The sequence below is a fragment of the Cinclus cinclus genome, chromosome 29 (genome assembly GCF_963662255.1).
Source record: "Cinclus cinclus chromosome 29, bCinCin1.1, whole genome shotgun sequence".
Classification (NCBI taxonomy): Eukaryota; Metazoa; Chordata; class Aves; order Passeriformes; family Cinclidae; genus Cinclus; species Cinclus cinclus.
In genome coordinates this window covers 4,282,765-4,552,056 of record NC_085074.1, presented here as the reverse complement: position 1 = coordinate 4,552,056, position 269,292 = coordinate 4,282,765, and the positions used below count along the sequence as shown (strand labels likewise).

The 269,292-nt window shown below is 56.3% G+C and overlaps 19 protein-coding genes across 29 annotated transcripts; 10 read left to right on the top strand and 9 right to left on the bottom strand.

The window, feature by feature from the left end:
• Positions 1-38,406: 38,406 nt before the first annotated feature.
• Positions 38,407-56,554, top strand: FGFR1 (fibroblast growth factor receptor 1). 2 transcript variants are annotated; one of them, XM_062510783.1, is made up of 17 exons: positions 38,407-38,497; positions 46,444-46,707; positions 47,475-47,558; positions 47,991-48,166; positions 49,237-49,360; positions 50,123-50,313; positions 51,823-51,967; positions 53,271-53,467; positions 53,992-54,137; positions 54,222-54,343; positions 54,453-54,563; positions 54,684-54,874; positions 55,008-55,130; positions 55,264-55,334; positions 55,590-55,727; positions 56,182-56,287; positions 56,378-56,554. In XM_062510783.1, exons 1-17 carry the CDS (start codon positions 38,407-38,409, stop codon positions 56,552-56,554), a joined length of 2,457 nt encoding a protein of 818 aa, XP_062366767.1. The 2 variants fall into 2 exon arrangements, with proteins under 2 accessions (XP_062366767.1, XP_062366766.1); XM_062510782.1 differs by having other exon boundaries at positions 53,971-54,137.
• Positions 56,555-61,187: 4,633 nt separating this feature from the next.
• LETM2 (leucine zipper and EF-hand containing transmembrane protein 2) lies at positions 61,188-67,459 on the bottom strand. 3 transcript variants are annotated; one of them, XM_062510734.1, is made up of 10 exons: positions 67,227-67,459; positions 66,473-66,917; positions 66,204-66,347; positions 65,809-65,943; positions 65,239-65,442; positions 64,554-64,673; positions 64,069-64,179; positions 63,849-63,935; positions 63,077-63,151; positions 61,188-62,477 (listed from the first exon to the last, which is right to left on the bottom strand). In XM_062510734.1, exons 1-10 carry the CDS (start codon positions 67,271-67,273, stop codon positions 62,427-62,429), a joined length of 1,419 nt encoding a protein of 472 aa, XP_062366718.1. In that variant the 5' UTR covers positions 67,274-67,459; the 3' UTR covers positions 61,188-62,426. The 3 variants fall into 3 exon arrangements, with proteins under 3 accessions (XP_062366718.1, XP_062366716.1, XP_062366717.1); XM_062510732.1 differs by having other exon boundaries at positions 61,188-63,151; positions 63,849-63,931; positions 64,065-64,179; XM_062510733.1 differs by lacking the exon at positions 67,227-67,459 and having other exon boundaries at positions 63,849-63,931; positions 64,065-64,179; positions 66,473-66,970.
• Positions 67,460-69,237: 1,778 nt separating this feature from the next.
• NSD3 (nuclear receptor binding SET domain protein 3) lies at positions 69,238-103,751 on the top strand. Of its 3 annotated transcripts, XM_062510750.1 has the most exons (24): positions 69,238-69,391; positions 75,037-75,758; positions 78,446-78,514; positions 78,977-79,136; positions 79,535-79,689; positions 79,949-80,485; positions 81,253-81,379; positions 84,585-84,685; positions 87,023-87,068; positions 87,579-87,709; positions 88,228-88,356; positions 88,972-89,098; positions 89,503-89,700; positions 90,307-90,477; positions 92,895-93,044; positions 95,197-95,353; positions 95,914-96,116; positions 96,579-96,691; positions 97,127-97,396; positions 98,066-98,182; positions 98,281-98,422; positions 98,684-98,790; positions 99,115-99,319; positions 100,054-103,751. In XM_062510750.1, the coding sequence occupies exons 2-24, from the start codon at positions 75,081-75,083 to the stop codon at positions 100,293-100,295; spliced, it is 4,335 nt and encodes a 1,444-aa protein (XP_062366734.1). In that variant the 5' UTR covers positions 69,238-69,391; positions 75,037-75,080; the 3' UTR covers positions 100,296-103,751. The 3 variants fall into 3 exon arrangements, 2 of the variants coding, with proteins under 2 accessions (XP_062366734.1, XP_062366735.1); XM_062510751.1 differs by lacking the exon at positions 92,895-93,044; XR_009934059.1 differs by lacking the exons at positions 98,066-98,182; positions 98,281-98,422; positions 98,684-98,790; positions 99,115-99,319; positions 100,054-103,751 and having other exon boundaries at positions 95,914-95,943; positions 97,127-97,152.
• A 58-nt stretch (positions 103,752-103,809) lies between these two features.
• PLPP5 (phospholipid phosphatase 5) lies at positions 103,810-109,354 on the top strand. Of its 3 annotated transcripts, XM_062510717.1 has the most exons (8): positions 103,810-105,516; positions 105,581-105,671; positions 105,742-105,850; positions 107,310-107,400; positions 107,511-107,574; positions 107,901-108,025; positions 108,385-108,555; positions 108,895-109,354. In XM_062510717.1, the coding sequence occupies exons 1-8, from the start codon at positions 105,477-105,479 to the stop codon at positions 109,062-109,064; spliced, it is 861 nt and encodes a 286-aa protein (XP_062366701.1). In that variant the 5' UTR covers positions 103,810-105,476; the 3' UTR covers positions 109,065-109,354. The 3 variants fall into 3 exon arrangements, with proteins under 3 accessions (XP_062366701.1, XP_062366700.1, XP_062366702.1); XM_062510716.1 differs by having other exon boundaries at positions 103,810-105,811; positions 107,311-107,400; XM_062510718.1 differs by lacking the exon at positions 103,810-105,516 and having other exon boundaries at positions 105,625-105,840; positions 107,354-107,400.
• A 633-nt stretch (positions 109,355-109,987) lies between these two features.
• DDHD2 (DDHD domain containing 2) lies at positions 109,988-119,228 on the bottom strand. The gene is given in 17 exon segments (XM_062510630.1): positions 109,988-111,482; positions 111,645-111,756; positions 112,028-112,190; positions 112,562-112,726; positions 112,812-112,914; positions 112,994-113,149; positions 113,245-113,367; positions 113,455-113,550; positions 113,743-113,958; positions 113,961-114,049; positions 114,404-114,612; positions 115,124-115,259; positions 115,757-115,846; positions 116,781-116,919; positions 117,190-117,279; positions 117,822-118,012; positions 119,045-119,228. Coding segments are annotated over 16 exon segments (2,241 nt in total). The 3' UTR covers positions 109,988-111,482; positions 111,645-111,665.
• Positions 119,229-121,105: 1,877 nt separating this feature from the next.
• Positions 121,106-124,935, bottom strand: BAG4 (BAG cochaperone 4). Its single transcript, XM_062510633.1, has 4 exons — positions 124,879-124,935; positions 123,578-123,817; positions 122,772-123,008; positions 121,106-122,426 (listed from the first exon to the last, which is right to left on the bottom strand). Exons 1-4 carry the CDS (start codon positions 124,933-124,935, stop codon positions 121,938-121,940), a joined length of 1,023 nt encoding a protein of 340 aa, XP_062366617.1. The 3' UTR covers positions 121,106-121,937.
• A 201-nt stretch (positions 124,936-125,136) lies between these two features.
• On the top strand, positions 125,137-127,765 carry LSM1 (LSM1 homolog, mRNA degradation associated). Its single transcript, XM_062510642.1, has 4 exons — positions 125,137-125,182; positions 125,370-125,438; positions 125,882-125,997; positions 126,539-127,765. Exons 1-4 carry the CDS (start codon positions 125,137-125,139, stop codon positions 126,707-126,709), a joined length of 402 nt encoding a protein of 133 aa, XP_062366626.1. The 3' UTR covers positions 126,710-127,765.
• Positions 127,766-130,003: 2,238 nt separating this feature from the next.
• STAR (steroidogenic acute regulatory protein) lies at positions 130,004-132,643 on the top strand. The gene is made up of 7 exons (XM_062510719.1): positions 130,004-130,139; positions 130,791-130,904; positions 131,131-131,258; positions 131,338-131,496; positions 131,904-132,088; positions 132,282-132,375; positions 132,460-132,643. Exons 1-7 carry the CDS (start codon positions 130,076-130,078, stop codon positions 132,565-132,567), a joined length of 852 nt encoding a protein of 283 aa, XP_062366703.1. The 5' UTR covers positions 130,004-130,075; the 3' UTR covers positions 132,568-132,643.
• Positions 132,644-133,185: 542 nt separating this feature from the next.
• Positions 133,186-141,858, bottom strand: ASH2L (ASH2 like, histone lysine methyltransferase complex subunit). Its single transcript, XM_062510589.1, has 16 exons — positions 141,773-141,858; positions 141,186-141,255; positions 140,771-140,916; positions 140,007-140,095; positions 139,600-139,694; positions 139,417-139,512; positions 139,119-139,214; positions 138,842-138,917; positions 136,882-136,975; positions 135,790-136,007; positions 135,426-135,593; positions 135,151-135,344; positions 134,710-134,802; positions 134,487-134,585; positions 134,127-134,186; positions 133,186-133,755 (listed from the first exon to the last, which is right to left on the bottom strand). Exons 2-16 carry the CDS (start codon positions 141,240-141,242, stop codon positions 133,648-133,650), a joined length of 1,689 nt encoding a protein of 562 aa, XP_062366573.1. The 5' UTR covers positions 141,243-141,255; positions 141,773-141,858; the 3' UTR covers positions 133,186-133,647.
• Positions 141,859-142,794: 936 nt separating this feature from the next.
• NODAL (nodal growth differentiation factor) lies at positions 142,795-144,453 on the top strand. Its single transcript, XM_062510590.1, has 3 exons — positions 142,795-143,059; positions 143,447-144,222; positions 144,301-144,453. The coding sequence occupies exons 1-3, from the start codon at positions 142,795-142,797 to the stop codon at positions 144,451-144,453; spliced, it is 1,194 nt and encodes a 397-aa protein (XP_062366574.1).
• Positions 144,454-150,003: 5,550 nt separating this feature from the next.
• On the bottom strand, positions 150,004-154,531 carry EIF4EBP1 (eukaryotic translation initiation factor 4E binding protein 1). 2 transcript variants are annotated; one of them, XM_062510577.1, is made up of 3 exons: positions 154,334-154,531; positions 151,478-151,648; positions 150,004-150,349 (listed from the first exon to the last, which is right to left on the bottom strand). In XM_062510577.1, exons 1-3 carry the CDS (start codon positions 154,479-154,481, stop codon positions 150,315-150,317), a joined length of 354 nt encoding a protein of 117 aa, XP_062366561.1. In that variant the 5' UTR covers positions 154,482-154,531; the 3' UTR covers positions 150,004-150,314. The 2 variants fall into 2 exon arrangements, with proteins under 2 accessions (XP_062366561.1, XP_062366562.1); XM_062510578.1 differs by having other exon boundaries at positions 150,004-150,346.
• Positions 154,532-162,283: 7,752 nt separating this feature from the next.
• ADRB3 (adrenoceptor beta 3) lies at positions 162,284-164,493 on the top strand. The gene is made up of 2 exons (XM_062510706.1): positions 162,284-163,542; positions 164,454-164,493. The coding sequence occupies exons 1-2, from the start codon at positions 162,284-162,286 to the stop codon at positions 164,491-164,493; spliced, it is 1,299 nt and encodes a 432-aa protein (XP_062366690.1).
• Positions 164,494-166,497: 2,004 nt separating this feature from the next.
• On the top strand, positions 166,498-167,577 carry LOC134054672 (nucleoplasmin-like). Its single transcript, XM_062510564.1, has 5 exons — positions 166,498-166,561; positions 166,757-166,839; positions 166,920-167,039; positions 167,131-167,224; positions 167,492-167,577. The coding sequence occupies exons 1-5, from the start codon at positions 166,498-166,500 to the stop codon at positions 167,575-167,577; spliced, it is 447 nt and encodes a 148-aa protein (XP_062366548.1).
• A 762-nt stretch (positions 167,578-168,339) lies between these two features.
• RAB11FIP1 (RAB11 family interacting protein 1) lies at positions 168,340-178,287 on the top strand. Its single transcript, XM_062510476.1, has 7 exons — positions 168,340-168,668; positions 171,442-171,884; positions 172,062-172,854; positions 173,789-174,614; positions 174,864-176,017; positions 177,092-177,197; positions 178,069-178,287. Exons 1-7 carry the CDS (start codon positions 168,340-168,342, stop codon positions 178,285-178,287), a joined length of 3,870 nt encoding a protein of 1,289 aa, XP_062366460.1.
• Positions 178,288-181,436: 3,149 nt separating this feature from the next.
• Positions 181,437-184,319, top strand: BRF2 (BRF2 RNA polymerase III transcription initiation factor subunit). The gene is made up of 4 exons (XM_062510549.1): positions 181,437-181,590; positions 182,140-182,199; positions 182,467-182,788; positions 183,214-184,319. Exons 1-4 carry the CDS (start codon positions 181,437-181,439, stop codon positions 184,208-184,210), a joined length of 1,533 nt encoding a protein of 510 aa, XP_062366533.1. The 3' UTR covers positions 184,211-184,319.
• Positions 184,320-186,005: 1,686 nt separating this feature from the next.
• Positions 186,006-203,259, bottom strand: ADGRA2 (adhesion G protein-coupled receptor A2). Its single transcript, XM_062510548.1, has 19 exons — positions 203,039-203,259; positions 195,154-195,225; positions 192,246-192,317; positions 192,068-192,139; positions 191,844-191,915; positions 191,569-191,732; positions 191,288-191,501; positions 190,911-191,075; positions 190,179-190,380; positions 189,958-190,107; positions 189,666-189,827; positions 189,326-189,535; positions 189,057-189,258; positions 188,647-188,855; positions 188,389-188,516; positions 188,153-188,276; positions 187,897-188,042; positions 187,680-187,769; positions 186,006-187,426 (listed from the first exon to the last, which is right to left on the bottom strand). The coding sequence occupies exons 1-19, from the start codon at positions 203,257-203,259 to the stop codon at positions 186,226-186,228; spliced, it is 3,876 nt and encodes a 1,291-aa protein (XP_062366532.1). The 3' UTR covers positions 186,006-186,225.
• A 3,369-nt stretch (positions 203,260-206,628) lies between these two features.
• PLPBP (pyridoxal phosphate binding protein) lies at positions 206,629-211,502 on the bottom strand. Of its 3 annotated transcripts, none has more exons than XM_062510560.1 (8): positions 211,407-211,502; positions 210,876-210,983; positions 210,425-210,460; positions 209,796-209,871; positions 209,268-209,421; positions 209,014-209,176; positions 208,466-208,564; positions 206,629-208,193 (listed from the first exon to the last, which is right to left on the bottom strand). In XM_062510560.1, exons 1-8 carry the CDS (start codon positions 211,500-211,502, stop codon positions 208,056-208,058), a joined length of 870 nt encoding a protein of 289 aa, XP_062366544.1. In that variant the 3' UTR covers positions 206,629-208,055. The 3 variants fall into 3 exon arrangements, with proteins under 3 accessions (XP_062366544.1, XP_062366545.1, XP_062366546.1); XM_062510561.1 differs by having other exon boundaries at positions 209,014-209,156; positions 209,287-209,421; XM_062510562.1 differs by having other exon boundaries at positions 209,014-209,156; positions 209,287-209,421; positions 210,425-210,454.
• A 952-nt stretch (positions 211,503-212,454) lies between these two features.
• Positions 212,455-222,668, bottom strand: ERLIN2 (ER lipid raft associated 2). Its single transcript, XM_062510563.1, has 11 exons — positions 222,545-222,668; positions 222,357-222,438; positions 222,065-222,111; positions 221,715-221,776; positions 221,074-221,199; positions 219,283-219,356; positions 218,838-218,896; positions 217,831-217,922; positions 217,437-217,526; positions 215,902-215,981; positions 212,455-214,913 (listed from the first exon to the last, which is right to left on the bottom strand). The coding sequence occupies exons 1-11, from the start codon at positions 222,649-222,651 to the stop codon at positions 214,704-214,706; spliced, it is 1,029 nt and encodes a 342-aa protein (XP_062366547.1). The 5' UTR covers positions 222,652-222,668; the 3' UTR covers positions 212,455-214,703.
• An 11,388-nt stretch (positions 222,669-234,056) lies between these two features.
• Positions 234,057-237,196, bottom strand: ZNF703 (zinc finger protein 703). The gene is made up of 2 exons (XM_062510715.1): positions 236,984-237,196; positions 234,057-236,565 (listed from the first exon to the last, which is right to left on the bottom strand). Exons 1-2 carry the CDS (start codon positions 237,194-237,196, stop codon positions 235,189-235,191), a joined length of 1,590 nt encoding a protein of 529 aa, XP_062366699.1. The 3' UTR covers positions 234,057-235,188.
• Positions 237,197-269,292: the final 32,096 nt, after the last annotated feature.

The window sequence follows — 269,292 nt, the reverse complement described above, 5'->3', positions numbered from 1 at the left end:
CGCTTGCCCAGAGCTCTGGTGGCATCTCCCGTTCCCGAGGGTCCCGAGGGAGGCCAGGCGGTGTGGGGCAGCGTGCCAGCACACATCATCCCGTCTGCCTCTGGCAGCTCGTCCTTAGCAACCCAAACAGAGCCACAACAGGGGCTTGGCGGCAGATCGCATCCCGGCCAGTTCGGGGGCTCGGGAGGAGAGCCCGGAGTGAGCGCACGGCCCGGCAGGTGCCGAGCCCTGCTCTGCCGGCAAAGCGCCGCGAGGTCGAGCTCCCTGCCAGGGCAAAGGGCAGCAGGGTGTGCTGCTCAAAGGCGTCTTCCAAGGTGGCAGGGGGCTGGAGCTGGGGACGGCTCTGCCCCTTGGGCAGCCGAGGAGCCCTCGGTCCGTGCTCTCCTCCTCCCTCCTGCCTGATGCAGGCAAGTTCCGGGTGAGCGTCCCAGCCCTCAGATCCCTTCTCCTTCCTACCTTTGCAGCTGCAGACTTGTCCCGAGCTCTGTCACTCTCTGCTACCTGTCCCGGGCTCCTTCGAAAGCCGCTTGCGTAAGCGTCTGCCTGGAAAGGAGCGGGGAGGAAGGAAGGGGATGGACGGGGTGGGGAGGGCCAGGCGGGTGTCTGAACCCTGGAGCCGGGGGGAAAGGAAGGAGGAGGTTTTGTAATATTTGGCGAGCGCTTCCACGGGCAGAGAGAGGAGAGGAGCGGGCGCTCAGCACTGGGGGACCCGTCCAGATCCACGCCGGTACCGGCGCCTCGCGGTGAGCGCCTGGACCTCATGGCGGCTCCTGCCGGGGCCCCACTGGTGTCATGCCGTAAAAATGTGCTCCCGACTGGAATTTGGCAGCCGAGCCCCTGGCGGGGAGGGAACCTTCCCGCTTACAGCGAGAGTGCGAGCTGCCGCCCTGGGGTGATGGGGAGATGTTCCTGAGCTGTGCAAGGCTGGGGAATGAGGTCTAGGAGCAGTGGATTGATGCCCAAGGATGCCCAGGGATGCCCAGGGAGGCCGCTTTGCCCCGTGCGAGATGTGACAGGGGCAGACAGAGCCACGGAGCCCCGCAGAGCAGCGGGGCAGGAGGCGGCAGCGCCCAGAGCACAGGGTACCAGCCCCGGGGCAGCGGGGACAGCCGGAGCTTTATCTGGGGACGCGTTTTGGAGCAGAAGAGCTGTGAGGGCTCGAAGGTTTTGTTCTGGGGGTCTCGCAGCCGCTCACTGAGTTTTCGCTCTGGTGAGCATCTCCGCAGGTTCTCGTCCCCATTCAGCCCCGCTCCCCCTTGGGGCAGTTTCCCCCCACCGCCCCCTTTCCCTGGAGCCCTGAGGCCATCACCTCCCGGTTTGCCTAAACCCAAACTTCAGCCTGGTCCCCGAACGTCCCCCCGGGCAGGACGCAGCCCACGACAAGCGCACTGAATTCGGCTCAGTTCAATCTCCCCGGCCTCACCCCTAAGGGTTCGTGCCAGGCTGGTGCAGGCTGCGAGCGTGGGCTGGCAGCGACCCCGGCCCCCTCCGGCACCCCCGGTTCCCCCGGCACCCCCGGCCCCTCCGGCACCCCCGGTTCCCCCGGCACCCCCGGTTCCCCCGGTTCCCCCGGCCCCTCCGGCACCCCCGGTTCCCCCGGCACCCCCGGTTCCCCCGGTTCCCCCGGTTCCCCCGGCACCCCCGGCCCCTCCGGCACCCGCTCGCTCCTGCAGAGGGAGCGCAAGGAGCGGGAATGAGCCGCGGGCTCCTCGCAGCCATTTCGGCCTCGGGAAGCGGCAGCAGGGCTGCTGCCTTCCGCCGAGAAGAGAAAACTCCGCTTCGACGGGGAACTTCCCCCTCGCAAACAAAATGTGCCGTCTGTTCCCCCGGCCAGACCTTGTCCCGTGCCCCGTGCCCTGCCCGGAATTCCCTTCCCAAACAGCCAGGACCCACGGCACCCGTGCAGGGGGAATAAACCAGCTCTCTTCATTCCCACCTCCCAGAGAAAGCAGTGATTGGAAAGGACACTCCTGCACCTTCCATGGACAAGCAGGGTGGGGAGTGGCAGCCCAGGAGCCCCCATTGTTTCTGCCTTTTCTGGGTTGCTCCCTGTCTGCTCACCCTTTCCATCCATCCATCCATCCATCCATCCATCCATCCATCCATCCATCCATCCATCCATCCATCCATCCCTTTCTCTGTCCAGAAAGGCAGAGGGCCGATGCCTCAAGCATGAGGCAGATTATCCACCTTGTTGTTATGTCCCCTCTTCAGCAGCACCCAACTTATCCAGGCTTGACTCTGCATGCTGCCAGCCCTGTGCCCCAGAACCCAGAATCCTGCTCTCCCCAGGGTTTGGGGCAGGAAAGCATTCCCAGCTGCTGGAGCCTCGGAGGTTCTGTAGCAGTGGGCAGTGGTGCTCGCCAGCCCCGGGCCTTCAGCTCCCACCTCCCAAGTGGCTCTTTCTTTTCAGCTGAAACTTCCTGTTAGCTCTCATTTTCATTCTTTACCTCTTCAGCAGTGCAGAAATTTGGCACTTAATGTGCCCTGTGAGGCTGTGTGGTAGCAGCTTTATTGACCTGGTTGCATCACCCTGGCCATGGCTCCATCAGCGAGCTCAGCCTTGGGCCACGTTCATTTCCCATCCCCTCTTTGTTTTCCTGCCCTTCCCAGGGGTGCTGCTGGTGTTTGGCTCCAGGTGAGGGTCACAGATGAGCAGGGGTGGCCCAGGCTGCCCAGAGAGCTGCAGGAGCCCCTCCCGGGTCCCCACCCAGGAAAATCTGGCTTCCTGCAGCTCTCCATCCTCCTCTCCTCCCTCATCCTCGTGCCTTCCCCAGCTGGTCAGCACGTTGCTCCAAAACCTGCACATCCCCACATCCCACCTTTGATGAGGCATGGGCAGGACCGTGCTGCAGCTCTGGGAGCTTCCCCAAGCACCGCAAATCAGTTGGAAATCTGAGCTGCTGGTTGCAGCCTTGACCTTGACAGTTGTTTTCCAAGAGCTGGTTCCAGACACCTGGCCTTGAGTGAAGGGATTGCAGAGTGTGTCAGTTCAAAGCAAATCGCTGAGGAGCAAGTGGCACACTGACCATAAAGCTTATGATAAAACCCGACCTGTAGCAATCACCCAAATGTGGTCTCAGCTTAGCTCCAATTCCCTTATTGCATCCCTTGAGGCAGAGATTGCTGCAGGAGGACCTGAAATAATTGGTATTCAGAGTGCAGTAAAACTCCACGTGTGGTTGACAATGCAGGCAGGACTGCATTATGGCAGATGTCTAGCAGGGGAATAAGATTTTCCAGGTGAATAGAGGAAATGAATATAGCCGTTATTTTGGGATATTCCCGATCTCTGCTGAGAAGTGGCTGCTCACTGCTCCTCTGTCATGAGAGAGCAGGAGAGCCCTGCCACCAAGGCTGTGCCCAGCTGCTGCTCTGGCACACAGCCAGCGGGACCCTCCTCACCCCAGCGGGCTCTGGGGGACAGCAGGGCCACAACAGCAGCAGCAGCAGCAGGTCCTGGCAGATGTCCCTGCAGGCCCCTGTGGAATTCCCTGGGCTTGGGCACAGGTTCCCAGGGCAGGGCTAAGGCAGCACCTCTGACGCTGCATGCCTGGGATGCTCCATTAAAGAGGAGGGTTTCCCCCGATTGAATATCTCAGCACTCAATTTGTGTTGGAGCATGGAGTCCTTCCAGCACTTGCAGTACAATGAGTTAGTATCTGCTGCTCTGGAGCGTGCATCCCGGCGGAGAGCCCGGCCAGCTGGGAGCACCCTGGGACCGGGCTCCAGCACAAAGGACAATGGGAAGGCTCAGCAAGGGGCTCTGAGTCTGGGGCTGCTCCCAGCCCTCTGATTCTGCACCAAGAGAGGATCACAGCCTCCAGACCCTCCTTTTAACTCTGCAGCTTGTCCCCTCACTCCTCTTCACTCGCTCTCAGGCGGTGGCTCTGGGTGCCAAATGAGATGCTGGGGAAGGCGCTGCTGCCTGGATGGGCTCCAGATGCAATGCAACTAATCCATTTTTATAGCTGGGAGCAGGTGTCTCGTGCATCGTGAGCAGCTCTTTTAAAGACCACTCTTTTTATTTGGCCACAAGCATTGGAGAGGTCCAAAGGCATCGACCACCACTCAGTGCCCCCCAGCTCCAGAAACGCCCTGTGGGGCCGTGGTTGTGCCATGGGTTCTGGGCTCTGCTGCATCATCCCAGTCCCACCCAGGAGAGCAGGGAGGGCTCCGGGTGACTGTTGGTATCCCTGGCCAGGGTCACAGGACCAGAGCCATGCCTGCACCTCACTCCTGGGCTTTAGTGACCAGTTCTGGGGCTGTGCAGCCCCCCCAGGGCTTCATGGACAGACCTGTGTGTGCATAAAAGTAAGAACACAGGCTTGGGGACATGGAGAAATTAGTTTTTGTTTATACTTTCCTCCAGTTCCTGTGCCTGGGGAGAGCCAATACCTGTGGGGAGGAAAAGAAAAAAGTCTGCTGTTGGAGCTGGAGATGGGAAAGGCCAAAGGGTTTGTTTTCCATCCTCAGTCCTCAGCAATGCAACAAGTGGAGCTCAGTCAAGAAACCCCATCCAAACTCACAGCTCATGAAGCTGCTCTGGGCAAACAGAACCTCAAAGGGCCCTCTGTCCTTGCCCGTCCCATTCCCGCTCTGGAAGGGAGTGCCCCAGTGCCAGGGATGTGGGACTGGGGACCCTCAGCAGCCCTGGGGACCCTCAGCAGGACTGGAGCACAGCCCCAGCACTCCCTGTGGTCACAGCCCCCTCCCCAAAACAGCCAGGAGCACCTGCAGGAGCTGCAGCCACAGAAGGGAGCAGGTCCTGGGGGGCTCCAAGAGACCCCAGAGAGGAGCCCATGCCTGTGTGGGGCCCAGCCAAGGAACTTCACCACAGCAGCTCCTGAGTGCTGGGGCTCACTGGTCCTGCTGAGACAAAGAGCCATTGCTGAATTCAGCTGCCCTGGGTATTTTTTTCCCTCTTCGATGAATCACCTGCTAAAAATATTATAAACTGAGTCGCTGGCCAGACCTTTCACTTCTCTGGAAGCAAAAATATTTATTTTACTCAGGCCGTGCCTGTGTTTTAGCAGAACTTTATGATCAATTTTGGAGGAATGTGCCATGCTGTATATTCAAATTACAGCTCTTTTTGGCTCGCAGTGTAAGTTTAAAATGTCTTGTTTAAGACGCAACTGTCAAGCTGCCAGAAAAATGCGTTTTCAGCTGTTTTCCTCCCCAAAGCACCAGCTTTTCCCAGTTGATGGTTATTGTCAGTCCAGGTGTGTGCCTGCTCCAGGGCTTGGTGATAGAGAGGTGCAGGCTGGACTGGCTTAAACTGGGAGCTTGCACTTTCATGGAAAAAACAGCACTCGGTTCCCAGCATTGCCACAAAGTGAGGACCCAGCTCCAAAGCTCCTGGCTGGTGGGGACAGATCTATTCCCATTGAACAAGGCTGCATTTTCAGGAACTGGAGCGGGACCTTTTCCTGCCCAGGCTCCAGGCTGGTGCAAACCTGACACAGATCATCAGACAGGCACCAGCACAATGATATCCCCGGGGAGGGGATCATCCTGGAACCCCTGGGAGCCAGAGGAGCTTTGTCCTGGGAGCACCTTGCTCCTCCCGAGGTGTGCAGGTGAGTCCTGCCGTGCTGCCAGGGCACTGGGGCCAGGTCTGTGCCCTCAGCCACCGAGACCCCGGCGGGACCACGCAGCACCAGCTCCTGTTGCTCTTGCTCCCGTGCCAGGAGCACCTTCCCCATAAACTCTCCTTTGAATTTAGGAAGGAAATGAGGGAAATTTCTTTTTCTTGCTTCAGGGCAGAGAGAATAATGGGATCTTTATTCCTCGGTAATTAAGTCGATTTTTGTGTGGGTTTAATTTACACTCCCTTCCAGCCTCCCCTGCAAAGCGGGAATGTGCTGTGGGGGGGGGCAGGGAGCATCAGCCCGGCTGGGCACCAGGACCGACCAGAGCACCAGAGCACCCCTAAGTGCAGGAGCTGGGGGCCCAGGACCAGCAGTTGGGATGCTCCTCATGCCAGTATCCCACCCATGAGAGCTCTCTCCACAGCTTGTCGGAGCTCTGCCAGCCCCCGGCACCTGCTCTGTGCCCCTGCCCCTGGCACTGCAGCCTCAGCAGGGCTGGGAAATGCGTCCCGGCTCTTCCCTGCACCGGGCTCGATGCTTTCCTGGACAAAGGCACTGGAAGCCTTGCAGCCCCAGCCGAGAGCCCCGGGGATGAGCTGGATCTCATCCCTCCAGCCCCACAAGCTGAGCCCCAGGAGCAGCATCTGCTCTCGGCGTGGTTTTGCCTGCGCCGGATGCGGCAGCCACAGGGCAGCAAGAACATGTGGGACACCTGGCACATCCCGAGGGGCTGGGCTGGGCTGGGATGGGATGGGATGGGATGGGATGGGATGGGATGGGATGGGATGGGATGGGATGGGCTGGGATGGGATGGGATGGGATGGGATGGGCTGGGATGGGATGGGATGGGCTGGGATGGGATGGGCTGGGATGGGATGGGATGGGATGGGATGGGATGGGATGGGATGGGATGGGATGGGATGGGATGGGATGGGATGGGATGGGATGGGATGGGATGGGATGGGCTGGGATGGGATGGGATGGGATGGGATGGGATGGGATGGGATGGGATGGGATGGGCTGGGCTGGGCTGGGCTGGGCTGGGATGGGATGGGATGGGCTGGGCTGGGCCGGGCCGGCTCCGGGGCTCGGGGCACAGGAGCATCCTCAGCCCTACACCAGCACAGCCAGGGCACCTCGCTGCCACACTGCAAAAACAGGAGACCCACAGAGATACGCACAGCCACGTGAAATTCCCAGCAAGCAGAGAAAGGGGGAAACGGTGTTTTCATCGCAGATCTCAAGTACATCAATCCGTGAAGCCAAAAGCTGCAGGGGCTGGCCCTGAGCAGACGTGGGAGGACACGAGGGTCCCCTCGCTGCCACAGAACCTCCTGGCCCTCCCTCCCGGCGGGGCAGATGGCAGAGGAGAGGACAGCCCAGCCCAAATGAGAAGCTGCTGTGCTTGCTCTGCAGAGGGGGAGCAGCACCCCCTGCACCCAAACCCAGCCCCATCACCGGGGATGCAAACCCACAGCAGCACCTGCTGAGCCCTTTCTTTCTCTTATCCCATCCAAGTGGATATGAATTCAGACACATTAAAATCCACCATCTTGTTATACAAGTCACAATATTAAATCTAGTTTCAATATCAGGAGTGGGTTTCCTTGGAAATGCCGAAGGAAAGAGCAGCATTAATTTAAGGCACAGCCTTTTGTGTTCATTCCTCACTAGTTGTTGTTTTTCCACTCTCCTCCTGTATATTTGGTCTGTTCAAGGCTGAGGAAATGTTACCCACAGCTTTATAATAGCAGCCGATTTACAGTGCCTGCTTAGTCACCGGGGAATTTCTTGGATTTTATGTTTTCTGTAAAAACAGAACCATCACTGGCTTGGTCAGTGTATGGCTGACAAATTCAGACTGAGGCTCACCAATATTTTATATTTGTGGTTGGAGATGAAATTCCACTCATAACTTTTTGACAGTGCTGTGGCCTTTTGTACATACACAGGGCTCTGAGCACCCTGCTGGAGCTGAAATGTCCCTACCCATGGCAGGGGGTTGGACTAAGTGAACTTTAAAGGTCATTTCCAGCCCCAAAACCCCTGTGATTCTATGAATTCTCATTCAGGGCTGCTCCACATCCCCACACAAGTGTCGGTCAGATGCAGATGAGGAGCTTGTCCTGCAGAACAGGCTCAGGAAGTTTCTGTCCTCGGCTGAAACCCCTTTGGTGTGGAAGAGCCTGGAACTTATTACAAATCGCTTAAGTAACTTTGGCTCGCTCATGCTGATTAAATTGCTTCCCTGACTATTCCAGAGGCTCAAAACCACCAGCAGCTCCCAGGCTCACTGTGCAAAATTAATTAAAGCAGATGATAACTTGGCAAGGACAAAAAAAGAAAGTCTCATAGTAAGGAACAAGCCCAGCGTGGGGGCATTTGCCGGAGCACGTGCCTGTGGGTGCTGTGAGGTGTTTCAGATACAGCAGGGATAGATCTCAGCTCACACCTAACACCACCCTCAGCCCTCAGTGCTTTGCCAAATCTGGGCATAAAAATAAACTTGGAAGTTCAGTGTGGAATCTCAGCACAAAGGCGGGGACCCCTCCATTTCCATAGGAAGCAGAATTAAGAGCTTGGCAGAAGGGGCGCGTTTCCATTTTTGTACAAGAATTTCCTCCGCCTCCTGCAGAAAGAAAAATTGTGTAAGAAACATGGATTCAGTTCTCCAGAACCTGGCATTGGCTCCCAGGCATCCCAGAAGGTGCCTGCAGGACTTCCAGGTTTCCAGCACAAGCCAAGGGGACCATCACTCCTCTCTTGACAGCACCAGCAAGGCGGGCACACGGGAGCAGCTGGCACCTTCCTCCTGCACCATGAGCTGCACCAGGGGAAATGGCTTCGGGCTCTTTTCACGTGCTCAGCTCATGCCGTGGAGGTCCCTTAGAGCCCCCTGCAAGGAGGGGAGGGGGCTCCGTGGTGCATGTGCCGTGCACCGAGCAAGACCCCTGGCAGCAGGACAGAACCGAGCCCGAGCCCGACCTTCTTCCCCCTCCCCTTCCCCAGCGTTATCTGAAACCACAGCCTTGACTGGCTGCAGTTCTCATCCATCTGCAAAAGCACATTAAGGAGGGAGAGAAAGGTTGGCAGTTGACCATGATCCAAATCCCCAGAGAGGTCCTTACCTGACTCCAACCAGATGCTGTTTATCAGCCCGAGCGTTCGCTACATGCCCGATGTGACGGAGACAGGAGAAATACAAGAAATGCTTGTTATGCTCAGGGCTTCAGGGGGTTTTCATCCTCAGGCCGGATATACAAGTTCCAGGAGAGGAATATGCATCCCTGGAGTCCTGGGCTGAATCTGGAATTCATATACTCTGTAAATGTACTTTATTTAATACAGGAATCAAGAAAGGGTTTGGAATTATTGCACTGGAGAGCTTGATTGCATAGCTGCAGCTTGGAATTGCAGATCTGTAGGGCAGTGCATCAGCCCCATGGAAAGGGCAGGATGGTGTGTTCCGGCTGCACAGCTCTGCCCCTGCTCACCAACCACTGCCCTACGTGTGTTGAAGCCTGACAGAAAGTTCCAGTGGGGTTTGCCCTAGTCCTGCATGTATCCCATCACAGATCTCCCTCTGGATTAAGCCAGCAAAAGCCATCAGACCAGGAAGAGGCACCACAGTGACAGCGCAGGGTCCCAGAGCCCAGGGAAGCCTCTCAGAGCAGTGCAGGAGCCAGGGCCAGGCTGGGAGATGGGAAGGATGTGCTGCCAAAACCAGGCAGCCGAAACGTGGAACATGGTAGCGATCCAGCCCAAGCGAATACAGATGTGTTTGCTGGGAAAATGAGGACAGGACTCTCTGAGAGATTGCTGTACCCATGTGCAAGTACAGGTCTGTGTTTATATAGATGTACACGTGCCCTTTATGTATTCCAGCCTGGCTCTAAGGATCTAACATGGTTTTGCTGAACCACCATGCTTTATCTGTCCCTGAAGTGGCCTCACCCTCATCTGTGTCCCACTGGCAGCTGGCATGTCCCACACAGAGCCTGGTGCCAGCAGCTCGAGCCTGGGAGTGTCACAGGGCTCTGGGCACTGTGCAAGGCTCTTTCTGTGGAAATAAATTCCCAAAGCCCCAGTCCAGCCCTCAAGGCCTTCAGCTGGGCTGTTACAGTCACTACCAGCTTTTATAGTCTGGAGGGGCCTGATTGCTAATTAACATCTAATTAATGTTGGATGTCGTCTGGAGGAGCCCCCAGAGTCAGGGTGCACCCGGGGGCTTTTCTCCCCCCCAGCCTGGGTATGAGGCTTTCCCAGGTATTCATGCAGAGCTGTAGGCACTGAGCAGAGGGAGGGAGCAGATCTGCAGGGAAGAACCCTCTCCCCAGGCAGCCCCAGGCCCTGTTTGGGACTCCCGGGGATTATCAGCAAAAAGCATTTTTTGGAAAGGCTGTGCCATGAAATTTGGTATAGGGAAAGCATTATGTCCCAGGAGAGGCCCTGGCCAGCTGATGCCAGGTGACAGGCAGGGACACCCATCAGGAAGGTGCTGAGGATGCTGGTGAAGAGCACTTTGCTGCACCAGTGTCTCCCGCTCCACCAGCTGCTGTGTAAATCACGTTGGCTTCAGAACCTGCTGGCAAAACATAAAGCAGCCTCCATGCTCCAGCCACCACAAGGGTATTAATCAGGCTAAAAATATAAAAACAACATGAAAAACACCATCTAGGGGGTGTGCGGCATCAGACGCTCGCTCCGGGAGCTTGGCCAAGTGCTCATATCTCGACTCTCATAAATACACAGCCAGGAAAACACATTATCTCTGCAGTGCTCTTGGAGCACTGAGACCTCGGAGCAGAACAGGCCATGGCACCTGCTGCATTTTAATGATTCTTCGTCATCACCTGTAGGGAAACTGAGATTTAAATGGCTGTCCTGCAGTGCCCTGACCTTCCCAGCACAGCTCTGGCAAAGTCGGTGCCGGCATTGGCAGCTGGAGGATCAGCAGTGCCAGCCAGTGCATTCCCACAAATCCTCCTGTTTTGGAGCTCCAGAAGATGACCACGCATCCATGTCCTGTACAGGCAGCACTGCCAGGGCAACACCAGGCGTTGGCATGTGGGAGTGTGGCCTGGTTGGGGTGACAGACGTGCCCTGGTAAAAAACACAAAGGCTTTATCATGTTCAGGGAGCCCAAAGAACAGACTTGATGTAGAAAACACACCCTGTGCATTGCTCTCTGTTGCCCATAAAGCCATAAACCCCTTTCAAATGCTCCATCCCCCTAACTTTTGGATGTCATTAAACTCTCTATTAATTTACTCCAAATGTCTTCTCTCATATTCCAGCACGGCTAACCCCATCAAAAGGAGACAACACAGTGCTTAGGCAGCACTTCTGCTCTTCAAAGCCTGTTACTGAGATTAATTGCTTCTCTGGAGTCCTCTGTGAAGGAGGAACATGAGGATAGTTGTTATGAGTGCTGGGTGTGAGGGGGGAAGTGAGATCCAAGGTAAAAGCAGAGTTCCAAGGCGTCACAGCACTGGTTGGAGAGGATGGGCTGCGCAGGCTGCAGGGGAGGCCCCCGGGATTGCTGCCGGGCTCCATCCCAGACGGATATTCCTGATGTTCCTCCCCTCGGGGGAAGGCAAAGCCCAGGTGGGCAGCGTGGTGACACTGCAGAGCTGAGAGCCAAGGTCCTGGCATCTCCCACCTCTGAACATCTTCCCTTGGGCGAGACCTGAGCGTGTCCTCAGGCTCCCCGCTGCTCTTCCCTAACTGCTGCTGCCTGCCAAGAGCCTCTACAGGCAGAGCTCCCTCCTCCATCCCAATTCATCCGATGATGTCACCAATCCCAGTGCATCCTGACATCACCAGTGACATCCCGAGTCTTTCCCCGCATCCCCGGTGTGGCAGCGGGGCTGAGCGGGGGAGGACACGCGGCACCAGCCGTGCCCTGCCCCACAGGCACCTCAAGGTGCCGGTCTCAGCGGCACCAAGGAGGGCTGGCAGACCCCGGGCAGCTGCTGCACAGCTTCCCCAGACGCTTCCTGGCAGCCCCACAGGGCACGGCTCCCGCTGGTACCCGCGGAGGATGCTGCGGGAGCGCGCTCGGCTGCGCTGGAGCAGCAGCGGCGCCGCGCACCGCGCCCAGATGCGCGCCTCGCTGAGGCTGACACGCTACATCTGCTCCGGGTTTTGGTTTCCATCGTGGAGTTTACCACATCCCCCCCAGCCGGCTGGAGGCGAGCAGGCGAACATCTGGAAGCGATCGTGGCTGTCACGCTTCAAGGAGATACTGCACCGCAGAGAGGAGAACCCGATCCCCAGCCCCAGCAGCCTCCTCCCACCCTCGGCCCGGTGGATGAGCAAGAACCAGCATCCTGCCACGAGCTGGGTCCTGCCCTGTCCTGAGCCCCTCTCGGGAAGGGCAGCATCCGGCACCAGCATGAAACTGGGAGCGGGGATGGGACTGAGCCCCATGTGAGCTGGGGACCCCCCAGCTCCGTGCCGGGGCAGGAAGGGTGCTGGGTGGGGAAGCTCCCGTGGGACTTGGCTCTCTAATTTGGAGACGGGCTGAGAGCTGGGGGTTTTTCAGCCTGGAGAAGGTTGCAGGGAGATCTTAGAGCCCATTTCAGTAGCACAGATGTCCAGAGAAACCGTGGCTGCCCAGTCTCTGGAAGTGTTCAAGGCCAGGTTGGGCAGGGTTTGGAAAACGTGGGACAGCGGGAGGTGTCCCTGCCCACGGCAGGGAGAGGGCACTGAATGGACTTTAAGGTCCATCCCAAACCATTTCAGGGCTCTATGACGTCCCTACTGTGGCCAGGCATCTCCGTGAGCCCAGCCCAGCTGTGCACGTTTGTAAACCCCCTGTCACCCCAGCACACCCCACACCGCCCTGGTTTCCTCTGTGTCCACCCCCTGGTGCCCGGGAAGGGGATGCTTTTCCATTTAATTAAGTGCCCTGTGTTTTCTGTAGCTCACCAGGGCGCAGGAGCACCATCACTGCAGAGCGTTTCTGGCAGGGAAAGAGCCCTTGTTCCTTTATGATATGGAATAGTTTCAGTGCTAGTTGTTCCAAAATCGTTCTGGTTTATGAGCAACCTGACAATTTGGCAGGCAGGAGGCCTGGGTCTGTACCAGGCACTAATAAAACCTTGAGAAGAGCTGCAAGCCCGTGCTGGCAGCTGCTGGGGAGGAAGGGGATTACTTGAGGGCACCTCTGCTCCTGCCTCCTCCCAGAGCAGGCAGCAGCAACTGGGTTTTCCTCTGCAGAAGGGCCACACTCTTGGCAGCAGTGAGCTCCTTCTCATCCCACTCTCACCTCATCCATTTTCCAAAGCACCTCTGGGTACCATCCTGCAATTGTAGGAGAAGGAAAAAGAGGCAGGAGCCTCCTCAAAATGCCCAACTTGGGCACAGAAGCATCTAAATAGCATCAAGTGCTGCTGCCCTGGAAGGCTGTGGACCAGTGAGAGTCCAGCACGAGGTCCCAGCCCCGTTCTGAAGAGCCCCCAGCACTGTCTGCAGCAGGGATGGACCATCCAGCTGCTGGGGTTGCTGGTCTGGAGCGGGAGGGTTTGGGAGGAGAAGATAAATAGACATGGTACATAGAAACAACAAGGGCTTTGTGAAAGCCATGAAGAAATAATGAATGCAGTAAAATAGAGGGTCTATTTTTGGAAAGCCTGGCACAAGCCCTGACCCAGAAAGTCACCCACAAACCTGGCCAACACCACTTGCCTGTGCTTAGACCTGGAGCTCTGCTCCAAAGGCTGAGGCATCCCTGACCTGCTGCAGGCAAAGTGCTTGGATGGGCTGGGAAGAACCACTCAGAGCTGCCCTGCCCAAGGCAGCACCCAGGGGAGCCTTCCTGGCTGCAAGAGCCCAAGGGATTCCCAGGAAGAGCAAGGGTAGCTTGGAAAGGCTCGAGAAAAATGAGGTCTGTGGAAACAGGCTCTGTACTGTTTGCATGCTGGATCCACTTACAGGCCAGGTCAATAAAGGAACTGAATTTAGATTTTACAGCTGAAATAATTGCCTGGCATGCCAAGGACTCTTTAGCAGAGCAGCAGGTGAGGCTGTGGCTGGGGTCTGTAGCCCCCCAGGCTGGACAGAACTTGTTGCTCTTTCATTCCCTCCCTTCTGAGAGGGAAACCGCAGCCAGTGGCACAAGTGTGGGTGACCCAGGAAAGCCGTGGCCACCAGTCCCTTCCCCACACAGCACCCAGCCTAACTCTCACATCTCCTCCTCCTTGCTTTTCCCCTGAAGACATTGTTAGTCGTGGAAAGTTCCACAGCCAGCAGATGTGGGGCTGAGGCGAGGCACAGGGGCAGCAGGGTCCCCTTTGCACCCTGTGTCCTTTGTTCCCCAGTGCCTGCACAGGCTTGGAAGCAGCTCCTGCCCTGCCCTCACCCTGGCCAGAAAGAGGGCAGGGCTGGTGCTGCAGCAGGCGCAGCAGCCAGCATGTCCTCCCTGCAGATAGAGTGAGATGGTTAATTAAAGTGAGAGGCTGCTGCCGGCAGAGAGAATGGGGCTCAGGTGGTTAATTGAACTGAGGCTGCAAATCCAGCCAGGGAGTTTCTGCCTATGGTCATACACACACAACATCTGCTCTGTTAGGATTCAAGAGATAAAGGCATGAGAGGTGTGAGGATGTAGGAATTCCACGACAGTCCCCATTGCAGCCTTTCCTTTGCCTGGCACCCTTCAGCCAAGTGATGCCCAAGGCCAGGCCAGGACTGCACAGGGACGAAGACATCCCTGGAAATTGCTCCTCCCTTATGGAAACGCAGCAGTGCACTCTGCTAACTCTGATAACCATCACCTCGCTCAGCAGAGCCTGCAGTGCTGCTGGGGGAACTCTTCTCCCACCCCTTCATCAAGGTCACATTAAGATAAAGCCAGTGCTGGGCAGAGCAGCTCAACCCAAAACTGATGGGAGGGGGAGCGTGGCACCCGGTGCCAGCTGCTGCAGCTCCCGCCTGCATCTCGGTGCTCAGCCAAACTCGGCAAACACTCGTGAGGCTCGAGGAGAGGAGTGGCACCGGCAAGGTCGCTCCAGGGCTGGATCCCTCCTCTCCCTCCCCAAACATCTGTGCAGATGTTAACAGGCGTGGCACGGCTCGATTTTCGATATGAAAGGCAGAGGGTTAGAGTTGAGCTCTTGGGTAAGCGACACCGAGAAAGTCAAAGTTTAATTGGCATTCCTGGCTGGGATGAAAGCCCCCGGCTGCCGGTGCCGGCACGGGCTGAGCGGGGCCATTGGTCACGGCCGTAAAGGCCACACACAGGCAGCGCTGGGGCCGGGCTCCCCTGCCCAGGGAGCCGCAGCTCGCTCGTCTTGGCCTCTCACTCCCCACATCCCTCGCGGAGGGGCAGCAGAGCTGCGGAGCATCCCTGCCGTGCCCCCGCAGGAGATGGTCCCTGGCTCATCCCAGCTCCCTGCCCGTGCTCTCCCCTGTCCCCTCTGCTTCTCCCCGGCCTCCATCCCTGCCCGGGGCCATGGCAACGGCCGTGACGTCTCCTGCACCTTCAGGGTGATTCGATTACGTGGGCTGAGAAAGCTCCTGCCGGAGCAGAAATGGATCTAATTATGGGCGCGGGCTCGAGGTGCCGGGCAGGATGCGCTCGGCCGTGTCCAGCAGCTCCGCTCTGAGCGCGGGGTCAAGGACAGAGCTGAGGAAAATTCCCGGACTCGGGGTCCGGGCTGCCTCGTGTCCGTTCCCATGCTCCGTGGTCCGGCAAAGGCATCCCATGCCCTGCTCTGGAGTGGTGGCTGTGGGAGGATGAACCCCCACGCTGCAGCTCCTCTTTCAAAGAGCCTTGGATAAGGATTCTCATTCCCTTCTTCCTTCAATTTCAGTGAAACTGCAGTTTTTATGCAGAAGAAAAAAGCCTTGAGAAAACAATCTTTTGGCATGTTTTCAAAGCAAAAATCCCCATTTTCTTGGAAAACAGGCCAAAGCCTAGCCCATATTCCTTGGAAATGGGCCTTGTTCTACTTGAAAAAAATCCCAATTTTTTGATGGAAAATTGGAAAATGGATCCAGGTTGGCTCTAGGAGAATGTGGCATTGCAGCAAAACTTTCCATGAAAATGATCTAGAGTCTGCAGAGAGCAGAAACCCTCGAAAGTGGAAATTCCCAGGCCCAGCCCAGGACCATCCTGGCAGTGCCACCAGTGAGATCATCCAGGTAGGATGCTCCACTGCTGGGATAGTCTCCACAGGGACGCTGTGCCCCCAAAAGCTGGAGTAGCTTCCATTACTGCTCCAAGCCCATTGCTGTGGGCTCCAGGAAATGCAGGTCACCTCCACCACAGTTGTTTGTTTTTCCCAACCCAACATGATAAAAGTCTCCCCCCTCCCTCGAATCTGCCCTGTAATGTGATTCTGGCAGGGCAGGTTACCCAATAGGATTTCTATTAAAACGTGATTTTCTTCTGCTTATAATTTCATTATCTGGCATTTGTGTAGAGCATCGACCCCACAGGTAATATATGGGCAGAGGAGCAGGATTAGAGAACAAGGATGATTTCTAATGGAGGCTGCAAGCAGACGTGAAACAATCAAGGCTGGGTTCAACCACCATCATTTACTGGCGCCTGATGTGGAGATATACTTCATCGAGGGGTGATTGCCATTTAACACATCTTTCACTTCTTCCTGGTCTCCGGAATGGAGTGCCCCGGTCCATCCATCTCCGGCGGGATCTGTCAGCGCCGCTGCGCTCCTGGTGCTCCACGCCGAGATCTCCTCGATCGATCAGCGCTCGAGGTGCTCCCTGGAAATGCAGTCAGGGACACGGCGGTGAGGAGAGAACAGGCATGTTCACCTCCATCCCCACACCCCTCCAGTCTAAATTCACATCGCCCCCCTGTCCCTGCTGCAGGGGGGGGGGAGGGCAGGGCGGTCTGTGCTGGAGCTCAAACCCCTCCCCATCGCCTCAAACTCGTGTAAGAATAACCAAACTCAGAGGGCTGAAATGCCGTTTTCCAAGGCAGAAGAGCAGCAAAAAGGCGCTTTCCCCCTTGCAGCAGTCTGGGGTGGCGGCAGCCCCATCTCCGCTCCTGGGCAGACGATGCTCAGCCCGGAGATGCCACTTGGCATTCCTCCCACACCCGAGGAATAAACAGCGCTTTGTTTTAACCCCCCTCGCCGCACGGACAAGAAGCACTCCGAGCCTTTCATAAGCTCATCTGCATAATAATGCTGGCGAATTCCTATTTGGAGTGATCGGAGTGTCAAAACCCGGGATCCAGCCGTGAATTATGGGGAAGAAGCGTCGCAGGGAAAATGACACCGGTGCGGGAGGGAGAGGAGCTGCCTGAGGGCTGCTCCCGGGCCACGCGCTTTTAAACAAATGTCTGAGCGAGAGGAGGGCGAGCGGAAAGCGAGGAGAAAATCCGGGGTGCGAGCAGGACGCAGGTTGCTGCTGGAGCCTCGTGCCCTGGATCATGAGCAAAATCCTTGTCTGCAGGATTCACAGGGCGGGTGGAAGGCACGGCATCACCAGCAGCGCTGAGGCCCCGTGCTGGGACGGGGCCGTGGTGCCACCCCTGCACCAACACTCACGGCGTTCGGGGGGGCTCCGGACCTCCCCACGCTGTGGGAATAGAGGCCACACACCAGATGCGTGATTTCTAGGGAAATTCTGATTTATGAGCAGCGAAACCTGCTAACACCATCACTCTCCGACGTGGGAGCCGTGTTTTCTCTGGCATCTGTAGGAGCAGGGGCTGCTTTGTGCTGAAATCTTCCTGAGCCCTCCGGGGGTGAAGCTGGGCGGCGATAACTTATGCAAACACACTCTGTTACCCGGCAGCTGAATTCAGCAGAAATCACGAACTCCGGCTTTGCAAGAAAAACAAAGCCGGTGAAGTGAGGCCGGGCAAATGGAACAAAAGCCCCTTCCTAAGTTGGGTGAGAGCAGGGAGAGAGGCAGCGCTGCACGGGCTGCGAGAAGCGCACGAACCCTGCGGGGATGGGGCTTGCCAGGGGCAGGGACACCCGCGAGAGCTGTGCCAGGAATTCCTGCAGCCCTTCAGCCCTTCCCCAGAGCCCTTCCCGAGGGCTCCTTGGCAGGAGAGGGGGATCAAGCATGCAGTTACTGATTTATTCCAGTTATTTGACCAGATTACTGGAAAGCACAGAGAAGGCAGCCGGGCAGCGCTGGGCTCAGCGTTTCCTCCTGCCGGCTCGGTCTCTCCCCGCGATCTGTGCATCCAAGAAGCCCCTGGCTGGTGCAGGCTCCTGCACGCCGGGGAGGCATTTCTGTTCCGAGCCGGCTGCTGCATCCTCTGGCAGCATCCAGTTGTTGTTTGGGATTTTTCCTCCGCCCCCGCTGGGTTTCACAGGCATTTTGCTGTGCAGGCGCAGCTCGGGAGGGGGTTTTGGGCAGAGAGATTCACCTGCAGCGAAGCCGCAGGGATGGGGCAGAAGGGCTCGAACCAGCCCTGCGGGCGCTCCCGTCCCCTCCAGAGCCGAGAGGCTCCCCCAGAGCCGGGGCTGCGGGTCCGGGAGCCTCCCGATGGGCCCCGGGCCATGTGCCGGAGCCACTCGCAGCCTCGCACAGCCACCTTTTGTCGCCTTTCCATCCTACTACATATTTATCAGCTCATTTGCATCGCCTTTGCATAAACCACCGGGCCGGTCGCTGCGAAGTGTCTCTCTTGAAGACAAGCTGAAGTACGCATCTCCATAATTCTGCCGGCATTTTGACTTCCCAGGACAGAGCCTTTGTTTTATGCTATTGCCAGAAAATTCCTGGTGGGGTGGGCTCAGGTTTCCAGCGCACCATTAGCACACAGCCGTTCCCATCCAGAGCTCCAGAGAATTTCCCTGTTCCCTTCCTACTCCAAACAGCAGCAGCCCAAATCCTGTTGAGAATCCTGCATCTTATTTAGACACCTGAACACAGTTGGGATTAAAATCTTTTTTAAAAGCTCCAGGACCAAGGCTCTGCCACCAGAGCTCAAGGATGTGCTCATTCCTCATCTGGGTGCTGCAAACAAAAAGCTCCTTTTGGGAATTCTCACAGCTCCGTTGAGTGAGGGGAAATACACTTTTCATTTCAGACCCTAATTAGACCTCAGGAAAGGAGATGATGCGCTCTGTGCTCGCCAAAGGGTCCTGGCATCCATCCCAGCTTTGGCAAGGGTCACTTGTGGTTCCCGAGATGGTGCTGAGGAGGAGGAGGATCTGTTCCCCCCCCCCACGACAGGCCCACTGATGTTTCCAGTGGGAATGGGGAAAGACTCTCATCACATGGGCAGAACGGACAGGAGGACGTTTATAAAAATTTTCCAATTCTTGGTGTGAGGCAGCCATTTCTGTATCATATTCCCAAAATCATCTTCCACAGCACTGGTGGGACAGAGCCCTGTGGGCCCGGAGCAGGCAGTGCAGGACCTTGGGATGAGGACGCCAGGTCAGGGGAATTGATTTCGCAATCCGGGAAAAGCAAAAGCCCCACAGCAACAATCTCATCGAATGTTCCTGCAAACACATCCGTGTCCATTACCTGCTCGGTGGGTCAGCGTCCTGGAGTGCTGGCTGAGTGCTCCCGCCTGGATCGATGCTCCCCGGCTTTAGAAACGCACTAATCACCCTGATTTATAGGTTAGAAACCCACTAATCACCCTGATTTATAGGTAACGTGTCTGGGCGGCACCCGGAGGTCTGTGCTTGTTCCGAGGGGAGGGTTTAAACCCTTCCTGCTTTTTAGCACTTCTTGGTTTAGAGAAATCTGTGGCTGCTGGCTGCCCCCAGCCCTTCACTGCCCTCACAAAGTCTGCTGGAGCAGATTGCTGGGGGCTGGGGAGGCAGACGGCTGCCAGCTCCTGGGGTGGGGGTTCTATGAGAACACAGTTTTGGCAGCCAGGGCTATCTCCAGCACCGTGGCAGCTCCAAGGTGCAAAATCTGTGCTGTAATTGCACCCTTGAGCCTGTTCTCTCCCTAACAACTGGTCTGTTATCTGCAGGGTTTGGCTTACAGAAGCGAGTCTGGTCTGCAGCGTCCTGGGGCTGAGGGGTCTCAGAGCCACATCCCAGCCAAGCCAGGGCTGAGAAATCCCTCCCTGCCTGTGCCAGGGAATTGCAGCACAGGCAAGGGGCTCTCCAGCAGCCAACAACATCCTCCCGTTGGGCAGTGGGAGTGGGAGCAGCATCACTGGAGCCAGGGCATCCCCCTGGGGTGCTGAGGAGTATCTCCACAGGCTGCTGCATCTCCACAGGCTGCTGCCTGCAGCCTGATGAGCCCGGGCAGTGCCCCATTGCACAGCCGAGCTCTGTTCAGCTAATCAAAAGGAGCTGAAGTGCCTCCCTGATTGCAGTGAGTAAGTGCCTCCGTGGGCAGCAAATGCCGGGCACTGAAGAGCTCTTCAATCACACCACAAAATAGATGGCACAGCCAGAGCCAGCAGCCGGCAGCACTCGGGGGTTGCCTGGGGACCAGCACATGCTTGTGAGAGAGAGGATGATGGGGGAGGAGGGAGTGGGAGCAGTGACTCCATCTCTGGGTGTTTGGGGGGCTGCAGGAGACCCATCAGCCAGGCTGAGGCACGATGACCTCATGGTGTTTCTGGTCTTCAAATCTGTGAACCCACGGACTTCAAGTGTTTTCAAAGAATTGGCTATATTTAAGGAGAGTGCTTCCCTGGATGCTTTACTCCTGCCCTGTAAATCATGCATTAGTTTCACTTACAGGAGGGAAAACAGCCCAGGTTTGTGGCTGCTGATCCGGGGGCTGCTCCTGTTGCAGCAGCTCCTGCAGACAGAGCCCAGCATCCCCCACCCCATCCCGGGTTCCTTCCTTCCCACAAACTCCACTCTTAATTTCCCTTTTCCTATTTAATGAGCTGGTAAGCACAGGGATGATGCCTGTCTCAGAGTGCCCTGTGCATTAGCCAGAGATGATCCCATTAGGAGCAGTCTAGCGAGCCTGGCTGGATACATCCCGTCGTGTCCGGGGCTGGGGGCCAGCAGAGCTGCAGGCCCCCACGGGATCCCCTGCCTTCTCCCAGGGGATGAAAGCTCTCCTGGGGCAGTGCAGGCAGCCCCACACCAAGGACCATGCTGGGTCATGCCAGCCCTTTCCTGGGATGGATTCTCACATCCCTGCTCTGCCATGCTCCAAACAGAGCTGCCAATGCTTTGCAAAACACAGAGAGCTTCACCTGGGAGATGGACAAGTTTCCAGAACTGTGGGTCATGCTCCAGAGAAAAGAGTGTTTGTAGCTGTCTGCTGGTGAGGCAGAGCAGAGAAGGGAAAACAGGTTCTGCTGTTGGAGCCCATGACCTTCTGATCCAGGGATCAGGACATGGCAGCTCATCAGCTCTCAGCTGCCAGAGACACAGGAGGTACTGGGGTGTCACAGCGTCACTGTTCAATAATTCATCAGAAAAGGCCAAACAGAGGCAAGTGCCGGGAGCAGCCCAGTGGTGGGAATACGTGAGCAGCCTCTGGAGCGCTGGACTGCAGCTCCACAGCGAGCAGTGCTGCCAAGAGCTGCTTGGAAAACTTTGGGTGGCATCACTTCCAATAACATGCCTGTCAATTTTCCCTCTGTCCCTCCTGCAACTTTTGTGACATCATTTACCCTTTGCATCCCTCTTTCCCTTTTCTGATTTGGACAAGGGTAGGAAGGAGAGTGACAGGAGCTCCTCCAGCACAGCTGACACGCTGGTGCCTCCCCAGAACTCTGAAGAACCCCAGGGGAGGCTGAGCCAGCCTTGCCCACAGCCCCGCTGCTCTGGGGCATCCCTTGCCTCGCTCAGTGTTTGGGGGAGCCCTGAGGAGAGGCCGCACCCCGGGGTTGTGGATCCCTGCTGCCAGCACCAGCCCAGGCTGTGCCTCCAACCCACAGCCAAGTGACACTGCACCCGCAGCTCACAGGTTCCTGGTGCCCATCCTGCAGGTTAAATCTGTTCCCAGCCACAAATTAGACATGTCTGTTGAGTTCATCTTAAATTACAGTGCAGGACCCTTATAATTAGGAGCTTTGCTCTGGAAGCACATCCTTGCAGGAACACCCTGTGCTCGCTTCCTCCTCCCAGGGGCAAGCCAAGGCAGAGGGGCCCCATCCTGCCCATGGAACCCCTGGAGGGCCCAGCTGCAGGCACTGATGGGAGTGAAGGTGGCATCATGTGATGGGGAGGGTGGCAGGACTGACCTCCATGCCTCACAGCCCCAGGTGAAAGCTGTGCAGCACAACCAGCTCCAGCAGTGCTGCCTGGGCAGCTGTGCCAGGAATGGGTTTAGCTGCTTCCCTCTCCTGGAGCTGCCAGAGTCTGGAGCCAAGTGGCAGCTTCCCAGGTGCCCAGGCAGCTGCAGCATCTGCAGGGATAACTTGGCACTGCTGGAGTCTTTGTCCTAACAAAGGAAAAAGCAAAGCACCCAGATTAAAAAAAACCCAACCAAACAAACATAAAACCAACCTGGAGGAGGCTAGGAGCTGCTACCCAGGCCTGAGGAGCTGTGTGGGAATGGAAGAGAGTGAGCAGGCTGCTCCTGCACCAGTGGGTCCCATCACAGCAGGATGAGGCACAGCAGCAGTAGCAGTGGGAAGGCACTGGGGTGTTCCCACATCGATTTGGCTTTTGGGTCAAACAAACCTGGACAGAACATCTGCAGATTTTTTACTGCAACTTCACATTCTCTCTCACAGATGAATTTTCATTTTCTGGTTTGTTGTTTTTTAACCAGAATAACCTAAAACATTTCAGAAATGTGCTCCATGGCCCAGCCCCAGATGCCTCCCAGCATCCCCACTCAGCAGCGCCGGCCCCAGCCCACTCCTCCCCAGTGTCCCTCCGTGCCGGATGCAACCACAGCCCACGGTGGCTGGAGAGCACCGGACGTGTCCCTGGCAGTCCCCTCCTGCCCACCTAATATTTTTGTGGTCTGGCAATTGAGAACCAAACCGCTCTCTCTTCCCGCTGGTTTTGGCACCGCTGCAGAGCCCCGGTGGGTTCAGCTCAGGGCTCCAGCAGCCGGGTGCCTGCTCCAGGCAGGACATCCCTGCAGAGCCAGAGCTGCTCCAGCACCTGTGTAGCACCGGCACCTTGGTGGCAGCGCTGCCACTGGTTTGATTCCATCTCCCCAGTCCTTCCCAGTCCCGTGCTGGGCACTCCCATTCTCCCCCCAGCCACCAACACTGCAGGTCCCTGCTCTTCCCAGGCCTGGGAGGAACCTCCATCCTCTGCATCTTTATTCAAACTGGGGTCCAACACCACCAGGCAGCAGCCAGGTGCCTCCAAGTTGTCACACCAAATGCAAACTTGGGCTATTGTCCCTCTAGGACGTTTGTCACCTAAAACACCCAATGTGTTTTCCTGCACACCGCTTTAGTCTGTAATTGGTGCACATAAATATATATATACACAGAAACATAGTGAGCAGGTCACTATTTAAAGCCTGGGCAAGGAGGATAACCAGAGCCAAGCCTGGCTTTTAGGAATAGACACAGGTGCCAGCCAAGGACACGGCCCCAGGCCGGCGGCTGCATGCCAGGGCCACGCACCCATCACCCCCAAGTGTACATGGGGTTTGGAGGAGTTTAGATAACCACTGGCCGTGGGGTGCAGTGGCCAGGTCTGGCTCTGTGGAGCTGCACCCCACATTTGATGGAATGGCCCTGAGGAGCGCGGCAGCACCCACAGCTCTGAACCCGGCAATGTTCAGCGTTGGTATGCGTGGGGTGCCGGGACGGGGGTAACAGAGCTGGCTCCAATCCCAGCCCGAACCAGCTCCGGTGCCAGCCCGAACCAGCTCCTGCCGGCGCGGATGCGGCTCCGGGGCTTTGCGCTCCCTCCCCAGCCGGGATTGACCCAGCCCCTCCTCGGGCACCGCGAGCAGCAGCCTCTGCCAGCGCCTCTCTGTGAACCCCCCGAGCGTCCCCGCAGCCCCAGCCGAGCCCGCGACGGCCCAAGCGACCCCAACACGGCAGCAGCCGCTCCGGTGCCGGGCATGGACGGGGCTCCCCCCGCTCTTGGGGGCAGCGATGGGGACCCCCGGACCCCAGGAGCTGAGAATCGGGGACAGGGAGCGACAATGCCGAGTGTCGGGGTCCCGATGGGCTGCAGCTGCCAGACAAGCCCTGCCCAGTGCTCCCAGTGCCTGGCTGCACTGGGATGTACCTGTACCATCGCCAGCTCGGCCAACTGGCAGGTGACGATGCCGGGGCTTTGTCCCTGCTCTATGATGTTGCCTGTGATTTATAGGTCATTTTACAGCAGCTGTAAAGAGGCTGTAAATTATAGGAGGGGCATAAATTAGCCACGGACCCCTTTACTGGCTATAAAGATCTAAGGCCCACCACAGCTGCCTTTGGAGCTGGCACCCCGGGACATTCCCGAGGACAGCCAGGGGTGTCTTCAGCCAGGCCAGTGAGGCTGTGCCGACTTATTTAGCACAACTCAAATAAATGAGGCCTTTTATTCCAGCAGGGCCAAAGAGCCGGAGTGTGACAGGTGGGGAGGGGCCGGGGCGATGGGGGCAGCCCGGGGGCTCCCTGCCCAGCCCAGACCTTTCTCCTTGTTCTGCTGGGGGGAGAAGTCACTGCACCCCCCCCAAGGGGGTCCCGGCGCTGGGACCCCCAGCCCAGCCCAGCCCCAGGAGGATTTGGTGGTCCAGCCTGGAGGCCAAATGCCAAGAGGCAGCAGCGGGACGGGGACGATGCCTTTGGGCTTGCAGGTGGCTCTTTGTGCCATCTGGCAGCACCAGGGTCCCTCTCCTCACGCCGCGTGGCCCCTGCCTGGAGCCCTCCACATGCACCGAGCCCCCCGAATTCCCGAATTCCTCCGCTGCCCGCCCTGTGCTGGCGGCAGTTGGTGCCCTGTTGTTCTCCGATGTGACCCTGGAGCACAAACAGCTTTGCAGCTCCTTGCCTGTTAATTACATTATGTCTAACGAGCAGGATCAGGCGGAAGGGATTAAACATTGAATCTGCTTCTGCAGTCCTGGAGCATAGGAGAGAAAAGCAGCTTTATCCGTTCAGAATGGGAGTCACTTTTCACACCGGCTCCAATCGCAGAGTTAATCTCTTTAGTTTGCCCAGTGCACTGACAGCTCCGCATGCAGGCTGGGCAGGCAGGATGCTCCTGGCCCCAGCCTCGACATTTTCCCCACCTTATGTAGCCTCGGGGCCTGCTGGACGTGCTGGAGCTCTGACGGGGCAAGCAGGAGACTCTGCAAGCCCTGCCCCAGCACTTGGCATGCTCCGGGGACCCTCTCCGTGGTTTCTGTGGTCACCACAGGACAAAACAGCAGCTCTGGGGAATTTCTGGGGGTTGCCAGTGGCTCAGCATTTCCTGGGGCTGCAGCTGCTTGCTGCATGGCAGGAGCATGAGAAGTGGCAGCTTGGGATGAAATTTGTCCCCAGATACTTCAGGGAACACCTTCCAAACCTTTGAGTCCACACACACAGAGCTCCTATGGAGTGAGAGGTTTGAATGATTATTCGGCATGAATTTTGGTTCCGAGCCAGGGGTCACCCGGGACGGGGCTGCAGTGGCTCAGCAGCCGGGCTGACACCCCGGCAGGGCAGCAGGGTCACACTTGTGTCACTCAGCCTGGTGACAGGGCACTTTGCATCCCGAAAGCCGGAGCAGCACCTGCTTCCCCCATGGCTACACAAGCTCAGTCACTGAGCTCCCTGGGGAATTCACAGAATCAAGGAACCATTTAGGCTGGAGAACAGCCTTGGGATCATCAAGTCCGGCGGTTAACCCCACACCGCTGAGCCATCACCCCGTGTCCCAGGCCAAATCCAACCCCGAAGCTGCCCAGCAGCTCTCCCTGCACCTTGGTGTCTGTCAGGAACAACAGGGGGAACCCCTGCCCCGGCTGGGCACAGGGCTTGGCTTCACGACCATGCCCAGACTTGGTGGCAGCTGGTCACAAGCGGGACGGGGCTGCCGGGAGGTGACAGACACGGTGCTGCCCCAGGCAGTGACATCAGCTGGGTCAGCTCCCTGACACTGTCCCCAGTAGCTGCAGCACCGACCCTCGGCCCAGAGCACAGCTGTGAAGCAGCAGCAGTAAATCTGGACTCGTTGCTGGAGACCCCAAGGAGAGCATCTGCAGCTTGTTTTCAGCATGAACTCCTGTAAAAAGGGCACCATGTCTATAAATCCATCATGGGGAAGCTTCCTGGAAACCCAGTTTGGCTTCTGTTCCTCTCACTCCCCATGCTCAGAGCCCCCAGGGGTGCAGTGCAGAGGTTGGGAAAGGCTGGGAATGCTGAAAGGGTTCACATGTCCCAGCCCTGAGTCCTGCAGAGCCACCTCTCAGCGCTCAGAGAGGGAAGAGGAGCTCCCACCCTATGGGCACCAAACCCCCCTGAAACATCTCCCTGTGAGCCAGGAACCTCTGCCAGGGCCATCCTCTGAGCCAGGTTGTGTTCTGTGTCCTCTAGCATCAGCTAAAACATGTTCCAATACCTCCACAGCTCAGGAGCCAAGACAAGGGTGAATTAAGTCAAATGTTGGCAGGTGGAAGTACCAGAGGATGCTCCTCCCCGGCAAACTAAGCCCAAATGAATTAATCAATAAGTCAAATTTAAAAAGCTTTTAGGCACCTGTGCAGCTCTTGCTCTATATATACACCAGTCACCTGCTCCAGAGCTGCTGGTCTGGATGAGACCCTGGGGAGAGCTGGTGACTGAGTCACCTTTAGCTGGAAGTGCCCTGCAGTCCTTCTCTTCCTGGCACTGAGTCCCAGCCCCTGCCAGGGATGCTGCAGGGACCTGGGGGATGCAGGAGGAAATTGGCTGCCAGAGAACAAGGGAGAGGGCAAGAGGAGTCCGGCAGTCCTGGATGGTGAGAGGAGCCATTTACAATCTGGAGGGGTGAGAGAGTTTAGGGTCTGTCTGTGGTTTCCTTTGCCTTCCTCCTCCTCCTGTTTCCAGTGTGTGGGAGGCATCTTCATCCGGCCTCGCCAGCAGCATCGGGCTCATGTGGGTTTGGCAGAGCAAGCGGGCACAGCTCTCTGCCCTGGTCTATAAATACAGTGGCTTCTCCAGGGCTGTCTAGACAGGAAACAGCCTGAGAACTGGGAGAAAACTCCTTGAGTTAAAGGGGACTGGGGCTGTGCTGGGAGCCCAGGGAAAACTGGCTGCTCACTTCCAAATCCAGGGGATCCAAGGCTCTGGATGAGGGGGAGGAAGATGGGGAGGCAGCACAGTTACACCATGCAGCCACAACCCCCCCTGCGTCCTGCTTTGGCCTCTCTGCCTCCCATCCTTATTCTGACCATTGCAGAGCAGCTCTAGGGGTGGGATCCACTGGATCCCCATTCATCAGTCTGGGCAGGGCACAGGGGCCCAACTGCTTGGGTCCTTCCTTCCAGGCACTAAGCCTCTTTGAGTTTGTTTTGCATTGCTTTCACTTTATACTCTTGCAGGGGAAAGTCCTCGTCCTGGTTGTTTTGTCCCCAGCTGTGGCTTTTTTTCCCTGTAAACATCCAAGTAGTACTTGAAAGAAAAAAACCAGCTCCAGTTAGTGGGGGAGGAATGATGGCCCGTGGGTAATGACACATAATGACAGCCCTTCTCCCACTGGAAGGAACTGCTGCTGGCCTTCCAAATGCCAGCGTGCAGAAAAGGCCCTTAGCAGATTATCCAACTGAAGAATCTTTGCAGTAACAAGAAGGTGAAATGCATCTGGCCTTGAGAGAAAGAGCTGCCAGCTCTGTTCTCAGCCCTGTCCCACACAGGAATGGGAGAGGCACATCCCATGTCCATCCAGATCTCTGCACCAGCCCAAGCCCTTCTTCCCCTGGACCCTCACAGGAATCCCACCAGGTCCAGGTCCAAAGTCCCCATTCCCAGCATGGAGAGGGACAATGTGTGGGTGCTGTGGGTACTGCTGGAGGGGTGTGATAAGGGGATTGAGTCCTCATCTGATGAGAACCCCCAAGAGATTTGTCTTGTGGTTGTGTCACTATAAAGGCTGTAAATTACTGACATTTCTTATCTGGAGTGTCCTCTCCCTGTGAAGACAAGATAACAGCTTGAGGAGGAGGCTGCTGTTGCTCTGATGGACTTCAGCACCTTTATCTGCCCCTGGAGATCTTCTGGGGCCAAGCCAAAGATAGCAGGAGGATTTCTCAGGGTGGAGAGCCAAGGGGACAGGATGGGCAGTGTCCTGGCCCTGCCCTGGCTCTAGAGCCAGTCGCTGTCCTGGGCATCCATCAGGCTGTCCTGGAGTCACCAGGGCAGCTGAGCAGCCTGTGGCCACCAGAGAGCCTGTCCTTTGTCCAGCCCACAGGCAGCAAGCCCAGGGAAGCACTGTTCCATCGCAGGTCTCTGAACCTCCCTTGGGGTGTGGGCACTTCCATGGAGCCTGAGAAGCCTCAGCATGTATGGAGCATCAGGGCAACTGATGGGAAGAGCTGGAGGTCCCCTGGGACAGCTTATTAAACATCCCAAGCCTGGCTGGAACAGAATGACATTCATACAGCAGCCCCTCAGCCTCAGTGCCAGAGGGGCAGTGTCAAACAAACATAATTAATTTCCCTCTGCAAATCAATCGGGGGCAGAAGTCAAGCTCTCCCAGCACAGGAGATACACTGCAATAGATGATGATCCCCCCAGCAGTTCCAGGGGCACCTGCTCACCTCCCAGCAAACCAGAGCCTCCCCTCGGGCACGATCTCTTGTGCTCTCTTGGATGGATCATCAGTGAGAACCGGCCTGCCCTGCCCAGGGCAGGGAGCTGAGCCTGGCAGACTCTTGAGCAGCACTGGGATGGACAGCTCAGCCCTTTACCTGGCAGCTCTGGCAGTGTGGGGAAGGCTTTGTCTTTGTGCCAGCAGTGCCTGTGGGGATGCAGAGCCCTGAGCACCCTTCAGCCCCATCTCCCCTCTCCCTCTGCCTGTCCTGGACAGACACCAGTCTGGGGTAACGCCGCTGTGCTGGCCTGGCTGCAAGCACTGCTGCGGAACTGCCTGCCTTGCCTGCTGTCTGCAGACAATAAAATATCATGTGATGTCTTAATGAGCCCCTCGGCATGTGACAATTGCAGGGGAGCGGAGCTCCTGCCTGGTGGAGGGGCTGGTCCCAGTGCTGGGGTCTCAGTGTAAGGACCAGCAGGAGCTGCCCTGTCCCAAGCAGGGGCTGCCAGGACTCAGCCCTGTGATGAGGCAGAGAGCTTTTATCAGCTGTAATTTAAAATGAGATACCCTGCTAACGTCAAGGAAACGGCAAAAACAGCTGGGCTGGGTGCTTTGAAGGCAAGGTTGGGTGGCATTGGTGTTCTGCTCTCCCTGGCTGAGCTTGCTTGATCATCTCCTGCCAGGTCTCCTAAAACTGCAACTGTGGGTGCCCCAAGCATTTCTGGTCCTGGAACAGGTCCTCACCTCCCTGAAGAAGATGATGTTTGGGCAGTTTGGCAAGCAGGGGCTCCTAAAAAATGTGCTTCCCAGAGGAGCAGCCAAGCAGCGGCGGGTGGGGGAGGTTATGGTGTTGAGATGAAACCAAGGAAAGAAAAAGTCAGTTTGGGTCCAAAAGTATTGGCCGGCCAGTGGCCCATGAGAGGGGCCTGAGTTCTCTCAGAGGTGGCATCAGCAAAGCCCGTCCCCGCATCCCTGTCGAGCTTTCTGCCTTGGGACGCTGTGCCAGGGCGCTCCGTGTGACTCAGATGTTCCAGATGATGGGAAGTGGTTTTCCAAGGCTGGGCAACACACCTGGAATCGCTGCAGGGTGCAGAGCAAACCCTGAGCCTGGCTGTGAGGGGAGAGTGGGAAAAGACAACAGAGGGTGACAGGGTCTGCCCTTGGTGCTGGCTCCCATCTGGGGACAAACAAGCGTGTCCTGCCTGAGCCCCAGGACCAGGCTGTGTCCCTGTGAACACGAGTGCTCACACTGCACCCTCGGCTTTGCCCGCGGGGCTGGGGCACGTCCCACACGCCGAGCCCTGCCTGGCCGGGCTGGAGCCGCCAGCTGCCTGCCAGGAGCCCCGCACCCTGATGTGCTCCAGCCTTTTCAGGGAGAGATGGAGCTGACAAAGTCTTTGTCAGTCAGATCTGTCAGGGAAAGCTCTTTGTTCTTCAGCATTTGCTCTTGCCTCCCCCTCTCCAAACCTAAACTAGATGCATCTGCTTTTGTTTTCTAAATGCAGAATTAGGGATTGAAAGGAGCTCCTTTGTAGTGCGGAGGAGGGGAGAGCTGCAGATCTTTCACGGGGAAGGCAAGGTCAGGGGGGAGCCGCTCTATTGTGCAGGGCCTCTCCTCTGCCGGCTCAGCCCTTTCTGTGCCCCCTCTTCACAGTCCGGTTCCCACTGGAACCACTCTGGGACGTGGGGAAACCAGCCCGGTAGGACGGGCAGCTCTCCCAGCTGCGGGATGGCTCAGCTTTGCCCGTGGTGGATTTTGCTGCTTCCGATGCTGCAGCTGGGAGCCGGCATGTGGAGGCAGCAGATGAGGAGGAAGAGGATGAAGGCCATCCCGTGGCCTTGGGCTGGCAATTGGAGGCTGGCAGTCTGACAGCACTGGGTGTGCAGAGGGGCACACGTGGAGCTGGAGGGGCTACGTGTGCACACGTGTGTGTGACTCCATGCAGGGACAACAGCTGGGACAGGCATGCTCCTGTGGGAGGGCAGAGGTGGGTGCATGCCAGCAGGTACAGCCCCGGTTGGGCTGCAGGAGGCTCTGCAAGCTGTGGGCTCTGGGAGCCAGGTCCCAGGAAGCTGTTCCCCAAATGCCTTTGTTCCTCCTCAGCCAAGACAAAACTCTCCAGGCTCCGTCCTCGCAAGCCTCAGAATTGCATCAGCGATGTAAATGTGTTTGTGGAAGAGCCCTGCACATCACACGCTTCCTGCCCTGGTCCAGGAGAAGGGCAGGGGCCCAGCATGGGCTGCTGGTGCCAAGGAAGTGCCCCAGCCCCTGCACGTCCCTGAAAGTGCCAGCAGTGAGCTCTGACTTGCTCCGTGGTCTCTGCTGCTCCTCAGTCACAGCCATGCCTCTCGCTCACCCCCACCTGCTCCAGGAGGTCACTCCTCTCCCTGTCCATCCTGAAGGACTTTCCTGTGCACAACTTATGCCACCAGATGGTGACAGCTCTTAGTCACTTCTGTGCTGAGCCCCGACATGATGCTGAGGCCAAGGATGCAGCCATATCCTTGAGCCTCTTGGGAGCAGGGGATGGTTTTCCCCATTTTCTGCCATTTCCAAGCACCTTTATTGATAAAAGCCTGAGAACTTGTGCCCTGTTGATGCAATCACGAAGGAAACCATGCCAAAGGACCAACAGCCACAGAGGTGCTGCCCATCCATCATGAGGGGTTACTGTGTAGCCCTGTAAGGTCTGTTTTGGGGCCAGCATAGAGAAGTCTGGGACAGAAGCCCAGTGGGAGTCATGGAGAGCAGGGTCCAGCAGGTGTGGGTTCCCCAGCAGCCTTGGCACCTTCAGCCCAAAGCTCCTGGCTGTTGGGCCATGAGGAAGGCGGGGATGGGGATGGGTGACTGCACCCTAAATGTGCATGGGGTGAGTTCTGCTTGTGTAGAGCTGGGTTTGGCTTTGCTATCCTTGGTACACTCCCCATCTCCAGCTTGCTGGGAGAAAAATCCTGCAGGTGTGTTACCTTCCCCCCTTCTCCCGCTTCACAAATCTGTCAAATCTGAAAAGGAAATATTCCGTAGGTCTTGGCATGGGGAGCTGAACAGTTGCCTGAAGCAGGAGGAGGCTGCTCCTGGGGATGGATGCCCAGCATTTGGTTCAAATATAACACCAGTGACTGACAGGGCTAATTCAGCCTGTCCTCTTCCCTCTTATAACTTAATCACTTACACATTGCCTCGGCAGGTCTTTCCCTGCTGACTGGAGATGTCTTCATCCTGGGATGCCCTGACTTGGACTCATGACTGCTCCCATAGTGCTTCCTGCATTGGAGATTGAACACCCATGTTACCCTGAGCCAGGCCAGCTTTGGTGGAGCTCGTGTGAGTGCCCGGACTGGGGCTCTGTGAGCTGGGTTTCCGTACTGGGGAGTACAGAAGTCAGGCTGGCCTCACTGGTGTGACAATATCCCACTTTGCCCTTTGGCTTGGGGACTGAATATGGCCCCAAGTGAGACTACGCCAAAAGCACATGTCGAGAGTTTTGGGAAGCTCTGTGCTAGAGCTGCAATGTTCCTGCTCCAAACCTCAGTGAATACAGTTGGGAAAGGTAGGGACAGCAGCAGTGGTGGCTCCTGGGAAGGACTTGGAGCTGATGACCTGCGACCCTTTAAACATCTGCCCTGGGGCCTCACTCTGCAGAGCGGGTGGCTGGGGGCTCCAGGTTGCCCAGAGCTCTGCCCGCTCTCCTGCCTGCATCCACTGCCTGCATTCCGCTGTCTCCAGACCGGGCGCTGCACAGGGATAACGGGGGTGCAGGTTGTCCCCTCGCCCCAGCCACTACCCACCGCGCCTGGGGCTTCCTTGGTGCCAGCGAGAGCAACAGCGCAAGAGTGCGGAGCACAGGGGAGCATCGCGGCCAGCATCCCTGCGCTGCCCTCGGGGCGACCACCGCCCGCAAAACCCCGGGGGGGACGTCTGGAATCCCAGCGCCGGGAGGCCACCAGGGTCTCCAGGGTGGGGGGGCGGTCCGGCTGTGACTACAAGCCCCATCAGGCCGCTGAGGAGGAGGAGGAAGGCGGAGGAGGAGTCGCGGCCGTCGGCGGGGCGGTGCGGGAGCGGCTTAGTTCGGCGGCGGCGGGCGCTCGGCGGGACGCGGCGGGCGGGCAGCGGCAGCGGCGGCGTCGGGGCGGCCGCGCCTTCGGGAGCGCGTCCGGCAGCGGCTCCGGGAGCGCCTCCCGCCGCCTCCGCCGGCCGGGCCGGACCGGGGCTGCCATGGGGCGGCCGCTGTGAGCGCGGCGGCGGCGGGGCTGCGCCTCTTGCCCCGGCCGGGGCTCCCCTCCATTGTTCCCGGAGCGGCGGCACCGCGCCGCCGCCGCCGCCCGCGGGGCTCCGGTGAGTAAGGGCCGCCGCTTTGCCGGGGGGGCGGCGCCGGCACCGGGACCGGCACCGGCGGTGGGAGCGGGAGCGCGGGGCGCCGCTTTGTGTTCCGCCGGGCTGGCACGGGGCCTCGATCGGGACGCGGGGCTCGGTCGCGGCCGAACCCCCCCAAGGTGCTCCTGGAGGGGCGGCTCGACGGTGGCACCGGCGCGGGGGGGGCTCCGCTTTGAGGACCCGGGGCTTTGCGGACCGCGGAGCGGTCCGGTGTGAGGGGCTCGGGGGCCCCGGGGCCGTTCCCGGGGTGCAGCAGTTTCGGAAAGCGGCGGGTCCGACCCCGTCCATCGGCCGAACCGAGACTGGAACACCCCCCCGCCCCACCTCCCCCCGTCCCGACCCTACCCCGAAACCCCTCCCGGCCGCGGGAGAGCCTGGCGGGAATCCCTGGATCGTTTTCCGAGTCGCTGCCTGACCACCATTCCCGAAAAGTACCTGAGCGGGAGCCTTGCGGCTTCCAGAAAAAAAAATGGAGAAGGAGTTGGATTTGGTTGCGTTTCAGTTTTGGGATCTCGAGGCGGTCAGCGGGAACGGAGGCGCTGGAATAACGCCGTCCCAGAGCTGGTGCTTCCCTTTGTGTGTGCACGCTGGAGGGGCTCCGGGAGCCGCCGCATCCCAGCGCTGTGCCCGGCTCCCGGAGCCGCTCGTCCGCCCACGGCGGCGGTGCCGGGAGCGCCGAGGGACGGCGGCGACACCTGCGAGGGCAGGGGACCGCCGGGCCGGTGCGGTGGCACTCGGCAGCCGCAGGGATCGATTGCGGAGGGGTTTGGTTGTGGTTTCTGTGGGTTCTGGGGCCGGGAGACGCGGAGGTGGCCGCTGGCCTCGTGTGAGCACGGAGCAGAGCCTGTCCGCGTTCGGGTGACCCGAGGAGCTGCCTCGCCGTCCCCTCCCTGCCCGGACCGCTGAGTTCCTGCCCCGAGTCCTGGCTCACTTCTGGTCGGGGCAGATCCCTCCCCGGCAATGTTTAAACCCAAACAGTTCAGTGAACCCAGCGGCTCTCGGGGATGATCGGTCGGGCTTGGAGGCTGCCAGGTCCCGGCCGGAGGGACGCTGGGGCTGTGCTCAGGTGGAGGTTTGCCCCGCTGCAGCTCTCCGGAGCCGGCAGGACAGGCTGGATGCCAGCACAGAGCCCCCCCCCGTGCAGGCTGGGCCCTGCAGCCCCCTGCTCTGGCTAGCAGCCATCTTCCCCACTCAGGAGCACTTCCTCCCTTAATCCCTGTGCTGGCTGGCATGCACTGCTGCCTTTTCCTTGTGTTGCTCGGAGAGGATTAAAATAAATCGCCCCTGCCCCGGCAGGGTGCAGGCACGAGTGGTGCCGGGGTGAAGGCAGCATCGTCTGGGCTGTTCTGTTCTGTCCTGGCCGTGTGGGAAGGGTCACTTCCAGATGTGAGCTGGAGCTCTCTCTTCATTTACCCACCTGAAAACATAACCTGAGCCAGGAGCTGTATTGTCTCTAGCCCCATGTGGAGCCCCCCAAGTCCTGGCTGATGGAAGTGGCCGCTCACATATGTTCATCCCATCCTGAAAATCAAACTTTCTTCCCCTCTGGGGACGTTCTGCTTCTGGGCATGATGGAGGGTCCTTCGCCTCCCGATAGCTTGCCTTGGAGGAGTGCAATGTAGTGAAAACCCCATCCAGCTTCCTCCCAGGCTGGGTAGTGGGTCTCTGTCCCTTCCAGGGGATGGCAGGCTGTGGTCGTGTCCCACTGTCCCTATCCTTGACCAGGTCTCTTCCCAAAGCAGTCAGGGAGACAGCCCAGTATAGGTTTTCAGGTACCAGTGGTTGTTCTGTAGGTCTGAAAATCAAGTCTTCAGGTAGGGAGGGATCTCTGGGTGTGAGGATGCTTGTAGAACTGAGATGGTTTTATGGATATCTGTGGGTGAGGCTGGCCCTTTCCCTGTCCTTCCTGCCCTGTGTCCCAGGCTCTCCCCCCACTGGGTGCCTGCCCACAGCTCAGTGCTGGAGGTGCCCCTGGTAGCCCTAAGTCCTGGCAGCCAGCTGGGAAGGGTTAATATGCTCTGTATGCTGCACGGTTGGATATTTATTTTTCCAAGCATGTGTCTGCTTTAAGCATTACGGTTTTTTGCTACAGTTCCATGTGCAGTTGTGTTTGCTTTTTATTTCAGCAAATACTTGGTTCTTGACCTGAGCCGCAGGTTGGGGCACGGAGCACTGGGCAAGGGGAAGGCTTTGCTCCTGTCACCCGCAGATTGTGCCTTTGGCGTGTCCTTCTTCCCCAAGGGCAGCTGGAGGGCTGCTTTTGTTGTGCCTCAGAGGAAAAGGAGTCTCTTTTCATGTGCTTTGGAACTGGGGGGCATCTGTTCCAGGCAGAGTGGTCTGCTGGGAGCCACCACCTCCCCTCCTGAGGGACAGGGACTGCGCCTGGTTGGGCACAGTCGCCCGCCTCAGGCTCCCGATGTGGGCTCAGACCCAGGAGTTGAGCTCAGACTCTTCTCCCTGTTGGATTTGGCCTGTCCCTGTTCTTTTCCTGCCTGCTCTGCCATCTCTGCCCCACCAGGGAGGCAGAGAAAGAAACCAGAGCCCCCCAGCCCCACCAAGCTCATGGCAGCAGCCACCCCCCATCACATCCAGCAGCATGGGCACACAGGGATCTCATCAGGGCTCCCCTGCAGATGTCACAGCTTTACAGGTCTCCGACCCTGGCTGGACACCCTGCTCCAGCACCAGCTCCTGCAGTTGCCGCCTCGGATGCATTCCAGAGATGAGCCACAGGACAGGAAGGGGCTTCCCCACTCAGCACCACTCAGCTCAGAACCATGGGGTGCATCTGCTGTCCAAGTGGGATGTGGCACAGCTCAGCCCTGTGACTCAGGGGCGTGGGAGATGCGAGGAGTGAAAGTGCAGCCCTCAGGGTCCCTGAGGACAGTGGAGGGACAGGTTGTGCAAGACTTCTCAAGGATATACTGGCATGCAAAGGCAGAGTGAGAACATCTTCCCTGGGACACAGGGAGCATGTGCCCCTGGAGGGTGCACGGATGGATGCAGGGCTGTCCATCACTACTCCAAAATAGCTCCGTGGGTGTAATGGCCGGTGGTAATTGCAGTTTTAGAGGCAAGTCTCCGAGGGGCACTTGGCCCTGGCTCCTCTCTAACTGCTTCCGTTTTTAGTTGTTTGAATCCACCCCGGAGCAGTAAATTGCAGTGTGCTGGGGCCACGGGGAGTGGGGATGGTGCCCAGTGCCCGACAGGAGCCAGAGACCCACCCTGCCTGTGCTGCCATCCTCCAGAGCAAATGGTTTCCTGTTGGGATTTCTATAAAAGCTGGATAAATATGCAGAAGAGCCATGCTGTTGTTTGCACAGGTAGGAGCTCTCTCCCCACTTCCTTGCCTCCTTCCCACCAAGGAGTCATGAGGGCAGGTGTTTTGGGGTTTCCCAGTCTCCCCTTTTCCCTTGGGAAGGAGGAATAGGTCTGTGCTACCTCTCCAGCACCTCTGAGCACTGAGATTCCCTCGGGTGCTGCTGAACCTGTCCAGGAGGAGCAGGCAGGACGTGTCCCAGTCCCGCTGTCCTCCAGCAAAGCCATGGCAGCTGCTCCCTCCCTCACTGCCCTGGGACCATCTCTGTGTGCTCTTGCTGGGTCCTGGCACATTTCCCTCTGTTCCTCCCTCCCTCCTGCCTCCCAGTGACCCTCTGAGCCACGGGACAGCTCTGTGCTGCCGAGCCATCCCTACGCCATGGAAATATCGTGCTGTCAAGCCCCTGAATCAGCTGGAAGGCGCCCGCTCCGAGGTGTATCTGGAGAAGGGCTCTGCTGTGCGCGAGCCAGCACTGACTCATTTTTCAGGAACTGGAGGCACTGGGCTCCCCTCCATCCCTCCATCCCTCCCCTCGGCGCGGGGCCGGCTCGGGAGGCCCACGCAGACGCTCCGCATTAGGGCATGTTCCGGGGAGCATGTGCTGTCGATAAACAAAGCCACTGAGAGACAGAAAATAATTTCCAGAAATACCAAAGACTTGCCCCCCCCCCCCCCCAAAAGAATTCCACCTCCCCTTTTCAAACCCTGATAAATCCTGAACATCCAATAACTGTTTCCAAGCACTACCCAGTGCCTGGAAGTGCTGGTGTTGGAGATAACACCAGTGTTTGCTGGGTGCCCTTTTCCCTGCCCTACTCCTTGTGTCAATAGTTTGGGTCCCAAATATTCCTGTGCTAGCCAGAGCAGTTGGGCAGGAAGGAGGCAGCTGGAGCTCCCACAACTGCAGCCAAGCTGGGCTGCCTTTGGGTGCAGAGGCTCTTTGGAGGATCTAAGCCCTTTGGGGCTTGTGGCTGCTCAGCCCATCCCCGGGGAAGAGCCACCACTGTGGGCACAGGGAGTGCAGGGTCTCACAGCGGAGTGGGAGAGGCAGAGGCTGGTGCTCCATGGACCAAATGCGTGGGGAGGATGAGTAGCAGTTTATTACTCACTACGATTATTACTCACTGTTTTTAACAGTGTGTGCTTCAGCCTGACGCCTTTGGGCAAAGGGAAGCGCCCGCTCCCGCGGCAGCTCGGGATAGGAACCGGGTGAGCTTGGGATGCTCGGCAGGGGCTGTGGGGCCTGGAGGCACAGCTGTACCCCGGGAGGTGCCTTGGGGAAGGGTTTGTGGGATGGTGGTGTTCCGCCCACGTCCTGGTCCTCGTGACTGTGGCAGAGCTCCCTGGCCGGGGCTGTGAGGGTTGTGCAATAGCTGGGCAGGATCTCACCCCGCTCGGCGGGACTGCAGGTGATGGCCAGAGTCAGGACCTCACCCCCATCCCGGCTGCTGCCGAGGTGCAGATGTGGCGCGGGGGTGGAGCACGGGGCTTGTTCCCATCCGCACGGCTCGGAGCAGTTGGCTGGGGGCGGCTGGCTTCGGGCTCCAGCGTTCCCCTGGAACGTGTCTTGGAAGAGTTCCATGCTCCTGGCATGGAGAGAAGGAGGGATGGTCAGAGGGAAGGAGGAATGAGGGCCATGGAGGGCACGCCCCCACAGCACCCTGAGGCCAGGATCAGGCTCTGCTTGGCATCCCTGTGCCAGAACCCAGCTCCAGAGCTGCCCTGCATGGAGCAATCCCCTGGGAAGGGATGGGGACCTGAGGGGATGGGTGTGCTGGAGAGCCCAGCGTGAGAGCTGGCAGGACGAGAGCGAGTTGCAGAATTGGCCGTGGATGCCGGGGGATTTCTCCCCACACAGCCACTTCAAAACCAGCTGTTGGTGGAAAGAGATCGGCTGCAGCTGGCTGACCCTCTGGCTGCAGGAAGGCCTCTCCATGGGGGTGCCCTGCAGATCTCCTAGGGATGGAGGGGACTGGAGTTTGCAGTGAGAGCTGCTTTCCTAGGGGTGGCACAGACAACATCAGATTTTGCTCTGGATAAGGGATTTCCCTCAGTGAAGCCACAGGTCAGCAACACCTGACAAAGTGCAGGAAGTAGAGAGCAGGAATCTCCCTTTCTTTAACTGACGTTAATGTTTCTCTCACCCTTCTGGGAAATCTTGCTGCATTTCGTTCTGCTTCACCAGTGGTTTCACTCTTGACACATCAGCGCTTTTACACAGGGAAACATAACTCTGCCAGTCAGTGCCAGGTCGTGTCAGGCTGCCCAGGGGTCTGTGGGGACCTGCCACTGCAGTCTGGGGACATCCCTTGATGCAGGGACATCCTGCTGGGCTGGATGCGGGAGGAGCATCGCCAGTGACAGCAAGAGCAGCCGTGCTGGATGGTGGGATGTGGGGAGCTGGCCCTGCCCTGACTCTGCTTTCCTCCTTCACAGCTTGTAGGGGCTGCCAGCCCTGCGGAGACCCCCCTGCGCCCGCCCGGGGCCAGCCCGGGGCCCCCATGGAGTGGGAGTTGCGGAGCCCAGTCAGCAAGCAGTAGCTGCAGCAGTGGGATGTTTACCTGGCGGTGCCTCATCCTTTGGGCTGTGCTGGTCGCAGCCGCGCTCTCCGCTGCCCGGCCGGCCCCCACCCTGCCCGACCAAGGTAAGGTCCTGGTGCGGCCGCCCCCTCGTCCTCTGCCTTCCTCTTGGGCAGCATGAGCTGCTCTTCCCTGCAGCAGAGGCAGAGGCCGGCGTGTGCTCCAGCCATGGGGCCACCAGCACGTCCCCAGTGCCACCTCTGGTGTCACCCAGCTGCCTGGGAGCTGGCGCTTCTGGGGACATAGCGCATGTTGTCCCCAGAGTGGTTTGTGTGGGCACAAAAAATGGGTGTGTGGCTCCAGCAGTGCCTGGGGACATTTTAAACCTGGAGAAAAATTGTGGCAAACCCTGACCTGTTGACTTGGAGGAGAATACAGAGCCCTGGGGGCTGTGTCCCCTGCTGGGGTTGCTCTGCGTGACAGCACTTGATGATCTATAACCCAGGATGTGCGTGAGGCTTGGCCCCACTGGGGTGATCCTGGGCTCAGCTGGTGGGGATGGAGGTTTGGCTGCAGGGTACTGGTTCAGCTCTTGCCAGCTGCCAGTGCCAGGGATGAATGCACCCTGCAGAAACCCTCGGGATGCTCCAGTGTTGCTCCCAGATGGGAATGCCCAAGGCGGGAGCTCAAAGCCGGGGCTGGCTCAGATTTGTGCAGTCCCCATCTCTGCTCCACTGGTGCTGGGGAACGCAGCCCCTGACCAGGACATCCCCTCCCTTGTTATCTCTGCTGTCCCCCAGGAGCAGTGCAGGGCTGGTGGCAGTGGCCAGGGGTGCTCCTGCCTCAGGTGGGCGCACCCCAAGGCTCAGGGATGGGCCAAGTGGGTCGCCTGGCCCTGAGCAGGGCCAGCCCTGGCAGAGAGCCCTGCTCAGGCCGTCAGAGCCTTGGCCCTCGGCGCGGCAGAGAATAACCAGAGCCGGCAGCGCTGCGCAGGACTTCAACTCCTTTTGGTTCTAATTACCCAAGAATGTCTGGTCTGTGGGCACTGCTTTGCTTTTTAAGACTCACTCCCCCTTCCCCCTTCCTCCCAGCAGAACCCTGAGAGGCAGATTGCTGGTGTGGCCAGCATGGGCACGGTGCTGCATGGTGCCCCAGGGTCCCCTCATGGCTCGGGCAAGTGGCAGCTGGCAAGTGGCAGGTGACCCCTTCTGCAGCTGCACCAGCCCCGCTGAGAAATGCCTGGGTGATGCTGCCGGCTGCCAGGGTTGGCACCTCTGACTGGAGGTGCCCTGCAGGTACCTGGTCACAGGTCACACCCTGTGAGGTGACACCCCAGGACATGCCTTGGTCCCTGGGGAGCTGGAGCTCTGGAGAGGAGCCCGGGCAGAGCTGCACTCACAGGGACTGTGGCTGAGATTTTTCCACTGGCATGCCTGCTCCCCGCATCTGTAAACAATGCGGTTGACAGTGGTAAACATGTTTTTCTCGGGAGATTGCTCTTCCTGGAAGAAGTTTGCTAGCAGTGTTTGGGGTAAGGATGGCTCTATGCTGCCAGGAGAGCACCACCTGCAGCCCCAGCCCCAGCTGTGGCACTGAGAAAGGTGTTGGGGGGTTCAGGCTGCGTGGAGCTGATTGATCACAGGTGAATTTTGGGGTTCGTGAGGAGCCCTGCAGCCTCTGGAGGGTTTGGGAGCAGCACCAGGCAGTGGCAGTGGAGGAGGAGAGGTTGGAGAGGAGGGAGCTGGTTCCTCGCCAGCCTCATGCCAGGGCTAACAATAACCTCTGGAAACGATTCCCGACACGGTTCTCACCAGGGCGGCCCAATTAGTGCCACAGCAGGAGCCCGGCTGGGGCAGAATCCGTCCCTTGGCTCAGGAGCTGACTGGTGGGAACAAAATGTTCCCAGCAGGATGTGTGGGATGGGAAGAGACAGTGCTGGGCCAGGACCTGCAGCCAGGGCTGAGCCACCAGCATCTCTCAGGGGTAGGCTCCCACCCTGCCCCAGGGGTTTTGGGGTCCCGTGGGGTGTGGATGGGGTTCAGATGCCATGCTGGGGGCCATCGTGTCCTGGGGGCCAAGGTCTCTGTCCTTCCTCCGTGACTCAGGAGTGTCCCCCCATCACGCTGGGGGCAGCAGCGGCCACACTCGGTCCCCTCCGTGCTGGAGGCAGCAGCATTCCTGGACTTTGTTCTGGATGTTTATGGGGTTTCAGTTTACTCCCGGTTCTGAGGCAGCTAAGCTCCCTTCTCAGGGAGGAGTAATCCCCTGCGGCCGGTCAGCGGCCTGGCCTCATGTGGAGGGGGCTTCAGCTCTGGCCCCCCTCTCCTTGTGGTGTGGGAGGGAGTCTGGGAGCTCTGCTTGTCAGGGGCTCCCTCCCAGTACCAAAAAATCTGGAGCAAATAAAATATTAACAGGCACTTACTGCATTTTATAGTTACCTAAATTTGGAGGTGGTGAAAAAACCCTGGTTAAGGGGAGAAGCCAAGAAATTTCCATGCGCAGCCTCTGTCCCTCCCTCGCACAAAGCCGCTCTTTGTCTCCAGGTTAAATAGAAACCTGCAGAAAATTGCCAAGGTTTTTTTTTCCCTCTCTCCTTGTCTGCCATTGTCCCAGCCGCTGCTCAGGCATCTCCTCACAGGGGCCTGCCCTGGCCCCGCAGGAGGTGCCAAGTGGCCAAGCAGATTTTAGTGGGGAGCCGTGTCCTGGGGCAGGGGGGGGGTCCTGCCTTGGGCAGGTTTTGGCACACGCTGAGCCCCAAACACCCCCAGTGCAGCAGATACCTCCCCGGGGGATGTATTTGCACTCCAAAGCGCAGGGATTTGGCTGCAGCCCCTTCCCCGTGGGGCAGGGGCTGAGGGCTGCCCCATTTCCCAGGGCTGCCCAGCTGGCCACAGGCTTAGCCCCCCTCCCCGGCCATCTGCAGGGGCCCTGGCTCCCGGGGCTTTGTCGTCCCCAGCTCGTCCGGGGGGTCTTGCTCTGGACCCGGCAGGAGCCAAAAGGCCGGGGCAGGCAATGTGCTCAGCCCAGGTAGCTTGGGGGAGCCCAGCATCCCTGCAGGCGGCACCAGAGGGTCTTTGGCTTGTCCCCACTGCTCCCCAGGGCACTGCTGACCCTCGGCTCTGTTCCCTTCCCCATTTCCCTGCTGTCCAGTCCCTCCTTGGTTTTGCAGCTCTAGGCGTGTCCCACCCAGTGCCTGCGGGAGCCCCAGGGGATCCCCTTCGGAGGAGCCGAGTTCTTGCCGGAGCCCCACAAGCAGCCCAGGAATTCCCTGCCAAGCCTGCAGCCTCCTGCTCTTCTGCTGTTGATGGCAGCAGCCCAGGAGTGTTACCGGAGCTCGGGGGGCCCAGCAGCACCCCCAGACCCCACTGCCGCAGCTGCACGGGACGTGGCTGTGTCCTCCAGGGCATCGCATCCCCTCCCAGCCTGGCCGGCATTGTTCAGTCCTCCCGCCTTCCCACTCGGATGCTGTCACTCCGGCCCTTAATTGAGGAGTTAAAAAAGAAATACGAGTCTTTGGGAAAAGCAGCCGTACTCGGCCGGAGCCTGGGCTGTGGAGCTGCCCCGGGGGGAGCAGAGGGGTCCCCGAGCGCCTGCGGGGCGTGGAGCCCCCCGTGTGCAGCGCTGGGGCTGTGCAGGAGGGAGGTGAGCAGAGGAATGGACACTCGGCTCCAGCACTGAGCCAGGGCCAGGCAAAGCCAGCCAAACCCTGTGCGGATCGGGGTGTTCTGTTTCCCGTGCCCCGGGTGTGCCCTGGCCGGTGGGAGCCCATGGAGAGGTGTCCGTGCCTGCAGGGCTCTGAGCTGCTGCGAGCTCCGGGCACGGCCGGGGGAAAGGAAAGGAGGGAAGGGGTGGGGGCTTTATCCTGACAGCTTTGCAAACTCCCAACGGGCCTGTTAATTAAGTGCTGCTTCATTTGCAGCGCAGGCTGGGAGAGAGGGAGGGCCTGGAGCAGGACACCGATCCCCTCTCCCTGCGGAGGGTTTGGAGGAGTCCGGGCTGGGGGTGCCAAGAGTGTGCCTTGAGCCCGTGATGCTCCTCTGCTGGCATCTCCCTGCTGCCCTTCCCCGGAGCGGGAGATCCGGGGATGTGCCCGGCTCCGGAGCTGCTGGGGTGCCAGGGATGTCGCCAGTCGGGACACGGGCTGGGGGGACACGGCAGGGTGAGGAGCTTTTGAAATCAAAAAGAAGCCAATCCCCACGTCCCGGTGAGCGCTTCCTGTTGGGATTAGTGGGGCTGCCGGGCATGTGTGTGCTTTTTCTTCAGGAAATACCTTCGGAAAGCCCCGCTGGGGTCTCCAGGGCAACCGGCGCCTGCGGCTCCGCGCCCCCCACCCGCTTTGTCCCCGTGCCGCTTTGTTGGCCCCTTTATTGCCACCATCGCCATCGCCATGGCCAGCGCAGGCTGTGGCTGTCGCCGCTTGCAGGGTGCACCCCGGGGTCCCCGCTGCGTGTGCCCAGCCTGGGGGGCACGGCCAGCACGGAGAGAGGGGGGCACAATGAACACGAGCAGCCCCTGCCCCGTGTCCCTGCCCCGTGCCCTTGCCCCGTGTCCCTGCCCCATGTCCCCGTCGGGGGCTGGCCCCGGTGACAGTTCTGTGCACTTGGTGACACTCTCTATCCGGCCAGTGCTTGCTGGAGTCGACTCTGCTCTCGGTTATGTTTCAAAGCTGGAATGAAGTAATAAACCCACAGTGGCTGCCCCAGCCATGGCACCGTGCAGCTCATGGAGGCACCATCGGCTGGAGCTGTTCCTTGCCTCACTGGGGACCCTGGGGCTCCCCATGGTGGGGAGGCCTCCTGTCCCCTGGGATGGGACAAGGCCTGTGGGACTGGTGCTCCTGTGCTCTCCTTGCTGTCACCCTATTTGCTTAAAGGGCTGTGACCAACCCCACAGCTCCAGCTGAGGTGAGGACTCCCACTGACCGACCTTTGTGCAGTGCCGGGGGCACCTGGAGGCTCGGGGCTGAGAGCCACGTGTTTGTCTGGTTAACCTTTGGAGAGGGGGCCCATGTGGGCCTGGCTTGTGCCCACAGGGAGCAACCAGCCAGAAGCTCTGCTGGGAGGGGTCTGCCGTGGGGCTGTGTTGGGGGGCTGCACCCGGTGCTATGGTTTAAGGTACAGGAGAGCAGAGCGTGAGACAGGGATGTATCAGGCTAATGAGTTAGCAATCGTTAACCAAAGCAGAGGCCACACCAGTGCCACACCAATGCCACACCGGTGCCACGGCTCACACCAGCAGCTCTCAGTACCCCCCTTGCCACCCCGGTGCCATCCCAGCAGCCACAGAGCTCTCTGCCTGTCAGGGCCACAGTGCTGCCCAAGCACTGAGCAAACCTGGACATGCTCATTAGCCTGTGAATTCCTTCTCAGGCCGTTCCCACCAGGCTGCGCTTTCTGCCTTGTCCCAAGTGCCAGAGAAGTGCAGTGAGTGACCCGAGGGCCCTGTGCCCTCTGCCTCCCCTCTCCTCACCTCGACACCACCGTGCCTCCCAGTCCTGCTGTCCATGCAAACCAGCCCCTAGCTCAGCAGGGCTGGAGGAGGGGGCTGACAGCTTGGAAAGGGAGTCTGGCCCCATGCCCAGGGGTCTGCAGAAGCAGTGGCACTCGCACAGCGCACCCAGGGACCTGTGCCCGTTGGGAAGGGACCCTCCTGAACCTGCAGTGCTGCTTCCTCAAGCCCTGGCGTTAGGCTACGGTCACCCAAAATTTCCACCTCCTCCAAAGACCTTTTCCATGCCCAGGCTGCCTCTTCACATTCCACAGGTGCAGTGTGGAATGCTGGGGGAGCTCGAGGACAGGAGGAGCGACCACCCTGGTTCCCCTGCAGGGTTATTCTGTTCCAGAGGAAACTTGGCTGATGCGTGGGAAGGGGCAGAGCTGGGAGCCAGATAAGAGCAGATTCGTGCTGGTTTGGGTTTTCATGGCTGTTTGTTGCCCACTGACCTTGCTCCGTGTGAGAAGGCAGTCGGGACAGGCAGGAGGATGTGGCGTTGCCCAGTCCTGGGGTGTGCAGACGGACAGGATGGGATGTCACTGCTGCTTTGTGAGCCTGTGGAGATGCCTGTGATGAATCACTTGAAACACAAATCAGAGCTGTGAGAAGTGCCTGTCCTGTGGGAGAAAATCGGGGGAAAACAGGATTGCAAAGCGAGACCCTTCCCCACCACCAAAGGGGCTCCTGTTGGTCTTCACCTTCCACATTAAAATGTTTTGTAAGCTCTCACGGATGAACTGGAGCCCTGGCATTGGAATTACAGCAACTGAGGAAAGGGAATTCTTCCCCATCCCACTGTTTTCCTTCATGTGCTGAGCAAAAGAAAGAGGAGAAACTCTGGAGCTGCTCATTAATGTTTTTCCCATGAAGCTTCTCATCAGTCCAAGGCAAAGAGAAGAGGCCAGAAAGTGAAGTGCAGGTCACGGTGCGGTGAATCAGAGTTCTGGAGAGCCGAGGTTTCATTTTTGGCCAGACAGAGTGGCTGTTGGGTGCAGGGAGGAGCAGGGAGGAGCAGGGAGGAGCGAGGTCTTGCTGCTAGTCCTGATCCTGTGCTGCCTGGCTCCTCTCTGGGACATTTTATGCCAGTAGACACCCTGGGCTGCTCTATAGCCACTGGTCCAGGGCGAGCTGCCCTGTGGCTCTTCAGGGCACATGTGCAGAGGGCAGAGCAGAGGTTATTCTTGTCTGGCTCATTGGGCACCCAGAAGTCCTGGGGGGCTCAGCTCTCGAGCTACAGGTCAGCTTGAACATCTTGAACATCTCCTGGCTGTTTCTGCTGCGTTTATTGGGATTTTCCAGCCCAGTCTCTTTCCCCTGAGAGCAGCATCTGCAGCAGTGCCCTGTGTCCCTTCGTGCTGCTCCCACAGCATCCCAATGGTATCCAGCTGGCCAGGAACAACAGGACACACTTTACTGGGGAGGAGTCAGAGGTCAAAGAGTGCCTGAAGAGTTGGGCTCTGGACCTGTGCCCACCAACCTGTAGAGCTCAGTCTAGGATGATGGTCGCACTGCATCCGCCCACATCATCACCAGGAGCCTCTGCAGAGCTGGAGCAGCCTGGACCCTTCCTTGTGCTGTGGAATTTGAAGAGGTGATTTGAAACCCAGCATCTTCTCCAAGCCTGGGACCAGAAGAGCTGCTCTCGCACCACCCACTGTGGAGGGCAGGACTTGAGGACAGAGCCCTGGAGACTTCAGGGCTGGGAGAAATGAGATCGTGTCACAGCAGGATGGAGCGAAAGGATCCTTGTGCTGCTCACATGAGCTTCACCTCGGGGAGCTCAGCTCCCCTGCCTGGGAATGCTGTGGATGGGAACACAGTGGCCAGCCCTGTCTGGCCAGAGCTCCCTGGGCTGCCCTGTCCCCCCTCGCTCCCTGCCTGCTGTCCTGCTGCAGCCCCCAGCCCCTGCCCTCCCATCCCTGCAGCGCCGTGCTCTAACCAGGGCGGGGGTCCTGGTGGCATGGGGACCCTGGCCTGCTTCGCTGGCTGCTGCTTGTGGTGGTAGGGATCTGAGAGCCCTGCCAGGCGGCAGAGCCATGCAGGGATTTGGGATGCTTCTGGGAGAGGCTGGATCCTGCCTTGCAGCAGCACTGAGTTGTCACAGGTTTCTCCCCCATTCGGGAGCCCTTGCCCTGTCGTGTTCCATAAGAGCCGAGAGGGTTTTGGAACTGCCCAGGCACTGAGCAAGTCCTGCTGTGGAGGGAAGCACCTGGTGCTGCTTGGGGTGCCCGCAGCCTCTGCCTCTGCCTCTCCTCTGCTCTGCTGCTGCCGTGGGCTCTGTCCCCTGGGTGCTGGGTCCCCTTTACTGCAGAGGGAATATCCTAGCAGTGGGGGTATCCCAGTAGGGGGAGCATCCCAGCACCAGGAGCATCCCAGCAGTGGGAATATCCCAGCAGTGGGAATATCCCAGCAGTGGGAATATCCCAGCAACAGGAGCATCCCAGCAGCAGGAGCATCCGAGCAGTGCATGCTGCCTCATTAACCAGGCCGCAGCAGCAGCTGCATGGTTTTCCTTTGGTCTCTATTCCTTTTCTCCTTTTTTTTTTTTTTCTCTTCTTCTCTCCCCTAACTCCTCCAGCTCTGCCCAAAGCAAAAATCGAAGTGGAGTCCTACTCAGCCCACCCTGGTGAGCTCCTCCAGCTGCGCTGCCGGCTGCGGGACGACGTCCAGAGCATCAACTGGGTGCGTGATGGCATCCAGCTGGCTGAGAACAACCGGACACGCATCACTGGGGAGGAGGTAGAGCTCAGGGACGTGGTGCCCGAGGACTCGGGGCTCTACGCCTGCATGACCAACAGCCCCTCGGGCAGCGAGACCACCTACTTCTCCGTGAACATCTCAGGTTCGTAGCAGCCCCGGCGGTGCAGGGAAGGGGCAGCCACGGAGCCAGGCTGTGAAGAGAGGAGCAGGCTGCCTCTGCACACCTCTGTACACCTGTGCATACCTGTGCACACCTCTGTACACATCTGCACATCCTGCACACCTCTGCACACCCCTGCACACCTCTACATACTCCTGCACAGTCCTGCACGCTCCTGCACACACACTGGCCACGCATGGTGAGTTCAGGGCTGACCTGCAGCTCACAGGTGCCCAGAGGAGTGTCCAGTGTGGTGCCGTGGCTTCCTGGCTGCTGCAGTGCAGGGAGAAGCAGCCAGAAACCATCTCACGTTTATCTGCAGGGCTGCCCCAGAAGGGGCACGCGTTGGGTGGGAGCCATGGTCTGCATTGGTGTTGAAGGAGTGTGAGGCTGGAGAGGGGGGGAAGGCTCCAGGTGGGGACATGTCTGTGTTTGTGGGGTGTTGGCTGTCACCCCAGGGCTGTTGGTGGCACCGGACGTGGGGTGAGGAGCTCCGAAGTCACCTCTTCAGCAGATCTCTTCACCATGTCCATGGCTGCAGGCACTGGGCTCTGCCAGCCCTGGCTGTGCTGGGGATTGTGCAGAGGATTTCCGTGGGATCCCCACGCCCCTGCCAGGCATCAGCAGCACCCTGCCCTCCCACCCCACTGGGCACAGCCCCCACCACCCACCACGATGCTCTGGGCCCAGCCAGCCACAAAGGTCCACTCACGCTCAGATACTCAACAGGGCTGTCCCTTCTTTTGCAGATGCTCTCCCCTCTGCAGAGGATGATGATGATGAAGATGATTCCTCGTCGGAGGAGAAGGAGGCAGATAACACCAAGCCAAACCGTACGTGCGAGCTGGGTTTGCCCACGGCACTGCCCTGTGGCTAAGCAGGAGGAGGCTGGGCACACCCAGGGCTGGGCACACCCAGGGCTGGGGCAGTGGCCCAGGGCTCCTGGCAGTGCCGAGGGCGTAGAGGGAAGAGCAGGTGTGGGTGCAGTGGGTGAAACAGCTGGGTCAGAGCAGGGGGATGTGCTGGTGTGGCTGCATCGGGGACATCGCTGCTGGAGCCACGTGAGCTGAGCATGCACCCCACAAGGAGAGGGCTGCTGTGGCTCACGGGGAGTGCCCTGTGTCCCAGAGCTCCCTCCCGGCTTTAGCCAGGCTTGGCTGCTGGCATCCCTCCTGATTCCTGTCTCAGCCCTGCATCCTTGGGGTCACTCCAGGAGCAGGAGGCTGCTGGGTTTGGCCGTGCTGAGCCCTCCCTCTGCTCCCCAGAGGCCATTGCTCCATACTGGACCTATCCTGAGAAGATGGAGAAGAAGCTCCATGCTGTCCCCGCTGCCAAAACAGTGAAATTCAAGTGTCCATCGAGTGGAACACCCAACCCCACGCTGCGCTGGCTGAAGAACGGCAAAGAGTTCAAACCTGACCACCGCATCGGGGGGTACAAGGTACGGGGCTGGGGCACTGGGGTACAGCCCCTGGCTCTGCTCCTTCAGGGGGGAGCAGGGCTGGCAAGGGGCTCTGCAGCTGGAGAGGCACCAAGCCCCAGCCACGCACCCCAGCAGGGGCAGATGGGCCCCTCTGACGTGGAGTCTCCCTACAGCAGTGATCTGCTTCTGGGTCATGTTTGTACCAGCTCAGCCCGGGGGGAGGGGGCTTGTGCTGAGGATCCAGGAGGAGCCAGCCTGGCTCGGCCACCTCCGCCTAATCCCCCACCGAGGACATGGGCCCGGGCAAGGAGAGGGGTCTGGGCATCCCCGGGGACCCTGGCTGGAGGAGCCCCTGCATGCCCAGCAGTGGTTGGTGGGGCTGCTTCAGCACGTGGGGTACTCCAGCTCTCATTTGGGCCCACATTGGCTCCCTGAGCTGGGGAGGAGCCCACTGCGGAGCCAGGCTGCAGTTGCCAGCTGGGCATCAGCTGGGAGAGAGGAATGCAGTCGTGAGCAGGGCTCAAGGAAGGTTTGCCATGAGGAGCCACAGCTGGAGCCAGCAGTGACAGGGCTGGGTTTTGGAGAGCCTCCTGGTGCCTCGTGGCCAGAGGGACCTGGGCAGTGACTTTCCCAGCAGAGCCACTGAGACTGTCCCAGAGGAGATGCACGGGGTCAGCAGCACCCACAGATGCCCCCAGGTGCAGGACACCCAGGCTGCCCCTGCCCACTGACCAGCACAGGGCCAGCTGGCTGTGGGGAGCAGTGGGGCTCTGAACCCCAGGGCCAGCCGGGAAAGCAGCTCTTGCAGGAGGAACAATGCTGGTGTGTTCCCTCCCCACACGGGGGCCACCAGAGAGGGGTGTCCCCACGCACCAGGCGAGGCCAACAGCATCTGCTGCACAGTTGGCTCCGTGTCCCTCCTGGGACAGCTGGGAGCAATTACAGCCCCTCTGAAGGGAAGGGGAAAGGTGACCTCAAAGGGAGATTTATGTGCTGCCCGTGCCAGGGGTTGAACCAGCTCTGACATGGGCAGAACCTGGGCTCGTGTGTGCTGCACGTAAGTGTTTCTGTCCTCCCCGTGCTCCCAGGTCCGCCAGGCAACCTGGAGCATCATCATGGACTCGGTGGTGCCATCTGATAAGGGCAACTACACCTGCATCGTGGAGAACAAGTACGGCAGCATCAACCACACCTACCAGCTGGATGTTGTGGGTGAGCAGCACAGGGCTGGGGCTCAACCCATCCCGTCCCCCTCAACCTTCCCAGGCAGGGCTGGCTGCTGCACCCTGTGCAGATGGGTGCTCCCAGGGAAGGGGCTCGCCCAGCATCCCCGTGGCCACCTCCCGTCCCCGTGGCCACCTCCTGTCCCCGTGGCTTCACATCTGCAGCACAGGGGGCAATGAGCCAGTCAGGCAGAACGTTCACCCCACCTCGTTCTGGGGATTTTTAATTGTGGTGAAAATAATTTCATAGACCAGACAGAAACTTTTTCTAATCGCCTTATTAGCCATAATTCCCAGCTGGGAAGGCTGGTCTGAGCAGTTCCACATGTGGAGCTGCTCTAAATGCCAGTAAATGAACCATTAAAAATGTGATTTAATTTGATTACACTGAGCAAACTGAAGGGAACAGTCAGAGAGGTGAACAAAGGGGTTTGTTAATGCTGACTCACCACAGTGGCAGCCACTTTGTTAAGGGCCAGGGCCCTCCACAGGTTTGTTTGACCTCTGACCCTGCCCAGTAGGTGCCGATGTCCCTGTCCCCTCACCGGGGTTTCACCTGTCCCCCATCCTGGATGCTCTCACCCCATTGCAGGCAGGCTCCTGGGGAAGGGGACACTAATGCTGCGCCGGGTGCATTGGTGCCCACCTCAGCCAGGGGTCCTGGGCATGGGGGGCTGTGGGGTGCAGCTGAGGATGGGCAGCAGGGCACCCCAAACCCCGTTGTGAGGTGCCCCATGTCCTGGTCCCACAGAGCGGTCCCCACACCGGCCCATCCTGCAGGCAGGGCTGCCTGCCAACAAGACAGTGGCCCTGGGTAGCAACGTGGAGTTTGTGTGCAAGGTCTACAGCGACCCTCAGCCCCATATCCAGTGGCTGAAGCACATCGAGGTGAACGGCAGCAAGATCGGCCCCGACAACCTGCCCTACGTGCAGATCCTGAAGGTAAAGCCACACACCAGACACAGCCAGATCCCTGTGCTTGGGGCAGGAGCAAGGGCACTGGCAGCCACGTGGATGGGCCAGAAGAGTCACCTGGGGCTGGGGACCACTGGCCTCGGGGCAGCTGGAGCCCCTGAGCCATCAGCAGCCTGCTGGCCAGGGAGCAGGGAGGGCTGTGGTGTGCCACGCCTGTGCTGGCTCTGCAGTCCCTTCAGAGCCCTAAGGGCACTCGCCACAGGGCTGGGTGGGCAGTCCTGGTCAGGGAGCACAGCCTGGAGCTGGGAGCTGAGCTCTGGATCGTCCCAGTGAGAGCAGCTCCCTCTGCACCCCAGCAGTGCCACTCAGCAAGCACACCGGCCACCGGTCCAGCTGGGGCAGGAGGTCAGGCTGGGTGGCATTTGAAGATCCCAACCTGTTCTGTGATTCCATGCAGCCATCCCCAGCTGTGCTCCTGACTGCTGGGAAGCAGGGGGGAGCTGAGTTACACCCCCATTCCTGCCTGCTCCTTCCTCCCGTGTGCAGCACCACCCCTCGCACCCACCTGGGGGTGTGGGGGGAGCAGCCCCTGTGCTGGCAGAGCGATGCCAGCCCTCGGGGTGCTGCGGTTCCTGGGCACATCCATCCGTGTGACTCCATGTTGTTGGTCTGTTCCAGCACTCGGGGATTAATAGCTCTGATGCGGAGGTGCTGACCCTGTATAATGTGACAGAGGCCGAGAGCGGGGAGTATGTTTGTAAGGTTTCCAATTATATTGGCGAGGCCAACCAGTCTGCGTGGCTCACAGTCACCAGGCCCCTGGCCACAGGTAAAGGAAGAATGCCTGGCGGTGGAAAACAAAACTCTGGGTTCTCTTGTTTCTGCTGTTTCTGGTGCAACAACCATGGAAAAATACCCAGCGGGGCCGGCTGTGCTCTGTGCGTGTGTCCCAGCGTCTCTCCTGTGTGCTGATGCCTCGTGTCCTGCTGTCTGTCCTGTGTGCTGCCCTTCCCATCGTGCAGACACCAGAGCTGCTCAGCTACCTGGGTCTGGTACCAGCGGACCTGGGTCTCTGAGGGTGCTGCCATCATTCCAGGCACCCCAGACTGGCAGAGTGCTGCATCCCCTGTCTGTGCTGCCCTCCCGTCACCATCCTCCCTCCTCTGTCCTGTCTCTGTCCTCCCATCCCCGTTCTCTCATCTCCCCCTTTCCATCTCCATGCTCCCATCCCTGTCCCTGTGTCTCCCCATGTCATGAGCCAGCCAGCTCTGCCCGGGCTGATTTCTCCATGCAGCCCATCGCCAGCATGTTCGGATGGGCAGGAGGCTCCGTTTGGTGAAGGGTTCAACCAGCATCTCCCTAGCTCCGCCGGGATGAGTGGTCATCCCGAGGGTCTCTCTAGCAGGTCTGCAGTGGTCTCTGTCTGCTCCCCGGGGGTCTGGCAAATGAGACTGGGCTCTCCCTCCTCTCTGGCCTCCTCCCAGAAGATCTCATGTCGTTTGCTTCTCCGTTTTTTGCTTCCATTTTTCCTTCCAGACGGCTGGCGTTAACACGACAGACAAAGAAATGGAAGTCCTTCACTTAAGGAATGTCTCATTTGAGGATGCTGGGGAGTATACATGTTTGGCGGGTAATTCTATTGGGATCTCCCATCACTCTGCATGGTTGACAGTTCTCGAAGGTATATATTCCTCTTCCTCTCCCTTTCCTCCCTCCTTCCCAGTGTATGCATTGTGATCCGGGAGAGAGCACTTCCCTGCCCCCTTGGAGCTGGTCAGTGTGGGTGCTGTGGGGCTGCCCTGCAGCTGGAGCAGCACAGGGCAGTGTCCCCCAGCTCTGTGCCCTCCTCCACCCCAATTGGGGTCTGTCCCTGCTCTCTCCCTGGCCCAGGCAATGCATACCTGGGGAACTTAACCAGGGGCTGCTCTGCTGGAGCAGGACAGTCCTGCACCCCCGGGCCAGGCCAGGCCAGGCCAGCGCTGCCTGCTCAGGGGGAATCAGGGGAGTTTGGGGGTGCTGGCAGCGCTGCCCTTCTGCCTGCCAGGGTCTGGCCTTGCTCTGCAGTGCAGGACTGTCCAGGGGTTGTGTGTGCTTGCCCTGTGGGGATGGCTGCCCCGTCCCCATTGATGCTGCTCCTCAGCATCAATGCATGGACCAAAGCCTGATAACAGCTCTGGGAAAGCTTTGGGGTGCTGCATGCTCACTGCTTTCCAGCCAAAACTTTCCCAGTTATCAGCCACTGCTTTGTCAGCCAGGTGTGCTCAGAGGTGGGCCAGGAATCTTCAGCTCCCTCTTACGCCTCTCTCTGAGGCTCTGCTCTTTGGGGGTGTCGGGCTGGGGGTGCAGAAGGTGCAGTCACAGCCCCGTCCTGCCAGATTCACCACGGACCACGACACGTGGCTGCGGGCTCTGAGCTCTGCGTGGCTCCAGCACCACCTCAGCCACCAAAGCAGGGTCTGTGAGTCCCCGCTCCCCACCAGCCCAGGCTCCCACGGCAGGTCTTTGCCACTGGAGTGCCTCTGGCTGCTCTGTTCCGGGCTCTCCCCAGTCATTACCAGTAAGACCTGGACTCCCACTGCCCCCATTCCATCACACGTGCAGGGGGTAACCCCAGATCCTGAGGGACTGCAGCTCCTAAGCGTGGGTAGAGCAGAGCAGCTGGGACAGAGACCTGTTCCTAGAGGTGCCTGTGGCGCCACATCCCTGTGGGGTGACTCAGGCCCTGTTGCCCCACTTCATGCCTGTCCCGGTTGACCCCATCCCACCCTGGGCTGCAAGCAGAGGTGGCAAAGGCATTGCTTGGCCATGGGGATGATGATCTGGGGGCTGTTTGCACGCCTTCCCTGCAAGGGTGGGTGGGCAGCCCCCAGTCCCTGCTGCACCCCACTGCTCCCCACTGAGCTTGAGGAGGAGCCAAGGGCTCCCCAGTGCCACTCCCTGGGTCCTGGCATGTGCTAACAAACACCCTGTTCACACCGACCCAGCTATTGAGGACACCCCAGCCATGATGACATCTCCCTTCTACCTGGAGATCATCATCTACTGCATCGGAGCTTTCCTCATCTCCTGCATGGTGGTGACCATCATCATCTACAAGCTGAAGAGCACGACCAAGAAGACAGACTTCAACAGCCAGCTGGCCGTGCACAAGCTGGCCAAGAGCATCCCCCTGCGCAGACAGGTAACAGAAAGTAGAGAGGGGGTTTGTTTGCACCTACTGCCTCTCCTGGAGCCCAGCCTTTCCCGGGGATGTGGGGAGGAAGGATGGGAACCATCGAGACCATCTCACCCTGCTACATGCACCACCCACTCCAGCCCGTGCCCAGCAGTGGCACGGGGTGGGGACTGCCAGGCTGTGCCTCCGATGGCAGCACAGTGGGCATAGGGAGAGGGGGCTGCACAGCTCCCCCCATCCCCCCTTGATGTGGCTCATGAGGAGAACCCGGAGGATTTACAACAGTTCAAGGTTTGGGCAGAGCGTGGTACACACTGAGGAGATGGGAGAGCTCCCAGGCTGTGCATTTTGGGCTACAGCATGACGGAGACTAATTAAAAATTCCATAGAAGGAGCAGGAGCGCAGGGGCAGGGTGGGCAGGGGGCTGCGGGCAGGGCCGGGTGCCAAGGCTCCCATCACCCCCTCCCCCCCGGGGGCAGCCGGCCGCGGGCCTGGGCACTGCGTGAAGGTAACCCACGGCCCCCTGCAGGTGTCAGCCGACTCCAGCTCCTCCATGAACTCGGGCGTGATGCTGGTGCGGCCCTCGCGCCTCTCCTCCAGCGGCACCCCCATGCTGGCCGGCGTCTCCGAGTACGAGCTCCCCGAGGACCCGCGCTGGGAGCTGCCCCGGGACCGGTGAGCTCCAGCCCCGCTGGGAGCTGGGGGAGGGTGGTGGAGCCGCTGCTGGCGCTGACCTGCATCGGGGTCTTCTCCCACCAGGCTGATCCTGGGCAAGCCTCTGGGAGAAGGGTGCTTTGGGCAGGTGGTGCTGGCAGAAGCCATTGGGCTCGACAAGGACAAGCCCAACCGTGTGACCAAGGTGGCGGTGAAGATGCTCAAGTGTAAGTGGCAGCAAGAAGGGTGGTCCTGGTGTGATGCCACAGCCCTGGCTGGGGTCTGGGGTATACAACCCAGCCTGGCACCCCCTAACTTCTTCCTTCTCCGCTCTAGCCGATGCCACAGAGAAGGACTTGTCTGACCTCATCTCTGAGATGGAGATGATGAAGATGATTGGCAAGCACAAGAACATCATCAACCTGCTGGGAGCCTGCACGCAAGATGGTGAGGGTGCATGTGTGGGGAGGCTGTCCCCCTCTGCCACCCTCCAGGTGCCGTCCCCTGGGAGGGGCTGGCCTTGGTCCCTGCACCGTGTTGCAGCCTCTCATCACAGCATCCCCTCAGGACCCCTCTATGTGATTGTGGAGTACGCCAGCAAGGGCAACCTCCGGGAGTACCTGCAGGCACGGCGGCCCCCGGGCATGGAGTACTGCTACAACCCCACCCGTGTCCCCGAGGAGCAGCTCTCCTTCAAGGACCTGGTGTCCTGTGCCTACCAGGTGGCACGGGGCATGGAGTACCTGGCCTCCAAGAAGGTGAGGAGCTCCCAGGAGGCTGTGGTGGGATGGGAGAGCCCAGCAGCTGGGCCTGGGGCGTGCACCCTTTCCTCCATGGTGGGGAGCCATGCAGTGGCTTGGGGGAGCAGCTGACAGCCCTGTGCTCGGGCAGTGCATCCACAGGGACCTGGCAGCCAGGAACGTGCTGGTGACAGAGGACAACGTGATGAAGATCGCTGACTTTGGGCTGGCCCGTGACATCCACCACATCGATTACTACAAGAAGACGACAAATGTGAGTGGTGTGCCAGGGGTTTTGTGGGGTCGGAGTGCTCCAGTCTGTGCTGGGAATGCCACATGCACGCAGGGTTCACCCTGCCCCAGGCTCCCTCGCAGCCATGGAGCCATTGTGGGGTTTTGTGTCTCAGGGTCGCCTGCCAGTGAAGTGGATGGCCCCCGAGGCTCTCTTTGACCGAATCTACACCCACCAGAGTGACGTGTGAGTAGGGCCTGCTGGGCAGATGCGTGGATGGGATTCATCTTGAGTTAATGAAACTGCAGTCGGTGTCAGCCAGCCAAACATTTTGAATCCAAATTGTATTTGGTGCTGGGACTCATTTTTCCTGCAAAGTGAATCGAAGCTGTGGATGGTTGTTCCTCCCAGCAAACCGACCTCTCACAGTACCCAAACTGGGGCCCACTGGGGTGTCAGCGCCCCGGAGCCAGTGCCCCAGCATCTGCCCTGTGTTCCCAGGTGGTCCTTCGGGGTGCTGCTGTGGGAGATTTTCACACTGGGTGGGTCACCCTACCCCGGTGTGCCTGTTGAGGAGCTCTTCAAGCTGCTGAAGGAAGGTCACAGGATGGACAAGCCCAGCAACTGCACCAATGAGCTGTGAGTGCAGTGCTCGGATGGGGAGAGGGGTTGGAGGTCTCTGAGTGCCATTGCTGGGCCCAGAACACGGGTGGGGCATGGAGGGTGATAGGCAGATGTTGGGAGTAACAGTCCCAGCAGTTCCCAGCCCTGCAGAACCATCAGTCCATCAGATTTGCATAATCATCATCTCCCTGGACAGGAGGGAATCCCGGGGTGACCCCAGCACAGGGACCAGCCCAGACTGTGCCCATCCTCCTCCCCAAACAGCCTCTGGTCATGAGGGCAGGCGGGAGGGTTTCCCTTCCTTCCACACGGGGATTACCCTCAATCCCTGGAGGGTAATTCATTTCATTGTCCCTGGGAGCCAGCCTGGGCACAGGGAGACATTCCTGGTGCTTCTCTGCTCCGGTGGGTGGGGGTCCCCAGGGCTTGTCCCGGGCTGAGCCCCTCCCTGCCCCCCCTGCCCTGGCAGGTACATGATGATGCGGGATTGCTGGCACGCCGTCCCTTCCCAGAGACCCACCTTCAAGCAGCTGGTGGAAGACCTGGACAGGATCGTGGCCATGACCTCCAACCAGGTAGGAGAGGTGGCACTGGTGGCTCTGAGGTGCTCCCTGGGGGCTGCCCAGTCCCCTCCTGAGCCCACGCCTGGGGTCTGTCCCTCTCAGGAGTACCTGGACCTCTCCATGCCTCTGGATCAGTATTCTCCTGGCTTCCCGGACACCCGCAGCTCCACCTGCTCCTCGGGAGAGGACTCTGTTTTTTCCCACGACCCGCTCCCGGACGAGCCGTGCCTTCCCAAGTTCCCCCCTCAGCACAGCAATGGTGGACTGAAGCGACACTGAGGCTGGCACTGCCAGGGGTGCTGTGCCATGCTGTGCCACACCGTGCCGTGCCCGTGGACGCTGCCTGCACAGCCTGGTTGTGCTGAGCTGTTGCAGAAAGGGTTCAGAGACATCCGTAGCATCTCACATAACCAAAACCACCCAAAGCACCTCCTGCCAGCTTCTCCTGCTGCCTCCTGTCAGCTCTCCATAGCCCAAAGGGTTCAGCTCTGCTGTTTTTATGGCATTTCCTCCTTCAGTTTTTAAACCTCTTCTCCATGAATTCTGTGCTTGAGTATTCCCACTTGGCTGAGCTGAAATCCTCTCCCGTGGGCAGTGCATGGCCAAAGAACCAGCCAGGCATCCTGGGATGGCACATCCTGGTCGGGCACAGAGAGCCAGGATGGTCTGCCAGGTAGAGAACCTGAGAGCTGCACCAGGGAAGGACCTTGGTGTGCCAGGAGCCTCTCTGGTGTGCTGACAGCCTCTCTGGTGTGCCAGGAGCCTGTGCTGGGACCCTCAGTATGCCGGGAGCCTCGTGGTGTGGGGCCCCCTCTCTGCCCAGGATGCCCTGGGGTGGTCCTGCAGCCCCACAGGGCCAGCAGCAGTGGGCTTTGCTGAGCCATGGCAGGCACATCCAGGGCAGGAGCCCTGCACTGCTCAGAGGTGACCGAACCCACCTGTGCTAAACCCAGAGTCCCGTGTACATAACGAAAAATATGTATAAATATGAATATATATTTACATGTCTTTTTAAAAAGGGTTGTTACCAGAGATATACCAGTTTGGTAGGAAGGTACTAGTGGCTGGTAGATATCAGTTGCTATAAAAAAAAAAAAGTCATATATTTTGCTATTTTTGCTGTTTTTATTTTTTTAAATTATGTTCTAAACCTATTTCAGTTTAGGTCCCTCGATAAGAATTGCTGCTGCTGCTTCAGTTTTATATGGGGTTGTATTAAACAATAATAATAATAATGTGTCGATGCCTTTTGGGACTCCGTTGTCATGACGTGCCTGGCCTTGCCCTGGCCCCCGCGTCCTCCCGGGGCTCCGGCGGGGCTGGGGCCGCTGGGTGCCCGTGGCACCGTGGTGGTGTGCTGGGCTGGGGCACCGCTGCGGGATGGCCACGGTGCCCTGGGGAGGGGGCCGCGGTCACGCCGGGCTCCGCGGCTCCAGCCCGGCTCTGTGCCAGCCCCGCCGTGCCCCCGGCGCGTCCCCGCTCCCCGGGCAGTGCCAGTGCCTTACCGGGGAGCAGCCTCACCCAGCTCTGCCCGTCCGTGCTCCCCGGGCTGTCCCGCTGCCCGAGCTCTGCTCCGCCGAGCTGCTACCTGCACGGATGGGGCATCTCACCTGAACCCCCTCCCTCCCTGCCACCGGCGTCCAGACGCTGGAGCCAGGCCGCTGTTACTTGAAAAGTTTATTTTGCCTTTGTATGGAGAAATATTATTTGTTGTAAACTCTTCTGTAATGAATCTGGAATTCTTGTAATTATTAAAGACTTTAACCGCAACTTCGCCAGCCACGGCCCGTCGCTGGGGGGGCGATGGGGAGGGCACTGCCAGGGCTCTGGGTGCTCAAGCAGCAATTTGGGAAGATGGTGCTCAGGGAGCAGCCATGATGGCAGCTGGTTTTGTGGGAATTCTGTTTTTCACGGCTCCAGCACTCCCCATAAAAATGTTTTGACATCCTGCACCCCACAGGGCCTGGGCAGAGGTGTGGGAGGGGTGAGAGGGGCTGCCAGCCCCTCCAGAGCCCTGAAATGGTTAAGCTGAGGCAGCTGAAGCAGCTGCAGCATCGCTGGTCTCCCCAGCCCTTTTAAATGCGTCTGCTTGTTGCTATTTCCCGGTGTAAATTAAATCGATCAGCTGCACTCTGCCCACCCCCCACCCCCGTTAAATTAAGTAGAGCTTTTAATCAAGTGATTTATGTTGAATTTGTGGCCCTGGATTAAACTCACAGCCCAGACGGGGGGAGCAGGGCTGGGGGGCTCCATAAATCACTGCTCTCTGCGGGCCTGGCTTGGCGAGGTGCAGGGAGAGCTGGAGTTGGTGTTTACATCATCCCAAACTGCAGCTCTCACCATCTCCTGCTCATTTCCTGGGGTTACCAGGAGGGCAATTAAATATGATAATAAGCAGAGCAGCTGCAGCAGAGCTGCTGGTGCTCACTGCCGGGCTGGGGAAGGGGCACGTGCAGCTGGGTGCCCACTGCACCCCGTGGGGACGTGGGGACACAGGTACGGGGGGTCCCGGGGTGCTGCCCTGGCTGGCACCCAGCGCAGACCACGGAGGCTGATGGTACAGGGCTGCCTGGGTGCTGGAGCCCAGCAGGGAGATTCAGCTCCTCTCTACTCTTCCTGGAAAGCCATCTTCTCCATGTTAGCAGTCTGGGAGGTGGGCATACCCCAAAACTGACCTCAGCACCCCACAGGTCCCACCCAGCGCTGTGTGACCTGCAGCACCAAAGCACCTCCCCAGCTGGGACCCTGCCCAGCACCAAGGTCTCTGCTTGGGAGGGAGATGGGAGAGGGTCCCTTGGGAAATGGCTCCAGATCAATGGAGGATCTAAAGGTGCTGCCCTCAGGAGCCCCAGAGGGGGTGGGGTGTGTTGGGCATCAGTGGCTGCTGAGTGCTTGGCCAAGGCCACGTTTGGCTCTCACAGCATCCTTTGTCTTCTCCACTCCTCGCCTTCCTCGTTGTCTCCTTTTAAAGCCCTCGGACTGTGCAGGGCCAGCACAATCTCTTGGCCCCAGCCCAGCACGTGGCTGCTCTGCCAGCCCTGAGCTGGGCTTTGTCCCCCTGCCAGCCGTGGCAGGAACCTCCTGTGCCTTTCCACCTTGGCACAGGGTCCCACGGCCTGGAGCACGGCTCAGTGGATGTCTGGGGAGCAATCCCCCCAGCCTGGGGGCCATGGCTGCCCCTAGCCCCCTCAGCCACCCTCTGTCCCGTGTCCCACCAGCTGTGGGGTCAGCAGGACCCCAGGGTCCAGCTCCAGCCTACCCTCAGCAGAGCAGAGCAGAGCAGAGCCAGGTGTGGGCAGCTGCAGCTGGGGCTCCCCCAGCCCCTTGCTGTGCTGGGCCCTGCACCGTGCAGGCACCATGAGGAGAGGCAGGATGGACACCTCGGCGGGCAGCGGGACGGAACCACCCCTGGGGACACCCTGGGGACATTGCCACCTGCACCCCATCCCGCTCCATGTGAGGTTTCACAACGGAGCCCTTGTCCCACATGACTTTAGGCTGCGATAAAGCTCCATCTCCTTTGTTACACGTTTCCAGCAGAGGCAGAAGGGCTGCAGGAATGTGGTGCTTGGATCCGGGAGCTGTAAATCCCAGCCTTTGTTGTGCTTGGGCCACACTAAATCACTGCTTTTCCCTCTGAATACTAATCTCCTCCAAAAGTGCTGACCGGGGCATCTTTCCCCAGCAGCTTTCTGGGGAAGAGGCTGACGCAAGGCCCAGGGCTGGTGCTGGCACAGGAGTAGTGTCCAGCAGAAATCCAGCAGAAATCCCCATCTCCCCGGCACGGCGCTGCCCCAAGCTGGGGCAGACATGGGAGCCTCAACAGCTCCAGGCTGGACTGAGACAGTGTGAGGGTGCCCGGGGGAAGAATAAACACCAGAGGAGCTGGTTCCCCAGGCTCAGGGGAGACTGGAAGGTGTTTGGCACCGGCCTGGCTGGAAAAGCTCTCCCCACGCCAAAGCACACACGGCCTTGGATCTCTGCAGCGTTTCATTTGCCCGATGTTGCAGAACAGAATCCCAGGATTTATGGGGCTCCACGGGGGTCGTTTCCTCCCCTCGCTCGGAAGGTCATGAAGCAGAATTGCTGCCTCTCCTGTCTGTGTGCCTGCAGGGTTCAGGGGTCCTGGGAAGGTGCCTGGGGTCCTGACATGCCAGGCAGAGGTGAGGTCTGGGCACGTCCCCCAGAGAGCCCTGCAGCAGCATTTCTGAGCTGGACAGGGCTTTGTTCAGAGGTGTGTAAGGGGTCTAGGACTGCCTTGGGTTCATCCCCCTGTGCCTGCTCCAGGGCTTGGCTCCCCTGCGAGCAGCAAGGCTTTGCCAGTGCTCCACGTGGGGCTGGTGGTCACCACGGCAAAGCCAAAGAGCGACTCCCAGCTTCCAGATCTTTCTAAACTGGGAACACAGGAGGCCCTGCACACACACCAGTGTGATGTGCTCGTGGTGGTGTGTGGCTGGAGAGACGGGGGAAGCCCAGAGCTGGCCCAGGGCAGGGTGGTGCCCAGGTGATACCCGGGCTCCCCGCCAGCCCCTCTTCTCTCTCCATCTGTGAAACCTCTCACAGAGGAATGTGCTGCTCCCTCGGCAGCCAGCACTGGCTGGCTCTGCCTTCATCCCGCCCAGGACACCCGCCAGCCTCCTCCTCTCCCTCTGCCCGGAGCTGGGGCAGGAGCTGGCTGAGGGAGCGCTGGGAGCCGGCACAAGTCGGTGCTGGGATGGAGCAGGAAGCTTTCAGGGCTGCTGGAGGCCAGCTGGCAAATGAAGGAGCCGTTACCTGATCACCCCAAACCTCCCTGGGGCTCCTGGGGCTGCCAGGAGAAATTCAGCCGGGTTTGGGAGTGGAGCAGTCACAGGAACACCAAGCAGGAGGAGATGTCTTCCCTCATTATGGCGCTAAGAGGCAGCACTGACTCCACAGCAAGGGTGTTATTTTATTGAAATAACATTTGCTCCCATTTATTAGACACAGGTCCAGCACTGCAGGTGGGCTGGGTGAACAAGGAGAGGTTCAGGTACAGAGCTAAGGACACAGAACTCCTGACAGCTGACTCTGCATTGCTGTAGGAGCCTGAGGCCCCAGGTATAAAGTGCTGCTCACACCTGACCTTGGAGAACTGGCTTTCAGTCGGGTTGTTCTAAAAGCTGTCTGACCTCTGGAAGAGACATTTCATTACTACTTAGCACCAAATCTAACTTTACAGTAAGTATGAATATACATATTTAAAATCCGTAATGTAAGTAATTTTTCAGCATTTACATAGGACAGAGTAAAAAATTTAATGATGCTAAAAACAGCTTTTCAGTATCCTCTGAGATTCTGGCAAAAACTGAGTCATCAGTGGAGCATGTGAGGAGTCACTTTGCGAAGTATGGAGAGCACCTGGAGTGTATTCTGAGCCTGGTAAGGATTAACCAAATCTCCACACGTGAGAGAGGCATGCAGGTCCCTGGCTGCTCCCTGACATGACCCAGAAGGATCCTGAAAGTGCAAGTCTGATTCTGTCACAGTGTGTGGCACCTGCACAGCTCTCACTGGGGAAGCAACACTCACAGCTGGAGTTCCTGTTCCTGTCCAGCAAGGTCTGAAGCCTTTCTGAACAGTTCTACCACAGCACCAAGTGCTGCTCCCTCCTCCCCTGTGCTTACCCTCCTCAATAAAACTGTGGCCACGTGGGTCATTGTGGGCTGGTCACCGGTTACAACACCCTAAATCAGGACCAAAAGCCTGAGCTGTGACACTCAGGACAAGCTGCTTGCCCTGGGACTGGGTAGATGTTCCTGCAGAGGATTTAACACTCAAAACAGGCTTTGCTGGATCCCCAGACCAGCCTGTACTGACACGAAAAGATGCCTTTGCTATGCACAAATACCTGCTCAGGAACAGCACAGACAGCAGCACCATTATTAACATATTTACACCATAAGTTAAAAGTAGCAGGGCAAAGAGCCAGCACAAAAGAGATGTCTGGAGCCATAAAGACAGCAGTGGCCTAGTTGCTAACAAGCTTGGGACAGAGAGAGAGGCCCCTGAGGGCTACTGCCTTGTTGTGTAGAGCAGCCTCCTGCAAAATCCTGTTCCCTCCTGCAGCCTCCTGTTCCCTTTGCAGGAGGTGTGGAGATGGAAGCTGCTTCCTCCCAGTGCTGGCTCCAGGTTAGGCTCCATTGGCACCAGCCTTGCTGCTCTGGGATGCTTCCATTTTGGTCTAGGGGCACAAGAAAAGGGCAGATTTTAGGTAGTACAAATGTTTCTTGAAATTCTAAATCTTATCTGAAGGTGTTTTCCCATTCAGCATGGGAAGCTGGTCTGGAAATAACAGCTGATGAGGAGCAAAGTTCTTCAGGTTAAAGGAGACAGGAATCTGTCTGGACTCCCAAACTTGCCTTAAGGACCATCCCAGATGTGTACATAAGCACATGAAATCAAATACTCACAGAAAGAAAATGGACAAAACAAAGACAATCACTGCAGAAGTATTTTTACAGATACGAAGTGGCTCTTACCACCCTGGTGACTCCAAGGGAGGGTGGCTCTGTCCTAGTGGCCCAAGGCAGACTATTAAGGAAGAGTACAAGGATATACCTGTCATTCTCCCAGTGCTCTGCCCACTCCCCCAGTTTGCTGCTCTTTGCCATGTGTCATTTTTGTATTGATTAGCCCTCAGTGCAGTTCTCATCCAGTTTCTTCAGCTGCTCCTTGAACTCAGCGTTCACAGCATCCTGCACTATGAACTTTCACAGTTTGGCTGCAAGCTGTGTGAAGAACAATCTCTTTTGGGAGGTGTAAGAACTCTGACAAGCTCACCTCTCGTGGGGGAGACTTCACTGATGCTTCTGAGAATGGCAATTTCTCTGTTGGCTGGGACACAAATTCTTCATTCTTTAAGGAAGAAGAAGCTGTAAGTCACAGAACCCTCTTGGAAAGGGCTTAACCCCCCCCCAGCCCCTTCTCCCTCCTGAGCAAGGCTGTTCCCTGCTCACTCTGTGAAAGCTGTGCTGGCATTTCCATTGTTTCCCCAGCACAATTTAACTATGTGGAAATATTTCTGGCAGTTCATACAATATTCTTTGATTCCTGCTGCTGCTTGTATCAGCTGGGACTAATCTAAGGAATTCACTGCAGCGTGATGTTGAGAACCATATGCTCTGGCTTCTTTACTCTAGATATTTTGGCTCATTTTGTCCTGGAAAAACTGAACCCAAATTCGGTAAAAACAAGTCCTCTTTAACTGGCTTCTCTGAGCTGAATGTACCTGGGCTGAGGCCTGAAGCAGTTCAGGTCAAGTCCTCTGTGGCTGGGAGCCAGTACCAAGGTACTGAGTAACCAGCTGTTCCCAGGCACAGGACCAGTTGTGCCACAGCAGATCCCTGTTCCCTTCCCTTCCTCTTAAATCAGAGCATGCAGCTGTGAAGCTCTTGGGGGGGGAAAGATCCACACAGTGCAAGAACAGACACTGCTCGTGCTCTGTGCCATGGTGTCACACGTTGGTTTTGTCCACCTTTGAAAAGGTTTGGTCACACTCAATTCCCAGTGATTTCAGCACATGTGTTCCTCCTTGCAGACTGCTATTTCTTACCTTTCTTCCCTGTACAACAGGGGCAGGATCCAGGAGGGTCTCCTGACCTTCAAGCACAGATGTCACAACTCCTGCAGCTTCACCTGCCTATAGAAGAACACAAAGGCATAACTTCAGTCCACTTGTAGAATCAAAAAACAGGATTCCCGTCACAGTCCTTCATTTTTACAATGTACAATGGTTGAGCTATTAACCTAAAAGTTTTGTTCAAACAACTTGCCTTGTTCTGTGGAATGGAAACAGATTGTGGCTTTAGGTCTATTAAATACAAGGCACGGGAAAGCAGGAGGAGAGAAGGAGGAACGTTCTCCTTTAAATGCAGATCCAGCCACTGTTGGAAGAAAACAGAAAAGTTGCTTCATATTGGCTCTATGTGGGTATTTATTAATACAACACTCTGTCCTTAAAGCAACCTTGGGTTTGGATAATACAGTTTTAAGTTACCATAATGTGAAGAAATGGGTCTGAAGAGTTAAGAATACCCCCCACTTCACTTTGCTTCTATCTGGCTCTAGTTCTATTTGGTTTTCTCTTTAGGACTTAATCTGGACCCTTCATTCCTTAGAGCTCAGCTCTGCAGGTGAGGATCCAGCTTGAAACACGTGCATGAATTCTCAGGAAGCTGTGCCTGCTGCACCTGACTGCTGCCTGGAATCTGTCCTCTGAGGAACCTGACCACACCAGCCCAGGCCAGGGCACACTCACCTGCCCAAGCTGCTCCTTCAGCTGCTCCTCAGAGAGCCCCAGCGATCGCATCCCTCTGGCCCTGCAGGCACTCTGCAGCTCCGACACGCTCAGGCCACTGACCCCCTCCTTGGCAATCATCTGGAATGAACAAATGAACAACAACGTTCCCATCCAGGTACAGACTAAGCCAAGACCCCGTTGCACCTGAACGGACTTCTGGAGGTTCCCAGTCCAATCTCCTGTTCAAAACTGCTCAGCATTTTCCTTTTGTGCTTTGAGCCTCTTTAGGGATGGGGATTTGACAGCCTCCCTGGGACAGCTGTTCCCCTGTTTACCCACTCACTGATTTAACTTTTATCAAGTTGAAATTCCCCTTGCTGCAACTTATGGCCATTACCTGCTGTCCCTCCATTCTGCACTTAAAAGTCTGATTCCATTTTCCAAATAGCTCCATCGCACATCGAGAAACATCCCTTTTTTATAAGTCAGCACGACTCCAAAATGAAACGTTGTAGTGACAATATCTGCAGTGCCACCTTCATTACAATTCCCCAAAGCCTGCAGGGGTGCAGGGAGATGAACTCTCATTCTGTTTCCTCCTGGAATCTCTCGGGGGGAGGCTGTGACTCCCAGCCCTGCTGTGAGGGCGAGTGGGCAGGGACGCTCGGCACCAAGCAGCTCCCGTGTGCTGCTGCACACCCACCTCGTCGTCGGCCTTGATGCTGCGCAGCCGCAGCAGCAGCTGGAAGCGCAGCAGGTTGTTGGTGCCCAGGGGCTGCAGCTCCAGCAGCTTGCACAGAGCCACCAGCTGGGGCCTCTCCAGGTGCTCCAGGGTCAGCTCGTCCTCGAAGAGCTTGGAGAAGCGCACAATCTCCTGCGTGCTGGGCTGGTGGCCGCTGTGACGGATCTGAACCGGGGCACAAAGCAAACCTGAGCAAAATCACCAGCTGGGAATCTCCTCCCCCCTTCCTCTTCCTCACACTGGAATTCCTGACCCTGATGGAGACAGGATGATACAGTTAAAAGTCAAAGTGAAACTGTTATTGAGTGGCCACTGGAAGTTTCACAGGATGAAAGGTGCACCCTCCCAGGATGGGAATTCCTGCCAGCAGGGCTCTGACAGCAGGGTCAGCAGGGAGGCACCCAGGGAACAGCACCTGGCTGGGCAGCTCTGTCTACAATCCTGGTACAAATCCTGTGTTCCCTGCCCAAACCAGCAGCAGTAAAGGTGTGTCTGTGCCATGGCTGCCATCCCCAGCACAGCCCATCCTACCTCGTGAAGGTAAGAGGAGAATTGCTTCCCTTGTCCTGTGTCTGCTCTGTTCCTTTTGGCCATCTCTGCAATGGTCTCCCGCAGAAATTTGGCTAACTCCAGCTTTGCATTTAACTTCTTCTTCAGCTTTTCTTCCTTCATTAGGGAAATACAAAATTATAAATTATAAAATTTAACATAGAAAATGGAATTGCTGTGCACATTCCTTCTGATCCCTGTCTACAGAACAGCTTTCCAGCTGCCCCACTCAGCTCAGGAATAAGCTGGGAATGTCTCACACACTGGGTGAGGCTGATCCTCACTTGCAGCAGCAGGCAAAGTACAGCAGCCCTGCACAGCTGCATAGATGTTCTGAGGAGCTGTGGACACTCCACAGCCTCAGAGAGGACACAAACCTTTTTTGACTCTGTCTCAAACGTCGAGGGCAGCATTTCAGGGAAGAGCTTCAGGAACACAGGTAACAGAAACTCCATGAAGGGGACAATGACAAACACCAGGAAGGGAACCAGCCGGAAGAGATCTGCACAAGTTCTCAGCAGCTGGATGGAGAAGAGCACAGCACAGATTACCCAGAGATTATCACTCCGCCAGATACACAAAATGTGTCCAGAGAAGGGGTTAAGCCTCTTACTGCATCACTTTATCCAGCTGTTGTGGCACTTACCCTTCTCCTCTCCCTCCTGGTGAGCACCTGCCCATGGAGCAGCCTCCACACCATCCTGGCAGCCACCTTGGTGTCAGTCCAGAGCAGGTGGAATCCATTGTAGTAATGCTTCAGCTCATCCACAGCTTTTTGTCGCAAAGACTTTTTTCCCACAGAAGCCTCTGTGATCTGCTTTGTCAGAATCTTAGCAGGTTTAGCTCCCTGGTTTCTTGGATTTCGGTGGGGCAGGGATCCACCTGGGACCTGCTGCCGTGGGCTGGTGGAGGTGTGCAAGGTGTGGGCAGGTGAGCAAGGCAGGGCAGCGCCCAGGCAGGTGTGGCGTGGCCAGGGGTGGGTTTTGGAGTCTCTTGAAGTCCAGGTTAACTGGGAATCCACCAGCTGGACAAGAGCAACGGCTGGAGAGTACAGAGGGCTGGAGTGCAACAGGAGATGGGAGCCCCTGAAACTGGAGAGTTGTTTCAGTAAGAACAGTGCAGTGAGAACACAGTGCCGAGGCATGACATCCAAACAGACCTTCTCAGCACCAAATCAACCTCTTAAAATTGATTTTGTGGCTGAGATCCCGATCCTTCAGCAACAGCTGAAATACTGAGAACTTGTCCCGTGCTAGCAACTCATCTCCCCGGGGGAACTACCGTAGCGCCTCTCGGAAGCGCTTTTACCAGGGAATGGGATAAACGAACCAGCTGCAAACAAACCCCCAAGGTTCATTCCCACCCCGCGCGGAGCAGAGCCGGGGCACAGCGGGGCTCACCTGGCCCTGGCCACGGCCAGGAGCGCGTTGCAGCCGCACGCAGCCATGGCTGGGCCGGGGGCGGCGGCACCTCACCCCCGGCAGCGGCGGGGAGCGGCGGCAGCATCTCCGGGGGGCGCCGGGGGGCGCCGGGGCCCGGCGGAACCCATTACCGAGCCGCTGCCGGCGCTCCCACGGGCCGCCAGCTGAGCCGGTCGGGCTGCGCTGACCCTCTCCAGTCCCTGTGCTCGTGTCAATCCCGGTCTCCCGATCTCCTGGTCCTGGTCCCGGTTCCGGTTCTGCTCGCCGCCGAGCCGCACTCCTCCCGTCCCACCCACCCGTCCCGTCGTGCTCCGCACGCGCCGCTCCGCCCCGTCGCCTCTGTGGTGCCTGCGCCGTGACGCCATGGCGCAGCGCCGCGCCTCCTCGACGTTAGCCAATCAGACGTCAGAGTCCCTGCAACGCTAGAAACCCGCCCAATGGAAGCGGTGAAGGGCGGGGCCTGACCCGAGGAGCCCTCTGGAAAAGCCGCTGATTGGGTGCGAGAACGGCGGCGGCGCGCGGGCGGTGACGTCACGAGCCGGTGCGTGATGCCATCACGAGACGGGTAGTTTCGAATGACGTCATGCGCAAGGGGCGCGCTCGGGACCGGCCCGCGGGGCCGTGAAGCCTCTGGAGGAACCGCAGCGGGGCCTGTCCGGGGCGGGACCCGCCGCTCCCGTCACGGGGCCTTAGAGCGCATCCAGTGCCAGCCCCTGCCGTGGAACTGCTGCAGGGAACCTCCCACCATCCCCGTCCGTCATGGCCCCGGACACGTCCAGGGACGGGGCAGCCACGGCTTCCCTGAGCAGCGCGTGCCAGGGCCTCTCCACCCTCGCAGGGAGGAGACATTCCCCGGATCCCTTGGCTGTGGGAAGCCGTTCCCTCCTGTCCTGTCACTGCAGGCCCTTGTCAATAGTCTCTGTCACTACAGTGTCCGTGAATACACAAAACCCCTCGGGAGCAGCTCTGTGTGTGATGGGACAGCAGAGCAGAGACTCCTCTGCATTCGGGGAATGGCCTTGCATGGAATGAGGTGCCAGAGGGGAGACTCAAGCCCTGAGATTTGTGAGACAAACCCTCCAATCCTGTGTGACTGAGGAGCGGATGGAACACACTGACAGCTGAGAAACGTTCTCAGCAGGTGACAGGTGACTTGATCCCTTGCAGTTTGTAGGGTCCCTTCCAAACCAAGCCATTCTGAGATTTCATTAAATACTACCTGGTTTTCAGAAACTAGAGGGGAGAAAACACTTCATTGCCCTAGTGAAAAAAGGGTCTGGAACCCTTTGGCTAGTGGATTCCCAAATAGATGAACAGTATTTTTAAAAGTAGAAAATAAAATGGGGTAGATAGGTGAAAAAGGGGGCAGAGCTCCTGAGTCTGCTGCCAGAGCTCCCAGTACAAAACTGGGATTTAAACACATTTAGATTATGTCTAAAAGAGCTTTTTCTGTGGGAATGAGGGAAATAGATGAGGCTCCTCTCTTGTTCCTGAGGAGACTCATCTATGGATGCTCCTGTGCTGTGCAAGTGCCTTTAGGAAGACCCCTAAAGTGAGCAGAATCACTTTTAAAATTTCCTTCTTCCAGCTATTCCCAGCCCAGCCCCTTGTGCCTCTTGTCCGAGGAGCCCAGAAATGGACACGAATCCTGCCCAGCCCTCTCTTCTCCCCGGATCCCCTCGGGGGTCACTCCACCGCCACCCCCGACCGAACTACATCTCCCGCGGTGCCTCGCGGCGGGCACCGCCCGAGCGGCCAATGGCTGACGGCGGCGCGTGCGTGCGCGGCTGCGTAGTGCGGCGGCGGCGGGGGGCGGGCGGAGGCGGAGGCGCTCGGCGGGGCCGCACCGGCACAGCCGCTCCAGCGCCGCCGCCGCCAGCGCCTCCCTCGGCCGCCGACCCGCCGGACCCGCCGGGCCCCGCCAGCGCCTCCCTCGGCCGCGGCGGGCGCTGGGGGCGGGCGGCCTCCCCGGGGCGGAGCCGGCGCCAGCGGCGGGGGCGCGGAAATCGAGGCCGGGGCTCCGTCGCGGCCTTGCTGGTGCTGCGGGAGGAGGAGGCGGAGGCCCCGCGCCGCCCCCGCCGCCGCCTTTGTCTGCGCGGGGCCGGGCGGACGCGGCGGGACCGTGAGAATGGAACTGACTGAAGGTGAGCGCGGGGCCGCGGCGGCCCCGGGGCGGAGGGGCCGCGGCCGCCATGTTGCTGCGGGAGCTGCGGCGGCCCCGGGGCGGCGGGGCCGGGCCCCGGGCACAGCCCGGCCGGGGCAGAGCCCGGGCAGAACGGGCCACGGCTTCGGCCGGGCTCGGCGCCGCGCTGCGGGTCCCCGGCGCCGTTCCCCCCGGCCGGCCCCGCGGCTCTCACCGGGGCCGGCCCCGACCTGCTGCGGGCGAGAAACTGGGGGTTTCGCACAAGCGAGGCCGTCGGTGTCACCGTGCCGCGACCTCCGCAGCTCGAGGAAAAGGGTTTTACTGCGCGCGGGAAGAGCTGCGCGTCAGCGCAGGGTTTGTTGTTGCTCTGATGTTATTTATTTTTTTTTTTCTTTGCCGTGCTGTTGCGTTGTGCTGCACTTTGTTGTGGTCTCGCTGTGCTTTCATTTCGCTGTCGATACATTCGGTCCTTTCAGTCCTATTTGTTGTTAAAAGTCTTAACGATGACATAGTTCTACAGATACTAACTGGCCCAAAGGACAATATTGAGTAGCCGGTAGTAATAGTTGAAGGAAAAAAGGTAGCCTGCTTTGGTGACTGTTCAGGTCTTTCAGTGACCTTTTGCAGAGATGCACGGTGAAGGCTTTGGTAGTTAAATATGTGTATATATTTAATTATTTGTTTTTATGCATTGCTTGGAAAGATTTTGCTCTGAAACCTGAGCACATGCTTTATGAAGGTGCAGGGTAGGACTGGAGCATGGTGGTCTAAGACTCTGTTTTGTTTCAATACAAACATGTTCTGTGTTTTCCAGTTTCACGACTTTGCCTGAATTTGAAGGGGCTTGTGTGAGACACGCTGTGGTTCTTGCCCTGGCTGTGATGTGACTGCCTGTCACAACGTTAAAGTGTTTGGTATTGCCAGAGATCTGACTTTTGGTTTCATAGCAGTATTAGCCCATAACTTTTCCTGAAGATCCAAAGATTTTGTTTCTTGTTTTCCGTTTGAAGCCCAAGGCTCTCAAAGCAAATGAGTCTCTGAGCTCCTTTTTCAGACAAACCCCTTTTCTCTGCTGTCCAAGTTGTTTCTTTCCGCAGCACCGTGGGAAACTTCTTCCAAATGCCCTTATCAAGCCCAGTTACAGACATGACTGTTTTTTCTGGCATTCAGAAACCAAATACAGAACACCTTTACAAAGGTGCACAGGGAAGCAGCCTCACCTCATGCTTTCAAGTTTGTCAAGAGGCCTCTGATTCACCGCTGTTGTCTGCCAGGAGGAACAGCTCAGTCCAGATGGAGTCAGGAAAAATCCACAGGCTGCAGGTTTCCTGTTAAAGACTCACGTGCAGGTGAAAATTTGGCGTTGTCTTAACGTGTGCAAACAGCGCTTTGCCTGGGGGATTTGTTAAGGACATGAAGAGAAGAATGGCACAAAGCAGATTGCACAGACTGAACGCAGATATTAGTAGGAACAATTGTTTTATTTCTGCCTGCAATTCATACAGTTCTGACCCGCCGGGATGGTGTTGCAGGTGGTAGAGGTGTCCCTCTGGGTCATGGTTAATGTGGCCAGAAGCTGTGGATATGCTCAGCTCTGTGGAGGAATGAGGTGCAGGGTGTGTGTGAACTGCAGGCTTAAGGTTTTGAGAGGTCAGGAGCGATTGCATCACTTCAGACACCTGGCCTGTCCAGCCAGGCAGCTCTGTCTGTGTGTCTGTCCAACACCTGCAGCAGTGAACAGCTACTGAGAGCTTGAGGAGACCAGCACCAGTGCAGGTTGGATACTTAGGGATGAAATAGCACAGGAAATGGCAGTAGACATCTGTGGGGTAAGGAGGGGTTGGTAGGATGTGAGCTGAGGTTTGCATCTCTCTGGTTTAGGTCCGTGTGGACAGGAACTGGGTTGGTGTTTAGGCATAAAGATATCCTGGAACTTCTGCTTTGAGCCTGTTGATAGAAAGCCCAGATCAGGGTGACGAGGCAGTGGCTGACTCACAGCAGAGCTCCCAGCTCCCTTAGGGAGCCAGCAGGCCAGGTCCTGTCTCACAACACACGCATGCCATCCATAAAACACCTTACCTCTGGCTGTGCTAACCCTGTGTGGGGATTGTCAGCAGAAAAGGGTGGAAAAAGGTTTTGTGAAACCTCTGTTCAAAATATGTGTATGCTGGACTTTCATCAATAGCTGTTGTGTTTCTCCCTGCTGTGGCCATAGCCAGTCTCAGCCAAACCTACAGAGCTCCCTGGTTGGAAATAAGAAAAGATGTGATCACATGGGATTGGAATTGTTTGATAATCTGTGGTCAGTTGTTATTTAGTCTAATGCAGCATGGAGGCAATGTTTGAGAACTTCAGGTCTTGTTTTCTGAGGGCAAAGTTGAAAAATACTCATGCTAAAACTGGTTTTAGATAAGCGCAGTTGTTGGTGAAAAGGTGAACCTGGAGGATCCATAATCTCTGCAAAACCTTCCCCTCACTGAGCACTTAGGCTCGGAGTGGAGCTGATTTCTTGAGTCATGCTCAGCTGAGCTGAGAAGCTTGGGATGGGAACTGTAACAAACATTGTTCACTTAAGAAAGAGCTCTACTAGGCTGACCTGCCTATTCTGCACTGCTTATATATTTCCATTTACCTTTTCTTCTGTTCCTTTGAATTGTGACTATCCTGTGGATGGCAGGAAAATATTGACTGAAGGTGTGTAGAGTCTCAGTGTTTGTAAAGGGTCCTGTGTCCCTATCTACCCAGGGAAAGGACTAGAACAGCATGGTGGATCCACACCCACCTTTAAAGAGGAAACTCTTTCTCTCATTAGGAAACGCAGTTGCACTTTTGAAAATGTTAATTTCAAATTGTTTCATTGTTGACTTCAAGTTGTTTGCATCCTCTGTGAAGTGTCCATTTCCTATAAACCTTGAAATGATGAAACTGTGTCTTTTTCTGTTGATCTCCAGTGCTGTATCAGTGCAGGATCTGTTATGGGTTACATTTGGAAGCCAAGTTGTACAGCTCACAGGAGGCTGACATGGTGGGTTAATGGAGTAATCACTGGCATAGTGGGACTTTATTCTGGAATACTTTTCTGCAAGATCAGCTGGAAATGCTGTTGCCCTGTGGTCTGGGTGGTGTTTCTGTGCAGCAGGGACAGCACTCTGTGGTGATAGTGGGGTTTTCTTCACATCAGTGCTTAAGAGGGACATACACAAAGTGATCCTTCCTTGGATTTGGAGGTTGAGATTCCTGTGTGCTCAGGGTTCCTCAGTGTGTCCTGTTTTTGTGGGTCGCTCTAGGGCCTGTGCTCTCACTGTAATCCTGCCCAGATGCCCCTTCACTGGGCAGCATGTGGGGCCTGATCCACTGGTGCAGAATTTTGGGAAGAAGGAGGGTGGCAAAGGCTGGGTGTGTGGACAGTGCTGACAGCAGAGACTGAGCAGGAAGGAGCTGGCAGTGATGTCAGTGCTGAGGGAGCACAGAGAACAGCCTCGGTGCTTTGGGGCTTCTGGGGGCAATTCTGTGGATCCCTGACCCTGGTTCTCAGCCTGCATGGAGCTACTGAGGAACCAGTTTGGGGTGGGGTATCCCAGCTGTGCACCACAGGTTGGCACCCAAGCTGAGGGACACAGGTGAGCTCCAGAAGGAATTAAGTATAAACAAATCATAACTCTGTTCTTTAACTGGTAGCTCTTAAATCCAGTGTAAATGCAGTGCTTTAAAGTTCATTAATCCACACTTCTGTCATGTAACAAAACAAAGTACAATAGCAGCCAGCTCTGCAGAGCCTGTGGGAGCTGCTTTGGCAGCTGAGACTGGGCCCTTCCAGCTGTGGATGTTCCTGAAGTGCTGCCACAGTTTCCCACAAGTTTTTTGTAAGTATTCAGAAGAAAAGATTGAACCTGGTTTTACTAAAAAGTAAAACCCAGCCTAGTGTGACAATCTACTGCTTGCTCTTCAGTTTGGCAGATGGAAAGTAACAACTTGGTGGTAAATAGTACAAACAGCCCCACTTTCTCTTCGCAGAACAGAGGTGGTTGGGTGGTGGTTTTTGACTTTGCTGTTCAGTCCCACGTGCTGCTCCTCAGATCTGCTCCCCCTGACAGTGACACTTGTGTTGGTTTGCTGGCTGATGTGCAGGGCTGTGGAGGAAGGGATGGTTTCATGGCCCCAAGGTTTAAAAGTTCCTGCAATGGGAAAATTCTGCTGCAGAGCCTTGTGCTGTTATTGCCCTGAATTGCTTAATTATGGTGACAAATGTGCCTGAGTCAAACTCACAGGGCAGTGAAGATGAGGACAAACATCAGTTTAATCTAAGTGTGAAGATCATCAAAAACGTCACCCCAAAACATCCAGCACAAATCTGATCAAGTTCTTGTTCCTGTTGGAGCTTGAGTTACTTTTTGCAGTCCTGGAGGAGGAAGTTCTCAGTGTTAGGAAAGCTCTTAGCTGAGGTATTGAGATGCATGGCTTTGGGAGGGTGAGAATTGCATGTGGGCAGGGTTTAATGGAGATTCCCTTTAGATGAAGTGTCTGTGGGATGCATTAGTGTCATTTCTAACCCAGACCAAAAGGGCACATTAACCCTCCTGTGTGCCCACACAGGCAGAACAAATACCATGGGGCCGTGTTTGCTTTGGAAAAGCTGAACTAACTTTGTGGGAAGCAAACTGGTGTTTCTTACCTGCAGGTCAGGTCACTGTGCATTGCTTCTTGTTGAACACTGAGCTGCTTACGTGAGTGCCAAAGCCTTCTCTGAGCCTGCAGTTGAGTTTTGGAAGTCTAACTTTGCTTGAGTCTGATTTTGGTATTCTGATATGCACTGGAAAGGTGAAGGTGTGTGTGCCAGTGCTCAGCTGGAATTTCATTCAGTGAGTAACCTCAGGGTTTTGGGGGTTGTTGGTGCTGAGGCTCAGAACCATGCAATGCTTAATATTAAATAAGATGTGAGGGGCAGGAGAATAACCCTGCTCACACAGCTGTGGGAGCCAGTGTGTGCAAACTACCCTTCTTTTCTGGGGAGGCAAGAGCTTGGGAAGATCCCTCTGGGGTTTCCCAGTGGCCAAGGTGGAATGACGCACTTGTTTTCGTTGTGCTGTTGTTCAAGCCATCCTATGGCTTGCCCAAAAGCTGCTCATGTCTTGAATTTTGGCAAGGAGGTGGGGAGGGAGGAGGAGACGTTTCTCTGTTTGTCTTTCTGTGGTGTTCCTGGCTTGTGCAGTTTGCAGTGACTGTGTCAGGAGAACTCAGTATCTCTTACATGCTGCAGGGTGAAATGCTGTCCTGCTGCTTTGGGTTGGAACAGCCCTCCTAAGCCATGACTAGGAAGGCTGTAGAGAGTGCTGGGGGTTTTGGCACCATTTTTCTGACTTTGTAGTACTTGCACTTACAGTTCTTAAGCACTCATAGGTGCTTCTGATATTCTTTTGCAATGTCTTGGAAAAGAAGAAATTTGCCATATGAAAGATATGTCAGAAGCCCTTTGTAAAGGCTCAGTAGCAGCAGTACTCTGTAAATCCACGTGAGGGTGGCTGCTGAATAGAGAGGGGGAAATTGTTCTTGAGATCCCTTTTTTCCTCAACTGTTTAATTCGCTTAATTACTGTTTGTTTTTTTTTTAATTTACACTGACTTCTTATTTCCCTTCCCCTGCTTCTAGGCCCTATGAGAAAAAGGGAAAGCTAAGGATGCTGGAGCAGAACAATGGATTTCTCTTTCTCTTTCATGCAAGGGATCATGGGAAACACAATTCAGCAACCACCTCAACTCATTGACTCGGCCAACATCCGCCAAGAGGAGGCCTTTGATGGCAGCAGTGACATTGCCGAGGATGGGGGCCGGACGCCGTACGAGGCCGCGCTGCAGCAAGGCTTCCAGTACCCCACGGCAGAGGAGCTGCCCCCCCTCAGCAACGGCTACCCCCCGGCCATCAGCGTGTACGAGCCCCAGGGCAAGTTCCAGCCGTACCCTCAGTATCCCAACGGCTCTGCCAATGGCTTTGGGACAGTCAGGAACTTCAGTCCCCCCGAGTATTACCAAATGGAGAACTCCAACGCCAGGCCGCATGAAGCTCTGGAAAAACCTTCCCCTCCCCAGCCACCACCTCCAGCACCACCTTCAGCTCCACAAGCGGGCATTCCAAAGAAGACTGGCTCACCAGAGATCAAACTCAAAATAACCAAAACTATCCAGAACGGCAGGGAATTGTTTGAGTCCTCCCTGTGTGGGGACCTGTTGAACGAAGTCCAAGCGAGCGAGTACGCTAAGGCAAAACACGAAGGGAGGAAAGAGAAAAGGAAAAAAAGTAGCAAGCATGACTCTTCCCGATCGGAAGAGCGCAAGTCACACAAAATTCCAAAATTAGAACCAGAGGAGCAAAATGTAAGTGGAATGGTAATTTCAGCCATCTGTACACCTGGTGTTGATGGAGAGCGTGTCCGGCAGGGTTTGTCCTTGTTCTGGCTGTGTGCACGCTGAGTCACCAGGCTGTAGTTACTCGTCAGAGCCTCAGAATGAGGTTGCCAGGAGCTGTCTGTAGGTAACACCATGTTGGTTTAAAGGCTCGTGTGAAACACAAATTTTAGAAAAGGTTATATATTGTTTTTTAAATACTGTTTAGTGTTACAGCATGTTTAGAGTGTGCTACACTCTGGCCAGTGTTGAAGGTGAAACTTCTGGACAAAAGCTCGCACGTTCCTAAAATTACCTCTTAAAAGAGTGCTAGATTGTTGAGTGGAAAGTCTGGCTACTCGGGGCAATCAGCAGTGAAACATGATTTAATCTTGTACCATATTGTCCATATCCAGCGGATGTACATCAGGTGGTGTTAACTGAGATTCTGGGAAGCAAAGACCCAGATTGTGTTGGTGCCTTCTCATTCTTTTTCTTTCAGTTTCATAAGCCACTTCAGTACTTCTGTTTTCTTTTCTCGTGCTTGTTCCTGTCCTGCCACCTCTGTGGTGCTGGTTTCTGCCTCTCCCATTTTGAGGGAATTGGGTGGCAGAGAGGCTGGTAAGTGCCAGGAATGGGGAAGCTGCTGTATCTGGCCAGGACGTGAATTGCCCAGCGAAGGCTGGGCTGTTACAGAATGTAGCCGAGTTTGTTGTGAGGTCTGTGAACACTCTTGGAGCTTGCTGCTTTCAGAGAGAAGATCCTGTCCTGCAGGGATCAGCTCTGCTCTGGTAGGGTGGGTTCTGTGCTCCATGGGGGTGCTGTAGGAGCTGCTGCGTCCTGCTGACACTCCCTGAGCAGCGTCTTTCTTGCACTGTACCTGCTTTCTGGCCAGTCTCCATCACCCCCAAATCAGGCTGTCAGCTTGTTTCCCCTCTTACCAGTGACTCCTGTTCTACTCCTGGAGCTTCAGCTGTGCCTGTCCCTCTGGCTCTGTTACCTGCTTACCACAAGAATGGAATCTTCTGTCTCTCACAGACTGAAATAAAACCTTGCATCTTGAATTGCAAGTTCCTAGTCATGTGTGTCATGCAGAGTTCAACAGAAATCTTGGTCTTGCTATTGTCCTCCTTGTGGCTTCCATTTCCCTCTCTGAAGGTGATGTTGCAATAAATGTTACCCAGCCCTGTTTCAGACATGGCCTGCTCTGACAGGAACAGGATTTTGTGCTGGTGGTTTTCGGTATGAGTTTGCCAGGGCAGTTTCAGGTCCATTGTCCCATCATTTTGCTTTCCACTGCACAATTTCATCTTCATGTACACTTTTGTCATCTTCGGTGTGGTGAGATTAATGGTGTGAGACTTGTGACTTGGGATCATCTTGATAGGAGCAAACAACTTTTGGTACAACTATGGCTGTTTTATAGTTTTACACTCAGTGAGGCTGTGGCAAGTCAGATGATCACCAGTTGTTCCTTATTCTGATGCTGTAATCTCAGTGGAAATCCACTGACTCTGAGGGGATGCCCATACTGGAGAGGCTGATTTAAAATGGAAATGTTGTGAAAGTGCTGGTGAATGTCAAGCTCTGAATCCTTGTTTTAAGAATCAGCCTCTCTGCTCAGTAGTTATATTCTGTGAGGAGCTGGAATTTTGCAGTCTTTGAACCCAGCTTGACTCTCCTGGCAGAGGGGAGGTTTCACTAACTCCTGTAGAAAGAAAGGCAGAAATCAGTGCTGTGCTTTCTGCTGTACAGGGAGGAAGAATTTCTGCCCAGCAAACAGCGATGTGATTAGTCTCAAATGGTGCTTGTGTACAGACAGCTCCAAATGAGACACTGGGCTGTGCCAGCCCTGACCTGAGCTGCTCTGTCCTTTTCCTTGTGTCCCCAGTTCTCTGGAGCACACACAGCATGGACTGATGTGGGGTCTGTGCTTGGAGTGGCCTGGGAATAACGGGGGTTCTCAGCATTCTTAGTTCCTCACTGCTTGTGGCTGACCACTCGTTTTGCTGCTCTTTGAGTCCTTAGACTTCTGTGCTGCAGGAAAAGCAAGTGTGTGGCATCTGTCTCCTGAGATAGTTCCCAGCCCACCTTTATCTCAGCCCCTGTCCTCTCACAACCACTAGCATGGCCACCCCACATCTGTTTCAGCTTCTGCTCGGGCTGATTCTGCTCTGTGTTGTGGACGTTTGATCCTCCAAATAGATCTGTCAACTCTATGCACTTTAACATCGATTTTATAATTATCATGTATATTCAGCATAATTTATGTACTGCAAATAACTGGTATACAGTGAGACTCACCATATCACTATGGATATCCTCACATGGGCTTCTCTTGTTTTTGGAAATTGCGTGTTATTTTAGGTGGAAATTTATTTGGATTTGCTGTTTCTGAATGCATGTTCTTCTGTCACCTGTTACAGGAGAGCATAGTTATACTCAGGTGTGATAGTAATGTAAATGGTGTAGGGGCAACCAAGTGTTTCTTTATTGTGATATTACTATGTTAACTGGGTACGAGGAATAGTCATATTCATGTTTTCTGGGTTCATGGTTGCCTTTCTGTGAATTATTTTTTTCTGCCTGGTTTCACTATTATCTTTGTTGTTTTACTGTCCCCTTACCTTGTTTGTGTTTGTTTTCCTTTTTTCTCTTCGTTGTTACCCATTTCTTAGAGACCAAACGAGAGGCTTAGCACACTCTCTGAGAGACCAAGAGAAGATGCAGTGCTGGAGGAAGCCCCGGTTAGTACATGCACCAATTAACACTTTTGGAACTTGGAGAATGTCACTATTTTTGGACTGTTTCTTCCATTGATTCTTTAATTTGTCTGATAAATCAGTTATCATTTCTTTTAAGCTCTTATTGCTCTCATTACTGCATCAATGCATCTCTTATTTTACTGGATTTATTGCTTTATTTTATCCTAAAAGCAGTGTTTCTAATCAGCTTAGGAAACAGAGTTGTTTCTGGAGGTTTGGCAGTTGCTCTTTTGTGTCTTGGGTTGTTGGTGATGTTGTTAAGTAATTCCCAGCCTTGTGCAGCTCCTTTCTTTCACGTTTCTAAGAAATGTTTTTGTCATCTTGGATTACCAAACCTCAGGGATGGCTGAGAGAACAGCAGAAGCAAGTCCCAGTGGATGGTGTGTGCATCTCCAAGTGCTCTAAATCCTCTCCTGTGGCTTTAATCTGGTGTTTCCTTTGCAGATCCAGCAGCTCGTGCCATCCCTTCCAGCCCAGGTCACCCACGACGTCAAGTTCCAGGTTGGGGATCTGGTTTGGTCCAAGGTGGGGACGTACCCGTGGTGGCCTTGCATGGTGTCCTGTGATCCACAGCTTGACGTGCATACCAAAATTAATACAAGAGGTGAGGGAGGAAGCTCTTTGCCAGAGTGTCAGGTGTCTGTAGCTGTTCTTTTATTAAAAATATCTTCATTCTGAACTGCCTTTGTGGGAAAAATTTGCTTGGTGTATGCTGAGCAGGACAGTCCTGACACACACAGAACTAGTACCTGGTACTCTGCAGGTGGCACTGAGGGAATGGCATTGTGCATAGGTATTTGTGTTTTTCTCAAGTCAGTGTGAGAGTGTTCAGTGTGGGCAGAGTGTCCTGAGTTTCCATTTTAAACTGTTCTGGCCTGTTATATTTCTACACTTGGCCAGGTGCCTCCACTTGGAGGAGTGAAGCACTGGAGAGGAGAAAAGTGTGAGCTGAACAGGCCGAGCAGTGTTGATACAGCTGCTGACTGGAGTCTGCCCTTTCAGGTGCCCGGGAATACCACGTGCAGTTCTTCAGCAACCAGCCAGAGCGAGCCTGGGTGCACGAGAAGCGCGTCCGGGAGTACCAAGGGCACAAACAGTATGAGCAGTTACTGGCTGAGGCAGCCAAGCAAGCCAGCAACCACTCTGAGAAACAGAAGGTACAGGGGGCACTGGGGGGGGATCATCTCTGTGAGGGACATGCTCCAGGGCAGGTCTGGTACTCTTCAGAGCTTTACCCTGAGAAGGACTGGCTGCATCTCGCTGGCAGCGTCCACATTCAGCGTCAAAAATAAATTTAAATGGACAGCAGACTTCAGTCTGCTGCCGGAGAGATGCAGAGACCCTCAGGATTGTGTTTAAGTGCTGCTGTAGTGGCAAAATCTTCAGTGTAACCAAGTGCTTGTCTTGTCCCTTAAGATTCGCAAGCCGCGGCCGCAGAGGGAGCGAGCGCAGTGGGACATTGGCATTGCCCACGCCGAGAAGGCGCTGAAAATGACCCGGGAAGAGAGGATAGAACAGTACACCTTCATTTACGTAGACCAAGAGCCAGAGGAGGCTTTGGCCAAAGCCAAAAAGACTGCTGCTTCCAAGTCGGAGGCCAAGAAGAACCGGCGGCCGAAGCCAGCGCCGAGCACGCAGCCGGAGCACGCCAGCGTGGGGACGGGGACGGGGACGGGGACGGGGACGGGGGCAGGCTCGTCACCCTCCCACGCCGAGGCGCGCAGGCAGGGCCAGCGCAGGCAGCCCAGCCTGGAGGAGGAGGAGGCACCGCCCGTGAAGATCGCGTGGAAAACGGCTGCGGCTAGGAAGTCCCTACCAGCTTCAATAACCATGCACAACCTGGATCTGCAAAAGTGTAACATGTCTCCAGTTGTTAAAATTGAACAGGTTTTTGCCCTTCAGAATGCTGCTGGGGATGGAAAACTCATCGATCAATTTGTTTATTCCACCAAGGTACGTGCTTGGTGCAGTGACCCCTCTTTTGCTTCTGAGTTATCCCAAGTCTGCCTTACTGGGGAGCTTGAACTGTGTCCACCAACCTTTCACCATCCTTGTTCCTTTCACTGAAGAGTTTGACAGGCAGATGTGACAATAGAATCTTTCAGTGCACTGAACCCCAGTTCCAGTGCAGCTCTGGCAGTAGCTGTTTTGCTGGTGGCAGAGAAGCTCCCTACAGATGGCCACATGTTTGTTTGCAATGCATTCAAAATATTAAAGCTATTTAACTTCAGCTTCCTAGTTGATATAATCCAAAAATTATTGATAAAATCAGTGGTTTTGTGGCAAACAGATGACAAAACTGTTAATAATGTACTAAAAAGTATTTTGTGTAACAGACTTTTAAATTGAGTTCTGCCTCTGAGCTTCCTTCAGGTGCACAGCATCTTCCCACAGTCAGTGTAAGGAAAAGGCTTAGGACTATTTCTCTGCCTCCTTCTTCTGCCTCTCTACCTGGAGAGTGTTTATTTCATCTTAAGCCCTGTAGAGAAGGTAATGTTTAGAAAAGTCACTTGAATTATTTTTTCCTTGTGTGTAAGGGGAGACTGAGAAGGGTGGAAAGTTCTGCAGGGAAGCAGCTCCGTAGTAGATTAATCCTGTTTATATGTTGAGTTGGAGAGCATTGCCTGTTTCTGTTCTGAGATTCAGGGGCAGGTCTATTACGTGGTAGCAACACACCTTTATAGCAGGGAAAGACAATCTTTTCCTTTTTTCTTTTCAAGGGAGTTGGTAACAAAACAGAAATAAGCGTCAAAGGACAAGAGAAGCTTAATTCTTCATCAGCACAGAGAAGTGAAAAAGCAGTGGTGCAGAATGCGTCCTCTCCTGAGACAACTTCTGGGGCAGCAGGTAGGGAAACTGCAGTCCTGGTCTTGAGCCTGAGCCCTCAGCATGGCAATTCAGATATCAAACCCAGCATTTTCTCATTACTTAAACATTATTAACATCTTTCTGTTTACGTAATAATTGTAATGAGCGTGGCTAATGTCACACATGGTGAGCCAACATACACAGCAAGGCTGTGAGGTGGGATTGGTGGTTTGGCCTCTGAACTTTGTGTCTGCAACTTACAGCCTGAGTCAACATACTCAAGGGATGATGACCTGTGCAGAGCAATGGCAGTTTGGTTTAGAAGACAACCCAGTGGATGTGTGTTAGCAGGGCATTGCCATTGCCTTTGGCCCCAGATGTAAAATACAAGAGCTGTCATGAAAGCAGAAGAGTCAGGAAGTGGCACATTTCAGTAGGGAGTGTCTGATCCAGGATGGAGACTCCCCAGGCTTTGTTGTTGAGTTTTCACATGACCTGTTAAAGAACAGGGATTTTTAAAAACCTGCTTCAACTAATTCCATCAACCAAATGAGGTAGTGCTTGCCTTCTGAAGCCATCTCAGTGGGCACATCATAAAGCAGTGAGTTTTGAAATATCAGGTCTGAGGGAGAAGAACCACTGAAGCAAATAATTGAACTTGGTCCTGAAATGGGAAAACCTTGAATGAGCTATTTGCATCTCATAATGTTGCCAGGTATCACTTCTGCTTTAACTATCTGTCTATTTGATTATTTCACCCTTTCCAACCATGAAATAGGTGAGAACCAGAGTCAGAAATCTCAGTGGTCAGCATCCATGAGTCCTCTGCAAACACACTTCAGGTTGTGTCTGTGATGGTTTTAGGCAGGGTTATTTGATCTGCTGCTTTATGGAGCATTTGGGACTGCAGCACATGGGCCAGGAACTCTGCATTTCCTGCTGTGACTGGGGATTCCCTGCTGTTGACAGTGGTGGTTCTTTCCAGCTGTGGTTGCTGTGGCTATTTGAATTGCCTTGCAGCAGGAGAGGCCATTGCTGTTCTGCTTCTCTCACCTGGGATCTAAAGGCTTCAGCTTCCCTAAGGCTCCTCAGATGTAGGGGGTGAGAATTCTGAGCCTCTCTTTTTTCATTTTCATAGGCTTTTTGGATACGTAACACTCCACCTGCTAACACCCTGTAAGGGCCTGAGCTTACCTGCAGTGTACACTCCAGTCACTCAAAGCCATTTCCAAAGTCCAGTTATTGGTCCCCTCTTGTGGAACATAACTGCCAAGTCCTTTTTTCAAATGTAAGGTCAGCGGAACTTCAGAATCCCTTACGGTAAAGTATTTCCCAGGCTGACTCTGGGAGTCCTTTTGATAACCTGCAGTTAGATACACAGAATTCAATAATGCTGGAAAGATCATTTTCTTACTTGAAATATGCTACTGCGAGAGCAGCCCTGAGAATCCCTGGTGCCTCTGGCCTGCAGACACTGAACTGGGATTTATCTCCAGCAAGGTGAAGGGCTGGACCAGCATCTATCCTGAAACTTTGGATGAAAATATACCTGAAGATGGGATGGGAGCATTGTGAAGGTGATGTCTGGATCCTTGGAGAGCAGGAAGAGGAGGAAGTGCCCATTGCAGTGGTCAGCATTAGACACTCTGGTTCTGGAATTCTCTGATCCAGGGCTTGATCTTATCTCCTTGGCTTCAGTGGGGCAGCACAGGAAGAAAATCCATTCTTGGTTAAAGTAGCTGTTGGTCACAGCTGCTCAAATTTGCCTGAAGCTGCTTCAGGGGATTTTGGTCACACAGCAAAGTGACAAAAGATGTTCCCCAGCTCTGATGTGGAGACCCCACTGCAGCTGTGGGAGTTCCTCAAGGCACGGGGCCTATTGGAACCAGAAGTTACACGTGGATGGACATGATGGATGTTGACCTGAGTCATTAATTTCTAAATTATTAATAAGTCACTGCTATTATTCATTAATTAATATGCTGTAAAACTTTCTTCCCTTGAAGAAAACCAATTTTTTCGTCTCAGAAATCCAATTATTGTAACATGATAACTTTTCCAGCTGGATAGTTTAGCTACTGAGATGTTCCTGAGCCATGCAGCCATAGGAAAAAAGCTCATCCAATGGATCAAGAGGAGTTTTCATTTTTTTTTCTCTGAGGTCTTTTGCAAGGCTGTCTTTCAGTCTGGTTCAAGCCCGTGTGTGTCTCTAGATACTTGATCTTCTGACAAGACCAGGCAGGTTTAGCTCCTAACAGTGCATCTGCCTGGCAACTCCCAGGAGCTTTGCAGTTTTGCAAAGTATTTCCCAGTTGTGTCCTCTTTAGGTGAAGCCTCCCAGACTGAAAATCCAGAATAATGCTTCCCAGCAGCTCATTGTAAATCCTCAGGTGCCAGTTTTCTGTCAGCTCCAAGTGTGTGCTTTTTCCAGCAGCTGCCTGTGATGTAGTGTTGTGTGTGGTTCTCCATGTGCCTGGTTGGGAGGTGTTGGAGCACAGAAAGGTCTTTTGATTTTGTCAGCCTTACTTGCCAAAAACCCAGTAGCTCCCTCTTGATCTGTTGAAATGTCACAATTACCTTCATTAATCTGAGTTTGTTTTCTGTGGTGATACTTTTAAAAACCTGTTTTTTCACATTCATTAATGACGGTAACACATCGTGGTTGATGCTTCTGTTTGTGCTGAATTTTTCTTCACCTTGATACCTTCAGGTGAGCGTTGAGGTCTGGTGAGGCTGCAGGTGGTACAGGTGGGGCTGGCTGTTGTTATGTGGCAGAGCCATCACCCCACAGAGGGGGACACAGATCTGGCATTTTGGGGGAAGTCCTGAAGCTGTGCTTTGCATCTGAAATTTCTAGTTTGTTTGTTCAAGGAGTTGATTGTGGCTACCTTCCCAAAACACCAAAGATGGACTGTTTGGTTCAAAATTACCCAAGTGAAGACTGTGCCTGAGAGGTGTGTTATGGATTACAGAAATCTGCTTGCCCTAAGCTGAATTCCAGCCTTTTGTTCCACTCTGTTACTTGTGTCTGTTTTCTGAAGCTGATCTGTCTCTGGAATCAGAATATGTGTCTGCAGCCACAGCACCAGCTGGTCAATAGCTTGGAACTGAATTTAAAAATAAAACATTCAAAAGAGGACAAAGTCTTGGTTTCATTCCTTTACCTCTTGGTTTGGTGTTGCACATCTTGGTGTACTTCAGAAATACAAGGAATCATATAATGGAAACCTTTTTCCTTCTTCAGGTTCTGTAGAAAAGAAGCAACAGAGAAGATCGATTCGAACCCGCTCCGAGTCTGAGAAATCCACTGAAGTTGTGCCAAAGAAGAAGATCAAAAAGGAGCAGGTTGGCTTCCTCCATGTAGAGAGTTAAAATATATCGTATTCATAAATGTTGTGGCTTATATTGGTGCCTTTTTATTTTTCTCCATTTTTCCCCATCGGGTTTCGGTTCGGACTATCCTCCATGAAATCCCCCTGTCAATGCCATTGCTGTGACTCTGCTACTGGCATCTTCTCAGTATCAGTCAGGCTATGGAAGTGGGAACACAGTGATGGATGACTCCTAATGAACCTGCCATGTTTCCTTTGAGATTTCTGTTCTGAGCAAAATGGGTTTGTTTCAGTAATTTCTCTTGGATGGAATTGCCACCAGGTTCCTTCCTTTGGCTCTTGATTTAGCTGCTGGTTTGTGTTGAGGTTTTGTTTTTCAAATGAAGTTAGAGTAATTAAATTTGACCACTTCTGAAAATGGACTTCAAGAATGATTTCACTTAAAGATGAATAGTTAGACTTTCATGTTGGCAGACATCAGCAAAACAGTTCTGGGATATACCTTTTTTCATGAAATAGTTCTAATGTGTACAGGGCACTCCTTTAATCTGGATGTCAGATAGACAAATGTTGTTGCTTTAAAAAATTTTAATGGTAAAAAATTTCTGCGTGGAAATGAGTAGGAGAGTGCAGTGGATGGACAGAAATATTGAAACCTGCATACACTTTTAACAAGTTTGTCAAAGTTGTTGGTTCTTCTCCTTGCATGGTTGATTTTTCCCTCTTCAAGGGGCCTCTGTCTGAAAGCTGAGAATTTTATATAAAAGTTTCATAGTTTAGCTTTTCCCGGTGAGAATTTTTAAGGAGGGACAGTCAGGATGAAGACTTATATGGGAAGGGGAAAAAATATTTTTATCTCTTTAATTTATTCTTTGCCCTTTGCGCTTTTTTTTGCACTTCTTCACTTCAGAGACTGAAAGTGAACTCGGTTGCTTTTTGGGATTTTTTTCCCTTATCTTTCCTTCGATGCTGCAGCATTTCTGCACTGCTGTGCAGCAGAGGAGTGCTCCAGCTCGAGGCAGTTTCTTGCTGAAACTTTAAAGCAATTTAAGTGTTGGGTGTGTGACACCTGCTGTGGTCTGTGGAGCCTCTTGGCACGAGCTGTTGCATCCTCCCCCTTTCAAAAGAGTTGTTTTATGTTTGCAAAGGTTTCTTAATCTAACAAAGGCATAAGAACCAACAAGATGAACTTCATGGCTGCCAGGTGGCCTCATGTGCTTCTCTTACCTGGCTGACTCAGTCTGTGGACATTAATTAAAGTGCTTTTCTCAGGAGAAGTATCTGACTAAAGTGAAACCCAGGGGCACTGTAATGCACAAAACCTTGAATGTATTAAGTGAAATTTAAAAAAAGAGAACTTACTAACTTCTTATAATTATGCAACAATATTTGTTACCCAAAGTCAAGTTTTCTTGATTCCCCAGTTAGTCTGCAACAACTTGGTATAAAATTATAACTGGAACGAGTACAATTAATGGGAAAAACAAAATGTTGATGCTACTGTTACAGTGACTAGTGGAGAAATAAAAGTGATTGTTTAGATTTTATATTTGTATTACAAAATGTATCCTATACAAATCCTTCTACTGTATGTTTTTACCTATTGTACAACAAAATAAAATATTTTTTAAAAAAATTATAGAATAATCCTTAAATATTTACTAAATGTGTTTCTCCATGCATATGTAACCACATTGCAAAGAAATAACTTGTAATTCTTAACCTCGAAAACAGGATTTTAGGCAACAGCTTTCTTCTGTAACTATTATCCAGTCACCAAATTCCCACATCTTCCATGTATGTTGGCAGAACAGTTCCTAAGCTTCTCCGTAGGGTCAAGGACTGGAAGTGCTTTTGCAAGGCTGTAAACTTGTGCATTTGTGAGTGGCAGCTGTGTAGAGCCCTGCACCAGGGCACCGGGCGGGCCCGTGCAGAGCTCTAGACGGGAGGAGGCGCTCCCGGAGCGCTGCTGGCAGTGGCCCCGCGCTGTGTCTCGCTAGCCCAGTGCCACCCCTGCCAGGGGAGCCTGTGCCCACACACGTGTGGGCTTTGCACGGCCTCGGGGTGGCTGCCCAAAGGCCCCTGCTGCTGCCTGCTGGACACGGACACGGCACTCCTGTCACCTTCGTGCCCCAGGGGAGACAGAAAGGACCTGGCTAGTGACCCGTGGCTGCCGTGGCTGCGGGCGCCAGCGTAGGCAGGAGTGGATCCAGCGGGACGTGGAGGCTCGGGCTGAGGAGGGAATGGCAGCTCCCGCCTGAGTTCTAACCCCTTGAACTGACCTGTTTGCTTTTTGGTACTAGGGAGAAACTTTCCTCTGGTGTTAACTGTGGATTTTCCTTTCAAACAGGTTGAAACTGTCCCACTGGCAGCAGTGAAGACGGGGCTGCAAAAAGGTGAGTGCCAGGTGAAAATGAACTCGTCTGAACGTGGTGGCTCGTGGCCCTTGGGCAGCAGCTTTGATCCATGTGAGCTGCAGCATTTGAGCTCCACTTCCCTGGGATCAGGCTGTGTTTGTGTTTGGCGTTCTGGTCCTTGTGCGCTGCTGGGGGAAGGATGGTGTTTGTTCGTGTGCTCTAAGCCCCTGAGACCTGGGCATTTCTTAAAAGTCTTTGCTTAGCCAAAGTTAAAGATGGATGGTGAAGAGGAAATCTCATAAGGATTTATCCTCCCTTAGAGACAATTCATTGCCTTCCTCCACTGTGTCACCATGTTAAAATGTTTGTCAAAAGCTCTGCCTAAGCTGGTTTTCAATTAAATTTCAGGGAGAATTCAACTAGTATCAAAATTGCAAACTGAAAATTAAGGCAGACAATGGAAGCCAAGCTCTCATCTTTCTTTCCTTTATTAAGTTTAAGCAAAAAGTCCAGAACAATATTAAACTAATTTGAGCGTGTTGTGTTAAGGTGCCAGTGAGATTTCAGACTCCTGTAAACCCTTAAAGAAGAGAAGTCGTGCCTCCACGGACATGGAGCTGACCAGCTCAGCCTACAGGGACACGTCTGACTCTGATTCCAGAGGACTCAATGATTTACAGGTAAAGGTGTGTTGGTTCTCACAGGGACCCGATCAAGCCCAGTGTACAAGAGATTTTTCAGTTGATTGTTGCTAAATATGTGAAGACTATTTTTTACAAATTTTGAGTCTTTTCTTATCTGAAAACATAAAGCCTAATCTGTTTCCTTCTAATCCCCTCTATTGGTTTGTTATGAAAATGCAATGTTTACTTAGAAGTTTTCCTGTTACTTTGTCTGGCAAAGCATTGGTTTAGATCATGGTTTGCTCTGTGGAAGGTTTGAAATTCTTGGGAATTGGGAGATGCTGCTGTATCTGGTGTAACTCCAAGGAGTGCCTGGAAAAGTAAGAGAGCTCTTTATGGTTTGGCTTGTACAGTCACTTGTGTCATCCCAGTGAAGTTCAGTGCCTTTCCAGGACCTTTGTATCTGTTGACCTACCAAATGGTCTTTTGATCAACAGTGACAGAGATGTTTCTCCCAGTGAGGTTGTCCTTTGGAATGGTGTGGTTTGAGTGCCGTGGGTTTTTCCTCTTTGTAGGGCAGCTTTGGGAAGCGCTCAGACAGCCCCTCAGCCACTGCCGACGCCGATGCCTCCGATGTGCAGTCGGTGGACTCCAGCTTATCCAGGAGGGGAACTGGAGCAAGTAGAAAAGACACTGTTTGTCAGGTAACTGGTGATACTGGGAAGTGATGGATACTAAATATGTATCCCCTATTTCTGTTAGTTCTCTTCATTTGACCTCTCAGATAAAATATCCAGGTTTTTAGGAGGTTTTATCCTCTGGAAATGGTTAATATTAAATAATTCCTAAGCCTTCCTACAGGCCAGAAAGCTCAGCAGCTGGAAGGTGGTGTCTAAGCCATACCTGCCAGCATCAGTAGAAAAAGTAGATGCCATTTTCTGCTCCATTTGAAGATTCCAGATGGTTGGTCAGGGTAGGAGAAAGTGAGAATTTTTCAGGTATTTTGAAAAAAAAAAAAAGTCCTGGGATCTTCTGTCCAGTTCCCTGGTCAGTAGTAAAGGACCTGAAGAGCAAGAGCAGCTTGTTCCCTGACAAATGGAGGAGTGCAGGTGAATGCTGTGGTGCCTCTCCTGTCTCTATCCTGGCTCACAGTGTTACCCTAGAGCAAGGTGCAGGGATTGTCCTCAGCCTGAGACTTGCCAGGTTCAGTTCTGCCTTACCCTGATCTTGAAGCAACTCCAGGCAGTTGCTGTTGGCACCTGTCAGTCACTGGCATGTCGGGGTTCCCTGTTCCCTGCTGAGCTCTGTGCCTGTTGCAGATCTGCGAGAGCTCCGGCGAGTCGCTGCTGGCCTGTGAGGGTGAGTGCTGCAGCACGTTCCACCTGGAGTGTCTTGGCCTGAAGGCCATGCCTGAGGAGAAGTTCATCTGCACCGAGTGTAAGAACGGTGAGTGTGTTCTGTGCCTGGAAAGCTGGGAGGGATTTCCTCCTTTGCTCAGGAGCCACACTGTGGGCAGAGCAAACCAGGGTGGTGCATTCCGAGGGTTTGTGAGTAAGTTCGGGTTATTCTGCTGCTTTTTCTAACCTTTGAGACCAGATTCTCATTTTCAATTTAGCAAGTGACTCGTAAGAAAAAAAAGTAATGAGCTGCTTAGGGTTTTGCTTGGAATAAGAGATTTTTATGTGAGCAGCTACTCCAGTGTTACTGTGGATCACAGTAAGCACCCAGCCCGTTGGACGGGGAGGATCCTGCATTGCTCACAGTCTGTTGGCTTCAGAATTTCTTGGGACAATATCTGTATGTCAGAGTTGGCTTTTACAGTCGGGATTCCTTATTCCTTCTCTTCCAAGGAGAGCACACGTGCTTTTCCTGCAAGCTCCCTGGCAAGGACGTGAAGCGCTGCTCTGTCAGCACGTGTGGGAAGTTCTACCACGAGTCCTGCGTGCGCAAGTTTGCCACGGCCCTGTTCGAGTCCCGCGGCTTCCGCTGCCCGCAGCACTGCTGCACGGCCTGCTCCATGGACAAGGACATGCACAAAGCCAGCAAAGGTGAGGGCAGCTGCTCGGAGCAGGGGGAGGCTCAGCAGCATCAGCACACTAACACTTCATCCAGCTCCACTCTCTGTAACACTGCATGCAGCAAGGAATGAGGGTTTCCCCCTCGCTGAGGTCATCAGCTGAACTAGCTCATGGGTGGGAAGCAGCCTCACACTGCAGTGTACCTGGATCCACACACTTGGTCAGCTCCTGGAGCTGGGTTTAATGGAAGCTAAGGGTTCATAGTATGAGACCGAGGAATGTTGATTTTTAAAGACAGTTTGTTCACTAGCAGTTCACTACAGTTATTTTTCAAGGAAAATGATCGTTTTGGAAATGAACCAAAATGTTTAAACCAAACAAACAGACTCTAGAATGATAGAAGTTTTTCTTAACAATTTTAAAGTGAAAGTTAAGGGGTAGTATTTGTGAAACTTTCTTTAGAAAAAAAGATGTAGCTGTTCCTTTTTCTTACCCAGTACTGCCACTGGAATAGACTCAACTTTGCCTTTGCCTGTGGGGAGTTCTGCCATGTCCTGACCTGAGCACTGGTTGTCCTCAGTGGTTTTTCTGCAGTGCCCTGGGTGACAGGTGCCTTGGCTGTGTTCTGTTGAGCAGGTCGCATGGCGAGATGTCTGCGCTGCCCCGTGGCCTATCACTCTGGAGACGGCTGCATCGCTGCAGGAAGCTTGTTTGTGTCATCCCACATCCTCATCTGTAGTAACCATTCCAAAAGGACTCACTCCTCATCAGCTGTAAATGTAGGCTTTTGTTTCGTTTGTGCAAGAGGTGAGACGCTCGGTTTTTCCCTGGTTTATAGTTGTGTTGTCATTTGTGCAGTTTAGTGATAAAAATAGTGTTTCATGAGGAACTCCTCCCTTAGGGCTTGCTGGGGTTAAATGGGATTTTTTATCTAATTTAATTTTATTTTGGTCAGCTGTTCTTATGAGATTCTACTCGTGTTACTCCATAACATTTGATAGCCAGAAGCAGCAATAAGCACTCAGGCCAACTTGTTCTGCCAGTAGGGAGAAGCAGATCCCAATTCCCCCATTCCAGCCTTTTCATGCTGAGAATGGCTGCTGTGTTGTTAATCACTATAATAAGCAGAAGGAGATCTTTCCACTGCTACAAACTTAAAACTGTTTAAGGCTAAAAGGTGGGATTTACTCATGAACTAGAAAAACTCAATTTACAAGTGCCATCACATTCAAGACCTTTGAAAGAAAACCTTAGTAGTACTGTATGAACAGGTTTCATGCTGGGCTTTTCCATGTGTCAAAGTTCTTTTTTTTTTCTTTTTAACTTTTTTTCCCCACTTGTTACTTTTATGGTTCTTCAGTCACCAGGCTTATGCCAGAGAGCAGCTTAAAAAAAATGTCAGTGCAGCAGTTGCTTTGGTCTCAAGATTCAAAAGCACCATTATTCTTAGGTGTTGGAATTATATTAATGTGTGCCTTCTACAAAATGCCAGCAATTTTGAGAGTCACTGATAGGGAAATGATGGTCGGTTGGATCCTGAAGTTACTTGTTTTCATTTGTGTTCATTCAGGTGGAAGTTTAGTTTGGCTTGACTTTGTAGGAGCAGAGTAGTAATTACACATCTCAGAATGACAAGGAATGCAGAAGGAATTTTTCATGTTGCTTTTTTTTCTTCCACTTTACCTTTGTTTAGTAGTTCTCTTTATACCTGAATCTGGCTCCATCAGAGATTAAACTTCACAAGTCTGTATTTTCTCCTGGCAATCTAAATAACCTCTTGAACCCTGGCAGATGGAATTCCCTGTCTTGTGTATTCCCCAGATCTTAATTAAGAGAACTTGAACAAACCACTGCCACTGTCTGAATTCTCTGTGTCTTAGAGCAACTCTGTATTGTTCATCCAGAGCGTTCTTGTGGGACTTGTGTCCACCACCCTGGCTGGAATCAGGAGCCATAGTGCTCAGGACAGTACCTCGAGCAGGAGCACTGAGCTGCTCAGGAAGAAATGGGGAGCTGAATGTTTTGGGAATCCTTGGACATCTCAGGGAGAATAGTGATTTAGTTAGTGTTAGTTGTTATCAGAAGCAGAGACTTTGTATTTAGATGCAGTTACTGAATTGAGTAATGTAGATGAGAGACAATCTATAAAATACACAAACTTGCTTACAGTGAGGTACTTGAAATACAAGATATTTAAAGACTTCTTAATCAGTCCCCTCCAATCAGCATGTTACAGTTCTCCTTGCACGTGTAGGTTCCCTTGTTTTAGGAATCCTCCCAGTGATGCGTGTCTGGATGGGCTGACCCCAATCTTCTTACAGGAGTGTTTTAGGCACCACCAAGAGCTTCTCTCCAGCCCTCAGCTGTGTCCCTCAGGAAGAACTGAGGCTCTCTTGGTAGCTCATCTTTCCTGTTTCTTTGGGGCTCAGTTGCTCTGCTCTTCCTGTGAGTTACTGGCCAAGCGCTTCTGCTCCGCAGCTCTGGGCTCTTAGCTGGGCTGCCTGGCTCTTTGGAGTAAGGAGGAAAAGCTCTTCTTGCTGCAGGACAGAGAACTGCAAAGATCTGGAATGGAATTTTGTAAGGAACTCAGTGCTGGACTGTTCTGGAGCAGCCCTGGGAGGGCTGGGTGGTGGAGCTCCACCAGCATGGCTTAGGGCAGAACCTCCATCCGTGCTTCCCCCTCGGTGCTTTGAAGAACACTGACCTGGTCCTTGCTTTCCAGCACAGTTACAGAGACAGAACACTTCCATAGGTGAGACCTCAGGGCTGGATTTGTAGGGAGTGGGATGGTGAGTTCTCATTCCCAATGTGTGCTCCATCTGTAGCCCCAGCTCAGAGCAGGACCCTGCTGCAGTGACAGTCACCCCAGGTCTGCAGAGGACCTTCCTTTTGCCCTGTGGGAAGGAGAGGGAATTCCCACAGATTCAGACTTTCTTCTCTTGTGCTTGTCAGTAAATGCACAAATGAAGGGTAAAAAACCAATTGAAATTCCACTTAGAAGTAGCTTACTTCATTGCAAGATTTTTCCAGTTGAGTTTGAGTCTCTCCAGCACAACCTCTGTGCTAGCACAGAAACTTTGTCAGACTTTCCTTTTTCTTCATTTTATCCTTTTTTCATTCCCACATAACGCATTAGAGGTGTTCATTGGGTTTATTTGATTTTTCCTTCATGGAATCATGGGTAGTTTCATTGCAACTCATCTCTTTCTGTTTGTTTCGTATAGGGCTGGTAGTGCAGGACCATTCAGACCCCCTGTTCAGTTCCTATGCCTATAAGTCCCACTACCTACTGAATGAGTCAAATCGTGCTGAGTTGATGAAATTACCTATGATTCCTCCTCCTTCGTCAGCTTCCAAAAAGAAATGTGAGAAAGGTAACCAAAATAGTTTCTTTCTCTTTAATTTACTTTCGCTTTTTCTATTTTTTCTCTCTAAATCAACGGAGAAATGTCTGCTTGTCCCCACACTGACTGCTTTCAGTGACCTTCACTCATGGTTTTTTGTGAGCCTGTGTTCATGTTGTTGGCAATTTTTATTTTTATTTTTTTTTAATTATAAAAGGGCTTAAAATAATTGCTGTCACTAAATTCTCCTTGGAAGAGATTTGGTCACTCTGTACCTGGCCTGGGCTGTTCCAGGTCCAGGGAGCTGTTTGCACAGCAATGTGAAGAGGAGGCAGATGGATCTCGATATTGTTGCAGTTCAGTATTTACCTGGATGATGTAAAACCACTTCTTAAACGGATTGGAAGCAGAGGGGGGATGTACTGCTGTGGATCTTGGGCAGGTCCTGAGAGAAGAGAGAGCGTTTGGGGCTGGGCCAGGGTGGGTGCTGTGTCCTTCTGGAGGCTGCCAGAGCAGGAAGGCAGTGAGCTTTGGCCTGTGTGTGTCCCACCTCCAGCACGGGACAGCAGTGCCTCGTGCCTGTCCCCTCCCGTGGGGATGGGGCCTTGCCCCAGCCAGGCTCTGACCCCGGCCAGGGTCACTCCCTGCAGCCGGGGGGGCTGGGGCTCCCCAGATCCCTGCTGGGGCTCCCCAGATCCCTGCTGGGGCACTTGTGCTGTCTGTGTGCAATGCTCAGCTGTGATGTTTCATTCCCCACAGAACTTTGGTTCCCCGGGATCGTTCAGAGCCGGTGCCCCATTGCCCAGCCTGAGTTAGGTCACTTTGAGCTTTGTGAGACCAATGGCTTGCAGTAGTCCTGTAATTCCTGGAAACAAGAATTATTTTGAGCCCTGTGCTTAGCTTGAGCCATATCTGCCTAATGCATCCCGAGAGCAATGTTGGGTTTTTTCTTGCTTAGCATTGACGGTTTCGTGTTTGATCGTGTTTGATTTTTGCATCTCTTGGCATTTTCTCATCTTGGATAATGTTCAGTAATTTGTCTGTATTTCCTCTGAAATTACATTTGCAAAAAATACTTCAAAAATTCCATTATGAGTTTGGGAGCTCTGGAGGATCCATGTGACTGGATTTTACTGGCTTTAGCAGAGGAAATACAGTGCTGGTCATGCAACTGAATTGTTTAAGGAATGCTCATTGTAACATGCAATGATCAATTAATGCAATGATATTTTGGGAAGTCTATAGGTGGACAAGATTTTCTGATAAAGGTTTGAAGGTGACTATTCACATTTCTTTTGATACTGTGATTGAAAATTAGTTTGAATACTCTCAAGTCTCTCCCAGATTTTCCATCTGGGAGACAAAAAGTTGATAATTTTTAAATATATATACATATAAGAATGTATATATATATAATTTATATACCTGCATTTCTAAAATATTACAGCATGTGTATCAAGTCATCTTACATGAGCTGCTTTGTGAGGGTGGCTTAGAGATGTGCTGTGGCTCTGCACATGTAACACATTGTCCAGAATGTGAGCCAGCCAAAATAACTGCACAAATTAGTGTAAACTTCAGAAATTCTTGTGAACCCCAGTGCTGAGGTTCCCTCTGTGCACCAGGGATTTTTGGGATGGGGACAACTCACACGTATCTCATTCTGCTTTATGTACTGGGCTCATCCTGGTAAACTTTTTGTGGTGCAAACACATTTACTACATTTCTTTTTCATGTCCTTGCAGCAGAAAAGTATTGATCAACCTATAGGCTGTGGGTTTGGTGCTCGCTAGTGATTGCTGGGGATTCAGTCAGAGCAATGTTGATTGAAAAGGATTCTTTAAAGTGGAGTTTTTGGTTGCTTTGGCCATCCCAAAGCACTAAAAGCTGTTCCCAGCTGCAGTGCTTCCCTTGGCAATGGTGCTCGTCCTGCCAGCTCACCTCATGTTTGAGTCCTCAGCTGCTTTTTTGTCTGATGCAGTTAAGAGTCCCAACTTAGATTAAGCACTGCACAGTCCTTTTTAACCAACATTGTTAAGTTTGACTTGATCCCTTTCTTTTGCCATTTTTCTGTGGGGCAGTGGGAATCTGGAGTGGATGATTTAAAATGAATGTCAATTGCTGGGCACGGGGGGAGAAAATCCTGACTTCTACAAACCAAGCAGGGCTTCTTTGTTTCAAGGTGGCAAACTGTTGTGCTGTGAGTCCTGCCCAGCTTCCTTCCACCCCGAATGTCTCAGCATAGAAATGCCTGAGGGATGCTGGAATTGCAATGACTGTAAAGCTGGCAAGAAGCTGCGGTACAAGCAGATCGTTTGGGTCAAGCTTGGGAATTACAGGCAAGTTCACCTCTTGGGGGTTTTAATGCTTTGGATGTTTTCATGTACCCTGGAATTGCAGGAAGACAAAGCAGCAGCTCAGTCATCATGAACAAGAGTTAGAAATGCAATAAATCCTTTGCTTGGGGTCAGGCACAGATGTCACCCTTGAAATGCAGCGCTCCTGCTTCTCCCAGGCAGTGATGGACTCTGGATTGCACACACCTTTGCTCTGCAGAGCTGATCAGGATGTGGGAAAGCAGGGGCTGGCAGAGCCCTGCCATCCTTACTGCTGTTTGCTTTAGTCAGCTGCAGCAATGCAGGTGTTTACTGGTGAACCTGAAAACCCACTCTCAGGCCATGGATATTCTGAGAAGGCTTTTCCAGAATTTGGAGTAAGAACATTGCTTGTGTTTTGCATGGAGCTTCCCTGGCATTGCCAGCAGGAGCCTTGGCTGCGTGAGGGATGAACTTTATTTCCCTAAGAAAGGAAAACTGTCTTTAATTCTCAATCCCCTTAGGGAAACTGTGAAGCTCTGGTTCAGGGAGCTTACATGCTTTTTTTCTCTCCTACTCTGCAGGTGGTGGCCAGCAGAGATCTGCAATCCCAGGTCTGTGCCTCTCAACATACAGGGCCTCAAACATGATATCGGGGACTTCCCAGTATTTTTCTTTGGTTCACATGACTACTATTGGGTACACCAGGGCAGAGTTTTCCCTTATGTTGAAGGAGATAAAAGCTTTGCTGAGGGGCAAACTAGTATTAACAAGACCTTCAAGAAAGGTAAAATCAAACAAAGTTTATAGTGGTTTATGACAAAAATTCCACGTGTTTGTGTCTCCATCACCACTTAACCTGCATGGGAATATTATGTGACTAGTGTGCTGTGTTCACGTGAAATCCAAACATTGTGTTGATCCCTTGACTGCAGATAAAAATGTTTTTAAGTGCCTACTCATTGTGTGTTGTTGTGGGCCAGTTCAGTGCTTCCACAAATGGGGAGATGTTGTGGTGGATCTTGGGCTCTGCTGCATGGGATCATTGTTCGATATCTTGGTACCTGCTGAAAGTACCTGATGATAAATTCATCATAAATCGCAATAACTAATTTTTACCTTGTCTTTTTGTTAATAGAGTTCTGTTCCTAGTCTTAAAAAAAAATATTTAAATAGATATATGTACATGTATATATTTGATTAGCAGCAGCTGGGGCTGATTGCTTTCTATTCTGAATTCCTTGCATAGCACTTGAAGAAGCAGCAAAGCGTTTCCAGGAACTGAAAGCACAAAGAGAAAGCAAAGAGGCATTGGAAATTGAAAGGAGTTCAAGGAAACCTCCGCCCTATAAACACATTAAAGTGAGTTGGCTTCGTTTTTTATTTTTATTCTGTGTGAGGAAGTCATGAGTGCATGAGTAAGGATGCCTAGAGAAGGTGTGGCTGCCACTCCGTGGCAGTGTTCAAGGATGGGCTGGATGGGGATCAGAGCAGCCTGGTGTAGTGGAAGGTCTCCCTGCCCATGGCAGGGGTTGGGACTGGATAGTCTTTAAGGTCCCTTCTGACCCACACTGTTCTGTGATTCTAAGTTATGTACTTGCACCAAGGTGTTCAGCAGTGGAGGCCTAAAGAAATCCGCGTGAATCATTCCGCTGCTCTGTTCGCTGATCTCTTGTGTTTTGCAGTACTGTAAAACACGGGATAAAGTAATTTTTTCTTTGCCTTTTCAGGTCAGTTGTTGACTCTGTGTTCCCAGTGCATTACCTTCATCCTTTGTTGTCCCCCTTTGTTCCCCAGTCCAACAAGGTGATCGGGAAGGTCCAGATCCAGGTGGCCGACCTGTCGGAGATCCCGCGCTGTAACTGCAAGCCGTCGGACGAGAACCCGTGCGGGCTGGAGTCCGAGTGCCTCAACAGGATGCTGCAGTACGAGTGCCACCCGCAGGTGTGCCCAGCTGGGGAGCGCTGCCAGAACCAGTGCTTCACCAAGAGGCTCTACCCCGACGCCGAGATCATCAAAACCGAGCGCCGCGGCTGGGGGCTGCGCACCAAGAGGAGCATTAAAAAGGTACAGTGAGCCCACGGGGCTGGGACAGCCATCGGGGTGGGTCTAGGTGAAAGCACTCTGCTCCTCCAGAGAATGAACTGTGTTTTAACCCCTCAGCAGCTGCCTGGCTGCTCAGAGCAATGCCCGGTGCATTGGTGACCTTGCCTCGAGGTGTCGGTCACGTCCCGGCTCTTCTGATTTTCCTTAGAAAGCACTATTGTCCTGGAGGGCTGCTTTTAAACATGGGGTTTAGCCATTAATTTTATTAAATTCAGAACTTTTTAAATATGCATTTCATGAAAACCTTTTTACTGCAAATGTTCTGAGTTCATTGACTACAAACGTCCTAATAAAAGTGAAGTATGTAATGAAAATACTTACTGGAACAGCTCCTGCTTCCTGAGGAGTCCATGAATATCATCACATTGTCCTCTTTGAAGAAAGTGGGAAGGTTGAAAGGGTTTATGGCCCTGACAATTGTCTTGTGTACTGAATGCAGGAACAGGGCTGCCTTTTATTCTGCGTGGGTGTATTGCTTGGAGAGCCATAACCTGGTGCATGTATTCACATTGTGCCTACTAGAACCACACTGTTCCTTTTTGTAGGAAATGCTTTTTTCTGTGCTTCTTCCCTTCATCATTGTGATGATGATGCACAGATTTCTTACTTTTGTTCTCCTTTCCTTTGCAGGGTGAGTTTGTGAATGAGTATGTTGGGGAGCTGATTGACGAGGAGGAGTGCCGGCTGCGGATCAAACGTGCTCACGAGAACAGTGTCACCAATTTTTATATGCTAACTGTAACCAAGGTGAATATTGTGTCTTGTTTGATAGCAAATGTCACTCAGTAGCAGGAAACCTTTTTGCTTTGTAAGTACTAAACACATCTTTGTCTTTTTCCTTGAAGGACCGAATAATAGATGCTGGCCCAAAGGGGAACTACTCTCGTTTTATGAACCATAGTTGTAATCCAAACTGTGAAACACAGAAATGGACAGTGAATGGTGACATTAGAGTTGGACTGTTTGCTCTTTGTGACATTCCTGCAGGTAAAAAGATGGCACTATTTGGCATGTTTCTTTTTGTCTTGCAGTGGCCAAGTTCCTCACTTAGAATCATGTTTTTTTCTTTGAAGTTATTAATGCCAGTGAAGTGTTTAGGAACTTTTTTATTCTTTGGAGTGGAGATGATACTTATGGGTACAGTTTTAGCAGGGGTCTCATGGTAACAAATGCTAATGTAATGTCATTGTCACACACCTGTCTTCCCTCAGTGTCCATCTGGGTGAATGATTTTCCTTTCAATTTTAGGAATGGAGTTGACATTCAATTACAACCTGGACTGCCTGGGCAATGGCAGGACCGAGTGTCACTGTGGAGCAGAGAACTGCAGTGGCTTCCTGGGAGTGCGTCCCAAGGTACATGGATGAAACTGCAGCTTCTCCTCACAAATCCAGACATTTTGTAGGGCAGAGAGGGTTTGGATTTATTTCACTCTTTAGCCTATCTAATACTTTCTACCCTTGCAGTCTCCAAAGATTTCATAGTGTGCCCTGCCATGGTGTTGTTTCTGGTGAGAAGTTAATTCAGGAACATCTGAATGAGCACTTCTGGCTTATAGAGCTTAAAAACTATTTTAAATGGATCTCATTTAAGAAAAGTTCATGCAAATAATAACCCAAAATTGACTTGAATGCCAGGGGTTTATAAGTGACTCTGTATTGTGATTTTCTCCTTCTTAGACAGCATTTGCAACAGCAAATGAAGAGAAGGTGAAAAATGCAAAATTAAAGCAGAAGAAACGGAAAATAAAAACAGAACAGAAGCAGATGCATGAAGATAACTGTTTCCAGTGTGGAGATGGGGGAGAGCTGGTCATGTGTGATAAGAAGGACTGTCCCAAAGCATACCACCTCCTATGCCTTAACCTGACTCAACCACCTTTTGGTAAGAGCAGTCACATGGCTCCTCCTGCTACAGGACAATGTTGGAGGTGAAATGCAGCATTCATGTACATAAAATACAGTGTTCACTAGCATTAAATGCAGTATTCATTTGCACTAAGTGGACCAAATTTGTTTTTGCAGTACCACTCACTTTTAGCAGTACTCCAGATGACTCTTCCTAAATGGAACCAGTGGGCAGAGGCTTTGTCATAGTTTTTAATGTTGTTCTTGTTCCTCTTCTTGAGTCAAACTTCCTCTTATTTTGATGGAAACATGAGCATCATCTTGGTGTCCTAGCACAAGCAAATAACAGTTCAAACACTGACAAAGCCAGCAGAATGTGTAGGGCTGACCTAAAGCTTCCTTTGGAGGTACCCTCTGAGGAGCACAGTGTCCAGGGCAACGTGAGGTGCTCACAAATCAGGAAAATGTACAAAACAAACTGTCTTGCGAGGACATTCGGTGATGCCCACGGGAGTGGATCTGACTCTTTTAAGGTCTGGTTGTGCATGTAGTAATGTTCTGGGCCAAGAGAGGCCTAAAAAAGGCAAAATAGAACTGTGTTCAGTCAGATTCTTGTAGCATCTCAGATGAGAAGCAGAAGTAGCAGCTGATTTTTCTGAACTTTGTTTGCATTCATCTGAGCAATCCAGCACGGCTTGAGAGTTAAAGGCCAGTGCTGTCCCCAAAGTGCACTAATTCCAGCTTCCTTTCTCTCTCTCCTGCCATCTTCAGGAAAGTGGGAATGTCCGTGGCATCAGTGTGACATCTGTAGCAATCCTGCCGTGTCCTTCTGTGAGTTTTGCCCCCATTCCTTCTGTAAGGATCACGAGAAGGGAGCCCTGGTGCCGTCGGCGCTGGACGGCCGCCTCTGCTGCTCCGCACACGACCCCAAATCTCCTGTGGCACCCGAGTACTGGAGCAAGATCAAGTGCAAATTGGAAGCACAGAATGCTGTGGAAGAGGCAAAGGAGTGAATTTGGTTAAAAACAAACACGGGAGGGGAGAAGAGGAGCAACAGGCGATGAACTCAGAGATTGCAATGCCACACTGGGCTTTGTCCTCGGGGCCGTCACGTGTGAGCTGGAACAGGACCATTGACCTGAGCGAGGAGGACCAGGCAGTGGTGTTTGCTTTTTATTGTTTGGTCTTTCTTTTACCCTTGAATGTGCTACAGCAGCTCTTACTGTTGGAAACCGGGAGCGTCTTGGCCTTTGAAGAAAACCGTAAAGCTTTTGACAGTGAAAAGAATATTCTGTTTAAAATAATGTTCTTTGAGTGTAGAAAGCAAAGCATAGCCACATATTTATTTATTTAATTTTGAAAGGGTGTTGAAGATCTGGCTTTGATCAGTCATCGTGTCTTTAAAAACAAAACAGCGAAGCCAACGTAACTTTTGTGTCTAGTTTGTGGAAAGAGCAAAGCCTCTCCCCTCTGTAACACTGAGATGCCAAACAGACAGGTGTGGGTGTCAGACCAGGTGGCTCTGAAATGCCTCTGTTCCAGTACTTATTGTTAAAGGCATTGGAGAAGGTAGGTTGTCTCTCATGTTTACTTATGAATATTATTGTGAAGCTTTTCCTGTGAGAAATCAGGTGTGTGACTTCTGGGAAGTGCTCATAACACAAGGTCTGGCAGTGGGGAAGAAATGGTGGTTCCTTGCTCCAGAGCTGTCTTGGGTGTTTGCAGACAGATGGAAAAATTCAGAGTTTAATTGCACAGCGGTCATTTCTTTATCCTACCTGTTTTGGAAACCCCTCCCAGGCAGGAGAGGCTCCCAGCCTCAGTCAGTCCTGCCAGTGGATTCGTGATCTGCCACATTTGCCCTGGTTTGGTGGCAGTTCCTGAGTGTGATTCTTCAGTCCTGCCTTCTCAGGCTCCCTTTGGCTTCAGGGAGACTTGGGCATGTGAGGGACCTGACCCGTGTGCATGTTGGTTTCAATGAAATGTTAAGATTTTGTGGTTGAGAGAGATCTTCTAACTTTAGTCTTCATCGTTAATGGAGCTGAGGAACATCTCAGCACTTCCTCAATGAACAGGGTATTTTGTGTCTGGGTAAGGGGCCATATCCCAGCAGCCAGCTGATGCCTCAGGAGATGGTTCTGTCTTGGATTTCCTCTGTTAATCAGAGAGACAGATTCCTTCAGTGAGGCTTTCCAAGTGGCTTGTGTTGGCTCTTGCTCCAGAATTTTTTTAGTAAACCTATATTCCTCCTTTTTTTTTTTTTTTTTTGTGCAAGGGGGCACTGGAGCTAATTTTGGTGACTCTTCGCCCCCAGCCCATGATCTCACCAAGCACTGTCTCCCCCCTGCCCTGGTATAGCAAGTACTTCTGACTTGTGTACTGGTAGTAGCTATTCCCTGCCAGCCTTTGCTCGTGGGTACTGAAAATAATCAAGTGTTGCTGGCATCTGGCTGAACTGAGCCTTGGAATTAAGAACCTTGTCTCTGGAAAACTGCTTACACAAACCTGTGGGAACACAGAGACTTCTCAGATCAAGAAAATAGGCTGAAAAAGTCTGTGTGGAATTTAGAACATGTCTTGCCTCTGCCTGATGTCCTTCTCATCCTCAAATTGATGTACAGGGGGAGTTTTTTTGTGTGCATGGCAGAGAGATAGATACACTACAGTCCCTGAGCAGCTGCTGTGCCATGGACTCAGCCCAGAGCACCTGCCCACACCTCCCTTGGGGTGACAGAACCCATGGGTGTCTGGGGCAGGCCTGGGCCAGCAGCTCTTGGGATCCCTAAAGCACTTCCTGCTGTGGGCCATGCTCCAGTCAGGGTCTGACACTAACCCGGCTGGAAAGCAGTGCTGGATTTTGGTATTTTTAAAGAAAAAAAATTACAGAAAGGATTTTATTTTTCTTAACATTTTGTGTGAGAAATGTCTCTTTTTAAGCTCTTACTGAGGATGTTTAACCTTCTCAGAAATTCCAAACACAACTCTTGCTACCATGTCTGTAGGGCCTGAGGTGTTCACTTTATATTATTTATTAGGCTGGATAATGTTCAGTGATTTTCTCTGAAGTCAGAGCATTCTGATATTGCAGATATCAGCTGATATATTATACATATATATATATATGTTTATCTATATATATATATTTATCAGATATGTTGCTGGTATCGTGCTCCTGTGTGAGTGCCCTGACCTGCTCTATGCATTCCCTGTCCATGCTGAGCAGAGGGATGTGGTGTGGCAGCACCAGGACACCTTGGGAGCCACAGACTGTCAGTGGCCACCTTGGCTGTGCCACAGTGCTGAGCCAGGGCACAGGACACAGGGAGGGCACAGAAGGCTTAAAACTTCTCAAATGCTGTGATGGAGGCTGCTGCTTCTCCTGTGCCACTCTTTGTGTTGGTTCACTTTGTGTTCAGACTTCTTTTTTCCACCAAAAAATCATTCACAGCAGCCAATAGCTGGGCTTGGACTCGGAAGGGAAGGAGAGGTTGTTCAGTTTGTGAGCAAAACTCTGAACTGAAGGTGAGTTTTTCAAAGAGCTTTAACATTGTTAGATAAGAAAAGACCAGTTCAGATGATCTTGGTGACTGCAGGGGCTGTTCTGAGTGCCAGACTCTGATGTTAAAATGCACATTTTAACCATTCTTTGTAAGCTGAGTAACCAGAATGTAGTTTGCTTAGTGCAGCTCCTTTGTAAGGAAAACATTGCACAGCTGTTCTGATGGATTGGCTTCAGCAGAGTGGGAGGCAGCTGCTGAATTAATTTGTGTGGGCTCCAAAATAAGGAATCTTGGATAGTAGGGTCATTTCATGCTGAGACCTAGAGGGAATCCACAGAACTGGTGATTTTGGTGAAGAGCTGCAGTGTGCTGTCCCGGCGCATTGCTGTTCCTTCATGGGAACACACGGGAGTGTTTTTCCCTTATTTTTGTGTTAAATTTTCAGGGTGGCCTCACACTTCTGTTGACTTCCTACTTCCAGCCCTGACACCTGGGCAGTGCCTGAGCTGCCCTGCCCACGGAACAGGGTTTGTAGCTTACTGGAGCTTTTCCTCTGCAGCTGCACCTGGCCACAGTGCAGGCGTCCTGCAGCCCATGGCCAGATGAGTCTAGAAGCAAGAGCTCCACGATGCTGTGATTGCAGAGGTGCAGAGGCTGGTTCCACCATTCCTGAACACATGGTGCAAGCATTAGCTGTTGTAGCTGTCAGATTATTGTATAGACGTGTCCTGTCCATAGACTGTTGAAGGCGTTTGCAGCTCAGGAAGGAAATTTTGTGGGCAAATCACCTTCTCTGGTCACCACGTGGTCTTGGAGAATCAGTTCAAATGGAGTAATAGGGCTGGAATGTGGATTTTTGGCCTTTCTTCTAAAAAGACCCCTTCTTTTATCTTAATTTCAGGAAAGAATGGGAAAAACACAATTACTAGACATAATTATCAATGAGCATAAAATCTGTATATATTGAAACTTGACAGAATTATGTGGGTGGGGAGGGGGGAGGGTGGGATGGGGCGTCTGATGCTGGTACGGAGAAGTCACTTTAACATGGAAACCTCTGCCTCATTGAATTCAGGGTTTAATGTACTTGAAGCTCTGCAGTTCCTTTTACAGCTTTTTTTTTTATTTATACATGATTTTTTGTATACTGCATTGAAATGTCCTTGACTTCCCCCAAGTTCCCTCCAGCTCCCGCTGTACAGTGGATCCATGGCAAACGGGAGGGTTTGGAAGCAGCAGTCTTGGAGCTGTGTGTGTTCACCAGGTGTTGTGTGGGAGATGGTGACCTTGGAGCAGTGCTGTCCCTTCCCATTGCCATCAGCTTTCCCCACCATTTCTCTTTGTGTAGCAAAAACATTTGCACTTACTATACACTCCTACATGTTGGATGTATTCCCAGTGTTGTTCTGAGGGGGGAAAAAAAGGCAAAACAGGAAGAAAAGAAAAGCAAAGCTGTTCCCTGTGATACTGTATTTCTGAGTGAGCAGCTCAGGTCTGTGTTCCCCTGGGAGGGGTCTCGCTGCTCCAGAGCAGGAGGGAGGGAGCTGGGACTGTGCTTTGTGCAGGGGATTTCTGCGATCAATGTGAATAAAAAAGGGAAAACATGTCTGAATTTGCCAAAGCCATTTACCACTCCCTGTGGCCCGGGGCTGTGCCCTCCCTGTGCCACCACCAGCTCCAGGGACAGGCGGCTGCCTGGGGAGATCCCTCTGGAGATCCCAGCTGTGAGGGGTCCCTGGGAGCCCCCACCTTGCAGCTCTCTCTCGCTTTTGGGTCATAACCAGACTGGATGAACCCCTGCGCTCCCTGTTCCAGTGGATCTCCCTGTTCCAGTGGATCTGTATCTCATTTCTGGTGTCACTTTTCCTTTCCTGACAAGCTGCAGCCCCCGGGGTGATCCTGTCCCGTTTGACATTCGGGGTGCTCTGAGGACCCCAACCCGTTTGTCTCCACGAGTGATGTTGCACAACACAGATCCCCACGGATCCGTCTCCATCCCCACGTGCTCTGTAAGATGGACCTTTGTAGAGTCGTTATTTCTGTAGACTTCGTTTATCTGTAACAAACTTTGTAGATTCTGTGAAATGTTATTTTAATGAAATCACTCGAGTCTTTAATAGCAAAGCATCGATACTCACCGAAGTCGGTATGGAAGAGTTTTTGGACACAGATGCAGCCCTGACACTACCAAGGAGTGTCTGATTCCACGGGGCATTACTGTATCATGACTTGATGTTGCCGCATAGACTTTGAGATATCCAATATTTTGGGGGGGTTGTGTTGGCCTCTGTCCTCTTGCATAGTGTGAAGCCTGTAAAGCTGGTTCCCTGTACATAGATAGCTCCTGTCCTCTAGGTAGAGCGTATCGAGACTTGCCTGTAATATTTTAGCTTCTTACTGACTGTGTGTGATGGTAGAACATATAATTTTTGTACATTCTATTTACTGAGATGTTGCCTTTTTTTTTTTTTTTTTTGTATTTTATTTTACAAATACTCTGGAATTCAGATGTGGGGGGGTTGGGCTTTGGTTGTTTTTTTTTTGTTTGTTTGTTTGTTTGTTTTTTCCTTTTTTTTTTTCCTTTTGCTTTTCCGTGAGGATTCCTTTGGAAAGGTTTTTAATGACATTCCACTGATCTGAAATTTTTGCTTGAGGTTGACTTCAATAAATCGTTCTGAATGTTCCAATGCTGAGATGAGTCAGTTCCGTCTCGGGGCGGGGCGGGGGGATGGATAACGGGAGGATAACGGGACTCCCGGTTGCGGTCCCTCCTCCGGGCTGGGCTGCGCTCGCCCCGCCCCGGCGGCTCCGCGGGCGAGCAGTGGCCATGCGGCGAGCGGAGCTGGCGGCCGAGACCGCGCTGCGGGTGCTGCTCCTCGCCACCTTCGGGTGGGTGCGGGACCCCCGCCCGGGGCCGTCCCCGCCCGCCCCGGGGCTCACGTGTCCGTCTCGTTTCCAGGATCATGGAATTCCTGCCGCCCTTCCAGCGCGTGGTGCAGCCCGAGGAGATGTGGCTCTACAAAAACCCCTACGTGGAAGCGGACCGTGTTCCCACGGTGCTCATGTTCGTAAGTTCGGTGGGTTCGTGAAGTGGTTTGGTTCGGAAGGGACCTTAAAAGATAATTTGTTCCCTCCCGCTACGGGGGATGCCTCCCTTCCACCCGACCAAGCCCTGCGCAGTCTGTCCAGGAGCGTGGGGCATCCACAGCTCCTCTGGGCAGCCTGTGCCTGTGTTTCCTGCATTTGCTTTGATTTATTCTCAAATTACAAGCTCTCCTTTTAAAGCAGAGCTGCTGGCTAAAGGCTTGTACTGCAATACCTGCCGCTCCTAGTGCACGTTGCAGAAAGTGCAGGATATCCGTGTGCATCCACGAGGATAAATAGGGAAGGGAAGGGTGGGAGGATGGAGCCGGGCTCTGCTCAGTGGGGCACAAGCTGGAACATGGACATTTCCACCTGAACCCGAGGAAGAACTTTCTGTGTGGGTGATTGGGCAGTGACACAGGCTGCCCAGACAGCAGGAGTCTCCTCACCTGGACATCCTCATAATCCATCTGGACACAGTTCTGGGTGGTGTATTCTGGGGACCCTGAGCAGAGGGGTTGGACTTGATGGTCCCCAGTGGTCCCTTTCTGCCCAGCCTGTGAGATTAGAACCAGCTCTTGTCATGTTTTGAGGCTTTACCATCCAGGGTTGCCTTTGGGATTTGAGGTTCGTGAGCTAATGAGGACTTTGGACTGTTGTCCATAATCCATTCCACGTCTAAATTACTGGGTGCATGGGCAGCTCTCACTATCAGGGAATGTGTTCCTTCCAAGCAGCTATTTTTAGCAGAGATTTATTATCATTTTAATGTTAAATGTTTCCTCAAGGGCTCCAGGCTTGGTTAGAAGAGTTTGACTAACTGTGTGTTGGATTTCCTGAGGAGAGCAGTGTGACAGAGGGATTGGCTCCCTCTGTCACAGGTCTGAGGTGAGAGGCTGTAACTCTTGAGTTGCCAAATGGGATTGTGTGCAAGAGGAACATGAAGGACAAAACCTCGGGATAGCATTTGGAACAGGCAGTGTAAAGCAGGACATGTGCCAGAGTTCAGGTGGGCACAGACTCCGTGGGAGCCATGGTGAGGATGTCCCGGGGTGAAATCCCCCCGGGCTGAGATGGGGATGATGATAACTGATTGCTCTGAATCAGCAGCTCCCGTGGTTTTGCTGACAGAGCACGGGTGCTGCTGACAGAGCTAATGCTGGGGCTTGCAGGGAGGGGAGAGCTGAGGTGCTGTGCCTGGGGACACCCCCAAACCAGCCAGAGCAGCACTCTGCCAGAAGAGCTGTCTGAGAGCCAGAGGATGTGCTGGGCTGATCAGGGCCTGCTGCAGATTCCAGCTGGGGATGGTGTTCTGATGGAGCTGCAGTGAGTGCAGATTGCTGCTTGGCTTTGGGAAAGGGAAGTGTACTCAGTCTTCTTCAGTAACTGCTCTTGCTCTAAACCTGCTTCAGTGACACCTAAAATTCTCCTCGTTCTGTGCAGTTCATCGCATTTCTGTCTCCCTTGTTGCTCATCCTCCTGGCGAGGCTGTTCATGGGCGCTGACCACGAGGACACGAGGGAAGCCTGCCTTGGTGAGCTCCTCCCTGTCCCAGAGAAGGGCGGCTTGAGCCCTGCCCACGCCTGAATGTGCTGCACTCCCAGGTGGGAGTGGTGCTGATGTGACCCTTTTGCTCTCTCCCAGCTGCCAGCCTCGCTCTTGCCCTGAACGGGGTTTTTACAAACGCTCTGAAGCTCGTTGTGGGGAGGTGAGGACTGCCTGGATCCCGGCTGCGCCGCGCAGGGAGACTGGGGGAGGCAGGTCTGCAATAGCCAGGTCAAGGCCAGCAGCTGAACTTGGACATGCTCAGCCTGGAAGGAATGTGTTGTTGTTTTTTGGTTTTTTTTTTTTTTTTTTCCTAGCTGTAAAGACAATTTAGAGTTAGAAAAAAACCACTGGGGAGCTGCTGTCTCAGGCCATCATTCAGACGGGCTCATTTAGGGCAGGTGGCGTTGGCACGGGCAGCTCTCTGCTGCTCCCAGGGCACTGGCAGCGCCCAGCCTGAGGGCCCTGAGCTTCACTTCCCTGTCCCAGGCCCCGGCCCGACTTCTTCTACCGCTGCTTCCCGGACGGCCGAGCCAACACGGAGCTGCTGTGCACGGGAGACGCCCGCAGGGTGACCGAGGGGAGGAAGAGCTTCCCCAGCGGACACGCTTCCTGTGAGTGCTCCTTGTCTCCTTCCTGCTGCAGCCTGGGCTGTGGGGAGCAGGATCCCTGGGGAGAGCAGCTTGCATTTGCTTTTCCTGCGCCCCGCAGCTTTGGCTGCGTTCGTTGACGTGATCAGGGGACTCTGCAAAGCAGTGGGGTGAGAAATGTGGTGCAAAGCTCTCTGTAACCCTGGAAGGAGGGACGTGTGCCAGGTACCAGCCTCTAGGATCCATCAGTCCCAGCTGGTAGTTCCTTGGCTCAGGGACAGGCAGACACCTCTCACAGCTCTTCCATTGCAGCAGCAGAGGGTGAGGGTCTGGCAGCAAAGCCTGGAGCTATTCTGAACCAATACTGTCCCGTTCTCTTCCAGTTGCCTTTGCTGGTCTTGCCTTCTCTGCCTTCTACCTGGCAGGGAAGCTGCACAGCTTTGTTCCGGGCCGGGGGGGCCGGGCCCTGCGCTTCTGTGCCTTCCTCCTCCCCCTCTTCCTGGCCACCCTCATCGCCGTGTCCCGCACCTGCGACTACAAGCACCACTGGGAAGGTGGGTGAGCATCTCTGGGGCACCTGGATGGGGCTCAGCAGGTGCCCTGAGCAGGGCACTCCAGACACGGGGGGGGGGGGGGGGGGCTGTGGTGCCACAGAAGTGTTCAGAGCTCCCAGCAGCAACTTGGGGATTTTTTTATTCTCCTCCAGTGGCAATTTTGGTGCCACCTTCAGGGAACTGATGTTTTTCTGTGTGGTTTTGAAGTACATACCAAGTTTGGGTTTGCAGCCAAGTCAGGTTAGGGATGCAGCAGAAAAGAAAAGCTGCTGCTGAGGAATTGATCGTGAGACTTGGGAGGGTGAAGGGCCATTAACTGTGCTCTGGTCTCACCCACAGATGTGTTGGTTGGCTCAGTGATGGGCTTGGTGCTCGCATACCTGTGCTATAGGCAGTACTACCCTCCCCTGACAGACACCACGTGCCACAAACCAGCTGTGGCCAAGCCCAAACCGCTGCCGGCGCACGAGGAGAAGCCTCCAGCTCCCAGCTTCCACATGAGCATATAGTGCTGGGCCCTGGGGGCCAGGGCAGGGCAAGGCTAGGGGGAGGCTGCTCAGGAGAAGTAGCTCCCTTGAGGAGGAGCCCCTGGGCAGGTGTTCCCTGCCAAGCCAGTGAGTTTCCTGTCCTTGCCCTTGTGTTGCTTCATTTCATTGAATTTTGTAGACCAGTTCCTCTTCAGGCCCACTGTGAAGCAAGGGAGGCACTTGGGGTGCCAGCCTGTGGAAAGACAGTTGGGGTGTGAAGGTCCTGAACAAGAACTGGGAAAATGTGACAACCCAGTGTGCCCAGTCTGGTGGGAGTTCTTGTGTCCAGTCCAGGAAGCACCACTGGTCACCTCTCTGCAATACAGCCAAGCTGTCCCAGCCTTTATCCTGAGAAATGAAGTGCAGGATCTACCAACTTCAGAGTTTTTCTATTTCCCAAATAAAGAAGTTTAAATTTTGTAATGAGCTGTGGTACTAAAACTTCTTTTCAAGGCTTAGGCTGTTGCTTTATAAGCCATTTCCTCTGGTGTCTGCAGGAGTTTCTGGTGGGTTGCTCTTTCATTGCAGCTTTAATATAGTTTTAAGGAGGTAACAGCAGAAAATTAAATGGTGTCTGAGAGCCTCCTGCCCATGGTCTGTCTCTCCAAGGAAGGGCAGAGTGCTGCTGAGATCCAGGGCCAGCTGCCTGGCAGGGGCTCTGTGAGCAGTTGTTGGTTGCTGGTCCCTTCAAAGACAGGTGTACTACATGCAAATAGCACAGGTGAGGCTGCAGCACAGCAAGGCAGGTGAGTCAGTAATGAAACCCCATCAGCTGCAGTTCGGGCCCTCTATAACTCTGCAGCTTCAACAGAGTTACAGAAATAGCTTCACTTTCCCCTAAAACTGCACATGTGAATTTTCCAACCCTTCCCTCTCCCCCCAGACACGCACACACCACAGTCCTCTACTTATTTATTTTGGCTTTTACTGGAAAAGACATTAAATAACATTTAAAATGTATTTAACTTCTTTTTTTTAACAAAGTGCATAACTTAAAAAGCTGATCATTAGTGTCCTATGTTAAGACTGTCCCTTTTCCTACTCCCATGAGACCTTAGCCAGCAGCAGTTCAGGTGCTGACCAAGCAGCTTGGCTGTTCCTGCAGTCAGGTAAAGAACATCTTCTGTTCCTTGGGAGGAGGGATGGAGGCTGCAAACAAAACCCTTCCAATAGTGCAAATAACAGACAATGGAGGAAAAACAAACCAACAGGCTGTGGGGGAAAAAGGCTCCTTACCCCATGCAGGGCAAAAGTCAGCAGGAGATAAAGTGGTTTGGCTCTTCCAAAGGCTGCACAGCAACACCTCATACAGCACTGGAGCCCCAGCCCAGGCACTGAGCCAGCCCAGGGGCTTTGGGGGCCAGGGAAGGATCACAGAGGCTCTCCAGCCCTGTCCCCCTCAGAAAAGAGCTTCAAGGCAGGTACAGACTGAGCTGCCTACAGAGCTGGTGTCATTCCTGCAGTGTCCAGACCCTGCTGGATCTGGCCTGCACCTTTGCTGGCTGTGTTTTGTACATTTAAAGCTAAAAACAAGGACTGGAGCATGGCAGGATCTCCATCCTCAGCTGGCAGCTCCATGTCCTGCAGGGCAGAGGGCTCTCGCTGCCCTGCCACTGCCAGGAGCAGCTGCTGCTGCCCAGGCTGGCTGGAGCTGGAGGTGAAGTTTTCCTTGGAGCAGGTACAGCTGGGCACTGGCTGTGCCTGGGGAGGGTCCTTGGTTTGCCAGCACGGCCTGGGTGAGGGTGCTGAGCTGCCACTACCAGCACACCACAGCAGGGAGGAGCACAAACATGCTGCTCTCACGGGGTGCTTTACAGGGCAGCCCTGCCTGGCATAGCCCAGGGGTGCACAAACATGCAGCAGCAGTGCAGGGACACGAGGGTGGGTGGTTGCTGCACAGACCCTGCTGGCTCAGCAGCAGCAGCCTGTACCCTGGGCTTTGCCTCCCGGGCCCACAGTGCTGGTGTGGGTGTTTGTGTTAGCAGTCAGCAAGCTCCCCTGCTCCAGGGCTGCTGGAGCTCTTTCCACGCTGTGTGTTTAAGGCTTTTTCTCCTCAGGGTCCCGGGCTGTGAGTGTCCTTTCCCAGGACACTGTTCTGATCCTGACAGCTTGTCTGCTGCAGTGCTGGAGAGGGGCTGGTGAGGGGACTCACGGGGTGCAGGGTGAAAAGTACACGTTGCCACAGGGAGTCACTGTACAGGTGTTGTGTGTGCTTGAGCAGAAGTGGTTTTCCCTTGATGGTTTTTCCCCCTACCCCTACCCAAAACAGAGGGAAATCCATCCTTATCTCCAGGCAGCAGCAAGTACTTGGGAAGCAGCATGCAGGACACGGTAGCAGAGGAGAGAGGAAGGCAGAGAAGAGATCTGGACTTTCCTGGTGAGTACTCAGTGGGATTGGACCTAAGAAAGCAAAAGGAGAGCACAGGCAAAGGTTCTGACATGCCAAAGAAGAAAGCTGACAAGTTCCCTGCCTTAGGTAATGGATATTACTCCCTCAAACAAACCAAATCTCCTCTGAGGTGTCCTAGGAAATCCAGAAGGGGTTTCGGAAAGGTGACTTACAGCCAGAACAGCACAGGTTGGTCACTGGCTTCCTGGTAAAGGTTGATCCAGTGTGATGCCTTGAGTCTGGTAGATCTCCTTCAGAACCAGCAGAACTGTGTCCTCTGACTCCCTGCAGGAGGAGGACATGGCAATCAAAAGGGAAAGCTTCCTGCACTGTCAGGACATCTGTGATGGTTGGGGTAGATGCAGTGCTCTGCAGATGCAGGCAGCACCACAAGTCCTTCCTCTGTCTGTGCCCACCCTTTGTGTGTCACAGGCAGGAGAAGATCTTATTCCCTTGATCAGCTGAGGCTTTTCTTACTATGCTGGCTTTGAAACTGATGCCATTCTGCTTCCACCACATGTAAATGTGAAGCCCTGAGCACTACACAGACACTTACCAATAGCAGAGATGCCCCTGGAGTGCAAACAAATACTCATTGAAGCTCTCGATTGGCTTCTCCTGCAGCACGTAGTCGATGCGGTTCCCTCCATTCAGCCTCCCCACGTTGATCAGGGGGGTCTCCTCCTTCACTGCTGCTGGGGGCTCCTCTGGCTTTGTGTCTGGAGGAAGGAAGAGCAGCGTGCTTCAGCCACAGGGTACCAGCAGCCATGACAATACAACAGCAGGGCCATGCCCTCCCTTTACCCCTCTGCAGCTCACACAGGGGAGAGGCAGCTGAAGTGCTCAGAAACAGCAGCACAAGGGACAGCCAGAGGAGGGGGACAGGCTTAAAATGTGGTGTGCTGGGACCCTCCCCCAGAAAGCCCCTTCATCGGGGCTAATAGGGGAAGGACATAGCATTTGGGGAGAGCCAGGTGCCTCCAGAACCCAAAGGTGATCCCTTTGCTGGGCACAGATGCTGGGCACGGTGGCTGTGGGAGCCCAGGCTGCACAGGCAGCTCCCCTCTGCCCCACACGCCCCACCACCCACCTGGCTGCTTCTCAGTGCCAGCCTCTGCCTCTGCTTCGGCCTCAGAGCTCCCTGCCTCCAGGGCTGGCACGGGGGCACGGGTGAAGGACTGCCAGGCCACCCGCAGCGAGCCCAGCAGGTTGTTCTTCAGGTCCACGCTCATGCGAGTCAGCCCTTCCTTCAGTTCTGCAAGGCAGGAGGGGGGTGACTGTGGGGCTGGGGGCTGCAGCAGCAGCCCTGGGCCGGGGGGCAGGGGCTGCCTGTGCCATACCAAGGTGCATCCTCTTCCTGCCCTTGTGGTGGGGCAGCAGCATGGGCTCGAACTCCAGCTCCGGGACGATCATGGGCTCGATCCGATACGCCACTGGGTCAAACTGCACACGAGAGGGGGACAGTGGCCAGGGCTCGTGCTCCACGTGCCTCAAGCAGGACAGCTCTGGTTCTTATACCTACGGGGTGGAAGATGTTGAAGAAGCCCTTGCAGGTGGGCAGGCTGTAGTTGGGGTCGATGCGCTTCACTCCTCGCACGGTGAGGAACATCCCAATGGGAGAGCCAAAGGCAAAGAAGATGCTGGGCTTGTAGTTCAGCTGGGGGTAGTTTGCTGAGACCTGGGAGAGGGGGATGCTCAGGTTGTTCATGAGACAATCTCTGTGCTGGTGTTACCAGGGCTTTGTGGGGGCTGCAGCCAGAGCTCAGCTGTTACCTGTCCCAAGCCCACGTCCCTGTACTGGCAGTTCCTGACGTGCTCTGAGCTGTCCCCGTGCTGGGACAGGGACCCTGGCTCGGCTCCACGCTCACTGTGCCCGGGAGCTGCTGAGCTCTGATCCTGCAGCAGCACAAAGGGGTCCTTGTGTCAGAGGGATGGAATGGGATGGATGTGATGGCATGAGCACAAGCCATGCAGAAAACAAACCTTAATCTCTGTCTTGGAGCTGATGTAATGGAGTATTTTCATTCTTGGCCCTAAGGGAATTCCCATTTCTTTGAGGTTTTTCTCTGTGCACAAGAACTGGAAAATAAGCAAGGCTGGTGTTAGTCCAGCAGCAGAGGTGTGGTGAGGTGTCTGTTCCTGGTGAGATTGTGTTCATCCTCAGAGATGTTTAATGTGTGACTCAGTACCAGAAGATGTGCAGTGGTGGGATGATGGGGAAGAAAAGCAAAGAAGAGCCACAAGAGCCAGGTAAAGAGGGGAACTTCTCACCAGTGCTTGCCTGTCCATTTTCTCCTTCTCAAAAACATCGCAATACTCAGACAGCTCCAGCTTCTTCAGGATTTCTTTCACTTCCTCAATACCCCCCATGCTTGAGGTTGTCCTGGACCCCTGTGAACAGATCCAGAAGTGATAATGCTTTCTGCTCACCAGTTTGTTGCTGTGCATGTGTTCTCTCCCCTGTCCCCATGCAGCTGCAGGAAGGAGGGGTCAGTGACCTCCCATACCTGTGCACAGTGCTCGTCCTCCTCAGGATCAGCCTTCTGGTTCGTCAGGAGATCAAACAGAATGAGTGACCCTAGAAACCAAGCATGGGCAGAGCATCAGCATCTGCAGGGGAAGAGCCCGAGCCATCTCCTTTTTGGGATGGAAGAGCTGCACCCTGGATTCTTTTACAGGCAGACAGTGACAGGAAAAGGGACAATGGCTTTAAACTGACAGAGGACAGGCCAGATTAGATGTCAGGAAGAAATTATTTACTCAGTGGTGAAGCACTGGCACAGGCTGCCCAGAGAAACTGGAGCTGCTGCACCCCTGGAAGCTGGGACAGGGCTTTGGAGCAGCCTGGCCTAGGGGAAGGTGTCCCCTCTAACCCAGAGCGTTCTGAGTGTGCCCTCCCTGCTCCCCTGGCTGATGCTGCCAGGAGCCTCACCCAGGCTGTGCCCCGCGATGGACACCCCGCCCTTGAACTGCGGGTTCCTCTGCAGGAAGAGCTGGTGCAGGCGGTTCATCTCCGAGGCCACCGTGTCCACGATGGTCTGGCAATAGGTGGAGCTGTTGTAGAAGAACACATCCAGGATGGTGTCGTTGATGAAGTGACGCAGGCGGTTGATGCTGGGCAGCGTGATCCGCTCCAGGTCACTGCGGGGAAAGGGCAGAGGGGGCTGCAGCTGGGGGAGCCACGGAGCCCCACCCTGTTTCTAAAGTATAAATTCACAGGAGGACTGACACAGTCTCCAAGGAGGTATGTTGTAATCCAGATCCTCAGTTTATGCTCAGATTGGAGGCAAAGCACAGCCTGTGCTCTTATATTCGGAGGATAAAGAGCCTGCCCAGGAGCCTGGCCTGATTTCTGCCCTTGCTGGGGAACTGCAGAGCAGGGCTGCAGTGCAGGAACTGGGTGCTCAGTTCTCAGTCCATCCCGAGATCAGCCAGGGAAAGGCAGATCTCTGCTCCCGGGACTCTGATGGGAGCAGGTACCTGCTGTGTGCTGCAGAATGGGGAGGTGCTCTGGGGGTCTCTGTCTGCTCACCCCTACCCGAAAAACTCACAGCTTTCCCTTTGCTTTTCCAAGAGAAGTGGAGTTTCCAGGGCAGGAGGCTGCCTGTGCACCTTGCCCCGGCCCTGGGGGCAGTGCCTTTGGGACACTTACACGTCCACGCCTGTGGAGTGCAGGGAGCTGTGCCAGTTCACGGGCAGGAACTCCACCCGCCCAACCTGCTGCTGCTCCTGGGCCTTCTTGAAGTGTGCTTGCAGCATGCTGAGGGAAACGTTCCTGAAATCGTTCACTGCAAAACAGAACGACTCTTATGGACATCCACCAGGCTCTGGGGCCAGCCCGTGGCACCAACACCACTTAATACGATGAAAGATCATTATGGGGAAATCCCACCAGGGTCTTTAATCTGCTGCTGCTCCCCTAAGTCCCTGAATCTTTAACTACAGATCAGGGGAGGCTCCATGTCCTGCCACGTGTGTTTATTGGATTTCTCTGCCCCATCTGTACATCCTTCACAGGGGCAGGGCTTTAGTCTAGCAGTCAGGATAAGGCACTTCTAGAAATTTATTAAAAATAACTCTGTTGCGAAGCAGAACTGATGAACAGCAGTTGCCTAAACCCCTTCAGAAGGTGGGATTTGGTGGGTCAGCGCGCGCTCTGTTCACACTGCCCACAGTCAGCAGTTCGGCCATGCAGCCTGCCCCTGGGTGGGGATGCTCTGAGGCCCCACGGCAGCATGTCCCAGTGCCAGGATGAACTGGGAGGTTTTCCCAGCTCTGCACCTACCGCACTGCACGATGCTGCGGAAGCGGATGTCGCAGGCGGGGCCGATCCCGTGCACCACGAACACCAGGTGGTCGATCTGCAGCGGCTCACCTGAGGAGGGGAGGGCAGCTCAGGGCACGGGGACAGCGCCCAGCAGGGAAAGGAGCTGCTGGAGGCACCGCTGCGCGGCACTGGAGCCTCCCACCCTCACCTCACAGGCCACGGAAACCCTCGTCGGTGCCTGGATTTACACCTCATAGGTGCTGGGATTTCTCGCATTTCTCTCAGTTCTGCTAAATTCACCTACTTGTCCTAGGATGGATCTGGACCAAGAGGACAGTAGAGGAAGGGGCTCTTCACCCCTGCCCAGCCATTCAGCACAAGGAATTGCAGGATCAGGAGGTCTCAGTGCAGCTGTCCTGTGCTCAGCTCCATGGAGCTGCATCTCCCAGGTAGGTTGCAGGTGGAGTCAGGGCTTGTTCTCTACTTCCCACACACTTTAGTTTGCATATGTGCCTTCCTGAGGGCAGGCACCCATGGGAAATGGAGTAACTGCCTGATGTCCTCATGGGGACAAGTCCTGAGGCCTGACTGGGAGTCCAGGACAGCTGGGAGAGGACAGAGCTGACACTTGGCTGCAGAGATGGGGAGAACATGTGCCCCAGAGAGTCACCAGCACAGAGGGTACTGATAAACCACTGCGTCCCTAGCAGGGCAAGAAACTCCCCAGCTGTACAAATGTAGACATTGAGACCTCAGGGGTAATTTCAGGCACTGCAGAGCTCCCAGCAGCTCTGTCTCTGTGCAGGAGCTGGAAGCTCACCACCCTCCCCCCGGATCTGCAGCTCTGCACGTTCACTGATGCTGCAGCTCGCTGGGGCTGGGGAGGGGGAGGTTTCTGAAACCATTTGGATCCTTTTGGCACACAATGTTTTGACATGCACTTCACTCCAAGGATCATGAGAGCTTCTGCCAGTCCTTTTGAGTGATCAGGTTGGGAAACTCCACAGGGTTTTGGACGGGTGGAGGGGAGAAGCGAGCTCACCATTGGGGATCTCGACAGCGATGTTCTCCACTCCTCTCTTCACAGTTCGGGGCCGACCTTGTTCCGTGGGGGTGGAGACCCAGTCATCAGAGCTGGCAACGGGATGGTAGTGAACCATCAGCTTGGGAACAAGAAGAGCCTGTCAGTGACCCGAGAGCACAGACAGCCACAGCAGCTGCTGGCTGACACGGGCTGGCACCACACTGCTGGGCCAAGCCCTTTGCCCAAAGAGGTGCTGAACAGAAATGTGAAGCTGTTGGCAGGCTCGGTTGACACTGCCCTCTCCTCTGGTACTGGCAGGTGAGTGCAATGCCACTGGGACAAACCCATTTGAAGGGAACAGCACAAAGAGACCCAAAAAAGGGGATGTGCCCACTGGGCACCACGGAGATCACCAGGCCCTGCTCACCTTTGGGTTGTGCAGGACAATGACTTCTCTGTTGGGGGACTCCAGCTTCTTCTTCCACTCACCCAGGGTCACTGCAATCATGTAAGCTTCCTACAGAAGAGAACACCCACTGTGAGTCAGCTGGAAGTATGCCCATCATCAATGCTCAACCTCTTGCGACATTCCCAACCCAGTTTTTAGAATCTCTTATCAACACTTTGCAAAAGTGGCAGAGCAATCAGCTGGAGGAGCAGCAGGGTCACCCCAGGATCACCTGCTAAGAGTGTTTAAGAACTCCCCACTTTGACAGCAGCAGCATCCAACTTCCCCATCAACTTAGAACTGGATTTGATAAATCAGAATAGAGATTATTGCAAAGATGGGTATTTTTATACGTCTGTCTATATATCTCTACATCTGCATCATCCCAAAGGAAAGCCTGGCACTTTAAGGTGTCGTGGAAGGATGCAACAAAGGGAGGCCACGACAGCGCTCACAGTTACATCAATCAGCCACAGGAATGCTGTGCCAAAGCCTCTTTGGAGTTCATGTCCTCATGACTGTGGTACCAGTGGCCTTGTCTGGGGTTTGGGACATCAGAGACAGTGACAAGGAGAAGCTGAGATGGAAACCAACAGGAAAGGTGTGTTTACCTCCAGTTCCTCACTGAAGGACTCCGAATAGGGAACGAACTTGTTGTCCTTCTCCCCCTTGTAAAACCAGGTGCAGCGACGCACTTCAGACACCTCCTCCTCCCAGTACACGGCCACGCGCCGCCGCGCCCGCAGGTGCACGTCGTACCTGCCCCCCGACGTGGGGACAACCACGTCATCCTGGGCCTTCCCTGCTGGAACCGAGGCCTGCAGTTAATCACGGGAGCCTGGAATAGCCAGGGGCTTGAGGCTGGAGCAGGTCAGAGCCACGGCAGCAGATGCCAACGTCCTCTGTACCCAAGTTCAGAGAGCGGTGTCGGGGCATCTGGGCGAGGCTTCCCCCAGAGGCACAAGGTGAGATGAAAATATTACACTACACTGTCCTTCTCTCTATTTCAGGCACATGTTTACATGGCCTCTCCCTCCCCGCCTGGAGGATAAAAGTGAAACTGTGGCCGTGGGAAGTGCATTGTGCAACAGTGGGGTGCACCAGGGTCTCCTATCTCCAAGCTGTTCCTCTCTGAAAGAGAGAACTCTCTGCAGACCCCAATACAGACCTCAGTCTCTGTGAATTTCGCTGCCTTTTTGGGTCTGCCCGTGGGCTGGGCTGGTGGCACAGCACCCCGTGCCAGGCTGGGCCAGGCAGCAGCACTGGGGATGGGCAGCACAGCCTCTAATCCAAAACTTCCTGGGCGAGGGAGGACGGGAGCCAACCCTTGGGCAATCGGAGCTCTGCCTGTGGCAGCAGCAGGTGGCACAGATGGTGACAGTCGGCACACGAGGGCCTCAGCACAGGGCTTGGAGCTGACCTCCAACCCTCGCTCCCACAGCAGGCACAGCTCCGTGCTGCGGGGACTCTCCCAGTGGAATTCCTGCCCTCCTGCCGGCGTTCTCTCAGCCTCACTGAAGGACGTTTTGCAGTATGATTATATATAATTTAGAACAGTATCAGCCGAATGGGGTCAGACCATTTGATGCACCCAAACAGCTCACTTACTGGGAGCAGGCACATGGCCAAAAAAGTCGCAATTTAAAATTCCTCGAGGGGAAAAATCTAGCATCCCAGATGGAAGCTATGGATGCGTCCAGGGAATTTTCCCCTGCTACCAAAGCACACACCTGATGCTCCCCCCTCAGCCTCAGCAGGCCCATTCGTTCCTCGCGGTGATTCTAGAGCAGGGGTGGGGGCTGGAGCCGGCGGTGCCGCGGACCCCCGGCCCTACCTGCGCCGTGCGCCTCCTCCAGCCGCTCCGAGTCCTGCGCGCTGAACGGGACCCAGCGCTCCCGCGTGTCCGTGACCTTGCAGTAGAACCAGTGCGGCACCACCGCCTCGTACCGCCCGCCCGGCTCCGGTTCCGCCGCTTCGGCAGCGCCCGGGGGCGGCCGCGGCGGCTCCTGCGCGGCCATGGGGCCGCTGGGGGGGGGGGGGGGGGGGGGGCAGGGAGCGCCGGTCCCGCCGCCACCGGGGGCTCGGCGGGTGCGCCCTGCCCTGCCCGGCCCGGCCCGGCCCGGCCCTGAGCTGCGGGAACCGAAACCGAGCGGCCCCGGCCCCGCTGCCCCGGCCCGGCTGCTGCGGCGGCGCGGCCCAGCCCGGCCCGGGCGGCAGCGCAGGCTCCGCTCCGGCCCCGGTGACCGCCCAGCCCGGGGCGGTGCTGCCACAGCCCGCCCCCGGCGTCACGGCCGGGGAGGAGCGGGGATTGCCCGCAATCTGTGCCCGCAGTCCGTGCCCGCAGTGCCCGCGATCCCTGTCCCGATCCCTGCCCGAGACCTTTGCCCATCATTCCTGCCCCTGATCCCTGCCCGCATTCCCGCCCCTGTCCCCTCCCTGTGACCCCTGCCCCTGATCCCTGCCTGGGCTGGGATCACTGTGGCCCCGAGCTGGATGCAGGGCACGGGGTGCAGGGAACTGGTGCCAGCTGCCGCACCAACAAACTCCCCAGCATGGGGTGATTGCTGCAGAAGCCGCGCGGCGCTGATTTAATGTTTGTTTTTCAGTTCCTCTGTGACACTTTGGGAAACCCTCTGCCGAGGGCGAGCACTGGTGTAGAAGCAACGGGCAACCCCAGAGTAAGAGTTTGGTTTCTGCAGAGATGAGCCCAGCTATAAACACAGACAGATTTTCTAATTTGGGGGTTGTGATGTGCAAGATAAACCGGTTGCCAGGAGCTGCTATCTCAGTGCTCACCGTGGCACAGCAGGGACTGGTGAGAGCTGAGGGGTCAGGAGGGCTCAGTTCCCCAGTTCTGCAGCTGCAGCGCATGCAGAGCCTGCACAGCCCGTGCTGGCACAGCTCCAGACCATCTCCCCTGGGATCATCCGGCCGAGCTCTGGTCCTGTGTGAGGGAGGCAGAGGCAGAGGTAGGGATGTGGCTACAGCAGAGTTTCCTGCAGGCTGAGGTGTGGGATGTGGGCCTGATCCCTAACCCCAGCTCAGCTGAGCTTTGGGGGAAACACACAAAACCCACCCAGGTGTGCTGGAATGTCAGAGGCAGCCACGCCATCCCACGGAGCTCCTCGGATCCTCACGCCCTGCAATGAGAACCTGCCATTTCAGCCCACTTCTGTGTTCTCTCTGTTCTCTAGGGATTTACATAACCCTCTGCCAAGGAGGCAGGGACAAGAAATATTGTTCAGGAATATGTTTGGTGGATGGGTTCAGCAGATGGGGGAAGGGGTGGCAATCACGGGGGCTGGGCCACTGCTTCACCGGAACAGCGACAGGGCAGCCCTCTCTGAGTGAATTGCTTTGGTCTCCCAGCACAACCAGCCATCCCCAGCAGGCAGATGCCTGGAAGCATGGAATAGCTTGGCCTGGCTGCTCCCTGCCTGGCACAAAATGAAACAGCAGCTGAGCCTCTCCCTGTCCCAGGACATCCAGCTCCCTCCCAGGCTGTGCAGGCTGACCACACGTGTATCCAACAAGCTCCAAAGGTCAGTCCCGTGCCCACAGCCCTGTCTGGGAATGTGGGATCTGCCAGGTGCCTCCAGGACCTCAGCTGGCTGTCAGCGCACAGTGCGGGGTCAGGGCACTCCCAGCCCCAGATCCCCTCCACAACTCAGCTACAGCTGGAGGCTCCTGGAGCATCTGCACTACTTGGGAGGCAATGGGGCACCCTGGCACCCCAAAACAGCCTCCTCAGGTGTTCCATTCACCCATGACCTCAGCACCGGTACAGCAGGGCTGGAGTTTTGGTCTGAGTTACAAAACCTTCCCCACCACTTCTCTTTAAAGAAAGAAAGACTTTGAGACATCTCAATTACAAAATAACATTTTAAACTGGTCAGGGTTTATTAAGAGTCACACAGAGCAGTGAGTTGCTGTGCAGGTGGTGATCAGGAGCTGGAACAGGCGGAGCTGCTCCCACCCCGTGGTGCTGCACAGTGGGACACAAAACCCGCAGGACAGAGAGGGACATTAAACAGGGGATTTTGACCCAAGTGACCTGAAAATCACTTCCAAGCATCCTGCATCTGTTCTCTCCTCACACTTCTCCCTTCCAGTGGCAGAACTGGGATTTCCAGTCTGTTCCTAAGCCCACAGGGACACCCTACGCTGGCTCTGCACCACAGAAGAGGAACAGCACGACGTGACGTGTGCCAGCACAGTCCCTCCCTCCAGCACTTCAGTGTTGCTCCTTCAGTGCACTAAACCCAAACAACGCCTATGAGGACACACGGGGCTTATGGCAAGGGAGCTGAAGCTGAAATTACAGGCAGTGAGGACAAGCCCAGAGTCTTGGTTGGTGGCTGCACATTGCAGCACATCTGATGAGTGTTTAAAGACTGGGTGTGGCTGGAGGAGGCACCCAGAGACTGGACCTGGTCTGGGGAACTCTGTACACAACCCCACAGGGCTCCATCCTTGGCCCAGTTCTCTTCAACATCTTCATTAAATACTTTTGCTGCTTCAAACCTCTCTCATTTTGTCCTTTGCCGAGTTGTTTGTCAGGGCTGGGCTTCTGGGCAGGCTTTTTTGGTGGGTTTGATTAGATTTGTTGACTCAGGGCTTATTGCTATTCCACTGTCAATAGTGCGTAGCAGAAACAGTTGAGATTTAAGAGAACTGAAACTCTTTGGAACCTCAATAACAGGCTGTGTGTTGTGGCTCATGTGCTTTCACAATCCCTTTCTTTCCAGTTTTTCCAGTATGGCCTGAATTCTGTGGACGGACTCTTTCCTGGCCTGCCGGACACTGTCCTGGCCCCCAGTCTCAATGGAATCCAGCTCCAGCAGCAGCTTGGTCAGCATCTCCTCCAGGAGCCGGTAGGATTTATCTGTCTTTTTCCCTACAAATTCATCCACGTCTTCCTCCAGCTGTTCAGCCTCCCCCATAACGTGGAGGATCCTCTGAATCTCCGGCTGCATGGCTGCAGGATTTGTGCAAGGCTGGTCAGCAGGTTTGAAGCCCAGCTCCCGGCTTCCAGCCACGGGCTTCCGTGGGGCGAGGTCATAGAGCTGGGGCTGAGCACTGTACTGCACCCGGGGCTGGCACGGGGCAGGCTTGGCCATCCTGTGCTCAGTCACTGTCCCCGAGTGCCGGTGGTCCACATCAGAATAGTAACTGTGTGGGCTGGGGCTCTGCTCAGGTCTGTCGTAGACAGAGTCCTGCAGTTAGAGGGAGAAAACATCTCTCAGTGAATTTCCCTTAAACACAGAGGTTTCATCCTGCAGTGGACAGGGCTGGGGATGCTGGGGACAGGGACATGTGCTCTGGTCCCCAGCTTAGAAAGCAACACCCCAGCAAGGGCCATCTGGCCAGAGGAGGAGTCTGAGCCCCTGACCCCCCTGTGAGGGCTGCTACTGCCTGGGGACCAAAAACGTGGAGTCCCTTAATTCCTGATCCAACCCAGAGAAAGCCTGTCAGACCCACCCCAGGACATCTTGTCCTTCTGGTACTCTATGGAATCACAGCTGTGGATTTAAGTCTTGTGTATGCAAACAGGAGCTCACCTGTCCCTGTGACTCCCAGGAGGGAGGGTGGGCAGGAGCCCCGCTGCCAGTCCAGGCTGGGTGTGAATCAGAGACGTAGAGGTTGCCGTGCCCCGAGGCTGTGGGCCAGGTGCAATGTGGCTGCACCCCATAGACAGAGGGGGGGCCCCATGTGTCCTCCAGGGCTCTGGGCTGTGGCCCTGTGACTCCTGCACCGCTGTCTCCGTATGGATACTGCGGCATCGGCATTCCCGGGGTCTGCAAGGACAGGGGAACGGGAATTACAGCCGGGGTCACCCCCAGCACTGCACCCCCAGACAGCCCTGGGAGCTGGGCAGGGCAGCCAGGGGGAGCGGGCTCTGCTCCCAGGGAACAAGAGACAGGACAAGAGGAAACAGTCTCAAGCTGTGCCAGGGGAAGTTCAGGCTGGACATCAGGAGAAATTTCTTCACGGAAAGGGTTGTAAAACACTGGAACATAAGGGCCAGGGCAGTGGTGGAGTCCCCATCCCTGGAGTCGTGCAAGGAAGGACTGGATGTGGAACTCAGTACTCCGGGCTGGGTGACGAGGTGGGGATTGGGCACAGCTTGCACTCGGTGATCATGGAGATCTTCTCCAATCTCAGGATTCTGGGACTCTGCGAAGTGGCTGCAGCTCAGGTTGGCTACCCAATTCCTGCTTTCCTAGCCCAAAAGCTCAGAGTCTCCAGAGAACAGGGTGACTACCGGTGTTTTAAGAGAAAAACCAGGCAGGACAAGGTGCTCAAGAGCCACAGGGACCCCCCGACCCACCACGCCAGGAACCTCACGGGGCTGGCAGCGCCTTACCTGTGGCGGGGAGTAGCCGGGGACCTGCTGCCTGCGGAGCGCGGAGCCCTCGCTGGGACACTCCGGGGGGACGTAGCTCCAGGCGGGAGCGGGCGACGGGGGCCGGTAGAGGCCCGTGGGCTCCGTGGGGTAGGGGCTGCGCGGGGGCCCCGAGCAGTAGAAGCCCCGTGCCTGTGGCAGGCTGTCGTAGTGCGGGTACGGGGGGCTGTAGGCTCCGTTGGCGTAGGGAGAATCCATCGCCTGGGGACAAGAGCGCAGGGAAGGAGATGGGACATGGACGTGGGCAGAGGTGCTGCAGGAGCAAGGACTGGCCCTTCTTACAGCATTTACCCAGGGGGGTTCCTTTGCCCTCAAGCTGATCTGCCCCAGTTTTAGGCTTTCCTAGTCTAACCTGGCTGTACCAAGCTTAACCAGGTCTTGCTCAGTCGAGCTGAGCTCAGGGGCAGGTGTGCAGCTCCTGGAGGATTCAATGCCAGCACTGCATCACCAACGGAGGCTGGAACACACTCGAGGAAAAGCTCACTTCCCTGCTCGTTCTCACACAGACACGATGGAAACAGACGAGCTCTGCCAGCCAGCGTTCAGCTCCTCGAGCTGCAGGTCCTGTGGGTCCCTGTACGGAACATTTGCACATCCAGGGCATGTCCGAGGATTTACCTGGATCCATCCCATAACTGATGTGTAGGAAACATGAATTTCCACCTAACTGCAAAGGGATATTGAAACACAGGATTTCAGGAGCTCAGGGAATGACACAAAGCAGTGTTTTGCCCGAGCTGTACAACCTGAGTGCCGGGGTTTATGCAAGAGCCGGCCCAGTCCCGATATCCCCGAGGATAAACCAAACCACAGCCGTGGCTACAGAGAGGACCCTGCTCGGGCAGGGCAGAGCCTTTCTCGGCACACGGAACCGGGGCAGCGGCCCGAACCCCCGCAGATAACGGATCCGGGAACGGCCAATCCGGGAATGCCCAACCCCGGGATCGCGGCCCTCCCGCTCAGCAAACCGCTCCGGGATCACCGCGCTCCCGGGATCTCCGCACAAACACACGAACGCTAGAAACGTCTCCGTGCACCCGCTCCTTTGTGCCCCGTTACACGCCCGGACGGGTCCGCGAGCAGAGCCACGAGAAACCGGCGGGCCGTGGGAGGCTGCGGGCTAGGCTAGGGGCGCTGCCCACGCCCTGGGACCGCCCTGCGCGCCCGTTACCGGGGCAGGGCCGGGCTGAGCCGAGCGCTGCCCGCCCGTCCCGAGGGCCCGTGCCCGTCCCGAGGGCCCGTGCCCGCCCCCGCCCCGTTACCTGCGCGGCCACCGCGGGCGGGCGCGGCGGGCACGGCCCGGCAGCGCGGGGCTCCATGGCCACCGCCGAGGCCCCGGCCCCCCGACGTCCCCGCGCCCAATCGCTGGCCGCTCCCCGCCCGCGCCGGCCAATCGGCGGCGGCCCCGCGCGCACGGCTGCCGCGGCTTAAAAGGGCAGCGCCGGGTGGGCCCCGCCCGGCGAGGGCGGTTCCGGGGCGGTGGCGCATGGCGGCGCTTCCGCTGCGGGCGCGGCGGCACCATGAACTACATGCCCGGTACGGCCAGCCTGATCCAGGACATCGACAGTGAGTGCTCCAGGGCCTGCCCGTCCCCTCCGTGCCGCCCCGCCGCGGGGTCTGGGCTCCCGCTCCCCCGGGTCCTGCCCCGCGTGCTCCCCGTGCGGCCCCCGGACCCCTGTTCCCGTAGCGAGCCGCCCCCCGTGGGCTCCGACCCCGCGTGGCCGTGCCCGACCCCTGCTCTCCTTTCCCGCAGAGAAGCACCTGGTGCTGCTGCGGGACGGACGGACGCTCATCGGGTACCTGCGCAGCATCGACCAGTTCGGTACGGCCGGTCCGGGGCCGCGGGGAGCTGGGCAGGGGAGGAGGAGGAAGCTGCGGTGCGTTTTCCCAGTGTGGTTGTGCTGAGGTTAGACTTCCCCCTCTGAGTGGGATCCCCCTGGACCAGGTGCTTCACGGGGGTTTCTCCCCTACCTGGAACTCTGGCATCGCTTTTTGGGCAGAAGCAGCTGAGTGATGTTCATCTTCTAAACAAACGCTCTGGTCCTTGCCCAGAGCTTGCAGCATCGTCGTCATCTTCAGTGCTGCCGGCACGTGGGGCTCGGGTGGGGTCTGTGGCTGCAGGGACCCGGCTCGGGGCACCCACCGAGTGATGGGGGAGATTCACACCAGCACGGCTCTGGGCTCTGCCTGGTGGGACGGGGACACTTCTCCGCCCAAATTCACCGTGGAACATCGCTGGTTTTTTTGTCTCTCTCGTTGCTGCAGCAAACTTGGTGTTGCACCAGACTGTGGAGCGCATCCATGTGGGCAAGAAGTATGGGGACATCCCTCGGGGCATCTTCGTGGTGAGGGGCGAGAACGTGGTGCTGCTGGGGGAAATTGTAAGTGCACAGCTCCTACTGCAGCCTGGGCCTGAGCTGGAGGTGCTTGCGGTTTGTCTGTCTGCTGTGAAATATGGTTGCTGTTCTGTTGGGCTGAAATTTCAGCCAGCTCCAGGGCCAGTTCAGGCTGAACCATCACAGAAATGCCAGCCTGCAGGGCAAGGGTGCCTCCTATTGCTGCAGCCTCTCTGGGATGATGTGAAGGATGAAGAAGAATGTAGAGGGAGCTGTGGGGAAGCTCCAGTTTGTGTGGCACTGCTGGAGGGCGGCACTGCTGGCTGCCTGTTACCTCCCTGCTGGCTCTGCACCAGGCCACACTATCTGGGATGGGCTCGGGAGGAGCTGAGCACTGTCAGGGGTCCCCAGGAGCCCCTTCCCAGGGCGGTGCTGGGGATCCCTGCCCACGTCCCCACCCCTGAGAGCACTTCCAGCACCTCTGTTCTCTGTCACCCTCTCCCTTTGCTGGGACTCACGGAAGGCATGTGGGTGCCCTGCGCTCCAGGGATGCTGTGCAGAGCTGAAGGGGTGGTTTCTCCTGCAGGACCTGGAGAAGGAGAGCGACACACCTCTGCAGCAGGTGTCCATCGAGGAGATCCTGGAGGAGCAGCGGGTGGAGCAGCAGGCCAAGCAAGAGTCCGAGAAGCTGAAGGTGCAGGCGCTGAAGGAGCGGGGGCTGTCGGTGCCGCGGGCGGACACGCTGGATGAGTACTGAGGCTGCTGCCCCTGGGCTGCAAGGAGCCAGGGCTGCTCCGTGAGCTGCCTGGTCAGGGACAGATCTCCTTGAAAAGGCAGGTTTTATTTTCAGATTGTATTTTCCGTGGTGCTGGTAACTGTACACAAATCATGCCTTTAGTCTTCTTCTGGAGAAGGAGATGAGGAGGGCCCAGCGCACTGGGAGTGCAAGCATTTGTGTTTGGACGGCAAATCACTGCTCCTTCAGTTTGTTTGCTTTTTCCTCCTCGCATGACTCTGGGTGAGAGTTTTCCTTGACATGTAAATAAATCCTTGATCCTGACATCGATGATTTTCCAGTATTCTGGTCCTGACAGTCCCTCCCTCAGGACGAGCACCCCTCAGGCCAGCTGTTGTCCCCTCCGTGTGCTCTGCAGGGACAGTTGGGGACCCCTGCTCCAGCCACGGGCTGGGCTCACTCCAAGGGAGCGCTGGAGCCTGTGGCAAGATCCTGTTCTAGGATGGGGAGCAGAACCTGGATATCCCTGTACGCCAACAAAGACTACCTGTAACCCCAGCCAGGCTGTGCCACTTCCCTGCAGCCGAGCCTGAACCCACTAATTACCTGTTCATGAAGAGCTGCTGCACCTGGGGCACTGCAGAGCCTGGACCTCCAGCTCCTCCTCACCTCAGTGCTGGGGGAGCGGGTGCAGCTGTGTAGGGTTGGAGAGTCCTTTGCCCCAGGTGTGTCCCAGCCCTTCCGCAGGTAGGAGAATCCTGGGCCTTGGGGCTGGCTTTGGGCAGCTGCCAGGCTCCAGGAGCCTCCTGGGTGTGGGCAGGGAATGGAAAACCTGGGCGAGGACAATCCCTGTGGAACCTCAGGCTGCTCCCCTGAGCAGTGGGAGTCCTTTGGGTGAAGAGTCCATGCTGGGACATAGGACAAGCCCAGCTCTGTTTGCTGGGGTTGAGCACAACTGTCCTGGAGAGCTGGTAGCTGTTGCGGCCCACTGGCCCACTCTCACTGACCCAGGGACCCCTTGCTTTGGGGGGGAACATTTCTGCCCCATTGGGCTTGAGTGGGTGTTGTGGGTTTGGGGGTAACAAAGGTTTAAACAAGGAAATGCTATTTCTTGTTCTAACAAAATTTAATAAAAAAAGCATTTACGAAGCTGGCTCCTGTGGCTGGAAAATCTCTGGCAGGAGGGGATGGCTCTTTGGGGGTATCATGAAGGGTAAGACATGGACCTGTTCGTGCTGCTCTTGAGCCTGCTATCTTATCACAGCATTGGGTGTGACCTCTGTGGGTGCTGGGGGCTGTGGTTAGTCTGCACTCTCCAAATAGCACCACAGGCAGCCTTGAAATGGGGGGGGACACCCCCTGGGCTGTGCTGCAGCAGGAGGGACAGGGTCACCCCCACAGAGCCTCCCCTGCTGCAGCCACTGCGGTGGGAAATGGGCTGGAATAGGGGAATGTTCTCCAGGGGCAGGGGCTCAGGGTTCTTGGGTCCCTCAGCCTTGAGGTCCTGGTAAATCTCCAGTGCCTTTGGTTGGCAGAATTTTGGTTCTGTACATTTGTGAATGTCTGTACTTCAAGCCAATGAAGTGAATGTAAATGGAGCTGTGTGGGGACTTTGTGCAGGAACCTGGGGGTGCCTCGGGGGGCTGTGGAGTCCCAGTTAACCTGATCCCCCCGAGGATTCTGGCTGCCTTTTTGGGGTCTGTGTCCCGTTCTGCGGACCGGTCACCTGCAACATTTCCTCACGAGCTATGGCACAGTGTGGCTGTGCCTGTGTCCCCTCCTGAGGACACAGATAGGTCATGTACCCCCAGCCCAGAGCCAGAGGGGTGGCTCTGCATGGGTTGTTTTGGTTGTTCTCACAAACAGCCGTGTGTCCTTGTGGGAGGCCTTGTGCTGGGAGCAGCTGCTCCATCAGGGATAACAGTCCTGGAGTGTTGGCAGCCAGGGGCTCCCTGGGGCCGTGTCCCCCTCACTCTCAGGGCAGGGGGACGGTGAGGGCTGGGGCACTGCACAATGCTGGGGTGTCTGTGGTGTCCCTGAGCACCCAGACCTGTCAGTGCTCTGGGCTGGATGCTCCTGGCTGTGTCTCAGGGGTTTCAAAGCCTCCTGGGTTTCCGTCCCCACTGTGTGCAGGGATGTGGGTGCAGCCCAGACACGGGGGGAGCTGTGCCATGACCTGGGAATCACACTTGTGAGGGCATGGCTGCACAGAGGAGTTCCCAGTACACGTTTTGGAAAAGGGATAGTGCAGCTTCTGCCTTCCTCCTGGTCCCTGCAGCACCTTCCTCTAACCCCACACTGCTGACCTGAGCATGAGGTGTTTCCTGGTACACAGTGGAGGATAGCAGCCCTGGCAATGGAGAAGAACATCCTGGGGAGCAGCAGGACCATTCTGGATGGCAGGTGGGACTCAGATAATCTCGGGAAAGCTGGGAACAGGTTGGGGGAGACAAAGTTGACTCCCTGGGGCTGGGCTGGTGGCACAGTCAGGGGGTGACCTCCCTCTTGGCCAAGTTGATGAAATGGGGGAGGAAGGTCAGGCTCTCTGCAGGAGGGTGCAGGGGCTGACGTCAAAGGAAGCAGCTGTAATTCACAGGTTTCTGGGAGTGCTGGTCTCCAGGCCATAATTCATCCCAGAAATGTCATTTTAGCCTTGAGTGTTATCAGTGCACTGCACTGCTGGGGCAGATAACAGGGCCTGGGGAATGGGGGGCTGCACCTCACTTCCAGTCCCAGGCTCAGCAGCTCAAAGTATTTAATATATTCAGTGTTCTACAGGCTGTCCTGATTCTTGTGCACAGTGCTTGCAGACGCTCGGCCTGGCTCCTTATTCCAAGATGGTTGTGCTTTGTCCATCGATATCCCTGATTATCCATCGTTACCCATCAAAGGTTGGACTCGGTGACCACGGAGTTCTTTTCCAGCCTTAACGATTTGTGTGACGCTGTGACGAGCTGTTGTCTCTCACAGCTGATGGTCCACGCCGCGGAGCGCTCCCTGCCCGGCCAGGGATCCCTGCAAGGCACGGCAGGAGCTGCTCGGGGGGCTCGGGGCTCTGCCTCCCCCTGCCCCTCGGAGCCGCAGGTGGCCGTGGCCGTGGCTCCTGCCCGGTTCCCGCACGCTCCCAGCCCCGTGCGCTCGGCGCTGCCCCGGCAGATGCGTGCGGGAACCGGGGCTGGCCTTGGCCCGCGGGGCCCAGCCCGGACTGACGGCTCTTATCTCCCGGCTGACGGAGCAGAATCCTTCAGCCTCAGGTACTTAAGGCCGTGCACGGCGGGGCCGGGGCAGAGCAGCGCTCGGCGCGGACAGACGGACACCGCGGACAGACGGACACCGCGGCCACCACCGCAGCCACTGCCCAGCCCACGGCTCCGACCCCGCACGGAGATGCTGCCAGCCACGTCCAAGCTCTGCGCCGCCATCTCCTACCGCCACCTGCGCAACATGACCGGTGAGTCCGGGCTGGAGCAGCCCCTGTCCGTCTGTCCGGGACAGGACGAGGCTGGAGCAGCCCCTGTCCGTCTGTCTGGGGCTCGGGGATTCTCTCCCCGCTGTTGCAAGCAGAGTGGGAGTTTCTGACAAGAGTTTATTCGAGAAGCTCCTGTTGAGTCACAGGCTCCAGAAAGGACCCTCTTTCTTTCTAAACTCCTCAGAGCGGTGGCTGGGGCCTTGGGGATGTTCTCCCCACTCTGTAGCATGTTGGGTTCTGTGATTTACTGTCCCTGAAATCCTTTTTGCAACCAGACCTGTAACAGGAGCTGGCTCATGTCGCTGTGACCAGCTCTGGGTCACACTCCCTCTGGCTGTGAGGGTTTTGTACCTCTGTCCTCCATTTCCATGCTCTTTCCTGGCACCTGCACGATGCTCCTCAGTATTTTTGCTGCTACACGACTCGGAGCTGGAGCCAAGGTCAGGATTGCTTAGGACAGCCTGTGCCAGGGCAGTGCGAGGCAGCCAGCTCTCCCTGTGCCTGTTGGGTCCCTGAGATGGTGACAAGCAGGGACTTTTCCATGCTGTGTGTTTGAACTGGGGAAAAGCCCAGTTTACGGGCAAGGCCTGGGCAGTGTGATACCAGTGGGTGACATGCTCCCTCTCTCCCCAGGGCTGAGGAGACAAGCTGCAGTGGCCATCAGCCAGGAGCTGAGCAGGCTCGTGAGCCACAGCCCAGGACCCAGCACCTGGATCCACCAGGTGCGCAGGAGAAGCTCCTTGCTCAGTAAGTGACCCCTGAGGGGTCTGTTCCTGCTGGGGGGGTGATCATCACAGGCTGGGGAAAAACCTGCTTGAGGGTGGGCTGTGCTTCTGCTGAACCAGAGGCAGAGTGGGAATTGGGTTTAATCCCCATCCCCTGGGTGCAGAGAAGGGTATTTGGTGTAGATAAAGCTCATCTGGCACATTATACTGTTCTTGCACTCAGCCCTGCCTTTGTCTGGTGCTGGCAGGCTCAAGGCTGGAGGAGAAACCCTTCAGCGAGATGGAAATGTCTTACATCAAGCAAGGAGAGGAAGCTCTGCAGAAATCCCTCAGAATCCTGGAGGACCAGGATGACTGGAAGACAGAGACGGTGGCGGTGGGTGCTCTGCCCCGTGGTGCTGCCTTGCAGCCCTCCTGTGAGCAGCTCTGGTTTAATTGTGCCATCCCCTCCCCAGGGTAATGGAGACAAAGTGCTGAGCAAGGTGCTGCCGGACGTGGGGAAGGTGTTCCGGCTGGAGGTGGTGGTGGACCAGCCCCTGGACACGGTGTACGGAGAGCTGGTGGACAACATGGAGCAGATGGGAGACTGGAACCCCAACGTCAAAGAAGTCAGGGTAGGAAATGCGTGCCAGACCTGTCACAGGCAGCCTGTGTCCTCTCTGTTTCCTGCTGCAGATGTAGAGGAGTTTTTGCAGTAGCTGTGTTGCTGCTGCAGCAGAGGCGAGTCTGGAGCAGTTTCTGTGTGACTAATTCTGCAGGAAAGGAGCTTTCCTGGAAATGGAGGCTGATCTGGGGGAGAAACAGCCCCAAGGCACAAGGAATCAGAGAAGCATTAAGGGAATAGCTTTTCACTCAGGAATTAAAAACAGTTTTGCAGCTGGGGGCGAGCAAGTATTTGGAATTTTTGTCACTGTAAACACCAGGTCTTTGTCAGACCTGCATCTGAACGCGTGGTAACCTCACAGTTCTAGCTGTGCTTGCAGTAAACGCTTCAAATGGAAGTTTTAATTCCAAACTGCAGATTCTGGAGAAGATTGGGAAGGACACGGTGATCACCCATGAGAAGGCGGCCGCCACCCCCGGGAACATCGTTGGCCCTCGGGACTTCGTGAGCGTCCGGTGCGCCAAGAGACGCGGCTCCACCTGCGTGCTGGCCGGGATGTCCACGACCTACGGGGCCATGCCTGAGCAGGAGGGGTTCATCAGGTACCACTGCTCGCTCCACTTTGGGTGTGCAGGGAGGGGCAGTCGCCCAGGGCACAAGGGTTTCACTGCAGGGTGACTCGTTGGGTTTCTGTGGGCAACAGGAGCTGCTGCAGTAAAACCTCAAACCCCAAAGTGCATTTCTGAGGCTGAGAAGTCCAGGTTTGGGTCTGAGCTGGGCCTCTCCCCCCACCAGGGCTGAGAACGGTCCCACCTGCATGGTCCTGCGCCCGCTGCCCGGCAGCCCCTCCCAGACCAGGCTCACCTGGCTGCTCAGCATCGACCTCAAGGTACCTGGGGCTGGGGGCAGAGAGGGGAGCCAGGGGCTGTGGGGAGGCAGGTTCTGCTCACAGGTTGTGTCTGCTCCTCCCCAGGGCTGGCTGCCCAAGACCATCATCAACCAGGTGCTGTCCCAGACACAGGTGGACTTCGCCAAACACCTCAGGCAGCGCCTGGCCCGGCCACTGCCTGTGACCTGCTGACCTCTCCCTGCTGACCTCTCCCTGCTGACCTTCCTTCAGGAGTAGTATGGGATCTTGTCACTTCAATTAGCCAAGGCTGTTAATAGCAGACTCCACTCATTAAGATATAGTTACACTCAATAAATATAAAAAGTTTATTTATTGAAGCTCATTGTGTAAGTGCAGGACCAAACATTTAATTCCTGCAGTTGCTTCACTGAGCACGTGCTGGCCCAGTCAGCCAACTCCACCCTCCCTAATTACTTTCAATGACTAAATAAAGCTTTAATTAGTGCTGTCTGGAATTAAGGGTCTGGAGACAGCTGACTGGGAAGGTACAACCTCAGTGAGGCAAACACAAGCCTGACTGAACCTCAAATTTCACTCTCCCAAAACTGAAACACAGCACTTACTCAACAATTTTGTTTTCTCTCTCCCTCAAAGCAGCTCTAATTTATTTTTTCCCATACCAACACATAAGAAGTGTCAAATTATTTATTCATCCAAAACTCTGCAATGATGCTCATTAGCAGGAGGCCCCATGTAACTCCTGTGCACAGGAACTCTTCAGCTCAAAAGATCTCCAAGTGTAGCTACTCTGAATTTAAATGTCATTCGTAAAAATTTACAAGACAAAAATAAGAATAAAAAGAAGAGTTAAAGCCTTTATTTTAAAACTGGTTTCCAGTCTGTGGGGGAAAAAAAATAGAGTTTGGACAGAAGCCCAAAGTTCAGTCTTACATGCAGCCGTGTCGTTCCAACAGAGCCGTCCTGGCTGGGAGCTGCTGGTCACCATCAGCCAAACACACCTGAGCACAGGGGTCACTGCACTCACAGCTGGCAGGTCCAGCTACACCCTGGGTGCTCTTCAACACCCCCTTCTCCAGTGAGTGACACCCTAATGGTCCTGGGGGCTCCCAGAGAGGCCCAAATTAGCACAAAACACACCAGAGCTGCCTCCCAGGGGCAGTGGGGAGGTGTGAACACACACACACAACACCTGCCAGCCAGGGCTGCATCCACCTCGGCCTGTTGGGTCCTTGGCTGATCACTGAGAGAGAGATGGATGTTCCTCTGCAATAAATCCATGGTGCTGAGGGTTTATGGCTCCCAGGGTGGGCTCCTCCTGCCATCCACCTCTGTCTCTACGTGGTACAGGACATCAGCCAGCGTGTGCTCCACCACGGCCCCCCAGCCCATGTCACTCATCTGCAGAGGGAAGCACAGTTAGCTCCACTCCTGGACGAGGAGTGACCACACATTCCCTCCTCAAAACAGTAATGGCAGGGGGGAAACTCCAAGTGTTTCCTTGAACAATAATTCAGCCCCCTTACTGGCAAATGAGGCCAACATAAGCAACAATCTGTCACGAGGAATAACAGCACCTATTATTTAATTAAAATTTAATGATTTATTTGGATATCTGTCCTCACGTATTTTTAAACACAATCCTTTTGGCTACACTATCCAGGTACTGAGACTGAAGGACAGGTACAGATGTGGTATGAATCACACCAAAACACATTTGATTTAAACAATGAAGCTCTCAAATGAGGGGGAGAAGCTTCAGTTTTACTTACAGGATGGTAAGTGATATCTCTCGGTGGATACTTGAAATATGGCCCAAAGTTTATAGAAACCTGAGGAACATACATTTTCATTAAATCTGAAAATCCAGGAACATTTCTTTAGTCCTTCATCCTTGTCCCTTCCTACTCCTGAGCCTCCCCCCATCCTGTGCAAGTCCACAGGAACAAACATTGATGATGGTACTTCAGCAATTTGATAATCTCATTATACATGTGAACAGCACGATTTTTCCAGTCACTAAAATGATTCCCATCTTTCCTTTTTACTTGGCACACTCCCAGAGTGCCCACACTTTGTGCATTACTGAAACTGATGGATTTAGAATTCTCTTTCACAGACCCCTCACTTACCGTGCAGCCTTTGTACAGAGAAATAGCAGGAAAATAAACCCCCTCAAAGATGTCCTTAAAGGCAACTCCTTGGCTGACACCATTCTTGAAGAATATGATCTGAAAAATGAAGGGTTTTCCCACTGATGGTGGCTGTCAGGACACAGCAACAACCCTGACAAGATGAATCCCTGTTCCCTTTCACTCAGGCCAGGCACGTGCTGAAGAGACAGCAACAACTCACCTGGCTTCCAGGGGCTTGCTTTAGGCTCTTCTCTGCTTTGTCCACAAAGTCCTTCTCTTCAAAGTACAAGTAGCTTTTGAATTTGATCAAAGCCTGAAACAGCAGCAAACAACGTCAGGAACAAGCCTGGAAAACTGTCACCTGTCCCCTGCCCTGCTCAGGGCCAGGCCTGCCTGCTGTCAGAGTACCTGTGAGCACTGATTCCCACAGCTCAGAGATGGGAGAGCCAGGAGGGGAAGGTGAAAGGAGATGTGGGCAATCCCATCCAGGAGTATTTTGCTTTCTTGAGATCAACACTTTGGGCCTCTCCCCCACAAATCATGGAGGTACTGAGGCAGGATGGGAAGGATGCACGGAAAGGGGCACGAGTGAAGCCACAGCAACTGGTTTTCCAGTTTTCCACCTGCCAATGCTTAATCCATCAGTGAACTTGCACCTCACCTTGTCTTTGTAGGTGTCAGGCAGGGATTTAGCCGTCTCAGTATCCTCTGGAAGGCTGATGTAAAATCCCAGGACATCGCCCTGGCCGTAGCCAGAGGAATAGTGTTTCCCTATGGACTGGTGAAACTTGGTTCCCTTTTTGCTGCGCCAGGAGTAACTGAACTTGTCGTACCCCAGAGGGGCCTGGAGGTTCCCTGTGGAAACAAACACTTCACGGTGAACACAGGGAGTGTAGCAGGAGCACCTGCTAAGAAATGTTACGTAAAATGATTTACCCAAGGGCTGTGACCAGCCTAATCTGGCAGCTGTGTCTGGAGGCATCTCATCCATGGAGATTTCGAAGTACCAGGCTCCCTTGCGCACGCCGTGCGAGGCTCGCACCATGGAATAGCCCTTCTCACCAATAACAGTCAGTCTGTCGTCAGAGATCTTCAGCTGGGGAGCTGCAGGGGAGCACAGCAGCACGCACTTGTGATTTTTAACGTGCTGGTGTCAAAAGGCAAGTGAGCACGCAGAGGTGGATTTAACCCCTGTGCCTCTGAGAGCAGGGGCACCTGAAGCATCACTGACTGGTAATGAGAGGCTACCCAGGTGCCTCTGTAAGGAAACACAGCCTGCACAGATGAACGAGCTCTGTACCTCGGTCGTGCAGCGCCAGCAGGACTCGTTCGTACAGGCAGGCTCTGTACAGATCCCCAGGAATTGGTTTTCCTGCCCAACAGTCCAGCTCCAGCTTTTCTGGGTCGGGTGCGTGGGGGTCAGGCTCGGCCAGGATGTAGCGATAGCCGTCCTTGTTGAAGGGGTGCTCCAGAGGGTACCCGTGGGGGGGCAGGCGCTGAGCCGAGAACAGCGGGTCACTGAAACACAGAAACCCCACACTGGCATCTCCAGGTGCTGCCATGCCACCCCAGGACACTGCCCCTGCAGAGCTGCCCCCGTGCACGGGAGCTGCACGCTCATGTCTGTGTGAAACGAGTGGTCATTCACGGTAAATCTATCATAGCCTGTGACTCATCAGTCATCCATGATGTCATCAGTGACATCACAGGGCTCTGGAGTAACCCAGACACCCACCTAGGGCAGAGACAGCTGAGAGGCAGCTTAGGGCATCACAGGTGTCACTGTCCCTGACTAGTACTCATGCCCACACCCACCCCGTGCCCACCCCCACACCAATCCCCATGCCCACACCCACCCCGTGCCCACCCCCACACCAATCCCCACCCCCACGCCCACCCCGTGCCCACCCCCACACCAATCCCCACGCCCACACCCACCCCGTGCCCATCCCCACACCAGTGCCCACCCCCACACCCACCCCGTGCCCACCCCCACACCAATCCCCACGCCCACACCCACCCCGTGCCCACCCCCACACCAAATCCCACGCCCACGCCCACCCCGTGCCCACCCCCACACCAAATCCCACGCCCACGCCCACCCCGTGCCCACCCCCACACCAATCCCCACCCCCACGCCCACCCCGTGCCCACCCCCACACCAATCCCCACGCCCACGCCCACCCCTGTGCCCACCCCCACACCAATCCCCACGCCCACGCCCACCCCTGTGCCCACCCCCACACCAATCCCCACCCCCACACCCACCCCGTGCCCACCCCCACACCAATCCCCACCCCCACACCCACCCCGTGCCCACCCCCACACCAATCCCCACCCCCACACCCACCCCGTGCCCACCCCCACACCCTCGTGGCACCTCTGCTCTCACCTCCGGGCTTTCTTGGCCGTGCCCGTGGTCCCTCCGTCCTGCTGCTTGCGCTTGGCCCCTCGGCCCTTCCCGCTGCCCCCTGCAGCCATTCCCCCTGGGCACACAGAGCAGGGGTCAGCAGCTGCTGCTCGCCCACACCCACGGGATCTCCAGGGAGAGAGGGGCAGAGCAGCCAAACCAGAATCAGCTTGTGAGCTCAGGTGCCTCTGTCCACAGTTAATGTGAACCAGACTTCACTGCCAACCAGCACAGCAAAAATCCACAACGTTCATGTGGCTTCAGGTCAGCTTTTGAGGTGTCTGAATTTGGAGCAGAAGCTAAAGAAGACTGAGCAGCTATACAAGCTCAATCTGAGCTTTTCAGGTGAGAATTAAGAATCTTTTCTCTCATCAGATGATTTACAGGCAGCAGCACTGGGAACCACTTCAGGGTCATGATTATTATTATTATATTACTCTTATTATTATTACTATAAATGGAGATTCCAGTCACAGCCCAAATCTGTTTCTGCAGAAGCAGCAGAAACTCACCCTACAGCACAGCCACCAACCCAGTGACCCTGTGCTGGAGCAACACTGACACCAACCAGCAATAAGCACTCAATGTCCAGTTTCCATTTACAAAATAAAATACACCTAAGTTGAGGAAAAATGAAAAGCAAGAGGTGTTTCTCTTCAGTACTACTGAAATCAGTTCTATGATTGAGCAGCAAACCAGTTGGAACTCACTACTCAGTTATGCAGCTGTAGGTTAGGAGAAGCTACATGTCAAATTTAATCAAACTAATACCAGCACGTTTTAATAAATGAAATCATATGTGCATTTTATCACCCTGCTATTTCCACTGCTGATTTATAAGGAAAACTATGGAGATTTCATGTACTGTAGATAAACACCTGCACCAACCACATTTGTGTGGTAACTAAAAAATCCAGTCAGCTCTTCCATTACCAGCATCCCCTTACAGTGTAAGGGATCCAAAGCATCCAGGGAATGCCATATTCTGCACAAACATGACCTGATCCAGCTGCACTCACTGATTTCAGTGCAGACAAACATTCAGGCTCTCCAGTTTGTCAACAATTACTTGCCCGAACCATGGTGCTGTACATTTCAGACCAATTGTTTAAGCATTAAAACGACAACATCAGGTCAATTGATACATAATAAAAACGAACATAAGTGTAAAATAAATAAACAAAACCTTTAAACCAGTCAAGTAGGGCATAATATGGCAATCAGAAGCTTCTAACTACTAAGATTAAAGAATGGAGTTGCTGGTTTGTATTGAAGTCCAACTGCAATCACATCAGGGCACGCTTTCATTTTTGATTGACTTTGGCTTCTAAAAGATTCAGGCAAGAAAAGCTTTGCAAACAGCAATACTTAAGTTTTAGAAGCTGAAAGGTAAATATTCACCTCCCAGAGAGGCTCCACCTGCAAGAACAGAAGTGGCACCACACGTTTTGTCAGTCTCCCAGAAATGAAATAAAAAACAACCAGTGCATGACATGGAAACAACATACCTGAGGTATCTATAACCTGCTTCAAAAACACCCAAATACCTCCTGTCTGTACTACTGGGATGTGTTTAATAAATATTATTAATATATAAACTCATTAACAGTCCATTTACTGCAGCAAAGCTGCCCTGAGTACCCTCAGCAAGATGGGAAACAGGAAATCTGAATAACTCAAAGAGATAATTTAAAACCATTCTAGAAGCAAAGTGACAAGCTCAGCTTTCAGTGAGCATCTTGATTTATCTGGTCACAGTAAAGAAACAGCTGAACCTTCCCAAGACACAAAGTTAATCTTTCTATAAAAAGGCACAGTGAGACTGTTCTGAGCATCAGCATAAGCTCAGTTCACAGGACAATTTAACTGCACAGACACCCAGAGGACTGGGAAATGCAGCTGAGTCCCAAATAGCCCAACCCCTCCTGAGTAAAGAACTTGCCATTTAAGCTTCCACTCGTGGACACAGCGTTGTTCTGTTTCTGGTTGTCATAGGCTGGACCAATATTGGCAAGATCCTGCAAGAGATCAAATCAAAGAGATCAAAGAGATCCTGCTGTACACACCTAGTCACAGGAACACTCCAAACCTGAGCAGGGTACTCCAGGAGCTGGGGCTCCCACCACTGCTGGCACAACACAGGCTCAGAGCAGAGATCTGCCCCTTGACTGAGCAGAAAGGTATTAGAGGGACACCCCCATCCCCCTCCCAGCACATACCTGGTCTAGAAGCCCAAATTTGGGGTAATCTTCCTCTGGGTCTTTACTGCCTGGGTCGGGATGCTCTTTCACCAGGAACACATCTCTTTCTTTGCACTAAAACAGGAGTTTTAGTTACATGGGGCAAGTTCATAACAAATTCATTAACAAGGGTTTAAATCCCAGTAGTTCCTAGTCATATGTGTTAGGTATATCAGCATCTTTACCCTGTAGCCCCAAGTCCAGCCCTCAGCACACACTGATGTCAGAAACCCAAAATTTGTGGGAATTCTTCCACGGATTTACCCTCAATTCTTACCATGGTTTTCACAATATTATTGGGCCAAGTCATTTTCCCTGGCCTCTGCCGTGTTGTCATACACTCCCAGTATTTATCAATAAAGGGGATAATATCCTGTAAGAACAGAAAACATTTGTGTGAGCTCCTCCTCACTGAACCCATCACTGAGGTGGGCCCACGGTGGTTCCCAAAGAGCCAAACCTTATCCTTGGAGAACATCGTTTTGGGGTGCTCATCTTGTGTCCTCGACTGCCACGTCAGGTTGGCCAGAGCACTAAGGCACATTTCCTTGAGATCTGAGAAACAAAACATCCCAGGGCTACAATCACACTCCATGGAAGATCAGACACCCGTGTACACAGTGATAACCCCAAGAAACTGCAAAACCTCCCAAATTCTGTCCTGACTCAGCCCTTGCTGAACCAGTTACATCACCTCCACAAATTAGTAGCAAAAACATTTTTAGAAGCCATACATGGTTGTTGATATGGGATTTTGAGTGATTTTCCAAAAGTCTCAGTGGAGCCCACCCACTCACTGCAGACAAAACCAACCCTCCACGACGATCCTGCACAAAACATCTCCCAAGGTGCTTTTCCCAAACCCACTTGCTTGTTTTCTCAGGAAATAGGTGTTCCCACTGTGGTGGCACACGTTGCAGTGGAAGCTGTAGTTGGTCATGAAGGGCAGACAGGACCTAGGAAAAAGCAGCTTTGTTAGGGCTGGGTGCAGTGCAATTATTGTACCAGGCTAAAGAATCCCAGAATCTTTGAGGTTGGAAAGGATCTCTGAGACCATCGAATCCAAGCTGTGCCTGATCCCAACCTTGTCCCCAGCCCAGAGTGCTGAGTGCCATGTCCAGTGGTTCCTTAGACAGCTCCCCTTGTCCTGTCCCTGTCCCCTGGGAGCAGAGCCTGACCCCCCTGGCAGCCCCCTTCTGTTAGGGAGTTGTGCAAAGCCACAAGATTCCCCCGAGCCTCCTTTTCTCCAGGCCGAGCCCCTTTCCCACCTCTCTCAACCCCTCCTGGAGCTCCAGACCCTTCTCCAGCTCTGTTTCCTTCCCTGGACATGCTTCAGCCCCTCAATGTCCTTCTTGGAGTAAAAGAAAATTAATTATTCTTTACTACACTGGGTTAAGAAATTAACTATTGCAGTTTAAACCCCAATTATTCTTTCCCTCCCTAAAACCACAAACATCTTACAGGCCCAGTGGTATTTCCTGGGGGTGCTTTTATCATGGACAAAGCTTTATTTACACAACACACCAGCTCCCAGGTGTTCAAGGACATGGACAGGTCCTTGGGAACTCAGACTCCAAATACTCCACTCTTGCTAGCAGAGCCCTGTGCTGGCCCTGGCAGCCATCACGTACGTGGTGTCGATGCCGAAGGTGTCAGCTGTGAACCACTTGGTGCAGATCCCACACTGCAGCTCGATCTCCCCCAGCTGCCGCGTGTTCTCCTCGTCCCCCGAGCCCCCCTGGACATCCATGGCTTCAGCACCGTCCCCGGCAGCATCCTGGAATCGGAGCACAGCCAGGAATCAAACACTGCAGCACAGGGGCTTTGGGCAGGAATCTGCCACGATGGGGTTTTAGAGGGAATAAATCCTTTGCCCTAATCCACAGCCACGCTGTGAGCAGGCTGCAGCTGTTTCGTACGCTCAGCTCATGAGGATGAGTCACACGGATGAAGATTTAACTTCCAAAACAATCCTTTAAGGAAGCAACACTGGCGCTAAGGGACGCTCCCTTCGAGCTGAACCAACCTCTCCCAGCCCACACCTACCAGGGGCTCCTTCCCGTTGGCCGACTCGGTCTCCAGGGCCGCGCTGACATCGACCATGGCAGCGTCCGTCCTGCCAGGGTACAGCGGTCAGTCAGAGGGGAGCGCTGCCCGGGGGGGCCCCGCGAACGGGGCACGGCCGGGACCCGGGGGGACAGGCGGGACCCGGGGATACAGGCGGGACCCGGGGGGACAGGTGGGACCCGGGGATACAGGCGGGACCCGGGGGGACAGGCGGAACCCGGGGGACAGGCGGGACCCGGGGGGACAGGTGGGACCCGGGGGGACAGGTGGGACCCGGGGATACAGGCGGGACCCGGGGATACAGGTGGGACCCGGGGGGACAGGCGGGACCCGGGGGGACAGGCGGGACCTGAGGATACAGGCGGGACCTGAGGATACAGGCGGGACCCGGGGCCTGGCGCGGCCATCCCGCGCCCTCGGAGTCGCTTGGGCCGAGGGACCCCCGGCCTCGCACGGGCAGGGCCGGGACCCCCAGCCCCGCTCCCATGGTAACAGGCCAGGTCCCGCGGAGCCCTTAGGTCCGGGGAGCGCGGGGGTCCCTCGGCCCCGCCCAGGTAGGGACATACCCGCTCTCGGCGTCGGTGGCGGGCGGTTCTGGTGGGGCCGGGGGCTCCGGGGCCGGGGGCGGCTCCGGAGGGGGCTCGGCGCCCTCGGCCGCCGCTGCCGCCGCCATGTTCGCGCGTTCCCGCGAGAGGCGAGCGGATCTCGCGAGACTCAGCGAGTGGGGGGAGAGGGGGCAGCCGCGGCCGAGCGCGCCCCCTGCCGGCGGCCGCCGGGAGCACCGCGTGGGGGTGCGTGACGTCACCCTGCGCGCCGTGACGTCACACCAGCACAGTCTAGCCGCGAGGTGCGGGGCTGACAGCGGGGGAGTGAACCGGGAGCGAGTTTCAGGTTCCCGGTGCCCCGTGGGAGGACTGAGCGCGTTTCCCCCTGGGAAAGATGAGTGTCTCCTCTCTGGGAGGCTGGCGGTGGGGGAGGGACCCCCGTTGGAGCCCCCATCCCAGGAAGACTGGGGTCCACGGGTGCCCCAGACCCTTTTCCCTTCGCCTCGGAACAGGGCAGGATTGACTGGGTGGAAGATGTGCCTGGGACACTCGTGCCCAGCAGCCCCGGGCTGTGCGGGGTCTGGGGACAGCGGTGTCCTGGGGACAGCGTGGGGGTGGCCGGCCCCGACCCCAGCCACGGGGACGGAGAGAGAGAGAGAGAGAGAGAGAGAGAGATGGTGGTGGGGATGAGTCCAGAAGAGACGGAGTGAAAGACGGACGGGGAGAAAGGAGAAAGAGAAGAACTGGAGGAATGCAGGGATGAGGGATGGAATGATGGATAAGGCTGGAGGCAGCGGGGGAAGGATGGGGAGGAGAGAGGGAGAAAGAGTAGGGCGGGAGACGAGGGCAATGGAAACGGGGAGAGATGGCCGAGAGGTAGATGGGGGTGGAGGGGAGGGAGGATAGAGATAGGGACGGAGGAATGGGAAGAGGGACGGGGAGAAGAGGGGAGGGGGCTGTCGGGGAGGGGGGTGCCGGGGCCGCCCGGGGCGGCGCTCGGGGCCGCTGTACAAATAGAGCGGCTGCGGGTGGCCCGGGCAGACATGCGGGTCCCTCTCCGCTCCGTGCCCGCGCTGGCGCTCTGCGCCCTAGCCCTGCTCCGCCTGGGCTGCGCTCCGACCCGGGCACTCACCTGGGCACCGACCGGAGCTCCCACCCGGGCACTCACCTGGGCACCGACCGGAGCTCCCACCCGTGCCCCGGCCCTCTTTCCGCCGCGCTGTCCCCCGCTGATGCTGCAGCTGCTCCGCGCCCCTCCCGCCCCGCTCCGCGCCGCCGCCGCCGCCGCTCTCAGCCTCTCCCCGCACGGTGAGTGGGGCCGCGAGCATCCCTGTCCTGGGACCGGCAGCGACCCCGAGGCTCGCAGCGTCCCCGAGCATCCCTGTCCAGGGACCCGCACTATTCACAGGACCGACACCGCTCCCGGGTACCTCTGCCGTGGGACCAGCACCGTCCTCGGGAGCTGCACCGTCCCCACGCATCCCTGTCCAGGGATCCCCACTATCCCGGGCATCCCTGTTCCCAGGACCAGCCCTGCCTGAGGCTTTCGCTGGCTCTTAGGTGGATCCAGCTGCTTTTTCCCGACCCTCGGGCTCCCGCGGCAGGGATGGTTCCCGGGCGGTAGGCGGGAGCACCGTTCCCCCTAGCTCCGGCACCCCCGGCACCACGTCTCCTCACCGTGCCCTTGTCTTCCAGGCTCGTTGCAGAACGGCTCCCGCTGGGCGCTCTCCTTCGACATGTCCTCTCTCTCCAGCAGCCAGGAGGTGAGTCTGGCTCAGCTCCGTGTCCGCCTGCCCGGCCCCTCCCGTGCCCACAACGTGTCCCTGGACATCTATCACAGCCAGCGGCGCAGGTGCCGGGGAGATGGGACCTGCGCCCACCAGCTCTTCCTTGGCACCGTGGCTGGCAGCCCCTCTGCCACTCAGGCCTCCTGGAAAGTCTTTGAGGTCACCAACCTGCTACGGTCCTGGCTTCACCAAGCCGTGGTCCCCGGGCACCCCAGTGCCACGGGAAGGGGGCAGTGGGAGGTGAGCGGGTCGGCTGCTCTGGCCACCACTGCCCTGAGAGACACCGGCCACGGGGACCCAGTCCTGCCCCAGGACGCGGCAGACAGAGTCCTGCTGCTCGTCTTCTCCAAGGACAAGTCTCCAGGAGACCACAGCCTCATCAGGACAGCGGAGACCTCCAAGTACATCATGCGGGACAGCGGGTCGCAGGGCGCGGGGACGCGCCGGCACCGCAGGAACAGGATGGAGAAGCAAAGGATCAAAGCGAGCAACGCCGCAGGGGCCGTGCCGAGGGAGCAGGGCAGGGCGCTGTGCAGGAGGGTGGACATGGTGGTGGATTTCGAGCAGACGGGCTGGGGCAGCTGGATCGTCTACCCCAAGAAGTACAACGCGTACCGCTGCGAAGGGCTGTGCCCCTCGCCCGTGGACGAGACCTTCAAGCCCACCAACCACGCCTACATACAGGTAAGAGGGGTTGCTGCCCCTGCATCCCCCGCGCCCTCCACAGTCGGGGGATGTTCTGCCCTTCCGTGTCTCCCACAGAGTTTGCTGCAGCTCTACAAGCCCAACCTGGTGCCGTGTCCCGCCTGCTCCCCAGTCAAGATGAGTCCTCTCTCCATGCTCTACTACGAGAAGGGTGAGATCGTCATCCGACACCACGAGGACATGATCATCGAGGAGTGTGGCTGCAACTGAGGCCACCCGTACCCTGCCAGGAAGGTGCACATCTCTGCCCGAAAGTGTCCCAGAGGACCCGACCCACGAGCACTATGCAGACCTGGGCATCTCTGAAGCCCAGGGTTGGCACAGCCCTGGCTGGACCTGAGCAGGAGTGGGTGCCCGGCAGCACCACACGGCCACAGGACCTGGCTGGATCCAGGCTCCATGTGGAAAAGGCCACCAGCCACCTCGCTGTGGCACCAGGAGCAGCTCTGGAGTGCTGGGTGCCCCGTGCTGTGTTTATCAAGGAGCTGCTGTGTTTGGGACAGAGGCAGGAGCTGAGGTGCAGGACGGGCACAGCAGCATTGCTCCCTGTCACCGTATGGCTCAGGCAATGCTGCTTTTCCCAGCCATGGGAATCACCAGGAGCAACAGGTTCACTCTGCGGCTCCAGTGTCTGGCCATGCTGAGCATCCACACCACTGGGTTTTTTGATCTCCCCGGGGATTTAGGCATTTCTTCTAATAATTCTATTATATTTCTATTAAAACGATCAGATTTCTATTACAACTCAGACAAGTGAATGTATTACCCAATGTCCAGAGCCCCAGCTGGCAGATCCAGGTGGGCAGCTGTTACAAACAAGTTACCACAGCTCTGTTCAAGCTTTTCCCCCCTCACTGGTTGGGGTGGTAGTGAAAAGGTCACAGCTGTTTAATTCATCAATAAATTATATATATTAAAGATGCCCATTTGATTCTGCTGATTCTTGCTGTTGATGGCCTGCCAGGGTGTGTGTCCCCTTCTGTGTGTCCCATCTGTCGCATCCAGAGCTCCTCCCTGCTCTGGCTGCAGCTGCTCTGAAAGCAGGTGAGCTCTGGCTGCTCCTGAAACTAACAGAGCAAGGGAGTCCCTCCAACAGTGCAAAAGATGCTCGAAAGCTCCAAAACTCCCGTGAGATAAGGACGAAGCTGTTCCCACCCTGATGAGGGTGGAACAAGAGCAAGGGAGGCACCTGCAGGCGTGGAAGGGGAGGCTGAAGGGATTTTCCTCTTTCATTTACCCCTCGGAGTTAAGGGAAGGGCCGTGCCCTGCAAGAGCAGTGAATTCGAAGCCGTGTGGTGCAGGCAACTCCTTTGGGTCACCCGTCCGGAGCAGTGACGGGGCTGGGGGCGATGCCCGCGCTGTGACCGTGTCCTCCCGCACGGCAGCCCCGGGGAGGGGCAGCGAGGATCAGACCCCGGTCTGACCGAGCTGTCCGGGTCTGACCGAGCTGTCCCGGGTCTGACCGAGCTGTCCCGGGACTGACCGAGCTGTCCCGGGTCTGACCGAGCTGTCCCCTGGTCTGACCGAGCTGTCCCGGGACTGACCGAGCTGTCCCGGGTCTGACCGAGCTGTCCCCTGGTCTGACCGAGCTGTCCCGGGACTGACCGAGCTGTCCCGGGTCTGACCGTGCTGTCCCCTGGTCTGACCGAGCTGTCCCCTGGTCTGACCGAGCTGTCCCGGGTCTGACCGAGCTGTCCCCTGGTCTGACCGAGCTGTCCCGGGACTGACCGAGCTGTCCCGGGTCTGACCGTGCTGTCCCCTGGTCTGACCGAGCTGTCCCCTGGTCTGACCGAGCTGTCCCGGGTCTGACCGAGCTGTCCCTGGGTCTGACCGAGCTGTCCGGGTCTGACCGAGCTGTCCCCTGGTCTGACCGAGCTGTCCCGGGACTGACCGAGCTGTCCCCTGGTCTGACCGAGCTGTCCCCTGGTCTGACCGAGCTGTCCCGGGTCTGACCGAGCTGTCCCTGGGTCTGACCGAGCTGTCCCGGGTGTGACCGAGCTGTCCCGGGTCTGACCGAGCTGTCCGGGTCTGACCGAGCTGTCCCCTGGTCTGACCGAGCTGTCCCGGGACTGACCGAGCTGTCCCCTGGTCTGACCGAGCTGTCCCGGGTCTGACCGAGCTGTCCCCTGGTCTGACCGAGCTGTCCCTGGGTCTGACCGAGCTGTCCCGGGTCTGACCGAGCTGTCCCTGGGTCTGACCGAGCTGTCCCGGGTGTGACCGAGCTGTCCCCGCGGCAGCCCCGACCGTGGCTCTGGGAGCCCCAGTCTGGCAGCTGCCTCCACGGACAGGGACACAACACACGCGTGGGGAACCCCCAGCAGCGGCGGGTGGCCCTGGTGGCTGCTCAGGACCGGACAGGGACAGGGGCCATCCCCATCCCGCCCCTCCCGGCAGCAGCAGCAGCCCCGATTCCACATCCCAGCCCAGCCTGATTATCCCCAATCCACATCCCGGCCGGCGGATAAACAAAGCGCGTCTGGTGCTCCCCCGCCCCAGCGGACCCTCCCCGGGGCCGCTCGCATATTCCGCCAGCTTTCACACTGGGACCATCCCGTCATTAGAGGGTCATTTGCAGGAGCTGTCAAGGGTGGGCCGGGGGCGCGGGGCTGACCCCCGGCAGGAGGCAAAGCAGGAACCTGCGCTCTCTCTGTGCTCTGGGTGATGTAAAGTTACATTCTTTTGCCTCTTTCTCCACAGTTTTGCTAGTCCTGCTCACAAACGGCTCCAAAGCAGAGATTCTCTCCCCCACGGCCCACCCCGGGACCCCTGCCCCCCGTGCCCCGCCGGGTGCTGTATCTCTGCCATCTCTGCCCCTCCATCACGCCTGCTTGGAATCCTGCAGCGGGTTCAAAAGTTGTGGCGGGGCAGGGGGAGGCAGCAGCCGTTCCCTGGGAAGAACAGGGTGGAAAAATAAAGGCTGGGATTCCAGGGCTGTAAGAAAAACATCAAAGTGTGGACAATGACAATAAAGTCGGGTTTAGGGAAGGATCTGCTGTCGAGCCGGGCTCCGCCAGGCTCGGGCTGTGAGGAGGGATCTGAACTGAGCAGGGAGAGCTCTGGCCCTGCTCCTGCCCCAGTCTACATCGGCTGGGGGACAGAGGGAGCCCAGACACGCAGGACAATAAAGTGTGGGGATGCCCAGGACCCTTCAGCATCCCAGGCCTGAGGGGAGCTGGCAGGTTCTGCTCTGGGAAGGGCTGACTTGGACAGGGTGTGCTGCAGGCACAGATTACTTTGAACACACAAAAAGGAAAAAGCGAGAACAAACAAACCGAGGGGTCTTATCACAGGCCGAGGGTGATATTTGTACAAATGGTGCATTAGAACTCCAGCTGGGTCGGGCAGGTGGCGTTTGTCCGGTGACTGGGACACAGAGCAGGGCACAGGGACATGGGGTAGGACACAGGGACACCGGGTGTGCTGCTCTGCCTGCCTGAGACAAAAAGGGGCTGGGATGGGAAATGCAACGACAAAGCCAACTTGTCCCTGGACCTCCCCAGAGCATCCCAGCTGTGCCTCAGCCACCCACGACTGCCTCCTTCCCTCCCTCCCACCGTGCACAACTGGGCTCAGCCCGTGCAAAACGCAGCTCCTCAGCCTGGGAGCGCAAGTGTCAGGTGAGGAACAGAGCCTGGGGAAGCAGGGATGTGCCCTGGAATGCTGAGCTGCTCCTTGCAAGGCTCGGGCAAGCTTGGAGAGCTGCAAACATGAATGCCTGTGGGAGGTGAATCCAAAACTGTCTGGGTGAAGGATGCAGCAGCTGGAGGTGTGAGGGAGGGAGGGAGGGAGTGAAGGATGAAGGACCAGAGCAATGGGATGCTGAGACCACTTGGTCCCACAGCACGGGTGAAAAGGTTTAAGGAATGGGCTTGGGACAAATTGCACCAGAGCAGATGTCCATGAGCGTCACATCACCTCATCACATCCCCTGCTTTGGTCACGGTTCCCTCTGCCCCCCACACCGGTCCTGATGTGCCCATGGCCCCAGGGCCCTGAACCCAGAGCCCAGCAGGACCCCTGGTCACACCTGGCCAGGTGTTTCACAGGGTTTTCTCCCTCCCTCTGAATTATCAGTGTGGGAGGCACCTGGTGCTTTGATGCTGCCCCAGGTCTGCATAAGCAGCAGATACCGATGTAAAGCTGCCAAAGCTGCCGGGACATAGACAAAGCACTTTGCACCTCCAGCACGTGTTACCACTCCTGCAGGTGGGAGGGTATGGCATTTAAGAGCATTACCTGCAATACCTGACACCCCCCAAAAAACAGGCAGCCGCTTTTGTTGCGACACTAAAGCCCAGCACCACAAGGCTCCTGCAACAGCCATGGTTGAAGTCAGCTCGTTTCTCCCCCAAACTTCCTGGATGTGCAGCCCTCAGCTTGGGGTGACACCTCTGGAGGATCCCAGGGCTGCCAGCCCTCATCTCCCACCAAAACCACAGTCCTGGGTGACTCAGTGGGACACTGCCCAGCCACAGGACAGCCAATCCTGCTGAGGTCCCTGTCCAGGAAACCTGCTCACCAAGGGTTCCATCAATCCAAAGCTGGAGCAGTAACTCCTGACGTTTTGGTTAGGACAGATCAGGAGAACGAGCCCCAGGGATTCATCCCTGCCCAGGCTGCCATGGCTATTTCAGTCTTCCCCAAAGCAGGGGAACTTTGGGAAATTACCATCAATACGGGAAAGTTTTCCTAAACCAAAATCTGCGGCTACACTACAGTCCAGCAGTGCCATTTTAAACCAGAATTGCCACTTTAGCACAGAAAAAAGTCAGTCCCAGCTGCACAGCTCCTCTCTAAACCATCCTCAGAACCTAACTGGTGCAACTGAGACTGATAAAGTCACACCTGAGGGCAATGAATTTGGATTTGTTCCCATTAAGATTTCAGAGAAACCCTTAAATCTTATCTTAGAGAAATGTAGATTTATCTGCAGCAACTGCTTTGTTCTGTTACTCATTATTGAGGATTTGCATATCATAATGTCACCACTGAGCTTCATTAGCAGATATTTAAATGCTATCTACCAAACCTGATCTGCACAGACATTCCTTGTGGTTTGGGAATTCTGAAGTTCAGGCTGTGCCCCTTACAGATTCTCATCCTCTGAGGTGCTTCCACCCCCCCCAGCAGTAACTCAGCAACGTTTCTTACAGACTGTCTAGACCACATTTATCAAACCTCACTGAGGCTAAAAATGAAGATATTTGTCCTGGGGACCAAAACTGAACCTTCCCACAGTAAAATTAACTTTCTCTGATGAAAATTCACATCTGAAACCCAGACTGACTTCATTTCTAACCTCCCTGTGAAGCCCTCTTCCCAAAAGCTCTTCTCCCTGCCCACCACCCAATGAAAGAGAAGCAAGGGCAAAGCAGGAAATTTCACCGTGGATCACAAACCCAGGCAAGCAGAGGCCAAAAAGAAGTAAGTGCAGTGGAGGAGCTGGAGGCCCCTTCCTCTCCCTGGCAGCTCAGCCAGGAACCCTCCAAGTGCCTCCAGCTGAACTGATCCCAAATATTTCCACCTGCAGCCCAAGCCCAGTCCTCGCCAGGCAGGCAAGAGAGCACAACTTGTGACAGAGCCTTCTGGAAGCACTCAGGGGACAGTTTTTGTCACTAGTCTGGGGGCAGATTTGGCAGACCAAAACTTCCCCCAGGGAGCAGGGATGTTTGGCCCAGCCCCAGCAGCACAGGGGGCACCATTTTAATGCCTCAGGTCAGTGGTTTCTTGTTGGAATAAGGAACAGAAGCCACGTTTATTGCATTCATCTCCACACCAGGAGACTCCACACGATTTTTATTTCTCCCTTATATTGCATTTCTGTAACTGTTACAGTATTAAAATGATTAACAAAAGCATAAAACTGGAACTGAAACCAAGGGGGGAAGAGTGTCTCCTCCAGCATCCCGAGACCTGGCCCCTGGAACAGGACTGCTCTGCTCTCCTGAGGGAATCTGCCTTTCCCAGGAGCAGGAAGGCACTCAAGGCATGGCTGCTGTAAGCCTGGCTGGTGGGAATCCTCAAGACAAGTCCTGGTGCTTCGCTGGATCAGCACTCTCCAGGCAGGTGCCTTAGATGTCCATGTCAAACTGCTCTTCCTCACCTGCTGGGAGGGACAAAACCACAGTGAGTGCTCAGAGTTCCACATTAAATACCAAAGACTTTAGTGAAGGAGCATCTGCTTCAGAAATGGGGTAGTTTGGGCTTGAAATCTGCATTCAGGCACCAGAGCGGTGTGAAAATCATCTTGTGAAGCTCTGGTAAAAAGCTGTCAGTGCTGGGAGACCTCCCTCAATCATACCAGAGAAGAGGTAGAGAAAATGCCCTTTAAATAATTTATTCTTTCCCCTAGATTTCCTTGTAAGCAGGAATGTAAAGAACCACACTGGGGCAATCACAGGTACAAATGCAGCCAGGCACATTTCACACTCATTAGCCCAAGGGCTGCTCCCACAGCCTGACAGGAACCAGTGAGGGCAGCCAGGAGCTGCTCCTGAGGACAGGGATACTCTGGGAGAGTCACAACCCAGCAGCCAGTCTGCATTTCAGGGTGCCAGGGAGCCACTTGGGGTCACAGCAGTGTGTCAGGTATGAGGCAATCCTGATTCTGGGAAGATTTTGCTTGGAGCAAGCACACAAGAGCCTTCAGATCTTTATTTTTAGAGATAAATACTTGCACTTGGTAGGCTCAGGTTGCTTCAAGAAATAACCTCAAATAAGTTTAAAAACAATTCTTCAAGGGCAACACTGGCTCGTGTTGCAGCAGCAGGGCCTCAGTGAAGTGTCCCTGTCACAAAACAGGGTCAGAAACAGGCAGGAGGAATTTACAACTCAGGCTGATATTAAAAACCCAAGTAAATCCTACTCTGAATTGTAACTTGAAACTCCAAGCAGCTGCAGCACGGACCAGCTCAGGGAGAGGCAGCAGCAGCTGCCCCTCTGCTCTCCACTGGGCTCCTAATCCAACAGCAGCTTCTCAAATGCTGAATTAATGGCAATTATATCAAATTTCACCTAATAACTGTGAAAGTCCCAATGCTGGGGCCCACAGCAGCATCAAACAACTGCGAGAACCTTGTTACCCTGTGACACTGAGGCCACTGTGACTTTCCAAGAAGTTATTGGAGAACTGACCCCAGTTCCTGGGAATCTCCTGGCTCCGTTCCAGCTCTGGAATTTCTAGGAAGCAGCACTGCACCTCACAGGCTGCTGGGGTTTTGCTGCCTGCACTCACCTGTGCTCACTTTCTCCTCACAGCTTTGGACGTGGTGGTTTTCAAGCTTCAACTCCTCCACGCTGGGGCTGGTCACGCCTGGAATGTCCGGAAGGTCGGAGGGGGGAGTTTTGGCAACCGGAGAATTGCGGCATTCCATCAAGAACTTACGGTCATAAATAATCCTGGTACCTGGAGGGGACAGGAACAAGGTCAGCCCTCCCTGCCCAGCCCAGGGCGGGGGAACTTGAAGATCTTTAAGGTCCCTTGCAATCCAAAACACTCAGAGGTTGGATTTATTTATATTTATTTATATTTAAGTGCCCCTTCACTGCTCAGTCTGGGTTACCTTACCAGAATCCCAGGTACACTGACACTGTACCTGCCACGAAAGGTGAGACATCAGGTACCCAAATGGTGCCAGCTGCTGCCCAGGGGCAGCATAGGTCTCCAAACCCCAGTCAGGGGCTGGAAGCAGCAGATCCAGCTCCCTCCACCTCGCTCAAGGTCACACCAGCCCACAAAGCAAACAGAAAACTGAATTTAATTTCCACTCGTGACCAGAACCGGGCTGAAAGCTGCAAGTGGACACGCAGCAGGGGACAGGATGGGGCAGGGCCATGTCCCTCTGAGCACTGCCCAGCAGGAATTCCTGCAGGGACACTTCCCTTGGCAGAGCACCACTTACACACACCTTGCTCAAGGCTTACACACGTGCTAAATGCTCCAAGGGTTAACCAGGAACCTCCCAGCTCCAGCCTAGCACATCGAGCCTCCAGCCATGGATTTCCAGGAACACCACTGAACACCCTGTTCCTTATGAAGGAATTTCATGGAAAAAGCTCAAAAACCACAGGCAGAAAAGGGATCCTTCCAAACAGCCCACAGCCTTAACCCAGCAAGTGCTGGAAAACAGAGTTTGCGTCCCAAGAGGAGGCTGCACATTCCTCTGGATTGGGTATATCCTGCTTTGCTTCTGTTCCAGCAAGAGGGAAAGGGACTTGTCCTTGTACCCTCCCCAAAAGTGTTAACTAAAGTACACACATGTGGGCAAACAGCTCCTGCCACCATCTGTCCTGGAACAATCAACTCCCTTTAGTTTGAACACCATAAATATAAAATAAATACATAAAATAACATGTCCAGCTGTTGTGTTCCAATGAAGTTCTGCCAGGGAGTTCTCAAAACACTGAAAAACTTTTCACTGAGGATTCTGAACTCGAGTTGTTTTGGGAGGAAGATCCAACACAACAGTTCAGCTGGCTGGGACAGGGGTGTCAAATTCCTGGGAAGCTCATGGAGGAGGATGAGGACAGAGATTCCTGGAAGTGCAGTTCCTGTACCAGCAGTGGGAGCTTCCATGCTCCTCCAACAACCTCATGGCCAGAACTTCTGAAAGCCACGGGCCTGTGGAGAGCTGGGGCTGGACACCCTGGGCAGGACACCCAGCCTGGGCTGTCACAGGCTCCTGCACACGTCCAAAGCCACCATCCCAGCAGCTCCCCGGCGCTCTCAGGGACCATTTACCAGGAAAACCCGCACACCATGGGACGTTCTGCACCCTGCAAGCCCCACAAGGCAGACACACAGCCCCGTGTGTCTGTCCTGCAGCAGCTCGGAATCCTCCCTGAGCTCAGCACCGCAGCGATCCCGCAGCAGGGCCGGGCAGCACACGGTGTCCCCAAACACGGTGTCCCCAAACACGGTGTCCCCGGGCAGGCTGCGACAGCCATGTGGGCACACCCTGGCCATAAACGCTGCCCATCTTCTCCTCCCGCTGCAGGCACTCAGGAACTGCCCGGGGACAAAGGGCTGATAGCGCCGGAGGGCTCATTAGTGCCGCTAATTGCTCATTTCTGCTGCGTTACTCACGGTGGGGAAGGCTCCCGCACCTCTGCAGGAGCCGGCAGCGATTCGCTGCTTTCAGAGAGGGAACAAGCGGCCAAAACAACCCCAAACCTCAGCTTTTCTGCACCCACCAACACCCGTGAGTCAGCAGTGTCACTTCCCCTTCTCTCCGAATTTTAACCCTTGGAATCCTGCGGTAGATCCGAGGGACCGACAAACCCTCGATCCCGTCCCACAGTTTGTTCTTCTGGCTTCACCATTCCTGGTGCTCACACCCACCCGCACGTGGATGCAGCGATGTGCAGCGGCATCGGGGAGAGGTGGGAAATTCCACAAGGTGTGGAAAAGAAATCATCCCAAGGCTCAGGGGCAGCAGAAGTCGCTGGAATTCCCCACGCTGCCCCTGTGCCAGGGGCCATCACCTGCAACTGCGGCCACTTCCCTGGGGCCCAAACTGCCAAAAACGAACACCCAGGGAGGAGATGGGGACACAAAAACCTTTCTAACAGAGGAACCCTTAGCATAACCAGTTTATTATTCTTACTTGAGGATCAAATCCCGACAGATTCCTCTCCTGGCAGCTCTGAGGCTGCCCAGGACCTCGCAGCAGACAAAGAGGGAACAAGCCCATGGCGCGTTTGCAGCAGCAGAGCACCGTGCCTCCACAATTTGGAACAATTTGGGATTAGGAATAAAGAAAAAGGCCCCAGGGTTTGTTGACTGCCAGAGAAAACAGCAAATATCAGAGATTAGAATTAATCAGTAACCACGGGGCCCCAAGGCTGCTCCCTGCGAGGCTCCCGAGGCGATGCCGTGCTCGGACACCTCGGCAGGCGCTGTCCTGGTGCCCCGGCCCCCCGAAATCCTCCACCGAGTCCCGGGACACGGCGGGGGCTCCCCGTCCTTCACCCGGGACAGAAGGGGAGCGCTCCCCCGGCCCTGCCAACCCTCGCTCAAACCGAGCCCCCCAGGCCTCCCTCCCGCCGGCGAGACCTCCCCGCTCTCCCCCCCGGCCGGCCCGGCGCTCACCGCCCGGCGTGGTCCCGAACACGGTGCCCCCCGGCGTGGTGCTGTAGTCGCCGGGCGGCAGCGGGGCCCCGTCGGGCAGGGCGAGGCACTTGCCGGTGCCGGGGATGTCGCGACTGGGCGTCTGCCCGTGGCAGCAGCGTCCCGACATGACGGGACCCGCACCGGCAGCAGGAGCGGCGCTGCCGCCGCCACCGCCGCTTCCGGCCCGGGCCCCGCCCCTTCCGCCGCGGGAAGGGACAGGGGCGGGGCCCGGAGCGGGCGGGGCCAACGTCGATATGGGCGGGGTTTATCCGGAACGGGCGGGATTATGCTAATGACATCAACTGGCGCGGGGGCGGTGTTTAGCCCAGCAAGGGGCGGGGCTTAGCGGCAAATGGGCGGGGTCTGGCCGGGACCCCCGACGGGTCCCCTTTTCTTCCCTTCCCCCCCCCCCCCCCCCACCTTTTCCTCCTATTTTTGTCCTCTCCTTTTCCCAACCCGACGCATCCCCGGTCTGTGCCCCCCGATTTTGGGGTCGCGCCCCCCGTTCCGCGGTTCCTTCTCCACGCGGGGACCCCGCGGAGTCCTGGGGCTATTGGCAGCGCTGCCCTCCGTGCCTTCCCTTGCCCACGCGGGGTGGTCGCCCTGGGAGGTCCGGGTGGTCCCCGTGGGAACGCGGCGGGGACAGATGTCTGCCCCGTCCCAAATGGCTCTGCCTCCCCCGAGGGCCGGGAACAAACGCGCGAGGAGCCGCGGGGCCACACACGGGTCCCGCGCCCCCCACTCCGCGTCCCCGGGGATGCTCCGGTGGGGCTGTCCGGGCCTGGAGCTGTGGAAAAATAGGGTTTGTCTTAATAACTTATGAAAGAAAGGATTTAAAGAGAAGCTGAAGTGCGGTGGGAGGGGGGCAGGGTCAGCTGGGCTGGGCAGGAGGAGGTTGGCGAACCCAGGGATGGAGCCCCTGGAATGAAGCCCCTCCGAGCGTCCTTGGGACCACCGTGCTCACGAGTACCCTGCCCCAGCAGCCGTGGCCGCAGGGCTCTGCCGACCCTCACCGGACACCGGTCCGGTGCTGACATCTGCTGACGGCCGGGATGCCGGGAGCCAGGCTGGATTCCAGCGCAGATGCCGGCACAGACGCCAGCAGATGCCGGCAGCACTCGGCCAGCGCTCCGCCGGTGCTGCAGCACCGCGGGGTCACCCAGGCTGCGGCAGTGACTGTCCCTGGGCCGGGGGTCGAGGCTGCTCCTCTGCTCCAGGCGGCGGTGGGACCCAGCCAGCCCCGGCCTGCCCAAAGCATCGCCCCGGCTCCAACAGATGGAGCTCGGCAGCCACGCAGGCTCCGGACCCCAGGCCGGGGCCGGCCCCATCCCGGTGCCGCCCTGGGGTGCTGCGGGTCCCCAGGGGATCTCTGAGCCTTTTCTATGGGGCAGCATTTCGGTATCGGGGCAGTGGTGTCCTGCCAGGTTGGGCTATGCACCCCAAGGGGTGTTTCTGCCCCCCAAGGTCCTGTGGGACCCCAGGCAGGCTGTGGTACCCCCAAGAACCCCCAGGAGCCCGGGCGGGCTGTGGTGCCAGGCAGGCAGCCCTCGCCCTGTGCCAGCTGCTGAATCGATTAGTGGGTATTGGGGCAGGAAAATAACATTTCCGCCATGAATGACATCAGCAGTGACCCCCAACCCAGAGAGGCGGCCACTGCCATTTCCTCCTCCTCCTCCAGCTGGAGAATGGACCGTGTTGGGGTCAAGGACCGGGGGAAGGTCGGAGTTTAAGGGCACATCCTGGCTGGGCAGAGCAGGGTGTCACCGTGCCAGTGCCTGCTGGAGCTCGGCAGCACACAGGGGATGGGGACAGGGACACTCCTGCCCCGGACAAGAGCTCCAGCTGCCCGGCAGCTGCCTGCAGGCAGGGAAGAGGCGTTGGGTGTTCTCCTACCCTCACCACCAGCACCCTCCGATTACAGTGTGTTCCTCTCCAGGGCATTTTATCTGCCCATTCCATGGGCAGCTCCCAGGGCCGGAAAGCCCTTTGTCATCCTCATGTGATACAAAGTTATCGCATTTTTGCCTTCTAAATCGGGAGCAGAAGTGCCTCTCCGAGGTGTCCGTCTCTCCACCAGCACTGTCTTTGCTCCTGACCTGGTTTGAATCACTGGGAGCTGAGCAGAGGTGGCTTTTGGGGAAGGACTCACTCTGCTGGCAGGTCCTAGGGAAGAATGTGTCTTAAAAGTCATGAAATGCCCCAGTCCCTGGTGTGAGAGCAGCCCTGGGGGATCTGAGGGGCAGCTCCTGCCCAGCCCTGCCACCACCGGTCCCGGGACTGTGATTACAGGAAGGTTTGCTGAGGCAGGAAGCAAATAACCCGAGGGAAGGATAAACTCCTGCCTGGTGGGCTGGCAGCTTTCACCCTGGCCCATCCATCACCTCCTGTCTGGGAAGGCTCATTCCCAGCCCTCCCTGCATCCCACCGCTCCCACGGAGGCCTGGGGTCCCCACTCCAGCCCCGTGAAGGACGGGATGATGATGGACCCCATCCCGCTGAGGATGTCCCTGTGCCGCGGCATTTCCACCCCATCCGTCTGTGTTTACATTCCCCTCCGATCGCGGCTGGCGATAAGGACAGACCCGGACAAAGCCACATCCCTGCTGCCCGCCCAAGGGCTGTTTGTACAGATAAAAGTTGCCCCATAAACAAGCCCATCCTGCCTTGGGGTAGGGCATCTCCGCTGGCCCCAGCCCCCGGCAGGAAACCCTGACTGTGACCCCCCTGGCATTGCTCAGCACCCCAAAATGCAGCCCTGGGTTGTGCTCTTTGGGTCCTACTCTTGACGTGCTGGAAACAGCTCCTGTAGCATGGGATTTACCGCGGTACCCATGGCCAGAGCCAGGGGGGAAGACTCTCTTCCTCCTCCTCTTCCTCGTTGTTGTTGGTCTTCCTCCCTGCAAACATTGGGCTGGAAGCAAACACAGCCTGGAGTCAGCCCCAGGAGGGGGCACGGGGGCTGGGGAGCATGGATGGGCGCTGCTGGGCAGTGGGGGCACAGCCGGGGGCTTTGGCAGAGGCAGGCAGGGGACAGAGGAGGGGCAGGGGGAGGCAGCCGGGTGGCACGTGGCTGCTTGGCCGGTGGCCCGTGGTGTGGCTGGGCTGGCAGGCGGCTCCACGTGGGGCTGCCGGCACTTGCTCACTCATCCCTGCCAGCTTCCCCAAAGAGGGGCTGGGCCCTCTCCCTCCCACCTTGCTTTGGGGCAGAGCTGGGAATCCCACGGCCGGGATGCTCCTCTCTCCCTCGGAAAGCTCAGCTGCCCGAAAGCTCAGCTCTCTCTGACGTTACTTCTGTTGTTGACGTTTTTTCTCGACACTTCCCACACTTTTTGTGAAATCTGGACCCGTGTCATTGCAAACTTCTCCCTCCTTCCCCAGTTTGCTTTTGCAACAGCTGAAGGAAAAGCAGAAACAATGGGAAAGGAGCTGTGAAAACATCTGTAAAAGCTTTGCAGTCCTGGTGGTAGCACGAGGATTCTCCCTTCTCTGGGTACTTGCAGCTGGAAGGAGATGGGACCTGTCAGAAATGAATCCTTCAGGGGTTGATAAAAATGTCAGAAATTGGGAATAACTGCTGCAGGCACTGCCCTGCTGCTGTCGCAGGCTTTACTCTCAGCAATGTAGGAAACAAAACACCTTTACTATAATTAATTTTTAAATTTGAAAACACAATTGCACAGGGATCTGGGGAGCGGGAGCAGGACTTGGGGTTGCCTTAGCGCAGCCTTTGTCACTGGCTGGGTTTCAGGATCTCGGTGCCCCTTTCCCTCATTCTCTCAGTGCTGCTGTGGACTCGGGAAGAGCTGCAGCTCTGAGGAGCTGCTGTGCCCAGTCCCAGGCTGTGCCCAGTCTCGGGTTTTGCCTGGTCCCAGGCTGTGCCAATCTCAGGTTTTGCCTGGTCCCAGGCTGTGCCAGTCTCAGGTTTTGCCTGGTCCCAGGCTGTGCCAATCTCAGGTTTTGCCGGGTCCCAGGCTGTGCCAGTCTCGGGTTTTACCCGGTCCCAGGCTGTGCCCAGTCTCAGGTTTTGCCTGGTCCCAGGCTTTGCCAGTCTCAGGTTTTGCCTGGTCTCAGGCTGCCTGCTGTGGACAGGGAGGATGGCCCTGGGGGCAGATCCGTGCCTCCATCTCCTGTCCTCGGAAGAAGTGAATCCAGTGGCCACAAGCTGCATTCTCCAGTGCAGGTTTCCCACCCCTCAGCCCCCATCTGTTCACCCCGGGGTGCCCCAGGAGAGGAGAGGGATCCCACCAGCCCTGCCCGGCCCCGAAGGGCACCGGGGCTGTGGGAACGGGCAACAAACAGGGAGCAGAGTGACCTCAGCCCCGGCTGGGCCGGCTCCGACCTCCGGGTGCCCGCGCTGCCTCTTTCATCACCATAGAGGCCGGAGCTCCCAGGAGCTTCGCTTGGAAAACAGGATGTGAGTGCTCGAGACGTGGGAGCTTGGAGCCCCTCGGGACCCTGGGCTCGCCCCGGGGGTGGCAGCGCTGGGGTGGCACAGGGATCATCCCGCTGGGTGATGGGGGAGCTGTGCTGGGACAGCAGCTGGCTCAGGGGGGCTCCTGGACATGCAACAGGGTATGAACCACCCCAGATGCACAGCACGGACCCTGCCTGAGCCCCGAGAATGTGAGATACTCACTGCCCGTGGGATATTGAGTGCGCCTGTGAAACAGCACATTTTTATTATTCTGACACAGAGATTTTTCCCTTCCTGTCCAAGCCTTGGCTGACAGTGCTGCAGCTCCCAGAGCCGTGCCCGCCTTTGCCAGGGAGGAGGTTTTATATGGAGACCTGAGTTTATGTGGAGCTTCCTGCAGGCTTCCTGGGACAGGCAGTACCCAAGGGTTAAAGCTTCATCACAGCCTGTTTATGTGCTGACAAGGAAATGTGATGACAGAGAATCCCAAACAACTTCAAAGCAAGATTTGTGGGTCTGATATGGAAACTATTCTGAAAGTCCAGGAGAGTTTGTCACTTCTGTGGACACACAGCTGGGGCAGGACCCATTCCCAAAGCCCAGGCTGGACCTCAGCCCACCCCAGTGAACCCAGAGCTCCAGCCTGGGGAGGGAATTTGGGGTAAAGTGATGCTCCTTGGGCATGTCCTTCTTAGGCAGAGGGAAGAGCATCACATGGCCCTCATCCATATCCTGTCTGTCCCCAGGTGTCCTCCCTTGGGATGGGCAGTTTTGGTGCCATCACCTGCTGCCCCGGGGCTGGTTTTGGACCCTGTGCTGTGATGGGAAGCTGAGGAAGCTGAACCAGAAGGGAGAGGGGGACGCTGGTGTTCCCACTGTCAGTGTGGCCACGAGCAGTGACACCACTGTGACTCCAGAGTGTGACGGGTTTATCTCGTGTCCTGTACTGGAGAGTATGCGGCCACATGCCAGGGAGGGAGTGAGTTCTCAGCTATAAAAAGCTTTTGTTTTATCCATAGCTGCTACTTGAGCTCTCAGCTCACTCTCTGTGATCAAGCAGAGCCCGTGTGCCCTCAGATGTGTCCGGGATCAGCTCAGGCATCTGTTTCCTCTCTCCAAACACATCTGTGGGCACCAGGAACTCCGTGTGCTGCCCAGCAAGGAGATGTCTGTTCCCTGCATCCCAGCTCTCCCCAAGTAGGGATCTCCCCTAATTGATTCCGATTCTCTGTGTGTAAAGAAGTATTTTTAAATACCCATTGTTTATTCTGTAACAACAGCCAAAGGAGCTGCTCTGATCCATGGCATAAACATATTTTCCCAGAGCTTTCTAAACAACACTTGACCCTTTGGCTTCCTGTGGCATTTTGCCAGAGCTGGCTCTGCCTCCCCCACTGCCAGTGGCCGTGCAGGTAGAGCCAGGCTGGTGGTCCTGGCTGGTTGCAGGGGTGGGAAAGGGAAGAGGATGCTTCCCCTAGTGACAGTCCTGGGCTGGACAGTCTCCATTCCTGTGGGGGCTTAGATCAAGGCTCTGGAGCAGCAGGGATGGGGGCGAGGGCTGGGTGAGGCTCAGCACCTCTGTGCTTCAGCTTTTCCAGCTGTAAAACTGGGACAAAGATACTGAGCCACGTTACTTCCCCAGTGGTGATGAAAGGCCTGGGACCCTCCCTTCCTCTCCCCAGTCCTGTCTGACCCCCAGGAGCACGGCAGGGCACTGAGCCCTCCTGTCTGAGCCTGGCACTGATCTGAGTTCCAGGGAAAAGCCACCAGGATGGGGGGGCTGGATGCCTGCTTGGCCCCTCGGGAGCGCCTGTCTGTCTGTCCTGCTGTGGGCAGTGTGTCTGTCCATGCTCAGAATGCAGGGGAGCTCCTTCCTGGGCACGGTGGGCTGAGCAAGGCCAGAAAATGCCATGAGGGATTGTCTGCAGGAAAACAGGCTGGAAAACCCCTAGGGATGAGTCTGGCAGCCCCTTTGGCGTCTGGGAGCCAGCACACAGCCCAGCTCAGCAGGGCAGCTGGGACTGCCAGGGAAGAGGAGGCAGGGATGGGAAGCAGAGGTGAGGATGGAAAGTGTAGGGAAGGGTGGGAAGCCAGCAGCCCCTGGTCACTGCAGGGTGGTGGCAGAGCTGGGCATCCTGCCCCATGCCTGGCCTTGGATGACTCCACACAGCAGAGCCCAAAGCCCTCATGGCCATTAGCAGGGATAAAGGAACATCCAGGGACAGTCCCACGGATGCTCCTGCTTTGCTTTCAGACACAAATCCAGCCCCGTGTGCCGGTGTCCTCTGGAGCTGGGTGTGCAGCCCCACTGGCACATGACAGCCTCCCTGCACTGCTGTGTCTGTGCCATGGGCCATTCTGGGGCCAGCACAAACTGCCCTGTGAACAGCAATTCCCAGCTTGCTCCCAGCCAGCAGCAAATGCCAGGGCTGGGAGCTGAGTGAGATCAGATCAAGCCGTTGGCTGAGGACTTTGAAAACCCAAAACAGCCTTGTAAAAATCAATCTCATAAAACCAGGACTCTGCTTTCGTAGCTTATGAATGGGAAGAAACGCTAACCAGATCATTTTTACACATATTTTTTCCGTCTTTGTCAACATTCCCCCATTTGGCTGAAACTTCAAACTGCCACATTTGGAGACCGTCTGTCTCAGAAGTTCCAATATTTGTATAAATAACTGATAGGGAAAGACGATCCACTCTGGAGTCTGCTCAGGGGCCCTGGGAGCAGTGATGGGGCTGTGGAGCCTCCCAGAGTTTTGGGGATTCTCCAGTGCCAAGTGAGTGGGGCAGGAAGTGTGGGTGGGGGTCTCCAAACACCCGCCCAAATTCAGGAAGGGGAGCAAGGAAAATCTACTCCATCCACCGGAAGGAGGTTCAGGCAATAAATATGGAAGTGGGATGGTGACTGCGGCCCTGCTGTCATCTTTGGAAGCGGGCTGTCACCTTGCCAAACCTGTGCTGATGTCGGGGCAGGGGGATGACAGGGGTGTCACTGTCCCCACCAGGGACGGTCTGTCGTGCTCAGGGAGAGTCTGAGCGCAGCGAGGGGTGCACGGAGAGGGGCAGGTTGGGAGGGGCACGGTGAGGGCAGCACAGAGGGCTGAGGGCTCCCAGAAAAGGAGCGGGGTGCGCAGGGAGGGGATGGTGTGCATGGCAGGGTGCAGGGTGCGTGGGGAACAGGGACAGATGCGTGGGACTGAGACAGGGGCTGGAGGGCTCAGGGAAGGGATGGAGAGCGCGGAGAAGGGCGAGGGGCCGACGCGTCCGGCGGGGATGCCGGGGTAAGCGGGGCGGGCCGGGCCAGCGCGTCCGGGGGGAGGAGGAGGTGCCGCCGCCCGCTCCCCTTCCCTCGCCCTCCGAAGCGGGCGGCCCAGGGCCGCCCCGTGCCTTTAAAGGCTCCTCCTCCGGCGCGGAGGGGACCCGGCCCCGCCGGTCCGCCCCGAGGGCTGCGCCGGGAGCGCGGCGGGGAGCGCACGGCGGGGCGCGGGGCCGGCGCCCCCAGCCCGGCCGAGATGAGCCCCGTCCCCGCGGGCAACGGCAGCGCCTGGGGGGGCTCCGGCAACTGCAGCGGGGCCGCCAGCCTGGGCCGGCAGTGGGTGCTGGGGACCGCCATCAGCCTCACTGTGCTGGTCACCGTGACTGGTAACCTGCTGGTGATCGTGGCCATCGCCAAGACGCCGCGGCTGCAGACCATGACCAACGTCTTCATCACCTCGCTGGCGTGCGCCGACCTCATCATGGGCTTGCTGGTGGTGCCGCCAGGGGCCACCATCCTGCTGAGCGGCCACTGGCCCTACGGCACGACGGTGTGCGAGCTGTGGACCTCGCTGGACGTGCTGTGTGTCACGGCCAGCATCGAGACGCTGTGCGCCATCGCCGTGGATCGCTACCTCGCCATCACCTCCCCGCTGCAGTACGAGGCGCTGGTGACCAAGGGCCGGGCGCGGGCCGTGGTGTGCCTGGTGTGGGCCATCTCTGCCTTCATCTCCTTCCTCCCCATCATGAACCACTGGTGGCGGGACGGGGCGGACGAGCAGGCGGCGCGCTGCTACGACGACCCGCGCTGCTGCGACTTTGTCACCAACATGACCTACGCCATCATCTCCTCCACCATATCCTTCTACGTGCCCCTGCTCGTCATGATCTTCGTTTACGTCCGAGTCTTTGCCGTGGCTACGCGGCACGTCCAGCTCATCGGCAAGGACAAGGTGAGGTTCCTGCAGGAGCCCCCCAGCCCCACGTCCAGGAGCAGCCGGCGCAGGCGGCCCTCCCGCCTGCTGGCCATCAAGGAGCACAAGGCGCTCAAAACCCTGGGCATCATCATGGGCATCTTCACGCTCTGCTGGCTGCCCTTTTTTGTGGCCAACATCATCAAGGTCTTCTGCCGGTCACTGGTGCCGGACCAGCTCTTTCTCTTCCTCAACTGGCTGGGCTACATCAACTCAGCCTTCAACCCCATCATCTACTGCCGCAGCCCCGACTTCAGGAGCGCCTTCCGCAAGCTGCTGTGCTGCCCGCGCCGCGCCGACCGCCGGCTCCACGCCGTCTCGCAGGACCTGCAGCGCTGCCCCTGTGCCTTCAGCCCTCGGGGGGGCCCTGCAGAGGACAGCAAGGCGGGCCCCGGGCGCTCCGGGGAGGACGGCGAGGCTCGGGGCAGCTGCAGCAGAACGGAGGAGACTCCTCTGCCCCAGGGCGGTGGCCACCGACAACGGCCTCTGGGCGAGTCCCGGCTGCCCGGCGCGCAGACCACGCTGTGTTCACAGCTGGATGAGTAGGTACCTGTAGGCGTTTGCTCGGGAGGGGCTCGGGAGATCCGGTCCAGTCCTTCGGGGTGTGACTGGGGGGGGCTGTCAGTGGTGGGACTGTGCTCTGACAGCGCAGTGCAGAGCTGGAGGAGCAGGCGGACCCCGGGGTACTTGGGAGAGGCTCTGGGATGTGGGACTGGGTACCACTGCCCTGCTCACTGATGTTCCCCTAAAACTCTGGCCTCTCTACTGGGCTGCAAAATTGGGGTCCCGACCAGTCCCACGGCAGCCCGCCAGGACCTGGCCCGCTGTTCCTGGGTAAAGGAAACACGGGTGGTGAGCAGGGAAGCAAACCAGCCGAGCAGGAATGCGTCCCAAAGCCTGGGATTTCCCCCTTCTCCTCCCGATCCCACTTTCTGCTGCTAAAGAAGGAAAACGCGGGGACCCCTCCGGAGCGAGGCACTGAAGCTGCCTTCGCCACTCTGGGCTCTGCAGGTTGCTTTGGCCTCCAGCGGTGTAAATCTGGGAAGGGAATTAATTTAATCCCGCTCCGTCCCTTGACGGGAAATGCGCTCCCGGAGCCGGCAGCCCGCACAGAGCAGGGGGCTGGCAGGGGTGGCAGGGACGCCCATGCTGTGGCTGTACCCTGTCGGCACCCTGACACGGATTTACACCTCCAAACCGCAGGGCTTTTTCCACAGTGAAGTTTTGTTTGGTTTTTTAAAATTAGTATGACAAAATTGGAGTTATTGTGGTTACTGTGGATTCTAACCCCTTTCCCTCCTGAAGCCTGAGGGCAGGAGAGATTGCAGGGATGTGCAGATAGAGGTGCCAGAGGAGTTCCCTGGGAAGGATTCAGCCACGCTGGGAGCACAGGACGGTGGATGGTGGATGGTGGGAGGGTCTGGGCTCTCACCCCTGCGCTCCCCCATTTCAGGTTTGCTGGCGGAGAGTCTCCTGCGGGTCCGTCCGACTGACTGGGAGCAGCCGAGAGCTGGGAGGAGAGCGTTTCCCCCGGCCGGGTCACCATCCCTCCGGCCTCTCCTCTGCCCGCGTTGGCCGCCGTCCTCCCCGGGGACCACAGCCCGCGGCCAGCCCCAGGCTGCTGCCCGGGTTCGGGCACGTGAGTCCGGTGTCAGCCCGGCCGCAGCTGCCGACACCTCCCCACTGTCCCGAGGGCTTTAACCCTCCTCGGGCTGCTGCTTCGTTGGCTCCCTGGAGCTGCGCACCTCGTGCATGGTGCTCCTGGATCCCTTCTATGCCTGCTGGGGGGTGGCTGAGGGTCCCTGTCCCCAGCTGAGCCTGGTGGGTGACACTGCGTCACCTCCCACCCTCTTCTTGCAGGGCCGGGGCTGGAGAAGCAGCACCAGGGGTGATGGTGCTGGCAGGACCCTGCAGTGCATGCACTGACCCGGAGAGGAGGACGATCTCCCTTGGGAATGCTGGTGGTTTTGGGACAACACCAGCTCCGTCGTGCCCTTGGTGCTGGAGACCTGGAGCTGGGGAAAAGCTCTGGAGCTGCTCGCCAAGGGGCAGCACAGCCTCAGGGATGTGTGGGCAGGGGACAAACTCCCATCTGGGGTGTTCCTGGCATGGCTGGCAGTGGGATCTGGAGACTGCCAGCTCTGCTTTCTTGAAGGACAAGGGACCCTGTCGTCCCAGGCTTGGCCAGTTTTGGACAAAACTGTTTTCTTCTGTTGGGAAGGAGAAAAGAGTCTCTTGCAGGCTCAAGCCCTTCCCAGGATATCCATCCCTGCCCCAGCTGCTGCATTCCAGGGCTGAGTGCAATTCCAGGACCTGCAGTGATGCCTTAAGCAAAGGAAAAGCTCAGGGGGACGATGGGAGCTCTGAGCACGGAGGACTTCCAAAACCAGGGAATTAGGATCTTGGCAGATCTCTCAGCAGTTTCTCCCTCTCGTTTGGGACAGATGTCCGTGTCTGTGCCACTCGGGATGGGAGGTGGATTCTCATCTCACACGTGTGCAGAGGTGCCCTGCCCACACTGCACTGCCACGCAGCACCCTGGCACAAGTTGGTGTCAGTATGTTCAGTGACTGTACAGTTTTTGTCTTGGTTTGTGTCCAAACCCTGCCGTGTGAAATAAACCTCTGGATCTCTGCAGTGCCTCCGAATCTGTCCCGAGCAGAGGGTGCTGCTCTGTGTGCTGTTTCCAGTGGCTGCCTGAGGTTGGGGGGGGTCCATCCCCCCTCCCGGGGCTGTGGCTAGCAGGGAAATGCCAGGCTCCGGGCATTCCATGGTGCTACCCCTAAGCCCTGCCCCATGCTCCCACACCCCAAGAGAACAGGCAGAACTGTCAGAGGTGTCCAGTGCCACCTCCTGGTGCCAGGGAAATCCCAGCTCCAGCACAGGAACTGGACCTGGGATGCTGCAGGGCCCTCCCCTGCTGCTAGGATCGTTCCTCGGTGCTTTGCTTTAAACACCCTAAAATGATGAAATAACTAAGTAAAGATAAGAAATGGAGCTCGGGAGTGTTCCCAGTGCAGAGCCTCAGACCCGGCTCTGGTGATACTTGGGGGGCTCATCCCCGATCCCGGCAGATGACCCTGAACGCTGGCAGGTCCCGCGTGTCCCCCGTCCACCGCGGGGGGGTCCCCATCATCCCCTGGGGGATACGGTCCCACCCAGCCCATGTGCTGAAGCCCTGCGCTAATGGGCGACTTCCCAAGCAGTGGAGGCTAGGAGGGGCTGGCTCAGGGAACAGGGGTCCCAGGGACCAGTGGTCTCCGTGGCAGGGCAGGTGTCAAAACAAGCTGAACTGTGCTCAGGTGGGCTGTAGGTGCTGCTGGGGAGTGTGAGGGGATGGTGGGTGCTTTGATGCTCCTCCACCCCCCCACACCTGCACTATATTGCCAGCCTGCACCTCCCGGGATCCTCCTTTCCTTTATTAGCAGTCGGTCAGAGGGCAGGGGCTCGTTGCCCTGCGGCTGCTGTTGTCTCGGGTGCTGGATTTGCTTTGGAGGATGAGCAGCTCCTTTCACTTCTCCCGGTCGCTGTCAGAGGATCGGCCTGTGGCTGCGCTGTGGGGTACGGGGCTGGGAGCCCCAGGATGCGCTGGGGGATGGCGGCTCTGCTCTGCAGGGCCGGGTGAGACTCCCCCTTTCCTGCGGGGAGTGCAGCTGGGAAAGCCTCCCTTCAGTTTTTGGGTGGGAGGGAAGCACCTTTCTTTTGCTTTTGGGAGGGGGCAACCTGTGCACGAGCAGCCCCTGCCGTGTCTCCCAGGCTGCCAGCTGGGCACGGGCGCTCGGAGCTGCGTGGTGAAGGAGGATGATGACTTCTTGGAGCATCTGGTGCTGCTGAGGACGGTGAGAGCCGAGCCCGTGGCAGGGCCCCGCCGGAGCTCGGGCCGGCTGCTCCCTGCCATGGGCTCTGCTCGACCCTGCAGATCTGCCTGGGGGCTGACGCCAGGGACGAGCTGCACGTGGTGGCCGTGGATTCCAAAAACGCCTCCGCGGAGCGCAGGCCGGTGCCCATCGCGGCTCTGCGGAGCTCGCTGCTCCCCATGGTAAGGGCAGCCCCGCTCCCAGCCTCTGCCCGGCGGTGACAGCGGCACCTGGGGCTGGGGCCGGCGGTCTCTGAGCTCCGGCTCTTTGCAGATCAGCCTCAAAGGTCTGGAGCTCGTCCCTCCCGTCACCTTCGTGCTCCAGTGTGGGGCTGGGCCAGTCTATCTCAGCGGGCAGCGCGTCACGCGTGAGTGTCATCAGCCGTGGGTTCTGGGGTCACTCGGGGGTGCTCCGGGGTCCCCTGGCAGCTCGTGCTCGCCGTTCTGCCCGGGGATGGAGCGGGGGCTGCTCGGGGGAGTCAGCCTGGGCACGGTGGTCTGTGCCAGCTCCTGCTCTGACCGGGACAACGGCAGCGTTCCCACTCCGGTGTGGGCTGGGGTTTGTAGCTGGGGGGCTTCAACCCCTGACAGCGGGTCAGGCTCCCCTGCTGCAGCCCTGCCTCTCCTCTCCACAGTGGAAGATGAGGCCACGTCTGAATCCCACGAGGAAGACCTCTCAGAGGAACATGTGGATGATGAGGATGATGATGAAGCTTCTTAGAACGGGGAAGCTTGGAGAAGACTTCTGCTCTGGAGCGGAGCTGGTGTGGTGGTGGTGGGGACACGCAGTGCCCTGTGCCAAGGGCCGTGGATCTTATTGCAATAGCTTAAAATAAGTCAAGTTTCCCTGAATTGAGGCTGTGTCTTGGGGAGAGGCTCTGGCAAATGTGGATTTATTGATGGGGCTTTTTCCCTGCTGCGGCTGGGCTATTGAAGTGCATCCCTGAGCAGGGCGGGCTGGTTGTGCGGTTTGGATTCAGCGGCACACCTTTGATCATAAGGACTTTATTGCAAGTCTGTCTTTGTCTCCTCTGAGGTAGTGCCTTGCAGACAGGGGGATAAAGCAGGCAGGGTGTATGGGAGTCGGTGTAAAAACCCAGTCAAGGCACATTTGGATTTTAGGGGGGTGTGGGGATATGTGACGGAAGCGTGGCTGGGGAGCTTACCTGCAGCTTTCCAGCACAGGTAAAGCCCCAAACGTCCTACCCTCTGCACATGCACTGATATCCAGAGGCTGTACCACACACCTGGGTATGCACCTGTCTGCACTTACTGGCACGTGTATACACACCTGAACTCATCTCTATGCACACCTGTACGCACCTGTGCACACCTATACACACCTGTGCAGCCAGGCCCCGCCCCTCGCAGGCCCGGCCCTTCCCGCGCTCTCGCGAGAGGGGCGGGGCCGCGCGGGGCGCACCGGCCGCCGGCGCCGCCGTTCCCGGCGCATTCCCGGCCCGTTCCCGGTGCCGTCGCTGCCATGGCGGGCTCGGCCGCGGGCTGGGTGCCCACCCACGTGCGGGTGACGGTGCTGCGGGCGCGGGGGCTGCGCGCCAAGGCGGCTGCGGGCGGCAGCGACGCGTACGCGGTGATGGCGCTGGGCCGAGACAAGTTCCGCACCTCGGTGGCCGAGCGGTGCCGGGGCGAGCCGCTGTGGCAGGAGGAGGCCACGTTCGAGCTGCCGGCCCGGCCGGCCCCGCTGCGCCTCACGGTGCTGCACCGCGCCCTGGCCGGTGCCGACAAGTTCCTGGGCCGGGCCGAGGTGGAGCTGGCGGCGCTGCGGGAGCAGGGAGGCCGGAGACACACGAGGTGTGTGGGGCCGGGGGCTCTGAGGGGCGACGGGGGCGCCCTCGGCCAGAGAGGTGCCGGGGATGGTGTGTCCTAGGGGGGCCGGGGACGACGATGGAGTGGCTCCTCCGGGTCGTACCGAGGATGGGGAGGTGGTTTCGGGGGGTTTCTCGGCTCCACGGAGGGCAGGGAGGAGGGATGAGGGGGTTCTGTGTCCCAGGGGGGCTGGGGAGGGAGTTGAGGGGTGCCTCTGTACTCTTCAAGGGGGCGAAGTGCGTGCGGCTCCCCATGGGATGTCCCTGATCGTCGTGGAAACCTCTGTGCACCTCAGGCGTGTGTGGATCTGGTGGGACATCCCTGTGTCCCCACGGGAAGCTGTGTGTCCCGCAGGCTGGGGGTCACCCTGTGTCCCAGAACAGTGGGGAGCTCTTGTTCACCACAGGAACCCCTGAAGCCCCAAAAGAGCCCAGGGGGTGTCCCCTCGGAGCTGGGGGCCCAGAGAAACCTTTCCCAGCCAGCCCTGTCTGGTCCTTGGGTTTGATTTTCAAACATTTCCGTGTGAGTGCTGACACTGTCTGTAGGACACAGCCAGCCTGACCCCTAAACCTGATGTCCTCAGAATGCTGCCTCCTTCCAGCAGGGAACCAGCAGCAGCCTTTTATTTGTTTTTCCTAATAAACAACGTGTGTCAGTGTGGATAGTTCCACATTCCACAGACTGACACCGCTGCTGTCAGCAGCACCAAGCCAGGGCTGCTCCAGCCCAGCGCCAGCTCTGTGTCACACTCCTGCTTTGAACACAAGCACTGGGAAGGTGAAACCCAGGGGTGGTTCCCGGGAGGGTTTTACTGGGAGTCAGCAGCCTTGTAATATGCTGGTGAGTCACCTTCCTCCCCTGGCTCACCTGAGCCCTGCCATGGATGGAGCCTGGATGGAGCCGTCCCGCTTGTCAAGGCCTAATTAGGCTGTGGATTCATTAAGGCTGTGTCAGACACTGCTGTGTTTACACTGCGGAGCCCCTTGGTCAGCAGAGCTTAGGGCCTCGGGCTCCTAGGCGTGTTCCTTTGTGTCTGGGCAAAGGAAAATTGAAGAGGAGAAAAAAATGAAAATACAGCTTGGGTACTCCTGGGGAAATTTCTCATGTTTTCAGTTGTTTCTAGCCCTCAGTTTCCTGTTTGAAGCCTGTTTTGTTCTTGCTGCCATGGTGATGTGTGGCCATAAAGAGCGAGTTTTATTTGGAAAATAGATTTGTGTTGATTGACAGGTACTCACTAACACGATAAATGCCACTAATGAGATTTTTAGTGGTTTGGGGTGTTGTCAGTCCATACTTTCCTTCCAGCCTCTCCCAGGGGTGCTGCTTTCAGCGGGGGCTGAGCTGCCTTTGCTGAACACAGTGTTTGCCTGTGGCTCCCAGCACACACAGGATCGATTGTGGCACCGAAGCCCTGCGAGCACAGGATGCTCCTAGAAATCCCGGGCTTGGAACAAAAGTGCCCAGTGCTGGCTCATGTTAAAGGGGTTGTGATTCCTTGCAAAGCCTGTCTCTTGAGAAAACTCCTTCCCTGGGTGTCCTCTAACCCCAGGCTGGAGCATCTGACTGCTGCTCAAGTGTTCGTTTAGAATCCCAGAATGGACCTTAAAGCCCATCTTGTTCCACCTCCTGCCCTGGGCAGGGACAGCTTCCTCTAGACCATTGCTCCAAACCTGGCCTTGAACACTTTGAGGGACAGGACAGACACAGCTTCTCCTGGATCAGGGCCTTACCACCCTCAGAGGGAAGAATTTCTTCCTCATTTCCCTCTGAAGTGTCTGTAGCAGATTCTTGAATCCATCTCCTTTGGTTATCCCCATTAGTTTTGAATTTTCTCTGGAGCAAATCACCTTCTCCCTTTTGTTGCTTCCAGTATACCTTTGGACGTTGAAGTGCAAATTTGATAGTAGGGCACATTTGAATGCTTTGTTTGCTTCCTTTATTTTCCCATTCCAGCTGGTGAGGAGGAGGAAACAAAGCAGTTTCCAGGCAGCTTTTGCTGTGGGTTCTGTGGGGTGGGGAATTCTGCAGTTCCATCAACACACAAAACCATACTGCTGTGCAGTGCTGATAATTCGCTTTGCTGGCTCAGATGCGGTTTGAGTGTCATGGAGGGGTGGTTGAGGGCATGTGGGTGGTGGGATTGTGGTTTGGGAAGCCCTGGGCACTCCCCACACAGAGCTGGGAGCTGTGTTTGGGGAGGGAGAAGGCTCTGTCAGAGCAATGCCCTTCCTGGTGTGTGCCAGTCACGAGCCTGGAGGGGTGAGTGGAAATCCCCCGAGGTCTGTAGGGCTGTGTAAGGCTGGGGTTGGCTCTCTGGTGTTGATTAGAGGTTCCTTGGCTTAAGAGGCATTAAGGAGCTGGAATGAAAGGTATGAGGGCGTGGGACGCTGTGCAGCTCTGAGGCTGCTGCTCTGCTCCACTTCAAAGCTGTGGCCCCTGCCAGTGTCAGGAGGAGAGATGAAAGGGCAGAGGAGAGTGGCTGAGCTGAAATACAGGAATTCCATGTTGTGTTTGTGTTTTTTCTCCTTTTTCTTAACCCTTCCCGATCTGGGTTTAAAACCAAATCTTACTAATAACTTTCTGTTTAAGGAGATAAGATAAGGAATGTTTTCCTTGGCACCTGGGGCCATGACCATGACGTCACCATAAGATTAAAGGCTTTCTTTTCCTACACTGTGGGCTGATTTGATTTTTCAACCATAAGCACCCTCTGTGTTCTCAGTTACTGGTGGTTAAAGAAATCTCCTTGTTGCTGCAGGTGGTACAAGCTTCACTCCAAACCAGGAAAGAAGGAAAAGGAGAGAGGGGAGATCGAGGTGGATATCCAGTTCATGAGGAGCAACATGACAGCCAGCATGTTTGATCTGTCCATGAAGGACAAGCACCGCTCTCCCTTTGGGAAGCTCAAAGACAAGCTCAAGGGCAAGAGGAGCAGTGGCCTCTCGGACACGGCGTCGGAGATCGTCCCCAGCACCTCCCACTCCCCTGCTGACAGTGAGGATGAGGCAGCCGAGAAGGAGAAGAAGAAATCCAAGTTCAAAGCGCTGTTCTCCAAGCCTGGCCTGCAGAAGACATCCCTGTCCCAGTCCATGTCAGTGCTGCCCACTCAGCAGCCCCTCACCCCGAGGGTTCGGCTGCGGCCCAGCGACTTCCAGCCTCAGTGGGATGAGGAGGAGTCCGAGACCTCTCCTGCCTCAGAACGTGAGTATTGGCACAAAATCTTCCCCCAAAGGGTTGTTTATACTTTTCACAGCACTGGTTAAATTCTTCTTTCTGAACACATCTATAGAAAGTCCCTCGTGGCACTGAGGCTGTCAGTAGTGTCAGAGAAAAGGTTGTTCTTGCATTTTGAATTTCTCCCTGTTTTTCTTTTTCCAGGATCCTTTGAAAACGCGCTGGAAGAGAAGCCAGCTCCTTCTCCTCTGTTCAGATCTCGTAAACCAGCCTTTTTGGACAGTAGGCAGCTAACCCAAGGAACCATTAACCACACCAAAAAGGATGGGCTCTCTTTGTTCAGTGGCCTTAAATCTAAAAGCGATCCCGTGTCCAAGTCTAGTCTGTGCATCAATGGCAGTCACGTTTATATGGAAGAGACCATGACGAAGGACAAGACTCCAGCCTCCTCCCCCTCTCCTCACAACCTCAGGAGGAAGCAGCTCTTTGCTTCAGAGGAGAACCTGTCCTCCAGGTCCACTAAATCACCTGAAGAGGTGGGGAGAACCTCTTCTGGTCAGGCTTTCTCTGGGTCCACATCCTTGGAGACCTTCAAATCCATGACTCTGCCATCATACAAACTGCTCAGCAGTGAGGAGCACCTGGACACCAGCATTCCACCAAGCATTGAGGCTGTTAGAGAGACTAAAAAACCAGAGAACAAAAAGTCTGCCTTGCTCTCCCTGGTCTCTGGGAAGAAGGAAATGATGAAGACCAGCAATGCTGAGATTGTTCCCAACAGGACCCTGCAGAGTGAGGAAAATACAACTGCAGAAGAGAAGAGTGAAGAGGAGGCCAAATGCCCTGAAGGTCCAGCAGATTTGGGCAGAGGGAGCCCATCAGGAGACACTGTCCATGTGGAGGAGGCCGTCACAAACAAGCAGCTGCTCAGCCCCCGTGAGGAAGAACAGAAACCTGAGAAAGCTGCTCCAGCCAAGACCAAAGCTGTGAAACCCAGGTGAGTCCCAGCTGCTGGCAGGGGCTGGGATGGGCAGTGGTGGTGGCAGGGGGCAGTGGGCTGTGTCCTGCCACACCTGGGCTCAGGTGCTGCTCTGCAGGTCCCTGCGGGTTCTACGCTGGCGTTGGGCGCTTTGATAACAAATAACTCCAGGTTCTTCCTCAGTGTGAAAAACAGATGGATGTAGGGATGCTCCTTGTAAGTGATGCTGAAATAGTGGTTCTCTAGCACAGGCACCTGTGCAGGTACTGAAGAGGTGATTTTTCTTGCTGGATCTCTTGCACAAACTAATTCTGTCTGAGCTGTGTGCTGTGGCCTCCCCAGGGTCTGAAATGCCCGTTCTAACATCTCTGCTTTCCTCTTCCCTACTTGGCTGTGGTCTTCCAAAGGGTAGCCTTGGAGCCCTTCTGCTTTTGGCATCATTCACAGCAGCACAGAGGGATATTGTGTGGATTTGTACCCAAGGCTTTTTCGGACATTCTGCTCCTTTACCCCGCATATACATATATATATATATATATATATATATATATATATATATAAATGGTTTTTGGGGTTTTATATATATACATATATATAGGTGTGCCCTACTAATAAGGCTGTGTTTTGTGTGTGTCTCTAACTCCTCATTTTCAATGCTTCTTGAGTTTAAGTGTCTTGCCTGTGCAGTGTTTTACATACTAATAAACCTGCTTGGGGTGCAGAGAGATGGTGCTTAAAGCAGCAAAAACAAGCTCTGCAGCAGAAGAGTTCTGGCATAAGCCCAGTGCTTGGTAAAGGTGCAGTTAAGGACGGGGGACCTCTCTCTGAGGTCTCTTTAAAGTATAGCTCATTTCAGTGGCAGAGCTGATGGAGGCTGGTGTTCCTGCCTCGTGTGTTCCTGCCTCGTGTTGCATCTGCAAGTGACATGCGAGTTTTTTGTCCCTTTTTGCAGACTGGGCCTGTCTCCAGAGGAGGAACCCAAAGCCACGCTTCCTACTCTTGCACCTGACCCCCTCCCTGCTTTCCTCTCTGTGCACCGTACCAGCAGTGCAAATAATCCTTTTATTTCTAAAGTGGGGCAGACAGTCCAAGTGCCAGACTCTGAAAACACCACTAGTTCTCCTGCCTCTCTCATGTCTCCTGCTGTTGCTGCAGAGCTTTGGAATGACAAGAACCCCTTTACTCTTGAGTGGGACCGGGCATCCAGAGCCCTGGATTCTGACAGCATCGCCCTTTTCCCTTCACCCCATCATCCTGCAGCCTCTGTTCCCAAAGCACCTCTTCCTGGGCAGGTCCCTGCTAGGGGCAATAATCCTTTTGCTTCTGACTGGGGGCAAGCTCCTGAGGGCTCTGGCACGGAGCCTTCCCGTGATCTCTCTGGCCCACCCACACCTCCTGTCCCCTCTGGCTGTCATTTCAATGGCAATAATCCCTTTGTGTCCAAGCCTGGGGGACAGGCAGTGCCAGGTTTCCAGGCTTTCTCTGGTTCTTCCCCTGCCTGCCTTCCTGGTGGTGAGGACTGTTCCTCTGGAGGACACCCTGCTTGTGGTGCTTCAGAGGGCTCTGTGGATGTGGCTTTAGCCAATGGTGTCAAAGCTGTGCCAGACCCTCTTGGCACCTTGTCTGACTCCCCTTCTGGTCCCTCTGGGCTGGCTCCAGAGCCACACCGTGGTTCTGCCCAGCTTCAGCCTGAGGATTCTTTGGAAAGCAGCAAGCCAGGCACTGGGAAATCTGTGTCCTTTGTCCTAGGGAGATGGCAGGGTGTTCCATCAGGTGGTGTGGGTTTGGGTAGGCAAGAAGGTGGAGAGCAGCACCTGGATTCCAGTGGAAGGTTACAGATGGCTTCAGGGGCAGCAGGAGAGCGATCAGGGTTTGGGGGTGAGCTGGGAGCAGGGGGTGACCCACGGACAGAGCTCTCTGGGGACAGCACACATCCCACCTGGAGCAGTGATGGAACAGCTGTGGAGGTCACTGGTGTGAACACTGAGTCCTGCACAATAGGTGACAAAGATTTTGTGTCTCTCAAGAGTGAGCTCAGAGAGGAGCAGGAGACCTGTGGTGCAAAGCAACGGGCAGAAGGAGTGCCCGTGTTAGAGCCCCAGGCAGCCCCACCTGCTGGAAATGAGCCACTTTGTCAAGTCCAGCCAAGCCCGAGAGCCCGCACGGTGTCCCCTTGGGAGGGGGATCCAGGGAGGGCTGGCAGTGAGATCCTTGTCCCCCCAAAGCCAGCCCCACGAGTGGCTGTACTGCTGAGGAAATCCCCAGTGACTTCCCAGGCTGAGCTAAGGGCTGATGTTCCTGCTTCAGGAGATGCTGTAAAATCCACACCAGGGCTTCCATTCCTGGAGGACAAGGCCTCAGCTGCTCGTGGGTGCCTCCCTCAAGGTGACTCCTTGGAGACTGTTACCCCTCCAGTGACAGCCAGAGGTAACAGCAGTGACAGGCCTTCAGAAAAAGAAGGTGATGATGATTTCTCTGTCGGTGTCACAAATCTCAAGTCTGCCATTCCTGTGCCTGGAGACCGGGCCTCGGCGCTGGCCAGTCTTCCCGTGATCCCGGAGGGAGGCTCTGATGATGAGCTGCTGGGGGATTGCCAGGAGAGCTGTAGGGTCACTGCAGGTGACAAAGGTGTTCTAGGGAACGGAGAGCAGCCCCGAGGTTTGACACCTTTGCATGGAGAGCAAAGAGAGTTCTCTGATAGCTCTGCTGCAGCCGTGGTGATCCCGGCTGCTCCAGGAGGAGGAGCTGTTCCTGGCGCTTGGAAGCCAGGGAGTTTGGCTGTGCTGCCTGCTGCAGTGGGTGCTCCCAGGGTCTGTGTCCAGGGACCTGACTCAAGCTTAGGTGGGATGTCTCATTCCAGAGAGTGTGACAGTCACTTTGAGAAACAAGAGCTGGAAAGGAGTGCAGGTGTTGAGGAGTGTGCAGAGTGTGACTTCTCTGAACCTTCTGCTTTCTCTTCCTCCCTGTCAAGTCCTTGCCAGCCCTACTCTTCCTCTCATTCCCTTCTCTCTGACACCCCAAGTCATAGAGCAGAGTCTCCGAAAAAGCCAGCAGCCGAGGGCTTCGCAGATAAAGCAGGAAATTCGGGCAAGAAGAAACTTCTGCAGGCATGGGTTTCACCCTCTGAAATGTTCCCTAACCAAACCCCACGGGGTGGTGAAACCGTGTCTCCCAAGCACAGGTGAGACCATGTGGGGATCACAGCAGGTACCTCTGTGCAGTTGTGAGCTTTTCTTTGCTCTCTGAGTGCAGATCTGTCCCTGCAGCTGCTGCATCTGCCTGGGACCAGGCTGCCCTGACTTCCTCTGGGGCCTGGATTTGTCAGGGCTTGGGTGCTGTCACCCAGTGCGGGGTTGCTGCTGGCTCCAGGAGGATCTGTACAGCTCCTCGGGCTGCCAAGGGGAGCAGCTGCTCATCACAGCTCTTTGGGGAGCCCTTAGTGAAAGTGCAGGTGGAATGGAGTCATTGCATCCCACTGGCCTGGGACTGAGCTTTTGTCAGACCTGGGAGAATGGTCGCCCCGAGAAAGGGGAATGCTTCATTTCCTGGCTGAGCTGGGCTCCTCAGTGATCACCAGAACTGATGCAGCTCAGGCTGCTCCTGGAGCTGCACTCCTGCTGCTGAGTGGTGCCACTGATCTGCCAGCCCTGGAGACTTCACCTGCAGAGCTCTGCCTGGGGTCTAGGACACCTCTGGGCCAGCATTTGCTGAAATAGAAGGAAAATTTTCTTCCTGTGTTAAAATCGGTGCTGTAAGTCCTGCTCAGGCAAATAATGACAGCACTTCCTCACAGCTTGTGGTGTCAGTTCATATTGGACAAGGCCTAACAATTGTCTCAGGACAGCAGAAGTATTTGATATGTTGTAAGATCACAAATATGTTCTGATTAGGAAAGTCAGGCTGAAATACCAGTTCCTGAGGGATCAGAGTAGGTGCCCTGTGTTCTGTCTCCTCGTGTAGCCTGACCTGGCTTTTCTTCCATGACACACACAGGATGTATTTCCCTTCATGCTGCTGCTTTATCTCAAATGCCTTAAGTCAATAAAGATAGTAGAGAACTGGAAAATACTTACAAAACCCCTGTGGCTTAGAAATACCTTGTCTTCCTGAAGCTGAATCCCTTTTCTCTCAGGAGATAGAGCAGGGAGGGAATCGTCCCAAATTTCTTGCTGTATTTGTTCTTAGTCTAAAGATGTGTCATGCTGCTGTTACATCTTCTGCCTCAACAACAGGAATCTTTATTTTCCTGTTGCAGACTCCATCCTGTGAAGCCAATGAATGCCATGGCAAACAAGCCTCAGAGCAAGAGCCTGAATGTCATCAGCACCATGAATGAAAAGCTGCTGGAAATGAGTGTGAAGGTATGGAGGGAAATGGCACTTTCACTGCCCAAGCTTTGATTTAATTGAAGAGTTTGTGCGTTCCAGATAGTCGGGACATGAACTTCCTTTTGGTCAGCCCCCAAGCATGGGAATATTCTTTAAATGCTTATTTTCCTGTAGGCTGATCTATAATAGAGCTGGGGCTCTTGTTTTGTGGAGGAAGTTCTCAGGCACAGCCACTTCCTTGGAGCACAGTTGTGCAGTTGGGATCAGCAGTGGGATTGAGAAGAGCTTTCAGCATAATCCTGGCCTTAGAAGAGACCTCCAGGCTTGAGGCACAGCTTCCCTGCCACGTTGATCCAAAAGTCTGGGAGCATCCCTGGGTCAGCAGGGAAAATCACGGGTCCCCTTATTGTCTGTCAGGGTATTTTGGGGAAATAGTGAAGTTAGAACTGAAATAATGTAGTGCCTCCTTCTGGTGTGAGGAGAGAGGATGTGAGCTGAGCGATTCAAACTGTTTCAAGGGGGTTGAAAAACTTGCAATGGGTGTTATGGTGTTCTGATTCCATCTGAATTGTGTGTGATGCCCCACAGCAGCCTGAGTACTCATGCTCCTTGCCTGGGTTCTGGGAGCTGGAGGAATCACCAGAGGCTGCCCAGTACTCTCAATGCTGCTTAAGGGTTAAAACCAGACTTTTCAAAGAAATAGGACGAAACGGCAAAGGTCTGGGTGGGTGTTTCTTGCTGTTTAACCTGAATTTGGCTTTACCAGTCTGCATTTAAGCAGCTGGTTGAAGCTTTGCCAGGTTTGTTTAGCAGCAGCTGTCAGCCTGCTGGTCTGTGTGTTGTGTTGCTGGTTTGGAATGTCCTGTGTCTGCTCTGACCCTGCCTTCCCCCCTCCCTCCCCAAGAAATACGATCCCTCAGACCCTGCCTATGCGTATGCTCAGCTGACACACGATGAGCTGATCCAGCTGGTGCTCAAACAGAAGGATACCATTACCAGGAAGGACCTGCAGGTGCGGGAGCTCGAGGACTACATCGACAACCTGCTCGTCAGAGTCATGGAAGAGACCCCAAACATCCTCCGTGTTTCCATGTCTGGGAACAGAAAGGCTGGGAAGATGTGAAGGATCTGGGGGTGTCGGTGAGCAGGGACTGAATTCCCCCTAGAGGAGGGTGAGGAGCTGCTGTGGAGCAGGTGGTGCTGGTTGTGCTGCTCATGGAAAATGACCTTTTTCCTGTTTCTGCCTTGAGCAACTCTGGGATTGATTAATAGTTCCATCAGGTGTTGTAATGAAGTCACCTTATCGTGTTTATTTTTTGTTTTCTTCCCATTATTTGGGAAGATCAGGCATTAACCCAAAGGCTGGTTGTGATGGGAAGGAGGAGGGTTTTTGATGTGTTTTGCTTCCCAGCAAGGCACTGACGATCCTTTAGGAGGATTTTTTAAAAATGGTTTGATTTTTAACAGCTTTGATAGATCAGTTACTGTTCTTTACACATCTGAAGTTGTAGTGCAATATAAATCCTTGTACAGTAGAGCTTGAGGATTTGACTGTTTTTAAAATTATAATTAACTACACTGGAGAAGTCCAAAGATGTCCCAGCTTCAGGCCTGGGCTGTAATTTAAAAGGAATTAGTGCCCTGGAAGTTGACCATAAGCTGACCAAATCTCAGTTCATCTCATCGAGTGGACATTCCCAGGAGTCCTTCAAGAGAATGTTCATAGGTTTTTTGGAGTAGGAGCCGTTGAGGTTCATGGTACGTTTCTGCCATAGGAATGGCATCAATTGATTGGGCCAAAGGTACATTTTAACTCAGAAGTTGTTCTCTTAGTGTCTTAAGATTTCTGCTCTGGAGGTTGTTCAAAGGAGGCAGAGGCTCCCCTGGCTCTGCCCTGTGCCCTGGAGCAGGGCTGGCTCTCACACCTTGTGCCCTGTGGGAGTTCTGTGACCATTTCCCTTTTACATTCATTCAGGACACATAAATGCTTTGGCTTTTGGAGCTGGGGCTCACCTTGAACACCCCCTTCCAAGGCGAGCAGTCTTGCAAAAAGTGCTTTTTGTGGTCATTCCAGAGAGGGGAGGGAGCGCTGGGGCTCCACCCGCTCTGGTTCCTTGCTGCTCTCTGGGGGGAAAACCTTGTGTGGCTGAGGGCTGCTGGGTTTGCTGGACAATCCAGACCTCCCTGGGGGTCTCAGTGGGTTCAGGGATGTTCTCCCCATCCCGTCAGGCAGCAGGAACAGCTCATTGCAGGGGAGCAGCCACCACAGCTTCCCCCACTGGGAGCTACATGAGGCTTTTGTTTGCTGAGCTCTTGGCAAAGATCAAAAAAATCAGATGCCTTTTTGTACCTCTGGGATTTACCAGGGTAGGGAGAATCCATAAAAGACTTGGAGGGAAGCTGGAAAACCAAGAGAGCAGGAAGCAAAGGACCAAAGCTTCATGAAGACCAAAGCTTAAAGCTTTCCAGCCTTAATTCTACAGAAACAAACACTCCTACCTGTGGAAATAGTTGGGTTATTGGGTCACTCCTGGCTCAGGGGTGAGTTTCTAACTCAGTTTTTCTACAGCAAAGCACTTTATTGAGGGACTGGAGCAGCTGGATGGACTCTCACCCTGTGAGCAGTCTGCTTACAATTGTCATAAACCACTGGAAACTACTGGAGATCTCAAATACTGTATTTTTGTAGTGAGGAACAGTTTAATATATTTGCACGGAGATGTAAACATTTATCAGAAAAATCAAAAAAATGCTGTTAATGATATTTTTATCCCTGCTTATTCCTGCTACCAAAGTCTGGAGCTTTACAGGCAGAGCTGCCCCTCATGGGCAGCCTGACCTCAAACAAGCCTTAGAAGCTGAGTCTTGCAAGATTTTTCAGGTACTTTGATCTCATTTTAATGTTATTTGAGCAACGAGGGTATGCTCTCTTTTCTCCTGTCCCTTCTGCTCTGAGTGAAGGGTCTGAAACCTTGGTGGTGGTGCTGGTTTAATTCTGAGTGGTGCTTGTTGGCTTTGCTGGAGCTGCTGCTGCCTCTTGTGCCTTCTCGAGTGAGGAAGATGAAGGATTGATTTGTTTCCTCCTCGTGCCTCTGCAGATCTCTGGACAGAGAATCCTGTACCTCACTGATAAACTTCTATTTCAGACTTTTTTCTGTTGGGAAGAGTGACCTGCACAGAACCAAAGCAATAAATAATATGTGCTCTTAGCAGAGATGAAGCCTTAACACTTGGAATAGCCTCCCCTGGCTGTGGGAACTTTTTTTTTTTTGCCGGTTCCAGCTGTGGCTGTTGGGTGGAGCCCGAGCTGTGCAAGGCTCTTGCCCCGGGGTTCTTCCCTCCCTTGGGTGGCTGCAACTGTGGAGCCTCAGGGTGCCCCGATCCTCGACTTCTCAGCCCCAAAAAGCATCACCCAAGCCTCATAGCTCGTTTTGATTGGCAGTACTCGTTAAAGCCTTCCTTTGGTGGGAGGGACTGGCATCTTACATCCTCAAGGGCCTTAGAAATCAAATACATTGTTTTATTATTGAAGGATCTGAATGCACGTTCCCCGTTTGTACTCTTTTCTTTTAGCCCAGGTACTGTTTGTTTTTAAACACCTCTTGGTTTTATGGAACACTAAAATAAATACACCTTAAACCCAGCGTTCTGATCACCGTGTCTTTGTTCTGAAAGCAGTTTCAAGAGGGCCTCGTCCCCTCCTTGTGCCCAGATCCACTCATCCTCCAGGTATTTCGGTGCTGGTTTTATCCCAGCAGCAAAGCATGCGGGAACTTCCTGGCAAGCACCTGGCGGGGCGGGGAAACCTGATGGACGGGCTCGTCCGTATCTGCAGAAGCGAGAGTTTCTGTAAAGTGACCGTGGGAGAGAGAGATTCTCGGCCAGCAGCGCTGACCCCGGCCTCAGGCTGCGGTGGTGACGGGGAGGAGGCCATCGGCCTCTAGCCTGCCTTGGCGGCCGGGTCCTGAGCGCGGTTATCGCCCTGCTCCTCCGCAGCGATGGGCCCCGGGCTTCCCCGCCGAGGAGGACGCGTTGTCCCCTCGGTCCCGCTCCCTGCGCCGGGCCCGGGGCCGCCGCGGAACTGGCGGCGGCGGAACGCAGCGTGCAGGGGCGGCGTTTCGGCGGGCGGGCGTCGGGAAGGACCGCGAGCGGTGCCGCTATTGGCGGGCTCGGGCCGGGGTGTGCCGCTATTGGCAGGCTCGGGCCGGGGTGTGCCGCTATTGGCTGTGAGCGGTACGCCCGCCCCTGCGCTCCCCCAGCGCGGCGGCCGCCATGGCGGCGCGGGGCCGGTGCCCCGAGTGCGGGTCGGGGTCCCTGGTGGAGGACGCGCACTACGCGCAGCAGCAGCTGGTCTGCTCCGCCTGCGGCTGCGTCCTGTCCGAGGGGCTCCTCACCACCACCTACACCGACGAGGAGCATCTGCGGGGTGCGGCACCGGAACCGGGAGCGTCCGCGCTCGGGGTGGTGCAGAACCGATCGTGCGAAGCTCGTTTGGGTCTCTCTGAGCCGGTCCGAGCAGCGAAGCGCTCCCCGAGCTGTGTCTCGGTGTGCCGTGCTGGGCACTGTCGGGTCAGACCGGCCGCTCCCCCTCCCTCCATTCCCCAAAAACACCGGCAGGGTTTTCCATCACAGGGCGCACCCGCAGCACTTCCCTGCCACGGTTTAGGCTTGGAGCCGGTGATGAGCTTTAAATTTAAACTGTGGGATCTCTTATTGTTACAAGAGATGATTAGAAATCTCATTTAAATATCTTAGAAAAGCTTTAAGTGCAGCGGAGCAGCCCCGAGGCCGTTGCCTGGCTCTGTCTGCAGGGAATGCCTGGCTCAGAGGAGATCCCACAACTCGCTTTTATCTGTGCTGCTCTGACTAAAACAATTCTGATTGTTGGTTTCCGGTTCTGTGGGCATCTGGTTACCCCAGACCCAAGTGTCCCTGGATTCCCTGCAGGACTGACTGATCCAACTCTGTTTTCCAGAGGTCGCCTATTCCCAGAGCACTGGCCAGAAGGAGCAGCTGAGCCGCTGCCTGCAGCGAGGTAAGAGCAGTTCCTGCACGCCCCTATCCCCCCTGCCCGCAGCTCCAGTTTGTTTAACTTGTTTCTAGTGGGGAAAAAGTGTCAAACCCCTTCGGAGGCGACGGCAGAGCCGGGGAAAGGGACTTGGTGCTGCATCCAGCCGGTGCCTCCCCTGCCCTGAGGGACTGGGAGGTGTTTGAGTGCCTGTGCTGGGGGAACGCTGCCTGCTGGAGCTCTGAGAGTTTGAAATTCCTTGATCCCATGTGTGAGGGCAGTGTGTTCCCGCAGGGATCCGGCGGGTGCAGGACCTGTGCAAAGTGCTGCAGCTCCCGGCCGTGTTCGAGGAAACGGCCGTGTCCTACTTCCAGAGGGCTCTGCAGCTCCCTGCCTTCCGCCTGGTGAGCCTGGAGAAGAAGGAGCTGCTGGGGGGCTGCTGCGTGTTCGTGACGTGCCGCCAGCGCAACTGGCCCCTGACCATGGGCACCGTCTGCTCCCTCCTGTATGCCAAGCAGGACCTGTTTGCCAGCGTCTACCTGAGCCTGCAGAAGGAGCTGGGGCTCTCGGTGCCTGCCCTGAGCCTGGCAGACCTGGTGACAACACACCTGAACAGGTGATGGGGCCCCTTTCCAGCCCTTTGGCAGCCCTGGTTTGTCCTGGCTGGGTGGAGAGGCTGAGCTGTGGCACAGATGCTCAGGCTGGGCTGGCTTTTGTCCCTCCCTTGTCATACCTGGGCTGTGATTTTCACCTTCCCCTGAGAGGGCAAAGAGGTGCTCAGGAATGCATCATGAATGACAGAATCCCAGATCTCTGAGGTCTTCAAGTCCAACCCGTGCCCAGTGCCCACCTTGTCACCCAGCCCAGACCACTGAGTGCCACCTCCAGAGATGGGGACTCCACCACCTCCCTGGCAGCAATTCCAAAGCCTGAGAAGCCTTTCCATAAAGAAATTCCTCCTGATATCCATGAGCAGCAGCCATGGCAGGAGCAGCAGTTTGTCCTCGGGCTTTCCCTGACCGTGTCTCTTTGCTCCCGCAGTTTCCGGCTGCTCCAGCCCACGGCCAACATCCCTGCACCGTTCCTGGAGGACAAGGAGAAGCTGCTGGCCCGGACTATGGCCATCGTGGAGCTGGCCAGCGACACGTGGCTGGTGACCGGCCGGCACCCCGTGCCCATCGTCACGGCCGCGGCGTTCCTGGCCTGGCAGTCGCTGCGGCCCGGCCCGCGCCTCTCCTGCCCCTTGGCACAGTTCTGCCGCCTGGCAGGGGTGGATCTGCCCCCGCCAGCCCACCTCAGGCTGAAGGAGCTGCTGGAGATCCTGCTGGGAATGGCCTCCCAGCTCTCCTGGCTCCGCGGTTTCGACTTGGACAGGAAAACGGTGGTAAAGCACATCGGGGACCTGCTGCAGCACCGCGTGTTCCTGCTGAAAAACGCCTTCAGCCAGCATGGGGAGGAGCAGCAGGACACGGCCCCGGGCCAGGGCTGCTCGGATAAGGACTCCCCAGATAAGGGCTCCCTGGATAAAGACTCCTTGGATAGGGGCTCCCTGGATAAGGACTCCCCAGGCCAGGGCTGCCCAGGGCAGGGCTCTGTGGGCCCGGACTCCCCTGATAAGGGATCCCTGGATAAGGACTCCCCAGTCAAGGACTCCTTGGATAAGGGATCCCTGGATAAAGACTCCGTGGATAAGGGATCCCTGGATAAAGACTCTGTGGATAAGGGATCCCCGGATAAGGGATCCCTGGGTAAGGACTCCCGAGGTCAGGGCTCCCCAGGCCAAGGCTCTCCCAGCTCTCCTCAGGGGGCACAGCAGCAGGGCCGTCCCTGGGCAGGGACAGGCCAGCGTGGGGGTCCCCTGAGGCCCCTGCTCCCACCCTGCCTCCTCCACCCCAGGAAGAGGCTGCGGCCAGCAGCTCCGAGCGCTGCGGCCGTGGCCCCCACGGGGGACGAGCCCATCTCGGACAGCGAGATCGAGCAGTACCTGCGGAGCCCCGAGGAGATCCGTGCCCTCAGGAAGGCCAAAGTCTGGCTGTGAAGGTGGCCGTGGCTCAGAGGACGGTGCTGCCAGGGACAGTTTTGGGACCAAAAAGCGTGAAGCCCACCAGGGACAGAGTGATTGTGCTGCAGAGACAGTCACCAGGGAATGGGGGTGTGGGGAGGGAGTAGGCTGGGTCCGCCTTGATGTGCTGGACCAAAATGGGGCTTCTTAGGGAGGGACTGCTTCAGGTCATGGTACATTTCTGTTACAAACAAATAAAAGTACAGGTGCCAGGTTCTCCAGGGCAGCCTCACCTTGGACTTCTCATTCTTCAGCAGAATGACTTTGTAAGGGTCAAAAACTGCAGGCCAGGCTGAGAGAAATAACAGTAGATCTTGGCAGATTGGCATATCTTTAATATATTAAACAAAACATATCTGCTAGAAACATTCTATTCATATAAAAATGCAAAAAGACCCCTTTAAACACATTTCTTTGGCATATTTCCCTCCCCCCAGATATTGCAGGAAGCTCTGTTGATATGTCATTCGCTTGTAAACAGACAAAACAAAGTGTAATTAAGAATACAAAGCTTTTCCTCTAATACTGTCACAATGCAGCAAGCAATAGAACCACGGGGCCTCAGCCAGACTGGGGAGGCTGCAGGAGCTGCAGTAAGGGTTTAAACTGTGTTAAATACCAGGGACAATGAAATATTTAAACATTTAACTGGGCAGAGAAGCCGAGGCAGGCAGGGAGTGGCAGGTTAAGCCCAGGGGTGCCCCAGCCCTGTGGGGTGAGTGGTTCCCAGGTGAGACCAATCCCCTAAGTGCTTTTTACTCCCCTGGCTTGTGGCCCTGCCAGCCCCACCATCCCTCGGAGGTAGCTGTGTTATTAAACTCATTTGCAGGCGGGGGAAACTGAGGCAGGGGAGGCTGGAAAGGGCACGGGAGGCACCAGGCTCCCACCTTCCTCCTCTGCTTTGCTGCAGCCTCGCTGTAGCCTGGCTGTTTTACCTGTGTGCTGGGAAAAAGGGGAAACTTGTTTTTCAATGGGAACAATAAGTGCTTATCCAGGTTCCAGCCCTTTGTCTGAAAAAGGTCCCTAACTCCTTGGCATCATTCTCTTGCATTCCCAGGAATGGTCCCTGCTCCCCAGAATGGTCTCTGCCTTCCTAAGAACAAACCTAGGTATTTTCTGAGTTTGAACACCTGGATTAAGGACACAGAGCTGCTCTGGGCCTCTCCCCCATCTTGGTTCTTTGGTGCTTTGGCACAGAGGATCAGTCCTGGCTCCCGCAGCAGCACAGGTCTGCCAGCCCACCCCATTGCATGGCTTAAGCTTCTGAGGGCCTGGGAGCATTTTCTGGCTGTGATATTAGTGTCTGGAGCCTGTTCTGGCCGTTACTTTAGTGTCTGGCATTAAAGCAGTGCAGACAATCACCTCACCTTGGAGCTGAGGCTCCTCTTACCTTGCGCTTGGCTTTGCGATACGGCTTTGGCACCGTGCAGCCCCCAGGGCTGACACACAGGTAGGAACGTTCCAGAGGGAGCAGCTGCTCTCCAGAAGCCGTTTTGCTCAGGCTGGGACCGCGGTGCCTGGACGTGAAGGGCACTTGGAGTGGTCCCTCAGGGGGAATATTGCAGTCGTGGCACGAGCGGGCCCTGGCCCAGCGCCTGCTCCCAAGGCACAGGGGCAGGAGTGGGGCCCTCGCGTCACCTACGGCTCTGTCTATACATATATACATTCAATAATATAGCTTTGAAAAATAGACATTTCCTCTCTATAATATAAAATAGCATTTAGGATCAATCTCAAGTGACATGCAGGAGTGATTAATGCACGGCTGCAATTCCAGCTGCTGGCGGGCAAGGATTGCCTGGAGCCGCCGGCACCGCGGCAGGAAGCTCGGAGCCTCCTCGGGGAGATGGGTGGGCCCGGGATCGTGCTGTGCCCGGGGGAGCCGGAGCCCCCGGCTGTGCCGCCCATCCCGGCTAGTGCACGTGGTGATCGAGCAGCTCCGGCCGCGGCTCCCGCAGGAAAACGCTGCGGCCCTCGGTCCTTCCCCACCTTCACACGGTGGTTTCGCTCTTCCAGAGGCCGGTCTTCATGCCGGCCACGCTGTCGGCGCTGGCCAGGTTGATGTCGTACTTGCTGCCCTTGAGGCCGCCGTTGTGGCTGCCCACGTTGAGGGGGCAGGAGCGGCGCTTCGCCTCCCTCTCGGCGCCGCCGCCCGGCCGCAGGTTGTCCCGGCTGCCGCTCCTCCGGCGAGCCTCGGCCAGCTCGGGCACTCTCCGCCCGCCGTCGCTGCCCTCCGAGGGGCTGGGGACCGCGTCCCCATCCTGAGCCGGCCGCGGCCCCGCGCGGCCGCCGCTGGCCGGGCTGGTCCTGCCGCTGGGGTAGCTCTCGGAGTGGCTGTTGTGGAGGCTCCCGCTCTCGCTGGACGGCTGCTCCGAGGGGCCCCGCAGCATTTTCAAGCGGTGGTGCTTCCCGTCCCGGCACGGCTTAGTTCTGCCCCGATGGCTCCTGCGGCCGTGCAGGTTGCTGGTGTGCCTGACCGGCTTCCCGTCGGCAGCGTCCGGCTCCGGACAGGGCGCCGGGCGAGTTTCCACCTGGCTTTGGGCTACCTGCAGGTTGGTGAGCTTGCAGCGGCCCCCGGCAGAGCCGGCGCTGCTGGGCGAGGAGGAGGAGGAGGCGCCGGAGCGAGCGGCCTCTGGCTCGCAGCCGATGAAAACCTGCGAGCCGTCCTCTGGCCCCAGCCCGGGGTGCACGTAGGCCTGCATGGGCAGCGCGTTCCGGTACGACGGGCAGCACGAGAACCAGGAGCTGAGCACGTCCCGGCGCCGGAGGCAGTGATGGATGAAGATGAAGAGCCCCAGCGCCACGGCGGTGACGCCGTAGAGGCAGCTGAAAACGATGTTCAGGTACCAGCGCTGGGACACGGCCATGGCCCCGAACGTCCACAGGGCCACGTACATGGCGTGGGTGGCCACCAGCGCCCAGAACTGCACCCGCAGAGAGTAGACACCGTCCCCCTCCGGGCAGGGCGGCCCCGAGTTCAGCGTCACCGAGATGGAGCCAGAGTCTGTCAGGAGGTCACTGGTCCCCCCCAGCCGTGGCGGTGGCTCCAGAGGCTCCGGGATGGCTTTCTGGTGCGAGGGTCGGCACTGGAGGCTGAGTCCGGCACAGAGGAAATAAATCCAGGTGACGAGCAGGATGAAAGCCACGGGGACGTAGAAAGCGCCCAGGCTGGGCCGCCACACCAGCCAGCAGCTGTGTGGGAGGAGAGCGGCTCTGAGAGGTGCTGGCCTGGAGCGGCTCGGCACCCCTGCCTTGATGGCACGGGCTCTGTGGAGCTGTGCCGGCTGCCTGGATGATTTTTTCCCAGTATATGGATAACTATCCGGTAAAAACTCACTGACCTTTTCCCAAACTTCTCAAGATTCCCAGTGCCACCTGTTCCCCTGCCCCAGCAGAGGGAGGCCACTCACGTGGGAGGGAGGAAGGGTCGAGCAGGGACACTTACTAGGGGTTGTTGTCGTGATAGTTTTGGATGTTGACAGCTGCCGTGATCCCACAGATGATGAGGGGGATCCCGCCGGCGATCAGGTAGAACCTGCGGGGAGGGGAAGTGTCAGTGAACACCTGAGGAGAGCACGGGATGGGTTTGTCCAGAACAGCAAGTCCAGCCCCTAGAGATGCCCCCGCAGGGCCGGGGCAGGGGGAAGGGGGGGGGTCGGTACCGCAGCATGGGTCTGGGGGCTGCCTGGGACGTGTCCCTGTCCGGCTGCTGTGGCGCCTTCCAGGTCACCTCCTTGTAGAGCACTCGGGCTTTCACCGCCATCCAGAGCAGCGTGGAGAGGGACGAGTAGTGCAAGATGATGCCGACCTGCGGGAGGAGGCCACGGTTGGGGAGGGGATGCTGCAGGGAGGGGGTGCCGTGCCCCCCAGTGCCCGTCCTGCAGGACCCCGCGGTGCTGGGCGCTGCCCGGTACCCACGGCCTGGCACACGGCCCGGTAGCCGGTGAGGGTGATGCCTCCCGCGAAGACGGCGGCCGTCATGGCGATGTGGAAGCAGAGGTTAAGCAGCATGTGCCAGCCCTTCCGCGGGATGAGGATGGTGCTGCGGGAGCAAGAGCGCAATGGGTACCTGTGAGCTCCTCCCACTGCCCACAGAGGCACCCACCCCAGCACAGCCCCCAGACCACCAGCACAGGAACCGGCCGCTGCCTCACCCGTGGTGGACGATGTAGGTGATGATGGTGGTGAAGAGGCAGAGCAGCAGCACGGCCGTGCACGTGTACATGGCCGGGTGCAGCACCTTCACAGCGCCTTGAGCCTCGCTGGGAAACCCACTGAGCTCCTGCACAGCACAGCCTGTCAGACCCCACGGAAGCATCCCTGTGCCCCCGACCCAACCCCACCACCCTCCTGCAGCCCCCACGCTCCCCACCCTGGCAATGCTCCCGCCCTGCCGCTCACCCCACACCTACCATGAGCACGGCCACGTTGCTGAGGTGCCGGCAGTGCAGGGAGGTGACATTGGGCTCACGGGCAGCCAGCTGGCATCCCTCGGCACTCCAGCCCCCCATGCCCCCCAGCACCTCAAAGTTCCAGTACGCAGCCACGGGGTCTGTGCCCTCCCCGGGGTGTCGCAGGGACACGGCCACCGGCTCTGACAGGTTCCCCACTCCGCAGCCATCTGCAGCCACAGAGAAACCTGGTCATCAGGACAAGCGACACCCCTCCACCTGCACCCTCAGAGGGGCTGGACACAGGGGACCCTGAACATCCCATAGGCACATCGCCATCTCCCCATGAGGACGCCAGGGACCCCAGCACCAGCACAGTGCCCCAGGGAGCCCCATGGGGCACCCCAAGCACCCCACCATGCTGCCCTTACAGGTCCCGGCGTAGATGACTGGGGTGGCCACGCTGCGGCGCTTGCCATCGTCGGCCAGGCGGGAGGAGTTCCCGGTGCTGCAGAAGAGTTTCCCGTTTCTGAATACCAGCAGCTGGAGCTTGCAGTCAGCCCCCGGCGTGGCTGGGGCAGGGCTGGAGAACAGGCTGGGGGGCAGCTGGATGGCGGCCAGGGCGATGCTGTTCTGCGGGTGCACGGTCACTGGTGAGCAGGGGCCGACCCCCAGCCCCCGACCCTCGGCACTGCCGTACCTTGATGTGGAAGCTGGTCAGGGAGATGTCGGGCCGCCCCGTGGTGCAGCGCAGCCTGAGCTGCTGGTCGGGAGTGGGCTCGGTCCCCCCCTCGGCCGTGGGGGAACGTCCTGGGGGGGTCCCGTCCCACCGCTGGAACGCCACGCAGCTCAGCCCCACGTAGCTCTCGGGCTTCACCACGTACGCCTCGAAGGCGATGTTGCGAGAGTTCTGCCAGCATCACGGAGGGATCGTCAGCCCTGGCATGGGCAGAGACCTCCCTGGCCTAACCAAAGACCCCAGAGCAGCAGCCCACCACCCCTCCTCCCTGTACTTAGCCTCAGCCCGTGTTCCCCCTCACCACTGCCACGTGCTGGGAGTTGCTGCCCAGCGTGTGGGCAGCGATCCTCTCCAGGGAGCGCACGATGCTGCTGCAGGCCTTCTCCTCCTTCTGGGACATCCACAGGATGTGGTCATCCACCAGCATGATGTTGCTGGCCATCTCCACGATCACATCTGTCAGCTGGGGACAGCAAGCAGCTCTGCAAAGAGCTACCACCATCCCCCGTGGAAACACCCCAATTCATGCTTTTCTGCCCCAAAAGCACCAGGCTGCACTGGGGCAGGCAGGGGACACCTGCAGTGCTCATTACCTGCTTGATCTGGTCCACGTAGCCAATAAACTTCTCTATCATCTGGGCCACATAGAGGACATCAACCATGTCCGAGAAGTTGGCTGCCTCGGCCGTGTAGACGCGGAGCTGGTGAGCCAGGGTCAGGGCATTGGAGGCATTGATGGGCATCTGCAGGGCAGATTGATGGGCAGTGGCCGTGCCCCCCACGGCCCAGCCGAGCCCCCGGGCCCCCCACTCACCAGCACGAAGGTGTAGAGCACGCGGGTGATGTCGTTGGTGTAGAGGCAGTGGGAGTAGTCGCCGTCCTCCCAGCGCCCGGTGCGGTCGCAGCGCCGCCACGCCTGCTTCTCGCCCGCCGAGCCCACGCCCGCCGGGCCCGCGGCGAACGGGTGCTGCAGGCAGGGCTGGTAGGCCGTGATCCCTGCCAGGGTGCGGGGCCACCTGCGGGACCCGCACTCAGTGACCGCGGGCACCAGCAGCCCCGGCCCGAGCCCGCTGCCCCCGTGCAGCTCCACCCACGGGCACCGCAGCCCCCTCTGCAAGGCCTGGGCTCTGGGAAGGCTGGTGTGATGCTCCCCCAAAACCCCCACGCTCTCCAGTCCCGTATCCCTCTCGGCTCCGGCAGCGAGGGGGAAGCAGCGGGCAGTGCTGGGGGGGCACCGCTAATTTAAGCCACATTGACTGTGCCAGTAATTTATATTCCGTAAGGGCCCCGCCGGGGTTACGGCGGGCGCCCGGAGCCTTTCGTCTCGTGCCAGAGAAATTCCAACACCTCTGCTGCTGGAGCCAGGCTGTGCCGCCGGCACGGGAAGCCCTTCAAAAGCGCTCACGCTCCCTGCGGCCCTTAATCGCTACCAGACGTGCGGTCACCTGCGGCGAGCAGAGGCCTCCGCACGCACCGCCCGCTCTCCGTGTGGCACCAGCCGCGTGCGTCCCCCCTGCTGCAGCACCTGCGCCACTGAAGTCCCCACCTGAAGTCCCCACGGTTGTTGGTGACCCTCTCGGCAGGGCAGTAGGATGCAGAGGTCTCCAGCACCACGATCTCCACCTTCTTGCTGACGTTGCCCTGGGAGGTGGAGACGGCGCATTCCCACTCGCCGTTGGCGGAGACGTGGATGTTGGAGAGGATGAGCTCGCTGCGGGCACAGGAGAGGGGCTGGCACGGCAAGGCTACCCCACAGCGATCCCCCAAGTTTGGGGACATGGGGACACGCACCATGAAACACCAAAGGCGCCCACACTCAGCAGCCCTCCCGTGACACTTGGTATCCGCAAACCTGTGAGTCCTGTGGCCACGAGTGGTCGTTCCCATCCCCATCCCATTCCCGTCCCAGTCCCCATCCCTGACCTGGTGATGAAGGTGCAGTCGTGGATGAGACTCTCCTCCACGATGACGCCCGTCTGCTCATCCTCCTGCACGGGTTCGCGGTTGTGGAACCACCGGATCTGGGTGCTGTTGTCCAGGTACGTGGCCGTGCACTGGAAGGGCAGCCGGTCTCCCTGGAAAACCACCTGGCGCAGCGACGGGATGAGGTGGTGGGTGTGCAGCTCCGGGGCTCCCGCTGCGGGGGACACAGGTGAGCCCGCGCCGCCGCCGCCGCCGCCGCCCCCGCCCCGGCCCCGGCTCACCGCAGCGGAGCTGCCCGTCCCGCACCCCTCGCAGGGCGATGCCGCGCAGCTGCCGCGGGAACGCGCACGCCGTCCGCTCCGAGATCTGCGCCGGGCGCTCGCGGGCCCAGCGCAGCACCCAGCGCAGGTTGCAGTCGCACGTCAGGTACTCGGTGGCAAAGTCCCTGCAAGGGATGGTGTCACGGGGCACCCGCGGGGTTGGGGCACCCACCGGCCCTGAGACCCTCGGCGGGGCCCCTTCCCCCGGGTGCTGAAATCCCAGGGCACCAACTCACACGACTTTCAGGGAGGGGAGCTCGTCAAAAACACCGGGCGGGAGGCTGGAGAAGATGTTTCCGGACATGTTCCTGTGGGACGGGACAGAAAGGTGGCACGGAGGGGGCCAGGAGCTGCCGGGAGAGGGGACATCTCCCAGGTTCCCTTGCTGTGACTGCACATCCCCTCACTCTTAGGAGATGGGGGACAGGGCTGGCCAGGATGTCCGCAGGGAGCCACTCACAGTCGGAGGAGGTTGGGGAGCCCCTGGAAGACGCTGGCACTCAGGCAGCCGATGCGGTTGTTGGAGAGGTCCCTGCAAGGTGAGTGGAGGGGCCATCAGGGCTGGGGATGCCTCACTGTCCCCGCTGCTGTCCCCAGGGCCAGCCCCGGGTGGTCCAAGGGGCTGCACCGGCACTTACAGCCGCCTCAGCTCAGGGAGGCCGAGGAAGGCGCCTGGCTGGACTGTGCTGATCAGGTTGTTCTTCAGATCCCTGCGGGGAGACAGACGCAGATCTTGGGGTGAGCTGTGAGAGCCCCATCCACAGGAGACAGAGCACAGGGGGCACGAGCACACGCGTTCCACCCCAGCCCCCATCCCTTCCAGGCGCTGCCAACGCCCTGCGAGGGCCTCATTAGCAGTTTTCCATCCCATTTCTCTCTCGTTATCTCTCCGAGGGATGCAGGGAAGGCGCGAGGCTCCCCGCTGGCTCTCGGGGGGATGCCAGCCCCTGGGCGCACTCTGGGTGCCCTGCGGAGCACCGAATGTCCCTGCCCTCTGGCCCTGGCTGCTGGCACTGGCCCCAGTTCCTTCCGGAACAGCCGTATCCCGGCGGGTTATCTCCTGCGTGCGGGATAAGAACACGGCCCCGAATGGGCTCTGCGGCCCTCGGGAAGCTCGTGTGAGCAATTAGCCTGATTGCAGGCGCACATCTAATCGGGCTCGCCTGGCACAGACGGCGCGGGGCGGCTGCGGGCAGAGTGGGCAGCACTGGTGGCACCGGCTGCTCTGCCCAGCCCCTGGGACCCGAGGCAACTTCTGCTGAGCACCGGCGCTGTCCGGGAGAGGAAATGGGATCCATATGGATCCGCGTTTATTTATAGCAGTCTCCGCGGAGCTCGTCGCTGGATCTCCCGCTGCTCTTCCTACGGCCCTGGGGACACCCCGAGAGGAGGGGCACAAACCCGCGGCCGGGATGGGGAGCGGTGCAACCCCTTCCAGCAGAGCCGGGGTGCGAGGGGGGAGTCCCGCCGGAGAGACGAGAGGGGCCCCTCCGGCAGAGGAAACGCAGCCGGCGTCATCCCGGCCCTTCCCGGCTGATGCAATGGCCCTGCCCGCGCCTGCCTTTCCCGGCGTTGCTGACGGACAAACGCCCGGCAGTGCAGGCAGGTGTGCGGGCAGGTGTGCACAGGTGAGCGCTGGTGCTGAAGGAACAGCTCCGCTCATCTGCACCGCCAGCAGTACCAGCGGCAGTCCCAGTGCCGACACCCACCCCACTCACAGCCGCCCTCGAACTCCTGGTTCGTGCCCAGGGACACCAGGGCTGCCAGCCCCCTGGCCAGCTGGGATTCCCGGGGATTCCACCCCCCAGAACACCCCCAGCACACCCTGCCAGCCAGATCGCATCCAGTGACAAAACTTGCGGCCCCTGGCTTAGGTCGGGGGAGGGTCTGGGTGCTGCAGGGACCACCAGCCGGGGATGGGACCCACCGGGGACCGTGCTGGGCCCCAGGGGTTTGCAGCCAGCCTGGCGCTTGGCCAGGGGCAGCCTTCCTCACTCAGGCACTTCCTCCCGCGGGCCAGGGCCGGGGCTGCTGCTGCCGATTTCCGATAAGGCTCCTCTTTTTCTCTGCTCTGCGCGTTTGCCTTTGCATTTCCTGCGGTCCCGAGCCCCCTCCTCCCCCAGTCCCGGCGGGGTGACGCTGCAGGCATTAGAGCCAGCAGTGGCTCAGTGCCACTTGTGCAGGGGGACCCCAATCGCCAGGAGTGCACAGAGACCCCCACGGCAGCAAACCCTGGCCCCAAGGACCTGAGCCATCCTGATTCACTGCCCGGAGCGCGCTGGGGTGAGCCCACAAGTCGCTGTGCACCCGCTGCAGCCCAGCACAGACAGACGGATGGACAGAGCCCGTCCTTGTCCCTGCTGTCACCCACCGAGCCCCCTCGCATCCCCCCAGGGCCGTTCCCAGGCGGAGCTCTGCTAATGAGCGCTCGAGGCCGCCGCCGCATACCGTCCCCTCTCAGACTCATTAATCTCATTACGCTGCTACAAATCACTGGAGATGCCAAGCCAGAGGGGAGGTGGTCCGTGGGGGCACCCCTGACATCCAGGGAAGGGGTTTCCCCCATTGTGCTGGGACCCCAAAGCACCCACGTTGGGTAGCCAGGGTGGGCGGGGGCCTTGCCAGCCCCAGGGTGGGAAGCGGGGGGCCCCGCAGCCCCCACGGTGTCCCTGCCACGCCAGCACGGGCTCTCCATGGGGCACGTCTGCGCCACGGCCCCAAACGGACCCGATCAGACAATTATGGCTCCTGTCGAGGGCAATCAGGCGCGGCACAGAGCGATGCGGCCGGCCGGGGTGGGGGGAGCGCTGCCCACCCGCCCCAGGCCCCCTCTGACCCCGTCGTGAGCAGGAGGTGACCTGGGGCAGCTCCTCTCCCAGGACAAGGAGACCTTTAGGGGCACCCCAGGCACATGGGGGCTGCAGAGCCGTGGTCCTCCCCAGGTGTGGCCTCCCAGCTGCTCCATGACTCCTTCCCTTGTCCCACGACCCCGAGGACACGAGGAAGCAGTGCCAGGAGCAGGAGGTGACCCCACACCTTGACCCATGCTGGGGAGGACTCAGCTGTGTGGGACGGCGTCCCCAAGGTGACTGCTTTTCTCTCACCCCAAAAACAGTCCCGTGGGGATTTCCACGGGAGCCCACACAGTGCAGGAATGCACGAGACCCTCGCAGGGCCGCGGTGGGGAACAAAACACCCTCAGTGCCGGTCCCTGTGCCTGCATACCTACAGATCAAACCCATATGGGGGCCATAAATCTCCCCTTCTCGCAGTTCCCTCTATAGAGATGCCTTTCACGGAGAGATAAGAAAGTTGACTTTGTTCGGGGGGACAATGTCGCTTTTCATACCGGCCCTCACGGAGCGCAGCCCCCCCGGCTCCTCCCGCCCCACTGCGGCTCCCGGGGTCCCTGGGATGCCCGTGGGTGCCAGTGGCAAATTCTGCGCTGCATTGCTGGTTCTGCTGCAGCACATCATGAGCAGAATGCGAGTGATGGTGCTGCCGCCCACCATGGAACCTACATTCCACTGCCCGACCCCCACTCACAGCTTCTCCAGAGCCCGCAGCCCGAAGAAAGAGCCGTTCTCCAGCACCGTGATCTTGTTGTTGCTCAGCAGCCTGTGGGAAGAGCAGAGGGAGAGGGACAGCCCCGTTACCTCACCTGCCACAGACCCCCAGCCGTGCCCTGGTGACCCAGGAGCTGGCAGGGGCTGAGGACAGGCAGACCCCCCCCCAAGAAGCTGCGGCCCTGGCTGTGCCACTGTGGTGGTGGCCATGGAGAACTCCAGGGACAGGCTTGCATGGCCAGGTGGGAGCATGGAATGCAATGGCCGCACTGGGATGAAGAAGCCGTGTTGGGATGCTCAGCCATGTCAGTCTACATGCCATGGAGCACACGGACTGACTGTCATGGGATCCCCGTGCTGGTTCTCAGGGCATCACCTTAGTGCAAGGAGCTACACGTGCAGGAGGTGACCCCCACCCCAGCACCAAAGGGGCACCCTAAGGACCTGCAGCTGGCAGGGGCCCCCAGTTCCTGATGGTCGTGGCATTGTGGGTATCCCACGAGCCTCCCAGCAGTGAGATTTTATCCCAAAATAAACAGCTTTGCTGACCAAAGGGCCCCTTGCAGGGTGACGGGAGTGGACAGAGGGCACCAGCACCCGGCGATTCAGCCAGGAGCTCATTAAAGCTCGTCAGCGCAATTAGCAGAGCCAGACCCGGCTCTCCGGGACCAGCGTTGGCTCCCCAGAACTCCCGTGGCACTGGCGACACCAGGGCCGGCAAAGCGACCCCGAGACAGAGCAGAGGCAGGCGGCAGCCGGGCCAGGAGGGCATCCTGGAGCCCCGGCCGGGGGGAGCTCGGGAAAAAAAGGGCTCATTGAGGGCTGGGCCGGGGCTGTTTACACACGGGCGGGCCGGCAGCCGGGCTGAATGGGCTGCTGTGTGCTGTGTGTGCTGTGTGTGCTGTGTGTGCTCTGCTGTGTGTGCTGAGATGTGTGTGCTGTGTGTGCTCTGTGTGCTGTGCTCTGTGTGCTGTGCTGTGTGTGCTGTGCTGTGTGTGCTCTGTGTGCTGTGCTGTGTGTGCTGTGTGTGCTGTGTGTGCTGTGTGTGCTGTGTGTGCTGTGTGTGCTCTGCTGTGTGTGCTGAGATGTGTGTGCTGTGTGTGCTGAGGTGTGTGTGCTGTGTGTGCTCTGTGTGCTGTGCTGTGTGTGCTGAGGTGTGTGTGCTCTGTGTGCTCTGTGTGCTGTGCTGTGTGTGCTCTGTGTGCTCTGTGTGCTCTGTGTGCTCTGCTGTGTGTGCTGAGGTGTGTGTGCTGTGTGTGCTGTGCTGTGTGTGCTGTGTGTGCTGAGGTGTGTGTGCTCTGTGTGCTGTGTGTGCTGTGTGTGCTGTGTGTGCTCTGCTGTGTGTGCTGAGGTGTGTGTGCTGTGTGTGCTGTGCTGTGTGTGCTCTGTGTGCTGTGCTGTGTGTGCTGTGTGTGCTGTGCTGTGTGTGCTCTGTGTGCTGTGTGTGCTGTGTGTGCTGTGCTGTGTGTGCTGTGTGTGCTGTGCTGTGTGTGCTGTGTGTGCTGAGGTGTGTGTGCTCTGTGTGCTGTGTGTGCTCTGTGTGCTCTGTGTGCTCTGCTGTGTGTGCTGAGGTGTGTGTGCTGTGTGTGCTGTGCTGTGTGTGCTGTGTCCCGTGTCCTGTGTCCTGTCCCATGTCCCGTGTCCAGTGTCCCGTGTCCCGTGCTGTGTTTTCCTGTGTCCTGTCCTGTGTCCTGTCCCGTGTCCTGTGTGCTGCAGCCCGGCCCCTCCGGGAGCGCAGGGCTCGGGGCAGGACCGGCCCCGGGACCCGCAGCCCCCGCAGGATGGATGGGAGGGAACACCGAGCTCTGGCAGCGCAGCCCCCGCATCCTGCGCTAATGAGGAGCCGCCACCGGGCACCGGCGGGTCCGCGGGGCCCTCGGCCCGGCCGGCGGGGAGCGGAAACGTCCGGCGGCCCCGACAGCTGCAAATTGCTTCCACACGCCGGCGGCAGGAGCTGCCACGGCCGGGGCCGTGCCTGACCCTCTCCTGCCTGCCGGGACCACTCTGCCTGGGCCCGGCTCGCCCCAGCAGCGAGCGGGGCCGGCTCAGCTCAGGACCCTTCCCAGAGCAGGGGACAGCATCCAGGGACGTTTCCATCGCTCCCGGCACAGCCCCAGCAGCTCACGGAGCGCCAAGCTCCCCGCCACGGCATCGGTGGGGGCTGTTGCTCAAGGCCGTGCTGTGCCCAAGGGCTCCGAGAGTTTTTCATTGCGGCGGCAAGAGATTTCACAACCGAAGGCACGGCCTGTGCGGGGGGATGCAGCCATGGCCAAGGCGTGGTGGCAGAACCGGAGCACCAGAGGCCACCGGGAGTGCAGCTCAGACCCCCGGGACCATCTGCACCTCTGCCCTAACACCACAATTCCTGCCTTAAAAGGCAACGCTCCTCACTCCCGGCAGGATCGGCTGCCCCTGGGATCTGCAGCCAGCGATGTCCCAGCCGGGGTCACCCGGCCGAGGGCAAAGCCACCCCCGGAGCCCCTCCAGAAAAAGCCGGGACCCCTGCACGGCTCAGGGACATCCTGAGCTGCAGGTGCTGCCCAGGTCTGCCCTTTCCCAAGGAGAAGAGATCCTTGACTAAAATAAGAAGTTGACACAAAAAGGCTGTGCTGACAGTGACAGTTTGCCCAAAACTTTTCTTCCCAGAAAACTTTTCCTGGGTAGGGATTCTGGCTCTTTTCTTCCTTGTCCCACCAAAGCCATCTGGGTCACACTCCCCAGTTACAGCCCACATCCTCCAACACGGGTTTGTTTTGTTTTCTCTAGTTTCATGGATATTATGTTCCAAATCATTTTCTGTTTGGGTTTTTGGGTTGGTTTCCCCCCTCCAGGAAGTTCTCATCAGGCTCCACAGCACTTTCCATTCCAACATGTCCACAGGCAGCAAAGCCATGTGTGGGTCCTTGTCACTGTCCCCTTACAGGATATCAACGGAGAGCCCCCAAAATGCAATTGGATTGGTGTGCCCATGAGGCCACCCTGACCCAGCCCATGGGGGTCACGGGCCAGCAGCCCCTGAGCCACACTGGGGCCCAGCTGTTGGCATGTGGGGATGGGCCTGGAGCCCCTCACTGTGTTTCAAACTCTGAGAGCTGCCCCTGGGAGGAGGGATCAGCTGGGGGGGAAGGGGATGCAGGGCTGGGAGCCAACCCACTGCCCCCAGTTCACCGAGGCCAGGCTGCTGCCGCTGAGCTGGGAGACCCAGGCAGGGGTTGCAGGGGCTCACCGAGGCCTGGGGGTGCAGAGGGGACCCGGTGCTCTCCCATCCCACCCATTTACAGGCTTGGCAGCCATGGAAACAGCCGTGGCCTTTGGAGCTGCTGCTCATCTCCCAGCTCAGGCTGGGACCCCTCAGCTCAGCAAGAGCCCAGTCCTGGAGCGCTGAGGCAGGAGGGAGGGCTGGGGACCCCTTGGTGCCCTTGCCCTCCAGAATCCTCCCACCTGAAATGGCACCTTCATCCTGCCCGGTGCCCCGAGACCCTCCGGAGCGTGGGCGGGCGGGGGGCTCCTGCCGGGCCAGCCCCGCCACGGGGACAATAATCGGCTAATTGAGCGGTGGCTGGAAAAGTCTCTCTGGACAATGCGGGGATTAAGGACTGGAGCATGGAGTCAAACGGAAACGATGGGGGATGCGTGCTGGGGATGGCGGGGGGGAGCCCCAAGGAGCATCCTCCCATCCCAGGGGATCCAGGCCTGGAAGGGGTGTAGCATCCGTGCTCCAACCCCCCCGCTCCAGGGCTGTGGGGGCTTGGAGCCTACGAGGCTGCCGGCAGAGAGATACAGATCCCTTCTTCTGCTCTCCTCTTTTTTCATCTCAAAAAGAGGAGCCAAAAGTGAAAAAAAACAAGATTGTTTTTTCAAGCGTGCTGGAATCCACTTGGATAAATAACAGCTCCAGAAACTGGGCTGCTGAAACAATAAACTTCCTCTGGACCCAACCAAAAAAGGACGTGGGGAGACGGTGGCTCCCCAGCCCGGGCAGGGGGTTCCTGGGGGGCCGTGCTGGGGGCGGGGACCCGGCCCGGCTCTGCTCTCCAAGTTTCTCTCCATTAATTCAAAGCATATGCCGGGAGCAGATATGGCACAGGCTGCACCCCGAGCACAGCTCGCTGCTCTGCACAGGGATTTCAGGAAGAGAACAGAGGGGCCCGGGGCTGCTGAGAGGTGCTGAAGGCTCTGGCAATGAGAAAGGCTCTGGGGGTGGCACTATCACGGGGTGGGGGGCATGCAGCAACCCAGAGGGCCCCCACAGAATCCCAGGGGGTCTTTGCAGCATCCCAGAGGGGTGCACAACATCCCAGGAGGGAACCCACATTCCAGCAAGGACCTCACAGCTTCAAGAAGGAACCTTGCATTCCGGAGGGGACCCCACAGCATCCCAGAAGGACCCCGCATCTTCCAACCCAGTGAGGCTGGAGAATCCCAGACCCGGGGGATTCTCCCCTCCCTGCTTTGTTTGGGTGCTCGGGGGCTCTTCCCCTCCCTGTGCTGTGCCCGGGCGTTTCCTTCAGCCTCACGTCACGCCGGGCTATTTCGGATGGTGAAAATTATTGTTCCAACCCTTGGCTTTTGTTAGCACAGGAAAAATAAGCCCCAGAGAGAGGGCGAAGCCTCCAGAGCCAGCTTGGGCCAGGATGCTCCGACACACTGGGCAGCACCATGACCTGCAGCCCCTGGAAAACCCAAACCTGATGGAGCTGCAGCCTAATAAACAACAAATAAAAAGCTGAAGAAGGCTTGAGAAAGAAACCATCTGCAGGGCCCAGGATAGAGCGGCCTTGGAGCGGGGAGTTCAAGTAGAACTGGAAATTGGTCATAAGTCAAAGCCTTCTATTCCCTGCAGACAATCTGTAATTTCAGTGCAATCAAGCTGTGCACATAAATGAGGCCTGTGCTGGGATTCCACATCTGGAAGAGGTTTGGGCTCCCGCCCGTGTGACAGCGGGGCTGGCCGAGCCTCTCCAGCCCTCGTTAGGGATATGGAGCTTTTTCCATGGGGCGATCAGCACAGGGGTCAGCTGGGGGGGATTAAAGCCTTGTTAATCCCTGTCTGCAGCACCCCGGCACCTCACAGCCACGCTGGAGGGAGGGCCCCCAGAGGTGCCAAATCCCCTGGTCCTAACTGGAGCAGGATGTGGGGCTGGGGACACGCTGTGCCCAGGCTGCACTGGTGCCAGCCATGCCAAAACAGCCAGGTGACCTCTCCAGAGCCACGAGTCAGAGTGGGGTGACATCCCAATGCACCGAGGCTGGCACCCCTCCTTCCTCCCTGCAGAGAGCTGGGCACTGGAATAACCTGGGTATAAACTGGGGTGGGTGGTGGGAAGCACACAACGAGAAATGTCTGCTGGGGCTGTAGGGGATGTGTGAGCATCACCCACCCAGAACCACAGCCATCCCTGGAGATCTCTGCGAGGGGAGAGGAGAGACAGCTCTGCTCAGCAGGCACTCCCCGTCAGACACCAACATGTCCCCTGGATACGACACCAGGATCATGGCCGAGCCCAGCAGTGGCTGCAGGGCAGGTCCCTGGGGCCACAGGCGTCCCTCACCCCTTGTCCTTCGTCCCTCTTCCCTGCCCTGTCTGTCCAGGGGTGTTGCCAGCACACATTTCCAGGCACGGGGGGTAAACATGCAGCAGCTGCTGCAGAGGCAGCGCAGGATTCCTCAGCACAGGCCTAATAATTAGAGATAAATAAAAACAGAGTGTGGGAAAAAGCCAAATGAGAGGCGGGATGAGGGACCCACAGGGTGACAGAGCTCCTCCAGCCACTGAAGCTTCTCTGGCCGCTTTCCTCGGCCGCTGCCTGGACAGCCAGACCTGCGGCCGGGCCAGGGTCCCTCCCGCGCTGGCGGCTGCTGGGAAGAGCCTCCCCTGTGCTGAGCACTCCTGGTTCCAGGCTGGACCGGATGAGCGCTGGAACACGGCTCTGCTTTGAAGCGTTACTGCCCCAAACACATTTCCTGCAGCAGGGGCTACAGCAGTGCTGAGCACCCCAGGGCACAGATGGGACCTGGTACCCTGGGACACGGCTCAGCCCCAGCTCACCCGCAGCATTCAAGATTTGACTGTCCCCAGCAGGATGTCCCCAAGGCACGTGCAGCCCTCACCACATGCCTGGGCCCCTCCACTCCCTGCCCGCACCCCAGTGGCTCCAGGAGACGCTCCCAAAGTCAGAGCCTCTGGTTTTGATTGTTCCATCTGGAAAGGGTTTGGAATAAATCATGTTTACTGCACGAGAGCAGAGCCAGGGTCACCGCATATTTGTAGGTTTCTGCCTACGCCTGTAGGTTTCATGTCACGTTTTAGTGGGATCGTGTAATGCCCTAATGCTTCTGCACGGTCATCCCGGCCCCTCCAAGGGAGCCTCAGCACAGGCAGCACAAACCCTGCCCCGCTGGGAACAGCTGGGAAGGGCACTGGAGCAGGCATGGGGTGTGGGATGGGATGCTTTTCCCCAATACAAACTGACAAAGGACTAAACGTCCCCATGAGGGGAGGTTTGTGAGGGGCTGACACACAAGGAAGGGCCATAAGAGGAAAGACATGAAGAGCAAAGCTCACAAGTGTGACCAAGAGCCCAGCTGTCACCTGCCTGAGGCCCTCCAGTGTCCCCCACCGAGGGAAGCCCAGGACACCCATCAGTGCTGCTGTTCTGGGACAATTTGTGCTTTTATCGTGGCCGCTGCACTCAGGCCCTGCTCATGGCACCGTCCTGTAGCACCGGCGCATTCGTGGCCACACTGCACACGGGGACAGCGGGGACAGTGGGGTCACCTTCGCTGCCACCATCACCCCAAAGCGAGGGCCCCGTGCAGTGAGCGGCACCCGGGAAACCCGAGCAACAGCAGCACGACCCACGGGCCGTGATTGTGAGAGCAGACAGGACCGGGCAGCCCCCAGACCCAATCCTCTGCAGCGTCCAACCCCACCCACCCGAGGAGGGCAAGGTGGGAGCCCTGGGCATGGGCGTGCTGACACGGGCAGGCAGCACAGCCACCCCGACGGGACAACGCTCCGGGGGGAAGCCACGCTCCCCCCAGCTGCAGTGCTGCCAGCCCAGCCTCCAACCCGGATTTTAATTCAAACATCTCCTCTGGAGTTATAAATAAACCCTGCAGCGAGCAGCACACGGCTGCCAGCTCCAGCTGAACCCCAGCCCCCGGCACGGGGGCCGCGAGGAAGAGGAGCCTTTACGGACCAAGCAGCAGCTTTAGAACCTCTGCACAAACCCCAAACCCGTTAACCGCTCCTGATCGCTTCTCAGGAAATATTTCCAGGGACAGCAGTCACTTTCAAACAAAAACATGTTCCCCAGCACGCAGAAACGCAGCGGAGGGAAGCAGGAGAAAAGAGCCCGTTTCCTGGATTTCCAGCTCACGTCCACACCAGCCCCGCTCTGCCGCCGCGCCGTGGGGACAGCGGGGTCCCCTCGGCAGCCCAGAGCCACGACACCCCTATAACGCGATTTAAACAACGCTACGCAGCACCGAGAGCCGCTTTCGCTGCTGCGGAGTCGCTTATTGAGAAAAAAAAGTAACTTCACTGCGCTCCCGACCGCGCGGGGCTTCACGGCCAGTCCCGCGTCCCCGGTTCCCGAGACCCCGCCAGCATCTGCCCGGCACGGGGCGATGCGGGGAGCCCCCGGCACGCAGCTCCAGCTCGGAGAGTGCTCAGCGAGACCCACGCGTGGGCTCTCGTCCCTCTCAGGGTGCCCGGGGAAAGCAGGGATGGGGCGGCAGCGGGGCCGGGGCGGCAGCGGGGCAAAGCCGGGCCGGAGGGAGATGCTCGGGGGAGATGCTCGGGGGAGATGCTGCCGGGGGCAGGGGGGGATGCCCGGGGCGCTGCCGGTCGCGGTACTCACAGCGTGACGGTGCCCTCGGGCAGCAGGCGCGGCTCGGGCGGAGCGGGGAGCCCCCCGCCGCTGCAGACCACCCTCCGCCGGGGCGCGCCGGGGCCGCCGCCCGCCTTGGCCCGCTCGGCCGCGCACTTGCAGCCCAGGCTGAGCGCGGGGCAGCTCCGGGCACCGGCCCCGGGGCCGCTCAGCGCCGCCGCCAGCAGCACCAGCGCCGCCGCCCGCCGCATGGCCCCGGCCCCGGGCCACGGCTCCGGGCTCCGGCTCCGCGCCCGCCGCCGCCCCGCTCCCCGGGGCGGCTCCGGCGGCGCCGCCTCCCCCGCTCGCCGCGCTCCGCCGCCGGCCCTGGCGCCTCCCCCGGCCCGCCCCGGCCCGCCCCGGCCCCGCCGAGGGCAGCGGCTCGGCCCCCCCGACGGCACCGGCGAGGAGGAGCGGGGGAGACCCTCACGGAGCAGAGCGGGACCCCCGCGGGCAGGAGCCCGAGCCCCGCGGGTCCCGCAGGTCCGAGAGCGGGGATCCGCACGGGCCAGAGCTGGGGGCTCTGCGCTCCCCCCGGAGGGCTCCGGCTGCTCCCACCCCGGGGCCGAGCTGGAGCCTTGCGTGGGTCAGAGCCCGCGCGGTCCATGTGGCCACCCTGCGGTGCCTCGCTGTGACATCCCGGCTGTGACAGGCGCAGGGTGCCGTGTCGAGGTTGGCGACGCGCACGTGGGCCCAGCAGATCGGCACACGGGAGCTGTGCGGTCTCCCACTGCCTGTGGGACCCGGGACCCCGCGCCGTGGAGGCTCTCCCTGCACAACCTCGCGCAGTTCACGCCGTGGTCACGCTGCGCTGTCCCCTCCCAGCCTCCGCTCTGCATTAAGAGCTCGTCTCCCTCGGCTTCCCTGTTTGCTTCACCGCTTTTCACGCTAAGTTCAATATTTTTCTTCCCGCTCCCCCCTCCCACGTCCCCGCTGCCTCTCGCCTGTCTCCAGCCCTCTCCTCCGCTCGGGGCTCGGCTTCTCCGAGGCCACGGCTCACTGCAGCGTCAAATCAAACGGGATCAAAAGCCGGCAGTGAAGTCTGCAGGATCCCGTGCCAGGCAGCAAAGGAAAAGGGTCATGGAAGGACGACAAGACGACGCTGGGAATGCGGTTTCTCTCCAGGACCAATAGTTCCTGGAGGGGAAAAGAAATTTGCTCCTCTCTCCAAATAAATACGGCGTGGAACGACACCGCTCTGGGAGCGAGTCCTGGCACAAGGCACCCCCGGCTCAAAGAGCCTCTGGAGAAGGGTCTCAGGGACAGGGTGGGATTGTCCTGGGGTTGTCCTGTGGAGCACCAAGAGCTGGGATCAATGATCCCTGTGGGTCCCTTCCAACTCAAAATATTCTTTGATTCTGTGCTGGTCCCAGATCCTGCAGCTGAAGCTGGAAGAGCAACAGGAAACTGCTCGAGTCCAGTATCCGCTCTGAGATCCTGTGATCTCAGCAGGGCACAGCAGGGAAGCCTCCCAAGCACCCCCATGGTGAGCAGGGCCTCTGCTTTCTGCACTGCAGAGAGCAGGAAGGGGCTTCCCTCCCTCTTACAGAGGGGATGAGGCTCCCGGCTGGAGCCTGCTGCTCTCGCTGGGCATTCCCACAAGGGACAAGAGATTCCTTGTCTCAGGCACTCACAACACACCCAGCACAGCACCACACAGGGACACCCCAAAACACCTCAGGGTACTGGGCTCAGCCACCTCCTTTCATTGGATGAACCCTAAATTAAGAAATCTGTGTCCTCAGGAGCTCCAGTACCAGCACTGGAATTGCATCCGTGAACTCTGAAGCAATCAAACTGCTGTGCCTGCTTTTCAGAATTTCAGTCTCTAAATTCCCTCCGAGAACAGTGAGAACCTTGTCCAAACCGGGACATGTGGAATACCCTGCCCCAGCTCTGTTTGGAGGAGAGGAGCTCAAGCAACACTTTCCACATGCTTTGAGCCTGAGAGTCCAGGTTCTTTCAACTGCTTCCAAGCCCCTCTCCCTGCTTTTCCAGCCCCGACCCCTCCTGATGCCTCCAGCCCAGGGGAGAAGGCAACCCGTTTGAAACTCCATCAGCACAGTGTTGGATGCCAAATCCCTGCGTCCCTCCCTCCCACTCGAAGGTAAAAAACCTCCTCAACTACTGCAGGCACAGGGAAAGACAACAAGCACGAGACTCTCTCAGTTCCTTTCACTGGGATCCAATAAAAACCTTGGCAGTGGCCGTCCTTCCTGCCGGAAAGCCGATATCCCAGAAATAAACACACTTTCCACTTTGAAGGGCTGCAGCCTGGGCCGAGCTGTTCTGGGTGTCCCGGGCTCCCCGCAGCACCCAGGAGCAGCAGGGAGCTGACCCACAGCTCCTGGTCTCTGCTGCTTTGGCAGAGGGTGAGGAAGACCCACTTCTCAGGAGCCAGAGAAGGAGCAGCAGCAAATCACCCTGTCCAGCATCATCCACGGGTTTATTCTTCTTAGAACCAGCCAAATCTGCACATGGATGTGCTCCAAGCACCCAGGAAGATTTTCACCATAGAGCATGTGAAGTGCTGAGGCTCTGGGGGCTCAGCCTGGCCAGCCCCCATCCAAGGGAGCTGTGGAAACAAGGGTGACCTCAGGGGACTGCTGGCAGTCCTGGAGCCACTCCTTTGCTCCAGAGGGGACGAGGCCTGTGCCATCGGCCACTGGGAATCACGAGGGCTGAGGAGTCCCCGTGTCTGCCCTCCAAGGCAAATATTGACAGGGCCAGAGCCGGGCGTGGGGAGCCAGAGCGCTGCTGCTCCCGGCGCTTTCCTGGATGGAAACCAAGGGGGCCGAGGCTCTGCGTGGGTCATTAGAGCCCGGGGAGTTCTTTCATCTGCAGCCTGCTGGCTCCACTCCAGTGACCAGCAGTTCTCATCTGCCGGGTGACCTCTGCCGAGGCACTGGGTGGTCTGTGCCCCACGCCCCCCGACAGGTGTCCTGTGTCACCAGCGCCGCCTTCCCGCAGCCGCCCGGGCTCCAGGTGGGTGCCCTGGGGGTGCCCGTGGGCAGCGCCTTCTGCTGCGGCCTCGGGGTTCGTGGTAAAACTTCTGGACACAGCCAGAAAAGTCACTTGGAAGCTCCATGGGTGGGAGAAGCAGCTGCAGAGAAAGGAGCAGAAGCTCTCGCAGACCCCGCTCCTCTCCAGAGCATTGTCACAGCTCAGCTCGGGCTGTCCCAACACACCAGGCTGCTCCTGATGGCCACACGGACCAGCCCAGCAGGACACCGAGCTGTCCTGTGGCAAAACGCATCCCCGGGGCCACCGAGCCGCCCTGCTCTGCCACAGCCCGGGGCAGGGAGCCCAGCAGAGCCCCGAACGCCTCACAGGGGTTCAGCACCTGGGCAGGGTGGGCACACCTTGTAGGCGATTTTGGGACCTGGCCCCCGTGCCCGGCCCAGCAGCGCCACCCAGGGGCTCCGTCGGGCACAGCTCGCGACACGCGACATCCCGACTTTTGCACCTTCCTGATCAAAACCTGCTTCGCTTTCTTTGCCAGCCCCGTCTCAGCCGCCTTCACCCTCCTCCCTCCACCCCAGCTCCAACAGCGGCCCCAGGTTGGGGAAACAGCTCCGAGGGCGGCTCAGGACATTTATTCACCACGCTGGAACATAAAAATAACATCTTTAATAGCTTTTGAGTTGGCACAGATGGCATTAAAACTCAGCACTGTTTACTAGACTATGAACCACACACGGCGCAGCGCGGGGAGGGCGGCTCCGACCCCAGGGCGCTTCTAAACCACGGAGCTACAACAGGTTGGTGTTGGAGTAGACTCTTTTCATTTACATTCAACTTTTAGAGAGTGAAACCAACAGCGGGATTTAACCACACGCACACAGAGTAAAGCCTGGGGAGGATGTTCCTGCTGGCAGCCGAGCTCTCCTCCTCTTAGCAGACATAAAAGCCCAAAATTTAGCTGTAACACAGGACAACACAGGAGCTCCTGCTCATCTGAAGGAAAGTTACTGCAGTAACAGTCCCATTTCCCTCTTCCAAGAGCAGGAAAAGATGTTAAGACACAGCCTAGAAGCTCTCCCAGTGGCCAAACGATTTTTTTTTCAGGAACCCAGGACGCAGTGGGGCAATAATACTTCCTTTTCCGAAGCGTTTTCCCAAGGAAAGCTCCCTGCTGCCATGAGCCAAGCACTGTTATCCTCACACAGGTGTAAAGGGGATGGCACAGGCACCAAACCATGAGGGACTCACCTCAGAAAGCAGCAGCAAGCTGGTGACAGAGCAGAGGTCTGGCAGAAAATGCCCATTCTGACCAAAAAACTACTGGGCAGGATGAAAGTAATTCCCAACAACAGAGGAGGGGAAAGGAAGGGAAGGGGGAAAGCATTCCAGATCTGGGCAGCAACGGAGCCATGGGAAGTTAGTGTCAGCCTGAAAAGGGCAAATGGAGCCAAGAAGACACTCCCACTCTTGTGATGTGCAGCCAAAACATCAGACCATGAACTCACGGTGGCAGCTGAGCTCCTCACAGTCCCCTGTGCATGTCACTCACCCCTTTGCCATGGCCAGGGCCTCTCCTGTGTCAGAGCACAGCCCCATCCCAGCTCCCATGTAACCATCTCATGTGTAAAACTTGTATTTGGGGAAACATTTCTAGGTATCTGGGACGATCATAATGCGTTGAGTGAAGTATTTAGTCCTCAGTGAAAACAACCACCAGCAACAACCACCAGTGACACCCACCTTGCTCAGCAGCAACTCCAGCTTGACAAACACTTGTTTGTCCAACCCAGTTACCCCAAAGTCTGTCCTTGATGACCCTGAGGAACCAAGACACCACAGCCACTTCCAACCCTCAATTTCCTTGTCATTTGTTGGTTATAAAGATTTCCAGTTTCTAGGGGTACTCTATAATCACAATGATTGAGGCATTTCTGCCTCTGTTCCGAGGAATTCCCTCTCACCATCTGACACGGAGGGAGGTAAAATGCATAGTGAGGTCTCCCACAGTGAGGTCTCTCCTCTGGTGAGGCCACTTGTTTTCCCTTTAGTGCCCCTGCACTGTCACAGCCTCTGTTTGGCCTTCACTTCCAGCAGAGGCCTTGCTCCCGATGGCTTTGTTGGAATAATCCCGCTCTCCAAAAATAGTGCTCCCAATCCTGACGTTTGTAGATCCAACCTCTATCTGGAAGGGACAGAGAGGAGGAGGTCAGGGCACAGCTGTCACCACCCCATGGCCCAGCCCTGGCTCTCACAGGATGGTTCCCCATGGACTCAGCACCCACAGCCACACCCAGGGGCTGGCTTGATCCCAGGAATCTGCCCAAGGACCAGGAGAGCTTCACTGGGATCTCCATCTAAGGGGAAGTCTTAGAGGCCTGTCTGGGTGGCACCTGAGCTGCAATTTGGGGTGCAGGCACGTCTGTTCCCCCAGGGAAGGGGCAGGAACACACTTACTGCATGCTGGAAGTCCGTGGACATGCCCATGCTCAGCTCCACCTTGTCCACGGGCAGGTTCAGCTTCTCACACACCTCCTGCCGCAGGGACAGCAGCACCTGCAGGGCACGAGGGGACGGGAGAGGGTCACATCTGCACAGCCATGCCACCTCTGTTCCAGAGTGCCACAGATCCCTATTCCTGCCTGTCCCTGCAGTCTCCTTCACACAGCACGTGCAATTCCCACACTCCCATGAAGCACCAGAACAGCCTCTGGAGGTCTCCCAGATTTACTGACAGCACACAGGAGGCTGAAACCTCACCTGGACCAGGGGCACAGCAACTGCTGCCCTGCCAAAATCCTAGCTGCAGCTTCAGAGGATGGATGGAAGCAACACCCTGCAGAAAGAAGCCTCCCACCTGCACTGACACTGGCACTGAGGGCTCTGCACTACCCTGCACAAGGTGTTTCTGCATCCTGACAGCCTGGCTCAGACTGGTTTGACTGGCACAGACAAACTGTAACAGGAAACCAGCCCACAGCGACATTTTCTCCAAGAAATCTTACCTGGAAGTCAGGATTTGGCCCCTTACTGAGGTCGTGCCCGACGCTGCCAATGGTCATCAGCCCCACGAATTCCAGGCTGGGGCATTTGTTGATGACATGCTCCACAGCAGCCGTGGTGTCCCCGGGGGAGAGGCCGTGCTTGCCTGGAAAAGCACAGGGACGTCTGTGCCAGCTCTGCCAGAGAAGCCTTCAGAGCACAGACCAGCCCAGCCCCTCCGAGTTCCCTGTCAAGCCAGCAGGACAAACATGCACACATCACAGAGAGCCACTCACTGTCCTCCCCACTGGTGTTAACTTGCACCATGACCTTCAGCTTCTGGGATGACCCTTTCTTCTGCCATGAGCTGTTGACTCTGTCTGCCAGTTTCACAGAATCCACTGTTTCCAACATGAACAAGTTTGGGACAGCTGGGGAGAAAACTCAGGCTGAGGAATTCTGCTGGCACTGGATTGTTTGTACCTACAACAGGCATTTGTGAGTTCATGGTTCTTGTTTCAGAGGATCATGGAATATCCTGAGCTGGAAGATATCCCCAGGGATGATTGAGTCCAACTCAATCCTGCACAGACCCCACAACAACCCCACCCTGGACATCCCTGGGAGCAGTGCCCAAACTCTCCTGGAGCTCTGGCAGCCTCGGGGCTGTGAGCATTCCCTGGGGAGCCTGGGCAGTGCCCAGCACCCTCGGGGAGAGAACCTTCCCCTGATATCCAGCCTGAGCCTCCCTGAGATATCTGAACCCTGGAATAGCATTGCCCACATAAAAGCAAGCAGGATTTACCAATCAGCTTGTTGACATTGCTCTTCTGCAGGTGGCCAATAAAATGCCATTTGATGTCTGGACAAGAGGACAGAATCTGAAAGCAGAGGGAACACTCAGGTTGGAACAACAATTCTCTCTTCCCCCACACACCACTTCAGTCTCAGTTTGCCCACAAACAAATACCAGACACCCAATTTCTTTGTTTGGTGACCCTGAAAGACTCAGCCTGTGGTTATGCTGAGGTTGAGCCTGGGGAGGGATGGGTTTGTAGGGAATGCAGCAGGGAATGCTGACCATGGGAACTGTGAAGGCAAAGCTCTTTTGCAACAGTCATAAAATATTTTCCCCAAACTGAGTGTTAACCTTTTTTTTCTTCAAGAAGGACTGTGCTTCTCCTAAAGTGAGCACAAAAGGCAAAGCACTGTGCAGACAAATCATGACTAAGGCAGATGTATTCCCAGACTCCTCTGGAGCCAGCAAGGCAGGAGGGGGAATGGGGCAGAGGCAGTCAGCCAAGAATAACCCACCATTTATCTGCAAAGATAAGGATCCAACCAAATCCCTAACAAACCCCAGAACTTTGACTGAACAGCTCTTAGGACACAGCTATACATGGTAAGCAAACACGAAGGGAACTGTGTGCTTACTCTGGAGTCTGATGCCTTTTCCAGCAGCTCCTGAACCTGGAAGAATGAAGTAGAATTCCATTAAACCCACAGCAGGCATCAGATTGATGTCTCTGGGATATGAATTCTTGAGGCCAACCTGAGCCTCAAAAACACGATGGGAATGATGCTGTTATCCACAGAGCTACCCAACTGGGCTGGCCCAAGCCTCTGGAGGATTCTTCATGCAAAGGGTTGTTAAACATTGGCAGGGGCTGCCCAGGGAGGGGTTGGAGTCCCCAGCCTTGGAGGTGTCCAAGGAAGGACTCAGGGTCTGTAAGGTGGGGATGACAAGGTGGGGATCGGGCACAGCTTGGACTCGATAACCTTGAAGGGCGTTTCCAGCTGGAATAAGTCTGGGATTCTGTGCCCTCCACAGGGCCCCTTTCCCAGCCCTGCCGACCCTTCCCAGCCCCTCGAGCCCTTGACTCACGTAGTTCTCCCCGAAGCTGCGCTGCCCGTGGCTGTAGGCTTCCATCACCATCTCCGCTGGCTTGGTCTTGCTGACGGCCACGAGCCGCGGCTGCACGGCCGGGAGCCCCTGCGGGAGCAGTGTGGGGTGAAGGCGGGGAGCCCCGGCCCCAGCTCCGGGTACGCCCAACACCGGGCACCCCCAGCACCGGGTACACCCAGCCCAACACCGGGCACCCCCAGCACCGGGTACACCCAGCCCAACACCGGGCACTCCCAGACATCCCCAAAGCTGCCGGGGCAACGAACGGGCCTGGCCCTGCCGGGAAAGCACCGGCTCGGGCAGGAGACAGCGCTGTCGCGACAGTACTGGGGATTCAGCCAGTCAGATCCACTGCGGCTCTGTGCCCACGGTGGCACCTGCGCGGTCACCGCTGACCTGTTCCCCACGGCGCGGGCCCGTCCCCATGGTGACAGAGGCCTGTTCGCCGTGGCAGCGCCCCCGGCCCGCGGGTCCCTCCGGGCTGCCCGCGATCCCCCGTGCCCCCCTCACCTGCGGCCGCCGCGCCGCCGCTTGCTGCACCTGCTCGGTGACGGCGCGCAGCGCCGGGCCCAGCCCGTCCCCGGCGGCCATGCCCGCTCTCCACATCCCCCCCGCCCGCCGCCGCCACTTCCGCCGCCACTTCCGCCACACACCCGCCCCGCCCCGCCAATCGCATCGCTCCGATCAGCGCCGCCGGCCAATGGGAGCGCGGGGCGCGGCGCCGCCATGTTGGGGAGGTCGCGGACGCCATGGCAGCCCCCTGGGGACGGCGGCGCCGGGCCGGGGTTCCCCCGCTTGTCTCCTTCTTTGGGGTTTGGTGACAAATCCAAATCCGTCCGTGTCCCGAGTACCAGGAGGGAGCGCTGCCACCCAGCCCACCCGCCTGATCCGGTCCCGACCACCCTCCACAATTAGATTGTTATTCCTGCATGAGGAGCCGTCCCCGGCCGTGTGAATTTCAGTTACTGCGGGGGAAAAAGGCGCCATAAAAACAAGGCCGGGACGCGGTGCTTGTCCTGCAGGCCCGGTCCGAGGTGAGGGGAACGCCTGGACAGCAGCCGGGGGGGCCGGGACAATGCCCGGCTTTATTGAGGAGCTCCGAGGGAAGGAATGGGAAAGCGCCGGCTGGAACCCATTAACTCAAATATTTGTCTTAATGCGCAGAACTTCGGTGTCCCTCTGCAGATTCAGTGTTTACACAGCTGGGTAAAAACACCCAGAAGGTTCCTGCCCTTAGTCTGGTAAAACACGACAAGGATTTTCTGCGAACTTTACCCAATCCGAGGTGTTTGCTGCTCCGGTCTGGTTCGTTTTTTTTTTTTCCCCTCATTCCGTAGCAAAGCAGGGGCTGCCAGACACGGGATTCCTCGGATACCTCTGACCCTTCTTCTCCCACCTTCCTCCTCCTCACTGGAAAGGCAGAATCAGCACCCCACAGCTCCCCGCTCCCACCGGGCACCACCAGCCTCGATGTTCCCTCTGGAAAATCCTCCCCTGCAAATACATCTACACCTGATATAAAAGTTCATCCACAAACCCTGACATTAAAATTGGAAGATTCTAAAATTGAAGGCCATTTTATTGTCATAGCAAAAACCAAAATAAAAAGGCTTTGAATTCAGTATGTAAGAAGATCAAAGGCTGCACTGGCAGTGGGTTTAAAGTTCAGATCTTCATCTCAAGTTTAGAGAAACAGGACAACTTCCTGGTTAAACAGACAGAGGGAACAAAGGTTTACATGGAGAGATGGATTCACTCTGGAAAATTCAGGACATTTTAGTGAAGAAACCTGAATGAAGACACGACGATGGATTTTGGCTTGTCAAAACTGACACTCTCAACTTTGCTTTTGCTTTTTTACTCTTAGTACAATATAACTAAATTACATTAATATTTTAGCAGTCAGGGTGTTAATTAAAAAAAATCATTAAGGGTTCTTTATCCCAAGCTATTGTCTTGCTGTGAAATCACACATAAAAAGCCTTTATAATACCACATTGGCTTAGTTGGGTCCTCTCCTTAGTGAAAAATACTTGTGGTAAAAGAGGTGTGAGCTGCTGATGGAAACCTCAAGCACAAACGTAGAACAATCTCAAATGAGCTCATCCTCACAGCTAAACTTCTGCTATTCCCTGTTATAACCTGCCTGCATAGATTATTTATGAGTCAGGAATATCACAGCCTCCCTGGGGATGCTGTTGACTGCTGTAGGTCTGATGTAGGTCTGGAGATGGGACTTCCCTTAGCTCCTACACTCCAAGAAATACAAAGATGGGACTTTTCTCCAGCAGAAACTGATGCTTGATTTCTGTTTTGCATTTTCAAGCATCAACAGGGAAGAGAGAACTGCTGTAAAAACCCTGGAGCCAGCAGCTGAGGTTCATCTGAGCTCTCCTGGAGTAACACAGGTTGATGAAGGTTTCAACACTGAAGGGTGAGACCAGGGCTACTGAGAGCAAAAATCTGGGGCATGAGCCTGTAAATGCACCAGGCATCATCTCAGAAGAGGATACTGGCCTCAAGTTGTATCAGCAATTAATCACCAGGATTTGCTGCCAAATACAGATGGAATAAGTAGGAGAAAAAAATATGTTCTCTCTAGGCCTGAACTTTTATCCTCAAATTTTGCGTGTGTAGAAAACAAAAACAGGAAAACCCTGTTCCCTCCTTGCATCTGGGATGTGAGGAACTGATCAGCTCTCTGGAGGGGAAGGTACATTCTGGTACACTGTTCTGAGAGAAAAAGGGGACTCCATCTTTGGGTAGTTGAGGAAGAGCTGCTTTTCTCTGCCCTGCAACCTTTCAGGATCATGGTTTTCCTTGGCCATAGGAAATCTTCCTTCCACGAGGTCCATTCAGCCCAAATCCCACAGGAGCTCAGATCTGCTCACTTCAGCTCACCTGAAGGTCCTTTTTCTAGTCAGACACTGTAAACTGTGAGATGCAGTTGCTACCACAGAGCAGATAACAAGCTGTAAAACTGTCTGGTCGCTCCAGCAGCTCCTCTCCAGCAAGGCCTTTTGTCAAGTCAGGGTCCCTGAGACAAAAATTCTTTCCTCCCTGGTTTTCTATGACAATTTCCATTGTTTCACTGAAAATCCCACCCAGCTCTGCACTCCAGGATGCTGCCCATGCCCTCCCCCAGCAGCTGAACTGCTGGGAAAACTCTCCTGTGCCCTACAAAAACATGACAAATGGAAAACAAAGCAGAGTTAGGACATAGAAAATGAAGAGTTTGGGTCACTCCCTGCGTGACGTGGTCTAAGGCTTTGATCCCCCCCGTGAGTGGGAACCTGCAGGATTCCAGCTGAGCCTCTGTCCCTCATGGGGTCACCTCATGTGGGCCCAGCCTCGAGCAGCCACCTGTAGTGTACAAAATCTAGCACCTTATTTTCAGAGGGAACTCAAATAAAGTACTTGGATTTCCAATAAGAAAAAAATCCCAAAACAAGTTGTAGCAGCAATTCCCCTCCCTCCAAAACCTCAACACTTCTTTACCTGCAACTGCTATGAACCATCTCAATCCCAAATTAGGTTCCCACCCAGCTGATAGCCCTGACAGCCTCTCCCAAATCCTTGGTCTGTGTGACCAAGAGCTGGGGAGGTGCAGCTACAGAACACACCTGGAGCTTAGAAATTACCAGAAAACCCACCCCATAAATACCAAAGTCCTTGTGTCTAATTGTCATACAAAAGATTGAAAGGATTAAATCTGATTCATCTCTTTCAGCACAGGAAAGGGGGAAAACGGAAAGGAATTTCCCAGTTCATGATTTTTTGATATAAAATTAATAGAAATCTTTCTTTTCAGTTGATGTTATGAAGTAGTTTTATGTCCTCACTGGTTCCTGCCCCGTCCTCCTCTTGGATTCCTTCTGCCAGTCCCTCTGCAGATCTGCTCTGGCTCCCTGCAGAGTCCATGAACATGTTGGGGATATCTTTGCCAAAGTAGATCTTGCTGTTGGCCGCAATTGCCTTGTACTTCATCAGCTGCAAGTACTCGGGGGTTAACTTGAGCTGCACGGAGAGAGAACGGGTCACAGCAGCTCGGGCTTGGGAAAAAGGAAATTCCTGCCACGAGCACACAAAGCACACACTTTCCACAAGCCCAGCAGGCATGGCCAGCCCTGCACAGGGAAAACAGCCCAGAGCCAGGCTCTCCTTCAGCAGGGCTGAGTGCAGCTCGAAATCCAGTGACTAAATGGCAGAATGAAAAGGATGGGAGCTGCTGGGGAAACACTCAATCCAAACGTGATGGAGATGCTCAAGAGCACATCACTCACTGCACCCCGTGCTATGAGAGCTACTGAGGAAGGAAGTATCCCTGGCTCTTTTCCAGGGAGCAGATCCAAGAGCGTGTCTGGGTGAGAGGAGCTCATTCCTTCAGGATAATGACATTGGAACAGAGAGGACAGAGGGGAGAGAAGGCACAAATCCTGTGCACAAACACCCCAGCTCTCTGCCCCTTCTCACTGCCCACCACAGAACTGAAACTTCCTGCTGGGATGTCCTGGGAGCTTGCTGTGGGCAGGAACACACCTGGCAATTCTTCCCGTGTAATTTTTCTGTTTCCAGGTTGGATATTTTTTGTTGTTTTCACTTCTGCAGTACTGAGGCTCTTCCAGGGTGTCTGAGATCAGCTCCATTTGTTCCTTCCCTGCACTGTGGTTTATTCTACTCCTGCCTGTCACCCTGGAGATGTCCCTGCTCTGACTGCCTGCCAGCTTGAGACTGGAATGAAACCACGTTTCTCATCAGGACAGTGTGAAAGGGCAGCACTGAAAGTGCCATTCCACAGAGCCATAGCCCTGTGAGCACCTGGCAGAGCAGAGATTTCACATACCCTGACACTGATCTGTCCAGACAACAAAATGAACGTGCAAGTAAGGATCTAATTGTTGACTAATTGTTTCAGATGATCTCTGCCTGCTCTTGTGCTTAGTGTTTCCCTACAGCCTGGTGCCAGGGCCCCTGCTCTGAGGCACCACAAAGGGAAGCACAGTACCTTGTTGGCCTCAGCCACCTTCATTGCAGTGTAACACTCAGCATCAGCTCTCGCCTTCTCTCGTGCAAGAAATGCAGCATCTGGAAGCAAACACATGCTCTGAGTCACATTTTTATTTCCAGCCACGTTAGCACCATTTGCAGCTGTTAACTCTTCAGAAAGCAGCCAGTGCCACATCTAAACTACACAGAATACAAGCAAGGGAAGAGGCAACAAAATGGGAAATCCAGAAACGGGAGCTCAATTTACAGCTAAAGGGCTGCAGGACGAGAGCATTAAAAAGTAAACTGCATCTGCAACTGCAGAGCTCAAAGAACTTCACTAACATCAGGGTTTGATTATCCCCATCACGTGGGTTGAGCTCAGCCTTTCTTCTTGAGCCAGGACTGACTCTCGTGCTGAAATTGCTGTCCTGCAGACGTGGGATTTACCCACAGCCTCTGCCCAGGACTCCAGCAACTGCCTGGACAGCCCAGCAGACTCTCTGCAGATGAGCTCTGAGCCTGTGGATGTGATTCCCAGATGGGATTTGGGATACAGATGAAGGTTCTGGCATGCAGAGCAGGGGATTTTCACCTTTACAGGCTCTGCCCCTTGCACAGATGCTGGAGAGCTTTTCTCTGCTCTATCAACAATTGCTGCAAGGCTCTGGTTCTGTGGATACTGGAATTCCTGACTCCTGGCACAGACATTTAAAGAAAGGAACACTTCCCCTTTCTGCACTGCACTCCCTTTCCCCTCTGCCTCTGCATCCACCCAGTGATGGGTATCAGGCCAGCACGTTAAAGATAAAATGAGTGGAATCCTGCCCATCTCCTGCCATTCCTCCTAAGGCACGGAGCCACAACTGCAACACGTCAGTGTGGCTCTGAGAGCTGCATAGCTGGATAAACCATTTGTTTACTTCCCCTAGCAGGGAGCCCTGTGAGCTGCTGCCCTTAAAGATCCTGTAAACAGCTGGATGGTTTGGCCCACAACTTCCTCTCTTTGCTAGAAGCAGAGGTTGGTCCCAGTCAGAGACACGAGGAAAAAAGGAGGAGGTGGGAACCCTCTGCCAGCACAGACCCAGACTGAGGGCTGACACCTGCTGATGCAGTTATAATAAATAAACCCCATTGTATTTGTGCAAAGAACTTCTTAATGGGAAGCTGCTGATCTGTAAAACTTTTAATTGGCTCCTCAGTGGCTTCTGCAAAGCTTGTCAGGGCCTCTAATGAATGTAAGGGGAAAAAAGGCCTTGCCACTCCTGAGCTGCAGAGCCCTCTGCACACCCTGGAGTTTCTTTGACAAAGCATTGTATCAGATGGGTGAGAGAACGTCTCCTAAAGTTCAAACTCCAACAAAGAGCACCTTGAGAAAGGGAGTTTCAAGAAGCACAGCCTGCAAAGAAATTCCTATTCCTGCCTCTGGTCAGGAACTTCACCCCTGTGAATGTCAGCCTGGACTGAAGAACAGTCAACAAACACTTCAAGAACTCCTTGGTGAACTGCTTCAGGATTTACTTACTGGAAAGCTCACCCCCCCCCTCCCCTCACCTTCTATCTCTGAAATTCGCTTCTCTGTTTCCTTTTCCATCACTTTCTGTCCATAAGTTATTTCAGCAACTTGTGCAATCTTTTCTGCCTCTGAAATGAAAACAAGAACACGCCCACACTGTCATCACACGTCTTCCAAATGCCAGAAGCAGCCTCACCCTGGAAAATCCTCATTCATCACCCACTTCAGGTGAAATAAATTATGGGAAGAATGTCCAGCTCGCAGAAAACAAAGCTGGAACCCTCCTGAAAAACTCCTGAGTTTCTCAGGGAAAGTTTCATATCAGAGAAGGTACCAGAGTGAACCAGGTGCATCCCTCCCTCCCTCCCTGGGACCTGGGGTCTCTTGGCTGCCTGTGCCCCCTGTTCCCTGTCCCAGCCCAGCCTCACAGACCAATCAGGGCTTTCTTCCTCTCCGTCTCTGCCTCCTTCTCCACCACCTTCTGCTTCTGTGCTGCAATCAGCAGCTTTGTCTTCTCACTCTCCCTGGGGAGCAGGAAAAAAAAAACAGTTAAAGCCAGGAGCTCACTGGTGTGGGACTCACACCACAACCCCAAAATGAGCTCTTCCAGCACCTGTCCAGGGCAGGTGGGATCAGCAGTGTCAGGGCAGGTACCTGCACAGAGCTTTTTGCCTAAATCAAAGCATTCTTTCCTCCCCTCCATAGCAGGAAGATTTTCCAGTAAGTCCCTTGGACACAGCCCGTGCAGGCTGCCCTGGTGCCTTTTCTATCTAACTGTTATTTACAGTAATGAGTTTTTAAAGTATCAACATAAAAGCTCTGCTCCTACTCCCAACCAGGGAAGAGATCCTGGAACTGAGTCTCAACACATCGTGCTGCATTTATGACAACAGAACACAGTCTGGTTTGGGGCCTCCTGCCATGACCACACCACACAGGATGTACCACAAGCCCAAAAGGTGACATCCAATGCTGGGGAAGCAGAAGGGAGGAGAGGATCCTGTCCTGGCTGACAAGCTGCTGGCAGCAGGCTCAGGGAAATGAGCAGTGCAGGAGCAGGCAGCTGGCTCAGGGCACTGCAAAGGGATCAAGCACGTCAAGTGCTGTCAGAGAAAGTTATTTCAAAGCTTTGCATGTCTTCAGCTTGTTGAATCAACAGTTTCTCCATCCCAGTCAAACAAGAGGATTAGTGGTGAAATCCATCCCTCTGCCTCTCAGCCACAGTTCTGGGAGGGCTCTGGAACACGGGGCCAGTGCCCGGGGGAAGGAGCCCCAGGACAAATCATTCCTGTGCTCAAGGGGTCCGGGTGAAGGCCCAGCCAGTGCTCAGTGCTGCTCCTGCCCAGCAGGAGAGGCAGCACGAGGCTGAGGGCACCAGGACCCCTCAATCCCAAGTTAATCTGTCCTTGTGGATTCTTTGGGAACACACAGGCACTCACATGAGCTCGTAATTCCTCCGGATTGTTTCAGGGATGTTTGGCTTTGTCACTCGAACTGCCTGCAGAGAAACACACACAAGAGAACATGGGCCAGCAGCCAAGTGGCCCCTGGGCCTGCAGGGGACTGGGGGTGGCACTCGGGGTGTCCTCTGCCACCAGAGCTGCACAAACTGTGCCCAGACCCAAAACCCACAGGGAACTGAGAGGTCTCCTGACATGACAGGAGATTGTAACCTGGGCAAACCAGCAACCACAGCACCTCCAGGAGAAACTCAACACATCAAAACTGTGAGGGGACAGGAAGGACACTGCTCCCACTCCTCAGGTTAAATGAAATCTGTTTTGTAAAGCAATTTCCTAAACAAATCTCAGTTTCTTGTTTCCTTTTAGCCCATTCCCCTCTTCATAATCAGCCCCTTCAATATCTCAATCAAATCCTGATTACCTGTATAATTAATCCAGGGGCCATTGTGGTTAAGTCTTGCTGCAAGGCCAGTTTCAAATTTTCATCAATTTGATCTGGTTGGGGAAAAAAGAAAAGGGAATGAAACATCCCCCAAGGCAGTTTGCTGTCAGCACCCAGAGTGAGCTGGGATGGCTCACATTTCTTATTCCTGGAAAGTACAAATGGGAGTTGGATGGAGAACTGCTGGGCTGACCCTGAGGCAGCACCAACAGCACCAACCCTTGGGACACACCACAGGAACGTGGCAGGCATGAAAGCAAACCCTCCAGTTTCCCATCACCTGCAGTCTGGGATCTTCCTGAGCCAGATACGGCATCTTTCCACCAAGGAATCTGTGCTCTAACCCCCTTCCCACTGAACTTCCCAACTAGATCCTGAGTGACGAGGTAAATCCTGACTGAGACTGACCTGCACCTGTGCCAGCATAACACAAAGCAAATGGAAAGGCAGAAATGGGAAATGGCAGCATCAGTTACTTTAACGAGCTGCAAAAATCATCAGTAATGTCTCTTTGGCCCAAAGAGTCCAAGAACTCCAGCGTAGCTGAGGATTTCAAAAGGAAACACAACCTAAAACCCTCTTCTGATGAAAGCTCCAAGGAGGGCAGTGCTTCCAGCTGGGGCCTGCTGGGAAGTGCAGAGGGAAAATCAAACTGTAAGAGCCTTAAGAGGGATCACATCACACTCCTGGAGTGTTTGCTTTGGTCCAGTTTGCTATCTGGAACTCAGGCTCCTAATGAAGCCCAGCCAGGAGTTTGGGAAGCAGCTGGTATCAGTTCCCTGCACCTGCTGGCAGATGTGGGGGCAGAGGGTGACGTGAGGCCGCTCAAAGGGGCTGTGCCCCACTGCAGAGCCTGAGCCAGACCCAGCCAGCTCAGACTAGGGATTCCAGAGAGTTTGTACAAGTTCCTTCTGTGCAGAGTGAGAGCTTTCAGCCCATTTCAAGCAGCCATCACCAGCAGCTGCCAACATCTGGAGCCTCCATGGGCCAGGAACCCATCCAGTGCCAGCAGGAACTGGGGATCCCAGCCCCAGGCCAGCTCATGTGGGAAGGGGAAGCCAGGCTGCTTGGAAAGCCTAGTTTGAACAGGGAGCAGGAGTCTGCAAAGACCCCGTGCTCTCCCAGCACAAACCCTGTCCTGCTGGGCCCCCAAACCATCCCCAGCAGCTCTGTGCCCACAGCCAGCCCTGCTGAAAGGCTGGGAGGATTTCCTGTCAGTCCTGAGCCAGAAACAAAACACTGAGCATTGGCAGCCCCTGGGCCAGTTCTACCATGAAACCACAGCTTTTCCTCAGACTCTCCTGCCATGTGTCACCCCGATTTCCCGTTGGGAAGGGCAGCAGGCTCCTGCCAGCACTCCTGGTTTGTGGGCATGGCCCAAAGCTCCTCAAACCTCTAGCCAGTGAGTGCTTGCTCAGCCTCTCTGTAACAGCAGAGAGCCACAGCCTGGCTTTTCCATCTGGATCAGACAATTCTGTGACTGATTCAGTCCATCACAGCTGCTGCACACACAGAGAATGCCACAGAATTCCTGCTCCCTTCCCTACAGGGAGGCTAAGGGCAGGGCTGGGGTTGGAGTTTATTGTTGCAACATATTGAACCACTCAGCTCCAAAAGATAACAGGGATAAATGATGGCAGCTGGTTAAGAACCTCAACTCCAAGCAGAGCCAACATGGGATTAATGGATAAAAGCCATCAGTTGGGGGTTCTGCACTAACAGCCCACAGGGAGAACCCTCAGAGAACCACCAGTCCCAGGGGCAGCTCACCAAAGAGCTCGATGTAAACCTCCTGCAGCGTGTGGACACTGCAGAACTGGTTCAGCTCGTGGTGGATCTTGTTGAAGATGAGAGCCTTGTCGTAGTCAGCCGTGTAGTTCTTGACGATGTCGTACACTGGGAGAGGAGAGAGCACGGGGATGGAGCAGGGAGGGAAGGGGAGCAGGGAAAGGAGGCTGAGCACTACCAGGGAAAACCTGGGGCTCAGTCCCAGTGCAGGGGCTGTGAAATGAGGGACCCCCCCCTTGCCCTCAAACCCTCTGGATAGGGCAGGTTTATTTACTGCTGACTCTTTGTGGCACCTTCATCAGTATCTGTCCCCTGCTCTGTGAACAGAAGGGTCTGAAGCACCCCCAGGCCTTGGGTGCTCACAGCCCCCTGGCTCCCCCTGCACTCCTGTGACTCCAATCTCTGCTGCACAGAGCTCAGGGGGGCTGGGATAATGCACATGGTAAAAGCAAGATAAAATAAACACCCCAAATTCCTGGCAGAGCAGGGTCAGAGGTGACACCCTGAGCTCAGGGAACATCTGTGGCACAGCCTGGCTCCCCAGCAAACACAGCCACAGCCTCTGCACCTCCTGCCATTGCAGCACAGCCCCGGGTGTGTCCGGGGCAGAACCCGTGACTTACCAGCACTCTGGATGAGGAAATTCACCACCTCAATCCTGTCGAAATAAATCATCACTCCCCCACTGCAAAGGGAGAAAACAGAAAATTATCTTTGCTGGAGGCTGAGTGGCTCCGAGAGGGACTCTCCCCTCTGGTGGGATGGCTGTAGGACCCACCCCAGCTTGCCCAGCACCCCAGCACACTCCAAGCCCCCCAGCCCTGGGTGGTGGCACTGGGGGCTCACTGTCCTGGAGAGGCCCCTCAGAGCTTCCAAGTGCCCCCAGTTTGGGGGCTGCAGAAGAGTTCAGTGTCTGAAGAACTCCCAGCTAGGATGAAGGGCTGGGGGGGGGAGTAAGAACTGAACATCTCACCTGGTGCCACACGGGACATTTTTCACCTCGTCCGTCTGCAGCGTGGTCTGGAGGGGATTGAAGAAAAGAGGCTTTAGAGAGGGATCTCCCCGGCACAAATCCTGAAGCCAGGGCACCCCGACACCTTCCACAGCAGTAGCTGCACCCGCCTCGCTCGGGCCCTCGCTCAAGGCTCAGCCGGACCGTGCCGAGAGCCGCCGCTCCCCGGTGCCGGGCACAGCCTCAGCCAGCCCCGTGTGACCACCCGGGCTTCCCCGGTGCCCGCCCCGCCCGGGCCCGGACCCTGCAGCACCTGCACTGACTTGTAGGACGTGATGAAGGGCAGCATGAGGTGGAAGCCGGGCCCGCTGGTAGAAGTCAGCAACGCGCCGCCGCTGCGGAGGGAACGGGGGAGAGAGGGGAGGGAGGGAACCGTGAGCGGGGGCAGCTGGCCGGGGCCCGGGTCTCTCCCCGCAGGTGGCCCCGCCGAGCCCGTCTCACCGGTAGTAGACACCGATGTGCCCCTCGTCGATCTTGTGCACGGCCGAGAGGAGCGCGGCGGCCGCGACGCCGAGGGCGAGGGCAGCGATGGCGCCGAGCTGGGCCATGCCCGGCACCGGCGGCGGCACCGGCGGCGCGTCACTGACGTCATCACCGCGCGACCGCGCCGCCGCCGCCGCCAGGGGGCGATGGAGGAGCGGGGATGCGGCTCCGGAGGTGACGGGTTCGAGACCCACCCGCGCCGGCAGCGCCAGCCCCAAGGGATTTTGGGGCGCGGAACCCCCGGAGCCCAGGCGAGCACAGAGTGTTGAGTGTCGGAAGGGACAGCGCGACTCATCCCATTCCACCCCCTGCCACAGTCTGGGACGGGTCCCACATTTCCGCATCTCCCACAGGAGGTGCTCGGCTGGTAAAGGCCCACAGGGTAATCCAGTCCAACACCAGGCCCTGCACAGACACCCCAACAATCCCTCCGTGTCCCTGGCAGCGTTGTCCAAATGTTCCTGGAGATCTGACTCCTAATATCCAGCCTCAATTCCCCCCTCTTTTAATTAATTTTATCAGCCACAGAATTTGTGTCTCCTCCGTGACCTCCCCCCCACACGGACCCCCCTGTTCGCTGTCCAGGCCTTGTTTGGGCCATCACAGGAAATGGGGTGTGCCAGAAAACTTAACCACCCTGGAAAAGGGACTTAAAAACCACGTGAGAGATGTATAAAGCGTCAATAAAGGAGAATGATTTGATCTCTACTCGTGATGGATCTCTGAGGTTATATATAACAACCCTGGCAGGAGGGTTCAGCGCCATTTAGGAAAAAGGAATGAAATATCCATGATATTTGTCAATCCAAATTTTACAGCTCTTAAATAAGCGCCAAAAGGCGCCAGAGATGAAAAACACCCTGTAGTTGGTGTTTTTTTAAAGGAGTTTGCCCAGATTTAAGGCCTTGATAAAATGTATTAAATCTTTAAAGGTTTTAATGAATCTAGTATGTGTTTCATAAATCACGAGCCTCTGCTCAGCCCCTCTCAATTTAATAAGGGTAAACTAGGAAATTGCTCTGAGCTGGAGCAAAATGCATCCATGGAATATTGAAAAGTAATAGGTTTTTAAATGTGGGGTGTTCTGGCTCGCAGGAGAGGCTTTGCTTCATAACACCGGCACTATATCACTGCCCTGAGCGGGAAACCAGCTGTGGCCACGTGTTTAACAGCATCAAGATGTGAACCAGCACAAAGGTAAATATTATTTGTAATAATCCTAAAAAAAAAAAAAATAAAAGCCAAAAAAAATCATTACTGCTGGACCCGAGGCCAGGAACATTCAGCGATGTCTGTGCTGTGGTACTTGGGATTTTAACAGGGGTTTTTGTAGGAATAAATGGTTTATTGCACCCAGTTCTCTCCAGCTTCTTCATCCCTACCTCATCCCCCTGCCCCTGTAAAAATGTCCTGTGGGGTTTTCTGTGGAGTTCAGTGAGACAATTTGGGAGTCTCTGGGTGCTCATGGCTCCAGACTTGTGGGGAACGGGGATGGGACCTGGGCAGGCCTTGGGTCAGGATGGGGGCAGAAATGGGATAGCCATGGGGCTGGGATAGCCATGGGCAGAGCTGGGATAGCCATGGGGCTGGGATAGCCATGGGCAGAGCTGGGATAGCCATGGGCAGTGCTGGGATAGCCATGGGCAGAGCTGGGATAGCCATGAGCAGTGCTGGGATAGCCATGGGCAGTGCTGGGATAGCCATGGGCAGTGCTGGGATAGCCATGGGCAGAGCTGGGATAGCCATGAGCAGTGCTGGGATAGCCATGGGGCTGGGATAGCCATGAGCAGTGCTGGGATAGCCATGGGCAGTGCTGGGATAGCCATGAGCAGTGCTGGGATAGCCATGGGCAGTGCTGGGATAGCCATGAGCAGTGCTGGGATAGCCATGGGGCTGGGATAGCCATGAGCAGTGCTGGGATAGCCATGAGCAGTGCTGGGATAGCCATGGGCAGTGCTGGGATAGCCATGGGCAGCCCCACCTGGGACGGGTCCCTGCGGGGTGTGGGGAGACTCCAGCGGGGCCGGTGCAAGGCGTGGTGTAAAGTCTGTCTGCCCTCATTAGCTGTCACAAGTAACAACGCCGGGCTGGCAATAAAGGCAATTCTGAGGCTGTTGGCCATTAATCACAGCCTGACAGCTGGGAATAGGGCTGGAAAAACTCCTGTCCCTGTGCTCCTGCTTTGGCGTTTAAGGTTACCTGTGAAGCTGGAGCTGTGGGATGGAAAGCTCTGCTCACCAGTCCTGCCCCACCCCACTCCTGACTCCATCTCCATTTCTATCCTGTCCCTGACCCCATCCCGAATTCTGCCTCCATTTCCACCCCATTCCTATCCCTGTCCCATCCCATCCCATCCCGTCCCATCCCGTCCCGTCCCATCCCATCCCATCCCATCCCATCCCATCCCATCCCATCCCATCCCATCCCATCCCATCCCATCCCATCCCATCCCATCCCATCCCATCCCATCCCATCCCATCCCGTCCTGTCCCGTCCCATCCCTAGCTGAAACCTGAAGGAGCAGTGGAGCCCAGGAAAGAAAATCCCTGGAAGGAGCTGGGAGGGTGCTTGGCTGGGCCCTTTCCTGCTCTGGTAGGGAAGGGAAGGGAAGGGAAGGGAAGGGAAGGGAAGGGAAGGGAAGGGAAGGGAAGGGAAGGGAAGGGAAGGGAAGGGAAGGGAAGGGAAGGGAAGGGAAGGGAAAGGGGCTGTGTGGGGGCAGCACTTCCTGAATTCCATCCATCGAATGTTATTTGCCGATTACGGGGCAGAATTGTGTTCGAGTCTGTCCGGGCTCGTTCAGTGTCAGCTCTAACAATGCAGCACTTGGCAGCCCAGGCAGCTCTGTGGCGTTGGCCATTAATCATCCCCTGACAGTCCGGAGCTGGGAGGGAGGAACTGCTCACACGTGGTCACAGTACCCCCTCCTCATGGCCGGTGGGGCAGGGGGGCTTCCTCTGCCTTGGGCCCACCCAAACCCATGAGCTGAGGGTCCTGGATCCACATCCCCTTGGGAGGGGTGCGTGGGGCAGGCAGACAGTGGGGAGACATTCCTGCCCTCGCCATGGGGCAACCAAGCTCCCAGGGAACAGCCCCGCTGGGAGGAGGCTCGTGGGGAAGTGTTACAGCACGTGGCATTCCCAGCATTTTCCTTTCCATCACCATCCCCTCGCTCCGTGAGCCCCTGAGCAGGAGCTGGGGGTCTGTCCTGGGGTGGCGATCCCGGGGGGAGCCAGTTCCTGGCACAGGAGGGGAGTTCTCCCCGAGGCTTCTCTCTGCGCCCCTCGTCGTCCCGCAGGCGCCAGCCCCGTGGCCGGGTGCCAGCGTGCCAGGTCATCCCCCAGTAAATAAAGGAGCAATGTGTTTCCAGCCCCCCAATGCTGTTTTCTAAAGGGAAATGATTAATGGTGCTTGGAAACCACAATTCATCCCGGGAAAGAAAGTAGATTTACCCGAAACATGCGTGAGAATTAGTGCTGGGATCGGCTCCTGGGGCAGAGTGGGAAAGCTAATGGCAAACAGAGCCTGTCTGTGTGCAGGGGGAGGGAATAGCCCGCCAAAAACATGGGCTGCAGGAGCTGGCATGGAGCTGGGACTGGAGGGGGAGAGTGGCTGTCAGAGCCAGGTCCCCTCCCCAGCTGGAAACCTCGGTCACTCCTTCCCTGACCCGCACGGGTCACGACGGAGAATGGAATTCTCCTCCCATGTGTGTCCCAACAGCACAGCAAAGGATGGATGGTGCTGGTGGGATCAACACTCATCATTCCCAAAAGTCCACAGATACCTGGGAGAAACAGGAGTTGCACCAGAACCCACAAAGCTCTGGCATGTGAATGCCAAATGCTTCAAAAATGTGTTTTAGGCTCAGGGAGTGATCACACCTTGCTCCTGCTGGTGGGTTCCACTGGGGTAACTGGGATGGATGGAGCCATCCAGGTGCTTCACCGCTGGGGAGCAGGAAACCTGGGAGAAAGGAAAAACACAGGGTGGGAGGGAGGCAGCCATGGTAGCCCTGGCCTGGAGTGTGGTCCTGCTGGGATGTGGGAGCTGCAGTATCTTCCTGCTGAGTTTCCAAGTTCATGGAAAAGGTTTTCAGGCACAAATCCTGACCTGGTTCTAAGCTGCCGTGCTCTTCTCTGCCCGGGAGAGCAGCAAGGGAGGGGAGCAGGAACAGGTGACAGGAATTAATCACCCAAATCCAGAGATAAGCCCAAGACCCTCGCCTTTAGCTCGGCTCTGGATCAAGGCAGCAGCTGGCCCCATGCAAGTCCCGTCCCATCAGCGGCATGGAGGGACCTCAGACAGGGCTCTAGGAGAGAGATTTATTTGAGGGATTCCGGGAAGGGCTGGGAAAACCTCGGCGAGGTGCTGAAGCCCAGGTCAGGAGTCATCCCTGGTTCGGTGATATATTTAGAGCAGGATAATGTAAGCGACAGGAGGGGAAAAAAAAATAAAAAAAATCCGTGGAGGAGGTGCAGATCCGTCCCCTTGGCTGGGAGTTACTGGATGATCTGAGCCAGGGAACAGATAGTTGGATTTCCCTTATTTCTCCCTTCAAATAAATCACAGCTCCAGAGGCCTTTAAACTCTGCAACATGATCTGTTCCAATAAGGAAGGGAATGAAAGGCTGCGTCTCTCTGGAAGCCTTCAGAGCCATAAATCTCCTATGTACAAACACAGACCAGATTTCCAAGTGCATTTATTTTATTGTATTGTTTTAACAGAAAAATCAAACTGCAATAAACTCCGTCCCTCATTAGCTGTCTCCATATCCAGGCCAAATGTTGCTAACGAATAAAATCAGGACAAAGGAATGTGGCTGTGGGTCCAAGGCCTGGCCGGGCGCTGACCCCCCGAAGGCATTTCCCTCTTGAGCCTCACAGAGGTGTGGGATGAGGGGAGCCAAGGGGGTGTTTCCTGCACTGCCCATTGCTGCAGGTTTGCTGGGGGCTGTCACCCCAAATCCAGCATCCCTGCCATGACCTGGCATCCCTGCCGAGGCCCCACCACAGCAGCTGGAGTTAGTTTAGGGGTTTCCTGCTTCAGTTTGCTGTGGTCTCTGATGTGCACCCCAAGAGCAGTGGGAAGAGGGGGAGGTTTGGGTGGGAGCTCCCCAGGCTCTGGGACCTCCCCAGCTGCCCATGTGAAGGGGCTGCAGAATTAGGGGCTCAAACCCCAAACTTGCAGTCGGGCAGTTCTGGAGCTGTTGGTCGTTAATCATCTGCTGACACTCCTGAAGGGTCTGGCTGCTCCCAGAGCAGCTCTGGGGGGGGACGGAGAGCTCAGGGACAGGGACGTGCCTGGCACCGGTGGCGGCGTGGATGGCGCAGTCCCCAGTGACCCCACAGAGTATCCAGCGGGTTTTCCCAAGCCCCCCAAACCCGCCCCAGGGGACACCCATGGAGGGAGCAGGGCCGTCACATCCCAAACGCAGCATCCCCTGGTCTGATCCAGGGAAAAGGCGAAAATCAATCCCGAGCAGCCCGGGAAGGAACAAGGAGCCTGTCTGCAGGATTTATGGCACTGAGCTGGAGAGCCCAGAGCAGCGCCCGCGCCGCGCGGGTCCCGCCTCGGCCCACGGAGAAATTCCTGACTTATTGAATCACATTTGTCATCCCTAAATACATATGCAGGCCCGTGTTTCTGAATCCATAAACATCTTTAACTAACTCCGCTCAGCGAGGCCTCTTTCAGCAGTAATTTATATTTAACTTTTTCCATATGCAGGGCCTGTCGCGTTGGTGTCATTTCCGGGAAAACCAGGGGGGCTCGGGGGGAGCCGGGGGCTCGGGGGGAGCGCGGCGTGTCTTGGCCCGCTGGAGCAGCCCAGCTGCTGGCACGGCGCGAGAAATCCACCCGCCAGAGCCAGTGCTCATTAATCATTTGAACTACTAAACTGCCAGCTCCTTTCAAGATCTTTCAAGAAGTGTTTTCACCCAAAATAGAGTTGAAAACGCGCCGGGCCCTACTTTCAGAGTCTCATCCATCTGGCCATTATGGGGAGTGTCAGGCGGCTCTGACAGACAAGGCTGCTCTGTTCGAGGGGCCCCGGCCCCACAACCTGTCATATCGCAGGGCTGATGGCATCTGACAGCTCCATTTGTACCTCCCCGGAGATGAAAGGGCTGCTCCCGGTGGCGAGAGGGATGAGCAGGGCCAGCCCGGGGTGCCAGCAGCATCCCTGGCACCACAGACAGAACACCCGGAGCCCATCGCTGCCCTGGCCTTTGTGGCAATCTGGGGTGTGATCAAAGCAGGCTGTGGTGCTGAGCTCTCCCCGTGCCCCGCTGGCACTGAGCACCCCAGAGCTGCCAGCCCTGCCCTCCCATCTCCCCTGAACTCACCTGGAGCGTGTGGGTGCTGTGCACACCCCCGGTGCTCAGAGCCAGTCCCCAAACCCAGCAGGACAGACCCAGTGCCCCCAGGGCTTCCCCCATGGCCAGGAGAGCTCAGGGTCTGCCACACACCAGGGCATCCCAAAAGCAGGTGAGAGCTGTTGAATCCTGGTGCTGGCACCCCCTGAGCTACCCCAGTGATGTAGTATTTCTGTGCCAGCACAGCGACCTGGAAAAGTTTGGGAATTATCACGGCAGCAATGGGGACAGAGCACATCTCTGCAGCCAGAGGAGCGGGCACCCAGCCAGCCCCATCAGTCCCAGTTGTTCCCAATACAAAACCCAACCAGAGTGCAGGAGACTGGGAACCCCAGAAGGGAGGAAGGGCTTTTGGCTTCATTTCAATTTTGCCCAGAACATGGCTCTTCTCACCTCTGAGAGGAGCTGTCCTCCAGCCCGTTGGACGTTACCAGGATTGTACAAGGAGGGGGAACAAAACCCCACACAGGCAACACTGCTCCAGCAGAAACAAGGGGTCCCTTTTATAGGAGCTCTGCCCAGAGGACCTGGGCTCCTGGCCTTGATGCCATCCTCGGTGATGAGCAGCCTCATCCTTCTCATCCAGAGAGAAAAATACAGCAAATCTTTCGTGTGCTTCGCTCTTCCCCTCTCCTCCCTCTGGGATGCATAGTGAAGACGATGAAGGCTCACAAATAAAGATCTTTAACAGTCCCCATCTCTCTCCCGTCCTTCTCTCTCAGAGCCCCCCAGCCACCCCTCCTGCAGGAGCTGCTCATGGACAGGTGGCACCAGGACCTCAGGCTCCCACTGGTCCCATCTTCTTCGGTGCAGCAGCATCTCCCTCTGCCACGGCTGCACCAGTGGAGATGCAGGGGATGCTGTGGTGGGTACTGGCACAGCCCTGAGTGCTGTTGGGGAGCCGCCCTTTGCAGCTGCAGGGGGCACAGAAAAGGCCATTTGAGTTCTCTGGTCACTGAGGTGTCTACAGGAAGGGTCTATCAAGACCCAGAAGCCACCAGATGCCCAGGACACTGCATCCTTCATCTCCTTACAAATTTTGCCAGGTCAGGAGGGGTGATCCATAAATTTTGAGACCACAAGGTGTTGGAAGAGGTCACATTGCAGCCTGCACAGAGTCTGGTGTTCTGTCCAGCTCTGCTCAGCCCGCTGGGGTCATCTCTGATAGCACAGGGTCAGCCTTCCCCTGTCACCTTTGGCAAAGGCACCTCCCTGTGGGTCACATCCTCCTGTCTTGTCTCCCTGCACCATGCTGCAAGGTGGGATGAAGTCATGGCAAATCTGCTTCTGGAGATTTCCACGGACACCTTCAGAAAACACAACAGGCTGTGCAAATCTCTGTGACTGAGCTCCAGGAGCCTGCTCTGAACACGGAGCTGCCAGCTGAGCGCCCTCCCCTGCGCCCTTCGTGAGGTTCAGCTGAAATGTTTGTGTGTAAGGACCAGCACTCTGCAGTTATTCACAATAAACAGAGGAGAGCAGTGACCTGGGCCTGCAGGAAGGATCAGGATCACTGCCACACTCCGGTGTCAGCCTGAGCGACGGAGCGGCCATGGCTTAGCCCCAGGACCAGGGGTTTGTCACCTGCCAGGGCCCCTGTGCTGGACTGTCACTCTGATCAGACACTGCTGAAGAGGGAAACCATGGCCATGGTCACACTGGGCACTTCCCATGGGGTCACCGGTGACCAGCCAAGGCCGGGTGTCCTGGTGTGGCGAGGAAGACGTCGGTGTATCACTGCCGAAGCTGGAACTGGAGCTGCTGAAGGATTTGCTGCTGGAGGATTTGCACCACACACCAGTCCATGGCCAGGGCAGAGGCAGCAGCAGCAGCTCTTCAGCCGTTATCCAGAGCCAGAGGAAAGTCCACTCCCATTTGTGGCATTCCTGGCCACTGCAGTGCCTCGGGTGCTTGCCCACACTCTTCTGGCTTTGGCACTTTGAGGTCTTTGCCTTTCTCCACTCATCTCATCCAGGGCCTCTTGTCACTTGTACTGTCCAACTGCTTGGAGTGGCTGGAGATGAACCCCACACCAGGGCAGTGTGGGGCTCTGCTGGGGCTGTGCTCACGGTGCCACCCCAGTGACAGCTCCACACCGCGGTGCCATCCCAGCTGCTCCAGCTGCTTCTCCCCACTGGGCTCCAGCTCACAGCCATGGCACAGGACCTCCACTGCCACCTCCGAGCACCACTCTGTCCCTCCAGGTCTGCTTTCAGCTCCAAGTGTGCCTCGGAGCAAACCCCTGACCCCAGGCTGGACATCGAGATGCTGGTGGGGGACAGGAGGTGTCCACCCCACTCTGGCTTTGTGGACAAACGGAACCCGTGTTCTCCGTGGCTTCCACCAGTGCTCACGTGGAAAGAAAAGCTGCTTTATGCAGCTGAGGAACTTCTCATCCACCCACCATGGCTCTGCTCTGGCCCATGCCTCTGCATCCCGACCTGACCCCTGGGCAGGCTCCAGCCCTCGAGGACGCCGTGCTCCGCTCTGGACTCTGAAATGCCTTGTACGTCTGCGGGCAGCCACCTCTGCATCACCTAAAAGACATCGGGGATTTTTGTGCAGGAGAGGAAGGAAAACAACAAGAAAAAATAGGGCCTGGCTCTTTCATTCACGTATTTATTGGGCGGACAGCGTGGCTGTGGTCAGCTGGGCTTCGGGCTTTACAGACGGGGATATTTATAAGGCACGCGGAGCGGCTCGGCGTGTGCGTCCAAGTCATTCCTTCCCCGGCACAGGGTATAATGTTGCCTTTGTTCGGCTGCCTCCGGCACAGCAGAGCGTGCCGTGCCGCTCGGCCGGGCCCCTCGCCGTGCCCCGACAGTCCCGGCGCAGCCCCGCTCCTTCCACACACACCGCGGCCCCGGCAACTGCCACGATAAATCAATAGCGAAGGAGAGGCTGCCAGTTAGACTAAACAAGTGCATTTGCAAGGATTGCTAACCCTCATTAATCACTCTGACAGTCCTAAAAACACATTTCCCCTTTAATGACTGTATTTGGATAATCAGAGCTTTTTTCCTTGCGATGCGGGGTGAGTGACGGTGGGCGCGACTTCGGCGAGCGCCGGCACCGGGGTCACCGGCGAGTCAAGCGCTGCAGGTCCCCGGCAGCTCGGGGCCAGCTGGACGAGGTGCTGCTGTGCCACGGGGAAAAGAGACACCAGCACAGCCCCAACACTGCTGTCCCCCATGTCCGACACCCACCGGGGTCCTCCCAGCCCCAGCTGGATTTGAAAAGGTCTTTTTCTGTCTCTCCGTGTTCCCTTTAGGTGACTTTTGCCTCCTGGAGAGGTTTAAAACCTTGCACATTTTTCTGTATAAATGATGCAACACATTAATGCACAGCACATTATGAAAATGGTAATTCAAACCCATACAACTCTAAATTAAGCCATACATTATCCGACCCACTCAGCCATATATTTTGCAGAAAGACAGGATTGAATCAAATCAAACCGAAACTGTGGAGTGCAGGTTGTTAGACAGAATGATTAATAAAGTGCATCCCAGTGCTCTTATTATAAAATGAATTCCGCAATAACCTGGGCATACATTACACAGGGAATTATTTAATATATTGGCAACGCAACTGTTCCCCAGCAGCTCCAGCCCAAGTGCCGCTGCTATCAGATGACACTCGCAGTGTTTACACGGTCTGGCCTTGCTGCTGCAGTCCTTAGGGAGGGGGAAAATATTCCTCAGGGAACCTCCTGCACAGCAGGACACATCCAAGCAGCGTCCAGCCCTGCCGTGGGTGAAGGGAAGGCACACGGGCTCGTTTTTAGAGCGGGGACCATCCTGGCGCAGGGACGGTTTGGAGCTTTGCCTAGGGAGGGAAGAGCCTGGCAGCTCTGGGAGAAGGCTCGGGCAGGATGGGGCAGTGCAGCCCCTCGCCCTGCGCCCCGGCTGCTCCGTGGCCGGGATGTGGCACGGCCCCGGCAGCCCCGGCACCCGGAGCGGCTGCGCTGATTTTGGCACTGGGCTACCGCGCCTCGAGGTTCTGCGGCATCGTCCTCCCAGCCCGTGGCACGAGGTGCCCAGCCCTGGCCAGGGATGGGCACAGTGGGACAAAATCCCAGTGCAGGAACCCGTGAGAGGCCCCATCACGAAGCCACAGGCAGGATTTATGACGGGGACCGGCAGTACCCGAGTGAGGCCGACACCGAGCGGCATCACTGGTGACAGTGGGAGCCACATCCAGGGAGAAGCGATGCTCCTGAGGGAGGGACGGGGTCTGGACACCTCCCACACCACCGGACAGAACGCACCGGAGCTGCCGTGGCCTCTGCTCACAGCACCCTGCCCCACAGCATCAGCTGCCGAAGGGCTCAGCATCCCGCAGGGATACAGGAGACGCCGGAGCGGCTGCACCAGCCTGGGCCTGGCACCCCCTTCCTGCTGTGCCCACAGCACAGAGCTCACACCCGCAGCAAAGCCCCCCTGTGCCGGCCCCAGCCCTGCAAACCCCAGGCCCTCATCCAGCAAACATCCCACCCGCGAAAGCAGCATCGCCATGGCCACAACTGGACCCCAGCCACGTCCACGCAGCTCAAGGGGCAGCCACAGACCCCCAAAAACAGCCTCCCCCAGCCTTGGGGAGCTCGGAAAGGAGCCAAACTGGCCCCTGGACCACCAAGCTCTCCCACCGCCACAGGAAACCCGGGCTGCGCCCTCCCACCGGCCGCACACCCGCAGCCATGCTCGAGGCACAGGCAGGGAAATAAAAATCCCTTCTGCAAAAGTAGTCCCTGCTCTCAGCGCATTATTTTTCAGCTCAAAGGACACAAAGGAATTTAAACACAGGGCATAAAGCAATATCGAGAAGGCAATTAACAGGGATTAATTGTGTGACTCACTGAAACGCAAAAGGAGCGAGGCAGAAAAAAATAAAAGTGGTGTGGGGCAACGGGGCATGCAGGGTTTTAAAGGGGAGCGGGGGCTTGGCCGGGGGTCCCAGTGCTGGAGTAAAAGCGCTTTCCTTGGGGCAAGGAGCGGGCAGAGCCCCCAGCACGGCGGGGACAGAGCCAGAGCGTGTCAGAGCCATTCATCCCCCTCCTCCCGGCACAAAGATCCAACGGCAGCGGTCAGGACCTCAGCAGCTCCCGGCCGCCCTCACACCGAGATCCGGGACCTGCTTCTACCGCAATTCCACCCCTAAAGCTGCATCCAGCGACCCGGGGGCACCGCTCTGATCCCGCTCAAACGCCTTCTCGAACCTTCCCTCCGCCGCCACGCGTGGGGACACCGGGGACAGGGACACGCGGGGAGAGGGACGGGGGCGCGGAGCCCAGGAGCGCACCCGGGGCTCCGGTGCCGCCGCTCCCCGGGGCTCCGGTGCCGCTCCCCGGTGCCGCCGCCACCGCTAGATGGTGCTGGGACCCCGCGGCCCCCGCCGGACCCCCGGGCAGGGACGAGACGAGACCAGAGCGTGGGTACAACCAAGAGCCGTTTATTAACAAAATTAGACTTACCGGGGGCTCGTCCGCCCGCCCGGGGCCGCCGGTCCAGCCGCTGCGCCCGCCGCTCCTCCGGTCCCCTCCCCGGGATGGCGGGGGGGACGCGCGGGGTCCCGCAGCCCCCGGTGGGGGGGGGGAGCACGGCTTGGGGTGACCATCACCCGGCCGGCATCCACAGCCCCTCCCGGTCCCGGACACAGCGCAAAAAGAAAAAAAAAAACAAAAAAAAGGAAAAAAAAAAGAAAAAAAATTGAAAAAAAACCAAAAAATTTTTAAAGGAGAAAAAAAAAATTTGAAAACTCCAAACATTAAAAATAAGAAAAAAAATTACAAAAAAAAATTACATCTGCAAGTTACAAATGCAGAGAACAGAATCATCCCAGAGCGATAAACGCAGAGGGGGAGGAGGAGGAGGAAAATGCCTTTTTTTTTTTTTTTTTTTTTTTTTGCTTTTCCATGTGTGGCAGGAGTCATGCAAGAATTTCTCATGGGGGAAATTAAGAAGGAGAAGGAAAAAAAAACTCCAAAGAAACAGAAGGGGAAAAAAATCAAAGCCCCACACCTGCAAAGTAAAGAGGGGATTTTTTTTTTTTCTTTTTTTTCGGGGTGGTGTTTTTTTGTGGGTTTTTTTTTTTTTTTTTTTTGGACACAGACTTTTGCATACCATTGATTCATTGGTGTATAATGCACTTATATTCCCAGCTTTAAGCTAACATACAGTAATAAATACAGAGTCCAAGGAGGGCGCGGGGGCCGGGGCTGAGCCGGGTGGTTACTGATATCCCAGAGCCGAGGCTGACGTGAGTCTTTGGCCGTAGAGCGCGTACGGGGAGTAGTAAGGTCCGGCGGCTGGCAAGGAGGGCACGGGGAGGGCGCCGGCCGTGGGCAAGTGGCTCTTGCCATAGGGGTGGTACCTGTTTAGTCCCAAAGTGTGTGGGCTCCTCAAGGAGAGCGAGGCCGGTAACGTGCTGGGGCTGCCGGGGGCGGCGGGCGGGAGGTGCAGGTGGCAGGAGGCCGCGGAGCCCAGCCCGGAGGTAGGGTAACCCGCCAAGAGTTTCTCGGCCCCCGGCAGGGCCGTGTGGGTCCGTAGGTGGGTGAGCAGCTCCTCCGAGGTGGCAAACCTCTTGTCGCAGGGTCCGCTGGCAGACACCCAGTTGCATATGTGGGGCAGGGGGTCGTTCTGCAGCATGAAGCCGTAGGTGTAGAGGGGGTGGCCGGGCAGGCTGGGGGTGCCGCTGGAGGAGAGCGTGGTGTGCACCGAGTGCAGGGGGTGCGTGGGGTACACCAAGGGGTATCCGCTCTTGAGGCTGCCGGGGTCGTGCACGCAGCTGGAGCAGTTGCTGGAGCCCAGGTGCGAGGCGCTGTGGTAGCTCAGGCAATACGGGTCCCGGCATAATCCCTGCATGAAGGAGGGCGGCGAGGCCCCGGTGAGCGGGCTGGAGCTGGGTGGTTTGCCCGGCAGCCCCAGCGCCCCCGGCAGCTGGCTGCCCACCAGCCCCGGCTTGGTGGGGTCCAGCCCGGGCACGAACTGGGACGGGTAGCCGGCGTAGGCGCCGACGATGGAGCCGTGGTAGCCGATGCTGGAGGGCGGCAGGGGGAACACGGAGTGGCCCGGCTTGTAGGGCGAGACGGGGGCCACATGGCCGGCGGGGGGCAGCGCGGGGGGCTCCGACTTGCGGCCCGAGGGGGGCTCGCCGTGCGCCCCGGGCTCCACCACCCCGCGCCCCAGCGCCCCGCTCGTCCCCTCGGGGCTGGGCTTGCCGCCCTCGGGCTCCTTCTTCTCCTCGGCGCCCTTGGGGTCGGGGTGCTGCGGCGAGGCCCCGCGGGAGCCGCCGGGCGAGGCGGCGGCGTGCGGGGGGAACGGCGGGCACGCGGCGCTGGGCACCCGAAAGCCGGCCTTGTCCGAGCCGCCCTCCTTGCGGGGCTCCCCGCCGCCCTTCGAGTACGGCTTGAAGCTCGACTTGTCCTCGGCGGGCGCGTCCCCGGCGCCCGGCGGCTTCAGCGCGGCGGGGCGGGCGGAGGGCTCCTTCTCGGCGGCGGGCGCGGCGGCGGCCACGGCGTTCAGCTTGGAGGAGGGCGGCGGGTCGGGCTTCCCGATCTGCGAGCAGGTCTGGGCCAGCAGCGCCAGCGGGCTCTTCTTGGCGTCCAGCTGCGGGCGGAGCGGAGCCGGTCAGGGGGGGACCCCGACGGCGCCCCCGCTCCGGCCTCCCCCCACCCCCAAAACCCCGGGGCCGGGCCCGGCTCCGAGCCAGGGTGCGGGGATGGGGGGTGCGGGGATGGGGGGGACGGGGCGGGGGGACGCGCCCGGCCAGGGAGAAGAGGAGACCGGGTGGGGTGGGGGGGGAACGGGGCTGCGGCGGCGGCGGGGGAGGGAAAGAATGGGGTGGGGGGAGCGGGGACAGCGGGCAGGGCAGAGCCCGGCCGGGAGAACCGGGAGCGCCGGGCTGGGAAGAACCAGCCGAGAACGCCGGGAGAACCGGGCTGGGAAGAGCCCGGCCGGGAGCACCGGGAGCGCGGGTCCGGGGGTGCGGGGGTCGGAGGCGCGGTCGGGGGCGGCGGGCACTGACCTCGATGGGGCTGACGGGCGTGGAGGAGAGCGGCTGGAGGTACTCGGGGTGCAGGAGGTGGCCGCCGTGGGCGCTGAGCATCTTCAGGACGCGGATGGGCAGCCGGCTGGCCTGGCGCAGAGGGTCGGCGGGGGGCGGCCGGGGCGACGGGGCGGCCGCGGCTCCGCGGCTCGGCGGGGTCCTCGGCCGGGGCCCGCCGGGAGCGCCGCTCATTTGGGGCGGGGGAAAGGGGGGGGTGCCCGGGCTCCGCGGGGCCGGGCCGGGCCGGGCGGGCGGCGGAGCGGCGGCGGCGGCGGCCCCGGCGAGACGAAGCCCTTCCCCGGCCCCACCGACACGTCAAATAGCCCCGATGGCGGCCGCGCTCCGAGGGGGCCGGCGCCGCGCACCAATCCGCGCCCGGCCGGGCCCCCGGGGCGGGGAGAGCCGCCGGTGGGGGGGGCGAGCCGCCGCCGCTCCGCCGCCACCGCCCCGCGCCGCCGCGCGGGGGAGAACCGCGGCACCGGCCCGGCCACCGGCAGCGGCTGGCGCGGCTCGCAGGGCACGGCGTGGCTCGGTGCCGCCGGCACGGCTTGGCACGGCGCTGCTGGCACAGTTTACCACAGTGGCATGGCATGGCACTGCTGGCGCAGCTTGGCGCGGCGCCGCTCGGATGACATGGCACGGCATGGCATGGCACTGCTGGCGCACCTTGGCGTGGCTTGGCTGGAGCACCTTAGCACTGCGTAGCACGGCACTGCTAACAGACCTTGGCATGACTGGCACGAGGTGGCACAGCTTGGAATGACATGGCATGGCATAGCATGCCCAGCGTGGCTGATCATGGCTTGGCGTGGCTCAGCTGGCACACCAGCACATGGCACTGCTGCCATGGTGTGGCTTAGATAAGATCAGCCTGGCACAGCTTGGCACGGCACAGCTCAGCACCCCTGTGCAGGGCTCCCGCACCCAGGGCCTGTGTCCTGCCACCCCCCTGACCCTGTGGCCAGCCCCGTGCCCCGTCCTGGTGCCACCCAAGGCGAGGGGGCTGACCTTAACTCAGGGCTCTCACAAAGTGGCAATTCCCTTATGAACCTACAACTCCTTTTTTTTTCCAGGCATTTCTCCTTTCATGGTTTTGCTGAGTCTTAAAAATCTTCAGGTGCCATTGCAGGCTGCTGAATAACTAATTAACTTCCAACAATTAACTTCCTATTTCTAGTTTCCTTTTCTGGACATCCTTGAATTAATTTCACCAACCCCTGGGGCTTCAGGTTTTTTTTTTGGGGGGGGGAGGCTGAAAACCAGCCGAGCTCAGCCAGGCTCTGTCCCCGAGGAGCCAAGGCACATGGAGAAATCCTGGAGCTCCATCCAAGTCATGTCCTGCATGTGAGGCTGTGGGGTCCTGGTGGGGTGAGACCTCCTTCCCTGGCTCTCCTGGCCTTCAGGTGGGGCTTGAGGGGAGATGTGCAATGGATAGGGATGTGGAGTGACAGGATAGAATCGTGGGGGCCAGGATGGGATGAGAACTGAGGACCTTTGGCCTGAAGAAAGGCGACGTGGGGCCAGGTGCCCATTCCGGCCCCACCTCTGCCCTCCCTGCGTTTGTGTTTCAGATCCCTCCTGCCAACCCAACAAGGGAGAGGGGAAAGGGGGAGACACAGACACCTCCAATTAATCATATTAACTCCTGACAGATGCTTTATGTTCCAACAATGTTGCTATTATTAAGTTCACGTGCCCACCCCTCTCCAAGCCCGCTGCTCCGTGTTCTGGGAAAAAAGGCTTTGCTGGATTTCCCCAGTGAGTGCTGGCATCGCCCAGCACAGCCTGACATCCAGTCCCGCTTGTCCAACCACGATCAATCACACCCAGGGTCAGACCTGTCAATTCCCCCTCTTTGTGAGGCTTTTTTCTTCTCTTTTTTTCACTCTCCCAAAGCTGACCGCAAGATTGATTCAATCCGGACAGCGGGATGTAAGCGGAGAGGCGCTGCCGTTCAAAGGAGCCATTCAAGGAAGGAGGAAACAGAAAAAAAAGCCTTTCCTCAAAGTCACTCGAGTTGTTCGCCAACAACAACAACACGGCCTTCCCACAGTAACCTAAAATCAGGTGGGACAAGTGCGTAAGAGCAGCGGAGAGGGCACCGAGCAGCGATGCCCCCGGGGCTGTTTGTCCTTCCCCGAACCTCGGGTCATGCCCGAGGCCTGATCCTGCCCTGCTGCTGGCACACAGGCACCATTTCTGGTTGTGCTTGCTGGATTAAAGCTTCATCAGGGAGATGTCATGGGTAATGATGACTCTTGCTCCACGCTGGTGCCTTTCCTTGGATCCTTTGCTCTAAAATCCACGGGGGTCCTGTTTTTGTCATGGAGAACAGTAACCAGAGGGGAGAAAGTTAAACTTCCCTGTTCCATGTCCAGTTCTGCTCCATGACAAGCCCCTCTCTGCTAAGAGATTGCAGATTCAAATAAAAGCAGTGAGACCCTTGCCCAACAAAAATAACACCAGCACCAAAGGAAAAGCAAAATATTTGGAATAGAAGCAAGGCCAAAGAAGACCAGAAGCCTCGGGGAGCACTTTCACCAGTGACTGATGATGTTTTCATCCCTAAGCAGGACTTGCCCCACCTAGGCTGCCATTAAGGAGGTTTGATTTTGCCAAGGACAAGTTCTCATGCAGAGTCCTAATGAAGCCCAGAGACTCCGGCGGCGTCTTTGTGACCTGTGAAGCGAGGCTGGGGAAGAGGGAATTGGGGTTTTTGTTTATCTTCAAGATCTTCCAGTAATGGGTCGAGCCTGAGCAGGGAGTTTTCTGTCCCGTGGCACCAGGATCCTGAGTGCCCAGAGGTGCAGAGCAGACAAGATGGAGCGAGGCAACCTGCACCGAGGATTGTGGTGGGATAAGAAAAGACATGAATTTAAATTGCTCTAACTCTCCTCTGCTGGGCTGTGGCTCTGGAGCAGACCTCTCCTGTCTCATTGCTGCTGCAGTTTAAGGGAAATCAGGGTAAGGGGAGCTGGGGGGTGTGTGGGATGGGGGGGCCAAGCACCATCTCCCACCTGCGCAGGGCAGCGAGGGGACACGAGGGAAGGGGCAGAGGGGCAGGGCAGAGGGACAGCCCGTGCTGGCTGGGTCCCTGGACGGCTCCCACGGAGTTCCAGTCACTCTGGGGGGAGCTGGGGGCGGCTGCAGCCCCCGCTGCAGGGTGAGGATGCAGGGGACATCCTGAATCCGAGCCTTGAGCTGCCCCTCGGTGCCGCTGCTCACCTGCTATGCCCGGGCCGATCCTCCCTCGCCCACCCCGCAGCCCCTCCAGCTGCTCCCTGGAAACAAAACCTTCCGAGTCAGCGTTTTCCCTGCCCTGCTCCATCCCCAGTCCCTCCTCTCCCCACGCAGCACCAGCCCAGGCCTTGCTTTTAGCTGCAGAACAAGTGCATAAAAATGATCTTATTTATTACAGGAGACATGTTTTAAAACAACTGACAAAATTGCAAGATGTAAAACGACAAGCAAGTGCTTTTTCTTTTTTAAGCCCGTATAGACTCCTGGCAATGATAAAAATAGTGTTTTCTTTTTTAAAGTTGGAATTAATCTTTCTTTCCAAAGCAATCATGTAGCAGGAAAAGCAGGAAGACACTTGGATATTAAGTGATCCTCGCTGGTGATGGTTAGTTATGGAATGGCCGGGACTCGCTTCCCTCCGCAGAGCCATTAACGCTGCAAACATTAAAGCAGAAAAAGGTGAAGGGTTTTTTCCCCTCCCCTGCTCCCTTGATGTGTGACTAACAGCTGCTTTTCTGTGTGACAAATCAGTGGGGTCTTCCTGTTGTTGATGTAATGAAGCTGTTTCCTGGTGGGAAATTCTACGGGATAAATTGCAGAAGGGGGGAGGAGAACATCCCACACTCACCAAAGAGCTCGGGAGGGAGCTCAGGAGCTCAGGGCTGGCGCGGGGTCACAGTCACTCACTGCGGCTTTTGGGGGCTTTTCCCTGTTTATCTCCAATTTTCAGCCGTGCCAGCAGAGTGAGGGTCGGCACAGCCCTGGGGTGTAGCCAGGACAATCTGGGCTCTTCTCTCTGCTGACCCCCATGAAAACCCCGTGCTGTTCTAAGCAGCCAAGCTCCCGTGCCTCAGTTTCCCCATCTCTAAAGAGGCGGTGATGGTGACCCCCCAGTCTCCATCACTGGCAGCGCTGGCACCCTCCCAAAATCGCTGTGAGGACCTCAGCATTCCCCTGTGCTGGCACTTCAGGGGATCAGTCTCAGTGAGTTCATTTATTCCCCAGACACCCACAAAAAATTCACCTTCACCCCTGGCTTCCTTTTTTGCTTTGCCAGTATTAGTTAATTAAACTATGCAAATGAAACCAACTTAATTTCTATAATACAAGGGCCAGAGCCTCAAACCATTCAGTGCAGCTCGTCTGGCACGTACGTCACAGAAAATGTTTGGAGCAACTCTAATAAAAATGAAAAAGGCTGTAAATCAAGTTTAATTTATTCATTTTCTGTATGGTATGAAAGCATGCCAAAATCAGATTATTTATGAGCCCTTCATAACAATAGGCATTTTTATTGGTTGCAAATGACAAAAGGGGTTCTCAGAGGGATTTTTTTCTTCTTTTAAATTTTTTGAATGCCTCTTCAGAAACATTTATTTTTTTGGACTCTATGATCTCAAAGAAAAATATTTAATCATTGATACAGTAAAAATAATTTATATTTTGATAGTGAAAAACACATCAGTCTTTAAAACATGAACAGACAGAGCTAATCCAGCCCGAAGGCTCAGGCGAATGCTACCCCACAGGTTAGAGGAAAAGGCTGTGATTTATACCCACATCCTTAAATTTCCCATTAAGAACATAATCCCCTAAAAGCCTTTCACAAAATGTCTGAGCCACTTGGGTTTGCTTTTGCTTTCCCAGACCCTTTGGCGGGTCGGGGGGTGCACACCTGCTCTGTACACACGATCACACACCTGTGGCCACGCACTCCCCCTCCTGTGCCCATCCAGGTAATTCATAAAATCTTGGTGTGTGACCCAGCCCCTGCCAGGACACCCAGCATGTGGTGCAGGTAATGCACCCCACACCAAAAATCCCCCACGAACCAACCGTGCCTTGCTTCTGCCTCTACTTTCCAGCTCATTTCTACCACCTCTTGCTCATTTGGTGGCACAGCTGGACCCAGAGGTGAGTTTGGTGATGGGCATGGGCTGCACACCCCGGGCAGGTGCTGGCTGCACACCCCGGGCAGGTGCTCGCTGCCCACCTGGACTGGCCTGGGATGCTCTGTCGTCACTGGTTCCCTCTGAGGCTGCCCTGGGGACAGGGATAAGGTACTGCGAGCACCTGTGTGGCACCACACTGACCCCTGACAGCCACAGGGCCACGTCCCTCCTCTCCTTTCGGAGGAAAATTACCCAGAACAACCCCAAAGGCCCAGAAGGCAAGGAAGGGGTGGAGGAAGGGCACCCCAGGACAAGGTGGGTGCCAGGGACAGCATCTCCATGGTGGGGACAGTGGGGACAGCACGGGGGAAACCTTGTCCCTGGGTGCCCCCCTGCCTGTGCCATCCTGTGCCTCCACAGCCACAGGCAGCAGGAGGAGCCGGGGGCACCCCAAAACTCTTGTGGAGGGAAACAAAAGCCTGGCTGGGTCGTGCAGGCTTTGCCGGAGGGCTCTGGGTGAGGAGAGGCACTCTCTCCTCTCCGCAGGAACAGCAGCTTTCTCTGTGCCGGCCCGGCCCGGCCTGAGAATAAAAAACACCGAGGAGAGAAAAGAGGGAACCCCCTCCCCGGGAGAATTAGCATCCAGGATCTGTCAGTCACCGGGAGCTTTTGGTAAAAGGGGCCCCTTGTCAACCTCTGCCTTTGATGTGACTGGGACGGAGGTGCTCAATTAAAAGCCTATCAGTCTGTAAGTAAATCAACGCCTATCAGGCTTGTCACATCAAACAAACGATTATTGCACGAACCCGCCCACCCCATTAATCTGGCTGTTCCTTCTTGACAGCTCAGGGTCAGGGCACTGTAAATCCTGCACTGGATTGCAGCCACCTGGAGCAGGATTAAAGCAGCCCCACAGCATGTGCCGCTGCACCCAATTACTCCCTGGCAGCGGGAGGCTGTGCCCGGGGGCACCCCTGGGTGTGGGGTACCCAGCCCGGGGCTGGGGTCCCCACCAGGGCTCGGTTCTGCAAGGTCCCAGCCGGTGTCACCGTGGTTTGGTGATGCCATGTGGCTGTCGTGGCAGATGTTGGGCTGTGTTGGTTCTGGGATGCTGGGAGGTGGGGAAGGGAGAGCTCAGCACCCGGCTTGGGGTGCTCGGCACCGACATAACGTGGGAGCGGCTCCAAAGACTCCTGGCTGCTCGGGGAAGTTGTTGTCCCCAGGGATGGTCACACAGTCACACCTTGAGGGTGGACGGTCACACTGGGCTGCTCCAAACCCTGATGTGCCCAGGGCAGGTCGCATTTACACCCGTGACCAGAGCAGGGATCCACCTTAGGGAGCCTCTGGGTGACTCTCAAAGGGATAGGAGCCAACAGGTTGAGCTTTCAGATGCTCCTTGGCTCTGGATTAGCAGCAGCACTCCCGGGAACACTGGGTCTTCCATCAGGTCACTCAAAGTGAAGACAGCTGGGGGATGCCAGCCCTCATCCGTGGGTGCAGCCTGTCTGGGATGGGCATGGGGATGGGCATGGGGATGGGAATGGGGATGGGGATGGGATGGGATGGGAATGGGGATGGGATGGGATGGGATGGGGATGGGATGGGGATGGGGATGGGGATGGGATGGGATGGGATGGGATGGGATGGGATGGGAATGGGGATGGGATGGGAATGGGGATGGGATGGGAATGGGGATGGGATGGGAATGGGGATGGGATGGGAATGGGGATGGGATGGGAATGGGGATGGGGGAGGAGAAGGAGGGCGCTGGAGCCTGTGCTGGGTGGGAGGCAGCCAGGCCCTCCTCCAAGAACAAGCGGTGCTCTTCAAGGGAAGGCAGAAGCCAAACTCCCCTGAAAAGCCTCAGAGCGGAGCTGGGAGCAGCCTCGGAGCAGCCAGCGCTTGTGATTCCTGTGCACAGGCAGAGGATTTTCATAAAGGAAAAGCCAAGTCTTGGATCACATGAGGGCTGTGCCGTGGGGTGTGGGAGTGGGCCAAGGTCTGGGCAGGCTGCAGGCTGGGTTTTGGGAAGGGGTTTGGTGCTCCTGTCCCTCCGAGGGCTCTGCTGTCCCCACGTGCTGGCTGTGCCCCAGCGTAGACGGGATCCGTGCTCTGGGGCTGTGGGGGCACGGGGGCTGCCCTGCCCAGGTGGTCCCGGGGCAGGAGCGTCCCTGGGTGACTGGGCACCACAGACTGGTGCCCAGAGGCTGCAGGAGCCTGTGCAGGAGGGAAGGACTGTGCTCCCCTTCTGCCCAGGCCTATTATGAGCATTTTCCCTCTCCCGCCGAGCCTGGCGCCTCGTAATGCAGCTCTGGCTCGCTGTCACGGCGGGAGCTGTGAGCAGGGGCTGCCCTCCCGTGCCAGGGACTAATGCCGGCCCTGGGGCTGTGTTTTGGGGGGTGTCTCCAGGGCAGCGTTCCCAGGGCTGTCCTCCCTGCCCCAGTGTCCCCATTTACAGGGCCAGGGGTGTTTCTGAGTGGGTGCAGTCTTGGCACCTCTAAACTCAGCACTGGAGGGGGAGAGGGGAGTTGTGTCTTTGCTTTACACAGCTCAGCAAAGAAATCCAGGTGTGGGGAGGGGGCAGCTGGGACAATGAGTCTGTGCCAGCAGAGGTGACACCATGCAGGGGACAGACTGTCACCGTGCCACGTTTGATACGGTGACACCAAATCTCTGCCGATAAGCGGCGTCACCTCGGCAGGGAGAGCTGCCAGCTCTCCCACCACATCAAGCAACGCTTGCTGTCCCCAGGAGATGAACCCCAGCGTGCCCCCTGTGCTCCTGCCATGCCCTGCTGCCTCTGCCTCCCCCAGCCCTGCCGTGGGAGATGCTCGAGCTGCTGGGGAGGGAGGGAAGGAAGGAAATTCCCCCCTGTCACCCACTGTCCCATCCCAGTGTGGGGAGAAGAGCCAGGGGTGCACGGCCAGGGGTGTCTGGTCCCGAGGAGTTTATGCCCCACGCATGATCAATGCTGAGTTTAAGTAAGGTTTATTGGTATCTGTAATTTAACATGACATATTTCTAACACGAATTACTCTGAGATCATCGTGTGCATAAAATATGACAGGAATCTTTTAAGTGCAAGCATAGTTCTCAGTTAATTTAATAACTGAGATGGAAAATGGAATAGCATTAAATTTAATATTTTACATAATGCTCATACACTTCCTTCACTCGCTGCTGGCATCATTTGTTTTCCCTTCTTCCTCATTTACAGCCCACTCAGCCCGAATTGTCCTGGAGCCTGGCCGGGGAGGGAGGTGCTGACCCCTCCAAGGGCCACCATGAGCTGCCAGGGCAGCCAGAGCTGCTCCCGGCTCTCCCCTGTGGAAAGCTGTGGAAAGGCTCTGGGATGCTCTGCGTGCCCCCTCCCCACAGACGGGCTTGCTGTGGGTGCTCTCTGCTCAGACCAGCACTGAGGAGCCCCCAGGAACCCTTCCCAGAGCAGCAGCCCGAGCTCCAGGCCAGGTTTTGTGCTGGCGGTGGGATTTGGAAGGGATCGATACAGCTCTTAGCCTTGTCCCTTCCCATCGAGCCTCAGCCGTGATTTAGGGAGCTCCGCCGCCGCCAAGGTGTTAACAGCGATGCGGAGGGGCTGGGGCTGGCAGGATCCGGCCCTCCAGCCTTGTCTGCTGCGGCTCAGAGGGGCCCCGAGGCCCCGATGAAAGCGGGGATGCTGGAGGTGAGGCGGGGAGCAGCAGAGCCTGACAGCGCCGTAACTCTCTCCTCCTAAGGAGATGAGCTTGCAATAAACCAAGGAGCACATTAGAGGTAACGAGACAAAATGGCAGGGTTTGGAAAGCCCGGCAAAGCAATAATCCAGGCTGGAACAGAGAGAGCACTCAGCTCACCTCTGCTCCTGGAAACGCTGCCAGAACAGTTCTTTACTGTGACTTGGAAAGTCTCGGCCGCGGGTTTCAACACCTCGTGCTCACACCACATCATGCAAAAGTTAATTCCACTTTCAGGCTGATGTCAACATTCCCCTTTATTGCCACGGCAAAATGTGAAGACTACATTAATTTGCATTTGCTGCGTGCAAGTAACGTGTTCCAGATAATCACAGTAACTCCTCTAAGGTATAGACGAGAATTTCCTGGATAATGTGCAGGATGGAAAAAGCCAATGGGGTCCAGCAGAAGGAAACGCCATTGTGTGTTTGCATAACTCCACCTGGAAGCTGCACAGCCCAGAAATGCAGCCCTTGGCTGGGCTGGCTCCCCCCGCTGCGGAGAGGGTGATTTGGGGGCCTGGGCTGGGCACTGGCACCCACTTGCTGTGGCAGCATCTCCCAGGGCTCTGTGGGGTGTCATGGAATGCCATGGGAAGGGACATTCTGCTCCCAGACAGCTTCTAACACCTGGCAGCCACTTCCCCATGTAACAAACAACCCGCTGCCAGCTGGAGGCCAAAGGAAAATATTGCTTTAAGCAAAGTGCTGGAAACGTGGATGCTCCTGTCTTGGGGGGGGGTAACGACCCTTTGTCCATGGAGCTGGGAAATAAATGGAGCCCCAGGTGTCCTCGCAGGAGCTGCCTCATGTCCCACAGTAAATAACTGGTGTGAGCTCAGAGGATCCTCCTGCACCTGAGTGCTCAGGCTGGGATACAGCGGCCAGGGAATGGATTTTCCATCTCCCCTGAGGAATGGAGTGCCCCAGCCAATGGCAATGATCACACATCACAGCCAGAGGCTTCCAGAGGCTCCACAAACCCACAGCCAGGCTTCAGAGAGCTCATCCCAAAGGTGCTGCAAGCAGAGCCAGGACCTTGGGCAGCCTGCCCGGGGCTCAGGGTTCAGCGCCAGGGCTGTGGAAGGGGACAGGGGACACTTCCAGGTGGGACCCACCCTGTATGCCGTCCCCATGGCTGTGCTGGCCACGCGCTGGCACTAAACTGTGCTGGGAAGTGGCAATGGCATGTGGGAGCGAAGAATTCATTTCCATTTATGATCTGTTATGATGATACCCCTGAAGGATAAAAGTCTATACATAATAATCTCCCTCTTCAGCTTTGTTAACAACTTCAATTAACAGGGAGCTGTGTAATGCTTCATCAACCGCTCGGATTACAGATGAAATTAAGCCATCATATTTATGAACTACGCAGTGAGTTCAAGGAGGACTCCACATATTTTACATTTAACAACTTGCCCTCACATTTTATTTATAACGTTAATAATGATTTGGTGGCTGCTTTGGGGGGAAACAGCAATGACAGAGCGAGGTGGCCGGGCGGGAGGGAAGCTCTGCTGGGCTCACCCCTCCTGTTTCTTTGATTTTCCATTAAATCCCCCTCTGAACACAGCGACTTCTCCGTGGAATTTCTTTCCACTCAGCGCTTTTAAAGCTGGGATGAGGATTAATGACTGAATCCCACACCCACCAGCCAGAGCATCGGCAGCTGGCACACCCCAGTGGCCCTGGGTCACCGGGCTTGGGGGCGTTCCAGAGGCTCTGATGCCCGAAGGAGGATGGATGCCCAATGCTTCACACCAAGGGACAGAGCTTTGCTGTGGAAAAACCCAGAAATATCCTTCCCTAAAGTGGGGAGGGGCAGTGGGAGCTGTGGGAGAGCTTCTCCTGCACCCCCCATTTCTCCCCATCCTTTGATGCTGCCAGGCTGCCCTGGGCTCTGTGGGCTGGGTTTGGGGTGGGTTCCCTGCCAGGGACACCCATTGGCACCACCCTCTCTGACTGGGAACACAGCACATCCTCCCCAGCCCTGGCACAGCCAGGCTGAGCAAGGTTAATTAATTTGAGCAGAGACTGAAGGCCCAAAGATGGGGAGCAGCACGCTGAAAGATGATGGCTGGCAAAAATCATTAGAAGCATCTTTCAACAATCTATACACCGTTATCGATCCTGTTATAGATCATGTTCCTTTCCCCTTTTTTTGCAGGATCTTCTGGATCAATACAGCAAGTGCATTGAGACTGTAGCAACACATTTAAAACCTTATAAAAGGTTATTTAGTTGCTAACAGTGCAGCAGTTTCTGCAAAGCCTGCCAAAAGGTTACAGCTTTTTGGGCATCATAAATTACAGACGACAGGGAAAAAAAGTAAGTGCGGTTTTCTTTATTGTCTGGGTGATGGATGGGCTCCTGAACAAGACACAAAATACATCATATCACCTTTAATGGGACCACATTTCTGTAGCCATAACTCACAATTTTAAAATAGAAAATGGTGAAATATGGCGTTGTATATTCCACTCCTGACATATTTATGAGTCCTTCCCTTCTTATAAATACAGTGATTGCTATTTCAAAGCAGCACGTCAGGTATGAGCAGAGCACAAACAGCTGGAGCGAGTGAAAAATTATGGCCAGAGTTGGACATTTTCAAAAACTCTCTCTAGCAGCAGTAAATTTACAATGTTTGCACTAACTGTTATTAAAACCAAATCCATATCTTGGCAACAGGACTCCAGCTGGAGTGACGGTGCCGCTGACAGCCGGGGCGAGCCCGGGGGCTGCTCCTGGGGAAGGATTAAATGCACTGGGAGGGCCAGGGGGTCCCATGGGGCAGTGCCGGGGGTCCCATGGGGCAGTGCTGGGGGGTCCCATGGGGCAGTGCCGGGGCTGCCGTGGTGCCCCCCCCTACCGGCACAGCCCGGGGCTAATCCTCTGATGGGCCCTGGAGCTGAGCCCCACCCTGGCACCAAACAGCACCGAGGGGTGGGGAAAGGAGGATGGAGATGAGATGGAGCTGGGGATGGAGCTGGGATGGAGCTGGGATGGAGCTGGGATGGAGCTGGGATGGAGGTGAGATGGAGCTGGGGACGTAGCTGGGATGTAGCTGGGATGGAGCTGGGATGGAGCTGGGATGGAGCTGGGATGGAGCTGGGGATGGAGCTGGGATGGAGCTGGGATGGAGGTGAGATGGAGCTGGGGACGTAGCTGGGATGTAGCTGGGATGGAGCTGGGATGGAGGTGAGATGGAGCTGGGGATGGAGCTGGGATGGAGCTGGGATGGAGCTGGGGATGGAGCTGGGATGGAGCTGGGATGGAGGTGAGATGGAGCTGGGATGGAGCAGGGATGGAGCTGGGGATGGAGCTGGGGATGGAGCTGGGATGGAGCTGGGGATGGAGCTGGGGATGGAGGTGACAGTGGAACTGGGATGGAACTGGGATGGAGGTGAGATGGAGCTGAGGATGGAGGTGAGATGGAGCTGGGATGGAGCTGGGGATGGAGCTGGGATGGAGCTGGGATGGAGCTGGGGATGGAGGTGACAGTGGAACTGGGATGGAACTGGGATGGAGGTGAGATGGAGCTGAGGATGGAGGTGAGATGGAGCTGGGATGGAGCTGGGGATGGAGCTGGGATGGAGCTGGGATGGAGCTGGGGATGGAGGTGACAGTGGAACTGGGATGGAACTGGGATGGAGGTGAGATGGAGCTGAGGATGGAGTGCGGGTGGGTTTGAGATGGAGCTGGGGATGCAGATGAGGATGGAGCACCGTGTCAGCTGCACCCCGAGAGCATCACGCCGCAGCTCCGGCCTCTCTCGGTTTATCCTTGAGTTTGATGTGACTCCAACCCACGGCTCGCTCGCTGCTGGATCATTATTTCCATTCACTCGGCGAGAGGCTTTCACCAGCAAATACCTCGCGAAGAACTAATCCAGCCAAGAGCTCTCCTGAGCACCCCTCACCCCTGGGAGCAGGGGGAACTCCCCGGCCTCATTTAGGCACACAAAAGGCCTCTAATTAGCTTTTTGTTTAGTCCGATTATGACTGTGAGTTTTGACCTTTCAAAGTGATTAGCTTTTGAAGTGAACTCATTTGCATAACATCGGTTTCCAAACTACATCTACAATCTGGGATCAGACTTTTTGTTGTTGCTGTTCACTCCTTCTTTTTTTTTCTTTTTCTTCTTTTTAACAACAGCCAGGCTCTGTTTTCGGTCCCTGAATGAGGCTCTGCTCTTGCCCTTTGGCATCTCCAGGGCTCTGGCACACCCAGTTTTGGGGCATCCGGGCTTTCTCCAGTCCTTTCCCGAAGCTCTGGCTCTGCTGGAAAATCGCAATGCCCTGGAGGATGCTCACCTGCATCCTGCTGTCACCACCAACGCATGGCCCACCCCAGCTCCTGAGGACCCCCAGGGAAATCCTGGCGTCCTTCCAGCTGGACTCCAAGCTCCAAGTCCGGCCATCCTGGTCCAGCTGCCGCCACAGTCACGGCCAAGGTCACCCGCAAAGCCTGGGAGAACAAAGGCCTTTAATACGTTCTTTGTGGCAGCTAAATTCAAAACTCTTTATCACCATAAACATTCTTTTATCTGGGCAAAGCCCTCCAGAGGTGCATTTTATTACCCTGGGTTATTAAACACAAACTTTCCGATAATGAGACGAGTTGATCTCGGTGGGGGGACTGGGGAGAGCCAGCCCCAGCCCTGCTGGTTATCAGCGTTATCAGAGCTCCGGGACGGGGCTGCCGCTGATTATCCTGCTCCCCCTCTTCGAGGGTTCGCATCTCCCCGGCCAGAAACAGAGCAGAAATCCCTGCTTTGGGAGAGCATCTCCTGGTACAACAGCTCAGGGCTTGGGGGGGCTTCGGGGGATCCGAAGGTTCTGGAGATAAGAGCCCCCCTTGCCTTTCCTCCCCTCGGAGAGAAAGGCCAAGGTCTCAGTGCAGCATTAAGACCAAGGAAACGCTGACTTTATCTGGAGGAAAGCCTTGTGTGGTCAGAGACCAAGCTGTGCCCACTCTGCCCAGCCCGACCTGGGTCCCGCAGCCCCTCAAACCCACCCACAACCTCCCACCCAGGCAGCAGCTCCAGGGCTGACCCCCCATCCCTGCAGGACAGACACACTGCCCCCATCCCTGGCGCAGCAGCTCCCTTCCCCCTCCTCTCCCCCCTCCCCAAAGCAGGTCTGTAATATTTCGTTCCCTGCACACAGAGGAGGAGCTCCGTGCTGGCTGCTCGGCTTTATAACATCCCTGTTTCTTGGCCTGGCTTTATTACATCTGTTCTTTGGGGTATGGGGTTATAAATTTGGCATGTGATGACGTGTAATCACTAACTGCAAAGCCAATACATTTTTGCTGCTACAGCAGCAAGACGAATAAAGGTGAGTGGGGGGAGGCTGGCGAGGCTCTGACAAAGGGAGATACACGGCCCTGACAAATTAAAAACCAGACTGGGGACCAGTGTTATCCTAATTGAGCTGGTTTACTCTGGGACAATGTCCTTAGCTTTTGGGAAGAGTTTTGTCTTTCACTACGAAGCCCAACTGCACCTCCAGCTCTTTTCTGGGATGCTCAGGGCCTGGCTCAGAGCACTGGCTGTGCTCCCCACCCATCCTGCCCCTGCAGCACATTCCTGGGGGCTTTTCTGGGCACAGCCAAAGCCAAACCAAGGCAGTTTTATGCTGGTTCACATCAGCCCAGCTGGTATGAGTTGGGTATTAGGAAAAATCCCTTCATGGGAAGGGTGGTGAGCACTGGAACAGGCTGCCCAAAGCAGTGGTGGTGTCACCACCCCGGGAGTGTTCAGAAAACGTGTGGATGTGGCACCTTGGGACAGGGATTAGTGGTGAAGGTGGCAGGGTTAGGTTAGTGGTTGGATTTGATCTTAGAGAGCTTTTCCAATGTCTGTGACTCCATGATTCTGTGATCTCAGGAGGGCAGAGCCCTGCCTGCTGCAATAGGAGCAGTCTGGCATCTCCACTCCCCCAGCAGGGACCTGGCACATCCCTGCCCCTGCCCCTGGCACAGCAGGATCCCCCAGCCCCTTGCCCCATGCCCAGATCAGCTGCTCCAGGTACTTCCCCCAGGGAGGTTTCACTTCTGGGACTGCCCAGGGCTGGAGGAAGGCTTAAACCAACCCAGACCCAACCTGATCTTTGATCTGCAGTTCCCAGGTGCTTCGTGTCCAGCCGGGCAGATTTTCCATGGCTCAGGAGCCTCTCTGCCCTGCTCCCACTGAGTCCAGGCCTGAGCCAGCCCTAGGCTCGTGCAGGCCGAGTTGAAACCGGCCCAGGACTGCTGTCCTGAGCAGCAATAAACACTTGTGCAACTGTGCAAATGGGGCTGGTCAAGATGGGACAGGTGATAAATGGGAGGGAGTCACCCAGCTGCAGCTTAAGATGTGCCTGTATGCTGCTGTACCAGTTTATCATGATAAATGTCACCGGAAAATCAATTCTCTGTGTACTTTTGGGAATTACAACTATCATTTTGGTGTGATTTATTTCCTGTATAACATGGACAAGGGCTCTTTGTTCATCATTTTGAAAGTTCATTTAAAATTGCTCTGAGTTCTTGGTTTTGCGCCGTGACACGGCCGATGGGTATCTGCTCTCCTGTGAAATATGGGCCAAGGCAGAGGAGGCTGGGCTGGGAGCTCTGCCCCTCCTTGTCCTGCTCCTGTGGCCGTGGGAGTCATGGAAAGGCATGGTAGAAAGAAATGTCACTGGGGACATGTCTGGGACAGGCTGGTGATGATTGTCCAGTGCTGCTGGTGATCATCCCAGTGCTGCTGATCATTGTCCCAGTGCTGCTGGTGATCACTCCAGTGCTGCTGGTGATCATCCCAGTGCTGCTGGTGATCGTCCCAGTGCTGCTGGTGATCACTCCAGTGCTGCTGGTGATCACTCCAGTGCTGCTGGTGATCATCCCAGTGCTGCTGATCATTGTCCCAGTGCTGCTGGTGATCACTCCAGTGCTGCTGGTGATCGTCCCAGTGCTGCTGATCATTGTCCCAGTGCTGCTGATCATTGTCCCAGTGCTGCTGGTGATCACTCCAGTGCTGCTGGTGATCGTCCCAGTGCTGCTGATCATTGTCCCAGTGCTGCTGATCATTGTCCCAGTGCTGCTGGTGATCGTCCCAGTGCTGCTGGTGATCGTCCCAGTGCTGCTGATCATTGTCCCAGTGCTGCTGGTGATCGTCCCAGTGCTGCTGGTGATCGTCCCAGTGCTGCTGGTCATTGCTCCAGTGCTGCATTTGGATTCTTTTATCCCGGCCCAGCTTGCTGGTCCGACCTTCCCTTCTTCTTTTCCAAGGCACCCACCAAACCTGTTTGTCCTGCTGGGGAGCCAAGAAACTTCCCAAGCTCTGAGCACAGAGCGTCCCATCTCCTCCTCATGCCGGTCTTTGTGCCAGGGCTCACCCTGGTGCTGGCAGGAGCTGCCACTGCCCGGTGTCCTTCCCACCCTAAACCTCTCCCCTCTTGCTGCTGGAGCTGCAGGGATGGGGTTGGAGGTCCCAGAGGATGCAGGGATGGGGGCTTGTCCCATGCCAGGCTGGCAGGGGGGCTGGGGGCAGTGGTGCTAGGGAAGAGCAACTGCAAACCATCCAAGCTCAGGTTGTTTATCCATGAGTGCAGAGGCCGAGCAGGGAAATGATGGCTCCTATAAAAACACAGGGGTAAACAACAGGCAGGGGATGAGTTGTCTGAAGTGAAAGGACAATATTGGCACAAGGATGAAGGGGATAAATTAGCCATGAAAAAGATTCTGGCTGGAAATGACAAGAAAGCTGAAGATCATCAGGAGAGAGAGGTTCTGGAAAAGCCTCCAGAGCAGGGGGATGGGGGGATGGAGCCTCCAGTGCTGCCAGGATGGAGCCCAGGCCCTTTCTGGGTGGGTGACCTGCACTCCTGGAGCTGCTGCTCTCCTTCCCTGACCACCTGCCCAGGAGCTCTCACTGCCTCCTGAAAGGCTGAAATATTCCCACTACCCTGACCCCACGGTATTTTGGAAAAGTCCAAGAAAACCATCCCTGCATAAATCTCCCAATCAAGGGGCACTTCAAACACCTCGGGAGATAATAATTTGTCTTTAAAGCTCAGAGCTCAGCCCTGGCATCACCACCCTTTGAAGAAAACACTCCCTGGGATATCCAGGAGGGATGTGTGAAGAAGGGATCCCTATTTCTGCCCCCAAATCCAGCCCCAAAACCCTTGGGAAAGGGGAACTGAGCTTTGGAGGCTGCAAAGGGCCTGGTGCAGCCCTGTCCCCGTCCCCCGGGTGTGCTCCTGGCCCAGCCCCACGTGCAGGTGTGGTTTTATACCGTGTGTTTTTTATGGTTGTTCGTACCAGGTGTGAGCTGCGGCGGGGTGGAGGCGGAACCACGAGGAGGAGGAAATGTCTCGGTGGTTTTGCCTTACAGATTGGAGCCGAAACCTCCAATAAATCACGGGAGCAGCTGACAGGGAGCAGAGATCGTGGCGGGGGGAACGCTTCGTGGGGACCCCGCATCTGTCGTGCTGCCAGCGGCCGGGGTGGAGGTTCGGGGGTTCCTCCTGCCGTCAGGAGCTGCCAGCGGAGCCTGGAGGGGAGGAGAGGAGCTGAGCCACCGTGGTGTCCTCCTCGTGTGTCACACCCCACCAGCCCAGGGCTCCTCCAGTGCCTGTCCCTGTCGCCCAGCCAGGCTTTCCCAGCTCTCTTCTGCTTTTCATTACCTTCCCCCAAGCCCAGCACCAAGAGCCTAATTTGGAATAACAGGCGAGTGAGTTCGAAGGGGAAAAACCCTGCACTTGCTCTGTTCCTGAGCTAATCCCCTGACAAATTCTGCAGCCCAGGCTGTGGTCTGCTTCCAGAGATGCCCCTGATTGAAATGGAAATACTCCCCGCTCCTCTCCCTTAAAGGAGAAGCTTCCCTCTGTTTATAAACCCTTCCAGAGGGGGTTTTACGATTCTCCTTTCCTGGCTGGGCTGCCTGAGGAATGTGGCAGCCTCAATAGCTGCAGGAAACATCGCTGCCCATAAACCCCCCCAGTCAGAGCCAGGGGCTGACATTGTCATGAAACGAAAATATTCCTGATGCTTATCAGGGCCCCACATCAAAGGAGCTGTAAATCTCCGGGCCTGTGCCATGGAGCCCAAATAAAAGCAGCTCCCTGGGCAGCTGAGGGTCCCCGCGGGCAGGGCAGGGGGGCTCGGGCTGGGGTCACCTCCCTGCCCAGACCAGCACTGGGTGATCCGAGGTGGCCTCTGGGTGTGGGGAGAGCCCCGAGATCGTTTCTTGGTGCAGTTTTGCAGTAAAACTTGGAAAGGTTTTCGGGGTGCTTTGCCTCCTCCCGTCCCTCTCTGCCTGACGTCTCTCACCAAGACACAAATGGGCCTGGGCATTTCATCCCGGGGCAAAACTTTATTGGTTCTGTGCTTGGCATGTATGGGGGGACAAAACCCACCTTTCCAGGCTGCCTGCGAGCTCCCAGAACTCACAAGTGACAGGAGATGTCCCAGCTCTAACCAGCACACTCTGCCCCCAAAACGCTCATTATTTCAACCTCGACCAGGGTAAAATCAAACATTAAAAAATAAACAAAATATCAGGCATGCATGCGTGTGGGAGGAGAAAGCCCTGTGGGAAGTTGGAGTGGTGGGAGAGCAGAAATGTCACTTCGCAGGCAGCCAGAGAGGTTCCCTGGGATGGGGAGCGGAGCGTGACCCCGCTGGCTCGGGGTGACCCCACTGTCCCCAGGCCCGGGCAGGCTGACAGCACATTATGCAGCTCGCCTATCTTTTGTTGCCACTTGGAGCCAGGAGTATTCCTGCAGATCATTTAGATTCGGGTAAATCAGCGTTTTCCAGTCCCGGGAGGATATTTCCCAGCGGTTGGGCTGCGGGGTCACCTCCAGGAGCTTTCAGCAGGGTATCTGTGTAAAGACCTTGAGTGATGGATACTTTGTCTCACAGGTAAGTTGTTCCAAAAGTTAATTATCTCCCTGGTTGCTCACTTGGGAATTTAATCACGCTCTGCTGAGCTGCCGCCCTCACCAACAATTACAGAAGTGCCCAAAGGGGAAGTTTCTATCTCGCCCTCAGCCTCGTCATGCCCTGATGGCAGCAGATTTACAGCCTGGGAGGCGCCCAGGAGCCCCGGCCGGGCACTCCTGCCCTCGCTGCAGCTCTCTCAGGGCTCCTGAGCAGGAGCAGAATTCTTTGTATGTGGCCTCTCTTCCTTCCATGAAGCAGGGCCACGGAGTCGAAGCCTTGACGAGCGAAGTTTAAAATGCAGAAGCTCTGGGAGAGCCAGACATTAATGTGACATCTCTCTCCAGCACTTGCCGTTCCCTCCCTTGCAGGGCTTTGATGTTAACTTCTTACAAGCTCGGAGACGGATCAGGAATCCGTGCATGTTAATGGGAGAGGCGACAGGCAGGCACGAGGTTCCTCTCTCTGTCTCCCCGCACACACCAGGGGAAGGGCAGGCCGCCTGCCCCCGGCCACCCTCTTCTCTCCTGGATGCCCTGTCCAGGTCTTTTGGGATGAGGTGAACCTTTGGCCTGGTGCACTACACTGCACCAGTACAAGTGGGTTATTCCTGGGTCAGGAGTCCTTGATGGGGGCTGAAACCAGTTTGGCCACAATCTTAGCGTGTGGCTCCTGCCTCTCTTCTCCTCCTCCTTCCAAACTAGGTTAGCTTCCCCTTGGCTATCAAGGGAGTGCTGGAGATGCTCAGGCAGGTTTGATATTTAGTGCTGCACCTGTGTTGGATGGGTCTTAATTATTTATAGCTTTCCTATCCTGTTTTCTCAAGTCACTTGGGAAGAGGTGACAGGTGAAGACTTCTTGCAGCAGATGCTTATGAGGCGGGTGAGGTGCCTGCCGCTCAGATGAGAAGAAAAGAAAGTGTCTTCAGCAGGAGAGAAATGACAAAGCTACAGAGGAGCTGCCTCATTTAGTAGTCAAGGAGGAGGAAAAAACCCTCCTTAGGTCTCCAGAAAAGAAACACATTCCGGCTCAAGGGACGGATGTTCTGGGGAGCAGAGCTCCCCTCTTTGTTCAGGGGATGTGCTGGAGGTGCCGAGGGCAGGGCAGAGCCAACGCTTCCCTGCTCTGACCCTGCTCCCCCGAGGGCTCGCCCCACTTGGCTTGGCTGGCCCTGGCAATGCCAAAAACCCCTGGGCCATCCAAACCCATGGGAGTATCTCACCCTGCACCGGGCGGGCTTGGCTGGAGGCTGCTGGATGCGATGCTGGGGTGAGCTCAGCCTTGGGCTTCCACCAGCTCAGCTTTGGTGGCCTCGAGGTCGGTGAGATCTTGCCATGGAACCCATTACCGGTGCCATTTCCCCATCTGTGGGGGCACTGGGGCAGGAGGGAGCGGGACTGCCCCGCTCTGCACCACCCTTCTGCTGCCCTGGACAGAGCCCTGAGTGTCCCCATGGGGGACACCCCCATGGGGGGTCCTGAGTGTCCCCATGGTCCTGAACACACACACAGGATTGTCACACACAGGATTGTCACCCGGGCTCTGGTGACAGTCTCCTGTTACCTGCAGCTTCCTCACACCTGAGGGACAGGTTCCTTCAGCTCAAGTGCCTGGCACCTCCTGCTGTCTGGTGACAGAGGACTTAATCTCGAGTGACAGCCAGACTGCTCCTCTTCAGGGCTGCATTTGCCACCCTGGGCTCGGTGGCTGTGCAGGGCAGGGCTGGGCCAGGAGGGAGAGCGGTGCTGGAGCCCGGCAGACGCTGCTGCTGTGTCTGCAGCACACGGCGGGGATGAGGATTCTCACTGGAATGTGATCATTGTGCCACCATTGACAAAGTCTGTGCTTCCCCACGAGGACGGGAGGGCAGGAGAGCCGGGCTGCCCCTCGAGGGTCGGGGGGGGGCCGGGGCAGTGACGGGGTTCTGCTCTGCCAGCAGTTCTGAGTCCTGCTCCCATCCCACCACTGCAGATGTCAAGTTGATTATTTTAACCACATGAGATCCCTGTTAATTAATATGAACTAACCACCCTAATGTTCCTGGGTGAACAAGCTATTAGGTGCAGGGAGGAGAGGAAAACCACCTTTAAACCATCACTAATCGATCCCTGCCAGATCCAGGGCTCTGTGCCGGCCTGTGCAGCCCAGCCCCAGCCCAGGCAGCCCCTCCTCACCGCCGGGCTCGCGTGGGGCTGGGCGGTGCTGAACTCCTGGCACCTCCTGCTGCCGCCGGCTCCAGGTATGACACACACACAAAGGTACCTTTTTATAGTTAGGAAATTATAGGTGCCATGACTTCAAAGGCTTTTGCAACAAGAGCTTTCCCTTTGATAAGTGACAGCATCATTAATGGTGATTTATTACCCGGGCTATTTCACAAACAGAAATAACCAGTTTCTTTTCATTTGGCTTGGTGGGTTTTTTTTGCTCTGGGCTACCCAGACATACAAGGTGGCTGGTAACAGCTGTTTTACTGCTGGTAAGACATCTCATTTATTAACTTGTCATCATGTGTCATAAAGTTTAGCAAAATGCGAGATGATTGTGTACTTAAGCTGGGTAATTACCCCATTATTAAAGCTGCCTTCTTTATTTATTTGCTCTTCTGGTGGTTCGTTCCTACCTTTGCTCTACATGTTGCCTTAGTCACAGGGCACGGAGATGCGCTGCCTTGTAATTATCCATGTGCTGACTTCCACTCTTGGACGTGAGATGTGTCTCTGCCAGGTTCCACTGGCTCACGGGGGATGGGGAGCGGGCTGCTGCACCCCCGGGGGCTGTTTGGATTGCTGGGATGGTGCTGGGAGCGGCGTCCAGCCCGGCCCCGGCTCCAGCAGCACCTCCGTGCGACAGCGGTACAAACGGGGATGTTGGACGCGCTGGAGGAAGCCCCAAAGTCTTTTCTGCCGGGGAGGAAGCACTGGAGCAGTTCGGGGCTCCCGGCCTCGCCGCTCGTCAAGCATTGGCTCGTCGTGCCAAGTCGCTAATTAAACTCCCCGAGCGTCACTGCCAGCGCCCAGACACGGCAGATCCACACCTTGATGGAGGAGCTGCCTAGACAGAGGAGAAACCCACAGTTAGCACAGAGATGCTAATTGCCCTGGGAACTCCCAGAACTCAGGTGCACGTCTCCCAGGAATGTCTGGGACCCTGCCCGGGCACGTCCGTGCCCTCCCCGGGGAGGGTGCGGCTCTGCGGGCACCGGCCCGGACAGCGGCTCCGCGTTCCCAGACAAAGGGAGACGCTCCGACCGCGCTCCCTCCCTGCTCCAGCAGCCTGGCCGTGCTCTGCTAACGCCGAGCCACCGGATAAATCCGGTTAACAAACATTTTGTAAGAGGTTAAGCACCTGAAACCGCCCAATACCCGGCTATTATCCGGGCAAACAGGAGCTGCCCCGCAGCCCAGGTGGCTGCTGTGCCCCGGCCCTGCGGGGACCATGCCAAAGCCACGCAGGGGAATGCCAGAGGGCTGGCTGCTCCCTTGGCATTCCTTCTTCCCAACCTCTTCTCCCAAACCCAGCCTTGGGGTGGAGCACAGTCCTTGCCTTCCTTCCTGGAGTGGGGCTGCCACTGGACCCTGGAGTTTCTGCTGGACCCTGGAGCTGCCCTGCACTGGCCACTCTCCCACAGCCCCACCTGCTTGGGAAATAAGAGAGGAATTTGCGGTGCCACAAGGGATTTTTGGTGCCTTGCTCTTTCATGGAAAACCAGCATCTCCCTAGGCAGGTCCCCACAGGACAGACTCCATGTTCAACTTTTCTGTTTTCCTTTTACATTCTCCAAGGTCAGCCAATATTAACCCAGAGAGAAACAAGTATCAAAAAGAATTTAAAAATATTCCCTGCTACCCCACATGTTTCTTCCTGGCGCTGCTGTGAATATTGATCAGGGAATTTAATCCATAAATCCATCCCTCACATGGTAAGAGGTTTTATGTTGTAATTAACAAGTGGCTGTTGCACAGCAATTACAGAGAGGTGAAGATTCCATTTCCAGCACTGCCCAGGGTGCAGTGAGGGGCTTTTCTCCATCTGTGGAAGAAAAAAAATTTGTTTAGACCCATCCCCCCTTGATGCACCTCTGTGGGGTCAGGACCCACCTGGAAAGGAAGAGCTGGTGGGATCAGAGAGAACAAACCCCACCCTGTGCCACGGGCTGACACCCACACACCTGGGCACGGGACTGAATCCCTGCTCCGAGGGATTGTGAGGTTGGGAAACACGGAGGATTCGCACGAGGGAACTGCCCCGGAGCAGCAGAGGGACTGGGGCAGGGCCCTGAGTGGCTCTGGATCCTGGAGAGGCACAGAGGAGGAAATGGAACAGTTCAGCCTCATCCAGGGGTTTTGCACGGGCAGAGCTCAGGGAATGGTGCTGGGAATGACAAAACCCCAGAGCTGCTGAAACCTGCCTCTGCCCAGCAGTGAATCTCCCCATTTCCATTTATTAAAATAGCATTTTTATTCCAAGGAGATGTTAAAAGTGAAAATGGACGAAATCCATTTTACATCCCCCATTGATTTCCTGGGATATTTACAACCGCAAAGGAATCGATCTCCCCGAAGTGCCGGATGCGCTCGCTCCTCACCCATGACACTTGCAGTGATCAAGTTTTTTTGGCAAACAAACCACCAAAACCTGCCATGTAAATTGATCCAGAAAGGCAGGAGGGGAGTGCCAGTGCTGTCCCACCCTGGCTGCCATCCCTTTGCTCCCACTGTGCCAAGCGATGGCAGGAAGGTGCTCCAGGACACCCCACATCCCCCAGCACCAGCCTTCCCCTAGCACCAGGATGGGGATGGAGACCTTAAATCCCCCATGCAGGGGGAATTTCCCGGGGAGCACTGTACACGATGCAGTTTTAATGGAATTGAATCCGTTGGGGTTTGTTCCAGATGTGCGACCCGCAGTTGTCAGCCTTGGGTGGGGAGGAGGGAGTGGGGAGACCTCAGTGCTGCCATTCCCCACCCCACAGAAACTCTCAGGTGACTCAATCCCCCTTTTTTACTTCTCGTCCTGCCCCCCAGACCCATTCCCACAGCCCACGCTGGCCCCAGCCCATCTCTGCCTGGCTCTGACTGGAGTCAGCCCGGAGGCCCTGCCACGGTGCCTGGCACAGCTGGAGGGTGGGAGAGAACCTGGCACAGCTGGAGGAGGTTTTCTCCCACCTTCTTTTGCCACACGTGTGGGACTCAGCCCAGATCCCAGTGCCTTTATTCCACCTCCCAGCAAAATCCTGCTGAAGCAATTTTGGGGTTCGGAGTCCCAGCCGGTGCCGTGGCTGGGGTTGCAGAAGGGATGATAAGGATGGTTGCACTCCCCACTTTATCATCCCCTTCCCCCCAGACCCACACTAGAACCAGCCGGGATGGGCTGTGGAGCTCCCGGGGCCAAAGAAAGAGCCGCGAGCGAGGTGCGAGCCCGGCTCCGGCTTCAAAGGGAGCACCGAGCTCGCCTCGCGCCCCTGGCAGCGGGGCTGGCACCACCAGGCTCTGCCCGCACCTTTCCTCTGAGTCAGAGGCGATTTGGCTGAGTCTGGCCCGGCTCGCACCCTTGGCTGCTGCGAGATGCCCATTTTGGGATGCCCGTTTTGGGAAGGGATGCCGGGGCTCAGCACGTGGCATCGCCAGGCGCTGTCCCGTGTGCCGGGCACGGCGTCAGCTCCAAACGCGGCTTCCAGGAAGGAGCCGGGGAGAGCAGGCTGGGAAAGCGCACGGTGTAAAGTTTCCAGAGCCCGTCTCTGGCGCTGCGTCAGCCCCGATTCCATCAGTCAGGTCGTGTTACCCGGCTGGCGGGCACTAACGAGAAGTGACAGACGTGACAGGAGCGGGCAGGATCCAGGAGTGACGGCGCGGTCCCCAAGGACACGTCCCCCCCTTCCCGGGGCGGCTCGGTGCCAGCTCCGTCCTCCGGCTGGCCACAGGCAGGAGGCTTTGCCGGGGCCACTGCCCAGCTCTGCTCCGTGCCAGGGACCGGCCTGGGGCACCGGCATCCACAGCCATGGCCTGTTGGCCACCCAGCCCATAGGGAGCCACCTGCTTTGTCTCAGAGCTTGGAACCAGGCTCAACCCGGGACTCCAGCCCGGAGTGGCTGAGCCTTCCCGTGCTGGTGAAGGGCTGGGGGCCCCTGCCTCAGACCCCTCAGTGGCGGGGGGCTGCCCAGCTGTGGCGATGTCCCCCCGGGAAGCTCCAGTACGGAGCTGTGAGGAATGGGAAGGAGAGCGGGACGCGTTTGAAGTCACGTCCTTTGTTGTGATCCTGTCTCTGTGAGGGCCGGCGGAAATCTGGGAAATCTGGCAGGAGGTGAGGAGACACAAAGAGCGATGGGCTGGGGGGAAGGAGCGAAGTTTTCACCTGGAATCCCAGCAGTTTGGGGGCCCTTGCATGCCAAGGCTCCTCGGGAGGACTGGAACCTTGGGGACACCTCCCAGGGCGGGTGGTGGGTGATGGCCTTGTCCCACAGCCCTGGGAGAGGAGGGGCACAAACAGCTCGTGCTGGTGCATTCACCTGGAGAAGCTTTTCTGCTTCCCTGAAACAGCTGAAGAGGTCCAAGAGGATTCCTGGGCTTTGGCATGGCAGGTTCCTCCCTGCCTGAACCTCTCCCATCAGGAGCTGCCTCTGCCCCACCTCATCCCTGCCCCAGCCCACATCAGTGGCCTGGGAGTTTAATTGGCATCAATCTTCCCCGACCTTCAAGGGCTGCAGTTATTGACATTTTGTTCTGGCCGGGTCAATACCAACTTCTCGGGCCAAGAGACAATAAACAGAAAATAATAAGCAATGCAGAGTTAATATTGATTTATGATTATTTGGGTCTTTTGCATGAGTTTCTCCCAGGCACAGCAGCTCTGTGCCCACAGGGCTCCTGCTTCATTAGTGCTGAGAGACACAAGCAGGAGGGAGAGGTTTGCTGCAAGGTCCAAAATGCTGAGGAACCTGGCAGGGCCCTCTGACTGCTTGGAGAACACTGGGAGCATCTTCCAGCTCTTAGAACACACTAAAAATGTTAAACCAGATGAAATCCTCCACTTTCCCATGAGCAGTGACCAGGAAGAGATGGAAAATCCACATCAGATCAAGTTCACGGGGGGATTTTATCTACACTGGGATTGTGAACCAACTTTTTAAGGCATTAAAAAGAATTATTGAGAAAATTGGGAAACTGCGAGAGAGACATTGCTGAAAAAAGCCCAGAGGGTATGGACAGAGATGACATCTTGAGGCTGGGCTGGTGGGGGCCATTGAGCAGCACCCACAGCTCTGGGAGTGGCTTTGAGGAGACACGGAGGGGCTGGGGGATCCCATCCCATCCCATCCCATCCCATCCCATCCCATCCCATCCCATCCCATCCCATCCCATCCCATCCCATCCCATCCCATCCCATCCCATCCCATCCCATCCCGGTGGTGAGGGCTTTTTCCCTCCTCCTCTCTTCCCTGTCCCGACATCAGGATGTTTATAAAACTCATCAGTCTGAGGCTCGGTCGGGGGAGCGCGGTGCTGAGAGGGTCAGGGGCCGTGGCCAGCACGGATCGCACACCCTGACGGATTAATTCGAGCTGTCAGGACCAATCTGCGCACAAACGCCCGGGGAGGTGCGGGCAGCGCTTCCCAAAAATCGAGGCTTGCGCTTCCCACCCCCTACACGGCACATCCCGTCCCGGGGCCGGCGGGGCCGCATCCCCCCGGGCCGGGGCCGGGGCCGGGACCGGACCCCCGGCGCTGGCAGCGCTGCTCCTCGGGCGTCCCCGCTCCTTGGCACCGAGGCAGATCTGAGGAGCTGCAGGAAGTACATTTGTTACTGGGAACGCTTTGATATTTCTCATGTGAAACGTCTGCGTGCCGGAGGAGCTCAGGCATCTGGCAGGAAATTACCATGAATCCTGTTTCTGTGAACAGTCACACACACGCCTCCTCGCTCCTTTCCTTCCCCCTTCTCCCTGCTCACCCCCTCTGGCTGCCTTCCCCTCTCCCCACAGCAGGACCCAGACCCTGCAGAGGGTCCCAGCGCCCCCCAAACCCTCTGTCCCTCCTCCTGCCCCCTCTGCTCCGCAGCATCCCGGGGCCATGTGGCAGCTGGGGTCTTTCAGGTCTGTAAGAACAAATCCTTTCCTCTTCATCGTGAACCTCCGCAGGGTCAGGGTGCCCAGAGCACCCACAGTCCTCTGTTCTGTGCAGGATCTGGGAGCATTTTGAGTGCCAGGCTGGGTTCAGGTCACCCTCTGCACCTTCAGGCTCAGCACTCGTGGGTGGCACCTTTGGTTTGGCTGACGGAAGAGAGGAACAAGCCACGTGCTGGGCAGGACGCTGATTTTGGGGCTCAGGTACCCCACGGACACCTCCTGAGCAGGGGGGGGGGGGGGCTGCAGGTGGGCACAGACCTCACCGTGCCCCACACCAGCATCGGGAGCCAGCCCGGGAGAGGCAATCCCTCATCCCTGGTGGTGGCTCTGGAGAGCAGAGCCCCGGCTCTCCCGGCACAGCCCCTCACCCAGGAGCGCCGGGCAGCGGGGCAGCCTGTCCCTCGCACCCAGGGAGCTCGGCCGTGGATCACAGGCGCTCTCTGCCTTCTCCCAGCACCGCAGCGGCAGCTCCAGGCTGGATTCGCGTGTTGCGTCCTGCCGGGAGCAGCCCTGCCCGAGTTACGGGGTCTGTCCTGCCGGCAGGCTCCGCTCCCGCAGCTCCCCTTGCCCAAAGAGCTCTGAGTGATTTTGTTCCTGTGCGCTGCAGCTCCCTGGTGTTAACACGGGTGGTGCTCCGGGGGGAGCAGGCTGTGTCCCCTGCCTCCCTCCTGCCCGGGTTCCAGGGCTCTGAACTACCCTGGGCATGGGAACCCAGCTGGGACATCCCCAAAGCGAGGGGGCACCCAGTGGGGCACCGTGCCCCAGAACCCCCGGAGGGTCCGGGGAGGACGGGGAGGGTCCCCAGGGCACGGAGCACGAGCCTTGCAGCAGCAGCAGCCAGAACAGAGCCCTGGGCAGTAAATCCTCACTTTTATCTGCAGCGATACAAATCCACGGAGCTCGGGCTCCCTTCTCCCCCTCCTGCTCTCACAGGTTTTGGTTTGGCCTCGATTCCAGTGAGTTTACTGACAGATTACTTCATTTTAACTCTATGGCTTTCCAGTCTTGGGGGAGGCATATTTCTAAGTATCGTATTTATCAAAAGGCCTGTGCAAAAACAAGGGCCAGAATTACTCTTTTGATGGTTCTCCCAATAACTACAACCACAATAAATTTTTCAGGCAAGAAAACTCAACCGGGGCCCTTTTGGGCCTGGTTTGGGAGCAGGGTCCAGCTCTGGGCTGTGCAGCACCCCCTGGCCTGGCCGGCTCCCCCCGCCCAGCACCAGCACATCTGGTCTGGCTCGCAGGGCTGGGCTCCCAGTTCCCAGGGGTGACATATTTCCCCCGCCTATAACTCTAAATCAGAGCAGCATTTCAATAAATCACAGCGAACACTTATTTATTGGACATAGTTTTGGGGCTCTTAAAGCACGGAAAATAAATTTAATGGAGCGTTTGGAGCATTTCTCCAATCTTTTGAGGGATTACTTGGGGAATTTGTCAACGGAGCCAAGCACAGCAGCTTGATCCAGAGAGATGGGAAAGAAATTATGGGAGATACTCTACAAAGGCCCAGGTGTACCCTAAATCACATCAGAAAAGATTAATGTCAGAGGATTGCTTGCCAGCAGAGTTGATTGGCAGCGCTGCAGTTTATTTAATAAACTATCAGTTTAGCCAGAGGGTGACTTTAATCTGAATTACATTTTCTTGTTTTGGCCTATGCCATGCCAGGCGATTTATTGAATCCTGTAGCATTCTTCTTAACCTCAAACACCAGCAGGAAAAAAAGAAGGAAAGCCTTGAGAGCCCCTGGAAAACCTTGAGACAGCAAAAGCTGCTCAGCTCAGAGGGCAGGAGCTCCCTCCAGCATCAGGGACTCGCTCTGGGAGAGGTGGGAGCAGGGGTGGGATGAGTGGGATGAGGGTCTCACACCCCCAGAGCCCAGGGATGGGGCTGGTGCCCGTTTGGTCACTCACATCCAGGTCCAGTTCCAAAGCTGTCCTGACTTCCAGGACTCCCCAGACCAGGCAGGGAACTGGGATGGAGGCAGAGAAGTGTCCAGTGACCAGAGACACTTGCAGAGCTAGAGGAGAAATGAACTCTTCCCTGCAGACGCCCTGGGCTTTATCCATCCCAAATCCCCCTTTGGGAATGGAGGGTCAGCACAAAACCCCTGCTCCCAGCACCTGCTGGGACCCAGGACCTGCCTGCAGTCTGAGCCAGAGGGAAGCCCCCCAAACACCTGGCTGCCCCCACACCCAGCTTTTGGCAGAGATTTAAAGCCTTGGAGAGGTTTTGGGAATACCCAAAAGTTTGGGGAACAGCCCCCAAGCCTCCCCTTGCTGTGCCCTGCACACCCTGGCACTGCCTCCCTGCCAGCAGAGACCAGCACGAAGGCCTGGAGCACCAGGGCTGGGGGCTTGCTGACCTGCTGGGCTCTTAAATAATGTGTTTGTGCAAACAGACAAAGAAATCCCAACTAATAATAATCCTTGTTCCAAGATTATGATTGAGTTTTTCCCCTGTTCTGCTTGGTATTTCTGCCAAAGAAAGAAAAATCCTTGCTGAAGTCTAGCAGGAAATCCAATAAAATTTCTTCAAAAGATGGGTCTGACATTGAAAAATAGCAAAATTATAAAAGTAGGCCTCAGAAAAGAAAAGGGGAGAGTTATTATATCTGGCACCTACCGAGGGCCCAGAGCTCCCTCTCCAAATGAGCCATCACAGATTGAAAGTGTTTAGCTTCCCGTTGATTAAACACGGTGAAGGACCCGCAGCGTGCCAAGCCTCGGGGATCGAAAGTTTGTTTTCAGTCAGAATGTGTTTTCAGTCAATGGAAAAAATGGTCGGGCTGTGCCGGGGTATGTAACTGAGAAGCCTCAGGTTTGGAGTGAGTAATGACTGCGATGCCGAAATGCGGGAGGGTTGTTAATCATCCGACCCCAGCCCCCGTAACTCAGCTCAGCAACTCTTTGGAAGCCTGTTCCTTTTTTTTTTCCCTTCCTTTTTTTTTTTTTTTTTTCTTTCTCCCCTTGCTCTTTTTAACATATAAAAAACCAAATGATTTTTTCTTCTTTTTCTTTTTTTTTTTTCTTTTTCCCCCCTGAAGAAACAGCAGTGGCTGCATGGCTGCTGCCTCCCTTGTGCTTCTCCAAGGTAATGGGGAGCTGGCAGCTCCAGGGGGATGGTGCTGAGATGTGGGGCTGGGCACAGTGGGATGGAGGGGAGCAGGATTTGTGGGATGGGGGAGCAGGGCTGGGGAGGCAGGGCAGTGTGACAGCAGGACGTGTGTGACAGCAGGACGTGTGTGACAGTGGCAGCGCAGGGGACATGGAGCAGCTCTGGAGGCTCGCTGGCGGGGCTGGCCCGGGGAGCTGCAGGACAGAGGAGCCCATGGGAAAGGGATGCTGGAGCTGGCGGGGGCAGAGCCATTGCCTGGTCCCTTCCCAGGACCGGCCCCGAGCGGAGGCTGCAGCGCATGAACGGAGAGAGGACGCGCATGGAACACGGGGTCACACACCAGCATCACTCAGGGTCACACACCAGCGTCACACAGGGTCACACCTGTGTCCCAGCACTGTCCCACGGGGTCACACACCACTGTCCCACCCGTGTCCCATGTCACAGGGTTTGCAGTGGGACCCTGTGTGCCCTCCTGCTCCCCCAGCCTTGGTGGCCCCTTGGTGGCCCCTTGGTGGCCCCTCGGGCACAGCTGCTCCTGGGCAGCACCGCAGGGACAGCCCTGAAGAGCAAAGAGCCCCTTTCATAGGGACAGCTCGGGCAGATGGCAAGGATCAAACACACCTCTGGGGCCGGAGGGACGAGCTCAGGGCTCAGCCCGAGTTCAGCTCTGGGTCAAGAGGCTGCTGGAGGGACCGTGGGGACGCAGGGACAGCTCACCCAGCACCTGATACCCAACGACCCCGCGTCAGCAGCTCCACAAACCCCTCCATGGGTCCCACCAGCCCCTCTGCCCATCCCTTTGGTCCCACCAGATGCCTGGCTTGGTTCATTAGCTGGCTTTGCCGGGCTGCTTCTCATTAGATAGCCAACAAATTCCAGGAAGACAGGACACCCACTGGGCCTAAATGAAATTAGAGAACAGAGCGCAGCTACAAGTGGTTTAATTCAAATTACAGCAAGATATTATCGCCAACTGCAAGTGCTCAGAGCCATGAGTCAGACCCCCACAAGGAACGAGATGGGTTTAAAAAAAATCATGACTTGTTAAGTATATAATTAACTTTGGGGTTATTTTTATTTACCTTCCAGTTTTTAGCCTTCAGGAATCAAATTTTTGAGCTTGTTGGGAACAGCTTAAAATTAAAGAGGGGAGGAGGAAGAAAAGAAGAGGAATGTGCCCACATTCCTCTTGCCAGGAGCTGGGCTTTTAAAGTGACACCATCAGAGAACCATCCCAGAGACAACGGCTCTTGGGGCACAGAAACGTCCCCGAGTCCCACTCTGGTTCCAGGCAGGAAGCTCAAAGTGAAGCACAAGAAACTGGATGGAGATTTTACCCAAACCTGCCGACGTGCACATCCTGGGCAAACCCCAAATGTTCCTCACAGACCTCTGCAGCTTCACCCTCCTCCGCTGTTCCCAACCAACCCCAGCCCACAGCCGTGGGGCTTTGGGTCTGCAAGGACTGGGTGAAATTCTTCCTTCAGACACCAAATCACTGAGGCTGACTCGGTGTGAGCTCACCAACTTCTGTCTGCTTGAGCTCTGCCTTGTGCAAGCATCGCAGGATCTGCTCCCGACCCAGCTCCTGGGACAGGAGGGGATTTTCTGGAACACAGACCTGTGCAGGACCTTCTGCTGGGGTAGGAGGGGATTTTTGGAACACAGACCTGTGCAGGACACAACTGCAACAGCTGGAGCTGAAGCAGCATCCTGGGCCTCTCAGAAAGGCATGTGACTGTGGGGAACAAATCACTGGGAAGCCCAGTTAGGGTCCCCACATCATTTCATCTCCACCAAGGACAGGAGCTCTTAAAAGCAAAGAGGGAGGACACAGCCCAGCAGTTTGGTGGGTGAGGGATGAGTTTCTCAGTGTCCCCAAACTGCTCACATCATCCTCAGGGACTCTCCTGGAGCCTCCTCTGCTCCTGCCTCAGGTGCTGTCTTCCCCTGTTTCCGCTGAGCAGAGAGTACCCTGCTATCTTTCATTGAAACATCATGTCCAATTTATCCCTTGATTAAACCCATATTTTGCTTGGCTATAAGTCAAATATAAGAGGGCCGCACTCAAGTGAACTAATCTTGGTTTACTTGCCAGTAAGTAATTTGATAGACAATTTGGCAGACATCCACTCTAGAATTAAGCAAACCTGAGCAATAAAGATGTAGGAAAACAATCCTGAAAAGCCATAACGAGCCGCCGAGTTCCATTCAACAGCAACTTGTTCCACTTAG

What these genes read in the sequence shown, in the direction of transcription:
- ADRB3 (XM_062510706.1), top strand. Translation starts at nt 162,284, where the DNA reads ATGAGCCCCGTCCCCGCGGGCAACGGCAGCGCCTGGGGGGGCTCCGGC. An exon ending in CTGTGTTCACAGCTGGATGA is followed by an intron (nt 163,543 to 164,453) that starts GTAGGTACCTGT and finishes CCCCCATTTCAG; the next exon opens with GTTTGCTGGCGGAGAGTCTC.
- LSM1 (XM_062510642.1), top strand. Translation starts at nt 125,137, where the DNA reads ATGAACTACATGCCCGGTACGGCCAGCCTGATCCAGGACATCGACA. An exon ending in CCTGATCCAGGACATCGACA is followed by an intron (nt 125,183 to 125,369) that starts GTGAGTGCTCCA and finishes CCTTTCCCGCAG; the next exon opens with AGAAGCACCTGGTGCTGCTG. An exon ending in TGGTGCTGCTGGGGGAAATT is followed by an intron (nt 125,998 to 126,538) that starts GTAAGTGCACAG and finishes TTTCTCCTGCAG; the next exon opens with GACCTGGAGAAGGAGAGCGA.
- ADGRA2 (XM_062510548.1), bottom strand. Translation starts at nt 203,259, where the DNA reads ATGCGGCGGGCGGCGGCGCTGGTGCTGCTGGCGGCGGCGCTGAGCGGC. An exon ending in ACTCCCAGCACGTGGCAGTG is followed by an intron (nt 189,536 to 189,665) that starts GTGAGGGGGAAC and finishes TGATGCTGGCAG; the next exon opens with AACTCTCGCAACATCGCCTT. An exon ending in ACCTACATCGTCCACCACGG is followed by an intron (nt 188,277 to 188,388) that starts GTGAGGCAGCGG and finishes TTGCTCCCGCAG; the next exon opens with CACCATCCTCATCCCGCGGA.
- LETM2 (XM_062510732.1), bottom strand. Translation starts at nt 67,273, where the DNA reads ATGGCTGCGTGCGGCTGCAACGCGCTCCTGGCCGTGGCCAGGGCCAG. An exon ending in TGAAGGAGCAGCTTGGGCAG is followed by an intron (nt 64,180 to 64,553) that starts GTGAGTGTGCCC and finishes TTCTTCCAACAG; the next exon opens with TGGCTGGATCTGCATTTAAA. An exon ending in CTGTTGTACAGGGAAGAAAG is followed by an intron (nt 63,152 to 63,848) that starts GTAAGAAATAGC and finishes TCTTCCTTAAAG; the next exon opens with AATGAAGAATTTGTGTCCCA.
- BAG4 (XM_062510633.1), bottom strand. Translation starts at nt 124,935, where the DNA reads ATGGAGCCCCGCGCTGCCGGGCCGTGCCCGCCGCGCCCGCCCGCGGTG. An exon ending in CCGGCTACTCCCCGCCACAG is followed by an intron (nt 123,009 to 123,577) that starts GTAAGGCGCTGC and finishes CTGTCCTTGCAG; the next exon opens with ACCCCGGGAATGCCGATGCC. An exon ending in CCTGGGAGTCACAGGGACAG is followed by an intron (nt 122,427 to 122,771) that starts GTGAGCTCCTGT and finishes CTCTAACTGCAG; the next exon opens with GACTCTGTCTACGACAGACC.
- NSD3 (XM_062510750.1), top strand. Translation starts at nt 75,081, where the DNA reads ATGGATTTCTCTTTCTCTTTCATGCAAGGGATCATGGGAAACACAATT. An exon ending in AGAAGATCAAAAAGGAGCAG is followed by an intron (nt 84,686 to 87,022) that starts GTTGGCTTCCTC and finishes CCTTTCAAACAG; the next exon opens with GTTGAAACTGTCCCACTGGC. An exon ending in TCTTTGTGACATTCCTGCAG is followed by an intron (nt 98,423 to 98,683) that starts GTAAAAAGATGG and finishes TTTCAATTTTAG; the next exon opens with GAATGGAGTTGACATTCAAT.
- FGFR1 (XM_062510782.1), top strand. Translation starts at nt 38,407, where the DNA reads ATGTTTACCTGGCGGTGCCTCATCCTTTGGGCTGTGCTGGTCGCAGCC. An exon ending in GGCGGTGAAGATGCTCAAGT is followed by an intron (nt 54,344 to 54,452) that starts GTAAGTGGCAGC and finishes TCTCCGCTCTAG; the next exon opens with CCGATGCCACAGAGAAGGAC. An exon ending in TACACCCACCAGAGTGACGT is followed by an intron (nt 55,335 to 55,589) that starts GTGAGTAGGGCC and finishes CTGTGTTCCCAG; the next exon opens with GTGGTCCTTCGGGGTGCTGC.
- EIF4EBP1 (XM_062510577.1), bottom strand. Translation starts at nt 154,481, where the DNA reads ATGTCGGGACGCTGCTGCCACGGGCAGACGCCCAGTCGCGACATCCCC. An exon ending in GTTCGGGACCACGCCGGGCG is followed by an intron (nt 151,649 to 154,333) that starts GTGAGCGCCGGG and finishes TGTCCCCTCCAG; the next exon opens with GTACCAGGATTATTTATGAC. An exon ending in TGAGGAGAAAGTGAGCACAG is followed by an intron (nt 150,350 to 151,477) that starts GTGAGTGCAGGC and finishes TGTCCCTCCCAG; the next exon opens with CAGGTGAGGAAGAGCAGTTT.
- ASH2L (XM_062510589.1), bottom strand. Translation starts at nt 141,242, where the DNA reads ATGGTCGATGTCAGCGCGGCCCTGGAGACCGAGTCGGCCAACGGGAAG. An exon ending in ACCTTCGGCATCGACACCAC is followed by an intron (nt 140,096 to 140,770) that starts GTACGTGATGGC and finishes GCTTTTTCCTAG; the next exon opens with GTCCTGTCTGCCCTTCATGA. An exon ending in CTCTGTACAAAGGCTGCACG is followed by an intron (nt 134,187 to 134,486) that starts GTAAGTGAGGGG and finishes TATGTTCCTCAG; the next exon opens with GTTTCTATAAACTTTGGGCC.
- STAR (XM_062510719.1), top strand. Translation starts at nt 130,076, where the DNA reads ATGCTGCCAGCCACGTCCAAGCTCTGCGCCGCCATCTCCTACCGCCAC. An exon ending in CCACCTGCGCAACATGACCG is followed by an intron (nt 130,140 to 130,790) that starts GTGAGTCCGGGC and finishes CTCTCTCCCCAG; the next exon opens with GGCTGAGGAGACAAGCTGCA. An exon ending in TGCTCAGCATCGACCTCAAG is followed by an intron (nt 132,376 to 132,459) that starts GTACCTGGGGCT and finishes GCTCCTCCCCAG; the next exon opens with GGCTGGCTGCCCAAGACCAT.
- RAB11FIP1 (XM_062510476.1), top strand. Translation starts at nt 168,340, where the DNA reads ATGGCGGGCTCGGCCGCGGGCTGGGTGCCCACCCACGTGCGGGTGACG. An exon ending in ACCAAAGCTGTGAAACCCAG is followed by an intron (nt 172,855 to 173,788) that starts GTGAGTCCCAGC and finishes CCCTTTTTGCAG; the next exon opens with ACTGGGCCTGTCTCCAGAGG. An exon ending in ACCGTGTCTCCCAAGCACAG is followed by an intron (nt 176,018 to 177,091) that starts GTGAGACCATGT and finishes TTCCTGTTGCAG; the next exon opens with ACTCCATCCTGTGAAGCCAA.
- LOC134054672 (XM_062510564.1), top strand. Translation starts at nt 166,498, where the DNA reads ATGAGCAGCTCCTTTCACTTCTCCCGGTCGCTGTCAGAGGATCGGCCT. An exon ending in ATCTGGTGCTGCTGAGGACG is followed by an intron (nt 166,840 to 166,919) that starts GTGAGAGCCGAG and finishes TCGACCCTGCAG; the next exon opens with ATCTGCCTGGGGGCTGACGC. An exon ending in CAGCGGGCAGCGCGTCACGC is followed by an intron (nt 167,225 to 167,491) that starts GTGAGTGTCATC and finishes TCCTCTCCACAG; the next exon opens with TGGAAGATGAGGCCACGTCT.
- PLPBP (XM_062510560.1), bottom strand. Translation starts at nt 211,502, where the DNA reads ATGTGGAGAGCGGGCATGGCCGCCGGGGACGGGCTGGGCCCGGCGCTG. An exon ending in CGGCGGCGCGGCGGCCGCAG is followed by an intron (nt 210,984 to 211,406) that starts GTGAGGGGGGCA and finishes CTGCTCCCGCAG; the next exon opens with GGGCTCCCGGCCGTGCAGCC. An exon ending in CCACGGACTTCCAGCATGCA is followed by an intron (nt 208,194 to 208,465) that starts GTAAGTGTGTTC and finishes TGTCCCTTCCAG; the next exon opens with ATAGAGGTTGGATCTACAAA.
- ZNF703 (XM_062510715.1), bottom strand. Translation starts at nt 237,196, where the DNA reads ATGAGCGGCGCTCCCGGCGGGCCCCGGCCGAGGACCCCGCCGAGCCGC. An exon ending in CGCCCGTCAGCCCCATCGAG is followed by an intron (nt 236,566 to 236,983) that starts GTCAGTGCCCGC and finishes CTCCGCCCGCAG; the next exon opens with CTGGACGCCAAGAAGAGCCC.
- BRF2 (XM_062510549.1), top strand. Translation starts at nt 181,437, where the DNA reads ATGGCGGCGCGGGGCCGGTGCCCCGAGTGCGGGTCGGGGTCCCTGGTG. An exon ending in CGACGAGGAGCATCTGCGGG is followed by an intron (nt 181,591 to 182,139) that starts GTGCGGCACCGG and finishes TCTGTTTTCCAG; the next exon opens with AGGTCGCCTATTCCCAGAGC. An exon ending in GAGCCGCTGCCTGCAGCGAG is followed by an intron (nt 182,200 to 182,466) that starts GTAAGAGCAGTT and finishes GTGTTCCCGCAG; the next exon opens with GGATCCGGCGGGTGCAGGAC.
- ERLIN2 (XM_062510563.1), bottom strand. Translation starts at nt 222,651, where the DNA reads ATGGCCCAGCTCGGCGCCATCGCTGCCCTCGCCCTCGGCGTCGCGGCC. An exon ending in AATGTCCCGTGTGGCACCAG is followed by an intron (nt 221,777 to 222,064) that starts GTGAGATGTTCA and finishes CTCCCTTTGCAG; the next exon opens with TGGGGGAGTGATGATTTATT. An exon ending in AGGTGGCTGAGGCCAACAAG is followed by an intron (nt 214,914 to 215,901) that starts GTACTGTGCTTC and finishes CTCTCCGTGCAG; the next exon opens with CTCAAGTTAACCCCCGAGTA.
- NODAL (XM_062510590.1), top strand. Translation starts at nt 142,795, where the DNA reads ATGCGGGTCCCTCTCCGCTCCGTGCCCGCGCTGGCGCTCTGCGCCCTA. An exon ending in TCTCAGCCTCTCCCCGCACG is followed by an intron (nt 143,060 to 143,446) that starts GTGAGTGGGGCC and finishes CTTGTCTTCCAG; the next exon opens with GCTCGTTGCAGAACGGCTCC. An exon ending in CCAACCACGCCTACATACAG is followed by an intron (nt 144,223 to 144,300) that starts GTAAGAGGGGTT and finishes TGTCTCCCACAG; the next exon opens with AGTTTGCTGCAGCTCTACAA.
- PLPP5 (XM_062510716.1), top strand. Translation starts at nt 105,511, where the DNA reads ATGGATAACGGGAGGATAACGGGACTCCCGGTTGCGGTCCCTCCTCCG. An exon ending in TGTGGCTCTACAAAAACCCC is followed by an intron (nt 105,812 to 107,310) that starts TACGTGGAAGCG and finishes GTTCTGTGCAGT; the next exon opens with TCATCGCATTTCTGTCTCCC. An exon ending in CTGAAGCTCGTTGTGGGGAG is followed by an intron (nt 107,575 to 107,900) that starts GTGAGGACTGCC and finishes TCCCTGTCCCAG; the next exon opens with GCCCCGGCCCGACTTCTTCT.